The following is a 288358-nucleotide window of genomic DNA, read 5'->3' on the forward strand; positions in this document are numbered from 1 at the left end:
AGATAAGAATAAGAACAAGCAATAGAGTAAGAAGAGAGCTAATAAAGAAATAAAATGTAAATATGTGGATTTTAAATTCCAGAAAAAATTTAAAATGCTTTAATTTTTTTGGTTTTTGTATAAGTGCAATAATAAATTCAAATTATTGTTATTTTGATCATGTGCTTTGTCTATTTCTGTATAAGTACCGCGCGCTAACCGATTGCGCCACTGGAGCTCCTGCTTTGTCTATTTCTTAAGGAGTTTAAGCATTAGAGCATCAGGAGATTATAATATAGTAGATTTGTCTTAAATTGAATTTTGCAGTAATACAAGCAAATAAGTTTGTAGTCAATGTTCAAATATTTGGATAAATGTTGATTTATTAATTATGCAAATACAGTGTAGATATTTACAGGAATGATAATTTTTAATGCTTGAAAGACTATTACATGTTCAATGTTTTCATTAGACAAGTAAACTGGACATTAAGGATACTCTTATTGATACATTAAAGCTCCTTGGACATCCCTATGTTGTACAGGCTCAATCCACTTTTAAAATATATATTTTATTTATTTATTTGTTTGTTTACTTTTAAAGACAAAATCTTGCTATGTTGCCCAGGCTGGAGTTCAGTAGCTATTGACAGGCACAATCATAGTGTACTATAACCTTTAACTCCTGGGCTCAAATAATCCTTCAGCCTTAGCCTTCAGAGTAGCTGAGGCCACAGGTGAACGCCACTGTGCCCGACCAAACCCACTTTAAGCAACAAATACTTTCTTTTCTGTAGAGAAACTAGAAGTAGAAAAATGCTGAGAGTTGTGGGAAGTTGTGGGATAATTCATCTGGTGACAGATCCATAGCAACCACTGTCCAGTCTGCTGGGGGCTGATAGCTTGCTCTTTCCCCAGGCCTGAGTCTCATTCTACATGGAGAGTACTAACTAGTATGACATTCATGGCCTCTTCCCATGGTGACATTCATGATCCTCTTCCTTACTCTTCTGCTACAGAAGAAAGAGTGACTTATTTGAAAGCTAAATTTGGAAGGAGGAACTAGGAAAGTGTATTTTAGCCCTCTCATCTCTTATTTATTTTGTGATCTAGCTGCACATAGCAGTTTGGTGTTATGCCCAGACCGTTTATTCCCCGAAGAAGACCACCAGAGTCCAGAGTCAAAGCTAAGCAGCAAGGATCTTTATTACAGGTTCAAACCTGGAACTCTCTCGCTCGCGAAACGAGACGGGCAGGAGAGCTCCCCCACTGAGCTCCGAGCAGTGTTATATAGTCTAAGAAAAGTGGGCATAGAGTTATTATACAAATCAGATATATGATTGGCTAGTGTTTGAACAAGGCGATTTGGCTAACTATGATTGGTTCCCGCCATTTCTGATATTTCGGTTCAACCTTTGAGGCGGGAGAGCAGGTTTATGGCAGCAAGAGTTTAGCTTACTTAAAACACGTCTTGTGACCTTGTCTCAGAACTTACAAAATCTCTGGTACGTGCAGAAAAGCAGGTACTCACAGAACTTATGGAATCTCTGGTATGTGCAAAGATTAGAGAGCAGAACAAAGGGTTTGGTGGGGGGGGGGGTACACATCTATCTTTGTGTTCTTTCATTGGCTCCTTCTGGCATAAGTTTTACAGGGCAAACCTTCCATTTCGGGAGGCTTATGGTGGCCAGTTTTTTTCTGTGACTGAATGAGTAAATGTGAGAAAAGGCCTTGACCTGTGGGGCATTCAAAGCAATAAAGGGGATATTTAAATTTCTGTCTGCTTGATTCTTCTTAATTAGTCCAAAATGAGGCTATGAAAGAAGATGCTATTTGTTACTCCCATCCTAACATTGTTGTATGTTTAAACCATAAGAACATAGCTTAAAATTTACAAGGTTTTTCTGATTTGAATGCAGTTACTCACAAATGACGACTATTGTGATGTTATGTAAGTTCTTGTCATGAATGTAGTTCCTCTTCCACAGTTTCACATCTAGAGTTAGATTTGCATTTTTTTTTTCCACCACAACAAGCACATATTTTCACAATTTTGGCAGAACTGTGTTATACTTTTCATCATTCTATGATTTCAGCTCTTTACAATATCGTTCTTAATGGATGAATGCTGTTTTTCTTTTATTTGTTAATGGCGTTCATGATACCCATGGTTATCATTGCTAAATGTTATTATGATGACTTGTCATTTTTTTTTTTTTTTGAGACGGAGTCTCGCTCTGTCGCCCAGGCTGGAGTGCAGTGGCCGGATCTCAGCTCACTGCAAGCTCCGCCTCCCGGGTTTACGCCATTCTCCTGCCTCAGCCTCCCCAGTAGCTGGGACTACAGGCTCCCGCCACCTCGCCCGGCTAGTTTTTTGTATTTTTTAGTAGAGACGGGGTTTCACCGTGTTAGCCAGGATGATCTCGATCTCCTGACCTTGTGATCCGTGCGTCTCAGCCTCCCAAAGTGCTGGGATTACAGGCTTGAGCCACTGCGCCCGGCCGACTTGTCATTTTTTTTCAGATGGAAAAATATACCGTTGAATGAGAAGCGTGTTGTTAAATCTGATATACAGATACTGTATTAGTTTGAGTTTCCTTAAGAAGAGTCTGAGACATAACTTTGAATTATATCAGTTTATTTGGTAGCGGTGGGGGGGAATCATGGCTAAAAATGAGGAGAATGAGGCAAGAAATGATGGAAAGTTGATAAGTGGTGTATTATTGTGTTGGTACATATAGCTGGAGCTTGATCCTACTGGGAATCTTCTGAGGAGCCATGTAAAATGCACTCACAATTATCACTTCAAAGGACCAGGAGACTGTGAGGACGGGGGACAGGGTCCTTATTCTGTTGACTGTCCTCAAATGGTGGAGGGTTAACTTCCCCCAACTTCTGGGCTGCCTCCTGTGGCAGCACAATGAAGAAAGGTGGGTGGCAAGAGCAGAAGCTTGAGACAGGTAAAGATGCTTGCAGCTTGCACAGGATCTGTCTTTCCACCACAGCTGCAGCTGAAACCCACAGGTGAACTGACAGGATGTGGTACAAGGCTTACAAAGCATCTGCTCCAAGTATGATTCAGAAAATATTAAAAAGAAGAAAAACATTTGCCACGTTCATCCCATCAATATGTGGCTTAACTGTTGGCCTGGTATAACTAAACAATCATTTGCAATGCTTTCAAATTCCAGAACTGTCAGATATATCTGTACGTTTGTATTTTTATTTTAGTCTATATCTATTTTTACATATCTAATTTATTTTAATCTATTTATCTATGTATCTATATATGTATGCATGTGTCTATCTATGTATCTACCTCTCTACTGACCCAGTCAAAAACTTTCTTTATATTGCGCTGACTTTGAGGGCATTCCCCAGGGAGGAAACTGAATGTGAAAACTTAGGTTATTTAGGGGTGGATGCTAACAAGAACCCCTTTCTTGGAGGCCAGTCGGAATTTGGATGGGATGAGCAATTAAAGCTCTAGAGAAAAAAGTCATTATTTGTAGGCCAGATTCTCTAAGTCCAAGTTTTTCTGTGCATATTTTTCTTCTGTTATCCTCTGGCATTAAATAAAATCTTACTGAAATGTTCTAGTTTGTTCTCTATTGTGCTCATGGATATTGTAATAGAGTTGATGTTCACAATTGGTTCGTAATTTTAAGGGACCATAGCACTTACATGGTGTGTCCTAGCAGTAGTTTAAGAGTAAGGGAATCTGCAAGAGGAATCTCAGATTCACTACTGTGGAGATGGTCCCTTTTTTGTCTCTTGTTGAGAAAGGTAGCAGTTTTCTACAGGGTCTCACCATGAATAGTTAAAGGTCTTTAAATATTGTTTCACCTTCTACAAGAGTTGATTTAGTTCATCCATTTTCTAAATCACATTAATTCAAAACTGTGTTATACCCTGAAATAATACATGTAAGGTTTAATTCTTCCCCATAAATTGTTTTATTTTAGTGATCTATTTAATAATTTAGCATCAGGGATGGGTTCAGAAACTGGTCTTATTAACATCTTCATAAACTGTGGAAAAGTTTCAAATGTTCACATTGAAATTCCCAAGTTTGCCAGTGACCCTAAGCTCTTCTGGTTGATGAAAATGCCAAGCTGATGGAAATAAACTGCAGAAAGACTTCAAAAATTGATACATGAGCCACAGAAGGGACAAAGATAAAATAATGAGCCAATGCACTTAGAAAAAAAAAATCCAAACTATACTTGCAGAGTAATGGGCTTGGAGCTATCTATTACAATACGGGGATCACTGTGAACTCCTCTCTGAGGACAGGGAGGAGTCCATTAAAGGTTGATGGAATTCCGACGATCACAAGAAAGGGAAAGGAAACCAAATAGAACACAATGTCCTCTTACAGAAAATCAAGGTGCACATGTGTCTGTTTTTACAGTTCTGATCACTATATTCAAGAATATGATGAAAAGGAAAGCAATAGGGGTAAGACATCTGAAACAACCAGGAAGAATGGCCATGCTGCCACATTAAGTGTAGACTAAAAAGATTTAAGCTCCAAAATGGAATGGCGAAGTTTGAGAGAAAAATAAAGCCCAAATCTTCAAAATTGTTAAAGATTTTGTTTTGTATGTAAAAACCAGGTAATTATTGTAAAAGAGGCAAAAGAAAGAATAAATTGAAAGAATTTTTATTTGAAAGATTCAGCATAGAGTAGATGTATGAAACTCATTTCTTAGAGAGATAGTACCTGATAAAAGTAGAATTTCCAGAAAGAATTTAATAAACTCTTATAGTATGCAATTAAGTTGTTATTCAAGAAAAAATAATGTTTATTGGATTTATCCCTAGCTTTTTAAGCTGGATATTAATAAATTCTCATTTACTATCTTTTGGTGTTCACCAGAAACAGAGGTAAAAAGCATCTCCTCAGGGCCAATAGCTTCATGAATTGAGAAGTTAAAAATGGAGATGTGTAATTATTACACGAGTTTCTGAAACATCTGTCACATCATATTGTTTAGTTATTATTGAGACAAGGCAGTGAACATCCAACAGATTTAATCTCTGCAAAACACAGAAACATTTCTCAATATTTTTCTCTCTTAAACAAATCAGTTAATTCTCATCTCAGGGAGATTAGCTAATATCAGAAAAATCTCTGCTTAAAACCCCTTGGAAACTCAGGAATTTCTTTATGATTTGAGTTCATGTGTTTAAAGTAACTGGAATACTACTTAATTGTTTCAGTACTACCGATTTTCAATAACTTATTAATAGTACCCCAGGGTAGAATTAGTCAACTATAGTGTGATGGTACTTGATGTTATTCAAAAACAATCTTAAAATAGTTAATTTGGCAGCTATGTATAGACACAGTCCACTTCTAAGGAAATAATACTTTGCTGGTTACAATCTATTCTTACTCCTTTACTTGATTTTTATGAATGAACCATAGTAAAAATGTGTCTAATGTGGGGAGTCAGCAAATACTTTTGAAAAGGTCCGAACAATAAAAACTTTAGGCTTTTTGTACCATGTGGTCTCTGTTGTAACTCTTCAGTTATGCCATTATAATGTGGAAGCAGCCAGAGGCAATACATTAACAATTAGGTGTGGCTGTTTGTTCTAATAGAACTTTATTTACAAAAGCAGGCACAGGCCAACCAATAGTAAATACATTAAGTTAAAGCTTATATTTCACAGGAAGCACCTTCGGCTCAACCTGTGTATACAGTAGGCTTTTACGTTTAAGACTGATTCTCTGCTGAGGATTATGTGTTTAAAAGATAATAATATGTACAGTCAGAGGGCCTGTGTTCGTGACTGTTCTATTTGCTAACCCTATGACTTTGAGGAAAAGGCTTAACTTTTCTAAGTCTTGATTTTTTCATTCTAACATGATTAATCGTGAGAATTAAATAATATTATTGAGAAGGATTTTGTAGAAATATTCTACAAATACTAGTCACTGCTATCGGCTACTCTGGGTCATTGGTTAACACGTGCCATTTTCCCCTTTGTGAACAACCCTATTTGCTTATTAACTCCGTGTACTTCCCCTAAGTGAGAAGTCAGTCCAAGGAGGATCTGATATAATCCACTTTACTAAAAAAATTTAAATTATCTGATAATTTTAAGATTTTATGAAATGCATGTTTATATAGGAAAAAAATTCTAAAATACGTAAAAAGAGAAAATTGAAGTTGTAGTAGATGACATAAATGATAATAGGAATTTAAGAGGAAAAGGATGAGAAATTAGAGAAAATGAAAGAAGTGGAAGATGAAAGATAAGAGGCAAAACCAAAATAGAGCCAATAACAGGAGTATAGGAGAAAAATAATAAGGCAAAGTTAATGAAAGTAGGTCTAGTTGAAGGTAGGTATCAGAGCCTACAGGCAATGAACTGAATAGGAAGCTTGCAGGCCTGAATGTGTCTGTTCCCATTACCGGGGGGACGATCTTATCTCCTACATTTTGCTTTTGTTATTACACTTGAGACCTTCCCATTTGTCTGTGTATTTACTGACAGATATCCAAAGATAAGGTCCAGGAAAGCATTTCAGATAAGAGCCCTCGGGTCTATTGGCTCTGCATTTCTAATCAGAGAAAACTTCCTTGACAAAAATCATGCCCGTGTGCCCTGACTACAAAATGAGTGAAGATAAATGAAGATTAAATAACAGACTTGTTAATCAGGATTTGGGGTAGACTTAAATTTTCACAGTCCATTTTCTCACTCTCACTTTCTCGCTCTCTCAAGCCTGTATTCCTGCTTATACATTCTCACAACACACATCCACTCCCACGCACGCCTGTCAAACTTTCTCTACCCAGATGGATAAAACGGACTGAAGTTGGGTGCACCAATGTGTCTTTTATAATCAGTATTCAGTGCCTCAGAGTCAGGCAAATGAGGAGAAAATAAAAAGCATACTTTAAAAAATCATAGAAAAATAAACATTCCTATTTTTCTTCCTGTTGTGACTCATGCTATCCTTCCTAGGTACCACGCTCATGTTAAGTGGATATTCAGTTCCACCATCTGACAAACAGAAGGTTAAAAGTATGATTGCTTAAGCAGAAACAAACAAGAGGGTTTTATTTTCATCTCAAAAGGAGGTATTTAAAATATGTCTCCTTACCCCCAAACATGGTTATTTTCAGTCACTGAATTATATGTGGACTTGGCTATACCAGCAAAAATATAAAAACACACTTAAGAATTATATCTTTTGGCTGGGCGCGGTGGCTCACGCTTGTAATCCCAGCACTTTGGGAGGCCGAGGTGGGTGGATCACGAGGTCAGGAGATCGAGACCACGGTGAAACCCCGTCTCTATTAAAAATACAAAAAAATTAGCCGGGCATGGTGGCGGGCGCCTGTAGTCCCAGCTACTCAGGAGGCTGAGGCAGGAGAATGGCGTGAACTCGGGAGGCGGAGCTCGCAGTGAGCCGATACCGCGCCACTGCACTTCAGCCTGGGCGACAGAGCAAGACTCTGTCTCAAAAAAAAAAAAAAAAAAAAAAAAAAATTATATCTTTTGTTACTTTGCAATTTTAGTGAATATGGAAGTTTGGACTTAACTGAGAAAGGAAGGACAGTTAGATCTGGGGAAAAAGCAGATCAGGAGTGGTTTGACAAGAGAAAGGAATTGATCGCCCGGGAAAGAAACACTAAAAATTTTATGAAACACTTTCTATAGCATCCAAAGGGAGGACTTTTCAGAAAAAAATTAAAAGCAAAATATTAATACTTATATATATATTATTTTCTAAGTTTAAGAATGGAAAGTAATGTGTTTTGGATACTTCCTAAATATCTAGGGGAAAAATATACATTCTGGTGGTAGTACCACCTCTCTTTGCTTTATTTTCAGCAGTTCAGGTATTATTCTATAATGAAAAGTGGAATTTATTAGATACTGCTCCCAGGACCCAAATCTCCTATTTTAATGAGGTAAATTACTTTGTATTCTTCTTTTACAGAACTTCTATTTTTTGTTTCTGAATCGAAAACTCACTTAAGCACCTTCTGGTCAAAGAAAAAAAGATTCCTAGAACTATGCTTTGAGTAGGTACACTTCCAAAGGACTTAAATAGTCTATCTAATGTCCTCTATTTTTAACCCAATAGAAAGAAAAAGCAAGAAAGGAGAGAGACGTAAGTGTTACGGGTTTCCCCAGAACTCTCCTCACTCCAGGTCAGTTATGGTTGCTACCACCAAATAGAAGTAGATAGCACAGGTATACACCTTGACCTTTTTATTTTATGATTACAATAGGTTCTCATCTCTACTGCCCCACGTCACTCATAAGACAGCAGTTTCCAAACATACCAAGATCACTATTTTAACCTGAGACTAGAAGCATGGAATGACCTGAATTGGATTGAAATTGGTTTTCTCTAGATTGCTTTTTAGATAATTATAGATACCTGAATTAATCAAAAACATGCGCTTAAGCTTTGCAGAGCAGCTTGTCAAAGTCTGCTGCTTAAGAATACCCTGTTTTTGCTCTTTTTTAAAATTCACTACAGAAGAAACATTCTTCTATGGTAACATATGATGAAAGTGACACTGATTTGGAATGTAAATATATGCAGGGTGTTTTAAACCGACAGCATTTTGTATGAAAAAAATACTTTAAAACATGTATACTATCTTTGAAATGCAATTGACAGAATAAAACAATAACAGTAATTCTATTCTAATTTCTAAAGTGTATATTATAAGGGGATATTCACTCAAGGACATAATTTTTTTGCCTTGTAAGAAAAATGTCAATATTTTAGTTATGTTTTAGTATTTGACTAAGAAATGAAGCTAGTTGAAAAATTGATTTCTCTTTAAATCAAATAATACAAAATCATTGATATTTGATTTTTTAAATCACACAGAGGATAATTTCATGTAGTTCAATCTAAAACATGTCTTCTTCAAAGAGACATGTTCCCCCCCAGAAAGAATACTTTAAAAAAATCACAACTCTTGCCAGGTGCGGTGACTCACATCTGTAATCTCAGCATTTTGGGAGGCTGAGGTGGCCTGATGGCTTGAGGCCAGAAGTTCAAGACCAGCCTGGCCAACATGGTGAAACCTTGTCTCTACTGAAAATACAAAACTTAGTCAGGTATGGTGGCATGCGCCTGTAATCCCAGTTACTTGGTAGGCTGAAGCATGAGAATCACTTGAACCCCAGGAAGGTTCAAGTAGCCAGTGGAGGTTGAACCCCAGGAAGGTTCTCCATAACCAGTGGAGGTTATGGTGAGCAGTGATCATGCCACTGCACTGCAGCCTGGGTAACAGAACAAGATGCTGTCTCAAAAAAAAAAAAAAAAAAAAAAAAAGAGCAACTCTTTTATGCTTTACATATTTTGAATAGCATAAGGTTTTAAATTCTACTACTTGTAATTTATTAGATATGTATTTGTTCAGGCAATTTCCCAGGCTGCTTTGTGCAAATTAGAATGAAATATTTGGAATCCATATGGATTTAAGGCTCTAGTTTAAACTAACGTCCTCAACGTTTTTAAGGTCTTGAATACAGCCATTGGTTTGCCAGGACAATTTAATGAGTTTTATTACATTTACGCATCCATGTATCCACCATCACAATCAAAATGTAAAATGTTTTCTTCCCCCTACCTTCTGTTCCTTCGCAGCCAATGCCTCCATACCCAGAGGCAACCACTGATCTGATTTCTATCCCTATGGATTAATTTCACCTTGTCTAGAACATATAAAAGTGAGATGATATAGTATGTATGCTTTTGTTTCTGCTTTCAACCAGCAAAGTATTTTAGATTTACCCATGTTATTGTATCAGTAGTTCCTTTTTATTGCAATGCTGTAGCATTCCATTGAGTGAATGTATTGTTATTTGCTTATCCATTCACCTTCAGATGGACATATAGGTTCTTACCAGTATGGGGTTATTATGAATAAAGCTGCCATGAATAACTGTGTGTAAGACTTTGTGTCCATTTCTCTTGGGAATGTACTTAGAAGTGGAATTGCTTGGTCATAGAGTAAATGTATGTTTAACTTTATAATAAATTATCAAATTATTTTTCAAAGGAGTGATACCCTGATTTTTATTCCATAATCTCTGGATTCCTTTTCTTGTTGCCATTATAACAAATTATCATAAATTTAGTGCTTTTAAACAACCTGTATTAATTATCTTACAGTCCTGAAAGTCAGAAGTACAAAATTAATCTTAGGGCTTGTTCCTTATGGAGGCTCTGAGGATAGAATCCATTTTCTTGTCTTTTTTAGTTTCTAATGGCTACCTGCATGTCTTGGCTCACGATCACTACAGCATGTTGCTTCTGTTTTCGAATTTCCTGCTGTCTCTTTCATCTCTGAACTCCTTCTTTTGTGGAGGAATCTCTGTGATTACCTTAAGCCTGACAAGATAATCCAGGATATTCCCTTATCTCAAGATTCTTAACTTAATCACATCTACAAAGTCCTTTTTGGCATATAAGGTAATAGTCACAGGTTCTGCGGAATAGGATGTGGATGTATTAGTGGGCCATTTTTCAGCCTACCACAGGCTCTGACTTTCTAATTAAATAGTTTTAATCAGAATACCCATTTAGTCAAAACTCTGAGGTACATACAAAGTTTTTGGTATAACCTCCTCAGGCTTAATAGCTACTATTAATTGATGGTTACCACATGCCAAATGCTGTGCTGAGTACTTTGCACATAATCTTAATTCACACAACTATTCTCTCTTATGGTTTTAAATGTTCCCAGCTTAAGATGAAAATACTGTGCAGACTTTTGTACAAGGTCACAGCATAACAGAGCTAGGATTGAAACCGGTTACAGCTTTACATAAGGTCTACACTGTTAACTACTATGATTCATTCCATTTATCTCATTCTGTGTTTCTTACAATCTTTTTCCTTTACGACTTAGCTTCATCTCATAGGCATGTTTTTAAAAACTTGTATCAATAGCATTTATTTGTAACCCTCTTAGTATGAAGCATTACGGCAGATACTGTTAGTAAAGAAAAAGGAATTGATGTAAGCAAATTGGGAGAGTTAAGAAGTATAAAGTATAAAAATTATAATAATGCAATATTTAGTAAAAGTACACATAAGAGACAGAAACAGAGTTCTGAGACTTCAAAGTAGAGAAATCACATTTAGTTTTATATGGGGATGGTGGAGGAGGAGTATTGGGAATCTATGGGAAGGCAGAGGGTACTCATTAAGAAAAGCCTCACAGAGTATGTACAATTATGAGATAATTTTTTTAGATTCATTGAATCTGAATTTAGATAAATCTAGATACACTTGAAAAAGGTATAAACTGTTATCTTTTACTGGGTCCATTTTAGCCATCATAACAACTTGTTTGTGTTCAATACAGTCTAAGTGGTTGGTAGACAGTAGTTAGAAAGCTACTAGATTTAATTATTTATAGCAGAATGATATCTGTAAATATTTCCCTATTTAGGTTGTAGACAATTGCCATAAGATGAGAAACACAAGAGAACTCAGGAAGACCTAAGTCAAATTCTTGACTATTCAGCTCCAAAGTAATAATAATTTTGATAATTTTAATAGTAAAAAAACTGCTTACCATATGCCACATACAGTCCTAAACACTGTACTAAGTGCTTAGCTTATTTAATCACAACAATCCTTTGAGACAGGAACCTTTATTATGCTCATATTTCCAGATGAAAAAACTAGACAGGGGTTGATTTATGTAATGTCAGATAGCTAGTAAACATTTACACAGAGATTTGAACCTGGGCATTCTGGCCCTTGAAACCAAGTGCCTGATCATGGCATATTACTGACTCTAAGAGTAGACCAAATAGACTATTACTAGTCTACATCAGAAACTGTCAGCAATCCAAAAGCCAGTGCTTTTGATATACATAAGCCTTCTTGAGAGACAATATATTTTTCCTTAAAATTTCAAGAGGTAGGTTTTGAACATAAAGAGGATGCAGGATATGTAATTTATCCTGTACATTATAGAGTTGACAAAAACGCAGGATGATGTAGGATCAAGGTATTTTTGGGTCACTCAAAGGAAATGAAATTCTGATCAGCTGATGGGGAAAGAAAAATCTGAGAAGACCCTATTAGGGCTTTAATGGGTGCCAGAAAAGGTCCTGCTTACTTCCATTCTGTGTAGTCTAAACCTCATAGGGAGGGCAAAAGAGAGTCTGGCTAAGGGTATGGATCCATAGCAGATGGAGCTTCAGAAGGTGCAGTTCCCAAACCGCAAAGTAAAAGACGTCCCAAGTCCAATATCATGCCTGAGTGACAATTGACCATGACTGAAGGAGGTGTCTGATCATAGGTCCGAAGACAGCCTCTCAGAGCCCTGTGTGCCCTAGAAGCAAGGGCTAAATGTAGGCTGGTATATGACAGGATACACTGTCCAAGCCAGGACAAGCATCAAGGGACAAAATGGTACCCAAAGCCTGAATGAACAAAACACTCGGATGATGGCATACTTTATAGACATTCCAGTTCTGATCCTGGAGATAAAAAGTGAGTCTCCTAGAATTCAGGTTATCCTTAAGGGGAAGGGAAAGAGGAAAAACATGAAACAGTTTTAAACCGAAAGAGACTGAGATATATCTGAAAGCAACTGAGTCGCCTTGAATTAGCAAGGTTAATTTTTCAGTTAGAACAAACTTGAGAAATAAATAAATCATTTACAGAAAAAACAATAAAAAATGCATTTTAGAAAATCTTACTTTTGTTGCCTGAGAGCTTCACACTTCTTCCAGGGAGAGAAGGAAAAAAAAAAAAAAAACAAAAAAACTCAATTAAAAAAAGTAACGCAGTTACTAGGCTTGAAAAAGACTATTTTGCTATAAACATTCTTTCCTCAAGATTTTAGACTTTTTGTTCATAGGTCAGGAAATTTCGTCCGAGGATATTCCAAGAGATTAATCTTAGAGGTTAAGTCTTCTCAAGATCATTGAGAAGATTGTAAGAGGTTATATGTATGAAAAGTTGGTGGAAAGTACTACCTGTAAAACACCATTGTTTTCATTTTTTAATTGGCAAAGGCATGATTAGTGGCAAAAACTGGGTCTGTAAACTGTATTTCATTTCTTTTTCTATAATATCATAAACATTGTCTTCCATTTCCTCAAGACAAATTTTCCTTTTCTGCCCCAACTATTATAAAATGATAGTATCAGATAACAGTGAAAAGGAAAGAATTCAGGTTCATCAGTCTTTAAGTCACACAAAACAAGGCAGTATTAGGTGTCTGAGTAGTTGTTAAAAGCAGCTTGAATATGTGAGTGTCACTGGGCTGTGAATATTTTCTGAAGTTCATCATGTTGGCAGTTTAATGTGAGATATTTTATAGGGGAGGGGTGGGTAGGAGAATATGCAGAAGATCTAGCTTCTATTTCCTGTTGATTGTAATCACATTTGTCATTCACCTGCTTGAACTGCTAAAACTCTTCAGGAGCCTGATTGAAGAAGCCTCCTGTTAAGTGGAAAAAAGTCTCTCCTACTTCTTAGCAAATCACAGTAAACATGTCAACACATTATGGGATGCGGTAAACTTTTGAATATATGAACATCTGATGAAAAGATCTTTTTGATCAGAGCTTTTATGTTGGTTCAATAGGCAGAACTAGTTATCCGCTTTGTTTACTTTCAGGTATCTGAGGCAGTTATATACACATGCTGGGATTTGGGGTCAGCTCCCTGTGAAATGTATGGAAACACATTTAACACATAGGCTTTTGAGTCTTCCCTCCCTGCCGACCCTAGTATTTTAAAACGGGATGTCCTGGCTCTAGAAAAGTGCCTCGATATTCTAAAATAGATACATTAAATAGAGTACAAAAATACTGTTAAACTTTTCTTCTGGGTGTTTGTAGCACGTTTGTGCAAGTTGTAAAAAAAATTGTTTTGCTGAATTTTCTTTAGCACATTCTTAGTGAGAGAGTAATATTTAATATCACTGACAAATATATTGGGCATCTCTAGTAAGTTTTTCTAATTATTTGGATTTGTAGACATTCAGAAGTTGTCATAGCTATAGATACTGATAATTTAAAAAAGCAATCATTGCTCTGATGACCTTAGTTATAAGAATAAATATTCCTACTAATAATAACCACTGCTACATTTATTGAGCACTTATTATGTTCTAGGCATTGTTCACAACGCTTTCCATGTATTACCTCATTAATCACAACAACCTTAAGAGGTAGGCATTACTATTATTCCCATTTTAAAGATAAGAAAACTGAGGTACTGAAACGTTAACTATCTTGCTCTGGGTTACATGGCTAGTGAGTATTAAAGCTGTAATGTGAACAGTTACTCTGACTCTACAACCAGTACTCTTAATCACCAGGCTAATTATATTCTACTTTCTTCAGTTTTTATTTTTTATTTTCTGTTTTTTTCATTAGCCTCTCCAAATTCTCTTTCTTGCTTATCCTCTCTCTTTACCTATATTATCACCATCCCCATTCTTTTTAAGGGTATCCCTTGCTGTTCATCCTCCCCTTCTCATCCTCTCTTTCTTTCTCATCACACTACCTCTTCTGTCTAGAATTTCATCTTCCAAAATCTTCTTCATGTAAAAAATATTTCACTAAACAAATACAAGTGTTTGTACTTGAGGTTTTAAACGAAGGCTTTGAAGAAAAGAACAGGTTAGAATTGCGAGACCGTAGGTTCTAACATTAAGAGAAATGAGGGAGGAGACATTTTACCAACATTTGAGTTGAAGCTTCATCCAGAGGTATTTAAGGCATTGAGTTTCCATGGATATCCAATGTTGTGGCCGCTAATGTCTTTTCTCTTCCCTGTTTGATTTCTCCAGGAGAATTAGGTGGCTGGTGTGGGGTGGGGGTAGGGGCAGGTAAGGAGAAGCAAAAATAAATAAATAACAAGGCAGGATATAGAGGTGATTCACTAACTGTCAGGAAGTTTAAAGTGTGAACAAGACTGGCAGTAGGAAGTGACTCACTAACAGGCAACCCAGGGGAAACTTCCCAAGAGCGAAGAGAAAAGTTAGTTGAAAGAGAGTTGACTGTTGGGATAATTATCAAAGTAAGGTCTTCAGTAGACACAGTACCTTGGGTTTGATGTATAACAGGGAGAGGCTATCTGCCCCCTGATAGCTCCCTTGTTTATGCCAGAGGGGTTTTTTTTTTTTTTAGTATTTATTTATTTATTATTTTTAGTAATTCTTTTCTTTATTTTAAAATAAAAATAAGCTATAAGAAATAAAGTTAATATTTATCCAGAAGTCCTATGCACTAGGTACTTGATACAAATCATTTTATCTTAAAAATAACTCTGTGAAGCAGACACAAATATTATCTGTATTTTCCAGATAGAAAAACTGACAAGTTAAATTTCTTGGCCAAGAATACACAGCTAGGATGTGGCAGACGCAATATTAAACAAGACATCAGGCTCCAGAGTCTACCAGACCAACCACTTTGCAAGATTGCCTCCCGTTATTAATAAATGACTAATTTCTTAGTGAAGGCATGAGTAGATAAGACTCTTTTATCCCGTCATTTATAGAAAAGCTCAGAGAAAGAATGAGAGAGAACAACTAGAAAGGAGGAGGGAGGAAGGTAAGAGAGAGTGACAGTTGAACAAAAGAAAAGAGTGATGATACAGAAAATAACAACAATCAATAACATTTTAATGTGTTTCTTTTGTTTCTGTTCCAGAAACTTTGTTAGGCAACTGTATACATTACTTTATTAATCACTACAAACACTTTTATGTGGATGCTTTTATTTTACCTCCTTATATTTATGAAGATGTTGGCATGGAAAGTTAAGTAACTTGCCCAACATTATGCAGCTAATATATGACAGAGCTGGGCTTTGAACTCAGGCCCAGGGATCCTTTTCCTCAACCACATTACTGAGCAGATTGAAAATAAAATCCTAATGGTGACTGGGGTGAGGCTAGTCCTCTGTAAAGGCACCAAATTGATCACTGTTGGGGTCTCCAATTTTTTCTCCCCATTTCATAATTATAGTCTAGATGATCTGAACCCCTCCTCCCTAAACTGTCATTGAGAACCACATGGTCAAGCTTAGATTAGGAGACAGTATGGAGAGCAGCTGTTAAAATTTCAGCAGTGGGGTCTTCAATTTTGTAATATTTGATAGCCTTAATGGCTGTTCTCCCATTCCTTCTGCCCCATGAGTGGGTAGCAGAAATTCCTGAATGAGAACTGCAAGCTAAGAGTCAGGAGGACTGCTCAGTTGGAGAGTGGGCAATAAGACCCAGTGTAACACAGCACGAAAATAATTTTGGGGGAAAAGAGATGTTGGAAACATACAAGCTTCAAAGCTTAGAGAGAAGAAAATGTAGATTTTTTGGGGGGCAGGAAACAGTAGCTGATAGTAGATGTGGTTATGATGTCACCAGGACTTCACTCAAATTAACTCTTCATGACTTTACCTAGTGCCATAGATGAAAGGAAATTAGATTATCAAAGACTCAGGATTAGAAGCCAAAAGCACTATTTTATTCTAAGCTGGATATGGAAACAAGATAGATCAGACCACAAGGGTCTGAGACCAAACTTCACAGGCTAGACTAAGGCCTGTTAGTTGAAAAAGCAATACCCTCAGCAGGGAAAAGCAGAATTATCTGAATCTTGTAGAGGCTTGGGTCATGTGCAGTGGTTTGCATCTGATGACCACTGAGAATCCCAGTTACAAATACTTTCAAGGCAAATTATCCTCAGGTGTCAGGAACATTTATTAATTTTGTTCATCAAACATTCATGTTCTTGCAACATGCCAGCCATGGTGCTAGGTGCTGGGTATATAGTAGAAAATGAAACAAATGTAACCTCTGCTCTCATGAAGTTTGCCATCTGGTGGAGAAGCCAGCAATTGAACAGATAAATACACAAAAACAAGTTTCAAATTATAGAGAAATGAAGGAAAAGTAAAAAGTGCTTTGAGGAGAAGAAAGGCAGGGACATTGTACTGAACAGAGAGAAGATTCAGATCTTCCTTCAAGAAAAGACTCACTGAGAATTTTTGCATCTATGTTTATTAGTGATACTGGCCTGTAAGTTTCTTTTTCTGTTGAGTCATTGTCTGGTTTTGTTATCAGGGTAATGCTAGCTACATAGAATGAATTTATGAAATGATTCCCTCCTCTTTAATTTTTTCAAGAGTTTGATTAAGATTGATTATTCAAATGTTTGGTAGAATTCAGCAGTAAATCATCAGGTCCTCAGCTTTTCTTGGATGGGAGACTTATGGTTTTTATTATATTACTCATTGCTGGTTTATTGAGGTTTTCTGTTGCTTCATATTTCAATCTTGGTAGGTTTTATGTGTTTAGGAATTTATCCATTTCTTCTAGGTTTTCCAATTTGTTGGCATATAGTTAGTTGCTCACACTAGTCTTGAATTATTCTTTGTATGTCTGAGGTCTCAGTTGTTATCTCTCCTTTTTTGTTTTTGTTTTTATATATTTATTTGAATCTCTCTTTTTCTCAGTGTAACCAAAAATTTGTTGATTTTGTTAATCTTTACAAAAAAACATTTTGTTTTGTTGATATTCTATATTTTTTTGTGTCAATTTTATTTATATCTACTCTAACCCTCATTATCTCTTTCTTTCTACTAATTTTGGGTTTGGTTTGTTCTTGCTTTTTTCTAGTTCCTTGAGATGTGTTTTTAGGTTGTTTATTTCTCCTTTTATGATACAGGTGTTTATTGCTTTAAACTTCTCTCTTAGTACTGCTTTTGATGTACCCCACAGATTTTGGTATGTTGTATTTTCATTTTCATTTGTTTCATTCTTAATTTCTTCATTGATCCATTGATCATTGGGGAGCATGTTATTTAATTTGTACATGTTTGTGCATTTTCCGAGGTTTATCTTGTTATTAATTTCTAGTTTTATTCTATTGTGGTAGTAAAGATACTTGATACGATTTCTATTATTTTGAATTTGTTCAGACTTGTCTTGTGGTTTAAGATATAGTCTATTGTGAAGAATGTTCCAGGCACTAGTGAAAAGGATGTATTTTTTTTCAGCAGTTGAATAAAATGTTATGTAAATATCAGTTGGGTCTATTAGACCTATTGTGCAGTATAGCTCCACTGGTTCTTTGTTGATTTTCTGTCTGGATGATCTCCCCATTACTGAGAGTGTGGTGTAAAAGTCCCTTACTATTATTGTATTGAATTCTATCTTTCCCTTTAGATCTTTTAATGCTTGCTTTATATACCTGGGAGCTCTGGTGTTGGGTGAATATATACTTATAATTGTTATATTCCCTTGCTGAATTGACCCCTTTATCATTACATAGTGACCTTTCTTGTCTTTTTTTACATTCTTAGATTTGTAGTCTGTTTTATCTGATAGAAACATAGCTACTCTTGATCTTTTTTGGTTTTCAGTTGCATGGAATATATTTTCCTACTCCCTCACTTTCAAACTATGTGTGTTTTTGTAGGTAAAGTGGGTTTCTTGAAGGCAGCATATAGTTAGGTCTTAATTTTTTTATATTCAGTCAATCTATGCATTTTACATGGAGATTTCAGACCATTTACATTCTATGTTATTGTTGATGAGTAAGGACTTATTACAACTACTTTATTGCCTATTTTCTGGTTGTTTTCAGACTTTTTCTTTCTTACTATATTCCTTTGTGTTGAAGTAGCTTATCTGGTAAGATGTTTTAATTTGTTACTTTTTATTTTTAATGTATCTGTTACAGGTTTTTGCACTGTGGCTATCATGAGGCTTATGAAAAACATCTTAAAGATATAGCAAGTTATTTTAAAGAGATATTTGGATCACAAATAAAGTAATAGAAACAAACAAAAGCACACACACACACACACACAAATACTAGCAAACTGAATTCAACAATGTATTAAAGGCTGGGGGCAGTGACTCACGCCTGTAATCCCGGCCCTTTGAGAGGCTGAGGCAGGTGAATCATGAGGTCAGGAGATCGATACCATCCTAGCTAACATGGTGAAATCCTGTCTCTACTAAAAATACAAAAAATTAGCCAGGCCTGGTGGTGGGCGCCTGTAGTCCCAGCTACTCGCGAGGCTGAGGCAGGAGAAAGGTGTGAACCCAGGAGGAGGAGCTTGCAGTGAGTTGAGATCATGCCACTGCACTCCAGCCTGGGCGACAGAGTGAGACTCCATCTCAAAAAACCAAACAAAACAAAACATAACAAAACAAAACAGTGTATTAAAAAGGTTATTTGCCATGATCAAGTTGGATTCATTCCTGGGATGCAAAAATAGGTCAACATATGCAAATCAATAAACATGATATATCACATTAAGAGAATCAATGACAAAAACCATATGATTATTTCAATAAATGCCAAAAAAGCATTTGATAAAATTAAATGTATCTTCATGGCAAAAAACCTCATCAGAATGGGAATAAAAGGAACATACCTCAAAATAATACAGGCCATGTATGACAAACCCACAGCTAACATTGTACTAAGTGGAAAAGAGTTGAAGACGTTCTACTGAAATCTGGAACAAGCTAAGGATGCCTACTTATACCAGTTTTACTCAACACAGTACTGAAAGTTCCGGCAAGAGCAGTTAGGCAAAAGAAAGAAATAAAGGGCATCCAAATTGCAAAATAGTAAGTAAAATTAGCCTTGTTTCTTTAATATGATCTTATATCTGGAAAAAAACTGAAGACTTTATCAAAAAACTGTCATAACTTGTTAACAAATTCAGTAGTTTCTGGGTATAAAACCAGCATACAAAAATCAATAGCATTTATATACACCAACTAAGATACTTGATATAATTTATATTTCAAGTATCTATTTCTATTATTTCAAAACAATCTGAAAAATTAATCAAGGAAGCAATTCCACTTACAATAGCTACAAATAATGTAACATACTCAATCTAACTCAATCTAACCAAAGAATTAAAAAAGCTAAACAAGGAACACTATAAAACACTGATGAAAGACATTGAAGAAGACACACAAAAATGAAAAAATGTTCCATGTGCATGGGTTGGAAGAATTAATATTGTTAAGATGGCAAGACAACACAAAGCAATCCCTGTCAAAATACCAATGACATTCTTCACAGAAATAGAAAAAAATCCTATAATTTATTTATTGATTTATTTGATTTCCAACTTTTAAGTACAGGGGTACATGTGCTACATGTGCTGGTTTGTTACATAGGTAAACGTGCAACATGGTGGTTTGCTGCACAGATCATCCCATCTCCTAGGTATTAAGCCCAGCATCCATTAGCTATTCTTGATGTCCTCCTTCCTCCCACACACTACCCTCTGACAGGCCCCAGTGTGTGTTGTTCTTCTGCATGTGTCCATGTGTTCTTATCATTCAGCTCCCACTTATAAGTGATAACATGTGGTATTTGGTTTTCTGTTTCTGTGTTAGCTTGCTGAGGGTAATAGCTTACGGCTCCATGTCCTGCAAGTTCCTTTTAATGGCTGCATAGTATTCCATGGTATATATGTACCACATTTACTTTATCCAGTCTATCACTGATGGGCATTCAGGTTGATTCTACATCTTTGCTATTGCAGATAATGCTGCAAGGAACATACACGTGCATATATCTTTGTAACAGAATGATTTCTATTCCTTTAGGTATATACCCAGTAATGGGATTGCTGGGTCAAGTGGTTTTTCTGCCTCTAGGTCTTTGAGGAATCACCACACTGTCTTCCACAATGACTGAACTAATTTACACTCCCACCAACAGTGTAAAAGCATTCCTTTTTCTCCACAACCTCATCAGTATCTGTTGTTCTTGATTTTTCAGTAATAGCCATTCTGACTGCCATGAGATGGTATTTCATTGTGGTTTTGATTTGCATTTCTCTAATGATCAGTGATGTTGAGTTTTTAAAATATATCTTTTTGTTGTTGCTGTTGTTTGTTTTGTTTTGAGATGGCATCTCACTCTGTTGCCCAGGCTGGAGTGCAGTGGCATGATCTCCGCTCACTGAAACCTCCGTCTCCCAGGTTCAAGTGATTCTCCTGTCTCAGCCTCATGAGTAGCTGGGGTTACAGGTGCCTGCCACCATGGCTGGCTAATTTTGCATTTTTAGTAGAGATGGTGTTTCACCATATTTGCCAGGCTTGTCTTGAACTCCTGACTTCAAGTGATCCACTCACCTTTTTTTTTTTTTTTTTTTTAGACGGTATCTCGCTTTGTCGCCAGGTTGGAGTGCAGTGGCGTGATCTTCGCTCACTGCAACCTCTGCCTCCCAGGTTCAAGTGATTCTCCTGCCTCAGCCTCCTGAGTAGCAGCTGGGACTACAGGTGTGTGCCACTATGCCCAGCTAGTTTTTTTGTATTTTTCATACAGTTGGGATTTCACCATGTTGGCCAGGGTGGCCTCGATCTCTTGACTTTATGATCCACCCGCCCCTGCCTCCCAAAGTGCTGGGATTATAGGCAAGAGCCACCACACCCAGACTTTACCCACTTTTTAATGGGGTTGTTTGTTATTTTCTTGTAAATTTGCTCCTTGTAGACTCTGAATACAAGTTCCTTGTAGACTCTGAATATTAGTCCTTTGTCAAATGGATAAACTGCAAACATTTTCTCCCATTCTGTAGATTGTCTTTTCACTCTGATGATATTTTCTTTTGCTGTGTGGAAGCTCTTTAGTTTAATTAGATTCCATTTGTCAAGTTTTGCTTTTGTGGCAATTGCTTTTGGCATCTTTGTCATGAAATATTTACCCGTGCCTATGTCCTGAATGGTATTGTGTAGATATTTTTCAAGAGATTATATAGCTTTGGGTTTTACATTTAAGTCTTTAATCCATCTTGAGTTAATTTTTGTATATGGTGTAAGGAAGGGGTCAAGTTTCAATTTTCTGCACATGGCTAGCCAGTTCTCTCAGCACCATTTATTAAACAGGGAATAATTTCCCCATTGCTTGCTTTTGTCAGGTTTGTCAAAGATACGATGGTTGTAGATGTGTGATTTTATTTCTGAGTTGTCTATTCTATTTCATTGGTCTATGTGTCGGTTTTTATACCAGTACCATGCTGTTTTGGTTACTATAGCCTTATAGTGTGAAGTGAGGTACTGTGATGCCTCCAGCTTTGTTCCTGTGATGCCACCAGCTTTGTTCTTTTTACTTAGGATTATCCTGACTATATGAGTTCTTTTTTGGTTTCATATGTATTTTAAAAGTTTCTTCTAATTCTGTGAAAAATGTCAGTGATAGTTTAATGGGAATAGCATTGAATCTGTAAATTGCTTTGGGCAGTATGGTCATTTTTATGATATTGATTCTTCCTATCCATGAGAATGAAATGATTTCCCATTTACTTGTGTCCTCTCTGATTTCCTTGAGCAGTAGTTTGTAGTTCTTCTTGAAGAGGTCCTTCACCTCCCTTGTTAGCTGTATTCCTAGGTATTTTATTCTCTTTGTGGCAATTACGAGTGGGAGTTCATTCATGATTTGACTCTTGGCTTGCCTGGTGTTGTTATATAGGAATGTTAGCGATTTTTGCACATTGATTTTGTATCCTGAGACTTTGCTGAAGTTGCTTATCAGTTCAAGAAGCTTTTGGGCTGAGACAATGGGTTTTTTTTTTTTTTTGGATACAGGATCATGTCATCTGCAAACAAAAACGTTTTGCCTTCCTCTCTTCCTATTTGAATACTTTTATTTCTTTCTCTTGCCTAATAACCCTGGCCAGAACTTGCAATACTATGTTGAGTAAGAGTGGCTAGAGACGGCATCTTTGTCTTGTATCACTTTTCAAGGGGAATTCTTCCATCTTTTGCCATTCAGTATGATATTGGCTGTGGGTTTGTCATATATGGTTCTTATTATTTTGAGGTATGTTCCTTTAATACCTAATTGATTGAGAGTTTTTAACACAAAGGAATATTTACTTTTATCAAAGGTCTTTTCTGTATCTAATGAGATAATCATGTAGTTTTTGTCTTTGGCTCTGTTTATGTGATGAGTTACATTTATTGATTTGCATATGGTGAACGAACCTTGCATCCCAGGGATGAAACTGACTTCATCTTGACGCATCATGTTTTTGATGTGCTGCTTGATTTGACTTGCTAGTATTTTATTGAGGATTTTTGCATCAATGTTCATTGGGGATATTTACCTCAAGTTTTCTTTTTTTTGTTGTATCTCTGCCAGGTTTTGGTATCAGGATGATGCTGGCCACATAGAATGAGTTGGGGAGGAGTCCCTCCTTTTCAATGTTTTGAAATAGTTTTAGTAGAAATGGTACCAACTTTTCTTTTTTACTTCTGGTAGAATTCATCTGTGGATCTGTCTGGTCCTGGGCTTTTTTGTTTGGTAGGGTATTTATTACTGTCTCAATTTCAGAACTCATTATTGGTCTATTCAAGGAGCCAATTTCTTCCTGGTTCACTCTTGGGAGGGTGTGTGTGTCCAGGAATTTATCTATTTCTTCTAGATTTTCCACTTTATGTTCATAGAGTGTTTGTAATATTCTCTGATAATTGTTCGTATTCCTGTGAGATCAGTGGTGATATCCCCCTAATCATTTCTGATTGTGTTTATTTGAACATTCTCTACTTTCTTCTTTTTTAGTTTAGCTAGCGGTCTATTAATGTTTTTAAACAGCCAATTCCTGGATTTGTTGGTTTTTTGAAGGTTTTTTTCTGTCTCTGTTTCCCTCAGTTTAGCTCTGATCTTTGTTATTTCTTGTCTTCTGCTAGCTTTGGAGTTTGTTGCTCTTGTTTCCCTAGTTCTTTTACTTGTGATGTTGGGTTTTTAACTTGAGATCATTCTTGCCTTTGGATACAGGCATTTAGTACTATAAATTTCCCTCTTAACACTGCTTTAACTGCATCTCAGAGATTTTGGTATATTGTCTCTGTTCTCATTAGTTTCAAATAAATTATTGATTTCTGCCTTAATTTCATTATTTACTCAGGAGTTACTCAGGAGTAGATTGCTCAATTTCCATTTCATTGTGTAATTTTGAGTGAATTTCTTAATATTGAGTTCTAATTTAATTGTGTTGCGATCTGAGAGACTGTTTGTTATGATTTCAGTCCTTTTGCATTGCTGAGGGGTGTTTGACTTTCAACTATGTGATCAATTTTAGAGCAAGTGCTGTGTAGTGATAAGAAGAGTGTATATTCTGCTGTTTTTGGGTACAGAGTTCTGTAAATATCTGACAGGTCCACTTGATCCAAAGCTGAGTTCAGGTCCTGAATATCTTTGTTAATTTTCTCTCTTGATAATCTGTCTAATGCTGTCAGTAGGGTGTTAAAGTCTCACACTATTATTGTGTGGGAGTCTAAGTTTCTTTGAGGGTCTCTAAGGACTTGTGATGTGAATCTGGGTACTTCTGTATTGGGTGCATATATATTTAGGTTAGTTAGCTCTTCTTGTTGAATGGAACCCTTTACTATTATGTAATGCCTTTCTTTGAATTTTTTGATCTTTGTTGGTCTAAAATTTGTTTTTTCAGAAACTAGGATGACAGCCCTGCTTTTTTTCTGTTTTTCATTTGCCTGGCAAATTTTCCTCCATCTGTTTATTTTGACCCTATGTGTGTCTTTGCATGTGAGATGGTTCTCTTGAAGACATCATATCAATGGGTCTTGGCTCTTTATTCAACTTGCCATTCTATGTCTTTTAATTGGGTCATTTAACCCACTTATATTTAAGGTTAGTATTGTTATGTGTGAATTTGATTCTGTCATCATGAGACTAACTGGTTATTTTGCAGACTTCTTTATGTTGCTGCTTTATAGTGTCAATGGTCTGTGTATTTCGGCATGTTTTTGTAGTGGTTGTTAATGGTTTTTCCTTTCCATATTTAGCACTTCCTTTAGGACCTCTTGCAAGTCAGGTCTGGTGGTAACAAATTCCCACAGTATTTGCTTGTCTGAAAAGAATCTTATTTCTCCTTTGGTTGTGAAGTTTACTTTGGTTGGATATAAAATTTGGTTTTGAAAATTCTTTTCTTTAAGAATGTTGAATATTGGCCTCCAATCTCTTCTAGCTTGTAGGGTTTCCACTGTTAATCTGATGGACTTCCCTTTGTAGGTGACCTAGCCTTTCTCTCTGGCTGCTCTTAACATTGTTTCTTTCATTTTGACCTTGGAGAATCTGATGATTATGTGTCTTGGGGTTGATCTTCTCATGGATTATCTTACTGGGGTTCTCTGGATTTCCTGAATTTGAATGTTGGCTCTCTTGCGAGGTTGGAGAAGTTCTGCTGGATGATATCCTCAAGTATGTTTTCCAACTTGGTTCCATTCTCCCCATTTCTTTCAGGTACCCCAATCAGTCTTAGATTTTGTCTCTTTACATAATCCCATATTTTTCAGAAGTTTTCTTCATTCCTTTTTGTTCATTCCATTTTCATTCTCTTTTCTCTATTCTTGTCTGCCTGTCTTATTTCAGATAGCTAGTCTTCAAGACCTGAAATTCTTTCTTCTGCTTGTTTTCTTATGCTATTAATACCTGTGATTTTATTGTGAAGTTCTTGTAGTGTGTTTTTCAGCTCTAACGGGTTGGTTATATTCCTCTGTAAACTGACCATTTTGGCTGTCAGCTCCTGTATTGTTTTATCATGATTTTTAGCTTTCTTGCATTGGGTTATAACATGCTTCTTTAACTCAGTGAAGTTTGTTATTACCTGCCTTCTGAAGCCTACTTCTCTCAATTTGGTCACCTCAGCCTTACCCCAGTTCTGAGCACATGTTGGAGAGGTGTTGTGGTCATTTGGAGGAAAGGGGGCACTCTGGCTTTTTGTATTCCAGCACTTTTGCATTAATTCTCTGTCATCTTTGTGGGTTTATCTACCTTTGATCTTTGAAGTTGCTGACCTTTGGATGGGGTTTTTGTTGGGTTTTGTTGTTGTTGTTGTTTTCTGTTTGTTTGTTTTTCTTTTTATAGTCAGGCCACTCTCCCATAGGGCTGCTGTAGTTTGCTGGGAATCTGCTCTAGACCATAGCTGCCCCAGTTTTTCCTGTACCTGGAGGTATCACCAGTGAAGGCTGTGAAACAGCAAAGATGGCAGCCTGCTCCTTCTTATAAATGCTCTGTGCCAGGGGTTACTGAATTATTTCCTGCCTCAATGCTCCCATAGGAGGTGGCTGGAGACCTCAGTTGGGAGGTCTCATCCATTCAGGAAGAACGAGATCAGGGATTCGTTTAAAGAAGCAATCTGACTGCTTTTCGGTAAAGCAGCTGCGCTGTGTTGAGGATAACTTTCAGCCCTCAATTGGTTTGGGCTCTCCAGGGCCCACAGGCTGAATGGGCTGAGAAGCCTGAACAGCCAAGTTGGTGGCCTGCCTTGCTTCTCAGGTACTCTGTCCCAGGGAGAAATTAGAGCTTTTTTGGTCCCCTAGAACACAGGCGGTGGTGGCCAGAGGCCCTGGCTGGGAAGACCCAGCTGGGAGGACCTGCCACAAGGAGTAGCAGATTAGGGTCCTCCTTAAAGAAGCATTCTGACCACACCTTGACACAACAACTGTGTCATGCTGGAGATCCGCCTCTGCCTCTGTTGGCTTGGACTCTCCAAAGCCTGTAGGTTGGAATGGCTGAGTTGTAATCATACAACCAACCCAGGTAGTGGCCCTTCTCCCTCTCCTGGGCACTGCATCCCAGGGAGAGATCAGAGCTCTATCTGTAATATGTGTGGGTGGTGGTGGCTGGAGGGCCTGGCTGGGAGGCCCTGTCCAGTGAGGAAGAATGGATTGGGCCTGCTTAAAGACGCAGTCTGGCCAAAATCTGGCAAAGCTGCTGTGCTGCACTGCACTGCTAGGGGCACCCTTCCTCGTCTGGACTGTTTGGACTTTCCAAAGCCCACAGGCTGGAACAGCTGAGTTGACCAAACAGCAGAGATGGTGCCTGCCTCTCCCCACAGTGACTCTGTTAGGTCTCAGGCAGGCTCCACCCTATTGCTGGTGGCTGGTTGGAATTCCAAGCCAGTGTGTCTTATCTTTTGAAGTGCTGTGGAAGTGGGACCTGCAGAACAATGCTGCTTGGCTCCCTGGATTCTGCCCCCCTTCCAGAACGTATGTGCAGACCTTCTGCCTTGCCTAAGTTGTAGACACGTTTGTTGGAGATCTCATCTTGGCCCCTTAAAATCCTAAAATTTATATGGAACCACAAGACTGAATAGCCAAGGAAACCTTGCAGAAAGAGAATTGAGCTGGAAATATGAAAATATGACACTACCTGACATCCAAATTTACTTCAAATCTGTAGTAACCAAAATAGCATGGTAATATTATATAAACAGATACATAGACCAATAGAACATAATAGAGAAACCAGATATGAATTCATGCATCGCAGCCAACTCATTTGCAACAAAGGTGCCAAGAACATGCAATGGGTAAAGGAGAGTCATTTCAATAAAGGAAATTCAATAAACAGAATTTATAAGGAGTTCAAACAATTCAATAGCAAAAAACCAAATAATCCAGTTAAACAAATGGCAAAAGATCTGAATGGACATTTTTCAAAAGAACACATAAAATTGGCCAATAGATATATGAAAAATGCTCAACATCACTAATCATCAGAAAAGTGCAAATCAAAGTCACAATGATATCATCTCCTTAGAATTAAAATGGCTTGTATCACAGACAGGTGATAACAGATGCTGGAGAGGATGTAGAGAAAGTTGAACCCTCATATATACTGTTGGTGGGAATGTAAATTAGTACAACCACTATGGAGAACAGTGTGGTGGTTCCTCCAAAAAACTAAATATAGAGCTACCATATGATCCTGCAATTCTACCACTTGATATATATCCAAAGGAGAGGAAATCAATATATCGAAGAGATATCTGCACCTTTATGTATACTGCAACACTATTCACAGTAACCCAGATATGGAATCAACCTAAGTGCTCATTAGTGAATGAATGGATAAAGAAAATATGGTATATATACACAATGGAATATTATTTAGCCATAAAAAATAAAATTCTATCACTTGCAGCTACATAGATAGAACTGGATGTCATTTTGTTAAATGAAATAAGCCAGGTACAGAAAGACAAATATCACATGTTGTCACTTATATGTGGGAGCTTAAAAAGTGGATCTCTTTAAGATAGAAAGTAGACTTCTGGTTACCAGAACATGGGAAGGGTAGCAGGAAGGGGGATAAAGGGAAAAGGAAAGAATATAAATGTATTCTTACATTTAAAGACTGTTTTTAGAGCACCACTGAACTGTACACTTAAAAGTAGCAAACATGGTATATTTTATATGGATGCTTTACCTCAAAAAATTTTAAAATAAAGAAATAATTTGCTGGCCAGTTGTGGTGACTCACACCTGTAACCCCAACACTGTGGGATGCCGAGATGAGAGAATCACTTGAGATCGGGAGTTTAAGACCAGCCTGGCCAACGTAGCAAAAACCCATCTCTATTTTCTAAAAAATTATAAAATAAAAAAGAAATAACTTCCTGCCAAGACTCAAGGTGGTGGCTAGCTGGTAATCTTCAGCTTTTAGCTTCATAAGGATTAGCTTCTGCTTTGAAGAGGTGGCTCTAGTCAGTGGCTGAAAAAAGCAGTGATGTAAGGGATTAGCCATTGCTATCCAATGTGAGACCCTTGCAATGGACAATCTTTGCTCCAGGTGTGTTGGCCGGTTTGGCAGAGACTGTGTCTTCAGCATCATTGTCTGAAGCTATCTCTTGCTCAATCTTGCTTTCTTGGCTTTCCTATTCAGGCGTTGTCCTTCAAAAACCATTCACACTCCTAATTTCATCTCAGAATCTGGTTCCCAGAGAACCCAAACCAACAACAGACTTCACCTAGATTTGTGGGGAAAGAGGAAATGGAAGTCAACTCGAAGAATTTATGTTTAAGAATTAGCCAGGTTATGGGTGGGGGAAAGAACACTCCAGGAAGGGTTGGTAGCATGTTTAAAGACCTCAAGGAAGGAAAGAGTGGGAAGAACGCTGATATGCCTGGAGCATAAAACATGAGGGGAGAATAACCCAAGATGGCTGGGGATGTGGGCAGGGGCCATGATGCTAAGAATCTGGATTTCATCCTAAGTGCAGTAGGAAGCCACTGAAGCGCTTCCCTGTAGACAGGAAAGTATCATTATCAGGTTTGTGGTTTTATAATATCAATTTAGCTGCTATGTAAAATGTGCATTAAAGTCTGCCAAGAGTGGAAAAGGAGAAACCAGATAGAAAATAATTTAATTTTCCAAGGGAGAGATAATAGTGGCTTGGACCAGAATGGAGTGGCTGCGAGGATGGAGAAAAGTGAACCTATTCAATACGCACTTTGGAGATAGGCTTTTTTGAGTACTTCACCATCCTTGGACTTGTAACAGGTTATTTGTCTTTATTTTATCTAAGTCTAAAAGACTTGGGAAGAAATTTTCCCAAATGAAGTAATTCTAAAATACCTCATTTTATTTATAATTCATTAAAAATGTATTATGATTGTTGTAGAGTTTTAAACATTTTTTTGGATTCTTTTTTTCCAGAGAATCTAATACAGCTGGCTATACTTAGGTTTATTTATTTACTTTCATTTAAATTTTTTTTAGAGACAGAGCCTCTGTCTGTGGTCCAGGCTGGAGTGTGGTGGCCCAATCACGGCTCACAATAACTTTAAACTTCTGGGCTCAAGGGATCCTCCCACCTCAGCCTCCTGAGAGTAACTAGGACTACAGGTGTGCGACCATGCCTAATTTTTTTTTTTTTTTTTTTGGTAGAGATGAATTTTTATCATATTGCCCAGAGTGATCTCAAACTCCTGGCCTTAAGCAATATTCCAGCCTTCACCTTCCAAAATGCTGGGATTACAGGCATGTGAAGTTAGATGCAGTTTAAAATTTTACCTTTTTGTATTACATTAAATTTATTAATTAATTTAAAGACTTTTTTTAGAGCAGTTTTAGATTCATAGCAAAATTGAAAGGTACAGAGAGTTTTCATGTACACCCTGCCTCCATACCTCCATAGCCTTCCCCGCTATCAACATCCCCCACCAGAGTGGTATATGTGTTACATTTCATGAACCCACATTGGCACATCATTATTCCCTATAGTTTACATTTGGGTTCATACTTGTTGTAGTAAGTTGCATGGGTTTGGACAAATGTGTAATGACATGTATCTACCATTATGGTATCATGCAGAATATTCTCACAGCCTTACAGGTCCTCTGTGCTCTGCCTATTCATCCCTCCTAACCCCTGGAAACCACTGATCTTTTCACTGTCTTCACAGTTTTTCCTTTTCCAAAATGTCATATACTTGGAATCATACAGTGAGCAGCCTTTTTAAATTGGCTTCTTTCACTTAGTAATATGCATTTAAGTTTCCTCCATATCTTTTCATGGCTTGATAGTTCAATTCTTTTTGAGTGCTCAGTAGAATTCCATTTGCTTGCTGTACCACAATTTATTTGGCAGTTTTCCTACTGAAGGACATCTTGGTTGCTTCCAAGTTTTGACAATTATATATAAAGCTGCTGTAACCATCTCTTACAGGTTTCGGTGTTAGCATAAGTTTTCAACTGCTTTGAGAAAATACCAAGAAGTGTGATTGCTGGGTTGTATGGTAAGAGTATGGTAGTTTTCTAAAAAACTGCCTAACTGTCCTCCACAGTGGTGACAACATTTTGCATTCCCCCCAGCAATGAAGTAGAGTTCCTGTTTCTCCACATTCTTGCCAGCGTTTGGTAGTGTCAGTGTTCTGGATTTTGGTCATTCTAATAGATGTGTAATGGTATCTCACTGTTGTTTTTATTTGGATTTTTCTGATGACATGATGTGGAGTTGATGTTCCTTCATATGTTTATTTGCCATCTATATGTCTGGTTTGATGAGGTGTCTGTTAAAGCCTTTGGTTCATTTTGTAATTGAGTGATCTCTTATTGCTGAGTTTTAAGAGTTCTTTATATATTTTGGATAATGGTCTTTTATCAGATTTGCCTTCTGCAAATTCCAGTTTCTGGCTTTTCTTTTTATACTCTTGACAGTGTCTTTTACAGAGCAGAAATTATTTTATTCTAATGAAGTCCAGCTTTTCGATTCTTTCTTTTATGGATTATGCCTTTGGTGTTGAATCTAAAATGTCATCACCAAACCAAAGATCATCTAGATTTTCTCCTATGTTATCTTCAATAAATTTTATAGTTTTGTGTTTTACAGTTAGTTCTATAATCTATTTTGGGTGAATTTTTGTAAGGGGTATAACATCTGTGTCGAGATTCATTTTTTTTACATGTGAATATTCAGTTGTTCCAGCACTTTTTGTTGAAAATATTTTATATTTATTCTCACAATTCATCTTAACATCTTTTTTTTGAAACATTTAGGGAAGGATAGACAGATAACAGGTAGGAGATGGATGACTATTTTTATGTGTGTGTGTGTATACATATATTTTATATAGGTATACAGACACAAACACACATAAAGAAACATATATTCTAACAGATTGTTATGTACTTATGGGGTAATAGAAGAGACTAACTGAAACCAAGACTATTCCCCCCAAAACCAAGGTGCATAGGTCTTGCAGATACATGGTCTATTAATTAGTGTGGTTCTCATCATGGCATGCCTTCAAGCTAGACTTTAAGTAATTTGAGGGTAATTACCTGTGTGCCTGTGGAGTTATAGCTTCAGAACTTAGCAGGACAACCTGGTTGCTACTTTAAAGTTTATTTAAGTGCCTTGATCAGCAGTGGATGTTAGACATAAGATCACATAATGAAAGAAAGGGTTAAATTAATTTTAAAAAATGGTGCTGGCAGATGGATTATAATGTAATGGCCTCTAATTTAAAAACATCCTGCCTTCTGAAGCTTGCATGGTAGTAGTTAAAAAAAATTAGGCATTCTATGAGGGATCACATAGAGGATAGTGGTCTGTCTTTTGTAAGAAGGTTTTCAGTAGATGTGCATATTTTTTCAATTATTTGTGTTCACAATTATTAAAGTCCTAGAGATGGAGTTTTAAAATTTGAGGCTTCTTACAAATACTTGAGAAAGTCAAAGTTTAAATAATTATAAAATGGTAGGATACATGTTATGGTTGACGTGTGAACAAGGAGTATATGGGAACACAAAGCAAAGTGTATTTACTTAGGTGTAGGTGGGACATCAGGAAAGACCACAATGAGAATACTTAATATCTTCTTGAAGGGTAGCTACTAATACAAGTTGGTTAAATGGGAATATCATTTATTTCCCATTAATGTCACAAGAAATTGCAAGTAGAATTAAGCATGAATGTGTTTCAGAAACTACAAGTAGTTATTTCTGAGATATGAAGTGCAGGATAGAGGGTAGTGGAAAATGATACTGGATAGATAAGGACTACTATACCATTAAGGGCTTCATAAACCATGCTAAGGCAAAGTGCATCACTGAGGAATTTCAGATTATCCCACTGACAGTAATGAGATGAAGAGAGAGAGAGACTGGAGGAGCTTAGACCAGAAGCAAGAGTATCAGGTTTTAAGATTAAACATGTAATGATTAAAATCTTTATTTTGTCAGTTTTATAGGTCATTTAAAGATGAAACATTGATATCAATTTTTTCATTTTCCTGCTAGCCAAATCTGTGACTACTGTTATTTTTTTCCCTTTCCTCACATGCCCTTTCAATATGCTGTGCCTTGTTTTTAAAGAATCAACTTTTGGTTTGGCTGATCCTCATTATGGTGTGTTTGTTCGCTATTTCATCAATTTTATGCTTCATTTTCTTTGGGCTGATCTTTTTCTTCTCTTGAAATGAATGTGTACCTCATTGAATTTCAACTATGGTTTTAAAAAATATTTATTTAAGATCATAAACTTAGCTTTAGCTGTATCCCACAATTTTGACAAGCAGTACTTTCACTATTGTGCATTTAAAATATTTTCTAATTTCAAAATTTAATTTCTTCTTTAACCCTTTCACTATTTAGAAGTTTATTTATTAATTTTCAAACACATAAACATTTTTCCAGTAATCATTTTTAATTAATATTATAGGTTTTTAGTTTATTTTCATTGTGGCCTAAGAACATATTTTGTACACAATGTCAATTTATGTCCCAGCATATGGTCCTTTTTTGTCAGTGTTCTCTGGGTATCTGAAAAGAATATGTAGTTTGCTATTGCTGCATGCAGCATCTACTACATGACAAAATTAGATTATTTTGTCATTCATGTTGATAAGTCTTTCATATCTTTACTAATGTTCTATTTGCATATTCTATTACTTTTGGAGAGAAGTATGCTGTAATATTGCACTATGAGTGTAGATTTACTTCTTTTAATTCTCTCAATTTTTGCTTATCATGTTTAGAACTAGATCTTCTTAGTGAATTAAGCTTTTTCTATTATTATGTTTTCTTGAGTCCTAATATTGCTTTTTGCCCTAAAATCTACTTGGTTTGATATTAATATGGGGATATCAGCTTTCTTTTGATTAGTATTTGCAATATATACCTCATTTTACTTTATTCTTATACATTCAATTTTTTCTGTTTTAAAAATTTAATTTAATTTAATTTTAAGTTCCAAGACACATATGCAGGACATGCAGATTTGTTACATAGATAAACTTGTGCCGTGGTGGTTTGCTACACCCATCAACCCATCACGTAGGCCTTAAGCCCTGCATGCATTAGCTATTTATCCTGATGCTCTCCCTTCCCCCATTTTTATCTGTCCTTATATTTGCATTATCTATTGTAGTAGGTGGGTAGTTGAGTTTTGTTTTATAAATTCTATTCTAATAATCCTTATCTTTTAATTGGAACATTTAAGCTAGCCACATTTAATTCAATTTTGATATATTTTTGTTTACATCTACCATATTGTTGTGTGTTTTCTATTCATCCCAACTGGTCTAGTTTTCCTTTTTGTCTTTTTTTTTTTTCTTTTCTTCTTTGGATTCATTCAAGATTTTCCAATTTTTCTATTTTTCCCCCTGCCTTATCTTAAAAGTCATGCATTGTTTTATTATCTTTTGGTGATTATCCTAGAAATTAGTGTGCATCCTTAAATTATCAAATAAATATAAATTAGTACTTTCTTTTTCTCAATAATAGAAGGATCTTAGAACACTTTAATTCCATTTATCTCCCTCACAATTTTTATGCTATATTGCCATCTATTTACATTCTTGGTAAATTTTAAACTTCAGAAGACATTATTATTATTGTTGTTTGAACAGTTAATATTTATTTAGAGTTACTCATACATTTGCCAATTTGTGTTATTTTCATATTGCATTTTTGAATTTCTATCTGGGATGATATTTCCCCAGTGTAAAGAAAACTCCTTAGAATTTCCTAAAATTTGATATGGGTTTGAAATCAACACATCCTCTGTTTATATTTGTCTTAAAATAATTTTAATTCTCCTCAGTATCTGGAAGATATTTTTCCTTAGTGTCAAACTCTTTCAGTAGCTTGAAGTCATCTTATGTTCTTCTGGCTTCCAACATTTCTGTTCATCTTCCTGATTATCTCTCTCCTTTCCTTCTTGGTTCTCCAATTATACATATGTTAGATATTTATTTGTTACTCTTCTATGATTTTAATATGTTTTTCTTTCTCTTTTTTAAACACTTTTGTCTCTTTTTACTCTCTCTGAATCTCTTCTTCTGATCTACCTTCTAGCTCGTTAGTTTTCTCTTCAACTTATATAATCTGCTCTAAACTCTACATTGAGTTCTCAATTTTGTTTACTGCATTTTTTCTTTTTAAAATGTTACTTTGTTTAGAATAAATTCTAGTTCCCTGTCAAAATACTTTTATTCTCTTTAACTTATCAAACATAGTTTTTTAAAGCTTCTGTTGGCATCCCATAGCTCTCCTTTTATTTTTTTCATGTTTTTGTTTTGTCTTGTTTTGATTAGGTTGTAGCTTTTTTCTTATTAATTTAAATTGCATGTCTGTCATTGTATATGAAACGTTGTAGACATAATTTGAGGCCTGAGAAAGAGTATCTTTCTCCAGAGAGGATTTACATTTGTTTTTCAAATTAAAGACATTTTGCTATGCCTTTAATTCAGTTGGAGATTTTGGGATCATTTGAAGTTGGACTACAAAAGATCTTTTTCCTTTTAGCCATCACTGACATTGTTCCAACATTCTGAAAACAATATTTTTCCTCTCGCTCCACCACCCACCCCAAATCTTCAATGACTATTGTCCAGAGACTAAACTTTAAATTTCAGTGCTGGCATTCACAATTCTCTTAAATATGACTCCTATCTAGCTTTCCAATCTTATGTTCCCTTTTTCCTCAAAATATATTTTCATTTTGTGAGAAAAATTTATCTAATGCTCCAGGGATGCACTTCTACTCACTTATTTATTTTAAACTTTTATTTTATTTTTAAGATTTTTGTTCAACAGTAAGATTTAGGTTTCTCCTGCCTGAAAAGCTCTCCTCTGTCTTCCAAATCTTCATTCTTTTCATTCTTCTATACCTAGTCCAAATTTAATTTTGTTTATGAAGCTATGTTTTACAACCAAGTTCATAGCATTATCTGCTTCCTACGGATTATTCCCTCATCTTTTACTTAGCAAGTATAAAGCATTGACTGTACTACTAGTACAAAAGCAAGAGATTTATTTTCCAAACTAAGTGTAGGTTTCCTTATGTCAGATACTTTGACTTATTCACCTTATCATTTCTGCAGCATCCAGAAATTTTGCATGTAATGGTTTTGTATGTAATAGTTACCTGAACCATGTAAATCTACCCTAAGCCTTCATGGTCTTCTTAAAAGCTGGTAGGGAAATTGGTCCAGGGTACACATTACAGCCTAAGTTAACCTTTCTCAGATTTAAGTAATGTGGGGATTCCTTCTAAATGAAAAAGATTATTTTCCTTTTTTATATAATGTGCTCTCAAGTCCTACATTAAGTTCTTAATTTTATATGTTGTAGTTTTTCTTCTAAATGTACTATGTTTAAAATAAATTCTAGTTTAGTATCCAAATGTTACACACTCTCAATCCTTCATAAAATGCTATAGCTGATTGCATGCCCGAAAAGTACTATTTTAGATTTTGCATCTTATTTATTCCTAAATTTATGTTTCAGTCTTCAGGTGGAAGTTAATTTGACAATATACCCTGGATTTCTCTTTTCTGCTTGAACATATGGTTTAAGAATCCTGTTGGTAAGCTTGCAGCATTTCTCTAAGTTTGAACTGATTTTTTGGAGCCATTCAACTTTGGTGAATAGCTGAAAAGAGAAGTAACAATGCTTGAGATATTTGGTTAATTCAGTGATCAGAAGATAGTCTTCTTCGTGAATTCCAAGAATTCTGGAAATTTCTTCTAGTTTCAGTAACTAGAAGAATTATACCACTAATATCTTTTGATTTTCTTTTGTATTGGTGGAGCAGATGCCTTTGGTTCTTTGTGTCACATCCTCTCCACCAACCTTAAATTTTAGCTGCGGCTGCCACGTTTAGTTCCATGTAAGTTCAGACTCATTTCGTGTTAATAGTATCCACTATCCTGTCTTTCTACTTTCCTTGTCAGGGCCTTCTACAAAGCTTTGGGAACCTGCTTGTGCTATTGGAAGTGTAGGGATATTAACACTGTGATGGTGGCCCTCCATCATTGGAGCTCACAGATGAATCCTTCAACCTTTTGTTTGTCACTGGACAGTCTGGAATGTGTTCTGTACATTGTTAAGATATTTTGAGGGAGTCAAGGTCCTATCACCTGCAATGGCAATCTTGCTTATAAAACTCTACATTGGGTGTTTTTTTTGCTCCACACACTTCCTCATCCCTGCTTCTAGAGAATATTTTTCGTATAAACTACATCTATCTAGGCCCTTATCTCAGCCTCTTTTGGTTTTTTATATATTCTCAACTCCTACATTAAGTTCTTAATTTTGTATATTGCATTCTTTCTTCTAAATGTACTTTGTTTAAAAATAAAAATTAAGACAGGCAGGTAGCCAGCTTTGTGAGTTTAAGGATGGACTACAACTACATTTATTTAACAAAAATGTACTAAGCCTACAGTATCTCCAGGTCCACATTAGAGGTTCTGTTGGAAATGTAAGATAAAAGAAAAGGAAGAATTTTTCTTCATCAAGCTTACATTTGAGTGCAAATCACAATCAAGTTCTCTAAGTTTCTCCACAATGAAGAAATCTGGATTAGGCTTATGAATAGGAAAAGTAGATGGAATTTAGAGAAAACTGGACAGAAATATCTAAAGCATGGGTCACTCCCCGATTTAGAAGGGCCTAAGTTTCTTCCTCATACATGGAGCAGCAGGAAGGCACTAGAGCCCTGAGAGAGAGAGACATGCCATTTCAGTTCATTAAAAGTCTGAAATGGGAGGGTGCCAAACTTAAGCTTTGTCCCGTCACTAACTTTCATATAGATCAAGCCTAGTTAACAAATAGGTACTTAATAAATGATTGATGATCTACATACAGGTCAAAGCTTAAGTCCTTGTTCTACTGTTTACTTTGAACGTGTAATATAACCTCTTTGAAATCATTTCTACATCTATAAATAAAAATATCAACAGTATTGAATTTATAGGATTGTTGTACAGAGTAAAAAGGAATTATAAGTGAAAAGCACATTTTAAATTATAAAGCAAATATGAATATTTGCAAATATGAATATTGGGGGATCAGAGCTGCAAAATAATGTATCTGTTAAAGTCTTGGTTAGCAAATGTTCCTATAAGCATACACGGCTCTTATGGAAGGTTTTATGGCTCTATTAATTAATCACATTTTGCTTTTTACCCCTTCAGCTATCATACTATTAAGTTCTATGTACCTAAATGATCAAACTATTTGTTAATTTTGACATCTGATATGGTTCTTACCAGTTTTCTACAACTTACGGTTCATGCCTAATCAGAAACAATGCTGAGGTTTCCTTTTTCTTTTTCTTTTTTTTTTTAGACTGAGTTTCCCTCTTGTTGCCCAGGCTAGAGTGCAATGGTACAATCTCAGCCGACCGCAACCTCCACCTCCCGGGTTCAAGCAATTCTCCTGCCTCAGTCTCCCGAGTAGCTGGGATTACAGGCATGCACCATCACACCCAGCTAATTTTGTATTTTTAGTAGAGACAGGGTTTCTCCATGTTGAGGCTGGTCTCGAACTCCTGACCTCAGGTGATCCACCCTCCTCGGCCTCCCAAAGTGCTGGGATTACAGGCGTGAACCACTGCGCCTGGCCAATGCTGAGGTTTTCTTTTTGTTGTTGGTAGTGACATTGTAAATGTAAACAAGTGAAATGAGAAAACTGGCCTTTGAAGAACAACCATAAAACAGTATTCCCTTAATTTGTAGACAGTGGTGGGAAAGTCTGTGCCTCACTGATTTTAAACAGCATGGCTATATCACTATGCATATTTTCTTTCTTTTTTCCTCTGTGTGCTTGAGAGTACAAAAATTAACAGAAAGCATCCCTGTGAATTATTGTCTTCAGAACTATTAAGCAAACAAATGAGTATTTCATAGACTTAACGTGACAATGAATTACACATCCAAAACGGTTGTGTGTGTGGTTTAGCAAAACAAAATTAAGAGTCATTCTAGGGAAGGACATTGCCACAGCTTTGGCATAATTAGGAATCATCATAATCAAATACAGGAAATTGGCACATCTGCTTTTCAGGCTGTTGATCCAACTGTGAGGCTGCCTGTGCACACTGGCACGAGCAGTTCTAATGCAGCTCGATGTGTTCTGCAAAGCTGTCTTTGCATAAATATTTACATAATTTTCTCCAAACACCACTATAAGCAGTTGTTTTTTATCACTTTTTCTCCCTTGGGTTATTATTTCTTGCCATACCTACTCCTGGTGAAGGAGTGATCACTTCTTTTTTTAAGGATTCCTCTTTCTTCAACAGAAGTTTAGAGGAAAATCTTATAACCTGAAAATTTCATAAAACAGCAATGAGAAGGAAGCAGTGCTTTTCATTTGGTACATTTTTCTAAAAATGCAAAAACAACAACAAAAAATACGCCCAGCCCAGCTGTGGGGAAGACAGAGCAGAGAAGCAGAGACAGAGTTTGAGTAAGAATCCCCTCAAGGTTTGAGATTAATAAGCACAGAAAGTCAAATTAGGTGAAGTGGATAGCATGGCCTTAAAGAAGCGATAACCCGAACTTAGGCCATGCCATTTGCTTTAGTGATTAAAGTTAAAAAATCTTCTACATAGGCATTAATTGAGGAGTTCTTTCACTTTTAGTCACATAATCTGCTAGTTTTCTTTTTATAAAGTGATCTAAAGGATCTCTCAAGTTTTGATGGTTTATTTTACCTTGCTGAAACTGAAGCATATTTTAAAGTGATACATATTTTATACTTTAAAGAATACAATTTAAAGAATCTAGCATCTATAGCTGGGCATGGTGGCACATGCCTGTAATCTCAGCTACTCAGGAGGCTAAGCAGAGACGATTGCTTGAGGCCAGGACTTGGAAACCAGCTTGGACAATATAGCGAGGCTCTGCCTCTTAAAAAAAAATTAGTCTTTATTTTTCAAGCATTGTTTTGCATACAAATACACAGTTGTCCTATTTTTATTATTGTAAGTTGATTTATACCATCTAAATCAAAGCAGATACACTATTTCATAATATTCTAAATATTTATAAGAAATCTCCAGTGTGGAAGGCATATTTTTCTGTCTTAATATAAACCCTTTGCCTTTGATACACACACTTGGTTACATAGCCTAGTGACCTTGGCACTTGTGAATTTCAGGGTAGCATGGGATACATTTTTATAACCAAATTATTGGATTGTTTACACGGGGAGAGGTATGTTTGTTCTCCTTCCAAAAGCTTTTGAAAGAGACAACTTTTCAATGATTTGCAAATAAGAAGAAAGGAAGGATTCTAAAAAGAAATAGGAAAGAAGTTTCCCTTTATGACTAAGACCCCAAAGCAAACGCAACAAAAACAAAAATTAATATACTTTAATTACTATACAAATTACTAACATTGGTAATTACCAGTTAGATGTTGTTAGTTATAAGTATATATGAATGCTAGATTGTAAATGAACTATCTGTGTGAGGTGCTTATTTAAAACTTTTTAGTGAGATTTACATAGTTTGATTTTAGAATATAAATCACTTCTCTTCAATGAATTCTTCTGTTGTAGTAAACTATACTGAATCATAAGAACATTTTCAAGTGATAGTCAAAACCCTTTTTTCCTCTTTTACTCTGCCATCCTTAAAACATTGGCTTTTGTTCCCATAGCACTTTCTTATGGGCCCCAGGTGGCTGCTGTGGAATTGGGCTCTGTTTGAGGACCCATTTCTGCTTTCTTTTAGTCTTCTTTCTCTTGACATTAGGTTGGTGCAAAACAAATCCCGGGTTTTGCCATTACTTTTAAGGGCAAAAACCGTGATTACTTTTGCACCAACCTAATATCTATCTTATCTTCCTTATCCTCCACTCCAGGCTTCTTCTCCCTTCAGTTTTGGAGGTGGGCTGATGGCTCTATATCAGTAAATGGGCACTGGTTTCTTACGCTTTGCCTGTGGAGGACTCTGGGAACTTAAGTACTCAAAATGATTCAATGAGTCAGAGTCAGATTTAGGAATAAAATCATGTGTATAGTGTTTGAGTCACAGTAGACCTATATTGATGACTCATTTAATCTTTTATAACTTTATAGAGTTTATCTAGGCAGAATATTTTTGTATAATGCACATGTATACCTGTGAATATTTTTAAAAGAGTTGTATATGTGTGTATGTGTGGTGTGGTGTGTGTGTGTGTGTGTGTGTGCTTACAAATTATTGCTTTCCATCTATTAACTAGATGTTAAAAGTTTCCAACTTTCTCTTTCCTTCTAAGTCCAATAATTCTGAGTTTTTTCTCATCTTGTTGCCATGACCTGGAGGTAAACATCTATGTTATGTTAAGTGGTTATGGTTATGATCTAATTTAAAAGCTCAGTAATTGTCACCAACTTATTTGATTATATCTATATATCACAGCTAGCAATTCAGAAACTTTTCTGCTCGTATTTATTTAGAGCAAGATTTTTAAACTCCACATATATCTTATCATATTTGCATCTTATGATTATTATCATGCCTATTTCTACTTAAAGTTACTCTGAAAATATATAATATATACTTCAAAGTTTGAGAGGCAGTGGTGTGTGTTGGAAAGAGCTCTTTACTGGCATTTAGCATTCATGTCCAGGAGCCCCATTTTCTCATCTCTAAAATGAGGAAATTACACTACAGAAAATTTTAGTCAACATTTATTGAACAATTATGATGTGACAGGAACTGTTGTAAGTGTTGGTGAGAAAAACAGAAAGATTCTCAGATGGAGTTTATGATATTATTGGAAGAAGAGTCAATTCATATCACAATAAATCATTAAAAATCTGTATCAGGGAATGCACAGAGTACTAGGGCGCATAAGGGATACATTTATCTTTTTTCCAGAGGATGTCAGAGAAAATTTACTCCATTTACTTTTGGAGTAAATTATGTTCAATATGAGAACAAATAAGACAGTACTATAAAGGAGGTGGAGGGATATTTAAGATAAATGTCCCCTGATTACATAAAAATTCTATTATTGGGTCATTTCAACTGAATTTATAGGACATCAACAGTTGAGAGAGTAGAATTACTGATCTTTTAGAAATGTAGAACTTTGGGCTTAATCTCTAATGATATTCTTAATTATTTTTAATTTCCTGATATGTTTTTCTTCTTTAAGAACTCCCTCTGGGCCTGTTAGTTCAGAAAAGGGATGTTGGTAATTTGAGCCACATAATTGAAGTAATAGAATTTTCAAGCTTGAAGGAACTGGCAAACTTGTTCAGTCCAGCCCTCTGATTTTGCAGAATGTTTTTTTAGTTATGAGAGATTAAGCAATGTGTCTACTAAGTTTTCATAGTCAGTTAGTGGTTGAGTTTTCACTAAATGTAGTTTCTAATTCCTGGCTTAGTGGTGGTTCAACTACCTCAGGGTTTCTTTTCATAGCGTGGGGATAAAAAAAATGCACATTCCACAGTTATTTTATTATTTTTAAAATTTAACTGACGGTAAGAACATATCCATAGTATTTTTCCCTAAGTACCAAGAGGAGAAAATTATAAAAAGGAGTAAAGGTGGAAATATAATGAAATAGGTTTTTTGTTTATTTTGTTTTGTTTTTGGTTTTCCGGTTACTAGTTTCATCATTGTGACAGTTATAAATCTTTAGGATATGTTTCAGTGTTATTTATAAATCTATGCTGGTATTTTCATTGAGAAATAAATGTTTTTTTAAACTGGAGCAATTGATACAAATCTAATTTTCTCTTTTTCTTAGTACATTGATTTTGCTGATATCGTCTTTTAGGTTACAGATTATTTCACAAATTCTGTATCAATTTAGTTGGCCAATATGATGTGGTTAAGAGTTCAGGGTCTGTATATACACAATCAACTAAAGAGGGATTAAAGACTTAAATCTAAGACCTGAAACCATAAAAACTTTAGAAGAAAACCAAAGAAAACACTTTTGAACATTGGCCTAGTCAAAGAATTTATAACTAAGACCCCAAAGCAAATGCAACAAAAACAAAAATAAACAAATGAAATCTACTTAAACTAAAAAGCTTCTGCACAGTGAAAGAAATAATCATTAGAGTAAACAGATAACGTACAGAATGAGAGAAAACTTTGCAAACTATGCATACAAAAGAGGACTAATATCCAGAATCTATGAGGAACTCAAGCCAACCAGGAAAAAAAAAAACAAGTAATCCCCTCAAAAAGTGGACAAATTACATGAATAGACACTTCTCAAAAGAAGATATACAAATGGCCAACAAACATAAAAAAAAGTTCAACATCACTAATCATCAGGTAAATGCAAATTAAAACCACAATAAGATGCCACCTTACCCCAACTGCAATGGCCGTTTTTTTTTTTTTTTTTTTTTTTTGACAGGGTCCTGGTCCATCACCCAGGCTGGAGTGCAGTGGTGTGATCCTGACTCACTGCAACCTCCACCTCCCGAGCTCAAGAGGTCCTCCTGCATCAGCCCCCCGAGTAGCTGGAACCACAGTAGAGCTGGGTTTTCACCATGTTGTCCAGGCTGGTCTTGAACTCCTGGACTCAAGCAGTCCACCCACCTCGACCTCCCAAAGTGCTGGGATGATAGCATTGCTCCCGGTCCCTAATAGTCATTATTAAGAAGCTGAAAAAAAAAAAAAAAAAAAAGATTTTGGCACGAATGTAGTGAAAAGGAAATGCTTATACACTGCTGGTGGGAATATAAATTTGTATGACCTATGTGAAAAACAGTATGGAGAGTTCTCAAGAATTATAAATAGATCTCCCATTCCACCCAGCAATCCCACTACTGGATAGTTACCCAAAGGAAAAGAAGTCATTATATCAAAAAGACACCTGTACACCTGTACCTCATCTATATATGAGTTCAGGGTCTGGCATAATTCTGGGTTAATTCTCGACTCAATATTTGCAGGTCGTGTGACCTTAAGCAAGTAGCTAAACTATTCTGTATAATCCTTTCTCCTTCCTTCCTTCCTTCCTTCCTTCCTTCCTTCCTTCCTTCCTTCCTTCCTTCCTTCCTTCCTTCCTTCCTTCCTTCCTTCCTTTTTCTTCCCTCCCTCCCTCTCTCCCTCCTTCCTTCTTTCCTTCCTTTCTTCCTTCCTTTTTCCTTCCTCCCTCCCTCTCTCTCTCCTTCCTTCTTTCCTTCCTTTCTTCCTTCCTTCCTTCGAGATGGAGTTTTGCTCTTGTTGCCCAGGCTGGAGTGAAGTGTGTGATCTCCGTTCACTGCAACCTCTGCCTCCCTGGTTCAAGCGATTCTCCTGCCTCAGCCTCCCGAGTAGCTGGGATGACAGGCATGCGCCACCACACCCAGGTAATTTTGTATTTTTAGTAGAGATGATGTTTCTCCATGTTGGTCAGGCTGGTCTCGAACTCCCAACTTCAGGTGATCCACCCACCTCGGCCTCCCAAAGTGATGGGATTACAGGCATGAGCCACTGCGCCCATCCAAATCCTATTTCTTTATTGGTAAAATGGAGATGAGATTGTAATGAGAATTTAGAGAGAGAGGGTATGTAAAATATTTAGCCTAAGCCTAGAAAAGTGCTTACTGTATGTCAGTTGTTATTATTGTTATGATTCATAAGAAGTTCAATTCTCAGTAAAAATAATGGTTGGGGGTGGTTTCCAGAAACACTGCTTGCAGGAGTACTTGTCAAAGCCAAAAAAAGCAAATTTTTATATTTGTAGAATGCACCAAACCAGTTTTGATATTGATGTTACCACTGCTGTTGCTGGAAACCAGATTTAGTTTATGGGTCTTGGCTGCCAGATGAATGAACCGGAGAGCCAAATTTGTGTGAGTGGGCCCTGCATGATTCCTGGGAGTGTCCGGAATGTGAGGAAGGCGCAATGTGTGTTACTGTTGCAAATCTCTCTTCCTGCCAGGAATGACATTATCCGGATAGCTTGGCCCAGCCTGGTCATCCCACCCTATTGGCAGCAGGACAACTGTGAGACAGAAACAGACAGCCTGAGCTGGGCGAAATCAGCCCCTGGGGAAAATGGAAATGGGGTGCAGAGAGCTTGTGGAAAGACGAATAAGAACAAGGAAGAAGTTTGGGTAGAGATGTGATAAAATAAAAACTGGAATACGGCATTCTAATTAAAAAGAGTGAGATAATATTTCTGAGATATTAATCAAGTTTTTCTTTGTATTCTTTTTTCCTTCCCACCATCCTTTCTCCTAAATTAATCCTCCACTCCCTCCCTTCTTTCAGAATAATGCTGGTTGGCATGTGGCATATGAACAGATGACACTGAAGACCAGATTCTGCTTGTTCTCCCTCCACTGGTTCCAGATATACATATATATGCCTGGTCACTGAGGAAACCCCTATAATTGTAGATAAATATTAGAAAAGGGAATGGGGGAGTCACAGGATTAACTGAAATGGTTTTATCACTCCAGGGACTTTCTGCTGCAGTAGAAATTCACTAGTTAGAACAAAATAAATAATATGAAATTCTTGAATATCTGAGTTTGAGGATAAGGTTCAAATATGAAACACTTACACATTACATGTATTTTTCCTCTTGTCTTGAATTTCCAGATTCTGTCTCCTATAGACTGAATGTTGTGTCTACTTAAAATTCAGTGTGGAAATCCCAAGCCCCAAGGTGATGGCATTTGAAAGGTGGGGCTTTTGGCGGGGGGTGATTAGATTGGATTAGTACCATTACAAAAAAAACCCCAGAGAGCTCCCTCACTCCTCTTACTATATGAGGACACAGTGAGAGAGTAGCCATCTATGAACCTGGAAGTGAGCCCTTGCCAGACACTGAATCTGCTGGTGTCTTGATCTTGGCCTTCTCAGCCTTTATAATGATAAGAAACACATTTATGTTGTTTATAAGCTACTTAGTCTATAGTATTCTGTTATCACAGCCCAAATGGACTGAGACACCATCTAAAGTAAAAATCATGTAAAATATCTTAAGAAAGATTCATATTTTGTGATACTTGTAAACAAGGAAGTACAGGGAATTTTCTCATGAGGTTTTCATTCCTGTTCTCTATAATCGTACTGCTAATATCGATGCAGTGCAACAAAGCTCCGTTTGAAAACAACAATGACAATAACCCCCAGATCTTTCTTGCTAAACTGAACTAAACCTCTAACTGAGGGATAGGTCTTAGTACTCATTCATTTCACAAACATTTACTGAACACCAATTATAGGTCAGGCAGCATGCCAGGTACTGGGAATATGCTGACAAGAAGAATATGTGATTTAGGGAGAGGAATTGCTTGCAAGAAGACAAGCTAAGATTCTATGTGAAATAAGAATGACGGGAGCATAGTTCTTACAAATGATTTTTTGCATAAGGTTATTTAATTATAGACAAATGGAAATGGGATAATCTGTAATTTCCTCTCTCAACCAATGTTCTCATTCCCTAAATAGCTTTGGATGGGGCCAACACACCCAGAACACTGTGGGCAAGTGTGTTTTCATTGGTTGATCTGGCCTGCTAATTCAAAGTATATGACCTCACTTCTCAATTACTCACTTAACATTCCAGTACATTTTGGGAATAACTGATAATTTTGGAAGCTGCCAAGAAGATGGATGAATGGCAACTGACTTCACAGATCTAGGAAAGCTGAAACACAACCTACCGATAAGCTAATTAAAATTGCTGAGCTCTGGAAATGCTCGTGAATGGAAAGTACGAGGTGTTTCTGAAGGTGAGAAAGCAGGGTGTGGCTGAAAGCAGGAGGATAGGTGGATAGTGTTATAAGGAGGGGTTCCGATTTCAATAATACAAATGGGGAAAATATGACAGTTTACATTCTGAAGTATGAGACCCTCAGAACCCTTTGGTGTATTTAACGTCCACAGCACTTGGGGCAAATTTATATTCCTAAGGCAGGAGATTGTAGAATTGTTCTCTGGGCAAATAAAAGTCTATGAAAAAGACTTACAGCTATTGCTAGTAATAGAGATCTTCTGGGAAGATGGGGGAGGAAAAATGTTATTAATGAGTTAAATTTCCATCTTTCATAGCGTGTAGTCTTTAGTGAAAAATCAGGAAATGTCACAATAAACATGTTATTTGGCGTTACATATTATTTGAAATAAAGAGATGATATAAGATGCTCCTAAAATACTTGAAAATAGCTTTATCCATTTTCTTCCTCTTATCAAAGATTAGGGGTGGAGTAGAAAAATGATAAACATGTGTTACATTATAAAAATTTGACAATAAAAGAAATCAGGATAGTACCATCGAGTCAAACATATTTAGGTTCAATGTTCAGCTTCTTGACCTATGAATTTTGTAACTTTGGTCATGTTGCTTAAGTTTTCTCACCTTGGTAAATGGAAAAATAAGATCAAGCACACAAAAAGTACTAAAAAAAATGAGGCCTTTAGGGTTATATTAAGTGAAATAATGTATTTAAGTACATAGAGTACTAAAGTAAGTTTAATTAATACTATTATGAGAATGCTTTGTGAAAGATGAGAAGAAAAATTAACTCAGAGTAAGGGGAGGAATGAGTATTTGACTCTGAGTTCACACACACACATGCGTGCACATGCACACACACACACACTATATACACGGAAGGGGAGGGGTAAGAACAGTAAAGCTTCTAAGGGCAGTTACATTTGTCCTTTATATTCTCTATTTGTCTTAAACAAACTAAGAGAAGCAATGCCAATTCTAGCAAGAAAGAAGAGAGATACATTTGGGAAATAATCTTTTGTTGACTTGCCTTAACTCCTCTGTGGAACAAGGAGTCATATAAATAAATTCAAAGGATTAATTATCTACAATGTTCCTGATTAGGTGCTAGTTGTAATTGTAGAATTGTATGGCTATTACATTTTATACAAATATTCACTTATATTTTTTCATTTGATTTTCATAATTGCCCTGTAGAATAGGTCAGATAATTCTTTACAGTTGCCTTTGTTAGAAGGTAAGAAATGAGGAAGACTCAGTTTTACCCTGGACTAAGTAAAGGAGAAAAAATAGAAGAAAGAAATGGAGAGGAGTGGTAAAAAAGAAAGAAAACTATAGAAATTGCCTAAACATTAGCATAGCTAAGGAAGCAAGACAGAGACAATAATTTAGTTATGAGTAACTATTTTTATAACTCAGTGTGAGAAATTTTTATTAATTTTCAGTGAGAAGTGTAACTGCCAGATAAACTGCAATACTGATGTCACCTGGTTTTTACATTCTCTCCCTTGTTAAAAAAAGTTTCCAGGGAAATTAAAATTGGTTAGTAGAAATGCAATCAGAGCACAGTTATGGGATGACCTTAATGGCCATTGTCATTAAATTATGGTGCATGATGTCCCCGAGCAAGCTCTGAGGCTGTATTTGCCAACCAACCAGAATACCCATGTCAGCTGGTTAAGGCACCTTTATCCCTGTGTGGTGCTGAAACTGCACTGACAGAAGTGTGCCCTTTGACTTCATGCAGACCATCTGCTGACACTTATTCTCCAGCTATATTTCAACACAGTTGGTGAGGTTAAAGCCTTCTCTTATATCAAATCACATTCCAAGCATGCCTTCTTGATAAACATTACACATTTTAAATGAAATTCTGAAAACTCAATTTCTGCAAGGATTAAAAATGAGTAATGTGTCCATATGGTTTTCTAATATTTTCATAAGTACATTAAAAAACACCCAATAATTGACTAAAATGAACTTGACTTCATTTTGATAAGAATGAAGCTAAAGACGATTGATCTATTGGATTAAACAAATATGGCATCAGGAGCATAGGTGCTAGTGTCAGAATATAGAATACACAGTCTGTGACATTCTTTATGATATTGTGTATACATTTAAGATACTACTAAACTCTTTTAATCACTACCCTTATGGTAGAAGCTTTGTTTGTCTTAGCTAGTGAAATGTCACTTCAACAAAACCCAAAGAATTAAAAAAAATTACCCACATGCTTAGAAAGCAGAAAATAGCAAAATGTGGGAAAAAAGTCATCTTTGCAAGGAAAGGTCGGCAGAAACATATGGATCCCAAGTGAAATTAAAATAAGGTTTCTGTACAGACTAGATACTGTGGCAGATAACGGTGCCACAGGCCAGACAGAAGGTTCCCAAGGCCCCAGGCTGCTTTCTTACTTCTGCTCTGAAGACTTTATCCAACATTATTTTGGTGATAACACTTGTTATACATCCTCTGGATCCTCAGATGCTAAATCATCCTGTAATAGACTTCATCCAGGAAACCTAAAGGCCAACCATATTTCATCATTTCTTAAGTTTCAGTGATTATAAAACAGCCATCTGTACATGTCTGGAAGCATATTTTTATTTGGGTTATTATTTGATAATGTACAGACAATTCAGTCTTCAATCCTCCAATGTGCCTAGTAAAAAAAAGTCCACAGGAAATTTTTATGAGATTATAGTTTTAAGATTCTATTGATGTACATATGACATCATTTATATTACATAGGAAGATCATAATTACATAAAATGATAAATAATATGTTTATTGAAAAAATATTTGACTATATTATCTTACCGCATTTTTTAATTTAGTAAATTTCCCATGTGCTTAGATTTGGAGATCACATATAAAAATTCTACACAGAAAGTTCTGTCCTCCTGAAGCTTTCCATCCAAAACTTGCCCTTTTAATTCTTGTTTAATATTGACATATTACTTCTCAGTTTGTGTCTAGTAGAAGTTTTTATATCACCAACCAGACTCAAAGTAGGGAGAGACTGAGTTAGGTGCTATAAAAGTAGCTTTGAAATTCAGCCATAGCCAACAATCCCTCACCTTAACTACAGACCTTTGAACCTCCATGGCAAAAATATCTGACCCTAAGGCACCTGTAACAGGTGTCTGGTGTTCTGCCATTAGATATCATTTGTGATGACAGCATACATTCAGATACTGTTGGTCATTTTAGAGACGGCATAGAAGGAAAGATAATCCCTTAAATATTTACATCATGCATATATTAGTGTGAATGTATTTTTCATCAGATTGTTTTCTCTTTATGAGCAAGAAACAAAGGAATGGGTACTTTCGTGGAAGCAGGGGAGAGAGGAGGTGAGAAGGAGCGTGGTAGAAATGTGATGTAGGATTGGGAATTAGCAGAGTGTTGAATATTGTTGTTCAGGAATGGGCTATTCCAATCATGTTCCCAACAGGAAACAGTTGGAAAATATTTAAATTGGATAATTTAATGGAAAGGTGATTTAAAGAATTGGGTGGGAACAGGTCAGAAACGAGTAGATCGTAGAAGCAGAGAGCTGTGTAAAGAGGGCTTCCTGATAGAAGCTGTGCCTTTGACAGTGTGATGTGACAGCCCGCCTGGGAAGACCCTGTAAAGCAAGGGCCAAGGAAGACCTAAAAACAAACAAAACAAAAACAAACTACGTGCTGCATCCCATCAATAGATTTGCACTGAAATTCCTGCTTTGCAGTGTTCTTGCTAACTCTTGTACAAGTCATTTGATTCTCTGGGACTCAGTTCTCTCAGCCAGAAGATATTATACCTTTTTCAGGAAGTAATTTTGAGAATCAGATGACCTCATTTCTATAGAAGCTCCAAGCACAGAGCTTCAGGTTGAAGGATGTCTAAAGAAATGTTTAATCTGAAGAGGATGCAAAAAATTTTTTTTCTGAAGCCACATCCTATGGCTAATGCATGGGATGTGATTTTTGTTTTCTTCTTTCATATTTTATTTTAGGTTCAGTGGGTACGTGTGCAGGTTTGTTTCATGGGTAGATCGTGTGAGACTGGGATTTGGTGTACAAATGATTTGATCACCCAGGTAGGGAGCACAGTACCCAATAGGTAGTTTTTCAATCCCCACTCTCCCCATCAAGTAGACACCAGTGTCTATTGTTCCATGGAAGGTGATTAATCTGCATATATGTGATCACAGACAGATGTTTTAGAGATACATGTGTGTAAATCTGGTGTTAAGTCAGCAAAATTAGAAAGACAGGGTGACAGAAAGGGAGAGAAAAAATACCAAAAAATAGCTCCAAAGCTTTTGCCCAAATCATTAGGATCAAGAATATTAAATATTAAATATTAGACACAATTACAGGGTCCACCCTCCTCATAAACTGTAAATGGAATAGCTCCCAGCTTTTAGCAAGGGGGTGTTTGCAAATATTTTATTGTATTTCTTCAGAAATTTATTTTAGACACATAATTTTTTTGTCTACACTGTTGAATTTCTTACTAAGCCACAAGACTTAAAAACATTTTTTGCCTTGTTTCCCAATGGAACAAGTTTAAATCCCAGCATAAACTTATGTACAAAGAATGTCAATGTACTTTATCTCCTACAAGTTACTCATGTAAAAAAATTATCAGTTAAAAGGGACAATACATGTCTTAAGTCTGCATCAGGGAAAAGATAAATTATTTGTTTGATCTCGTGAGTTTGGTATTGTGTTATGATACCATCTAATATGAATGCAGTTTAAAATTCTATGTGAAGTCCTTCTGTTTTGACTGTCAATTCAGGGTGGAAAACCATTTTGATAGAAGTGTCATGGAAATGATGAATGGTGAAGATATCAAGTTGGTTAGCTAATTGTTTTGACTGCCACATGATTCTTCTTGTACTATATCATGCATGAGCAAAAAAGGCATTAATTCAAAGATCAGAAATTCAATGAGTTTTAAACTAATCACTTCAAGGTACATTGAATTTATCTGCAATAGACTCTACATATTGATGCTTGGATCTACTTGGCTCCTTGGGTTTATATTTAACATTTGTACCACAAATGAGACTTTAAAATGCAAATTTGTCAAGGTCAGAATTTCACAAACAGCAGCTGGTTGGTTGGACCATGCACTGCATTTTATTTCTCTTTATTATTTCATTAGATTATCAATCAAAAAGTTTACTATAATTTTAAAATAATTACAGTCATTTTCAGCCTTTTCTTAGTCTAATTGTGGTAAATGTGAGAGCAAAATCTTTTGGACAGAGAGGAGATGGGAATATTATCAGCATAAACAGTACAAATATTGTACTGTGGGGAACTGAGATGTCCCAAAAAACTAGCTTGTAAGTAGAATTTTTGGAAAGTAAATCTCGTTCTCCCAGTCATACTCTTCATAAACAAAGGGCCCCTCTTTTTGTGAAAGACACCTTTTGAGGAACTTTCCCAGCATATCATCTTTAGGAAATGTCCTCTCAGTGTCAGGTGTGGGGTCTTGCATTAGACTCCAGTCTCATCCACAAGTCCTTTATGACCCCTTCTGTGGCTTCCATGGGACCCTTTTAGCTTAGTAAGATGTTTCCTTTTGTATTTATATAGTTTACACTGGTATCTGTTATTTACACTGGTATCTGTTACTAAAATCAAATTTCTTTCTTTCTTGTGGGTAAAACGTATGAATTGAATTGAAAACTTTGGTTTAGAAGTGGCAGGCTCATTATTTACTGTCATGACCTTGTGGGACACTGCTCCAACAATGAGATTCCCCCAGTGCTCTTCTGTCTCAGCCTTCCCATCCACAGTCTCATGTACAACCACCGCCCAGTCTCTACTGCTTTTCCAGGCACAGCCGACCTTCAGACTACGCACACTCCTCTGAGGCATGGAAATCCCCTTGCCTTCCCACCCTCAGTGTCATTCTTCTGATTCTGCTTTTAAATGTACAATTTTGGATCCTTCTAGGTTTTCATATTTCACTGAGCACAAAATAAAAAGCAATACAATAATAGTAAATTTTACATGTTTAAAATATAATTTTCAGTGCTCTCAGCTCCTCCTTGTCTTTCGTCTTTAATTTGTCTTGCCACAGCAACCTGATGATTCTTCTTAAAGAACAGCTCTGCTCAAACCCCTCTACCACTTAAATTTATTATTCTATCTATTTTGTCTACACAAAAATGCTTGCACACGAAGAGGTTTTTAGCTAAGGTAGACTTTGGTAAACTTTTAAATTAAAGGCTACCTAGTAAATATTTCAGGCTTGTGGGCCACATGGTCTCTGCCTCAACTATCCAGCTCTGCTACTGTAGCACAAAAGTGGCCACAGACCATGTATGAACAAATGGGCACGGTTATGTCCAATAATAAATCTGTTTTTTTTTCTTTCAAAAACAGGTGGTAGGCAGGATTGACCTACAGGCTCCTACAGATTGGGCCTTATCCAGGTCTGTCAGTTTTATTTTCTATTTCATCCTTCACATACTCAGGGCTCCACTGAAATTCAGGTTCTGTTTGTGCTCATTAGGTACTCTGTACATTCACTGCTCTATGCTTCTGTTCCCTGGGATGGGGCTGGAGGAGGATGTAGGAAGACTGGTGTTTCTCGAAATATAGTTTACATAAGAGATGTCTTTAGGTTAACTTTAAGGTAATATGTTGTCATGCTGCTTGTTAAGTGTATGATGGCAATATACAGGAAAAAGCATGATAAAATACATGATTAAAGCAATAGTAAGACTATGAAACAGGTAATACTATTATTAACTGTAGAGAGGTGAGAAAGTAATCAAAGGGGTGCACCTTTTTAAAAAAATACTCGTGCTCTTTTACCTATCCCAAATAACGATGCCATCCTTTCAACTCCCATCCTCAGATGGAAGTTGTTATGCTTTTTCTTTGTAGGGTGTTTTCTTTCCTTCACCTGTGATAATCTTAAAACCATGACCCATCCTTCAAGATGCAGATTAAATTCCCTGTCCTCTATAAACCCTTATTTCTCCAACTATAAGTGATTTCTCCCTCTTGAGAATTCCTACTGCATTCCATCACATCATTTCAATCTTGGTATTATGGTTATTTTAAAATGTAGCTTAGCTCAATAACTAGAAGATCCAACTGTGATATCTCACTTGCTAGACTTCGTATATTCCCAAAAGCACAGATCAGTGCTTTGCAGAGAGCAGGCATTAAATGATTAATAAATTTTTAAAATTTGTAAAAAATGATTTTCTTCAAATTAAAGATACTTTTGTTTGATGAGGAAGTGTTAACTCTGTATAAAGATCAAGGTCAAAAGCAAACCCCTGATTAACTAATCTTTAAAAAATATCCTCAGGCACTTGTGGTCCAGTATTGTTGAACTTACGTTGGTATTTTTGCTAGCCAAATTTGCTACATATGAAACCCATTGGCCATTTGGGGATTGACAACTTTCCTACTGCTCCTTGCGAAGAACTTCCCAAGAAAACTGGGATAGATAATCTATGTGCCATATGTGCTGTTAAAATAAAGTTGGATATGCACTAATCAAGTGGTTTCCATGAGAAACACAAGGCCTCCAAAATATAAAAAATCTTTTTAATTGTAGTACTTATGGTAGTCACTCCAAAGAGCAAAATTACATTTCAAACTTTTTTATCTTAAAAAGGGAGTTAAATATCTAAAGCTTAAATATCTTGGAGCAGACAAACTGTGACTGTTAAAAATGTTATATAAACAAGTTAGAAATAAGCAAAAAAAAGTTTTATCTCTTTTATGCTGCCTACAAAGTCTTTAAATTAGTGCCTAGACTAAAGGAGATTTTTTTTTTTTTTTTCTTTTTGAAAGTGATGAAGACATAGTTACAGGGTTACAGGGTGTTGCTATGGTTTGGATGTGGATTGTTTTTCCTCACCGAATCTCATGTGGAAATTTGATTTCCAGTGGTGTTGGGAGGTGGGGCTTAGTGGAAGGTGTTTGGATCTTGGGGGTAGATTCCCTCATGAATGTGTTAGTGTTATAGGTACTGAGTTCTTACTCTTGCAAGACTGAATTGGTTCTCAAGGGAATAGATCTGTTTCTGCAAGAGTGGGTTTTTGCAAAGCCAGGACCGCCCCCTGGGTTTGGACACTCTTTGCCTGTGTTTATGTCTTCTTTGACCTTCTCTTCTTCTCTTCTGTGTTTTGACGCAGCACAAAAGCCCTCACCAGGAGCTAGGTAGATGCTGGTGCCATGTTTCTTGGGCAGCCTGCATACCCATGAACCAAATAAACCTATTTTCTTTATAAATTACCCAGCCTCAGGTATTCCTTTATAATAACTTCAAATAGACTAAGATAGCTGCCCTTCTCCCATGGTAGATTTCAGGCAAAGGAAAAAGGATAGCCAACCTTGAATTCCCTTACCTGAATGCATTGGCTAGGACCATCATCATTTAGGTACCATTCCCAGGATAACTCAGTCTTTTTATTTGTTTCTTTCTTTTGAGGAAGATGATGGATATGAGGAATTAGGATTGAAGACTGTTAATTTTTAAAATTGATATAAAATACTTGTATATATTTATGGGGTATGGGTAACATTTTGGTTCATGCATACACTATATAATCATCAAACCAAGGTAATTGAGCTATCCATCCCCTCAAAGATTTACCACTTCTTTTGAATACCATAAATTTTCAGTTCACTCAGCATCAAAATATAGCGAGTTATAAACCAAAAATGTGTTTATTAAAAAGACAATGTACATAGAAGCACCTTAAAAAAACTACAAATCATCATTTGAATTTCTTTCTAGTTTTATTTTCCAAGTTTTATATGATCACAACATATAAAATAAACATGTCTATTATAATTTAAATTCCTCTAATTTATTCTATATTGTAACCTATTAGAAGTAGATACAAATATTCAATTTATTTGTTTAATCTGGAGTGGGATACTGAAAGATTACTTATATCCTTTGCAATTTTAATCATTCTTAGCTGTAACTTGTTTTGTTTCCCTTCTGAATTGTCTCTTGCTATCTATAAACAATCTCATTCTTTGTTTTTTTTTTTTAATTTAAAATCCCTACGTCTGTGTTCTGTGTTTAGGTAGCTGAAAAGATTTTTTCTTGTCTTGCAAAATTCTCAAAGAATTTTATTGAATCTCTGCCTCCTCCTCCTCCTCCTTCTTTTTCCTTTTAAATCTAATTTTGCTTCCCTGCCTCCACCCCAGAGTATCCAAGTTTACAAAGGAGAGGAATAATATCAAGCGAATGCTATGGATAATTTAAAAATACAGTTACTTATCTCTTCCCTTCGATTTATAACTTTTTATTGTAATTATAACTGCTGGTAAAATGACTAATTTAAAGTTCCTAGAGATTATAGAACCTTAAGATGTGTCAATGTCTTTCAAAACAGAATCTCTTCTAGCTAACTTAAATGAAAGGAATGTATTAAGAAGGATAAATAACTCAGAGTCATTTGGATTGCTGAAGAAGAGTGAGGACTGAATTTCAGGAACAACTCCCCAAACCACACTCCAGCCCTTGGCAAAGGAGGTGCTCGCTCTGCCATGCACTGCCTCTGAAGCAGCAAAAAGACCCTCCATACCCTGCCTCTACCCTCATGTAATTGGGTTCTGATTCAAAATCTGGCATGAGTATATATGGGTGGATTCTAAACGATGATGAAATCTACCTCTAGGGCAGTCTAGGAAATGTCCATTTTAAAGCTTTCTCTGACATACAGAAAGTCATCCTAGAGGAGAGTTGTATCAGTATTAATGAATTCATCCACAGTGACCACCATTTAAGTCCAGTTCTTTTCTACTTTCTTTGTTACCTGCCCCACCCCCTGCTGGGATACTGATAGGCAGCAAAATGACTAGAATTTAAAAACTGGGTTATGAACCAAGTGGTGTCAAGATATCTCAAGGACCTATGAGAAGAATAGCTACAAGATACATTGAATATAAAGGAAAGACCAATGTGAGCTGAAACAATTAGGTAAGGTTTCATAAAGAATTTTCACCTTTCCAGAATCTTTAGACAGAATTTAAATACTCAAAAAAGTATTCCAGCCTTCTGCAATAACACAGCTCAGCAAATGTTTAGTAAAACCTCTATTATATGTTTCTAGTAAATCACAATTCTTCTCCTTAAGAAATTAGTAACAGATTGGTAATGACTATCTGAAAGTACTATAATGTAAATGAAACAAAAACTTTTATGGCTGAAATTGGGGGTATGGACTGGGGATAATACCAGCAGTAATGATGAATTGAAAAAGTTATATGGAAGAGAGGATATATGAAATAGGCCTAGAAGGTGAATAGTATTCTGGCTACATGAAATGGAACTTGAAGCCTGAAAAGCATTAAATTTTTTAAAATAAATGTTTAATTTAGGGATAATTTTAGATTTAAAGGGTTGTAAATATACTACAGAGTTCCTGCATGGGTTGTAAAAGGGTTGTAAATACACTAGAGAGTTCTTTTTGCCATTAACATCTGACATAACCATAGTACATTTGTTATAACTAAGAAATTAACGCTGGGCTTGGTGCGGTGGCTCACGCCTGTAATCCCAGCACTTTGGGAGGCCGAGGCAGGCGGATGACGAGGTCAGGAGATCGAGGCCATGGTCAAACCCCGTTTCTACTAAAAATACATAAAATCAGCCAGGAGCAGTGGAGGGCGCCTGTAGTCCCAGCTACTTGGGAGGCTGCGGCAGGAGAATGGCTTGAACCCCAGAGGCGGAACTTGCAGTGAGCCGAGATGTCGCCACTGCACTCCAGCCTGGGCAACAGAACGAGACTCTGTCCATCAGTAACAGACTGGATTAAGAAAATGTGGCACATATACACCATGGAACACTATGCAGCCATAAAAAATGATGAATTCGTGTCCTTTGTAGGGACACGGATGCAGCTGGAAACCATCATTCTCAGCAAACTATGCAAGAACAGAAAACCAAATACCACATGTTCTCACTCATAGGTGGGAATTGAAAAATGAGATCACCTGGACACGGGAAGGGAAACATCACACACCGGGGCCTATTGTGGGGAGGAGCTAGCGGGGAGGGATAGCATTAGGAGATATACCTAATGTAAATGATGAGTTAATGGGTGCAGCACACCAACATGGCACATGTATACATATGTAACAAACCTGCACGTTGTGCACATGTACCCTAGAACTTAAAGTATAATTAAAAAATAAAATAAAATAAAGTAAAATAAAATAATAAAATAAAATATAAAAAAATATAAAAAAAGAAATTAACACAGGTACAATGCTACTCTAATAGTATTGGCACTAGTTAATACTATTACCAAAATCACTTTATTATAATTTCGCCAAACTTCCCCTAAAATAGTTTCTGTTCCACAATCAAATTCAGGAAACCACACATTTTGTTGTCATGACTCCTTAGTCTCCTCTTCCTATATAAATTTTGAAACGATCCTAAATTTACAGAAAAATTGCAAGAACAAAGAAATGTGTTTCCTGAATCATTTTTGAGACTGAGTTGTTGACATAATGGCCCATCATGTCCAAGTACTTCAGTGTTATTTCATCAAAAAAGGAATTCTTTCATGTAACCACCATATTTTTCCAGTTGTCGCAATCAAGTCCTTTAGAGCAAAATTATCCAGTCCAAAATCACATATTACATGTAATTGCCATATTGCCTTGGTCTTCTTTAATATGAAACAGTTTTTCAGTTTTTCCTTGATACATTGAAGAAAACAGGTCAGTTATTTTGTAGAATGGCTTTCGGTTTGGGTATACATGATGCTTTTTCATCCAACTATAGCGGGAATATTACCAAAGTGATCATGTATTCTTCTCATTACAACCAATCAAACAGAACATAACTTAGTTTTGTACCAATATTGGTGATGTCAATTTTGATAACATGATTAAGATAATATCTGAGAGGCTTATCCTATGTGAAGTTACTTTTTTTCTCTTTGTCATGCAAAAGTATTTTGGGGAGATAAATTATGTAGTGTTCTGTTCTATATAAAACTTTGAATTTATTCATGTATTTATTTACATCAGTATGAAATCATGGTTTTCTATTTTACCCAATATATTATAATCTGTTTCTATTACCATTAATTTTTAAAAACTTTTAATTCAGAATTAATTAGAGATTCAAAGGCAATTACGAAAAAAAAAACCCACAGGAAGGCCCTGTGTATCCTTCATCCAGTTCCCCCCTGTGGTAGATCAAAACTGGGAAAGTGACATTAGTACAATTCACAAAACTTATTCAGATTTCACCAGTTTTACATGTGTGTATAGTTATCTGCAATGCTATTACTTGTGTAACTTCATATAACCATGAAAGCAATCAAGGCACAGAACTGTTCCATTAAACTGGGTTCCCTAGAATTACCCCTTTATAACCACCCCTACATCCTCTCCCCTGAAATCCAAAACCCCTGGCAACCATTAATCTAACTTCAATTTCTATAATGTTATTTCCAGAACACTATATGAATGGAATAATAATGTATATAACTTTGTGAGATTAGCTTTTTATGCAGCATACTTCCCTTGAGATGGATCCCAAGTTGTTGCATATCAATAATTTGTTCATTTTCATTGTTGAGGAATAGTTTATGGCATGGATGTAGCACACTTTAATCACTTACCCACTGCTAGGGTTTGAATGCACGTGTCTCTCCAAAATTCGTATGTTGCAAATTAAACTTTAAGGTGATGGTATTAAGCGGTAGGGCCTTTGGGAGGTGATTAGGTCATGAGGGCTCTTTCCTCAGGGAAGGGATCAGTTTCCTTATAATAAGGTTTGAGGGGGCAGGTTCAGGCCTTTTTGCCCTGCTTTCTGTCATGTGAGGATGCAGCAACAGGGGTTGTCTTTGAAGCAGAGAACCCTCGCCAGATGCCAAATCTGTTGGTACCTTGATCTTGGACTTCCCAGTCTTTGGAGCTGTGAGGAATATATATATTTAATCAATTATCCAGTCAGTATTTTGTATATATACAGATGTGTATATCCTCTTTGGTGAAATATATGTTTAAATATCTTGTTCATTTTCTAATTGAATTGTTTCATTTTGGTGCTCATATTATCCTAGATTTTTTGGATTGGAGCTTCTTCAACCTGACTTCTGCATCTTTTGGTCATGCCCCATCATTCTTTGAATACCTCTTACTTTCTGGGACAAGATATTCTAAGTTCATTGATTCCTGACTCACTTTGAATTTAAGCACGTCTTTAAGAATTCCTAGTTCACTTCAGTGGAGAGTGACATTTAAAACCAAGAAATAAGCATCAGGTATGCCCATTGCTGCTGTGGTTCTCAGGCTATTTAAGTAGACAGAGCTATATATTTGCATATACATGTACACACACACACACACACACACACACACATACTGTGTATACTGTTTTACATATATATACATAGCAGTAGCAGTCTCTTTGGTTTTGCTTTTTGAGGTTTCAGTTACCCACAGTCAACTTCAGACTGAAAATATTAAATAGAAAATTCCAGAAATAACAATTCATATGTTTTAAATTGCACACTGTTTTGAGTAACCTGATGAAGTTGCACACTGCCCTGCACTATCCCTCTCAGGAGGTGACTCATCCCTTTGTCTAGCATATCCACCCTGTATATACTACCCACCTGATGGTCACTCAGTAGCTGTCTCGATTACCAGATCAACTGTCCTGGTATAGGGATCACAGTGCTTGTGTTCAGGGAACCCTTGTTTTATTTTTATTACAGTAAATTGCTGTAATTATTCTATTTCATCATTAGCTGTTAATCTCTTACTATGCTTGATTTATGAATTAAACTTTATCATAGGTATGTATGTACAGGCAAAACAAGTATATACAGGGTTTGTTACTATCCATGGTTTCAGACAACCACTGGGGGACTTGAAACATATTTCCTGCAGATAAGGGGGAAGGACTACTGCACTTGCACATACACTCACATCTATATCTGTAATTATATATATGAATTCACACATATCTCCAATTGCAAGCTAGCATCACAGGATTTATTCTAGATTTTTCTATTTCATTATTTACAGCTTTCTTCTCTGATGGTAACTCCCATTATCTATACTATTTTGACTTAATCCCTTGCTATTGTCTGAAAGTTTACATCTCCCCCAAATTCACATGCTGAAACCTAATTTCCAATGTCATAGTATCTGGGCTGGAGCCTTTGGGAGGATATGCAGGTGAAGCCCTCATGAATGGGATTAGTGTCCTTTTAAAAGAGGTCCCAGAGAGTTACCTTGTCCTTTCTGCCATCTGAGGACAAGATGGCTGCCCATGAACCAGGAAGAAGATCCTCATCAGATGTCAAATCTGCTCGCATCTTGATCTTGGACTTCCCAGCTTCCAGAACTGTGATAAATAAATTTCTGTTGTTTGCGAGACATATAGTTTATGGTATTTTGTTAGAGCAGCCTGAATGGACGAAGGCACTTCCTGAGTGAACCAATTTCTCATCACCACAGTTGCCCTCTCCAACACAAATTCCCTCATTTTGTTTCAGTTCTGACATGAGCACCACCTTGCACTTTCACTCAGGCTCTGGCCCCAGTCATGAGCTGCCTCTTCCTACCCTGGGTGGACATTCTCCTCATCTTGCTTGAATCTCTACTTGTAGCTTCAGGTTTTACATACCTTTTCCCTCCATGTCGAAGCCTTTCCTCCTCTCTCGCAAGCTCTGACACGCTGCACTTGGTTGCCACCTAGGCAACCCACCTGTGCTATGACACACGACGCTGGGTGTCAGTCAGTCAGTCAGTCATTCCTTTGACAAGCTTCTCCCTGTTCTGAAGCTCTCCTTACCCTGCTTGTGTTTACATACTTCAGCTGGGCTCTCTCCCTGACCAGAATTCCTCTTCAAATGCTTTGGTTCTTATACCCTGTGCTTTGCTGCAACAGCCTTACTCACTCCTCTCATGCTCTGGCATCCTGAGACAGCTTCTGCCTTCCAGTGTTGACCCTCTCTCTCCCTGTTTATTCTCTGACACCCTGCGTGGGAATGACCGCCTGCATGGAGGTCCATGTTTGGGCTCCAAATACTCCACAGTGAACTTTCCCCCATGCAGAAGTCCTCCTAATTTTTTTTTTTTTTTTTTGAAGTATGGACTTTAATGTTTATTTACAGGACACTGCAAGATATGAAATTCCACATAGAAATAAGAAACCCATTCAGAGGACAAGCTTCATACAGTATGTACAGTTGGAACTGCTCAAATATAGTTTCAGTGTAAAAAGTGCTACAATAAGAAACCACATTTAAAAAGAGTTCTTAGCAGAGAGACAGTAAGACAAAATACCAAATATAGTGCACAACAGATACATACCTCAGCTACATGATCTAAAAGTTAAAGGTTACAGGAGTCCCACACTGAACTTGGAAGGTATAGCCTTCAGAGGTAGTCTCTGTCACAACATTTTGATCTTCCTCTTCCTTTACTGAGAAATTCTTCTCAATTAAGCTTAACAAAGCCTTATACACAGACTCATTTTCATGGTTTTGTAGAGCTTCAATGTGTCTAAGCCTCCACATTCTTCAATCATACTAAGTTTCTGTTTCACACAGTTTCTCAGCAGCCTGAAAGATGTTTGAAATGGCATTCAGGATAACCAGAATAATCTTGGTATCTTTGGAAGCTAAGAGGTTCATCAGTGGTGCTATTATGCCACAATGAATGAGGTATACAACCTGTCCAACTGTTCCACCACTGGTATAGCTGGTCACGGCACATACAGCTTCCTTCTGTGTCTTAAAATCTGCTCTGGAGAGAATGTTGTGAGGAATGGGACTAATCCATGATTCACAAATTGCTGTATCTGGTCCTGATGGACAGCTGTGATGTTTGACATTGTCCATGTAACTTCCTTCTGAATGTTAGTTTTGGGGTTGATGAGCAGGCTGGGGAAGACGGCAAGTGCTCCTGCATTGATCACAACCTGAGTCTCTTCATCTGTACCAGTGACAATATTCCTTGTGGGTCTTAGTACAGGAGTCACAGTTGGCAATTCAGAAGCTCCTAGAAGCTTCACAAGTTGGGGCACAACTCCTGTTTTCAAGAACATGTCAATTCGTTTATTTGGACCATCAGTAAGGTAGGAAGTAGTCCAACAGGTATCTGCTAATGCTTCTGGATCATCATGATGCAGGAGCCGAACTAAGGTAGGAAAAATTTGCTCAACAGCATCTAACAGGAACAGGTATCTGTTAATACTTCTGGATCATCATGATGCAGGAGCCGAACTAAGGTAGGAAAAATTTGATCAACAGCATCTAACAGGGGTGCAGGATTATTGTAGCAGCAGACGATTGAAAGTGTCCAGGTAAGATGACATAAGTAACCACACACTAAAGATGACATATCGGGAACTGCAAGAAGAACCAAGAGTGGGTCAACTGCACCATACTTAATAACCAAGTCTCGGAAAACTAAACCATCACCTGCAGTGTTTCCTAGAGTCCATACTGCTTGTTCACTGATGTGAGCCTGGGGAGATGCCAACAGAGAAATGAATGCTGGGATGGCACCTCCATCTACCACAGCCTTAGTTTATTCTGATGTCCCAGAAGCAATGTTTGTGAGTGCCCAAGCAGATTCAAACTGAATAGGACTACAATCAGTTCTGCCCAAGAAGGACACAAATTTTGGAATCAAACCAGCCCAGATTATGTTGCCTGTGGGGGACTGTTTTTCTCTAGAAAGCAGTTTCACGGCAGCTTGAGTAGCTTGGAGCTGACTTTCCACATTATTGCTATTTGTGCTGTTGACAATGTCATCAACAGACCAATTTATAGTGCCCTGGTTTTTGAGGTTTTCCTCCAGTAGAGAAGCAGCAGCATCAGGAAATGAGCTTGCATTTCTCCTCTTGAGCATTTGGTCATCCTTCTTAGCTTTCCTCAGCTTCACATTGACTTCTATTCTGTGACACCTCATTTCTGTGCTGTCTTTTCACTTGTTCTTGAATCTGTTAAGTCAGGCAGCTGGTATATTAGCATTCTCGTTGGTAGACATGGTTATGAGACAAAGGAAGGAAAGCTGCAAAGCCGGCTCAGGGTTCCACAGGAAACGATGCAGGGATCGGTGGCTGTGGGGCAGCTCCGCTCAAAGCGTCCACTTCGACTCAGCTCAAAGACAGTGTTGTTCTCCTGATCTTAATTATGGTCAGAAACCTCACCTCCTTCCCACCTCCAGGTAATCTGCTCGCTGGCTTATTTCTCTACTCCACAGGCTGGGCCACCTTCCCAGGTAGACACTTTCTTCACCTTTCTCAGCCTCCAATGCTTCACGCCAGGCTGTCCTTCCCTGCACCATGGGGACACTCTCCTTTCCCTGCTTGGCTTTGGGCACATTGCTTGGACTACTTTACTGTAGCTGTGCTCCACCCTAGCATCCAGTGCTTGGCCCACCTAATGGCTTTTGACCTGAATTGTTCAGTAAGAGAATGGAAGGCAAGAGAAAGAGATAGCATTTGATACCTAGAACACAGTATCAGGGAAATGGGAGTACAATACGAGGTAAATCCAAAAGGTATACTTGTGCATAGGAGGGGAACAGTGACTCTCATGGTTTCTCTGGAGCATCAAGTATATGAAGGGACTAGACTTGTTCAAGGTAAGGATACAAAGCTAAGTTGTAATGCTATCATGGAGGTCCTTCCATTGTTAGGAAACCATATTCCATTGCAGTAACTAGGTAGGTGATTAATACGATTGGTTTTATACTTCAGGTGATTAATTACATTGAAGTATGGAGAAGGTATAGGAAGAATAGAATACTATTAGAGTAATTCCTTTGAGAATTGAGAAATTGACCTGCACCAAGGCTAAGGTAGTGGGCATGAGAGAAGCGATGCAGTTACATGACTTTAGCATTCGAGGATGCCAATCCAAGCCTGAGCTGCGTTGTGAAGGTCTGACATTGCACATGAGATAGGACTTTCATCAAACTAGCTGCCAGGTGTCTTGGCTTTTTGTTTCTTTGGATATTCTGGATGCTGTAGTTGTAAGTGCTGTAGTTGCCTCACCTACATTCCTCCTTCAGGGCTGAAACACTAATTTCCCCATAGCCAGGATTTTTCTGTTGACTGCTCACAACTCTCCTCATAACTGCCCCAAGCTAAAAGAAGCTGCCATTGTTTAAGGTTATGCCTTCCCCTTGTGGAGGGGAAGCCCACATTTAGTGAGTGATCCATGAGGGGAAACAAAACCCTGGCTCGCTTGTCTCACTCAATTCAGGGCAACTATGAAAGGCTATCACAGCTCCAGAGTTACCTTTGGTGGTTGGCTGAAGCCTCCTTTGGAATTCCATCATGGTTCAAGTTTCCTTCTGACAATTCCTGCTTCCCTCATCCCTTCGTTGAGGCTTTGCTACATGCCTCAATATACCTCCTGCATGCAAATCTCCGAATCTCAAGTCTGTTTCTGAGAAACTCAGTTTGAGACACATTTGGTCCCAAATGCCGATATTAGTAATCATTCTCTAACATTAGTTAGCACCCCCTATTGTCATACATGCAGATATTAATTTAGACGCAATCGCACCTTCCAAAAGCATTTTATTCACTCTCAGGAGCTAGTTCAGACATTGAGGAAATCTAGTTCTTTAATGACTATACCTGATAAAAGTTGAAATAAGCTTTATCACTTACAGGTAGTGAAAATTTATTTTCTTCCTCTGAATCACTGTAGACATCATATAATGAATCACTTCCCATGTGACATGAATATGAATCATTTTCAGTGTGGTACTCAACTTCCAGGAGAGTCACGTCTACAGTCGTGCATGCCATAAAAGATGTCTACTTGTAAATAATATAGATTATATAATTTTTTACACATAAAGAATACTTTTATTGTTGTTGCTTATTTGCCTTTTTGTTTGTTTATTTGTTGGGGTATGGGGTGACAGAAATAAATTAGCGATAGGAGATTGAAAATACAAACTGCTTAAGAAACAGTTTGTGTTTAAAACATTACCAGATACACAGTAGGTATCAGTAAACATTCGTTAAATATAACAAAAGACCAGTAAATAAGTAATTAAATGTAATTTAACATGTAGTCCATCGGAGCTCTGCAGGTAGGGAAAAAAAGGACAATGATAGGGGGTCTAGTGAAGACTTTAAATCATCAGGTGTCAATCTCAAGCTATTCTAACTGCATTAAACTGTATTTAAAATGTTTTGAGGTTCATTAGCATTTTTATTAATAAGGTGATACATTCTAACACTGAGTTAGCAGTTTGATTTAATACAAATAATAATTTTCAAAGAGTGGGGGCATTCATGGATTGTAAAGCCAAATAATTCAGTGGACATACAAATAATTCGACAAAAGAGAAACATTTTAGATTTATTTACCTACATAATGCAATATAGAGTCTCTCTTTCTCTCTCTCTTAAAAAATTTGCATTATCCCTCCCATTCTTGACGTCAAAGCCGAGGCGGGCGGATCATGAGGTCAGGAGATGGAGACCATCCTGGCTAATCCGGTGAAACCCCGTCTCTACTAAAAATGCAAAAAATTAGCCGGGCGAGGCAGCGGGCGCCTGTAGTCCCAGCTACTCGGGAGGCTGAGGCAGGAGAATGGCGTGAACCCGGGAGGCGGAGCTTGCAGCTTGCAGTGAGCCGAGATTGTGCCACTGCACTCCAGCCTGGGCGACTAAGCGAGACTCTGTCTCAAAAAAAAAAAAAAAAAAAAAAAAAAAAAAAAAGAAAGTTAAACAGGGTCCCAGCATGCTGTCATGGTACAAAAGTCAGTTTGAAACCTTACCTGGCTATTCTCCAGCTGATACAATTCCTGGAGTACTCTCACTGATAGAGGAGAAGGGAAAGTACTGCTGTTGCTACCAATTCTTTTTCACGGCTTGGAGAGATTTTCATGTCTGCTTTTGCTTTCACCTTCCCTCATTATTGCTTAGGAAAAGAATGACCAACAGTTTTGCTTGCCAGGAACTATCCCAGGGACTGCCCTAGTTGTAGTGTGGAAAATCCCATGTCCATGGGATGGAAGACACCCCTCAGTCTGTGACAAATTAGGACAGTTGGTCGCCCCAGTAATTAATGATCTTCTGATTAATTTTTATTAAATGAAAGTGATTTGATTAGTTATTGGTCTGGGCCAGATGAGGCCATTTTTTTGCTTTGCTGTAGATCTTATGCGAGCAAGCCAGTGAGATGAAAAATGCTTCAGGACTGGGATGAATTCTTTACCCAAGCAAACAGATAAACAAAAGAGTGGTACTATTTTTTGGTATGTCAATAATCTCTGCTAGCCTTGTACTCAAGGAAGAAGAACTGAGTGGGGGTACTCTCAGAAGGCCTGAGAATCTTGAGGAAGAATGAGTTTTAAATTCGAGGTGTTTTGCTTTAGTTTGAGCCTAGGACAAGGTGGATTCTTAGAACAGCTTGGGAAGTCCCAGAAGGTGAGCAAGAAATTAGTCAAGAAGCTAGGGATAAAGGAAACCAACAAATATGAGTTTCAAAATACTTCCTCAGGAGGTTAGAGTAAATAGTTAGGATCATGTCTCATATTTCTTTGCCTTCTGTCTCCTTCTAACATGAAACTAATTGTCACTTTTTTTTAGCATACCTTTTTTTCCCCAGATTTTATTCAATAACATGCTGATGTGGCATATAATGTCTTTGATTCTATCTTAAGATTAAAGTTGAAAATGGAAACCAATTTCAACCAGCAGTGAGTAAAAATCTTTCAAACTTGAATAAGCTGTTGATAGAAATTTCCTGAAAATGTCAGCCTGTTTCAGTTCTGTTATGGGAGGTCAAGGAGATTTATGCATTCGGGTTGGACCCAAATGTGAAATGAGAGGTGGCAACACATACTTGGAGACTGGAGGGCTACAGAAGTAATCAGAATGTCAGAACCTCAACAAAAGATGAAACCAAGGAGGACAGAATTAAGGTGCTTTAAGGACTTTCTTAGGACTTTCTTAATTAGTCTTAGGACTAATTAAGGACTTTCTTCTAGGGCTTAATTGTTTGAAAATTATATTTCAAACATATGAACGGAAGTTTCCTTCTTACAAAAGTGAAAAGAAGGAACGTATGTTTCCTTCTTACAAAAGTGAAAGTTATCTTCCATCTAGTTAACCCCTTGCCCCTCAGTATCTTCCTCACTCCATCAGGTAAAAAGTGGCAGATTGATGCAGTTGATAGTGGTGGAATTTCCATCCCCAAGTGACTAGTCGGCAAAGAGTGAGAAGAGATGTTAGCCACCCTCCATTCAATCTTTGACATTTGTAGTGAGCATATTTTCAAAATGGAGGTCTGCCTGTATATATTGAAGTTTTCATCAATTCGTAACTCTCAGGTTAGCTGTTATAGTGATGATGGTCCAAGGTACCATTTCATTTTGCCTTTGTTAAAATAGAGATGATAAGGCTGACAGAATGTACTCTGTGTCCATAAGACATCAAATTATAAAGAAGACCTAAGACCATGCCAGGCAAACTACCACTACACTTAAAAAAATAAACTCTATTCTAACTGCCACAAGGGTTTTCTTTTTCTCTAGCATCTAAACAAACACTGGCCTCAAGATAACCAATATTGAAACAATTGCATCTTACTGGCTGCAAGACACTAATTAAATAATCCTCCACACCTACCCCTGTTCTATGAGCCATAATTACAGCTTTGACTGGACAAGAGACTGATTTTAATAACTTTCTCCTGGTAAGAGACCACTGACCACAGACTGGTTCTGGCCGGTTTACAGAGGCTGTGGCACTGAGCGCCTTCATGTCTTCTGTTTCACCTTTTGACATACAGGGCCTAAATATAATACATTTAATTGTTAAGTCTCCACCTCAAAGTGAACATGAGACATAGGCAACATGCATGTTTATATGTTTAAAAGCATGTTTGCTTACTAAACATGCATGTTGTATATGTCCCATGTTCACTTTGATGTGAAAACTTAACCCACCTGCTTCAGAAATATGCATAGCTCATGTACCCCTTGCTTCAGGAATATTCGTAGTTCCTCCTATAACCTGTTGAATATGTATATTTGGCCAACTCATTCAGCATAAATTCCTGTTCCACCCTTACCTCCCTCAGAGTGCCTGCTTTTTATCTCTGCCAGAGGCTACACTTCCCCGCCTGTCAAGAAGTCCAGCCTGCAGCTGTAACCCTTTATAAGAAATGAAGTTCTCCTTTCCAAATTTATGAACCTCAGGATTGTTTGTCTCCTGCCACACTCAATATAAAATATCTGAATTCCTTATCTCAGTAAACAAAGCATCACATAATCTGGCCCTTGCCTATTTCTCTTACATCATCTTACCTGTAAAGCTCCAGCCACACAGTTTTTTCTTTCTTTTTTGAATATGCTAAGCTAATGTCTATGGACCTTTGCAGTAACTTCAAGTGTTTCCTCTTAGAGCTCTTGGAATGACTGGGTCTTTTTTGTTAGTCACCGAGTCAGTCATTCTTTATCATCACAATATTTTAAGTTTCTGCAAGCCACCTTTCTAATATGGACATGTTTTCCTTGCTTATGTATTTATTTCTTATTGTCTGCTTTCACTCTTCAGCCAGACTGTCAGCTTCATGAAGGCAAGGGCTTGTTATCTTGTTCTGTGCACTAACCTCCATTTCTGGAATGGTGCCTAGCAAATAATAGGCACTCAGTGAATCTTTGTTAAAGTTATTGATTTTTATCTTCAAAGAGCTGACATATCTGGTTGTATATCAAATATAATAAATGAAAAGTTAAATACATACGGCAACAAACAGAAGAGATGTATATGTAAGTACTACATAAAGCATTGATTTTGTTACAAATGAAAAGGTAGTAGGTTCTAAAAGCCAGTTTTGACTAAGGGAGGGCGGAAGTCACGGAGGTGAGGGGAAGACAGAGGAGGGAGGGAGAGCAGAACTAGTAGACAGAGGATTTGTGCACCAACTTGAGTGCTTGCACAAGTTTTGCAAAAGAGACCTAGCTTGCCCAAAGCTGAAATTCTCCAAAACTGGAGCTTGCAGGGAATGATAGTGGGCTGAAATATTTTGAGGTACAACTTTCCACTCCCAAAGAGGCTTGCTATACCCTCCCACTCCCCACTCTGGCCTTTCCTTGGCTTGGCTTTTTTTTTAGAAAAAAAAAAAAAAAAAAAAACCAAAAACTAAGCAGGTTTCTTTAGAAAAAAAAAGAGGAAGTTCATAAAGAGTGTGGTAGTAGGGGGTGGGGTGGAGTGAGGAGTGAGGAGGCCGTCACCTCCCATGGAATCCTTAGTCTTGGATTTGTAAACCACGCAAAGGGGCTGTTTTAGCACAGCTGCTAAAATAGGCCAGGCCTGCAGGATATACGGGTATGTCTAGTTTCTACAGAACTTTTGTTTTTCTAAACTCTTTCTTCCTTTTCCCAAATCTGGCAAGCGTTAGTCATCTTCAACTCGGCAGAAACCCACAAGTGTGCGTGTGTAGCTCGGAGGCTTCAGCTGGGGCCCCGCCCTCGTCCCCGGGCGCACACTGACACACGCAGCCTAGACCTGGCCCGAGCGCGCTCTTGGCCTCGGCGTGGGTTCTCTCCAGCCGGGAGTCCCAGGGTCAGCTAGCGTCCTCCCCTAAAGGGGACGGCCCGTCAGCGCAGTGCCAGAGTCCAGCACCGGGAGGAAAGTTTCGGAGTGCGGAGGGAGTTGGGGTTGCCGGAGGAAGGGAGCGGGAGGAGAAGGATCTCCACTCCTAGTTTGTTCTGCCGTTGCCGCGTCCCAGGGACCCCTTGTCCCGAAGCGCACGCCAGCGGGGGGACTTCAGCCCTCCGGGCGGGGTGGGCTCCAGGTCCGGGTCCGAGGCGGGCGCTGGAGGCTCGGCCCGAGGCCGGAGAGGAACTCATCTCGCGAGCTGTCGCCGTGGGCCCGCATTGTCTGTAGGAACTCTCCGGAATCGGGAGGGGGAGGACTGGATTGCGCTTCCACTGGGATTCGTCAAGAGTTCCGGCGGCAGCTGCGGCGGTGGCGGAGACTGCCTTTGTCCTCTCAGGACCTCCCTCTCTCCCTCCGTCAGCTGGTGGGTCCCGTTGCCGCAGGCGCCGGCGCCTCAGCTGCTCGCCGCCCCCCACCCCAGAGTGCGTGCCGGGTGACTCCCGGCACCTTTGCGACCCTCCCGAGCTGTAGAGACTGCGAGCGGGAGGGATTCTCAGGCCCCCGGCCGCAGGATGGTGGCGGAGCGGTCCCGGGCCCGCAGCCTCGGGAGCTGGCTGTTCCCCGGGCTGTGGCTGTTGGCGCTCAGCGGTCCCGGGGGGCTGCTGCGCGCCCAGGAGCAGCCCTCCTGCAGAAGAGCCTTTGATCTCTACTTCGTCCTGGACAAGTGAGTGTGCGAGGGACGTCCAGGGTCTCCTGGTGACGGCTGCACTGGATCAGCTGGGGCTGAGGCTGAGATGCGTGTGCGCGCCCCGGGGAGTGGTGTTGGAAACCCGCGGAGGGGTGCCCTGTTGCTGTCTTCTTCCAAAGGGCAAGCGGTTCGGATCTGTGTAGGCGGAGATCAGCGGGGTGGGAGGTAGTGATTGGAGCGGTGGGCTACTTGGCTCTTTGGGGAGTTAGGGTATTCACTGTTTGCCAGTCTTTGGGCCTCTTGGGAAATGGGAATGTGGCCTGTTGCGGGCCAGCTCCATCGGCCACTTAGTCCTTACCCACCTCCTCGACCCCCGCTCGTATGCAGGCTAAAGTTTGCCTGGTTTTATCCTAATCATAGCGCTTTCATTGGAGCCAGGAAAAGCCTAGGGTTAACATGCCCAATGTGGTTTGCATTTCCTGCGAAGTAAGGTTTCTGTGTTTACTCTGAAGAGCTGGGTTCCACTATAAACAATTAGCAGGCAGGTATTGCCCCCAGAAAATGAGCGGACTACTACTTCTTCTTCTTCTTCTTCTTTTTTTTTTTTTTTTTTTTAGATGGAGTCTCGCTCTGGGGCTGACTTCTTTAACTCTGGGTAGCACCAAAGTTTCAGCTACAGATACCCTTACTTAGCTTGACAAAGAGGCCAGGTGCCCCCATGTTCGTGACATTGAAGAAGGAACCATTTCAACATGTTTACTTTTCAGTTCCGTGTTTTGTTTCTCTGATCAGTTCAATTTCATCTTTCAGGTCTGGGAGTGTGGCAAATAACTGGATTGAAATTTACAATTTCGTCCAGCAACTTGCGGAGAGATTTGTGAGGTATCTTTCTTATTTTACTTTTCTAGGCAGTGGAGAAGTAGAGCAAAGTGTAGAATTTCCCTTTTCTGAAACCTTTTATGGGAAAAACTTTTCCTGAAATGTTACTTTTAAGTGCCTCAAGGTCGTTATTGCACACATGGTGTCATTAGGACAGCCCTTCAATCCTTGAGGGATTATTTCATCTGGATCCCAGAAACTTGGCTCAGACTCCGAGGAAGCATCTTCAAATACTCTTCCAAATGTCTTTTTCTTTCCGAATTTTCATCTGTTTTGAATTTCAGTTATGCTTTCTCATAATTTATCACATTAAAAAATAAATTTTATGCGAATAGTATCCATAATATATTTTCCTTTCCACACATTTCTTAGCATTATAGAAGTCCTCATTAAAACAAACAAAAAGTGTTGGAAAACTTCAAATGAACATGTGTTAATAACCCACTACCAGAAAAGGCACTTGTGTGTGTGTTTAAAGCAACGACTTGTGTTTACACAATGTGTGGGTGTGTGGTTGGTTTAAAATTTAACTGTTCTATATATGCAATAAGCATCACCAGGAAAGACTGGTTTCCTCTCCTATAAAAAGCATTACTGGTATGAAATCCAGCTTACTCTCTTATTTAGAGGTAACTAGGAATTAGTGGCATCTCCGATTTAAAAATAACCTCAGGACACTAGGCTTTTGAGGCGTTGTTTTCCTTCTTTTTTTTTTTTTTTTTTAAAGAAAAAATGCAATGAGCAAACACAAGTTTATCAAGATAATGGAAAGGACATGAATAGGAACTGTATCATTAAATATTGCTTCTTTCAGTCTTGTTAGCCCAAATGTTTTCTGTAAAACAGGCTTGGATGATCAAAACATTTTGAAAGTCATGTTGCAAGTAACTTCAAACAATCTGTAGAGGCCTAGGCAATCCTTGCTTTCAGTTATTGGCAGCAGTAAAGTTATCCCTATAAAAATGTATGCCTGTCCATGTTCAATCATCAGTCCCTTGCTTAAGAAGCCAAGTTTAACACTCATTTCTGGACAGGGTCTGAGGTAAAACTGTCTAGGAAAGAAAAACAAACAAGATCCTATATCCTTAAATGTCAAAGGCAGAACAAACAGTTGTTTATAAATTTTCTAATTTAATCCTTCAATGTGCAAAGGGTGTCATGTAGATTCTGATCAAAAGCAATGAATCACATCACTACAACATTTTAAAGAAGCAAGCTCTTATCTTACTCATTGATCTGGTTTTTAAGTTGGAATTCTATAATACACAGTTGTCTGGCTCAAGCCTAGTTGCTCAGTTACTAACAATATATTGTAGGAAGTGAATAAGGGGTGACTAATGAAGAGACTGACTTTTGTAACATGTAGAAGCCTTTGAGAGCATTCTGGTTTTCAGTTTATAGATTCTAGTTTCATATCTTCAGTTTTGGACCTTAGTAATAGTTGCAGAGAGTGTCTGAGAAGCAAGAGCCATTCTGTGAGAGAAATGCCTAAAACTTGAAAGAAATAGCTGACTGGGGCACTTGTTGCCAATGGAAAATAGGATGCTTGAGACTTAGAAAATAAAAAATGCCTAAGCAGAAAGTGATTTATCAGTTTCTTTCACATTCTCCATGACTCTTTAAGTAGTCTTACTTCAGGATGACTTTTGTATAGACTCATGTCACAGTTATGGTCATTAAGTCAAACTGGGTACTCTCCAGCCCTAAGTATTGATAACCATAATCACTTTGAAGGGCCTGGCCTCCTTTAAAGGAAATGTTATAGAACACCAAGGGAAGAGGAATTTTCTATGAAAGAATTTTACATCAGCATAGAATTTATCTTTCCAGTTAGTCTCTTTCTAAATGCAAGTCCTTATGGGTCATGGAGGAGTATGTGAGTGCTGGGAAGCATTGACTAAATCCAACATGACTTATGCAACAATGTTGAGCAGAGTTCGTCTATTTACTTAGGAAATGCCATTTAAAAGAAGACTGGACCATTCAGGGAGACCAATTTTAAATGAAACTCCGTAACTATACATCTGTATTGTATCAGTATTTCTTTTTAAAAATGTTTTAACTGCCTCTTTTCTTATTTTGCAGCCCTGAAATGAGATTATCTTTCATTGTGTTTTCTTCTCAAGCAACTATTATTTTGCCATTAACTGGAGACAGGTTAGTGCATTATCGTTTCACTGCAGGCTTTTAGTAGAGATGAATTTTAAAGGCGTGATTGATATTTCCAAGTGGTGGTTCAGGCCTCTCAGTGGAATCGAGCAGATGCACAGACAATTCAGTTCTCTAATAGAAGGGAAAGGAGGTATGAGTACTATAAAAGAGCAGTTAATCTGAAAATCAATATCATTTATAGTGGCTGTGGAATGTGCAGTGAAATCTAGATCCCTGTCTTAGTTGTATATTCACTACTTCCTACCTTCCCCGGCCTCTCTGTTACTGTAAGTAGTTCTGCATTTTTCTTGTTTAGACATAATATATTAATCAACCAGGAATTTGAAGAACATTGAGGGGGAGAAAGATATGGATCCTTTTGGATAATTTCCTAGATTCAGCAGACATCCTGGATTTCTGGTCTTTTTCTGAGGTCCACTGATGCTGAATGTATTCACCTTTATAAAGGAACTTAGTATATATCAATATGTATATCAATATAACTCTATTATCTATCTATCTATCTGATCTTAGTGCTTTTTAAAAGGTGTCTTTTTCCAAACCAATGTCACAGTGTTTCATAAGACCATTTCTATGTCATTCAAACAGTGTCAATGACAAGTTAGAAATAGTCATTGACATATTTTATGTTCTTTTTATTGTTTGAGACAGAGTCTCATTCTGTTGCCCAGGCTGGAGTCCAGTGATGCTATCTTGGCTCACTGCAGCCCCCACCTCCCAGGTTCAAGCAATTCTCATCCTTCAGCCTCCCGAGTAGCCGGGATTATAGACACATGCCACCACACCTGGCCAATTTTTATATTTTTTTAGTTGAGATAGGGGTTTTGCCATATTGGCCAAGCTGATCTTGAACTCCCGACCTCAAGAGATCTGCCTGCCTTGATCTCCCAAAGTGCTGGGATTATAGGTGTGAGCCACCACACCCCACCTCACTGACATATTTTAAAGAATGGGATCCATAGTGGGAGGGAGCTTTCATTCTTCATTTTTATGTCTACTTTATTTAACACAGAGTATGTAAGCTAGCTTTTGGCCAATAAATTCTTGTTGAATGAATGAATGAGTGGTTTCCTGTTATTTTGAAATAAAATTTCTCCGAACTGTAGTTTTAGCAAGGGAAGCTGGTATACTTTGTTTTGCATGATATGTGAATTTCTGAAAAGTTAACTGTAAAAACAGTTTTTTTGTAAATTAAATTTTCCCTTGAAAAGGTCAAGAAAGATATTATGATATCTAAAGAAACTGGGGGAGAGAACTTGTTTATAATTCACTTAATTGATTTAGAAAATTATCCATATAAGATTTTAATCTTTGCGCTTTTAGTTTTCCTTTTCCTAGAGAGGAAATCTCTGTGCAGATGCTGAGTGCAGCCTAGGATCTTGTCTTCCCATTGATACTTCTCCTTTCTTTCTTTTTTTTTAAATTTAATTTTATTTTAATTTTAAGTTCTGGGAAAAATGTGCAGGGCATGCAGGTTTGTTACATAGGTAAATGTGTGCCATGCTGGTTTGCTGCATCTATCAACCCATCCCATGCATTAGCTATTTATCCTGATGCTCTTTCTCCCCTGCAGCCCCCACAGGCCCCAGTGTGCATTGCTCCCCTCCCTGTGTTCATGTGTTCTCATTGTTCAGCTCCCACTCACAAGAACATGCTGTGTTTGGTTTTCTGTTCATGTGTCGGTTTGCTGAGGATAATGGCCCTCCTTACTTTCTTGCGTGGATGTGAATCTCATCAGGAGCCTGAGCCATGGTAGTCCACAACCTATGTATGGCAGCTTTCTACACCCAGTGATTTAACAGTTCTTGCCTTTAGGAAAATAAATTTTCTCCATTGCCTAGCTTAATTTCCAAAGAAACAGCTTTGGATCCAGCCTATCCAAAGAAAAAAAAAAAAAAAAAGAACCATTTTAACATTTATGGCATTCCTATATATAGAAAAACACTTAGCACCATGCCAGACTTGTAGAAACTCTCAGTCATTGATAGCTGCAAACGTTGTGCCAGGTTCTTTGCTAGACACTTTGCATACAGTTCCTCAGCACTTTGAAAATGAAGTGTAGGTCACTGGGTGACCAGATTGGTGTTGCTTAGACATGCATGGAAGGGGTTTAAATCTTTAACCTGCGTTAGTGATTCTTCTTTCATCAATGGTTGAATCTAATAGGGGAGACACTGAAATAGGTTACAGAAGAGGCCTTTCTTTCAAGAGGCAGCATAATGTTGCAGCTAAGAGTCACTAGACCGAATCTACCTGCGTGTAAATCCTGGCTTTCCAATTTACTAGCCAAATGGTTAAGGACAAGTTGCTTAACCTCTGTATGCCTCTTGTTTTTCCATCTGTGTAATGATGGCAATGATGAAGATGATGCTAGTAATACCTACCCCATAAAATTGTTACATGTATGAAGGTTGATGAATGTGAAGTATTTAGAACAGAGTCTCGTATATAAGTTTTCAAGAGATAAGGGCTTTATCACTATTATTATCATCTGGAGCTAGGCAGTATACAGTATTTTAATGATCAGACAAGAATCATGCTTACATAAAGAAAATATTGCCCTGCTTAAAAGGATTTATAATATTCCAAGAGGAATTTTAATAACACTATTTGCAAGTTGTTTTATACATAGTTGGTTCCTCTGTCTCTTCCTAAATATAAAAACTTGAAGTTTTAATAAATTTCGCTATTTGTGGCATTTTTAATTAGTTTGGGGTGGCAGAAAATAACACTGAGAATGCCTAGGCTAGAGTTCCAGTTTGCCACTGACTGATTTGTAAACTTGGGGCAAATTGTATATCAGTGTATCAGTTTTTATGTCCATGAAGTGCAGGACATAAAATCTGCCATGTTTTCTTAGAGTTATTGTGAAGATCAAAATAAGATAATGCATATAAAGTTACTTTCTATAGCATAGAACAACCTCCAATAAAGGACATTATTTTCTTCTTCTATATTGCTGTTTTACTAATTTTATTTAATTAAATCAGTAACTTCTCAAGATTCTATGGTCCTCTATATTTGGATATAGGGTCACTTTTCTTCCATTACACACTTCTAAGTGTGAAGAAACAATTTGCATGTTATATGCAGATCAGTAAACAGATGTTTCCACAACTATTGTGAATCTTTGTTTCAAAGCCTAGAAATTGGAATTCTACATACAAACTATTAATATCTTGATGTCATGTGTTACCCTCACAAATAGATCAGAGTGTGTGAGGAAAGCAAAGGTTAAGCAAAGAAAACCAAAGGTTCAGCACTGCAGGTTTCACAATTTTGTTTCTAGCACTCATAATTCTTCACAATCTTGGTAAATAGGTAGCTCTTTCATGTTTCTCAGAGTGTTGCTAAAGATTCTCAGTAGAGATGAAGCAAGATTAGAAGGTAGTAAATACATACCACAGGGCTGTGTCTTCTGTTACGCTTTCAGCATGGTATCCGGTACTATGTAAATGTATGAATAAAGTAATAAACATGCCAAGAAATGATGTTATGCATTTTATATACTCATAACTTAAAAACCTTATTCTTTTCAATACTTTAATTTGAAACACTCCCTTCTTTTCTCTTGCTCTCATGATTTTTACCCTCCATATATCTGTTAGGCCATTCATCCACCTACCCACCCACCTACCTAAAGACTTGCTTATCTTATATTCAATGCATTGAGTACTGTGGAACCTGGGGTACCACAAAGATAAGTAATCTAGTGTGAGTGTGAGTAGAGGGATACACATACACATAAATAGCCCAGGGATGTATTATAGGGTTAGGTAAGAGAAAAATGCCAAGTGTTGATTCAGTATGAAAATACCCGGCCTTTCAATAGTAGAGAATTTGGAATCAAGACTAATAAAAAAGTATTTTTAGTTATTATTTTGCATAATTGGGGATAGTGAATTAAACTCAGTTCTATATCATGCTAATACTGTAACAGAGATTTAGTTGAAAACATTTATTGAACAATTATTATGCATCAGGCAGTGTGCTAAATACTTTCCATGCATTGCTTCACTTAATCCTTATATGAACTTCATGTAATAGATACTGTTATTACCTCAACTTCACAAATGAAGAAATCAAAACTGACAATGAAAAAGCTGCTTGTCCAAGCACACACAGTTAACAAGTTGCAAGCAGTATATTGGCTATAATAATCTTTTAAAGTTAAAGCAGATATTCCACTCTCATGCTTAAAACAATCTAATCACTTGGACTGGAAAGCTAGTGTTTCCCAAAGGCCTAAACGCCCCATCCTAGTGCCCCAGCCAGTCCTCTCCTGCAACATCGTGTGGCACAGTCTAGCTCAAGTGGTCTTCTTTCCATTCCCTTAACAGACCGAGCTTGTTTCCACATTAGGACCTTTCTCTGCTGTAGATCTGCCCCTAGCTGGCTCATTCTCGTCATTTAGGTTTCATCTCACATGTCACCTTTTCTGAGAAGCCTTGCCTGGCCACCAGGTCTAAAGGAACCCCACCTCTCCTCCCCAGTAATCTCTTACAATACTGTATTTGGTTATCACATTTTCAAGTTGTCCTGTTAGTTAATTTATTTTTATCTTAATGAGTCTAATGTAAACATAAAAGCAGGAGTCGTCATTTGTCTTGTTCCCTCATGTATTCCAATACCTAGAACAGAGCCTGATGCTCAGCAGATGCTCAATAAATATTTGTTGAATGAGTGATTGAGCTGATATGACTTCAGAACCTTAGTTATAGGCTGCCATCATAGATTGTCTTTTTTGTGAGTATACCACATAATAAATAATTTTATATTTGCTATTTTTCTTATTCCTACTCTTACAAATCAGTTATAAATATTTACAACTCCCTTCCATTACACTTGCCCCCAAATTGAAAATGTCCTGTACTTGTTTGACCTGAGCACAATAATGAATTACTGGGGGAAAAAAATGTTCCATAGGCAAACTTGTAGGAAATTATAGAAAAGTCACTTAATTAATTTTGAACAATATACACATTTCTATTATTTGAATTTTTTTTCTAATTTTCTCTAATTTCTTAATTAGAAATTTTTTTTTCTAATTTCTTAAAAGCTGAATTAAAATTTTACTTGTGGAAAAATTGTTCTTTATATATAGTAAGTAACTTATTAATTGCTACATTCTTTTTAGAGGAAACTTGGTAGTTTCTATAAGAGTCTAGAAGGTTCCTATCAGTAAGTCTACTTTTTGGGACTAGGTCCTACTGAAATACTAGCATTAGCATGGAAAGTAGGGCTATATACAAAATTGGATACTGCAGCATTGTACATAATAGTGAAAAACTGTATTCAATCTAAATGCTTATCAATTGATGATACTATAGTTAAATTAGAACATACACATAGGATGGAATACTATGCAGTTATTAAGAAATCAATACGTATTTTCAAGAAAATCTATAGGAGATATATTAAGTGTAAAAGCAAGTTGCAGATACTCTGTATGATTTTATTATTATAAAATAAAAAGAAAACAAAATCCTTAACTGTTCATATGTTGGGGGGGTGTATGTGATTGAAGATGCATGAAAAGAAGTCTAGAGAACATACAGCAAATTGTTAACAATGACACTGTCTTAGGCATGATATTGAAGGTGGGAAAATCCTTCACAATTTTAATTTATATATATATGTGGTTTGATTTTATTTCAACAAGAATGTATTATTTATAAAAAAAGAATGCTGAAATTAATGTTACTATCTTGGAATCAAAATGGAATTCACAGGTTGGAAACAAGAAGCATTCAGGAATAGAGCATATTCAACCATTACTATGGAGAGTCCTGAGGTTTTCTGTTAATGAAAAGACCGGGATTGGACCTTGGGCGGAACAGGCATAGGAGCTACATACTAGCTGTGTGACTTCTGACAAATTACTTAACCTCTTGCTGCCCAGTTCCTGGGCCAGTTAATAAGAGTGAATTATTCCTACCATACAGCAATCTTGAGATAAGGAAATGTGCATGAGAAGGACTAACTGTGGTTCTGACACGTAAGAAGAACACAATGGGTATTTATAACTTTATCAATTCACTTTTATTTCTTTGCTTCTATCACCTATCTGCAACTACCTTTTAATTTTTTCTCATTTATAGTTTTTCATTTTCCTTTTCTTCTTGTTGTTTTGATGATTGGATAGGAAGGAGGCCAAGGCTAACATGGGGTTTGGTAGTTATCAGTGGACACCATCCTTATTTTCATCATGATGTGCCAGGATTCGAACAGATGTTTAAAGAAATCAAAGGACTATGCTCAAAGTGACACTGCTAAGCAGCTAGAGCCGGGGTTCACACCCAGGCCTGTTCTGAGCATGAGCACTTCACCACCACACTGTACTCACACTCTCTAGGTTCCCCTTCTCCAGGTTTCACATTTGTCAGAATTTGTCACAACTCAAAAACATCGTCATTCCCTAAATTTATTCTATTCTTAAAAACTAGCGAGGGGGTGAAAAGATGAGACAATAGTTGGGTTAGCTTAAAAAAAAAAAAAATTCCATTAGGGAAGTATTTACTCCTGTTTTTAAAAGTCTGTTTTGGCCACTCCTTGTGCTAACCCTGACGGGTCCAGGCAGGGGAGCAACTCAGATTCCAGTGATGGACATGTTAGTGGTCACTTTCACTGAAGTCCCACATTGTTTTATGAGTATGTTCTAGAAAATTAAGTACACTGTTACTCATGCCTGGGAGACAGACCTGGTATATGGAAGTGGTAAAATGCAGGGGTCGATTTTTTCATGATTTAGTAAGGCAGTAAGTGGGAAAATGGAGTAAAAATATGCAAAATGCAGCAGGCCTGAACTTCAGGTGTGAACTGAGTACCACACTTTGGTAGGTGCAGGCCAAATTGGAGAACACTTCTGACAAAATTCGGATTCTACGGGGTATTTTGTGAGCAGATATTTCTGGATCTATGACTGCTACCTTGGATTCGCTGGTCTGGACTCTGGACCACAGAAACCTTGGCATATGTTGGCATTAGAATGACATGTTAAATAAACAAAAGCATATTTTTACATAAACTATGGTAAGATATGGCTAAAACCCATTATTTCCCAGGATTATAGAGTGTATTAGTAATGTGTATCTTTAGAAAAAATCTTTCACTCTTTGAAACCTTTAAACAATTTTTAAGTTGAGGAACTCGGTGAGAACAAATTACTTGTTAGAGGTTCATCCGTTAAGCAGTATGTAGTGCAGTAGTATATAGTAACACAGTTAAATAGAGCAGATATATGTGAATGAACATATTTCTCTTAATACAGTTTTTCTCTGTTTTTCTTGGGTTAATTTTGTGGTTTATTAATGGAAGGAGACAATAGAAGTATCAAAGTTTATTGAGCAGGTACTATATATTAGATATTTTACTAAATTCTTCATATGCAGTATCTCAGGTAAAGTACAATTGTAAGTGAATTCTAAGTGAATTATAAATGATTAGTAATTTTGTATAGTCATAAATAACATCTTGAGAACATTTTTGTTTCATATTCTACTCAATCTATTAAATTTTACCCTAAAAGAAACATTTCAATTGGATGCTATTAACTGACTAATTATCATAAAATCCTTATGTATTACTACATTTTGTTTTGGAATTACTGTTTATTTCAAGCACATTAAGTCTCTGGCTAATAATCTATTGAGAGTAATGAAAAGAATTTACTTAGGATATAAATACCTATAGCATTCCTGCAATTATATAAATTGGCATTTGACAACATGAGTGTGTGAGTCTTTTTGTTTTAGTGGTAGATTATGTCTTTGGTGGCTTCCAATAAAGCATAGAATACATACGCACGCGTGCGCGCACACACACTTTTTACTTTTTAAAATCTGGGGCTAGGCCTGTGATTTATTTACTTCAATCAGTAGAATGCAGCAGACATGAACATGAAACTGCCAGTTTCAGTTCCAGGCTTAAGATTTATTAAGGCATGGTGGTTTCCTCTATCGTTTTCTTGGAAACCATCTGCCATATGAAAACTTTGACTACTCTGAAACCACCATGCTAAGGAGAAGCCCAACCTAGCCATGTGGAGAAACCATGTGGAGGAGAATCAAGACTGGTCAACAGTCCTAGCTGAGCTCCTAGGCAATAGCCAGTATCAGCACTGGCACCAACTTGCTAACCATGCGAAGGCATTCTGCTTCTAGCCATTCCAGTGGCTCAACTGGTGGCATGTGAAGCCTGAGAACTGCTCATTCAATGCACAGTGCCATAAGAAACAACCAATTTTGCTGATACCACTAATTTTGGGGTACACTAGACTCCCCTTATCTGAAGGAGGTCTGTTCCAAGAACCCCAGTTGATGCCTGAAACAACAGGTAGTGCCAAACCCTATATATGTGGTGTATTTTTCTATACATACTTATGATAAAACTTAAGTTATAAATTAGGCACAGTAAGAGATTAACAACCATAACTAATAACCAAATAGGACATTTATAACAATATACTGTAATGAATCCTTACAGTGGCCCCATGGGGGAGAGATTTATATTCCTATTTTATAAATGAAGAAACAAGGTTGAGCTTGGAACTAATCTCTATTCTGTCTATAAGCTCATGTAAATCTTCATCCATACCATCCCAGAAACTATTCATGGTTTAAGAGATTATCCTATTTACCCAAAACTCTTACACAGAAGCAATGACTGGCAAAATAGGTAATGCAGAACGCATTCCCATAACACAAGAATGTTTTAAAATTAGGTTAGATCCGAGGTTCTTAATCCTGGCAGTACATTAGAATACTCTGGGGAGTTTTCAAAGGCCAGTGATAACCCTGACCCATCACAAACCAGTGAAGTAGAATCTCTTCAAATAGAGTCCAGAAGAGTTTTCGAAAATCCCCTCAAATGATTCCAGTGTACAGCCAGGGTGGAGAACCACAGTGCATCTATAGAGCTTTATGTGAGTGACTCCTGGACTGAGTGCGAGGAATTCTCACATCACTGTGTAGAATCACAGTGTTCACATATGACAGATGCTCAACAGATGAGTATAGACTCATTGACTGAAACCCTGAAAGAGCTTTGAAATCTGGAAAGTTAAGATGATGTGCATTGGAAAGTTCAAGTACTGTACAGACACATCATAGAAAGAAAAACTAGGAGATACTGAAAATAAAATTATGGCTTCATTGTTAGTTGGTCAATTCAGGATTCTCTGCAAACTATTTTATGACACCATGATTTCAGCCTATCTTTATTTTAGTTATAATGCCATGCATACCTTCCACATACAAAGTGTTTCAGAGAAAAGTCACTAATATAGTACAGTGCATGGCAGTTGTGGTGGCTATTTTCCCTTCCCTTCCTCACTCCTCTCCTCCCCTCTCCTTCCCTTCCCTGCTCTTCTCAGCAAAGAAATTAGGGAGATACAAACAGAGCTGAAAGTGAAAATTTCATACATTAAAAAATTAGCCAAGGCTGGACATCGCGGCTGAAGTGTGTAATTCCAGCACTTTGGAACGTCAAGATGAGAGGATTGCCTGAGACCAGGAGTTCGAGACCAGCCTGAGCAATATAGTGAGACCGCATCTCTACAGAAAATTTAAAAGTAGCCTGGTGTAATGGTATATGCCTGTAGTCTCCACTACTTGGGAGACTGAGGTGGGAGGGTTGCTTGAGTCCAGGGCTTTGAAGTTGCAGTGAGCTATGACTGTGTCAGTGCACTCCAGCCTGGGTGACAGAGTGAAACCCTGTCTCCAATATATATAAAGCCTCTAAATGAAAACAAGGAAAACACCATATATATATGGCGTTTGTGTGTCTCCTCTTTCTCTTCCTCTTTTCCCCTCCAGTTGATAATGGAATTTGGTGCCCCGATTCTCAATTAAAAAAAACCCAGGGCTTTAATATAACGTTTTGTTTGTTCAATTCCTGTCTCTTTCAAAAAAGTATTTGAGGCTGCATAGAAATTAATAGTGTTGCAGAAAATTAATAAAATGTAAAAAGAAGAGTGCTAAGATTTTGGAAAAGGGGGTGAAACACTATGATAACCACAGGAACTTAACAGAATTGTGTGAATGAGTAGGAAATTTACTGTGGGCTTCCCCAGTAGTCAGTGCAAGAAATAAGTTTGCATGGTTGTCAAGTGCTGAAAAGAGGAAGTACATAGCAACTACTTAGGGGTGACAAAGAAATTTCTGCTTTGAGACGTTATAGGGAATGATGCGTGTCATGACAGCAACATCCTTGACAACTGCTTCACAACAAATACAAAGTAGTTTCAATATTGCTTTTCCGTGTAGTTGAAGACGTAACTTTAAAGCCGAACTCAGTGAAGCTGATCTTCTAAGATGTTGAATTCCAGGAGTTGAACTTATCTTTATAACATAACCTTTCTTTCTTCTTCTTCTTAAAATTTTAGTCATTTTCTCCCTTGCTTTCATTTAGAGGCTTTTTTTTTTTTTTTTTTTTTTTTTGATGAATGATTTCTGTTTTTAACCTACCACATTATTTTGCTTTTTGCCCATTAACTGTTTACCAGTTGAAAAACTTAATATTTATTTTTAGTTGCTTGGGATTCTTTGAGGGTCTGAGATCTGTCTTCCCTGTCTTGTTTTGACCTTTGTTTCCCCTAAAGTGACACCTTGTTGATTGATAAGAGGCTGACAGACTTCAGGTAGTTAGCCTGAAGGGAGTACAAGGCCAGGACTCACATGTGTTTTTCTTGGCTATGGAAAAGGGGCACTTTCCTCTTAGGATCATGCAGCTGGCTGCAAAAGTAATGATGGGATTAAGTGGAGCTTGGAATCTTATGGTGCAGGTATAGGTATGGAGAGAAAAACCACAAAGTACTCTCTCCTCCAGTGTAATAAGCTAGCACATACCTGCCTGTACCACAAAAAACCTTGAATCCACGTTTGGCAAGTTCCTTTAGCTTAAAGTCTTGTGCTGGTGTTGTCTGGGCCTCAGCAGCAATTGTGAGCTGATTTGAACTGAATGGAGAAGTCTGTCTTATGCAAAATCTGTTTGTGTAAACTTGCATTTCACTTGTTGGCAGCAAACATTAATGCTTGAGGACACACTGCCACTCATTTCTGAGAAGCACCAAATATTTGACTTTTATCTGCATTCAGACAGAATCAATTTCAAGTTGTTTCTGTAGCTACCAAACATAAATATTTTAGATAAAACAAGCTTATGAATCACATAACTTATGCTATCATATTATAATTTTTTTATGGTATATTGAAAAATTTATTGAACACTTACTTTGCAAATGACATTAAAATAAGTACAGAGCAGGGGAATACATCATAAATAAAAGACACGGTAATAGCCTAAGGTAAACTTTCAGCATAGTTGAAAAGGGAATATTTAAATTAAATTAAATTAGTTAAATTATTAGAAAGTTGAATGTTTTTAGGAGAGAACTTTTTTATCGTGGTAAAATATGAATATGAGTATGGCTAGAAAGCTTGGGGTGACTCAGAAAAAACGAGTGTCATGAACCTAAAGAAAGGTTCAGAATAGGTGGACTTTAAACCGAGTATTTAAAAAGACAATTAACAAGAGTTAATAGAGATGAGTGAACCAGGAAAGAGAAGGATTAGGGTCATACCTTGAACATTGTCTTCTGTTTCCTGGAAACTTTATGATATGGAAAACTTGCCTGGTGATATTTTTTATTGCGATATAAAAATACAATCAAGAAGTTACTTTTAAAACATGTATAAGGCTCTGATAATGGATTATTTATTTCAATTATTTGAAACACAATATTGCCACATGACAAAATGTTTTGAAATTTTTTTTGACGTTTTATAACAGCATGTAATATAAATGTATACACACATATACCTATACATATAAAATGTTGTATATGGCCCTAGTAAGTTCCTTGATGTTAAGATGATACTTCTTATACTTAATCTCCTTCATCTGTCATCCTCAGTAAGAGTGAGTACTCTTCGTGTGTTATTTAAAATTTTATAATTCAGTTTATCATTTCAAGAATTTTAAAATGCACTTCTTATCACTTCTCAGCCTTTTGGCTAAGATCATGGGTAGTATCCATTCTCACCAGTTTAAAAAGGCATTTTTTTTTTGCTTATATTGAAAAAGTCTTAAAATAATATCTTAAGATCTTTTCTGATCTTTTAAATTTATTATAAAACAAGTTTTGAATTTAGTTTGGATAATTTTGCCACATTATTTTACTTATCTCTTAAGATAAGTGGTTTTATTTATTTTCGAGGAGGTTTCAAATCTGTATTTTAAAAACTCTAAAAATTGGGTCTTCCCTTAACTCATACACATAAAATAGCTCTTAATAATATTGTAGTCATACCCCATTTGGACAAACTCAGTTGGGATAGTGAATTAGTCATGATGAAAGAAATTATTCTATAGTTTTTTAGTTGTTTTCATTCATAGTGTCTATTCCAATAATTTCGTTCATGAAAGAAATTATTCTATAGTTTTGAATTTTTTTCATTCATAGTGTCTCTTCCAAGAATTCATTACCTTCTAATTCATCCATCTATCCATGCATTCATCCATCTATCTGTCCATCAACTTATTTTTTCATTCATTCATGAAATATGTATTAAGTACCTACTGTGTTCAAGGTAATGTGCAGGTGTCTGGATGGGTGAGAAGGTGTCACAAAAGCAGATAAATCATGAGACCTGTGACTCTGGGAGACAGTAAGAAAAAATGTTAATTTCTGTAAGTAACGGCTAAATAATGTGCTTTAGCAATTCGCAGATAACAAGGAAAATTTCCCACTTTTAGGGAGATGGAGTGAGTGTTTCAGAAATGCTTTGTCATTGAAGCTGAGCTACTCGATTCTTGTGTTTTTGTGGATGAGGGAAGGTATGTTTTACTCCTTTTAGGAAAACAAGAGTGATTGAAGATAGCTGATCTCAGCTCAGAAGGCCTAGAATGTGCTAAGCTTTTTCAAGACATTGTTAGCACATCAGTGCCTATTTTTGGTAGATAATATACAAAAGTTATTAAATACTTACTAACATGACAAAAAGTATAGAAAGTTATCTGCTTTCAAAGCCCATGTTCTTTCCTCTGCTTCCTACTGAAGAAAGCTTAGTTAACAATACTGCCATGTTTTCCAAGAAGTGTTTGTTGTTATCTTTGCTCTTTGCTCATTTTTTCTTGTGTTTAATATTACTTTCAGAGGCAAAATCAGTAAAGGCTTGGAGGATTTAAAACGTGTTAGTCCAGTAGGAGAGACGTATATCCATGAAGGACTAAAGCTAGTAAGTTCTTTTACATTTGTAAGTATGGGAGAGAATGCTTTCTGTGGTGAAATATAACCCTCTAGCAAAGCTCAATAACCTCATTACATATTTATCTTAAAGTTTTTTAAGTGCTTTTAGTTGTTCTAGAGATGAGACAAGTAGAAAAAATTATTTACTCTGGTGATGAGAAAAATTAAGATGGCATTTTGCCTTTTAAGGAAGTTTCCATTTCCCTTGGGCCCTTGTGGTTATATTAAGATTAAGCAGTCACAGTTAAAAATCTATATAATTTAAAACCAATAGTAACTACTCTGTAATGTGAATATATGCATATTTCAAATAAAATAGTTAACACAAATTACCCTGTTTTAAAAGCTAGCCAGTAATATTTTGATTTTGTCAGACTTACAAATTCAGCTTGATGGAACATGCTGGTTAAAAGTTAAAATTAAATTGTGAGTTGGATAATTATTCTTCATTTTCAGGCGAATGAACAAATTCAGAAAGCAGGAGGCTTGAAAACCTCCAGTATCATAATTGCTCTGACAGATGGCAAGTTGGACGGTCTGGTGCCATCATATGCAGAGAAAGAGGTGAGTATTGAACTGAGACTGTTCTCTACACCCCGCTGTACATTGCTGTGTGTCTCAGAATGTATAGCTTGATATTTGAATAATTCACTTTCTCCCTCTCCCCTCTCTCTCTTTTTTTCTCTCTCTTTCCTTCCTCGTTCTCCATAGGCAAAGATATCCAGGTCACTTGGGGCTAGTGTTTATTGTGTTGGTGTCCTTGATTTTGAACAAGCTCAGGTGAGTTACAAGAGATCTGCAAACTTTAATCTGAACCACATAATTGTCTTAAGGATAGTTTAACAAATTCTTTTCACTGATGACATTCTGACACTGGTCGATTGTTAAAGATTATTTTTAGAAGTGGCTGTAGGTTTTGAGTTCTACCTTAATAATGTAAGAATTTTAATAGGTTTTGTTACTGAAAATGAAACTTTAAATCTCTCAGTTGTTTGGTTTGGTAAACTAATATAAGATAAACATTTGGCTTGAAATGATACACATATTTCTTTTTAACTAAACTAATGAAATGTTATTATATATATAATATATAGTCATTCTAATGTTAGAATTTCTATTTTATTTAAAATTTGACTCTCAGGTATGCAGGAATTTCAGAAGTCCATCTAATGGAAGTCTGATCATTTTTCTTACAAAACCATTTTTTTCATGAGATTTGAGGGTTTATATATTTGAAAATATTTCACTCACGAAGTTATTTTACATTTAAATTTTTGCATGAGCATGGTTTAGACTCCTGAGTCTTATGCTGTTGACAGCTATTAGAGTTCTGCACTGTTGTGAAATTGCACTTGGGGTCAACGTAAAGGTACTCTGACTGATCTCAATTCATTTTGTGGTAGTACGTTTAGAGTAACACTAGTATCATCACCTTCAATTCCTGGCCTTGAACACAGATCACACTGGTAAATTAATCCTGTGGAGTAATTTTTCAGATGAACATAACTGAAATGTAATGAAGCTTATAAACTGTTGTATGTATCAGCCATTCCTTAATCAAGTCTTCCTCTTCTTTCTAAAGCTTGAGAGAATTGCTGATTCCAAGGAGCAAGTTTTCCCTGTCGAAGGTGGATTTCAGGCTCTTAAAGGAATAATTAATTCTGTGAGTATTTCTCTGGGAGCAGGAAGGGGTCAAAATTTTCTATATTTTTTTAAACTATAAGAAGTAATCTTAATATCCAGTGCAGGTGGTCATTATCTAGAGGAAAGAGGTTAGGAAAGAGATTTGTTTAGTATTGCAAACAGTGTAATTCTAAAGATCTGAATTTTGTTTGTAACTGACATTTGGTATTAATTCTTGCATGTTGGGCTCTGTGAGACTAGGTTTGTGGTTTCAAGTTTAAGATTTTAAGTTTCAGACACTTTCACACTTTGATTATGGAGTTAACTGCCTTAATATCCTGAAAGTTTTATAGGTTTTACAGGAGAAATTTAAAATAAAAATTTGGAATGAAATGTGTGATAACTCCCTTCTCCAAATATAGTATCTGCTAACTGTATCAGTCAGGCAACTTGAACTAGTGGCTATTTGACTGCATTTGTTGTTCTTTCCATTTAAATGATTAATAGTTTCACTAGAGCCCATAATATTTCTGTTTGGAATTCAGTTGTGCTGTCTCTGGTGATCATTAGAATCTGGGCTATCCTAAACAGGGTTTGGGGAAGGAGAGTGATGAAATGCAAAGCAAAACTCCTGGGCTTTCATAGCGGAGGTTTATGTTTCATTTTACTGCCTTTTGCTACAAGCACTAGGAACAGTTGCTATTAAGTATTTATGATATTTTGGTAAACACCATCCTAAAATGGAAGTGAATAATATATATTCTCCAAGCCAAAGCATTAAAAAAAAATCTTTAGGGGAAAAATATCAGTTTCTTCTAACGTTTGGTTCTGGGATTTTAAATTTCTCTTTAGAGATCATGTTTTTTAAAAACACAAAGTAAGATTTATTGAATTTGTTTTTAGTAGCATGTAGGCTTTTAAAAAAATTAATGGAGCTTTTCAGAGAAAACATAATTTGGTTCCATCACATATCCGTATGTCTAGTGGACAAACCAAATGTAAGTGCAGAATGGAACAGAGATTCAATTGTTTTTGTAGTTTACATATATTGTTGTGTTTAGGTTTTAGGGAAAAATTGCAGTGTAAAAAATAGTAAATAATTTTATAGCTGAATTCAGGATAAGTAAAACTGATACAACTGTGATTTAAGTTTTAAAATACAGGATACAGTACTGACAAAGTAAAAAGGAGAATAATTTGACCCTCTAAATAAACAAATCAGTGGATTGCATTTTAAATAGAATTTTATTTTGCTCTGGGATTTGTAATGATGTTTATAATTATACTGGGAAGGAGAAAGGACCTCTCTGGGCTATTCCTTTGGAATTTTTTTTTTATATATAAAAGGTTTAGCTCAGAATTACCCAAATGATGGATTAAGTTTCCAAAACTCTATCTTTATGGGTAATAGCTATAGATTTCCCCTTCAAGGAATTAGTAGCTGAGTTCCAGAAGACATCGTGTCATTGTTTTATTGTTTGTTTGATACACTTAATTCTTCTATATTTATTAGGGAACCTTTAGAATGTCATTTCTAAGTATGGCCATTTTGCCTAAAGTTCTTGATGGACTTTAGCTTCAGTTATATTGAAAGATTTTGCACGAAATTAGGAAAATTTGCATTATTTTAGCCACAATTTGCCAAGAAAATCTCTTGAGTGTTGTTTGGAGGGAAAACATGGGTATAGTTTTCATGTCGATACAGTTAAATTTCAGCTATGTGCTCACAGAGGGAAGAGTAAATTATTCTTAGAAAAGTCACCTTTTGGGGAAACCCTGTAGTATCTGGCAGAGTTGGCAGGTAGAAAGAAGAAGCCATTACAGACAAACCTGGTTTCGTTAATGGTTGAGATTTTTATCAATGTGATGATAGTTTGAGATTTTTGCCCACTCTGTAGAAATTAAAGGCAATGTAAGCTTTCATGTATCTTCAAGGGCAAAGATTGCTCCATCCCTCATAGTTTACAAAAACTATAATTTTGCCTTAAATTTGAATTGTACTTTATAATCGCACAGTACCATCTGATTTTTAAAATATACATATTTGATCTTTAAAACCAATATAGTGTTTCTATCACAGGATTAGGAGAGATAGAAGAGACTCTACTCTGTTCTGTATGATTTATCAAGCTAATGGGTGAAATTATACTGTGGAATGTATTTATGTAAAGCTAAATCAATAGAAGAAATACAAAATAATTTTTTTCCAGCTAGTTGTTTTTAAAATACATCCAGTCTCATTGTCAGTGCATTAATTTGTTTGAAGTTAATCCTTGAAAAAAATCTACAACATGGTTTTTATTGTTTTGTTTGTTCTCTCTCCCCTCTAAAATCCAATGACCAAGATGGTCTGGTCCCCTTAATATGTAAGATATCATATATTGTTAAGACATCATTTGTCTAGAATTAATTTCTTAATAGCAAAGATTAAGAAAGTTTTATTTTGGAGCCTTTCTTCATTGGGGTTAAAAATAAAGAAGAAACACTGTAGTAGTTCTGTCTTTTACAACTCAAAAATCAAGGGGCTGAAAAAGGCCTTTGTTATGAATATCCTGCATGTTAAAATTTTAATGCCTCCTCTAGCATGTATTTGATTCAGAAAATCATTTTAAACATTCTATTTTAATTTTGGGGAAAATGCATTGTTTTAGTATTGTTAGATTTCTATTCAGGCAAACATGGTATGTAATATTTTGGGGGAATATTGATATAATTTCCAATTTTAGCTAGTTGCATATGAAGGTTTATAATTCAATATCTCAAATATATGCTGGAAGAAAACATTTCTTCTTTTTCTCCTTTTTTTCTTCAATGAGCTCATTCTTTCATTAGTTTTTTTACTGAGCCCTTACTATTCTTAAGGCATTGTCTAAGGTTAGAAGAAGGGATGTAAACTTAAATAACACATATTCTCTCTAAAGGGGCTTGAAATTAATGATTATTTGAGGTTTGGAGTGTGGCAGTCCCCTGAAAGATTTATAAAGTGTTGTGGACATTTAGAGGAGGAAAATTTCAGAGAGTCACCCTAGGGGATAAAAAATAATCTTATAACGCAATTGGTGTTGAATGCCAATGTCACTGTAGTGTAAGGTGACATAAAGACAGGATAGGTTTAGTTATACGAAGTTATGGGAGGCCTTTGATTGTGAAATTTGAACTTGACTGTGACAATTGGGATAGACTTAATCAGAAACAAAGAGCACAGAACTTCAAGAACTATCTGGGCTGAGTAGCTGAGGTGTAGGCTGGAGTGTGGTTTGACTAGGATCATAGAGGGTATGGGGGACAAACATTGACAGGTCTCCTGGATCCAGATTATGGAGACTTTCACATACTTGTTTGGAGAATTGGCTCTTATTTCATAAATAAGTAGGAAATTATGGAAGATTAATTTGGAGCATGGGATTTATATAATGGCCATGCAGGTTTAGGAAGAGTACTCTTATAATAATGTACAAGATGATTTGGAAGATGATGATGTCTTATAAGTCTATTGCCGTTATCCTTGTGAGACACAGTGAAAGGAAGCCCAACATAGTGGAGACAAAATGAAGTTGGGAATAGGAAAACCTGGGTGTGAATTCCAACTCTGTCTCACCAAGTAATCTGGGGTATGTCCTGTAATGTAATTTCTCTGAGTTTTAAAACCCTCAGTCAAATGGGAATAGTGATTTCCATTTCATTGTTTTGTTTTTTAAATTAAATGAGGTAACAATTGAGAATGATCTAAGTCAGAAGGGCTTGGCATTAAAACATTTGGTAGGAAGCTAGGCATGGCAGGAAACTAACCCGGGGCTAGTGATGGGGCTCCTGATCCTTCTTTAGGGCAGTCCACTGAGACAGCTGACCCCCAGTCTACTTGAACAAAGTCTTAGGTACAAAAGGACATGGCACTGACATGTAAGAGGATCAAATTTAGCATGTGAGTCATGACAGCAAGGATTTTTAGATAGTGTAGCACACAAAGTCAAGCATGTGGATGTGCTCTGGTACTAAATCCTTAAGCCATAGGATCAGGACCTAGGCAACAACTTGGAAACAAAATTCAGTATTCCCACGACAAAAGCTATGTAGAATTTCTGGACCCCACATTCAGAGGAGAGACACAATTCCTGTGGTGGGACTTATAGTACTAATTAGAAATTCAGAGAAGAAACTCAGTTGTCTTGAAAGAAACAATGGATCATCATAGTTCCTTAGGGATTATTCTTGGCACTGGGATCCTGTCTTTCGCAACGAAACTAGGTCAAGGATCATGAGGGAAGCACCTAATAACCTCTTTATTCTGGCAAGAATCATGTCAGGAACAGGGTGGGGCTAAACCTCCAGGTATAAAATCTTTGACTGTTGTTGAGCTGGGCTCCGAGGGACATGTCAAATATTAGCTGTCAAATGTTAGTTGTTACTATTAGTATGGGCAGTGAAACTGGAAGTAAAACGTTAAATCTGGGAAGCATTAAAATATTAGTAGGACTTGAGAGCTCCCTTGCTATAGGGTTCGAGAGAGAGAGAGGAGTCAAAAGTAACTTGGGCATTCTGTCCCTGACTAAGATGAATGACTAAGAATAGTTAGAGGGAAAACTGTTTTTACAGAGGGGCAATCAGGATATTGTACAAAATGGAAGGCAGCATAGGGCAGAGGGAGAAGTTGATTTGAGCTTGAAAACAAAAGCCCAGTGGGGGATATCCTTTAGGGAGTTAGAGGCCAGGTGGAATAGAAAGGTTAGAAAACCTTAGGACTGAGTCATTTTGCTTCCTCTTTTTCCTTCTCCCCTCCCATTGTCCACAGACACAAGCACATGTATATTCTATTTTCCATTTTTCACTGCAGATTATCTTTAAAAACTTAGAATATTAAATTATTTTTGTGTTCTTGGAAAGGTGATTGTATGGCTTATATTTGAAAATGAAATTTTATTTGAGCTAGTAAAGGTCAGACTGAGACGTGAGTACCCTGTGGGTTCTAGTTCAATGTTTCATAATGCAGAATGTGGAAGAAAACATTAAAAGTAAAAGAAAACCACAGATTGGTGAATAATATGGAAAGAATAAAAATCAAAATTTTCTGTGCCTTTCCTCCCCTTTTGTAAAAACAGGACCGTGGGATGTTTGACTATTTGGAATTATTCCCACATTTTTTTTTTTTTTCTGTAAGAATACCTCAGAAAGTATTAAGCAGAAAGAGATAAACCAGTTGTGAAGCATGTTTTATAAATAACCCTGGTCCAGAAGAATTGAGAACACTACATCTTGGGTGATGGTAGTTAATGCCAGAGTTTCTAAGTTTTTAATGGGAAAGTATACAAGCATAAATAGGAAGGGAACGATCATCCACACATTTAGGACATTTAAATAAAACTCAATTAGATAGTTTCTAAAGGGAAAAGTGAAATTTCAAAAAGTAGCTTCATTCATAGTGCTGGAGATATAAGCTTCATTTCACTTTCAGAGTGAAATTTTTTTCTCAGTAATTTCTGTTGTTGTTTGTTCTTAGAAAAATATCTAAAAAGAAAAGTGTCTAACACTATATTTTAATGGAATGAGAAGACATTGCAAACACATTTTCTCTTAAGGCAAATCATTTTCATAGAAGAGAGTACCTAATAAACATGCTGATAATACCTTAGCTTAAGTGATTTTAGCACACCCTGCTATGAGTGTTGACCACTTAGTTGTGAAAACTTCTATTTGTAAAATCATGGTTTGATGAAAAACTCAAAGTCTGAGCAACTATAAAGATATATTCATAGGAAAAACAAAACTGGTAGGCCTTACTCAAAACTGGAAAACAATTTTCAGGACTCCTGTTGAAAAGGACTGGCTATAATGTAAGAATAACTGTATATCAGATTATTCTAGGCTTCTCCTTGTCTAAGGATCATTAGTGCTGAAGGTAGATGAGGTGTTTCATTATAATAACTTTCACATTAATTGTAGGAAGGTTGAAACTGTATTGCCTCAACTCCTGTTTTTTCTTTTTTTTGTTTTTTGTTTTTTTTCACCTAATGCTTAATATAGTATTGGGTAAGTAGTCATTGCTTAATTCATAGCTTAATTCATATTTCTGAATTATAAGTAAATACAATCTATGCAAGTTTTAAAAAATATTCTTATATTTTTATAATATAGTTATGGTATATTGGAGCATTAAAAATTAACCTCTGATTCCATATGCATTAGATAAGTAAATAAAATGAATGAATAAAAATCTATGCAAGTTCTTAAAAATGTTTTTATATTTTTCTAATATAGCTATGGTATATTTGAACATTAGATAACTAACCTCTGATTTCATATAAATTTGATTTCATCCTCATATTTGTGTTTCACTGTATTGAGACCCTTTTGATTTCCCATGACAAGAACTCAGTTAATACTAGTTTAAGGAAAAGAAAAAAAGAATGTTACTGGCCTTTAACTAGGTGGTCCAGAGAGGGAAATTACCTCAGGTACAGCTAGATCCAGGGAATCAATCATGTTGTTAGGGTCTTCTCTCTTAGTAAGTTTTGCCTGTGTTTCTGTTTGCCTCATTCCTTGTTTAGATGAATGGTGGTGAACTGTAATTGCAAAAGGAGGCTTACCTGGTCCTCAGCAAGTACATTGGAAAGTGAGGGGTGTTGTCTCTGCATCAGCATATAGGGTCCCAGATAAGAACTCTAATAGATTCAGTTGAGTCATGAGCTCATTCCTGTACCAGTTCTGTTGGAGGCAAGGGAGAGAGGAAGAAGAAGGTACTATGATTCACAGCCTCACTAGGACCACATGGAGTGGAAAACAGTTTCCCAAATAGAAAGGGGAACTATTCATAGAAGTGTAGGGGTGCAAAAGTGTCCAGGGTGGGAACAAAAAAATCAGTAGCGATGTCAGCTCACTATATTCAAATACATTTAAAATATTTTGACATGTATTCTAAGAAGACACCTCATTCCTTCTAAATCCCACTTGAAAATAAACATAGAAAGTTTCTTTTAAATTATTCATTTTATTAACTGATCTTATTTTGGCCTCTACTGTCCAAAGCTGTATTTGTATTTGCATGAAAATGTTCCCTAATCATATTATTCTTTCCTTTTTAAAAAAAATGTGGTTGGGATTGTAGTTTAAGAAAATCAAATCCACTTTGAATAAATAAGTACAGCTTTGTGATAGTTTGTGAGAAAACTAAACTAAACTGATGACATTTGGCTACACAGATAAAATTAAATTCCAAATGTTAATTTCTTAACATTAACCTGTTGGACTATAAAAGGAGATGTCCTATAGAGGCTTACCTGCTCTTAGAAGCAGATTCAGTTGAGTGGAAGGAAATTGAAAAAGTGGAGAAATGGTTAATATTTGTGACCAAATGTACCATTTGGTGTACATTATAATGAGGGAAAATGTATAATTTCTCAATTATACTTCATTTTCCCCAAATATAATAATTCTCAGTTTATTCAGAAGCGTTTGTTGGGTATTGGGCTGTGTTCAAGACACTTTTCTGTGTTTTGTGTTACCAAAATGGATATGGCCCCCAGACTCTTCAGAGCTTACAATTTTTAGGATGCGTGTTTGGAAAATTAATAGAAGAATTAATAAAACATTTTTTTTCTATTGTTGTTGCATAGGGGAACGTTTCATTTGCCATCCTGGATTTCTGAAAAATCAAATGGAATAAATATAGACTTAGACTGCTTGGCAGATATACTTCTTGTCTTAGTAAAACAAGAAAGTGGACAAATAGGGCTAATATAAAATAATGTTTGCATCAGAGTGAAAATTATGCCACGAACCAATTTCTTTAAATTCTGAAATACTCCATTTATTGTTATTTTATCTCATAAACTCAAGGCATTTTTTATAGGAAACTTATTTGTGTTCCTAAGCTATAGCATTAATGGATTATTTTGAGTTTGTGGTGACCAAAGACAACAGCAACAACAACAAAACCAAAAAGTAGAGGCAGATAAACTTGTTTCCAATCACAACCTATCCATTTTTGGCACTCTTTTCCATATTGTAATGAAAGAACAAGACTGCTAATATGAGTTATTTTAATATTAGAATTGTGAGATGTGGAAGAAAGTAAATTTTTAAAAAAGATTTATCATGTGGGAGTATGTTCATTGACAGTGTAATCAGAACTATCCATCTGTTTTGTTTGGAGCTCAGAAGAGTAAAAGACGATGGTTATGATTTACCTTCTTCCACAGATCTCTTAGGGTAAAAGTTTGCTTAGAAATTTGTCATGTGTGCTTTTATTACTTGCTTACTTGCAAGGCAGAAGAGAATCCATATTTAGAAACTGGTCAGTGTGGTGTGTGCTGTATTGAACAACTGATATTTTGAAGCTCTAAGCATTTTTAAGGAATGAACTCAACCAAAACATGTGATTATAAAATAGCAATTGTTCTTAGTTGAAGCATTACGTCTTAGAGAAAAATATATTTGCCTGGGATGTTTGAAAGCCATAGAAAAAAATAAAAATCACACATCTGAATATTAAAAGATAAAAAGGAAACAAGACAAAAGGATGAGAAACACCTTTCCAGTTGTTTTTGCTACTTATGTTATGCAGTTGGATGTCTAATAACAAAAGTTTCATTTTGTTGGTACTTTAAAACTAATACTTTTCATGTATTTTTCCCTGATTTAAACTTGAAATCTTTTTTTTTTTTTTTAAATCTTTTGTATTGGGGATGAATCCTGTAGTGTTTAAAGCTGCTCAATGAGTCAGAAAAATAAAATCTTGCTTTTTTAGACTTTATTACCCTTAGCAATATTTTCTGACATGCTGTGGGTCACGGAAATTGGCAGTTTCTATCTGTTAAGGCCACACCTAGAACACTTGTAAATTATCTGTGAAGATCGGTTGCCAATGATGTTACAGATCCAAAATCAGTGTCAAAAAAATCATTGCTGAGATGAATATTTAGAAGTTTTAATAGATTTGTAAAAATTTTGGAGAAGTTTAGGTAGCATATGTGAATGTATATATAAAGAAATAATCTATTTTGGGGAGGAAAAAGCCTTACTATTTAGAGTTGATCTTAAAAAAAGTTATTACAGAGGAAATTAGTTAATGGGATTTAATACCCTTTTTCTCATTTCATATATTCTACCTAAAATAAGACTTAAAAAAAAAGATAACACATATCTTAAGTTTTTTTCTTATCATGTTGTTTGTGTTTTCATTATTTTTGCATCTGGTCCGATATGCCTTATAGGTACTATTAATTGCCAAAATTTGAATTTATCCAAATAATATTTTTTCATTTTGCATAACTGAAAATGTGATTTGATTAATTCAAATAGCTTCTCAGTAAGCTCTGTATCTTTTTACATGCATAATTCTTAGTGTTATATGCTCTGTTTTTTATCTTATAGTATAATGGCCATGCTTCTTATTAAAAAGTTTTGCATTTACTTTTTAATTAAATAGAATAAACATTCATTGAGCAGCTGCTATTCATAAGATATTGTGCTATGTACTTTTTATATTAGATTGAATTTTCAATATGTAGTATTACTCATTTTAAAAGTTTTTATTTCATTCTTCTGGAATGGGCTGCATTCTATTTTCCAGATATAGGATCCTTCCTGTTGCCACTTAGGAATTAGAAAAAAACATATGGATTTTAAAATATGTCTAGGCTTATGTTAATTGTCGGAAGTGTTTTTGTTTTGGTCAAGCTGGACGGTTGATCTTCAAGTCCTAAGGTCTAGCTCCTAGATTTTTCTCTCAAATTCAACATAAACTTCAAAGACAACATAGGTCCTAAATAATATTTTGATTTTATCTCCCCATCTTAATTTATTGCATGATAAATTATTATCTTGGATCGACACCAATAACAACTCTCCACAAATCCCGTATTATTTTAAATACCAGAAGAAAAGGTCATAGCTATATCCATTGTATATGTTTTTCAGGCCATGGTATTGCTTTTATTATTTCTTATATGTCCTACGTTTGTTATTATAGCATGTGTCTATTATGTAAACATATTCAGGAACTTACAAGATCTCAATCAAAGTATGATTCCACATGAATCCTCTAAGAAAGAAGTAATTAAGTCAAGGTTCTCACAAAACTCATGCCTTCTGATGATTTCTGGTTAATTTTGCTATGGATGTTTCCTTGATAATACCAGCAGTTTGTCTTTACCATCAGTTATTATTCAGTAGTTATAAAAACTTGATGGTAACCATGTAGACAAGCAAGATAAGAAACTTCTTTGTAACCAGTTGGATTCTTGGCGTATTTGTCCCTCTGACTCAGCATTGGTTCTCATCCCCCAGCAAACCTTGCCAATTCTAATTCTAGAGTGAATTTCTGCTTCTTGTCACGTAGAAAGGAGATTTGGCCTACGGTGAAACCATGCAACCTGACCATATTACACTAGATATAGACTTGATGCAAATTAATTTGGGACATTCCTAGAGTGTCTAGGCTTAAACACTGTTCTGATGCTTCATTCAAGTTGCGCTTCAGAGAAGAGACAACAGTGGAATCTACTTTCATCTGCTGCCAAACATCTATAATCTCAAGGAGGCCAGCAGGCAGGGCAGTCATAGCTGACTCTTAAGGCTGGATCTGGACTTGCTGCTAACTGAAAACGAACCCAGAGGGATACATAAGCAACTTTATCTTATCCTACACTTCTCCCTTGGCAAATAGAAAAATGCCATGAAATTAGTTAGCAGTGTTCACTGAACTATTGAGAGTATTTTGCTTATCTGAATTGTAAAAATAATGCTTCAAAATTTTATATGATCAGTTTGAAGCAACAGAAAATGTCATTATAATTTATAAGGGGTTAATGTTATTCTTCCATCAGCAGTTTTATCCCAAAAACTCTGCAAAGGGAAAATACTTGGGTTTTGAGTTTCTCATGTTAATACATGACAGACTTTTTACCATACATTTTAAAGGAGGCATTCAAGACACATACATCTTAAATAGGAGAGAAGGTTTCAATGAGAAAGGATAGTGACTATTATTGCAGAGATCAAATATTTAAAACTATCTTTAGGCATTTAATTCATGGGCACAATAGGTTGGAATGCAGACTTTTTATACCAAATATCAGAATTTAGAACTCAATATGTTTTTTAAAATTTTGTATTTGTATAAATTTTTGGGGTACAAGTATAATTTTGTTACATGGATATTTTGCTTCAGGATGAAGTCAGAGCTTTTAGTATGGAATAAGATACATTGTACCCACTAAGTAATTTTTCACCCTTCACTCCCCTCTCTCCCCCATGCTTGTTAACTCTTTTCTATTGTATATTTTCAGCAGACTAAAAGCACAAGTCTTACAAATAGTATTGTGTATACCAATAGCTATTTTGCCTAGACAGATTCCTCCTGGAAGTTCATACCTTTATCTTCTGCCTAACCTGTGCCCTATGAGAACAACCATAGGTTAAAAAGGTTTCAGATACCCCCTGATTCACACATATGAGAGGGAAAGAAACTAAGAAAGGAACAACAGAGAAATTGGTCTTACAGGTAGACCTGTTTTTCCAATATTGGGATCCCGTTTTAGAAGATTTTCCCTCATGCTGCTCATATTTCTCACTTTAAAATTGTTAGACTGCCTGAATTTCCATGCACAGTTATTTTTCATAGCTTAACAAACATCATTTTGAGTTTACAATATTAATTCACATATTCACATTCAATATAAAGTATGAATGAGTTCATGAGATAAGAATAGGTACATTGAAATGGAGTATTTTGGGAGATAAAGCAAACCTATATAGAGAGCATATTTAGAAAAGAAGTTACTGTGTGTGTCTAACAACCTAGGTGAGATAGTGAGGGGGAAAGGACCAAAGGCTAACATTCCATATGAAAAATTTACCCAACATCTGCTCCATGTCCAGAAAAAGTATAGAGAAGGAAAGAAAAACACCCTCAAACTTCGGCCTCACATTTCTGAATGTCTTTTCTGTTCCCAATTCAGGTGAATTCTAAAATTTTAGAACTATAAAACCTAGATGTCATTCACATAGTTAGTGAAGAAAATGTGTTCTAATATCAAATAACAAATTTAATTTTTATAAGCAGAGTTTTGCAGTTTTCTAAGTGCTTGTTGCCTTCCCAAACCAGAGTTAGGGCTTGTGGTAGCTTGTTATTCTAGTATGACTTCTATTGTCTTTTAGGTTCTGAATGAAGCTAAGAAGTAAAAACTACGTGTTTTTATCTGTGCAAAACAAATTTGAGGTAGAAAGCATTAATAGAGGTAGAAAGCATTAATAGAGTAAGACAAGAAAGAAACATAATAATAAGAGAGAGAGCCTTAAGTATTTGGCTATCCTATAAGTTACAAATTCATAGAATGATTAAACATTTTAATTTATCCAAAGTCAATGGCATTAGGAATTTAAAAACAAACATACTTTCTATTACAAAGATACATGCATGCTTATGTTTATTGCGGCACTATTCACAATAGCAAAGACATGGAATCAACCCAATTGCCCATCAGTGATAGACTGGATTAACAGAATATGGTACATATATACTGTGGAATACGCTGCAGCCATAAAAAGGAAAGAGATCATGTCCTTTGCAAGGACATGGATGGAGCTGGAAGCCATTATCCTCAGCAAACTAATACAGGTACATAAAACCAAACACTGCACCTTCTCACTTATAAGTGGGAGCAGAACAATGAGAACACATAGACACAGGATGGGGAACAAGACACACTGGGGCCTGTTGGGAGTGGGGTGGGGAGAGGGAGAGTATTAGGAAAAGTAGCTAATGCATGCTGGGCTTAATACCTAGGTGACAGATTGATGGGTGCAGCAAACCACCATGGCACATGTTGACCTATGTAACGTGTTGACCTGCACATGTACCCCAGAACTTAAAAACAAATTTAAAAAAATTTGAGAAAAAAGGAAAAAAAATCCCAACAAATAAAAGTGAAAGCTTAGTGATATACTTTTGAGGATAAGGAATAAGCTAGATTTTAGATTATTTTTGGTAGCATTACAGGAGTCCAGACAAAACAGGCAGATACATTTCGCTAGTTTGTTAAGAGTTAGATTTTGTAATGGTTAGATTATCCATCACAAACCTGGAGGGTGGTGGAAAGCGCTGGCTAGAAGAATGGGGTTTGGACTCAATCAAACCTGGGGACAACATAGTTAAGAGCTAATTGTTCTAGGGCAGTTAAAAAAATCTTTCTAAGCCCTAGTTTCCTCATCTATAAAACATGGATAAAATATTTATTTATTAGACTTATGAGGATTAACTGAAAAAAATCATAAAAAGCACTTAGCATCGTTGCTGGAACATAAGTGTCCAACGAATGGTTACCTATTATCATGTTCAAAATTCTTTTGAATTTTAGACTACTGATATTTGTATTTAATTAAGAAAATTTGACTTTTTGTCATCTATGTTAGTGTTTGAGGACTTAAAACTAGGGATTAGGTAATAAGGTATTTTTTTTATTTGTAAATACTCCTTAATACTAATATTACTTTTTGGGTGAACAGATGCTTTGATAGTATACTTTTTCATGGTGATATCAAGTTCTTTGCCAATATGTGTGTGTATGTGTCTATGCATGGGCATATATCCCACAAAATATCAAATGATGAAATTTAGTGTTTAGTGTGTGCATGACATAAACTACCCTAGTTTTATTAAGCACTTGGTTTATCTTTAAATTTGATCTATTGGTCTATGGTGCTGTTAGCTCTCTCTAACGTCAACTAAGGCTATATTTAGTAGAAACTATTTTCTTTTACCATTGAAACATAATAAAGACAGATGACAGCATATATTAGAGGAAAAGTCCTTACAATTTTCTCTGTTTGTACAAGTGATGGAGTTGCAAATATTAAAGATAATTTGTCATTTATTGTGGATGGGACACCTGATCCAATGTTCAGTCAGTCAGTAATATTATTTAATTTGGCAAAAATTAACTAGAGTGTTTAGAACATTTCCCCTCTTTGTCAGTTGTATAGAGATGACAGTTTTAATATAATAGACTCATTTTTGTTTATGCTATTTTTTTTGTTTCCTTTTAATTTTTATTTTAGATTCAGGAGGTACATGTGCAGGTTGTGCAGGTTTGTTACCTAGGTGTATTGCATGATGCTGAGGTTTTGGGTACAGTTGATCCCATCACCCAGGTACTGAATATAGTACCCAATAGCTAGTTTTTCAACCCTCGTCTCCCTTCCTTCCTCCTCCATCTAGTTTTCCCCAATGTCTACTGTTCCCATCTTTATGTCCATGAGTACCCAATGTTTAGCTCCCACTTATAAGTGAGAACATGCAGTCTTTGGTTTTATTTTATTGCATTAATTCACTTAGGATAATGATCTCCAGCTGCGTTCATGTTGCCTCAAAGGACATAATTTCATCCTTTTTTATGGCTGTGTTTTATTCCATGGTATCTCTGTGCCACATTTTCTTCATCCAGTCCACTGTTGAAGGGCACCTAGGTTGATTCCATGGCTTTGGTACCGTGAACAGTGCTGTGATGAACATGCGAGTGCTTTTTGGTGGAAGAATTTCTTTTCTTTTGGATATGCATCCTGTAATGGGATTGCTGGGTCAAATGACAGTTCTAAGTTCTTTGAGAACTCTCCAAACTGCTTTCCACAGTGGCTAAACTAATATTACCACTAGCAGTGTGCAAACATTCCCTTTTTTCCACAACCTCACCAGCATTTGTTGTTTTTTTGACTTTTTAATAGTAGCCAGTCTGATTGGTGTGAGAGTGTGGTTTTAATTTGCACTTCTCTAATGATTAGCAACGTTGTGCATTTTTTTGTATGTTTGTTGGCCACTTGTATGTCTTCTTTTGAGAAGTGTCTGTTCACCCATTTTCGTATCTTGAACATTTCACCTTGTATAATTACTTGGTGAGAATAGACTATTAACTTTTGTTTTTGTAAAACTGTTCAAAAAATTCATGGTGTAAACTATTTGCATTCAGACATCAAATTATTTTGATTTCTAGTCATTGCTGTCTTAATATTGGAACATGGTAAACTCTAGATGGAAAAAGACAAATTTAGAACAAATTTTATTTTCTAAAAAGGCATAAATTCTCTTCTTACTCTTCTCCCTCCTCTCTATTTTTCATTTGGAAATGGTTTTGGTGAAGTTTGTTTCAAATTATAGATTTCTGGATTTCCAGCATTCATAATTTATGGAAGAACTGGATGCTTTATCACATAAATTAACTTTATCCTGGCTCGTCTGTGTCCTAATATGATTGTTGGTTTTTTAATAAGACATTTTTAATATCCTCATTAATTTTTGTGTTCAATTTGTTTATTCCGTAAGCACTTATTGGTTGTACTGAAGGCACAAAACATCGTGTAAGGCCCTGAATGTGCTGTATAGTGTAATGCAATCTCATTACTTTCCTCAAAAAGTTGGTTTTCTAGTAGAAGAGGTGAGTTATGCACTCAAATAATATAATTTAAGGTCCAAAGAGATTTTTAAAAAATAAAACAAACTTTAGAGAGGAGCACATACCATGGAAATTCAATTAGATAACATTACATTGTGACACCAATGTTATACTTGTGCTCTGACTACTTGCTTTTCAATGAATGTGTTACCTGGGTCACTTTTCCATTCAATTATATTATTTTTAGAAAAACTTATTTGATTAAAAGAATTGATTATGAATATTAAATTAATGTAAATGTATTGTTATTAACAAATATATGCTATACTGTTTACTGCAGGATATATCTAACATTAGCTATCCTTAATCACTGCTTAATTTAACTTGATTTCTTTAAACTCAGACTTTAATGGAACATAAATTGCTGAATCATCCTGAACCTCTTCTTTAAAATTAAAATACCTTATAGGGGATATACAGGGCCTAGCTCCAAAGATTCAGATCATCAGTAGTCCTTGAGGGTGTTTGTTCTTCAGTCTTAAGGAGATCTCCTTAGGAGAATTGCTCATTTGACCTTGCTTTTGGAACTCTCATTTATTTAGAAATGTTTTGATGGATTGGATCAAATTAAAAGACCAAGTCAACATATGCACAATTATCTTAAATATTGTGAAATCTGATTGACTTATGGTCAGTACTGGTAGAAGAGAGAAAACAAATATAATGTTACAAATTCACTGAAGTCATTCTGGATGCATATTTTTTGACATGATCTTTAGGAAATCCTTTTGTAATTTTTTGATTTACTTTATTCTAAGGAATTGTAGAAAAATGGTTTCTGTTGCCAATAGATGTAATCTTTAAATGTCTCATAATTTTCCTGGGTACTTGAAATATTTTTTCAGTAATGCTGATAAAGCTATGGCTAAATAACTAATAAAGAGATTATAAACTGAAAGATGCAATTAGTCTCCTTAATAGATCTGTTTTAAGACAAATTCCTTCAGGACTGATAACAGACAAAATAGATTTGGGGGTTTTGTGTTTTCCTTTGACCTTTCATTTTGATGGTTCACTGTTGTCACTGTTATTTCAGATGGGCCAAAGCTATAACGATAATGCCCGTTTTTGTTATTTGGAACATTTTCAGCTTCATATTCCTTTGCAGATCTTTTCTATTCTATTTCGTTCAGAGTCTTATTATCTGAATTATGTCCAAATTTTTAAAGATGTTAGTGATTTGAGATACTACCCTTCCAAGAGGGCACATTAACCTTTAACAAGGATTCTTAATTCTTGAATCCATAAAAGTGAATGTTGGTTATTGTAGATAAAGTAGCAGACCAAGAGGAGGTATTTGGGTGCAGAAAGGTCTTTGAGTGCCTATGGAATCTCTTTGGTCATTTCTGGATTTAAAATAGGCCTCATCTGCAGTGTCTCAGATATAAAATTTTACAAGGTTTATTTTCTAATCACAAAATCCTTAATCACTATGTGAAAAGTTGAGTTTATTGGAACGTCATCTTAAAAAGTACAAATGATTCCCTGTTTTCAGAGATGTATATTCAGCAACAATGTTCCATGATTTGACACAGTTGATTTTAGGGGCTGAGAACTTACAGTTTTGCTGTTATTAAAGAAAGCATGGAAAGCATGTCTATTTCCTGCTACAGTCCTTACTTCCTATTCTAGTTATGAACAGGAGATGCTAGAAACTGCTGTACATCATCTGTCTTCAACCTCTGCCAAGAAAGGAATGTCAAGAAAGGCATTCTGGAGATCATCTGGAATTTGTCTGACTGACAATATCGTGCAAAGCAGGTCTAAAAATAAAGACAGGATTGTTGTCCATGAGGAGCAGCTTATTTCATCATTGTTTTTCAGCTGTAGCCTTGTCCCTTGTGTGGTGGTTTCTGTTTCTCAGAACAAGCTAAGAAGAGCAGTTCTGTTCCTGTGTTCTGGGAGTGCTTGAGTACAGAGTCTGTGTTTTTGAAAAGAATATTGGCTCATACAAGGAGTCTATGCTCTGCAATTGTAATTTTTTATGCATGTAAGAGGGAATAGCACCCACAAGAATTAAGCCTGAGAAATGGAATAGAAATGCCACTGTCCAATGAAGAGAAGTGCTTTTTACATTTTATCTTTATTTTTATTTATTTATTTGTTTGTTTGAAACGGAGGCTTGCTCTGTTGCCCAGGCTGGAGTGAAGTGGCATGACCTTGGCTCACTGCAACCTCCGCTTCCTGTGTAAAAGCAATTCTCCTGCATCACCGCCCCCCGCCCCCCGCCGAACAGCTGGGATTATAGGCGTGAGACAACATGCCTGGCTCATTTTTTGTGTTTTTAGTAGAGACGGGTTTCACTATGTTGGCCAGGCTGGTCTCGAACCCCTGACCTCAAGTGATCCCTCTGCCTCGGCCTCGCAAAGGGCTGAGATTATAGGCATGAGCCACTGTGCCCAGTCAGAAGTGCTTTTTTATTGATATTATATTGAGCCACCACACCCAGTCAGCAGTGCTTTTTTATTGATACCGTATTGGTCTTCTTACCAGAAAACGTAACAGCATTACTAAACAGGGGGTCTGATTTGTTACCTTGTTTTTGCTTTATTGGGAAGGTCAACATAGATTTTGTGGCAGAGGAAATTTTAGTTATCTATTCATACTCAAAGGTCATCAGACTTTGAGACAATGCTTACTTTTCCTGTGCTTATCTGAATTTACTTTAATCAAATAAGGATCCTACAGTACATAATCTTAAGATATACCCTGAAATACACTGCAGAATTTTCCTAAGAACTTGGTAGCTATATACGCTATAGTTAATAGATTTTCTCTGCGATCTGTTGAAGTATGGAGAAGACCTCAAGGTTATTACTAATCTTATAATTTACTTAACATTGTAATTTAGATCTATAGCTTGGTAATCTTTTTTTTTTTTTTTCTTTTTTAGATACTAGCTCAGTCATGTACTGAAATCCTAGAATTGCAGCCCTCAAGTGTCTGTGTGGGGGGTAAGTGTTTAGAATTTAAAAATACCATGTAAGAAATTGTATTTTTTTTCCTAGCTAAAATATATGATATGAAACTCATGTTGGAAAAAGAATAGCAAAATTAACTTTTTTGGCATCTTTTTTGTGTAAGAATTTTTAAATAATTCCTTGAAATATTTCTATTTTAAATTCAAATTTTTAAGATTGGAATGTTATTTTAAATAATGAGCATATTGTGTGACAGGCTTTTAGAATCTTCTGTATATTTAGTTCACGTTTGAGACCTTTCTTATGGCAAATAAAATAAAATATGAAATCGTTTCTTTTGTCTGATTATACAAACAGTCAGATATATGTAGACTTTGAGCTCCATGCTTTGATGACCTGGCCAAAGTACAGAATCTGCCAGCTCAGGGCACATAAGGAAGTGACTTATGGACGGATGGCAGGAAGGAAGCAGGTGGCTTCATCAGCTGGTGCTAAGCACATACTCAGGTTTTCACACCTCCCAGCCATCCTTGCCCAGACAGAGTGTGATTCTTTCTGGCCTATTTTATTTCTTTTTCAAGCCTGACCTACAGTTCATTTTAACCTGACTTTACTTTAAAAAGGAAAAATATTGGGTCTGGTCGGGGAGAAAATATGTTGTGTAATTTACCACAGAGCCTCCCAGCCTGTTGTGCATGATCTCACACTGCATCTTCTAGATTCCCTAATGAATGAATATGGAGATGTTTAAGGGAAGTAGTGCATCTGAACATCCCAGGGAAGGATTATCTTTCCTAAAAGTGAAGGTTAATACATTTCTAGACATAACAAAGAAAAATAAATGGAAAAATAACATTAAAGTAGTAACTATTGTGTATTAAACTCCTGTTTTGTGCTGAGTGTATACTGGGTTGTTTGAATTTATAATTTTACCTAATCCTTATAACAACACCATTTGAAAGTTTTATACATCCCTGGTTTACAGATGGGGAAGCTGAGGCAGAGACAGGTTCAGTACTTGCTCCTGGTAATTACCCTGTTTGACCCTTGCCTGTCTGACTTTAATGGCCATACTCTTACCGAATCACATTTTAAGTTTTATCTGAACTTTATTTTAACTTGCAAGTAAAATTCCTTTCATAACACAGTAAATGAAAAGTGGGTTGGCAGTAGTTTCTTGCATAGTTAATGACTATATTATACTTGTATTATGTTAGATATGAGAAGTTTTAGAGGATTGGTAATGTTAAATTAAAATGGAGAACAGGCCTGAAGAAGCCCCAAGCTGGCAAAAACACTTAGGCCTCATAAGTAGCCTTAACCTTACTTGATTTGCAAATATAATTGGAACTTAATTTGAACTGTTTATTGCAAATGTCTATATTAAGAAAAATAGAATTTAAGTGCAACCAATCAAAAACAACTAACAAATTTATATAACTAGGGACTTTCCACTGGGATAGACCAAATAAGGCAACTGTGTAACTGTAACCCATCAAATATTTTCTTTGGTTTACTTCCACGCTGGTTTTATAAAAGCCTCCCCCTTGTATTCCCTTGGTAAAGCGGTCAAACCACTTCTGATTTGGATCTGTCTAATTCAAGAATTGTCTGCTCAAATAAACTATTTAAAATTTTATTTGTGCTTCAATTTACCTTCTAAACAAGTGTTAATTGCTATTAAAATAGTTGATATACTATCTTGCAGCTTAGCAGTGAGCATTCATTGTCAAGATATTTGATCAGTTGACTTTCATTCCAGCCTATTCTCTCACTCTCCACTCTCTAACATTTTTTGGTGCTTGCTTCTATTATAAATAATGGTACAGTAAGTTACATCAACTTTTGCGACTGGCCATTAATTATTAGCAATCCAAAATACATGATCTTTTGATTATTTATAAGTTTGAAGTAGAAAATGAATCAGGATTAGTAAGGTGAAGAAGTGGTTAAAGAAGAACTCTGTATGGAACAGGCATAGATTAAAGAAAGTACTACATATGACTTTTCTAAGAACAAAGAACATACATAATTAATTAGTTTTATTTACATTCCCAAATCTTAATACCTGAGAGTAGGGAAAAATAACGTTTTTTTTTTTTCCCCTGGTATTTTCCTAAGGATGGAAATTGAAGAGGTTTGTATAGTATCTGTCTGGGAATGACTGTTAATGCTTTCATTCACAGTCACTACTGGGAATCACTTTGTTTAGAAAATAAAATAATGCATCCCCATGTGGCAGTGAATGGTATCTTCACTACATTTACCTAGCGGGTCTAAGAAAGCCAGCATAGTTGGAAATATAGAACTATGTCTTCTTTGCTATTAACATTCATGAAAAAAATTATTCTATGCGCCTTAATGCTTTCATTTCAGCTTGTCTTTTTTTTTTTTTTTTTGGATAAAGCAGTGATTAAAATGTTTATTTTTCCTTTTACTTCTAGAGGAATTTCAGATTGTCTTAAGTGGAAGAGGATTCATGCTGGGCAGTCGGAATGGCAGTGTTCTCTGCACCTACACTGTAAATGAAACATATACAAAGAGTAGGTCCCCAGTAATCTCAGTGTTGTCTTAATCTCTGCAAAGCACATCAGCATCAAATGTTTTCTTTTTTTCTCCAACTAAAGCTGTGACATATTTTTTAATCAAAGGAGAAAGAAATGAAGTCTGAATGATAATACAGATAGTAGTGATAATTACTTAATAGTTATTTAATAATGGCAATGTTTGTTTATAACTTAATAAATGCTGGACCCTGTCCTAACTACCCTCATTGAAGAGATGATGGTTTGTGGCTAAAAGAATGAAATTGCTTGTATGTGGTGACACAGCTAATAATGGACAGAGCTGATATTTGAACTCACTTTTCCTGACTGTACTCTGTACCTACTGCGTCAACCACATGATTTAATTGCTTCTTTCCTCAGGCTTCTTTCTTGTCACACTTGCCTTAAAATCTAATTATCTTTGGCTTCTCTCCTACTTCTTCCTTTTTTTTCTTTTTTTTTTTTTTGGTCACTTGTATTCTTTATCTGATTTCCCAATAATTTGTTAGTTTATTGAAGATAGTCTTTTTTTGCCTTACAGATTTTTGCATCTCAGATTCTCACCCAGCATAGTGTTGGTTGATAATTTTCATATTTATTGAATTGAGTTTTAATTTTCCCTGTCCTTGACTTTTAAAAAAGCCAAGAGTAAGTTTTTATTTTCATTCTGAAAAAACCCTCCCTCTTAAATAGATCTTAGTTTTATGAGCATCTTGGGTATCTATGTAAACGTTTTTTCTTATTAATTATTATATTGTCCTTCAAAATTTATATTGTAAGGCAGACTTTATAACTCTGTAAATTCTGGTAGAGTTATTTTTTTACATTCATCTGCCATTTTGCTGTTTATCTGAGTGTAAACACTCCAATTAACACAGCTTTGGCCATACACACAGTACCTATTCAATATGTGTTTATTGAATTAAAATGGTGAGGATCTCAGCATAGTAAATATTATAATTAATTCCTTTCTTTTCTATTAAGATCACAATTTTAGTAAGGCAAAAATTTACAAACTCTCTTCATAGTAGGTTCCACAATTGAGTAGGACAAATAATTTTATTTTTATTCAGTTGTCATTTGTATCTAAGCATTAGCTTGGCCTAGCTCCTTTTGATTACAAATTTGAGATCATTATGAAATAAACGTATTTCATGTTTAGCTACATAAGATTAAGTTTGTTAAAGTAAATCCTCAAATAAATGAAATTGGTATTTTCCTCTTTTAGATTCTAGAAGGATCAATTTGACTAAGTAACTTTTCTTCATGTTTCTAGTCTAAATCATTTTTCTTGTATTTTATTAAAGTTACAAGGGCGATTTAAGTATACAACTTCATAAAATGCATTTATTTACTGTAGACACAAATGTTTTATTAAACTTGTGAAATAAGTTCATTTTCCTTTGGACATCTAACTTTCATCTTCCTTCATCTTTTCCAAAGTGTGCCTTTAAAATAATACAGAGCATTTATTTAAAAAAATCTGAGATATTTAAAAAATTTAAGATAAAATATATTTTATAGTATCTAGAACTTAGTCTAAGTCAAAATAATCCTAACTTATGATTTACCAGAACTATATGTCAACGGAGCATGTAATCTTTCTTTCCATTTTTCATTCCCTTTTACTTCTCTTTCTTTAGTTGTTTTATGTTAATATATCTAGTATTCCACATTTGAACTCTGATTGAAGCATGCTGTTCATATTATTAATGAAACTGTGTGAGATGCATAAAACCCTTTTTTAATTCAGTGGCATTTTATTTTCTAGGTGTAAAACCAGTAAGTGTACAGTTGAACTCTATGCTTTGTCCTGCACCTATCCTGAATAAAGCTGGAGAGTAAGTACTTAATTTTAAAACCATTTTATAACATTTTTAGTAAAAAATTATTTAGAAATGGTGACATATACACTGGTCACTTTATTCTATCTTTTTTTCGATATACAGAGCATTAAAAAGTAAGCCTTGGGCAAACCACTTAGTACTAGGCAAGCAAGTTAGCACTTCAGCTATACTCTTAGTAGGTTGAAAATGCTAAAATGTGTTTTATCTAGTTTCTTCAATACTGATTAAAAAGGCTCTATGAATATTTATCTGGATGGGTTTGAGAACTCTTACTAGAACCTATAAATAATCAGAGCCATAAACGTTATTTTAAACACACACACATACACACACACAGAGTTCAAAAGTGAGATTTTCAATAATTACTATAGTATTTAATAAATATTGCTATTAAAGAGCATCAAGAACATGGCTAAAAAAGGCACACCTTGCACTAGGAAATGCTTGTACATTTGTATTAACTTGTGCTTTGTGTTCCATTTCTGTTAAGGTCTATTTTCTCATCTTCTTTTGTGTGGCCAAAAAACCACGATATCTGCTAAAAAGAAAAATATATTTAGTTTGGATGAAGGAGTCTTATTTGAACTGTTTATACACAAATAATTCTACTGGTAATTTAGTGTCCCCATTTGTGATTTTTTTTCAGTTCTATGATGAAGCAAATGATTACAAATAGTTCAAATATTCTCTAGCCCAACAGTAGAGCATGTTTAAGATAGCTAATAGCATACAGTCTTCTACGATCTCTTTATATAGATCTGATACTGAAAGCAGGGAAAAATTACATATACAAGGCCACAATCCAAAATCTGGATTAGTATTTAGAGACTGAAGATTATATTTTCCTCTATGGAAACTAAGAAAATCATTCTAGCATTTTTAAGCTGACTTGAACATTTATCTTTTGTGGATGCTTAAGTATTCAAGATATCTATCGTACATCACTTTTGGTCATGCAAGTAAATTGGAACAGTATCAGCTTTCTATTTTAAATAGATTCAAAGAAGCTGCACAAGATAGCTTACAAAACTAAGACTATTATTCATTTTCTGTATCATGTAATAATTTAGCCATAGGTAAATTAAATTGACATTGGAATTTGAGGCAAGTCAGTTTCTTGTGGAGTCATCTTAACCCCAAGCACACCATAGGACTCGATGGCTTTCTGAGTAATCGTGTCTGTATTAGCCATGATGCATCTATTGACTTAAAGTTTAGTCTTGTTTTATTGAATCTGTAATTCCAGGTTGGTCCTCCTGATTACTCCCCCAATCTATCTCCCAAACTCTATTTTCCATTTTAGCCATTGGCAGCTTCATCATTTTTGTTGTTCAGGTAAAAATCTTTTGAGTCATTATTGATTTCTTTCTCTATCTTAGACCCAGTCTATCAACAAATCTTCTCAGCTCTAATTTCAAAATTTATCCAAAATCAATCTCTGCTTTCTACCTCTACTGCTACCATTCTAGATAAAGTAACTGTCATCTCTTGCTTAGATTATTAGTCTCTCAACTGGTCTTTCTGTTTCCGTCCTTCACAAGAGTGATCTTGTTAAAACAGATCAGTTTATGTCATCTCTTCACTTAAGATTCTTGGTGATGAGTTCTTTACCCCACTCGAAGTAAAAGTCTAATTAGTGTAATACTATACCAGGTTCTACAGGGTCTTGTCTCTCACTCCCTCTCAGACTTCATCTTCTATTTGCTGTTTCTACTCAGTTATGGTCACACTGGCCTCTTTGCTGTTCTTGACCACATCTGCGCACTCCTGCTCCTGCACTTTTGTGCTTCTTGTTGCCTCTGCTTGGATTGCTCTTTCCCTGATCTAGAACTGTATATGTGAACTTAGTCTAAGTAAAACAAAAAAATCCTAACTTATGATTTACCAACACTGTATGTCAATGGAGCACATAAACTCTTTCTTTAAGTCTAGTTTAAATGTCACCTTCTCAGTAAACCCTTTTCTGATCACTCTATTTAATCATGCAATCTTTCTCTTTTGAGTCTATAACCTGTATACCTTTTTCATGTTTTATTTTTTCTCCAAAGCCAGTTGTTTGTCTGTTACTATGTTTCTACTTCCTGCTAGAACATGTTTTATCTTGTTTCTTGTTGTATTACTAGCACTTAACACAATGTCTGATTCATAGTAGATTTACTAAATGTTTGGTGGATAAAAGGATGAATGAATTTTTCTCAAATATTCTTGTTTACCAGTTAACATAAAAATCTGAAAGAGGTAATTTGATTGCTGGGATCAGGTACCTGTACCAGGATGGAGGAAAATGGTCAGAATTTTATTTTGGGGGCCATACTATTTAAAGCAGCAAACAAACAAACAAACAAACAAAAAAACCAAAAAAACCCACTATTTTAAATAATAGTGACTAGTTAACGAAAGTAACTTACTTTCTTCTCTGAAGTAGTTATAAAATGCATTATGCCTTTTTTATCCCAGGCACTGATTTTGTTTTCTCTAGAATTTGCCTTTGGGCACAGTCTTCTTTTGAAGAGAACACCATCGAGGCTAGTGATATACTTTAATTATTTGTAGATAGGTTAAATACCCAGGAGATACATTTTAAAATCACACATAGCATAATAAATATCAGACATGAAAAATCATCATTCATTTAGATTTTGACATTAATATTTCACCTACAAGCAAACTGAGAATGTTCTGGGACAGAGATGTGTCTAAAAGAATTACTTTTGCCTTTCTTTCCTGGACCAGGTACATGATACTACTGAAGTAAAGCTTTAGATTTTATTTGTTAATGTACTGGGTATTTGGGGACATCATTATTTATTTTACTTAGTATGTTGCAAGTAATTTGGGCCTTTCCTATGCCTTGAATTTTCTTCAGACACTTTTGTAGGTGATGAACTCTCTTATGAGATTGGATCGAAATCAACGCAATTGAAACAGTTTAGCCTTGTAAGGTGACTGATGCTTAATATGTTTGCCTAATTAGCTTTTGGCTAAAGATTCAGACCCATTAAGTAGCTAGTTAGTCTATGTTTCAAATAAACACATCTGGCCCAACAATGAATGAAGGTTTTTCCTGTGTGAGGGTGACAGATGTGGTGATAGTTCCCCTCATTCTCTCACTTAAATAATTAACAACATGCTGGTGAAGTAACCCTAGACAGACAGCCTCAAAGCCAGATGCACAGTCTCAGAGCTGCATCCATGGGCATGTGCCTCATCTCATTAGCCTGCTCTATCTGTTCTTTTCTTATCTTTATGTTATTTCATGAATTGCACTTTGCTTGAGGATTATTCTTGTAAAAACTTAAGGCTTGTGGATTTTGGTTTAAAAGAGCGTGTGGGAGATCGAGGACTAAGACTGTAGCCGAGTAGCTAGGACACAGGTCGTCATTTGGAATTTAATGTTATGGAGTAAAGGAAAGTTAAAGTTATCTGAGCAAATCCTATCCAGGTATATCATTTTGAGCATTGTTCAGATGGATCTTTCAATAACTTTTTTTTGATAGACCTGTCTGATAAATACAGAGATCTGTATTTATTAAATTTCTTTATTTGATATAGATATTTAGGCTAAGATGAACAAACTCTTAGTATTTAAACAGAAAGAATAGTCATAGTAGTGAGGTTGTTGTTTTCTATTTCTTTTGTTGAACATAGTTTACTTTTAAAATGGTTTATGATTTTTTTTTTTTTTTTTTTGAGACTGAGTCTGGCTCTGTCGCCCAGGCTGGAGTGCGGTGGCCGGATCTCAGCTCACTGCAAGCTCCGCCTCCCGGGTTCACGCCATTCTCCTGCCTCAGCCTCCCGAGTAGCTGGGACCACAGGCGCCCGCCACTTCGCCCGGCTAGTTTTTTGTATTTTTTAGTAGAGACGGGGTTTCACCGTGTTAGCCAGGATGGTCTCGATCTCCCGACCTCGTGATCCGCCCGCCTCGGCCTCCCAAAGTGCTGGGATTACAGGCTTGAGCCACCGCGCCCGGCCTAAAATGGTTTATGATTAAACAAACTGTTTTACCAAGAAAAATCTGCAGATTATTTAGGAATTTATTTCTAAAAGTGGTTCCTTTGTGCCAAATTGTCTTCCTTAAATTTGAATAGGATGCATTCTCTGATATTCTTTGGATGTTCCCTAATCCAGGGCACTAGCCTCACAGTTTAATGTGCAAGTATTACAAGTATTTGCAACATGGGTTTATTCTCTGACCCTTGTTCTGTGAGACATCAACAATAGCACAGCTGTTCTGCAATACTTGAGATCTCAAACCTGTAATTTGGCAAGAAGAACAGAACAAATTGGGTAAATATACATAAACACATTGTGAAGAAAGAAAAACAGAACAGAATGAACCGGAGTCTTATCCTACAGTTTGTTTGATGGAGATGATTTAAGGAGGCATATGGTATAGTTAAATGTGCTTTCAAAAACATTGGCCAGAATCTTCTGGCAAATATGAAATAAATATCTAAATCAGATGAAACTGATAGTATTAGTTCTCTTAAAAGGCAGTGTGGGAAGACACTTGACAGAGTGTTTTGAGTAAGAAGTGGTGGGACATCACTGTATGTGGAAAATTTCAAGGAAAACTGAAGGATCATTGAGATGAACAGTGTAGCAGAGTTGAGGTTAGAGCCTGGCTTCGTAATAGAATCTTTTTATTTTCTTCAACTTTCTTTTTCTGTGTTAAGCCCAATCTATTTTTCCTGGAATAAAATTGATTAATTCTATTTCTCTTTCTTGGTTAGATAAATTCTGCCTTTACTGTAGTTTCTGTTCTTTCCAAAAGCATACTTACATCTGTAAGTGTGTGTGTGTCTATACAATCCCTAATTCTCTTATGTTAGTAGCAGGTGATACAACCACACATTATTCCTTTTGCTTCTTGTAAGGAATGAGATTTTATTTTTTTGAAAAATCATGGATAGTAAGACATTAGTTATGTCTTTATTTGAATATAAACACTAGAATCATGATGATATGGGTTAAAGCAAAAGGCTTTCTCTGTTTCTGTACCCCACACTTCCTTGGTGGAACATTTCTCTTTTCCTTCACATGGTGCAGTTTTCAGATTATATCTATCAATGTGATAAGTTCACCTAATCGCATTGCCTCTTCATCCTAAGTATTATATACAGTTCTGGAAATGTCTTTTAACACATGAACACATGGAGGGGTGGCTAATAAGATGTCACCACATATGGAAATGTTAAATGGATACAATTTAAAATATTGAAAAAAATACTATTCAGATGTGATGCATTAACTCTCAAGACATTGGAAGATCTGTCACATAACAGACAGATTTGACTTACTCTTTATCGGTACAGGAGGAAAAAGGGTGGGAGTTAAGGGGAAGCAAATTTCAGATCAAAATAAGGAAGAACTTTCTAAAATTTAGAATTATTTGGTAGATGTTTGGATCATGAAAAGTATTTAAAGATGGACACCTATATGAGGATGTAGAGGATATTCCTGAAATAGGTACTTAAATCTTCTTACATATCTGCTTCTAAATTTTATATTATCAAAGCTTTTCATTATTACTAAATGTATTAGTCAATTCTTACACTGCTATAAAGAACTGCTGAGACTCAGTAATGTATAAAGGAAAGAAGTTTAATTGACTCACAGTTTTACATGACTAGGGAAGCCTCAGGAAACTTAGTTATGGCAGAAGGCTAAGGGGAAGCAAGGACCTTTTTCAAATGGTGGCAGGAGAGAGAAGTGCAAGCACAGGAAGAACTGCCACTTTAAAACCATCAGATGTGGTGAGACTTGCTCACTATCATGAGAACAGGATAGGGAGAACCACCCCCATAACCCAGTCACCACCTATCAGGTTCCTCCACATGGGAATTACAATTCAAGAATGAGATTTGGGTCGGGACACACAGCCAAACCATATCACTAAGGCACTTGAAATTTTTGGATAAAATGCGCTAAATTTGATTGATTTAGGCACTAAATTGACTGGATGATTTTTTAAGTGTCTTTTAAGAATATTATTAAAAAAACACACAACAAATAGTAAGTGCTTATTTTTAGTGCAATACTCAGAACAATTATAATACAGCTTTCCTGTGATGTCCAGTAAATCTCTGAATATAGCTCTTTTTCCTTCTGAAATCTAGAAATCTTGCTAACTGCAATTTTTGTTTTACCTATATACACATATTGAGATATACTAAAATAAGTCATTTAATTCAAAAATCTTTTAGCCACTTTTAAAAAAGTATCCTTAGTCAAAACATTAATTTACATATAAACTCATTACTAGAAGGGGTGCCTTTAAACTATTGATGAATATGGAATCTTATCTTCCAACTTAAAATCTTTATCATACATAAAACTATCGTTTAAAAAGCACTGCAGAGCATTAAATAGTAGCACTTGATTTCAAAATATCTTAAGTCACCATAATTGTAATAACTTTTTGAGTAGTTGCCAGTTTAATTTTCAGTATGTGCAAATTGGAGGTAAATCATTTATTACTTCCAGCAAATGTCTTTCACAATTTTATTTAATTTTTTCATCCTTTTTAATGGATCATAAAATGACAATCTTTTATTGGATATGCATAAAGTCAGAAGCAAATGAATACTTTGCAAATAGGTTACTGTGAATTGAAATGTCAATCATAATTCATGGAGTATAACATTTCTCAGATCAGAGTAGCTTTGACATATGGCACTGAGCCATTCTCCTGTTTTGGAACAGTCATGCGTCTTTAGACATTAAATACAAGTATGTGACTATTAGGACTCAATGAGTTTTATTTACTTAATTATATATCATAGTACTGTTTAATAATTTCTCATGTGGAATGACTTTAGTACATTTGAATTTAATTTTATTACAATTAATTGTCAGTTGACATGAAAGTGTACTTCAGTCAATCTTTTTGTTACATTAAGTTGTTAAGCTTTCTTCTACCCTACTTTGAAAAAACATATTTTAATGATGGGGCAAAGCATGGATTAAGATATTTGTAAGAAATATTAAACAATGTAGAAACAATTTATAGAAAATTAAGTTGAAAGAGTTGCCATTTCCCAGCATTATCTTCCCTTACTTCCCTGTATTATCTGCACCAGGTACCACTCTTGTCTCAGAAGGTTTTCCCTTGTCTTTTGTGACTTCATATTCTCACCCTAGCTGTTTCTCCTCTTTCTCCTCAGATATCTCTTTAGACTACTTTTCTTTTTACAGTCTCTTAACTGTCAGTGTTTTTTTTTTTTTTTTGAGATGGAGTCTCACTGTCACCCAGGCTGGAGTGCAGTGGCATGACCTGACTCACTGCACTTTGGGCCTCCCTGGCTCAGGTGATCCTCCTACCTCAGCCTCCCGAGTAGCTGGGGCCACAGGCATGTACCACCGTGCCCTGCTAATTTTCTGTACTTTTTGTATAGACAGGGTTTCACCATGTTTCCCAGGCTGGTCTCAAACTCCTGGGCTCAAGCCAGCCACCCACCTTGGCCTCCCAAAGTGTTGGGATTACAGGTGTGAGTCACAGTGCCCAGTGTCCCCTCAGTTTTTATTGTGGTTGAGGATACTTGACTTATAAACTCACCCTTTCTATGTCTCCCTTTTTCTTCCTGATGAGCTCCAAATTTTCTGGCAAGATCTTTTTATTAGCTTTAAGTCTGCTGTCCAAATGTCTACTATCCAAATGTCTACAAAGCCACTGGGATATTCTGTAGGCACCTTAAACTTGGAGGTCCCAAATTAAACTCACATCCTTCTGTTCAAACTTGCTCCTTCTGTGTTCCCTATGCAAGACTGCCCACCTACTTGTGTAAGACAGAAACTTTGAGGTCATCCTTTTTTCTTCTTCCTCACCTCCTACATCCAATAAATGTCCATGTCCTTTTTATTCTGACTCCTAATATGTCTCAGTTTTTGTTTTCACACTAGCCTCATTGCCACTATTTTAGTTCAATTCTACTTTGGTACTTATTTCAAGTACACTGAGACTTTCTTAACTGGTCTTTCTACTTTTGAAATTTATTCTTCAGACACCTGCCTTACACTGTAACAAGAATGACATTTGTAAAACACAATTCTAACTATATTTCTACCAAACTTAAAACTCTTGAGACGAATTCCAGATGTCTAAAGATGGGATCCAGGGACTCAATGATCTTTCCTCTGCTCCCCTTTTCAACCTGGAGCTATTTCATTCTTACTCTCACCCTCTTTTGTTACTGGAGTACTGAATCACTTTTACTTCTTTGACTGTTCTATCCCTGTCCCTTTCTTGCCTTCCACCCTGTCGGAGTGCTCCATCTGCGTGGACTCCTTTCTAATCTCTTTTCCTAACTTCTGATCATTCTTTAAGCTTCATCCTGTCATTGACTTCCTGCAGGAAAACTTTGCTAATGCTCTCATGCCAAGGCCAAGTCTGTTGTATCTCCCACATGACCCTCTAGAACCCCTGTACTTAGACCTATTTTATTAATATCATATTCTTTTGTAATTGTTTATGGGGCTTCCTTTTATTTACGTTGTAATTTGTATTATTTGTTACAGCAGCCCTTTTACCAATACAGCCCAATTATCATTGCTACTACAATCAATTAATAAGTACTTGTTCAATTAGCTAGTAATAAAATAAGTGACTGATTGAGTGATTTTACTGGCAAATATTCCTAAACCAATTTGGAGTGTGATTTTAGGCCTGAGGTTTAAGCACAGAGCTCAACATAGCTATAATGTTGGATTTAATCAAGGTCATGTTTTACAACAGGAAGAATATAGCGTTGAAAAAAAATTTTACATGAAATTTCCCGACATTATATGGTAGACATTTTAAAAATAATTTAGCTTACAATATTTTTATATGGCAGTAAGCAGAATAGAAATTTATTAAATTAAACAAAAGGTATCACATAATGATTTTATTCCTTCTGTATACATTGCTTCTTAGCTCGAATCTAAAAGGTTTATTAAAAAGTACCTTGATATTCTAAATCATCCATTAGATAAATATCCAGGTGTTAACAGTAATTTATGGAGTGCTTGTTGTGTCCCAGGCGTTGTGTTGTATATTTTATGTATATTATTTTACCACGCTCTTTTCCTCAAAACAACTTTGAAATAGGTACAGTTCTCCCCATTTTACACATTGAGAAATGGAAGATTAAAAATGGAGTGATGAGGGTTCAAACTCAGGACTCCAGATTCGCCAAAATCCCTTTTTTCAATATTATTAGATCCTTGGGGCAAATAAAAATGAACTGCTCTCTTGCCTCCCATATATATTTGCAACTAAGTAAACACAATGTTGTTTTAATACTTGGCCCATAAGAAAGCCTCTGTAACTGACAGTATGGTTTCCACTGTCAGAAACATACTAACCAGAAGTAGAAGTTATGTAATAGTAGGAATAACAATCCATAGATGGTAACATAAATGACATAAAATATGACAGAAAACATTAAATATGTATCATTGAGTCTTGAGGCAAAGAAAGCTCACAGAATTTGGTTTGGATTACAGGGGGTGGTTTTCTCAACCTGTGCCAGAAAAGGAGTAGCATAGCTTTGGGCAAAGGCACTAGCTTAATGATGGTGCCAATACCATCCCAATAATTTCGAAAATGTTTTTCTAAAAGAAGCAGCAAAGTTTAAAAGCTGATGTAACTGTGTTTTTCATATTTGCAACGCTTCTGAAAAATTTTCACAGAAAACATACATATATCTATACACACATATTCATAAATATATATAGTCACAAATAAATATATTGCTTTAGCATATAGTAAATGCCATTCTAGTTAACCATGAGAAATATGTGAATGTAGTAAAAGGCTGGAAGATTCAACTGAAATTCATTTTAATGAGAGAAATGTAAATATAAGACCCTAAAATACATGTGGAGGATTAAAGTAGTATGTTGTAGAAGTGAAAGCATTTTGAGTACAGAGTCAGTGAAGTCCAATATTTGGGCAAGTTACCTTTTTAAGCTTGTTTCTTCATTTACAAAATGGAGATGATGCTAGTGCTGACCTCAGTAGGTTGCTGTGAGAATTAAATGAGAAGATGAATTAATGTGCCTGGTTCTTAGTAAGAAATCAACAATTGCCTGTAATTGTGAGTGGTGTTTATGGTTACATTTTGATCACGCTGCTACTACTACTCTCAAAAAGAGGAAGATATTCTTGTTTCAGTTCCATACATCATATATCATCAAGTGGATTTCTATATCTGTGGAGACTTAACTCAGTTTTTTTTTTTTTTTTTACACCAGCCACATTATACTAGACTGAGATTTTCAGAGAATGCAGTTATTGTGGTCGGTTACAAGATCATATCAGCATGCATTTCTACTATAGGAAAGAGTAAACTTTGTTTTAAAATTATATATTCTGTTCTCATTTCATTTTGTTAAGCATTAAAAGTTTGAATGTTTCCTTCATTAGAGGACTTGTTTGTTTCTGGTGAATTTTAACTGTCCAATTATAAACAACTTCAGTCAATGTCTACTGATCCCTTAAAGTTGAATCAGTAAGATTACCTGCAAGAATCACATATTATTATGAATCAAAATTATATTTCCAAAAAAATAAAATCATGCCAACATGTCAGATGATTCCGGCCACATGCTTTAAAGTAGAGGAATTAAAAACTAGGGAGGATAATATTTTATTGATTATGCTTAGTCATTAAAAAAACAAAACAAGGCAATCATTTCTTCAGAATGAGCAATTAGGTTTAAGTTTTCTTTCTTAATACGCCACTTGGTCTTCTGTGTTGGAATAGTTCAAAAGTACAGTTAATTAGATGTAAACATCCAGAATTCTCATTGTTTTCTGGATTTAGCTAAACCTTTTTTTTTTTTTTTTTTTTTTTTTTGAGACAGAGTCTCGCTCTGTCGCCCAGGCTGGAGTGCAGTGGCACGATTTCGGCTCACCGCAATCTCTGCCTCTCGGGTTCAAGTGATTCTCCTGCCTTAGCCCCCCGAGTAGCTGGGATTACAGGCACGTGCCACCACTCCTGGCTGATTTTTGTATTTTTAGTAGAGACGGGTTTTTACCGTGTTAGCCAGGATGGTCTCGATCTCCTGACCTCGTGATCCACCCACCTCGGCCTCTCAAAGTGCTGGGATTACAGACGTGAGCCATTGTGCCCAGCCTAGCTAAACCATGTTTTTAAACAATGTGTTTTGAAGTACATACTTTACAAAGAAATGTTTTAATAGAAGTATTTCTGTATTTTGATTGAATTTAGCTTTAACTTTGCCAGGAATATCCTTCCCAGTAGCTTTATTGTATGAATCCAAACCAAATAGCACATTGAGAAAAGAAACACATTAAGGACTTTGATTTCATCATTTAATCAAGCCTCTCTGGTATGATGGAAAGAGTTCAAAGTTAGAATCCTAGCTTTATTACTTTGGGTAAAGTTATTAACATTTCTGTGCCTCTTGCCCCATCTGTAAAACTGTGAAACTACTATTTACTTCAGGGGCTACTGTGAAGGGTTAAAATAGATAATGCCCATAAAATGCCTAGGATAGCATCTGGCATATGGTAAGAACTGAATAATATTTCTCATCTCCCCTTTCTGTCAACAGCTTGAGATTGTTTCTGGGAGTTTGTTTTTTGTTTTTGTTTTTGTTTTTGTTTTTTGACAGAGTCTCGCTGCATTGCTGATGCTGGAGTGCAGTGGCTCAATCAGAGATGACTGCAGCCTCAACCTCCCAGGCTCAAGCGATCCTCCTGCCACAGCCTCCTGAGTAGTTGGGTCTATAGGCACATGCCACCATGCCCGGCTAATTATTTTTATTTTTATTTTTTTGTAGAGATGGGCATCTCACTGTTGCCAAGTCTGGTCTCAAACTCCTGGGTTCATGCAATCCTCCCACCTCAGCCTTCCAAAGTGCTGGGACTATAGGCGTGAGCCACCATGCTTGGCCTATGGATTGATGGCTTTGATTTGTTTGCAAACCAATCATATGATAATATCCTTTGTAAACTGTTTTGGAAAAGAGCTCTTTCCGTACACACCCTCTTGTCATTTTTTTCTCCTTTGATATCTTGTTTTAGTTATTTTTTAAATAAAAAATTACTAACTCTAGGCTAACTAATCCCAAATAATCAATCTAAATTAATGAAATTTTAATGATTATTACTTGTTTTAGAATTTGAAATCATATTTTCAAAATAAGAACTATATTTTAACTATAATATTTATTAGCTAGGAACAAAAATTATTGTCTCTTCTTTGTACCTTCGTTGGAATAGTTTAATATCTTGGGACTATCTACAACAAATACCTGCAAATAAATCCTTCTCTCTTCTTTCTTTTCTTTGTCGCTGTCTTTCATATTCACTTTCTTTATATTTTATTTTTGACTGGTTTATTGCTTCCAGTTTTATATTCTTAGTAGTAATACCTAGAGACAGGAAAATAGGCTAAATGGGATCTAAAGCTTTTCTTTCTTTGTAGGTTTTTGTGAATCTGAAACAATCTCGGCATTTTTCTGGATTGAGAAATTTCTTAATGTCTGTATTTCTGTTACTACTTTGTAAAGAAACAATTAAACCACTTAATAAGTTGCCTTACTAATACATAAAGACTAGAACTAAGGAAGAAAAAAGCTGGCATAATTTACCAAAAGCTGTGACTCTTACTTTTTTTTTTTTTTTCTGGAAACCGAGTCTCACTGTTGTTGGCCCAGGCTGGAACGCAATGGCATGATCTCGGTTTACTGCAACCTCTGCCTCCCAAGTTCCAGCAATTCTTCTGCCTCAGGCTCCTGAGTAGCTGAGATTACAGGCGCCTGCCACCACACCCGGCTAATTTTTGTATTTTCACTAGAGACAGGGTTTCACCATGTTGGCCATGCCAGGCGTGGTGGCTCATGCCTGTAATCCCAGGACTTTGGAAGGACGAGGTGGGTGGATCACCTGAGGTCAGGAGTTCAAGACCCTTATTCTCTAAGTATGTTTTCTGGCTGGTTTTGAATTATGTAAGGAAATAAAAATCTCCTACTCCTCTGGTTTTAATTGTATATAAAATTATTGTTTCTTCATTTCTTTTTCAGAACTCTTGATGTTTCAGTGAGCTTTAATGGAGGAAAATCTGTCATCTCAGGCTCATTAATTGTCACAGCCACAGAATGTGTAAGTAAAAGTTTGCATAAAGATTATCTTTTAAAATTAATTCCATCCAGAAATAATCTATGGATCTTTGGTGCTGTTGCAGACTACAATAAAGGAGATGCAAACAATAACATTGGAGACCACTATAAGGAAAAATTTTGTATAGAATTTGTTTTGGGTGACATTGCTTTTTTTTATGTTCAGCTCCCTTTCATAGGAACTTTAAGGTAGTATGCATTTGATTTTGATATTTATAGAATTCAAAAGCCATATTTAAAATCAAGATAAGGTAAGAGAATAATTTGCGAATGAAGCACTTTTTTCTTAAAACATTAAATATAGAAATTATGTTTTCTATAGATTCCAGGTTAGATTCCAGTATCTAAGACATTTATCATGGTTTGAAATCAAATTATTGTATCTTAATATGTGACTTTATTATTTTGTTCATTTAAAATATTGGTGTTTTCTGAATAAGAAGGTTGATTTTGACAGCTTGGTACTATCTTACTTTGTAACCACATCAAATGTATATTTTGAGATTACCGATTTGCATTGCCTAAATGCAGTATTTTGAAATATAAACTCCATTCAGTACACATTTTCTTTCTTTTATTTAATTTTGTGGATTTATAGAAAGTTTCAATATTATATTATTGAATATAGAAACAGGAAACATTAAATAAGGCTAACCACGTGGTTATTATTTCTGAGTATATTTTGTAAAATATATATAAATCAAAGCAAAAAAAGAAAAATTCCTGTCCTCCAAAAGACCAAAATCCTAAACCTAAACATTTTCTCACATCTCACGGTTTCATGGTTTTGTATTTTGATCTACTGATTCAGGAGACACCCTTCCAACAGAAAACAAAACAAAACAAAACAAAATAACAATTCAATGTTATCTGTATAGAGGTAGTTGTATTTCTCATTGTAAGACAATGCTTCAGGTAAAAGGAATATCTTATGGACCCTTGAGTCACTTTTTAACTCCTTGGATAAGTCTTTGCCAACATCTACTTCTATTTTGAAAATAGCTAGGTTTTTTGTTTTTGTGTTTGTGCTTTTTGAGGAGGGTTTTTTTTTCCTCCCATTTCTAGTGCCTGTTGCATTTTGTAGGTTTTGGGGATGTTGCAGTTTGCTGGTTTTCTGGTCCCTCAGGATGTGGTTGAAATTACAAATATTTGTGGTTTGTAGTTTCTCAGTGTTTAGCTCACTGAAATGGCATTCCTTCCTCATCCGTCTTCCTATTCTACACCTCCAAACCGTCTTTTTCTTCCTTTCTTCCGTGCAAGCAGGAAAACAGGTCTTTGTTCCTACCCTATAACAATGCATGATTTTCACATGCAAGGATGCTGAAGCTAAATGAGTCGTCTGGGATGTATAGGTTGTGTGCTTTAAGGAACACTTTCTAGGTCTTGTTCCTGAGTGAGGGTAATATGTCTCAAATGGTTTAAGAGTGGGGAGATTCCAGAAAAAGGATCATTGGTGTGTCAGTGATGAAGTGAGGGGAAAGGAGCAAGCTGTAAAAGTCAAGAAGGGGTCAAGGTGATTCTCACTAAGAAGGAAGGCTTTGAGCAAAGACTTGAAGGTAAGGGAGTGAGCCCTGCAGACCATCTAAGGGAAGAGTGCTGCACACAGAGGGAGCAGCTAGAGCAAAGCCTGAGGTGACAAGTCTCTGGCAAGTTTCAAGAAGAGCAACCAGCCAGTGTGCTGGAGTGAAAGTAGTCAGGGAGAGTGGGAGCCTCCGGATAAGGAGGAGAGAGTGGCAGGAGCAGGGCAGATCTTGTAGGGTATATAGTCATTGTCAGGACCTGAGCTTTTCTTCTGAGTGAAACAGGAAGACCTTGGAAGGTGACATTATTTGATTCACTGTTTTGAAAGGATCACTCTGGCTGCTTTATGAAAACAGACTTTGCGAGTGGCAGCAAACGTGGAAACATCAAGCCCAATTCTGTGGCTATTTCAGCAATGCAAGAATCCTTCCCCACCCAGGGGAGGATGGCCCTACTGGGGTGATCAAAGTGGAGATGGTGAGAAAGGGTTGAATTAGAATATATTTTACAGGAGAAGTCCATGGGATCCCTAGACAGATTAGATGTAGGATGTGAGAGAAAGAAAGAAATTAAGAATAGTTCCAAGTGTTTTTGCCTGAGCAACTATTAGGTTTATGCAAAAGCAACTGTGGTTTTGCCAAACAGAAGGATGAATTGTCATCAGGCACAGCAGTTTCTGAACAACGAGGAGTTCAGTTGTGGTGGGGCTGAACGAGAGATGTCTATTGGACATCGCAGTGGAAATGTCAGGCCCCTGGATATGCAAGTCTGGAGTTCTGAGAGAGGTCTGGATTGTATGTACAAACTTTGGAGCTGTTAGTTGTTGATAAATGGATGGAATAAATTAGGCAACAAAATTCCACATAATATTTACTGGGAAATAATGGCTTCCAGGAGCTTAGAGCAAGAAGGGAAAGTGTACCAGAGAAAGGTTTTATGGTTGTGGGGGAACTAATTCAGACAGGGCCTTGAAGGGAGACTAGGATGTCAGCAAAGAAAGAGGACAGGGAGCATATTATAGAGAAAGAGCAAATGGGGTGGGAATGTGTTGATGAAATTGACAGGAGATGCATTTGACTGGAGTAGAAATAAGCGGAAGAAATGATTGGAAATAGAAAATTTAGACCAGATTATCAACAACCTAAAAAACTGAATTGAATTTAGAGTTTCATCTGACAGGCTGTGATTCCCAAATTCTACGGTGCTGAAACGAGAAAAGGAAAGAAAATGGATTATATTTTTCATATTATTAGATTTATTTAACTTGAAATAATTCTTTTATTTTGAAATTGTTCTTTGTCCCATTTTAATTTTAAAATATCCTTTGATTGAGGAAATATACTTAATTTGTCAGGACCGACCTCTCCCTCCTTTCCTTCCTTCCTTTATCCCCTCCTTCCTTCCCTCCCCCCATCCCTCCCTCCCTCCCTTCTTCCCTCCCTCCCTTCTTCCCTCCCTCCCTTCTTTCCTCCCTCATTCCATACTTCCTTCTTTCTTTTCTCCCACCTTCCTTCTCCCTATTCCTTCAGTCCTTTCTTCTTCCTTCCTCACATTCCTCTCCCTCCTCCTGCTTCTTCTCTTCTTTTCTCTTTTTCCTTGTATGCTGTTCTTTGGCAGAATTATTAGCTGGCAAGCCTATGTGAGAAGCTTTTTTTTCAGGTTTTATTGGCTTGAGAAATCACAAGGCCTGACTCCAATAAATAAGAATATGGTTTTAAAGGGCTTTGGACACACATGTGATGGTGAAACATACTATTTTAGGAAGATTAAATCAGTAGTGACATGTAAGAGAAAGGACAGGAAAAGAAAAACAAGGCACAGAAAAAGCTTTTAGGAAGCAAATGCTAGAATATAGGCATAAAACTTTAGTTTCTAAATTGACTGATGGTGGTAGAAATAGTCCTAGAAATAGCCATGTAAATTGTATTAATGAAGAAAGACATATTATAAAGTGACTTACTAGTGGTTATGGGGGAATGTTTGATTCCAAAATATTGAATCTCATGGGCTGGAAGAATGATGCTGCCATTGGAAACATCCAAAGCGAGAGGTGAATCTGGAGATGGGAAGAATTTTCACTGTAGACATGTTCTGTAAGTGAGGCTAGCAGTGTCAAGCGGGTACTTGTAGCTATAGTTTCACATCTCAGTGAGTGATCAGTGCTGGAAGTAAAAATTTAAGTTTTACTTTTGCTGAGGTTGTAGGAAGGGGAGGGAAAATGGGAGAATTTAGAGTTAATGTCATTTTGAAGTGGGGAGGCATACATAGAGTCAAAGAAAAAAAATGCACTGGACAAAATTAAACAGGCAAGGAAGACATTATTCAAGACTGTTGCAAGAGGGAAGAGTGATTGAATTTAACTGTGATCAAACAAAAATCTGGAGAATTTTCAAAGCTGGGATGGTGGGAATTATAGGCCACCAGTATCTGCTAATTGACATTACCTAAAGGAAAAGTAAACTTTCTCCTACCTTCCTAATAGGAGGTAGTGGCAAAACTTGGAGCAAGGTGCCACTGATATTACGTTTCTCCCCTTCTACAGAGACCGTGTGATAGGGGCACTATCTCCCTTGATGATCTCAAAGGAATGGCTCCCAGGGCCTTGAGAAAGATAGTCTTCCAGGGTCTGTAAAACTGCTCAGAGTTAAAGGAGATTTAAATACCTTTCACTTTGGGAGGCCGAGACGGGCGGATCACGAGGTCAGGAGATCGAGACCATCCTGGCTAATACGGTGAAACCCCGTCTGTACTAAAAAATACAAAAAACTAGCGGGCGAGGTGGCGGGCGCCTGTAGTCCCAGCTACTCGGGAGGCTGAGGCAGGAGAATGGCGTAAACTCGGGAGGTGGAGTTTGCAGCGAGCTGAGATCCGGCCACTGCACTCCAGCCTGGGCGACAGAGCGAGACTCCGTCTCAAAAAACAAAAATAAATAAATTTAAAAAATAAATAATAATAATAATAAATGCCTTTCAAAAGGTAGAGAAATATTTTGTGATTAGAAGTTTTTATTTATTTATTTATTTATTTATTTATTTATTTATTTATTTATCTATTTTGAGACTGAGTCTTGCTCTGTTGCTAGGCTGGAGTGCAGTGGCGCGAGCTCGGCTCACTGCAATCTCCACCTCCTGAGTTCAAGCAATTCTCCTGCCTCAGCCTCCCGAATAGCTGGAATTACAGGTGTGTGCCACCACGCCCAGTTAATTTTTGTATTTTTAGTAGAGACGGGGTTTAACCATGTTGGCCAGGATGGTCTCAGTCTCCTGACCTCGTGATTTGCCTGCCTTGGCCTCCCAAAGTGCTGGGATCACAGGCGTGAGCCACTGCACCCGGTCACAAATTTTTAAAAGTAGATTCTTAAAGAAAAGGGAGATCCGAGACCCACAGTCAGAAGAAATCTGATTTGATTGAAGTTTAAAGTTTAATCAAACTGAATAAATAGGTAAGGCTCTCTTGGTGAATAGAGTAAGTGAAGAAATAAGAGAAAGAACTGCTCAAGACTTGGGAAGACCAGACACCGAATGAAGAAGACAAAGGAAGTTAGAATTCCAAGGTGAAGAGAGGGCACCAGTAGGTGCTTGGGAGAGGCCAAGGTGAGCCAGGGCTGAGAAAAAGTCCGAGGGGTCACCGGTGATCTCCCTGTGTCCGCCAAAGCTGATGACTTGAAGCCTTCTCTTCTCTGTGACTTTTATTATTCCTCTAGTTATTACAGGATAATAAATACTGTAGTTCACTTTTTCATGTTGACAGTAATTATAGGATAATTATTTTTTCTCCTTAGATTTAACCATTGCTTTGTATTTAACCTCAAATACCTGTTGCCTTTGGGAGTAATATTACCATTTCATAGATATGAAAAATGAGACTTGCGCTGATGAGATGCACCTGCTGATTTGTGCATGGAATAGCTATTGAAAATAGAAGAGTATAGTGGGTAATATTATGATAAATACCTGGGCCTTGGATTTAAATGATATTTAGTCTTTCGGTTGTATTTGCATATCATGAACAGGTGAAATGCCGTTAGTGATATTGCTCATTGTGAGGATAATGCTTTTTACTTGCTCAGGCATTTGAAAGCCAAACAAAGTAAAACACTATTATTCTAGTCATTGATTAGTCCTTGTTAAAATCCCACAAATAAAGAAGCTCTTCTGTCTGCTTCAGGAACATCCAGGGCTCAGTCCTGTTAAGGCCCTTAGGAACTGAGCTATGAGTTCCTGTTTGCTTCTGGGCCTTTCTTACCAGCCTTGAGATGTTGATGGCAGGGCTTATGCTGTGCTCATTGCCCGTCTCCCACCACTGGTCCTTAGACAGAGCAAGTGCTCCAAAATTATTCTGTAAATGAATGATTGAAAGTAACCATATATGTAGTTTAAAATGGGGAAACTAAGTTTTAGATGTAAGAGATTTAAGATTAGAGTCTGAGGGGGGTTTGTATTTAGACAATCCTTTATCTTCATCTCTCCTCAAAAGATCTTTAAAATGGATCTGTGCTTTTTTTTTTTTTTTTTTTTTTTTTTTTTTTTTTTTTTTTTTTTTTTTGAGACGGAGTCTCGCTCTGTCGCCCAGGCTGGAGTGCAATGGCCGGATCTCAGCTCACTGCAAGCTCCGCCTCCGGGGTTCACGCCATTCTCCTGCCCCAGCCTCCCGAGTAGCTGGGATTACAGGCACCTGCCACCACGCCCAGCTAGTTTTTTGTATTCTGCTTTTAAAAACATAATGGAGGCCGAGCGCGGTGGCTCAAGCCTGTAATCCCAGCACTTTGGGAGGCCGAGACGGGAGGATCACGAGGTCAGGAGATCAAGACCGTCCTGGCTAATATGGTGAAACCCCGTCTCTACTAAAAAAAAAACCAAAAAAGAAAAAACTAGCCGGGTGAGGTGGCGGGCGCCTGTAGTCCCGGCTACTCCGGAAGCTGAGGCAGGAGAAAGGCGTGAACCTGGGAGGCGGAACTTGCAGTCAGCCTAGATCGCGCCACTGCACTCCAGCCTGGGCGACAGAGCGAGACTCCGTCTCAAAAAAAAAAAAAAAAAAAAAAGATGATAATAATAATGGAAAGATGTCCTTTTTTTTTTTCTCTTGAAATCACTGATCTTCTGACTCTTTTGCAATAACGATACCAAGAACCTGTTTGCTGAGCAGGTATTAAGTGCCAGACGCTGTGCTCAGCACTGCTGTATATGTGCTAAATCCTTTATGGCTTCATTTAACACTCACAATCCAAGAGGAGGCTGTTCAGATTTTGTTAATTTTACAGATGAGAAAACTGGGGAACAGGAAGATACCTCCAATATTCAGTGCACATTTATCCAAATACATTAGAAGGTACTTCTTCTTATGTGGACCCAACCCTCAAAGAGGTACATGGCTTGATGAGTGCAACATCAGGTGATTTCAGTCCTTACTGTCCTTGCAAAAGGGATACTTGAAGCCTGGAGGCTCTAAAGGTTGTTACTTGCCCAGTTTTGCAGTCTGATAAATGCTAGAATTGAGAATTGAACCCACATCTGTCTCCCCTACCCCCTGACGGAACACTTCCACAGTCTGCCATTTTAAACCAGATTCTACATTGATTTATATAGGACAAAGGTTGGCAAATTTTTCCTGTAGAAGGCCAGATAGTAAACACATACTTAAGGCTTTGGGGGCCATACGGTCTCTGTCACAACTACTTAACTCTACCATTGTAGTGCAAAAGCAGCTATAGACATTATGTAAACGGCTGTGTTCAATAAAACTATGTACACTGACATTGGAATTTCTTGTAACATATTCTTCTTTTGATTTTTTTCAGCTTTATGTAATATTGTAAAAAAAAAAAAAGTTATTAGCTTGCTGGGGTCTTACCAAATAGATTGGCTGGATTTGACCCTTGTGCCATAGTTTCCTAATTCCTGATACCAAATATTCCAAAAAGAATCCAGTAAATGAAGTAATCATCTGTTTCATGACTCTATTTTCTTTCCCTAACTCTAAATTCATGAAACAAAATTGTGAAGGCCCATTTTCCCTGTTCTGTGTCTGCTTCATTGTAATGTGGCTGCTGGGAATTCACTATTTTCTAGATAGATTGCAGCAATAACAACTAATGCTCTTTTGAAACTTTCCAGTGATTCCTCTTTCCCATAGTTATGTTGCAAGGGCAGGAGTCACCCTGATTTGTTTTTAATACCTCTATGATTCTCTTCACTAGAATTTTAGTTATATTTGGCAGAATAAAGTTTTTTATTCTATAACTGGCTTTTAGTGAAGAAAAGGAAATTAGATGCAGATGACACGGGCCCTGAATACACCCATCCCAGACATCAGCTCAGTTAACTGGGTACAAATTCCGGCTTTCCCATTGTGTTTGTTTTGATAGCCAGAGCCACTATCAGAGCAAGAAAGATGTTAGTCATGAAAGAAAAACAGTTTCATTTTGCACAAAACTTTATAAACATATTGGGGAACGGTGGAACACACAGAATTCAGTCTTGTAATCAGATACCGTGTTGCAAACTATGGACTTAAGAGTCAGATGAAGAAGAGTATGAAACTAGATTTGACTACACATAGATCTGTATCATGAGCGAACCTGGAAGCTTCTCAGTTTTATATAGGCATGCCTCTCTTTAGAACTCAAAAAGTTCTAATAAATATTTACTACTCAAATGTCACTTTTCTTGAACAAGGTAGAAATGTTCTTAGCTTGCTAGCTGGAACTACAGGCACCTACCAACATGCCTGGCTAATTTTTTGTATTTTTAGTAGATACGGGGTTTCATCGTGTTAGCCAGGATGGTCTCAATCTCCTGACCTTGTGATCCGCCCACCTTAGCCTTTCAAAGCCCTGGGATTACAGGAGTGAGCCACCGCACCCGGCCATTTTAAATTTTTTAAAGACAAATCTTTGGAATCAGTTGATATGATAATATTGTAATAATAAATGTATATTTGTATCTGGAGGTGCATAATATTTTGTCAATGCTACTAATGAAGGCATTTTTTTAAGGGAAAAATCAAAAATTTTAAGTATCTATCAGGGCTAGCCCATCTACTTTATGTTCTGTCAGTGCAATTTTCTGATTTTCCTGTTCTTGGCACATGCATAGAAGAAACAAACTAACCACTAAATTTTTAGCAGTTTCATGGCCTCTAGTTGCATGTCCTTATTTCTGAACACGGGTGTGAATTCTAAGAAAAGGGGAAACCAAATGTTCATAGAGCCCTTTTGAAAGTTGCATAGCACAGCCAAATGGTGTGCCATTTCTATGAGTGCTGTGACTGGATCCTCATGTGGGAAAGGCCTGGTGAGAAATGTATTCCTTCTGTACATGGACAGTCAAGTTAGAGGCTGTCTTACATAAGACCATATTTTTGAAGGTGAGATCAAGATTTATACATTTGACAATATTTCTCCCATAGGGTACCACAGTTTTCCATGCGTTTCTGTGACATCCTTTTTCCGTTATATTCTTGTTTGCCTAGATTTTAAAGCTTAATGTGTTTATGCCTGTGGATGGTAGCATGACTTATTCATGAATATTTAGAATTTTGTAAAGAAAGATGCACTTTGGAATGTTCTTTCTAAGAACAGGCTACTTAGGTATTTGCCTGAAAATTTCTATAAAGTATTAGTAGTAATCTTTCTCTTTTGCTCTTTTTCTTTTCTTCCCTGAATTTTTTCTCTTAAAACACACACACACACACACACACACACACACACAAAACAAAACATTATTACTGAGGATCCTAGAGATTAGGCATTTGGGAGATATCTCTTATTCCCTTGGAAACTATCTCTACAGTAAAAGTTCAGTAAACATTCTTCTTTGTATCCATGTCTTTTGCTGTCTTTTTTCTTTAGAGTTCATTCTCTCAGTGAGTAGTTTTCTTTTCTTTTCTTTTCTTTCTTTTACTCTGTCTCTCAGGCTGGAGTGCAGTGGTGCAGTCTCGGCTCACGGCAACCTCCACCTCTCAGGTTCAAGCGATTCTCCTGCCTCAGTCTCCTTAGTAGCTGGGATTACAGGTGCCCGCCATCATGCCCAGCTAATTTTTATATTTTTAGTAGAGATGGGGTTTCACCATGTTGGCCAGGCTGTTCTTGAAGTCCTGACCTCACGATCTGCCTTCCTTGGCCTCCCAAAGTGCTGGCATTACAGGCGTGAGCCATCCTGCCTGGCCTCAGTAAGTAGTTTTTAAATGCCAGACATGGAGTATACAGTGCTAAGTGGGCTAGATGTAGCCCCTGACTTCCTAGAGCTTACAATAAATCATGGTAGAAAATATAAATTAAACAAATAATCACAAAATTCATAATTAATTCATTGCATTGCACTGTAATAAGCACTAAAGATTAAAGTATAGAGAAATGTGAGTTGTTTATTCAAAGGGGCATTTATAGTCAAAGGGTCCAAGGAAGACTTCCATGAAGTGACTTAATATGAATCCTGTAAAATGAGTACGTTGGTTTTATATGAAAGGGTTTAAGAACAGATCCCAGAGTAGGTGCCTTAAGGCTGGAGGAGCTTAGTAGTTAGGAAGGGAAAGAACCACTGTGGTTTTTGTGTAGGTCATATTTCAGCTGCAGTGAGAGAACATCTGATATATGAATGCAGGAGATTACATTCTTGCATTGATGTATATATACCATTTCCTGACAAGAACCATTGTTGGTTTGTCATCTACTTGATAATTTTTTAAATATTCATCTTATTATTTAACTACACGCAATTGATTGTGTTTCACTATCAAAAAGTCTGGGTGATTCTGCCTATGGATAATTATGCTTTGAACCAAAATAATCCTTACATGAAAGATAGGGACCAGTCTAATCCTGATTAGTGATTTTTTCCTACGTTCCTTTCAGATATATTTGTAAAGAGTCTGCAGCATTTTGAGAAAGTTTATTATTGCCTGTCACAACAACATAACATAAAACATAATATATATTAAATAGAAGATAAATTTGTAGAATTTCAAGAAATTAAAATAACAGTTAAAATCTAGTTTGACATTATACTTTCTGCATTATTTTCTGGTGTTTCCTTAAAATATATATACATTTGGAATTTGACCATAAGCTGTGCTGACTGCTTTGTTTTTGCTCTTTGCCTACTTTAGTCTAATGGGATCGCAGCCATCATTGTTATTTTGGTGTTACTGCTACTCCTGGGGATCGGTTTGATGTGGTGGTTTTGGCCCCTTTGCTGCAAAGTGGTGAGTAAGAAGGATTTGCAACTCTACTTAAAAAAAATTAGAAAGATGTAAAGTAAGATCTGAAATGTGAATAAATGCCATGTTACTCAATAACAGCAAAGTTTCAGTTTGCAAAATGAATTTTGTCTTCACTACTATAATAAATTCTAGAAAACATGCAGGTCAGTAAATATTTATTTTAAAAAATTCATCTAAAAAGCACTTTAAAATCAGGTTTGTAGGAAGAGGGGAGAGAAAAATAAGGGAGGTAGTTGGGATAAAGGATATTTTCCTTCAAGTACAAGAGAAATTCAAGTAAATTGATGTTTTATTTTTGGTTCATTGAGAGGAGCTGATAATTTGTCAGTTTTTTTAAGTGCTCATTAAATTATTCATTTCCTCTTTGAATGATCTGCCATTTCAGGACCTTCTCTGTTTGCTATTGAAAAATACTTGTTCAGAAATTAGTCATGCACAATTGTCAGCTAAACTGCTACTTTTGGAGTAATGACGAGGAGTTTCAGTTTGTGTCATTTTTGTGTGTTTGTATAAAGCCTGTGAAAGAATATGGGTGTATATCAGTTATCTATTGCTGCTGTAACAAATTGCCACACGTGTGTTGATTAAAAGCAACACAAATTTATTATCTAACAGCTGTCTAATCACAGCTTTCACATGAGTCTCACTGGGTTTACCTGGACTAAAAGGTGTTGGCAGGGATGTGTTTCTTTCTGAATGCTCTAGGGAAGAAGCCATTCCTTTGCCTTTTCCAGCTTCTATAGGCTACTCACATTCTTTGCCTCATACCCCCCTTTCCCCATCTGCAAAGCCAGATGTGTTGCATCTTTTCGACCATTTTTCTGTGGTCACATCTCCCTGTAACTCTGAACCCAGCTGGGAAAGGTCCTCCAGTTTTAAGGAACCATGGGATTAGGTTGGACGCACCTAGATAATCCAGGATCATGTCTCGTCTCAAGATCCTGAACCTTAATCACTTCTGCAAAATCCCTTTTGCCATCAAGATAACATATTCACAGTACCAGGTAATTAAGTTATGGACATGTTGGTTGGGGGGCATCATTCTACACATTTCAAGCAAACCAATTTAGATTGTTCAGGTTTCATAGAAAAAAATTATCTTAAGGAAGCCCTCTTCCAAATCATGCCTACTACTTATTTTGAGAATATTCCTTTTATTATAAGCACATTATGTAGAACTTAATATTCTGTAGCTCATGGTAATGTTTCACATAATACTGCAAGACTGCCTTTTCCTCCCTGCTCTCGTGTTTACTGACTGATTTCATCATCCTTGCAATTTCAGATGGGCTTTGTTTTAGCCCTGCATTTATTATTAGTTGTACTTCAGTTTGCTTTCATGAGGCAACTTTACAATTCTTTATCTCAGAGCAGTTGGCCCATGGAGGAGGCATACAATTAACTCAGATAACAGTAGAGACAAGAAGCATCCTGTCTCTTTGCTGAACTAATCAGTTTCCTGCCATAGCAATTTATGCTCAGTTTCCTGTTGTGATCTTGATTATCTAGTTATGGCTATTTTAGGGTGACTAGCATTCTTGAGTATCACATTAAAAAGCAAAAAGATGCCCTAATGTAATTTGTCTTCCTTGGTTTTTTAATTTAAAGTTTGCAGTGGTGCATTCCCGCCCCCCCCTTTTTTTTTTTAATCACTTTGCAGTTTCATTTAGTATTGACCAGAGGGCTCAGAAGTGTCAAAGTGTATGATTATTTTTTAATTTTTAAATTTTTTTATTATACTTTATGTTCTAGGGTACATGTGCACAATGTGCAGGTTTGTTACATATGTATACATGTGCCATGTTGGTGTGCTGCACCTAGTAACTTGTCATTTACATTAGGTATAACTCCTAATGCTATCCTTCCCCCTCCTCCCTCCCCACAATAGGCCCCAGTGTGTGATGTTTCCCTTCCTGTATCCAAGTGATCTCATTTTTCAATTCCCAGCTATGAGTGAGAACATGCGGTATTTGGTTTTCAGTTCTTGCGATGGTTTGCTGAGAATGATGGTTACGAGCTGCATCCATGTCCCTACAAAGGACATGAACTCATCCATTTTTATGGCTGCATAGTATTTCATGGTGTATATGTGCCACATTTTCTTAATCCACTCTGTCATTGATAGACATTTGGGTTGATTCCAAGTCTTTGCTATTGTGAGTAGTGCTGCAATAAACATACGTGTGCATGTGTCTTTATAGCAGCATGATTTATAATCCTTTGGGTATATCCCCAGTAATGGGATGGCTGGGTCAAATGGTATTTCTAGTTCTAGATCCTTGAGGAATCGCCACCCTGTTTTCCACAATGGTTTAACTAGTTTACAGTCCCACCAACAGTGTAAAAGTGTTTCTATTTCTTCACATCCTCGCCAGCACCTGTTGTTTCCTGCCTTTTTAATGATTGCCATTCTAACGGGTATGAGATGGTATCTCATTGTGGTTTGAATTTGCATTCCTCTGATGGTGAGTGATGATGAGCATTTCTTCATGTGTCTGTTGGCTGCATAAATGTCTTCTTTTGAGAAGTGTCTGTTCATATCCTTTGCCCACTTTTTGATGGGGTTGTTTGTTTTTTTCTTGTAAATTTGTTTGAGTTCTTTGTAGGTTCTGGAAATTAGCCCTTTGTCAGATGAGTAGATTGCAAAAATTTTCTCCCATTCTGTAGGTTGCCTGTTCACTCTGATGGTAGTTTCTTTTCCTGTGCAGAAGCTCTTTAGTTTAATTAGATCCCATTTGTCAATTTTTAAAAAAAGACATATGCAAAATGAAATATGCTCAAATATGGGTTTTGACCATCATTTTGGATATTAAGGAGAGGAACCAATCATCAGGTGACTAGATCAGAGACTAGGCACATGGGACTCTAAAGCCTTGGACTCTGCAGGTCTCAAATCATGGAGTTACTTTCTACAAGGTATAAAGGGGGCCCTTTAATGGTGGAGTATCAGGATGTCAGAAAGGCTTCCTATCCTCAGAAACATCCTGGATGTTTATTAATTTCCTGACCTTATTTAATAGAAGAGACCACCTTTATTTTACCCTTAGAAATATAGATTAAAAAGCAATTAGCCCTTATAAGTTCATATAAGTATGAACTTATATTTATACCTAGGTATAAGTGAATGATAGCAAATGTTTCCTAAAGTAGATTTTAAAGCAGGAAGAAAGGAGAGGTGAACTTCTGAATTTAGCCCTTGGTTAATATTGATTATGTAGTAGATGTCAGTACTGTGCTAGGAACTGGGGATACAAAAATGCTTATACTATGATATGGAAATTCACATTTTAATATGGAAACATAAAAATGTATGCAAATAGGTGTAAATGGAAGGTAATTGAAGTCCCAATAACGATGTGTGTAAAGAACCGTAGAAACGTAAAGGAGGAAGGGTTTGCCAAGACTACAGGGAACATTTCAGAGAAACCTGGTTGACCTGATGACCCCCAATTCAGTTCTGAGTCATGAATAAGATGTTGGCAGTTCTTGAAGGACATTTCAGATGAAGTACATGTGGAATCATCAGTTATTCTGATTGCTTTTAGAAGTGCTAGGCTGAGACCTACTGTGCTAGGTGAATGATGGTTTGGGTTTTGGCATGAACCCATTGGGGAGGACCTACTATGTCTTGTAATAGAAAGTCTGATCTCTTCCCAGGGATGATGAGAAGCTACTGGAGAGATTCGACCAATCTAATTACCTGAAAGAAACTTTGCTGGCTTCAGAGTAGTGCTAAAGTCTAGTCCTGACAAAAATTATTTAAGACTGTATCCAACTGAGTTCCATTAACAATGGAAATGGAAAGGCAGTGACAGATATTGCACCTTAAATATGGCCGGAACAAAGGACTTCTAACAGAGTATAGATAGCTGGAATCTTAAGCTGAAATTAAGTGAACTAGAGAAAAATGAAGACGTGATGTAAAAAGGAGATAGTGTGATGATAACCTTGTGGAAAAGGATCTTGAGTTTTCAGAGGGTATTATAGTACAATTGCAGGGTGTTTATCTTATTTTGTTCCTTTTAGATTATATATTTGTGCAATGCTGAAATTAGGATGTGACCATTTAAGTAATTCTTAGTAGTGTTAAATTATTGGTGATCAATTTGACTTTGACTGTCATTCCTAGCAATGAACTTTTTAGTAGAAAATGAAATTCATCTTTTTCAACATGGTGTTGGGCAAATGTCTTTTTGCTTGAATGGGTTTTAAGAACTAGTGGCAAATATTTAAATCTAATCTTTCAACTGAAACATGACTAAAGAACTTAAAATGTCTCTTCTTAAGCACATTTATGGTGTGTCAGCTGTCCACCTCTGTGAGCGTCATATGCTCAGGAGCTCTTATCGATACAGAGAACATGGAAAGAAAACTCCCTGAACAGAAGTCTCAATATCTGTCACATATTCTTCATCCAGTCATTTCATATTTTATAAAATGCCAAAATGTGAAATACTAAGTCATATTTTATAACATGACTGAATCATTCATCATCCAGAGTTTAAAATCTCATAGACCTCTAATCAACGAGTCAGTGATGCCAATGTTACTTGTATTTTAGACAGTGATTCTCAGGTCTTTTTTTCTTTGTTTCTGCCTCAAATAACAGCAAGTCTTTCAGAACAGTGGCTGCCAGGTCTCCAATGGTGGCAATTCTCCCAGAGAGGAAGGGGGTTGGGTTAGACTGAGGCAACTCCAGAGGTCATGCAGTTGGGAAGAGCCTCCTTCAACAAAGTGGGTAAAGATCCCTAAAGACATTCAGATCTTAATCCCTGGAACCTTGTAATGTTACCTGATATAGCAAAAGGGACTTTGAAGATGGGATTAAATTAAAAATCTTGACATTATTCAGGGTGATCTAGATGGGTCATAAATGAAATCCAAGACTTATAAAAGGGAGACAGAGGGAGATTAGACTATTGATGGAAAGAAGGCAATGTAACCATAGAGGCAGAGATTGGAGCAATGCAGCCATGAGCCAAGGAATGCTGGCAGTCACTAGAAGCTGGAAGAGGCAAGAAACAAATCCATCCCTAGAGACTGCAGGAGGAATCAGCTTTGTCAACACCTGATTTTTAACCCTGTAAGACTCACTTCAGACTCCAGACTTCCAGAAGTATTAAAAAAAATGTTTCTGTGGTTTTAAGACACTAAGTGTATGATAATTTGTTATAGCAGCAAGAAGAAACCTATGTATCTCTTGAATGTTTCTGATATTCCCCAGAGTTGGGGAATTTTTGTTTTCAGACAAACTCATTACAAAAAAGAAAAGAAAACAAAAACCCTGAACTTTTTATAGGGTACAAGCAATTGCAAAACGAGAGGCAATGAAATATTCTTCAAAATATTTGCAATGGTACCAAGGCTATTAAAACCAATATGCATCCTTTAAAATTAGAATAACACCTCTGTTTTGTAACTTCGAAGATAGTATGCATAATGCTTCATATACTGAATAGAATTTACTTACTATCTTAGAGCAACAAGGGATTTTTGGAAGAGACAAGTTTACAATTTTCAGAAGTGTCTCACGCATATATGTTATTAGAATCATTTGACGACAGAGATCCATGGACAGCTTTCTCGGGGTGAAATGATTTGCTAGAGGAGCCAGTACAGTTTTATTCATATTCAGATATTGAACTATTGAACCCCTTAAAAGCTAGAAATTGACCTTCACTCTATGAAGGAAAGCAAAAAGTTTGAACATTTGACTAATTACTGTGTCTGTGAAACTATGATATATACCTGGTTAGCTGTACCAGTTTTATATCAGGAAAAAGAAACATATCAAAGTCAGAAACATCCCTTCTATGATGTTTTATATTAAATTTTTAGCCAAAATTTTTATAACATTACCCTGTCAATTGAGCAAATGTTACCTTTTTGGTGATATTTAAGTAAAATTATAATTAGATAATGATTTATGTATTATTTGTTTAAAATCTCTCTCCCCTTATAGACTAATAATTTCATGAAGGCAGGTACTGTGTGTATTCTACCTATCATTGTAAACCAGGCATGTTGCATGGTGAATACTTATTATTGAATGCATCTTCTTGACTTATCCCAATTCTTAAAATTGAGAAAATTGATATTGCTTTACTTGGAAATCAAATTCAAAATAGAGTACCTTTTTGCTGGTTATAGTAAACCTGTCGATTATGGAGAAGTATTGTGCTTGAGAAAATTTATGATACAATCACTCTCGATATAATTTTCATTGACTTCATTTAAACTTTGTTCTGTATAATATATGTACAATGGGAAATGTGGCCTTTGTAATCATTTTTAGTAGGAACTAAGATACAACTACATAAGAATTTCTTAATTGTAATGAAACTCTGAAGTAGAAGCGGTTTAACTTTTGTCTAGTTGCTGCTACATATACCCCACAGGGATGTCTCACCTGAGAATCGTGAACTTACATGGAAAAAAAATACATCTTTCTTTTTCCTTCTAACTGCAATTCATCATTTTTTTCATTGATTAATTTTTTACCCTGCCCACAAAAATATTAACAGTTATGAAAACTGTCACCAGCAGCAATCACATGTATCCCATATCACATTTATAGTTGCTCAGATTTTTTTTTAAGAGTCAGGTTCTCTGTCACTCAGGCTGGAGTGCAGTGGCATGATCATAGCTCACTGCAGCCTAGAAATCCTGGGCTTAAGAAATTCTCCTATCTCAGCCTCAGCCTCCCAAGTAGCAGGGAATATAGGCATGCACCATGACTTGTGGCTACTGTTCAGGTGTCTTTGAAATGTGTTTTACAGGCATTGCTACTTTAAAACTATGATAGTTTCTAGATCTATTACAAGAGCTTATTGTTTAATGAGTTAATAAAGAAACATACATATTTCCATATCTCATATTTTTAAAAATAAATTTGAAAATTACATTTCAATATGATTGGGGTCCTTTAACTTAGGACCCTTTTAAATTCTAAGTTAAAATGCCTTTTAACTTAGAATAATGATTATGGGAACTGGTCCATAGATTCACCAGACTGCTAAGGACGATGTAGTAGTCCATTTTTACACTCCTATAAAGAACTGCCTGAAACTGGGTAATTTATAAAGAAAGCTTTAATTGACTTACAGTTCTGCGTAGCTGGAGAGGCCTCAGGAAACCTACAATCATGGCAGAAGGTGAAGAGGAATCAAAGACCTTCTTCAGGAAGAAGGAAAGAGAGGCCTAGTAAGAGCAGGGAAAACTGCCTCATTAAACATTCAGATCTCGTGAGAGCTCGCTCACTATCATGAGAACAGCATGGGGGAAACCACCCCCATGATTCAATCAGCTCTCACCCTGGTCCCTCCCTCAACATGTGGGGATTATAGGGATTACACTTCGAGATGAGATGTGGGTGGGGACACAGAGCCAAACCTTATCAAGGGGCATATAATAAAAAAGATTAAGGAAAAACTCCTGCCATAGAAGATCTGTTCAGACAAGATGCTTTTAATATGAGAATATTTTTAAATTTTAAATCTTTCAGTTCATACTAAAGACTGTTTTCAAGAATGACAGAGATGTGTTGTAATTTAAATGTTGCAGATAGGGTCCTCTGTGTGTCTGGGCTTTCCATACAAAAGTATAAATCTAAACCAATGATATGTGGAGACCTTTATCTAGTAAGCCTTATAAAAAAGGAGCCTTATGTACATTTGAATATTTAGGCACTACCATTAATGAATGATAGATTGTGTTCAGTTTTCAAACTGTTCCATGAAGGGAAAAGTTCTCATTTTTTTAAAAATTATGTCTTAACATCTGTTTAAGAGTCTGTATCCTGTTCATTGAGTATCCTTCCTTATATCCATCCTCTATAACTGCCTTTCTTTAACAAAGCCGTCATCAGCATCCTGTCTTTTTCCCTAGGTTAAAAAGACAGGAGGCATTAAAACAAAACTTATCCTGTTTTGAATTGTTAGTTACATCAGAAATTATGGGTGTTTTCATCATTGTTTAGATTAGAGGATATTTTGAGGTAAGAGCAAATTTGTTTTACTAATCAGGATAGGAGAAATGACAGTCCTATAGTTGCATAGTTTGGGGTAACCAGACAGTTCAGATGAATTACAGATGAGGTGGCAAACAAAGGCTTTCTGGAGTGTTGTCAATTAGATTGTGTTATACAGCTGCAAATAAATACCTGAATATGCTGAAAGTGACAAATATTCACTTGCTTTAGTGTCGTTGGCCAATGTTCTGAGCCTCAAGGGAAAATTGCAAATTCATTTTTCTTTAGTGCATTTAAGACATTACATAAAGATCTCATAAATTTTAATTTAAAAGACCATTTACAAATGGTCTTTTTTATATTTTTAAAGCCCAATTTGCCTATAAGTAAGTTGATCTCACGCTATGAGGGTATGTCTAGCTGGAACTCTATAGAATCATTTTCTTAGCCAGCAACAGCTGTGCTGTTCTTTTCTAAATAGTAATAATGCTGTACATTGCACTTGTTTTTTATTGTTGAGGAGGGCTCCTGGTACCTTTATTGAGGTACTTTGAGAGCAGCCTGATTTCTTTTTTGGAATGCACAATAAAATAGAAGTAATTTAAATTTTAATGTGCCTTCCTTATACCATTAATTAAAATGATTTATGTTTGGTTGCCTTCTTGAAATAGAGTGTGATGTTAGGTCTTACTGCTTTCATGGTGATGTTTTCCAACAGAGCATCTTTTACGAAATAGTATCAAACTCATCCTGGTCTCAGTTTATTTGCTTTGACAGAAGCACCTTTACTTAACTCCTGGCAGAATACACACTGTTCTTCTCAGTCCTCATTTAGCATTCTAAATTACATTTATTGTCCAGATTTCAGGCTACTTATTTACTTGTTCAAAGTAGAACTATTTGATCATTGATGAGTTTGTCAAGGAGGAAGAAAAAGCAGAGGAAGAGATAACTTGAATCTTATTTTGGTCAGGATGTTGAAGGCTAGATGTTGAAGTTAGATACTTTGTGGGATTCAGAAAAGCAGGACCTCGCAAGCAATAACATAAGAACTACGTGTTTACGTGTGTCAAAAGAAAGGCATTTTACTTCCTCTCTGATCTTATCAAAAAAAAAAAGGGAGAATGAAAGGAAGACCCCCATATATTTTAAACAAATTCTTGTAAATACTAAGAATGTTTCTCTATTGTCTAGGTCCCTAGGCACCTAGATGACATTGCTGATAAATTGGGCATTTTTTTGTCACTGGCAAAAATCAGTTCCGAAATACTACTTGGTCTACAGTCATTGTACAATATCTTTTTTTTAATCCAAGGCAATTCAATGTTGACAGTTCTTTTCACTCTTTTCTGAATATTGGAACATATGATTGCATCAAGCTGGCTGCAGGCTCCAGTGCTGACATTTTTTAGCGCAAAGAATGCCCATATCACTCGAACATTTGAAAAGTGTTAATGAGCAGATCAAAAGGACTGTTGCCTGAAGCAGCTAACTTTTTTTTTTTTTTTTTTAAGAAATCGGCTCTCTTCCAAACTGAAATCTTCATTCTAGCAGCTAAGTAGATGAGATGTAATCCTCCCTGATGATGATAATAACAAATGAAAAAAAAATTGGAGAAGAATCAAACTCTGCATATGGTTCATAAAGTGGTGAAAGTGTTTTCCAGAATCTTCAATACAGAGCTGAAGGATGCTAAGTGGAAAAAATTCTGGCAACTAGGCAATATTATGCCTTTTAAAATCTGCAAATTCTCATAAAATATGGTGCATATGAATACATTCTTTTCTGAAATGAATGTGTATTCTTGCACTATTTGATATAAGAATGGGATTCTCATGACTCTAGTTTTTAATGTATTTTTACTAACAGTAAATCTTTCTTTTCTCCTGAACTAGTTTTACTGAAATGTAGGAATGTCAGTTGAACACAGATTTTTGCCATTTTTGGCTTGTGAGCCAAATGGCTTCAGATTATTTTCACCCTTCTTTGTTACTCATGAGGTTGTGTGGCAGAGTGGAGAGAGGGAGCATTTTGAAACATCACAAGAAAACCATTTTGTTTTTCATCCCCAAATTTTTATGTGGGTGACAGTGGGCATATTAGCTAAATGTTATATCTATATAAAATGGTGATAAACTCTATCTTACATAGTTATTAAAAGTTTTAAATGTAACTATCTGTGTAATTATCTATCGTCTGTCTATCCATTCATTCATCCATCCATCCACCCATCCATTCATCCATCTGTATATCCATCCATCCATCCACCCATCCATCCATGCAAGTAAGTAAGAACTACTCAACAGATCATAGGCTTTTTCTTCTGCACCCTTTCCCTTTGCAAACTAAACCTTATTTTAAAAAGATGTCATATGGCAGAAGTTGAATTCAGAGTTTGGAGATAGGTGGACTTGGTCCTCGGTTTGAATCCTATTTCTGTGTTTTCTCTTTGTATGTATTTGGGCGAGTTATTGAAGTTAGAGCTTTCCTCTCCTTATATTTAAAATGAGGATAAACATAGTGATTACACAGAGTTATTATGAAAATAAGAGAACTATAGAGACAGCGTATGTGGCATCTGGCAGCACCAATAAAGGGTGGTTCTTGTTAATAGTGTTAACAACACACAGATGAGCCTTAGCTCTGGTTCAGTTTCTGAAGGTGCTGTTATTTGTTGGGATGGTGGTTGTGTCTCTTAATTTACCAGATCAAAATTTGATTTAGGTAGAGCTTTGAGGGCTTTGTTTTCATTATTAACAATGTAGAAAATATACTTGTCAGGACTTTATTTCACTTTAAATTTATAATAAGTCATGAATTATTCACACAAAAGAATAATGGCATGCTACTGAAAAGAACTCTAATGTTCTTTTCTGGAGTAAGGTGAATACAATTGCATATAGACATATGGCCGTATTTAACCATGGAAAGGCATAGAGACAAAAACCTGGTGGAAACATTGTAATATGTATTTTTTATCATTTTATAAGATTGTCATTTTGACAAGGACTTACAATTAATCCAATTTATTTCCCAGATGAAGAAACTTAGTATATTTCTATCTCCCCTTCTACAGTTGAGTTATCTGACTTTATTGATTGAGGAAAAAATTTAGTGCTTCATTTTCTTAGGGACTAGTAATACTTCGTTTCATGTAAATCTATCTGTTTATTATTTTTGTATATATTTCCTCAATATTTTACTTACACATTTGGAAACCAGCTATAATTTTTTGTGAACATTCTCAGTTCCATCAATTTCATTTTCAGTATATTTTTAGTACCTTCAGTATCTGCTGTGTGCAGAGCACTTTATTAGGCATGATGGCATGTGTAAATGTGGAGAAATGATTATTGCCATTAAGAAATTTGTAATTTTCAGTGATAATTTAAAAATGGCAAAATCAACATATAAACCCAAATTAATGAGGCATAAATGGTTCAACTGTGCAGCAACATATACTTTAAAAAGTTTTATGTCTTCTAGATGCAACAACAGGAAGTTAGTGGGCTACTCTGTGAAGGCTGGTTGGGATGTAACAGGAAAATGATCATTGTATTTGGGGGAAGCACCAGGATCATCAGGCTGGCTAGAGAGGAGGTGCATGCAGGGGGATGTTTGTAGGTACATGTTAGGCCTTAACTGTGGAGGGACTGACCCCATGCTGAGGCATTTTAACAATGAGAACAGAAAAACTGGCTCATGTTTATGTGCTGCAAAAGGGGCTTTGATACGTTATCTTGCAGTTTGTATTAGATAAAGGATCTCCAGTGAAGAGAAGGAATGTAAAGATGTCTCCCATGATACTATGTGAGTTTGACAACAGTGGTCATATGGGGATTTTAAATTGAAATTCAGTTTTCCCATATCATTGTTAAACTGGATGCTGTACAGGATAATGAATATGACATTTTAAATAAGGAAGAGTTATGGAGAGGGATGTTGAGTAATTCTCAGGAGGATGTAATACAGAACAGGGTTGGGGATACTATTTATGTCCTCAGAAATTTATATAACAGTGCAAGATGTACATGTAATAAGAAGAGTAAATTTGAAGTCCTCACGATGAAATGAAAATGAGTTCAGATATATTATTCTCAGACTTAGTGGAATGGAAGGATGTACCTTGATCTTTTTCTAGTGAGAGAACTCCAGAGAGTAGTTTATGGAAATTCACAAAACTAAGAGTGGAAGCATTACTTGTAAGGCCTTTCCAAGAAAATTTAGTAATTTATTGATTCAAATTGTGAACACTGGGACTATTTATTCATTTTTTTTTTTTACCAGGAAATGGTGGATTAAGCTTCTGTTAGAAGAATATTGACCTGGCTACATAGGTTAAAATGGGGAATCAGTTGGAGATAGAGAAATAAGTTAGATGTCTAATTTAACTACAAGTAGAGCATTTAGTCATTGATGCAAAATGGCTATGGTAATTACAACCATCAATAAATTTTGTGAATATAATTAAAATTCTTAGAATGGGGTGGTGAGAAAAGATGGGGATGCATCTCCTTTGTCTGAGCACCATTCATTTATTTCTAATGGCTCAGCCATACTTAAAATGTTATCAGTTCTAGAAACCACACTTAGAAATATTGATCAAATCAATATGTGCTAAAAAAAATTAAAAAATAAAAAATAAATTAAAAAAAAAAAAACTGACCAAGATAACCAGATAACTCAGAACTATCTCATGAGAAATGTTTGATATATTTAGGTTCCAGATTGGTAGACTCAATAGATACATGGTAACTATCCCAGCATTCAAAAATAGGAACTGGTCTCCTCTGAAAGAAAGAGTGCGCGCGCGCGCGCGCGTGTGTGTGTGTGTGTGTGTGTGTGTGTATGTATGTGTGTGTGTGTGGTGTATTGCCAGACTCTAGGATCAAGATTAAAGACTGGAAACTACAGAGTGGGAAGTGCTTTGGCTTCATTTGGAGGAATAACTTTCAAATGATGTGGGTTTCTTGCCAATGGACTGAATTGCTTTGTAAGGTAGAGGATTTCTCTTTATTGCAGTAATTCAAACATAGTTAGACTACAACTTGGTGGAAGTTTTCAGAGTATTGAAGTTTTGATTGTGTATGCATTGGAGGAGTTGAAACAATGTTGTACTAGATACATTTAAGGTACAAAGAATCTTGAGAATATGCTTTTAGGAGTGACCAGGGAAGATGAAAAGAATCCCTTCTGCCGGGCGCGGTGGCTCAAGCCTGTAATCCCAGCACTTTGGGAGGCCGAGACGGGCCGATCACGAGGTCAGGAGATCGAGACCATCCTGGCTAACACGGTGAAACCCCGTCTCTACTAAAAAATACAAAAAACTAGCCGGGCGAGGTGGCGGGCACCTGTAGTCCCAGCTACTCGGGAGGCTGAGGCAGGAGAATGGTGCAAATCCGGGAGGCGGAGCTTGCAGTGAGCTGAGATCCGGCCACTGCGCTCCAGCCTGGGCGAGAGAGCGAGACTCGTCTCACAAAAAAAAAAAAAAAAAAAAAAAGAATCCCTTCTTCCTTTGTCCTTCCCTCTGCAGTCCATCTCTTCCTTCCCTTTCTTCTTTTTCACTCTCTCAATTTGTTTCTTCCTCTCTTCTCTCCCTTTCTTCCTGCCCTTTTCCCTCTCTTCCTAATTTCCCTTTCTTCATTCTTCCCTCTCTTTCTTTGTCCCTTCCTCCCTCCTCTTCTCTCCCCTTCTCACTTCTTTCCTTTTCCTCTCTTCTTAACTTTCCTTACTTCCTTGAAGGTCTAATTTGTGCTAGACATTCTATTAAATACTAGAAAGGTAGTGAGGAGCAAAGCAGATGTAACACCTGTTCCCGTGCAACTGACTATTTCTTTGTAGATAAAATTAATAAACTTACCCCTTTTTTGGTAGATAAAATAATAAACTTGGATAAATTCTAGGAGAGAACAATGCATCTGTGCATATCAAGAGAATCATATATGCTTTGGGAAAATAGGGAGAATTCATCAGGGAGAAAGGAAGGTGGGGGATATTTCAAAGAATGTATTGGGCATGGAAATGGTTTGGTAAAGTCATTAGAAGGGAGAAAAGAGATTATGGATTATGCCAACTTTTTGAAGCTGCAACTGAAAAAAGTTACTCACTTGAACGGAACAGGGAAGATTGGAAGGAGTGTTAGCTTTTAAATGAAGATGGTTAGGGTAGCTTTGATTTTGTTATAAAATGCTAGCAGATTTGGTTTTCATTAATTGTTTTGGACATGCAAGTTCATAGTCATATGACATGCTTTCTTTTTTTATAGAATAAATATATCTGCAGTTGGATGAACTTATTTTGTTTTATTATTGTATTATTTTAAATCTTAATTCTCTACTGGCATTTATTTCTGGGCTAATTATAAAAAGTCATAAAGTTTTATCTTTCACGATTACCAAAATCTACTGGAATTTTGTGATTATTGAAAAAATAAAATTGAATTAAATACAAGAATTAAATAGAAATAATGGCTTTTTTGTAACGTTCAAAGGGAGATTCAGTCAAATTTAATTACTATCTAGTTGTATCTGTATTTTCGTCATTATTGTCTGTGTATTTTTTCCCTGAGGTTTGAATCTAAACTAAAATTTAGATGAGGAGAATATTATACACACAGAAAATTATGGGTCAGTTCTCTAAACATTATCAATAACATCAGTAAAACCCTTTCACTATGGAAAATATCAAATATTTATGAAGACGGAGACTAATATACATACCCACAAAAATTAAAAATTAAACAAAATTTAAAAAACTAAGATAATGAACTTCCCACTGAGTCCTCATCACTCAGCTTCAATGATTCTCAACTTATTGTCAGTTTTTGTTTCAATTTTTATTTTAGATTCAAGGGTACATGTACAGGTTTGTTACAGGGGTGAATTATGTGTTGCTGGTGTTTTGTGTACAAATGATTTCATCACCCTGGTAGTGAGCATAGTACCTGATGGGTAGTTTTTCGACCCTCACCTTTTTACTAAGTCTTCACTTCAAGTAGGCCATGATGTCTATTGCTCCCATCTTTCTGTCAATTTGTACTCAGTGTGCAGCTTCCACTTGTAAGAAATACATGTGGTATTTGGTTTTCTGTTTCTGTGCTAATTCTCTGAGGATAATGGCCTCCAGCTGCATCCATGTTGCTGCCAATGATATGATTTCATTTTTTTAAAAAATAGCTGTTTAGTATTCACTGGTGTATCTGTATCACTTTTTTTTTTTTTTTTTAAGCCAGTCTATCGTTGATGGGCATCTAGGTTGATTCCATGTCTTTGCTATTGTGAATAGTGTTGTGATGAACATACAAGTGCCTGTGTCTTTGGTAGAATGATTTATATTCCTTTGGGAATATACCCAATAATGGGATTGCTGGATTAAATGTAGTTCTGCTTTAAGTTCTCTGAGAAATCTTCAAACTGCTTTCCACAATGGCTGAACTAATTTATATTCTCACTAGCAGTGTATAAACATTCCCCATTCTCTACAGCCTTGCTAACTCCTGTTTTTTTGTTTTTTTGTTTTTTTTCCTTTTTAGTAACAGCTATTCTGACTGGTGTGAAGTGGTATCTTGTTGTGGTTTTGATTTGCATTTCTCTAATGATTAGCAATATTAAGCATTTTTTAAATAAGCTTGTTGGCCATGTATATGTCTTCTTTTCAGAAGTGCCTGTTCGTGTCCCTTGCCCATTTTTTTAAATGAGGTTGTTTGTTTTTTGCTTTTTGATTTAACTTCCTTACAGATTCTGGATATTAGACCTTTATTGGATGCATAGTTTCAAATATTTTCTCTCATTCGGTAGATTATCTGTTTACTCTGTTGACACTTTCTTTTGCCCTACAGAAGCTTTTCAGTTTAATTAGGCCCTACTTGTTTATTTTTGCTTTTGCTGCCATTGCTTTTGGAAACTTCATCATGAAATCTTTGCCAAAGCCTATGTCCAGAATGGTATTTCCTAGGTTTTCTTTTAGAGTTTTAGGTTTTATATTTAAGTCTTTAATTCATTTTGAGCTGGTTTTTATGTATAGTGAAAAGAAGGGGTTTAGTTTCGATCTTCCACATATAGCTAGCCAGTTATGCCAGAATCAGTTACTGAAGAGGGAGTTCTTTCCCCATTCCTTGTTATTGTCAACTTTGTTGAAGATCAGATGGTTGTAGGTGTGTGGTTTTATTTCTGGGTTATCTAACCTTTTCTATTGGTCTACAGGTCTGTTTTTGTACCTGTACCATGCTGCTTTGGTGTACTCTAGCCTTGTAGCATAGTTTGAAGACAGGTAGTGTGATGCCTCCTGCTTTTTTCTTTTTGCTTAGAATAGCTTTGGCTATTCAGGTTCTTTTCTGGTTCCATATGAATTTTATAATAGTTTTCTCTAATTCTCTGAAAAATGATGTTGATATTTTGATAGAAATAGCATTGAATCTGTAAATTGCTTTGGGCAATATGGCTATTTTAACAATATTTATTCTTCCTATTCATGAGCATAGAATGCTTTTTCATTTGTTTTTGTTGTCTCTGATTACTTTCAGCAGAGTTTTGTAATTCTCATTGATAGATCTTTTGCCTCCCTGGTTAGCTGTATTCCAAGGTTTTTTTAAATTTCTTTTTCTTTTTTTGACTGTTGTAATTGAATTCTTGATTTGGCTCTCAGCATGGACATTATTGATGTACAGCTATACTACTGATTTTTGGACACTTGATTTGTATTCTGAAAGGTTAGTGAAGTTGTTTATCAGGTTCAGGAACTTTTTGAAATAATATTTAGGTTTTTCTAAATATTGAATCATATTATCAGTGAAGAGGGATAATTTTGACTTCTTATTTTCCTATTTGGATGCCTGTTATTTCTTTCTGTTACCTGATTTCTCTGGCTAGGACTTCCAGGACTACACTGAATAGAAGTGGTGAGAGTGGGCATCCTTGTCTTATTCTATTTCTTAAGAGAAATGCTTCCATCTTTTGTCTGTTTAATAATAATGTTGACTTTGGGTTTATCATAGATGGTTCTTACTATTTTGAGGTATGTTATTTGATGCCTAGTTTGTTGAGAATTTTAACATGAAGGGATGTGGAATTTTATTGAAAGTCTTTTCTGAGTCTATTGAGATGATCACGTGGCTTTTGTTTTTAGTTCTGTTCGTGTGATGAATCATATTTATTGATTTACATGTGTTGAGCCAACTTTGCATGCCAGGGATAAAGCCTGTTGGATCATGGTGGATTAACTTTTTGATACACTGCTGGATTTGGTTTGCTAGTATTTTGTTGAGGACTTTTGTGTCTATGTTCATCAGGCATATAGGTCTGAAGTTTTCTTTTTTCATTATCTCTCTGACAGTTTTTGGTATCAGAATGTTGTTAGCCTTATGGAGTGAGTTATGGAGGTGTCCCTTCTCCTCAATTTTTTGGAATAGTTTTGGTAGGATTGGTACCAGGCCTTCTCTATGTGTCTGGTAGAATTCAGCCACGAATCTGTCCTGTTAGGGCATTTTCTGGATTTTTTTAAATTACTGATCAAGTTTCAGAACTTGTAATTGGTCTGTTCAGGATAAATATTTCTTTGTTATTCAATAATCAGAAGTGTATGGTTTTAGGAATTTACCCATTTTTTTCTAGATTTTTTAGTTTGTGTGCATAAAGGTATTCATAATAGTGTTTGAGAGTTCTTGTATTTCTGTGGGATCTGTAATGTCCCCTTTGTCATTTCTGATTATGCTTATTTGGATCTTCTCTTTTTTCTTTATTGATATAGTTAGTGGTTTATCAATCTTATTTTTTGAAAGAATCAAATTTTGATTTTGCTGATCTTTTTTACAGATTTCATATCTCAGTTTCCTTCAGTTCAGCTCTGATTTTGGTTTTCTTTTCTTCTGCTAGCTTTGGGGTTGGTTTACTCATGGTTTCCTAGTTGCTCTAGGTGTGATGTTAGCTTGTTAATTTGAGATCTTTCTAACTTCCTCATGTAGGCATTTAACACCATAAACTTTTCTCTGAAAACTGCTTTAGCTGTGTCCCAGAGATTCTGGGATGTTGAATCTTTGTTTTTATTGATTTCAAAGAATTTTAAAATTTCTCCCTTAATTCCACTCTTTGCCTGAAAGTCATTTAGGAGCAAGTTTGTTTAATTTCCCTGTAATTGCATGGTTTTGAGAACTCTTCTTGGTATTGATTTCTATTTCTATTGTACTGTGTTCTGAGAGTGTGATTGGTATGACTTTGTTGTTTTTAAGTTTGTTGAGAATTGCTTCACAGCCAAGCATGTGGTCGATCTTAGAATAGGTGCCATACGCAGATGAGAAGAATGTATATTTTGTTGTTGGGTATTCTGTTGATGTCTGTTAAGTCCATTTGGTTAAATGTTGAGGTTATAGGTCTCGAATATCTTTGTTAGTTTTCTGCTTCAGTGATCTGTCCAATACTGTCAGTGGAGCGTTGAAGTCTCCCATTATTATTGTGTGGTTATCTAAGCTTCTTCATAGGTCTCTAAGAACTTGTTTTATGAATCTGGGATCTCCAATTTGGGAGTGTATGTTAGGAGAGTTAAGTCTTCTTGTTGACTGGAAACTTTTATCATTAAACAATGCCGTTCTTTGTCCTTTTTGATCATTGCTGATTTAAAGTCTGTATTGTCTGAAATACGAATTGCAACCCCTCTTAGTTTTTTGTTGTTGTTGTTTTCTGTTTGCTTGAAAGATCCTTCTCTATTCCTTTCCTTTCAGCATATATATATGTAATTTATGTGAGATGAGTTTCTTGAATATAGCATATAGTTGGGTTTTGCTTCTTTATCCAACTTGCCACTCTGTACCTTTTACGTTGGACACTTAACCTATTTATCTTCAAGGTCAATATTGATATGTGAGGATTTGATCTTGTCATGTTGTTAGCTAGTTTTTGTATAGACTTGATTATATAATTGTTTATAGTGCCAATGTGATATGTACTTAAGTGTGTTTTGGTGGTGGCAGGTCTTACATTTCCATGTTTAGTGTTCCCTTTAAGACCTCTTATAAACATATTTGATAGTAATGGATTCCCTTAGAATTTTCTTGTTTGAAAAGGATTTTATTTCCCCTTCACTTAGGAAGCTTAGTTTGGTTGGATTTGAAATTCTCGTTTTTTTCCCCCAAATTTCTTTTCTTTCAAGTTGCTGAATATAGGCCCCCAATCTCTTTTGATTTGTAAACTTTCTGCTGAGAGGTTCACTGTTGGCCTGATGGGATTCCCTTTGTACTTAACCTGGCCCTTCTCTGTAACTGCCTTTAACATTTCTTTCCTTTGTGTTGAACTTGGAGAATTTGATTACTAGATATCTTATCTTTCCCAGTATATTTTAAAGAGTCTCTGAAATTCCTGAATATGCATGCCTACCTGTGTAGTGAGGTTGGGGAAATTCGTGTGGACAATACCTCAAATATATTTTCCAAGTTGCTTGTTCTCTATCTCTTTCAGAAATGCCAGTGAGTCATAGGTTTGATCTCATCACATAATCCCATATTTCCTGGAGGTTTGTTTTTTCATTTTAAAAAATTCTTAATTTTTTTTCTGGCTGCATTGATTCAAAGGAGCAGTCTTTGAGTTTTCAGATTCTTTCCCAGCTTGGTCTATTTTGTTATTAATGCTTCCAATTGCGTTATAAAAGTCTTATAGCAAATTTTTAATTTTCAGAAGTTCAATTTTTTTTTATTTTTTCATAAAATGACTATGTCATTTTCCAGCTCTTGGATCATTTTATTAGTTTCCTTGGATTGGGTTTCAGTCTTCTTCTGTATCTCACTGGGCTTCCTTGCCATCCAGATTCTGATTCTGTATCTGTCATTTCAGACATTTCAATCTGGTTAAGAACCATTTCTGGGAAGTTATTGAGGTAGTATGTGGAGGTAAGAAGACACTCTGGCTTTTAAAGTTGCCAGAATTCTTGTGCTGGTTCTTTCTCATCTGTGTTCGCTGATTTTGCTTTACTTTTTGAAATTGCTGTCCTTTGGATGAAGCTATTTGCTTTTATATTCTTTGATGTTTTGAGGGTTTGAAGGCAGTATAAGTTGTATTTAGTTGATTGACTTCATTTCTGGATGCTTTCAGGAGGCCAAGGCTCAGCTTAGCACTCCTGAGCTTCATGCCAATGCCTGGGGGACTGGGACTGGGCATGTGGCTTTGTTCTTTGACCTCTCGAGGTCAAGCATTTTCTGCACTGGAAGGGCTGAGATGTTCCCAGACTGCTGGCAAAACACTCTGATGGGGGCTGTTGGCAAAAGTGCTCCAGTGGTGGGGGCAGGGTACCACAGGAGAATGCCTTGAAGGAGGAGGTCACCAGAGAGTGCACACTAGTGGGGTGATGGTGTGAGATGCACACAAGTGAGAACCAACAGGACAGTGGGGAACCACTGGTGTGTGTGCAGCGGTGGAACATTATTGTCAATCTTACTTCATCTGTATCTGTATCCAATTCCCAACGCCCAAATTATTTTGATGAAAATATCAAAATCATATCATTTCACCTGGAAATATTTGTGCATACCTTTAAAAGACAAGCAGTCTTTAAATATATATCCATGATCATAGTAACATACTACACATTAAAAATAATTCTTTGATGAGGAAAAAATGGAACCACATTTTCAAAGTTACTATTGTTTTAAACCTTTGAAAATTTAACAGCATAGTTGAAACATTTGACATCAGATGACATCAAGCTGGAACATTTTCAGTTTTGCCTCTTAATATAGAGAGTTTGATGTGTACCTGAAGTGGCTGAAGCCATTGACACTTGGTCAAAGATTTTTCCATCATGATGGTGTGAATATCCAGATAGCCCAATACCGGTAAAGGTCATTTCAACTTAAGCCTTAGGCTCCATTCTATTCACGAGAAGAATTAACTGTATTGGGGCAGGTGGATCACCTGAGGTCAGGAATTCGAGACCAGCCTGGCCAACATGGTGAAACCCCGTCTTTACCAAAAATACAAAAAAAATTAGCCAGACTTGATGGTGGGTGCCTGTAATCCCAGCTACTCCAGATGCTGAGACAGGAGAATGGCTTGAACCCGGGAGGTGGAGGTTGCAGTAAGGTGAGGTCACACCATTGCACTCCAGCCTGGGCAACAAGAGTGAAACTCCGTCTCAAAAAAAAAAAAAAAAGAATTAACTGTAAAAGATTTCATGAGTAACGCATCACAGGAAAGGAATCTTGGCTAAGAAGCTGATTTGTTATAAGTAGCTTCAAGCAACAGTTTGTATCCTTACAGGCTGTTAGGAGACTCTCAGTTGGCGTCTCATTGTGGTCAGGTGCCAGTTTGGCTGGAGTCATCTGGAAGCTCGGTGTGCCTGGATGTCCAAGATGGACTTTTCTCTTATATGTCCCATATCTCCTCTCGAATGGCTGAAATAGCTGGGGATCAGCTGGTGTCTCCCTGTCACCACCCAGCCTAGATTGGTTTGGGTTTTCTCACAGCTTGATGGTCTTGGGGTAGATTTCTGACCTGACAGCAGTGTTCCTCAACAGTGAGTGTTCCATGGATGTCAGGGAACTTAAGTTGTTTTGACCTGGCCTCAGAAGTCACATAATACTTTTTCTACCTTTTTCTGTTGGCCGAAAGCTAGTTATAGGCAATCCAAGATTCAAAGAGAGGGGCATAAATATTGGGTGGCAAGGTTCATTGGGGGACTTCTTTGCACCTACCACAGTATTTTATGAATCTGATTATTTTACACATCCTTACTATTTCCCCCCATGCCATAGAAATTTTTGTATTTGATATTTTTTGACAGGTTATCAAGGATCCTCCACCACCACCGCCCCCTGCACCAAAAGAGGTGAGTGCCTAAAAAAACTGATATGGCTGTTTTTTTTTTTCCCATATGCAGATACCTTATCCAAATTCGATTAATTTTGTCTGTTAGATAACTGTGATACCTATGTACTGACTTTTTAAGTTATAAAAATCAGTGGTTATTTTTCATCCTCTTATGATTTATTTCATATGCTAGAGGAATGGGACCTTCATACATTGCTAGATATAAACTGACCATTGGAATCAATAGTATATAAAGATTTAATATACTTTTTATACTGCTATATCAATAATTCTGATGTCACTTAGGTTATTTACAAAAAAGATCCAAGCTGACAGTTGAAAGATCCTATTACTTTCTTCAAAATTCTTGGTGCTTTTATATAATTCTGTTAGCCAGAATCATGTTAGGAACATGAAATAAGGAATGTGCAGGTATTGAATATTTTCAAAGCTTCTCAACTGCCTATCTTTTCAGTTCAAATTTCATAGAGTCCAAATCTACACATACATTGATGCTTTAATGACTGTTAAAATGCTGTCCTAATTTTAATATTTTATCTTTCTAAATATGAAGTGATGAAAGATTTGAAATACCAAATGACTCCCATAGTTAAAGAGCAACTTCTAGTTACCTAGGGATGATGTAAGAGAGATTCCTAACATTTGAGGAGGGAAAGGAGTTCTCATATCCTGTGGAACTCCACTCGAAATTTATGCATGTAAGTGTAAATACATCCACATGTTCTATATATAGTTTTTTTCACATAGTAATGGAGCAATTCAGAAAAATATTTAAATATGAGCCAGTTCTGACTAAACAGTATTTTAAGAAATTAATTAAAAATATTTATAAAACATATTTCCACAGGAGGAAGAAGAACCTTTGCCTACTAAGAAGTGGCCAACTGTGGATGCCTCCTATTATGGTGGTCGAGGGGTTGGAGGAATTAAAAGAATGGAGGTTGGTATCTTAAAAAAAATAGAAGCTGCTAATCTGGAGTATGTATTCCTAGGACTATTAAGCCATGGTAACTCTCCTTTTTCACAATTCAATATTATAATATCATCCGTGTGTGCTTAACACTGGGTCTTTTCTGGATACATTTTTTTTCTATGGAATCATCCTAGCCACTGCAAAGCTGGCCTAGAAGAACTGGTTTCCTTAGTCAAAGGATTGCATTGATAAGACCTCTGAATTCTAAGGGACAAAACAAAACTAGGGTTTTTCTTATTTTGGAAAAAATTACCGCATAGAATGTCAACTTTGAAGAAGCCAGCCACTTCAAGTTGCAACAATGTTCTTCTTTGTAAAGATCCGATAGTAATCTACTATTTGAGAAGAAAATGTTAAAATATTCAATAGCATGGATCTGACCTTATCACAGATATAGAGAAAGCACATTTAATACTTTGTTAGTTGCCACTTATGAACTATTGTAATTGATATTATATATCATTTATAGAATGCATTGAACTTTCGGACTAGCCCAAAGTGTTGATTAACATTGAACTTTAATATTATATCTTAAAAATCAAATAAGATTTTCTTATCACCATGAACTATTTTTTCAAAGTGATATATTATTTAGTAATAAGCAATTATTACCAGCACTGAGCTCTTAACAACAGTGTAAACAGGCCTACATCCCATCCCAAGGAGCAATTCAGGAATTTTTTTCATGAACACATTGACTTTATTATTAAATCCTGGCATTCCTTCCTTATTAGTTATAATTTTCCTTTCCAATTAGAATGTGTTTTATGCATTTTACCATTGTTGCACATGTTTCCTATTGTCATATCTGCTTTGTGCCAGCAAAAATTGATAACCTAATGAACAACCCCACAATTATTGCAGTTTTCTTCTTTTATACGTTAAAATAAAATTCAGATTCCCGAGGAGAGTTTCCCTTTTCAGAATAAATTTTGCTCTTCTTCAGAAAAAAGCCCAGACATACTGAACATGGTTGTCATTCCCAAAGTGTTTATATAGGTCATGTGACAGTGATTCTTACTTTTCTGGACCACATTAGATCTTGAAACAATGGACATTTTCCCTGAGAGCTTGCCCTTTATTGTTGAAATATCCTCTGAGACGGATACCTCATTGCCAATTATCCGTGGTTAAAGGCAATTGCTAGATGCAGTTAAGTTGGTCTTTGGAGAAGTTATTGCATGTGTTTTTGTGTGCTAGAAACTGAGAATCGCAAACAATATAAGAGAACATGGCTAGGCAAGTTCTTGTTGCTTGACACGGAAGGTTATTTTCCTTTCTTACCTTTGTTGTGTCATTCTAGACATGGAAGGGTGGGAAGAAAGTATATAGGATGTTCCCATATGTATAAAACATACACTTTTAAATAAAGCTGTTACAATCAAATATCCAAATATGATCTGTAACAACTTATTTTTAGTTGATTTCACCTCATTCCAAAATGTGTGTGTAAAAAGATCTGTATAACAGGGGAAAAAAAGACTTGATAGGATATTCCAAAAATGTGAGTAGGTTTCTCTGGATGGAAAATTTTCAATCTATGCTATATATTTACTTATTTTTTTAAATGTATTTGAGCATGTAGTAGTTCATATTCAGAATAATAAGCTTAATACCATTTTGAAATTCACTCATGTAAAATACTGCATGATAATAAAGTAAGGATATTAGTATGTGAGCCGTAATTGAATAAATAATATTCTTGCTTAAAAAAACTAGGAATATGTCAAATTTTTGTTAGTTCAATATTCCAGTGTTCCAAAGATTGAGGTCTCTTTCTAAAGGAAAGGAAATGTGTGAGTGAGATCCTGAATGGGTCCTGAGTTAAAAGGAACATTATTGGTTTATATTTATGAGAGCCAAGAGCACACACACATCCCTAACTAAGCGATAGTTCAAGTTTCAAGAGTTATTAACTCTTAATATGTGAAATTATGTTGCCCACCCATCCTTTTCAGTTGAACAAAATTTGAGACCAAAAACCTCAGCCTACTTGTAATAAATCTGGGTCCATTTTAGTTTCGGATAATTTTGACTACCTTGCATGAAGTATTCCATCAATAAGATGGAAATAAGAATGAGAATGAAGAAAAAAAATGGAAAAGCAAGTGTGGATGTTACAAAGGGGAAACACAATACAGGTTGAGTATCCCTTACCTGAAATGATTGGAGCTAAAAGTGTTTTAGATTTTGGATTTTTTTCAGAGTTCAGGATATTTGCACATACTTAATGTGATATTTTGGGGAGGGGGCCCAAGTGTAAAAATGCAAGTTATTTTTGTTTGATATATACCTTATACACATAAGAGGAATATGTTTGACATACTCCTTATATACACATAAGAAGAATATGTGTATAAGGTGTATGTCAAACATAAATGAATTTAAAATATGCAATAAATACACAAACATAATGCACAAGCATAAATGCATGTTATGCTTATATATTTTGTAAACAAAATATAGAAACATAAATGAATTTTAAAATAGAACAATGTTTTAAAACAATTTTGTGCATGAAACAAAGGTTGACTGTGCCCCAACAGATGAGGTCAGGTGTGGAGTTTTCCTCTTATGCTGCTAAGTGGCACTCTGAGGGTTTCAGGTTTTAGAGCATTTTGAATTTTAGATTTTTGAACTATATGCAACCTGTATATAAAAATACACAATAACAATTGAACTGAGAATTAAGCATCATCAAACATTTTCAAACATGAATTTATTTAAATGTGGAGAGGGAAAATAGAAAATCACAATGTTTCATTTATCTGCTTATTTGTTAAGAAATCTGGAGTGGATGATGGGGAGTTCGCATTATGTTGCCCTGGCTGGTCTTGAACCCCTGAGCTCAAGCGATTCTCTCGATTCTCTCATGTAGCTGGGGCTACAGGCAGGTGCCGCCATGCAAACAAAATTTGTTTTAAAAGCATGGTTATTCAAACCTGGAAGGTATTTCTCTCTTTTTTTTTTTTTTTAAAAAAAAAAGCTCTTAAACTAGGAAAAGTAAAGGAATTATAGAAATTATGAGCACATGTGAATTACAGAACACATTTTTATAGCTAAGGTTATTTTAAGCTAGTATAGGGATTTTTACCTAGAATATTTTTTCTTCCTTCTTCTTTAAATTAAATATTTAAACACTATGGTAATGGGAATTTTAGAAAGCTGCAACTGAGATGATGTTAATAACAGCTGTTAGCACAACTGATCCACAATACCTAATGACTTCAAATGTGTGTTTCTGCCAATTCAGTATGAAACTGTTTTTGTTTCTTTTCTCGATTCTGAAATTGCTCCTCAATGATATAACCTCCTAGTCATCCAAATATGCTCTGGAAATTATGGAATTTTATTGCTTATAATGAAAGCCAAGTGGAGTTGGAAGAATTTAGCTATCAAGCTTACACTTATTTTTTTTTTCCATAATAAAGCCCGATATGTTAATTCTGCCAAGGCTTCCTTTAGCAGTCTATTCTTGTTATTCTTTTGTCCTTTTTCACTGTCTCAATGTGGTCAAACTAAAATATTAAAATGTATGCATACATACACATACACATATATATGTTTAATTGCTTTTAAGAGTTTGAAAACTCAAATAATTTCTAGTTTCAGACTTCGAGTAAGTGAGAGTTGTTTGTGGTGGTGTTTGTGGTGGTGATGATGTTAATGATGATTAAATAGCTCCCTCATGAACTAAAACTAATGAATTTATTTAATGAATCTTCTTTAGACCTCAGCAACTACATTTCTCAAGTACAGTCATTTGATAGTCTAGTACCTAGAAATGCCACGTTGGGTCAGAACTCTAGTTTAACTAGCTTCATTTTTTTTTTTTTTAATCTGAGAATAGTGCTAGTGAAACTTGAAAGAAGAATATGATTATCATGACCTTTGCAATATCAACTGTGAAACATAGGCGAGGGAGCTGTCTATGGTAAAGCCTATCATTTCTGAATGGATCTAAATTGTATCTACTTCTTTTTCTACCCTGAATGACTTCTCTAAGTTAGGACATTTGTGTCTTTATTTAATTGTGTATCTTTTTTTTCCTTAAAATGGAGCCTGTACAACTACAAGGGTATGTGTCCTGATTTTAGAGTTTTTAGTACAATTTAGCTGTATCTGAATATTTTATAAGTGTTAGTTTATCTAGGTGATGACACTGTGATTGGAAAGAGAAGGTCATTTCTCTGGAAAGAAAGCCAACTATCTAGCTCTAAAGGTTTAATGGTGTTTAAAACAATTTTAACAACCTCATAAAAAACATTCTAGTATCATTGATCACACTGAAAGATATAGATACATTTTAATGACTCAACAGGGCCCACTTGAAATTGAAAGCCCATTCTAAAATTGTAGTAAAAAAAGGTAAAAACACCTAAGTAAGCCTTATCAAAAAGACTGAATAGTTCTTTCCATGGATAGTAATCTTCTCTATCCCTACCCACTAATTCAGATCATTAAAATGCTTTAGGAAGTCTTAGGATTTTTTTTTCTTTTTAGAAATCACTTAACTCTGGTGTGTCATAGTGTGCCCTGGGTACGTCTTAGTATAGGTTTTTAGAGCTTCACTTCTCTGACCTTGCCCATCTTTGGTGATGTCCTTGGTTTTTGTAGGACTTTCCACTACTCCTGGTTGGACAAGCTCTTCTCCAGGGGCTGCATCCTATTTACATGCCCCGTTTGATTCAAATTTAGCTCTTAATATCTGCCTATTGAAAAATAAAGCAATCATTTGATCGTATGGTTTTTCAATGTCAAGATTTTTCAGAGGAGGAAATTTGCTGTAATTTGTGGAATTCTCTACTGATCCTGAACTTTTCGTTTCAAAGCAGTCTTTTCAGATTTGTCCTCCTCAATGAAAAAATCATATGCCACACAAGCATACTCGGATGAACTTGGGAACTAAAGGCTGAACACTACATTACAAAGCAGAACTAAAAAGTAAAGAAAACTCATATATAATTATTTTACTTTCAAAAACTAAATGTTCAGATCATACTTTTTGCCTTAAACAAATGTGATGAAAAGTTTGGCAGAAGCAACTCTTTTGTATAAAATACATTGGTAAAATTCAAACCCATTTGAAACTTATTAACCCATTTCTATCCATGTTCAGATCCATGCCCCGTCACTTACTAGCTGTTTGGCTCTGGGCACATCACTTAACCTCCTTGTGCCTCATCTGGAAAGAATAAAATGTAGTCTCTATCTCACTGCATTTTTGTATGGATTAAATGCAGACTGACACATAGTAATCACTCAGTAAATGCTAACTATCATCATTTTCATATATTTCTTCCAGTGTCATCACTACATATGGGTATGTGTTTAGCTAGCAGGGGAGCAAACCAAATTAGAGAACAGGATTACACACTGTCATGCATTTCATATGTAAACCACAAATGGACTCTTTATTTAAAACTATGGAAAAATGGTTGCTTCAAATTTAGTTGGCTTCAGATTTTTGCAAAGGGCCTTTTTGTTTTTTTGGATCTTAGTATTAAATACAGTAAGGAGTGGTGAGAAACCTATTCAGCCTCAGAAGAGGAGAAATTAGGAATTAGGATACCTGCTCATCTTCTTTTTTTACTCTGAGATGTGAACTAAAGGACCATAGACTCAATAAGAACCTGTTCCTCTAGGACACTTTATGTCTTATAACAGTACTCTCTCTTTGTTTTACAGGTTCGTTGGGGTGATAAAGGATCTACTGAGGAAGGTGCAAGGCTAGAGAAAGCCAAAAATGCTGTGGTGAAGATTCCTGAAGAAACAGAGGAACCCATCAGGCCTAGACCACCACGACCCAAACCCACACACCAGCCTCCACAGACAAAATGGTACACGCCAATTAAGGTACGTGTCCAAATTTTGTGTAATTTAACTCAGAACTTCTGGAGACATTGTAACATTTTTAGTACCACGTCTTGCCAACTACTTTAAAGAGGGTAGATCAAATTGCAGACGTTCATTGTACACTCTTAGCAGCTGAATACTTTCTTGGCAATAAGAACCTCCAGGTTTTTATTACTTACTAGTTTACCTTATGAAAGAAATGAAGGTAAAGATGATTTTATTTTCTTCGTTTTACGTCTTCATTTATTCAGTACATAGAGATTGAGTACATTCTCTGGGAATTCACAAGTCTCATTTTCCCTTAGGGTCGTCTTGATGCTCTCTGGGCTTTGTTGAGGCGGCAGTATGACCGGGTTTCTTTGATGCGACCTCAGGAAGGAGATGAGGTTTGTATATGGGAATGTATTGAGAAAGAGCTAACTGCTTGGGTCAGTATAATGAAGGCAGGGAAATAGTAATAAAAAATGATTTTAAAGCCCTATTGAACTTGAGGAAGGAAATACTGTCAAGTGTAGATTTCTATTACATAGAGTTTTCTATAAAGTACCTGTTATTAGAATGCATCTTCAAACTACATTTTTACACCATTCCTTTTTCAAGTAATTCTTTACAATTCTGGTCATTTGTACACATACTTTAATAAGCACAATCATTGCATCAGCCCTTGACTTTGAAGACACAATGTTCCAACAGACTGGAATTTAGTAGCTGAAGTCCTTCTCTAGCATTTAGTAGCATTTAGGAGCAATAAGGCCTAGGGCAAAGGCCTCAGAATCTGTTTTATAGGTATAAGTATGTTCCCTGCCTTCAACAGTTGATGTTATCGAATTTCTTGACTATTATGTAAAAGTGTCTTTAAAGTTATAAAGCATTATAAAAATCTGTGATGGTGATAAACATACACACACACACACAATATGTATATGTATATATTTTTCCCCATCAGGGAAGTCTGTCTGAAGCTATATTTTTGTTTGGAAATGTGGCTACAATTCCTCTAGTTCTGTAATTTCTGTAATATACTAGTACTATTTTCCACTGTATTGATGTAAGAAAAATTGATTAAAACCTTTTCGTATGTAACAATGGTTAGATTTGGTTCAGAGACAGTACAGTTCATAACAGTAGTGATGCAGGGCAGGGGAGCCCCAAAATTGAAGCTCAGCCTGGGAGAGTTCTTAACTTCACCTAAGAAGGAATCTGATGCAGGGCAGGAGGGTTCCCAAATTGGAGCTTAGCCCCGGAAGTTTCCTGGCTTCATCTAGAAAAGAATTCAAGGGTGAGCCAGAGGTGTTAGCAACTTTTATGGAAGCGACAGTGCATAGCAGCAGCGGAGGTACTACTCCTTGCGGAGCAGGGCTACCCTATAGGCAGTGTGCCCAGAGGAGCAGCTCAGAAGCAGTTCTGTAGTCACATTGATATCCACTTTTAATTATATGATAATTAAGGGGTGGATCATGCAGACATTTCTAGAAAAGGTGTGACAACTTCTGGGTCGTTGGGTCGTTGTCATGGAAAGTGGTGGTAACTTCTGGGTGTTGCCATGGCAATGGCAAACTGACATGGCACCCTCGTCAGTGTGTCGTATGGGAAAGTGTTTTTGCCCCGTCCCTGTTTTAGTTAATCAGCAATTAGGTCTGGTGTCAAGCCTCACCTCCAGAATCCAGTACTGCCTCCTACCTCAGCAGAATTGGTTCATTGTGTGTCAACATGAACATTGCTCTGTTTTAACAAGGGAATAAGCTTCATGAACTTCAGCTTCAGGGGATTTTTTAAAAATCCAATTTGAGAAAATTTATTCCTGGAATTTTCCCAATGGATCATCATTTACTGTTTGCTAAGACCATAAGTAGAGAGAACTAGTTGGTTTATAAAGCAGCCTCTTTCATTATCCAATCACTGTGGTTCTTCATAAAAAGTTTTCACATAATGACATTTGTATCTTTTAAAATTCATCTGTGATCCGGAGTTCTGTACTGGAACAACATGTACTAACTCTTCTTCCTCTTCTACATGCTACATGTTAACTTCACGTGTTTTAAAATTGTTTTCATGCATCATCTTAGTTTTTATTCCCCAGGTTAGACACTAGTTTATTTGTTCAATAATTTTCACTTTATTAAGTGCTGGGCATTGAGCTAACATTGAATATATACTAGCCAACAAAAACAGACAGTGGTCTCAGCTCTCTTGCTAATACTTTATATTTTCTTTTAACTGTCATGATTGCAATTTAGTTTATAGTCTTTCATTATTCCTATTAATTTTGATTCAATTCAATAATTTTTGGATTATAAATATGTACAAGCAATGGCATCAGGTGATATCGAAGGGTAGAAACAAACAGCAGCCTCTGCCCTTAAGAAACCTAAACTTTGTTTGGGAAACAAGACATGTGCAAAAATAAGATTTATTCTGGAATGTGTTCTGGGTACTCTTGAGTGAATAGAAAAATAAAAACTAGCTCTCCCTAAGGAGAGATTAGGGAAAGCTTCTTCAAAAATATAGGTGCTCTGCCTTTGAATATAGGTAGGAAATAGCTAGAATGAGCATTTCCATAGATGTGGCATCATGAGCAAAGTCACTGAGGCAGTAATTCATGGTTTGCTAGATAATCTGGGATTCGGAAGTGAAAACCAGAAAGATTCACTGGGAATAGAAAAGAAGAAATGTGAGTTTCGATAAATTGGTATGTTTAGTTTTTAAAATGATGCATTATAGTCATTCATTCAACAAATATTTACGTAGTGCCTAACATATATCAGGTACTCTGTTAGATACCAAATGGATTTAACATTCTTCTTAAATTATAATGCTGTAATATTTCAAATGTTGCCCCAGCAGGTGAAATTATTTATTTTTTCATGTTTGAAGAATAATACTTCCCTTTCCATTATTTTGACCAAGATTTTCTTCCTTTTTCTTTTCTTTTCTTTTTTTAATCGATATGGTCACACTTTTGTCTAAGATAAGTCCAAAGCCTTTTTTGTAACTCTTGAGGTCATATTATTTCAAAATTCAGGATTTTTCTGATTTTAGGAATATGATATAGTCTATGTATCAAATATTATGTAAAGCATCATTTCCTAACCATATTATTCAGACATTTTTCTATTATATTTTAATATATATGAATTATAAAATTCATTGCTTCCAAATGAATTTTGGTGACAAATGTGGGATAAAACTTTCAGCTTTGAAAGATTCTGAACCTCAGAGGTATCAGTAAAATATAGTTGACGTTTATTATGTGAGGTTAATTAAAACCCCACTTTTTCTACTCTACATCTATGCTATTTATGCCTTTTGAAAAATTTGTTTTTACTTAAGTACAGGACTTCAGGCTTAGTAAACATCAGTTGTTGATTCAATTAATTGATTTGTTTTTTTATCAGATACATATTATGATTCTATGTGTGCCTGATGCAGTCTGAGTTAATCTTTTATCGTCATACCTATTCATTTTAGCTTTAGTGCTTCTGATGTTTTCTTACCTGCAAATTTTTATTTCAAGCCAATGTTGAAACCTCAGTGTGGCATCCCATGAGAGCCCTTCCTCACAGATGGATGCTGCACAGTTAAGTGACATTACTATGTTAAAGCTAGGAACCTACCCAACAGTACAAATTCAGTTTACTACATGATTTACAAGGATATTTAATAAATTTTGTTAAATTCCTTGCTGAATTTAAGGTATAAGTGTATCTATCTATTCACCCATCCAACCAAACCCAACCACACATTCTTCACTCAAGAAAATCAGGTAAGCTTGGCATGATTTGCTGTTTTGCCTTTATGTTTCTTGCTAGTTTTTCTTTATAATATTTATTATTTTGTTTTAGACTGAGGTTTTATGTCAAGTCTGTAGTTATCAGCATATGACCTTTACCTTTTAGACAACTTGAGAAATCTTTGCCCCCACCCCCACAACATTTTTATTCCCCAGCTTTCCATTTTCAACGTTTCACAAAAAATTATTAAGAATATCCACATGTGTCCAGGTGTGGTGGCTCACACCTGTAATCCCGGTACTTTGGGAGGCCAAGGCAGGTGGATCACTTGAGGCCAGGAGTTGGAGACTAGCCTGGCCAACATGGTGAAACCCTGTCTCTACCAAAAAATATAAAAATTAGCCAGGCGTGGTGGGGCACACCTGTAGTCCCAGCTACTCAGGAGGCTGAGGTAGAAGAATCCCTTGAACCCAGGAGGTGAAGGTTGCAGTAGTGAGCTGAGATTGCACCACTGCGCTCCAGCCTGGGCAACAGAGGGACACCCTGTCTCAAAAAAAAAAAAAAAAAAATCTAATTTTATGTCAACTCTACATCATCAACCAGGTCTTCTTTATTTCATAAAATTAACTCCCATTTAAATTCCCTATCCCACACACATATAAACCTTAACCTACATCTTTCCAGAGATTAGATCATAAAAATACACAGCAAGAATTATTCCACTACTTTAGTGAAATAGCTTTCTGTACATTATTAGGATAATTGAAGGGCCCAACATTTTTTAAGTTTACAGGATGTATTAAGAAATCGTACTGTTTTGATTTCACTGTCTCTAAAATGCTATCATACCTCCCTTCCTTCCCACCTCCCTTTTTCCCTCCCTCCTTTTTTTCCTTCCTTCCTTCCTTCTTTTTTCTCTGTTTCTTCTTAAATACATTTATTTCCACTACGCTTTCACTTTGTTTTGACAGTTTCTTATACTAGTTTATACATTTTTATGTTAATTTTCAGCTGGCTTCTTGTGAACAAATGAAGCCTTTAGTTGTCCTATTCTTATAGTCACCAGCACAGTAAATATCTTTATTGACAAAGGCAACTGTTTGACTCTGTGATACTTATGCCAAAAAGAATCTGCAGCAATCATAGGGCACTTAATCATGATAAATATTTCAGTGAATTTTAAGTCTCTAAAATAATGCAAACATAAAAATATTATCCAAAAGGTAATATTTAATTATTTGTTTAAGTAAAATTATTTTTGCATGGGGCAGTGATGTAATCTGTATTGAGACTCTAATATCCTACAAATTTTATTTCTATTTTGTAGAAAGAGCACATAATATTTCTTAAATTTCAGTTCTTTTTTGCTTTAGAGTTATCTTTCATTTGGGAACTTACAGTAATTTACCTATTCAGAAAATAATGACCCAGAGGCAGGAAGAGTATCAGGAATTCAGAGTATATTTGGCACAGCTAATTTTGATGCATGATATTAAAATAGGATGATCTGCTTTGGTAATGCTTTATGCATAAGAAGACATCCATAGCTCACCATTACCTTCTACTTACTGTGGTTAGTTGGTAAAAAATTAAAGTTACTAAACCTTATGGTTTTTACCAATTTAGTTTATATAGATGTGGTTTATCTCATGGAATTACATGAACTAAAGAAAATTAAAATTTAGGGAACTACAATGCCCAAGTGGTGGTATCCTCTACTTCTCTAGCTGTTCTTTGAATAACTGCCTATCCATCTACATTTATATTTGCTTGAAGAAAGGAGAAAATGAATTGACCTCAGAGTAGTGTATGTGTGTGTGTGTGTGTGTGTGTCTGTCTGTCTGTCTAAGTCCTAGTATAGTCATTCATTGAATGAGAAAAATTAGTCCTAGAGTTCTTTTGTTAGCTTTAAATAATCACACACACCTACGATTGGGCTCTAAACAAGGGTGAAATCCTACTATTTGCAAACTTACATCCCTAATGTCAGTCACAATCTGATTAAATGAAAAACATTGAGCTTAGACCAATTCATGAAAGATTTTATATTTTTAAGAAATGTCCATTGCCCTTTGAAAGTGTGTATCACTTTTATATCAACAAATCTATCTTCTCAACAAATTATCTGATATTGGGAATATTAGGAAATTTGTAAATAACATTGTATCCGCTTAGATTAGATACACTGATTCCCTCTAAAAGAATTGTCTCTGCATTTGCAAAAAGTTCACTGGAACAAATGTTATTGTCTGTTAAAGTCAATTCTTTTAAAAATAAACTTTCTTATCAACATATAAATTGGTGAATATATTTTGCAAATAATTTTATCTTCCTGTGTTCTCTGTGCTCATAATGGTTTGTGTGTGTATAAATGCATAATATTTACTTTTGATTATGCTTCTTATGAAGTATTTGTACAGGTATACAAGTTCCATGTATGTGATTATAAAGGAATTTGTACACTTTAGAAATCAGGAAGACTACACAATTTTTTAAGATAGAAATGGATGTAGCTTGATGTGTATTGTCAAGAAGTAAATGAGAATCCTTTCTCATATCTGATTTTTAAAGGAAGGGATAGTGACTAAAAAAAGGCAAAACAAACTTCATGCCACTTGAGAGGCAATAAAACAGTTGTTTTCAGGTTGTGGCTAATGGTTCTAAATAACACTACCTCTGCCTAGTCAACAGCATGTTTTCTACCTAGGAAAACAATCATGTCATTTATTTATAATTGTTTACTGCAGATTCTGCCTCTGGAGACTCAGGTTTAGTTGTATAAACAAATCAGCGTTCCTAGAATTCAACCCAGAATCACGCACATTTACTATGTAAGTCCCGTCACGGTGAATTTCTAGCCAAATGCGCCCCTTTTATGGCTCGGAGGTCGCACCGAGCTCGTTTGCGGAAGAATTCACTGCTGAATTGAAGTCCTTGATCAAGTAATTGAAGTTCAGGCATAAAGTATCAAAGCAGGCGAGCAGTCTCCCGCTCGGGCCCTCTCTCGCGCTCTCTTCCGCGCGCCAGCTCCCGCTGAGGTGGCGGGGTCCGTGGGCCGCACGCCGGGCCCGGGCTTTGATTGCGGCGGGAAGTCCTCCGAGTCATGAATGTTTCAGCGCGGCGCGCGAGGTGAGGGCCGCGCGTCCAGGTGTAAGCTAGCAGGTTGTCGCTGACATCTGTTTGCAGCGGCGGCAGCGGCCTCCCCAGCCCGCAGCGAGCGGCCGGATTGTCAGCGGAGGTAGTTGAGAGCGGCAGAACCGTTTTGGTCTCACTCTCGCTGCCTGGAGGCCTGAAACACCAAAGGTAGGAGTGGGGGTGGACACAGCTGCGCTCCCAAACTTGCCTTAGGCACAAATAAGAGATCTAATGTAGTTTGACTCCGTTGCGGTGGGGAGACGAGGACAGAAAACCACTTCAGAGACAACTTAACGCTGCAACATCTGCCGCCAAGTTTCCAGGGAGTGACAGGGGACAGCAGGTACAGATCGAAGTCTCCACATAAACAACCTCCATTAAGCCGTGGACTCTTTTGAAGGGCCTCCATCAAACATGCCGGAGTCCGCAGCAGGAGTTTGTTTGGTTTTCAAAGCAGTGTTTTGTTTTTCGCAGTAACAAGGTAATTTATAAATGATGCATTACCATGCGTTCTCCTTTTTGATTTGAAAAGAGAGAGTTAGAGAAGCAGAAAGGCAAAGAAAGAAGAAAGCGCAGCACTAGTTTTGGAGTAGTTCCACAAACCAATTAAATCTCCAAGGAGCTTCTTGGCTGTAATTGAGGTTATGTTAACCTTCAGAAGGCAGTCCCTCCTTCACCAGCAAGCAGACATAAAAGTGTGTATACAGCAGTTGAAGAATCCTAGTAACACTCGTCAAGTACATCCACCATTTGTTTTTAAACTTATAAGGTTTCTTATTACACGGAGATGAAATTGAGTTAGATTTTTTTGCAGATGGATGTAATTTTTTAGTAAAACAAAATTTACAAAATTATATTGACTTTAATTGATTCCTATTCATAAAGACTTCATTCCTATAGTTGCATATAAAAAAATAAAATGTTAAGTCAGAAGTAAGCAAACATTTTCTTTTTGGGCGATTCTCCTCCTCTACTACCTACATTCAGCCAGATACAAAATATTCAAGAATTTGTTGACTTTTCAATGGAAATACTACAAAAACTCCTTAATTTTGCACACGTAAATATGGCATAATAGAATTAGTTAAAATATTAGCCTGATACGAAAGAGATACTGGGAATGGTAAGACAATAAAGATTCTATAGTAACGTAAGCTATTATCATTTGTATAATTCAGGCTCCCTTTCTTGAGAAAAAGGATTGCTGCTGACTCAAAAGTATCCTTTGGAGTGGGAAGTAGCCAGGGAGCAATGGCCTAAGGGCAAATGGTAGTATGTGGCAAAGTTTTTATGTCTTGTTGAAATAAGCAACATAAATATTTTTCAGTATATTGAGAGGACTTTTGTCAGTTATGCAGATAATTTCATTTTTTTGAAATGATTGATGGCGGTTGCTTTCTCAAGAATATTCAGTCTGACAGAACACTGTCTCAATCCTCCAATTTTTTAAGTGTACAGCAAAACCCACAAAAATATCAGAGAAGGTAGGTTGCACAGGTCACTTAAAAGGAACCAGAGAAGCCTGATAACCTCAAAGGCAAAGGCTTTGGGTTCTACCTCTTGTTTACATCTCTAGTTAGACTTATGTTCGTGCCTTTCAGTCCTGCATCTGAATTTTCAGGCTCACACTGGCCTTGCCCTTTTTAATGGTAGCTTCTTAAGTGATTCCAGCCTTCTCAAGGATGGCTCTGTACTCCATTATGTTTACAAATCACCCAGTGCTTAGCACTCTTAAACCACGTCATCTTCAAGTAGAATAAACATCTGGATAGTAGGGGTTCTGCATCATACTGCCATTATGTTCCCAACACAGTTGCGAAGTGTAACCACTAGTGGGTCTTTCAGAGCAGATTGAAACCTTCACTCAATTGATTTGATGCTTCAAATGTCTTCAGTGCCTAGAATTATGCTGCTAATAACTGCATTCTTTAAAAAAATCATTAAAATATATTTACATTGATAGCCTGGGCTGGTCAATATTATTACCCCATAAATCATTGTTTTTAAAAAAGACTACGTTCTTAGATTTAGTTTTTAGTTTCCATCCAAATATTTTGTGCCATATAGCTGAACTTTGTAACAGATTTTAGGGGCTTTAGAAAAAAAAAAACCCTTTATTGTAGCCTAATTGAGTCAGTCCTATCATACATAAAATGCCCATGTATTTTTATTCATTTCCTTCTACATGTTAAAGTGAGAGTAGAAAACGTAAAATGTTTAAAAAACTCTAAACCTTTTATTTATGTAAGATCTGAAATTTGTTATAGTTTTTTTTAGGGCAATTCTGATGCAACAAAGCTGGAAAATAATACCACTAGACTTTTCCGTTCTTTATATTATCTTTAATTATTATTATCTTTGGCCTTTACCTTTCGGGACATCTTTAAAATACCATCATATTACGTTTAAATTAATGGAAGTAATTAACTTAAGTTTTTGCATATTTGAAAGATAAATTTTTACAAGAAAAATCCATCTCATGAACATGCCATTATTACTGCTGTCCCACTGACTGTTTTAGGAGTGTGTGCATATAGCATGTTTATAACTATGTCTATATTCTTATAGAACATATTTGCTCACTGTGTATATCATCAACTGTATCAGTGGAAAATAAATTCATGAAATAGAATGCTTTTTGATAACATTTCTTAGTTTCAATAAAATAATCTCTTAATTAGGCATATAAGTTGGCAAAGGTGTTGACTCAGTCTGGTTTCCTGAACTGAAATGCAGAATATGCAAAATTTAATCATTTAAATTACCAAAAAATTTATTTTTTTTCAAAGAACCTATAAACAGAACTTGGGTACTTGGTTGTCTTCCCTCCCCATATAGGCATTATTAGCTATTTAGTGGAATCATATACATTTTATGTATTAATTTCCAAGTTTAGATAAATATTTATCTTGATTAAAAATCAGCAAATTTTTGATAAACAAGAAACAAAAAATGATTAGTGTAAATACCGCTTCTCAATGCACTGATTTTAGAAATGTAACTTCTTTCCATCATCATCAGTGAGCTTTGGCACTCTGAAGGAATGCTGTTCGCTGCGTGTGGGGCTTACACCTGCAATCCCAACACTTTGGGAGGCAGAGATGAGAGAATCCCTTGAGTCCAGGAGTTTGAGACCAGCCTGGGCAACATAGGGAGACCAAAAATTACAAACAAAAATTACAAAATATTAGCCTGACAGAGTGGAACATGCCTATAGTACCAGCTACTTGGGAAGCTGAGGTGGGAGGATTGCTTGAGCCAGAGATGTCAAGGCTACAGTAAGCCATGATCACACTATTGCACTCCAGCCTGGGTGACAAAGCAAGATCCTATCTGGAAAAAAAAAAAAAAATACTTTTGAAATGTCTTGGTGGTCCAGGACTAAACACATTATTTTCTGAGGCTCAACATATGCCTGTGATGTAGAATACCTTGAAGACATGAATTAAATCATCCAACGGGGAGCAGAAATGTCAACACATACAATTTTAACCTTTTTTTCCCCTGTTTTTTGGTTACTTTGTGTATAGTTTTTATATACTTTTTATTACAAAGGCTTAAATATGTATTTAAATAAATTACTATAATTTCTAATAATTTACAAAAATCTACATGATTCTACATGCGTTAAATACTCATTTTTAAATTTAGAGCTCAGAAGACCCAGTCCGAGGGGGAATAAAGTGCATTTTTTTGTAGACAGTTTGTTGCATTATGATGGTGCCTTTATGTCTACCAGAACCTCATTTATAAGTTTAGTTTAAGGAAAGCTTTATAACTCAGTTAAGGAAATTGGCTTGAGTAGGAAGCTTTTATTGTCCCTTTATTCCTAAAAATGTACTTATAAATGCCTTTTTAACTTTGCTAAGTATCTTTCATTTTTATTTATAAATAAAACACTAGGATTTGTATAACATAGAAACTAATATATAGTAGTATTCAATAGTAATAATTATATTCTCTAAGTAATTTCTTGACAAATTTTTCCATATCATTTTTATTTATATTTTCCACTAATTGTACTCTGAATCAAATTCCAACCTCACACATTTAAGAATTTTGAAACTGATATAATTTTGAGGTATAAAATAAATAATTTATTTTTCAAACTTTGCAAATAACAAAAAAAAGAGAAGGAAACAGAAAATAAGGAGAAATGAAAGAATACCTGTGGACATTTGTTTACCATTTTATTTTTTCTGACTTTGAGTTAACACTTTCTTAATTTCAAATAATTACAAGATTTTTTTTCTCCTTATGCTTTTAAAAAACTTATAAAGTTGGGATAGTTTCTACAAACTGATTGCCATTTCACAATAATTTCATTCTCTAATATACATCATCTCTTTCTCCTTGAAGAGCTCTTTTTACTTGGAAAATGTGGCAGAAAGATACTTTAGGTTCCCATAATGCTTCTTAGCAAGCAGGTTAGTATACTGAAAATAATACACAATATATATTAAATTTCATAATCATATCCAGTACTAATCATACTTTTGTTTTGAATCATATTAGAGTTTTGTAATTTTTTTTTAAATCAAGCACTTTTGTTTCCTAGAGCCATTTCCTGACATGAATGATTTCTTAATAGTTAATTATGAATTCACTGTATTTTATTTAAATAGCTTTAAGGCCGAACCTAGTGCAGATTGGTGAGACACACACACACAGATACACGCACATATGACCATCTCAAATATTAGTTGCCTGAAAGAGTTAGTAAGTCTGTAAAACATTTCAATAAAACATTCAAATAGCATGTTTACATACATAGCATACAGATAAATTTCTAGAGTAGAGGAATTACTCTCCCATTATCATTCTCTAATTCTTTCATTTCTCTCCCTTGTCTGACTTCCTAACGTTGATTGAGACTTCCACTGCTTTGTCCTCATCATTAGAGACATCGTTAGACATCATTCTTAGACAATGCGACCTTCCCTCCTGAATTCCACTTGCGTGTCTCTGAGAGCTTATATGAATTTTCCGCTTCGACGCCCTGTTGTCACTACATTGTCTGTGTTTAACGGGACTTAGCCATTTTCCTCATGTATGTTTTTCAGATTGTAGTTATATAACTTTTCTCTCAATCATTTGCTCTATCCTTCACCAGATGTATCTAAACTGAGGCCCACGAGACTTAAGCACACCACTGTGGTTCCCACAGCTCCGTGAGCAGGGTCAAGATTTTAACTTTCTAATTCTGGTTACAGTGTCCTATGCCATCAGATAACATAATTACCCTGTAATATGCATGAGATATTGATTCGAGGAACAGAATTTTGTATATTAGAGTTCCTCTTAGTTTTATTATAATTAAGAGTATAAATTATACATTAATGAATATGTGCATTAGATCCCAGTGATTCATAAGAGGGATATCATTTGAATTTGTAGAATTTAAACATTTCTGTTATCTATACTTATTATTTTACTACTTATAAAATTAAGCTACTGAGAAAATTAAGACAGAACAATTCTGAAATTTAACAAGTTTGAATTATTTACAAAAATATGGCTGAGAATGCTGATACATAAAAATGTTATTTATATGGGGCTAAAGTTAGTCATTTTGGATGATTAATTTTTAAATTAAAATTAAATCTATTGAACATTTTCTGAATTATAAAAACACAACAAAACTATTTTCCTTTAGGCTAAATTTTGAACAAATGAAGGCATTTGATTTTTATGTCTTTTTCAGAATTTTTTTTTTGCTTGCGGTTGCGTTTTTTTCACTTTTTTAAAACAGATTTGATCTTTATTTCATATTCTATTTAAGAAAAATTTTCAGTGATCGGAATTCTTGTGAGATCTGTATTTGTCCTAGCCAAATCATATATTTTAATCTTAATTAATCTTTTGCATAATCATTTATGGTGCTGGCCTATATATGGCTTATGTTAACTCTGAGTGCCTCATTAGTCCAGTTTACAGAAATGCTGGCTCTTCTCAACAAACAGTGAGAAGAGAATTTAATTCAGTTACTACTCTCCAGAAGAGGTGGGATGGTTTTAACTGTCCTCTGAATCCAGATTTATGAACTAGTCTTATGCTCTTAACTAGATTAGTTCCTTTTCCATTAACTGCTTAAAGTAGGACAGCTGTCTGAACTGTTCGTTGTAAATTTGCCGATGTCTACTTCCTTAATCTCAGATACAAAAAGCAGCAGATAACAGGATCAAAGTTTCAGGACCTTTGATTTTCACAGCCTGAAATGAGCATGGAGGGGCTCATGAACGGGAGATTGGAAAAATGTGAGGAAGTGTTACACTGGAGAAAAGGGGATGACTGTTGTGATTAATCTTAATTAATTGCTAAGAGTTTTAAATCTGAGTTATTAATACTGATGTTAAGCTCTTAATACACTTTTCATGCTCTGGCATCAGATGCTCTTTTATGAGATAAGAAGTTTAGGTAGGAGAGAAGTGTGTGTGTGTGTGAGATAAAATATTTTCATTTACATATTTCAAATATTTCCTTGGGTTAATATTCAGAACTTCACCTTTTGACAGTTACTGTAGGGTAGTTAGGAATGACAGACAAGTATCAATAAATTCAAATAAAATCCCTAGGTACAGCACCAGCAGTAAATCTGAATAATATTACTTTCATGTTTACCAGCATACAAAATACTTCACTGAAGAGGAAACATCAGATTATGAGTTGATATAGAAGGAGAGAGAATCAAGTGCTAGAAAAGGAGAAAGAAAAGAAAAAGAAAAAAAGATGAAGAATAGGGAAGAGATATTATTTTAATTAATAATTTGCAGGCAGTAGGAAAATGAAGTGTTATTTAAATAATAAACTATAAACTATGTTTTTAAGGTTGTATATTTCACTATTGCTGCCCTGAGCACTTGGAAGTAAACAGATTGAAACTTGAAATGACTAAACAGTCTTTTCTTAAAATTTTGTTTTCCTTCCCTTCCTCTCCCTGTTGCTGTTCCACTAATGTTTGTCTAGTTAATACTTTTTTATCATTAAGTCTATATTATTACTCTATGATATTTTTCAATGTAAAATTGCAACTAACCATATTGTTTATGAAAATTTTGACTACAGAAAAGTGTCTTGTAACCCCTCAAGGGGAAATCTTTAAAAAACAGGTAAGGCTCAAAACTTCAAAAATATGATTTCCAGATTATATCTCATATTCTCCATTTATTTGAACAAAATAAAAAGAAAAGCTCTGTAATGAAAATACAGAGCACACTGAATTATTTTAGTTTTCACACATATATCTTACCTCTAATGACAGTGAAGTAAATTTCAGTAGTAAAATGTAAGCAGTAGCTTAGATATTCTAAAGTTTCTACAAATTTAAAATCACAAATTTGGCTTTGAGATATATTATACTTTTTGCAGCAGTGTTTTCTTCCTTTAAGGATTATCTTTAAATGTAAGTAGGAAAACATACAAATGAAATAGTGTTCATTTGTTTCATTTATCAACCAATTTATTTTGTACCTATTAATTAATTATCAAAGATGCAAAAATCTGCAGATGTTAAGGATTTAGATTTTAATTTGTAGTCTGTGAATAATAACAGCTTTGAATTGGATAATAATGTGATGCAAAAGAAGTTAGAATTAGACTCTTGGAGAGTTCTCAAATTTGTAAAAGGAATGGAAATAATATGTGTTTTCCTGAGTAACTTAGCCCTATGTCAATGTTTCTGCCTGTGTAGATAGCCTTTCATTGTGGGTCCAAAAGGAATCACATAAAAATTAGGATATAGCAGGTCATATTATATGTGATATAACAGGTCAGATTGGTGGATTTGGTGGATTGTCAAGTGATCAAGTGGATTCTTAGGTGAAAGAACACTTTTTTCCTAATATAAATCCACTCTGTTTTTTAGAACACAAATTTAGGTTCATTAACTGAAAAACAGGGATTATTGGCTTCAGCTGTTTTTCTTGATTTGCAGGGGTCTCCTTCCTTGCTTCTCGGGAATAGAAGCTTGGGTTTCCAGTACTTCCAGTATTTCTATGAGTGTGTGTGTGTGCACGCACGCGCGCGTGCACATACATATACTTGTGTGCGTGGTGATGTTTATGTGTCTAATGGGAGGTGGTAAGGTATTGTAGTCGTTGAGGAACTCATAATTTCAGGAGAGAGGAGTACACTTTATTTTTATAGGGAAGGTTCAGAACTCCAAGTCAGCTAACACTGAGCACCTACTATGTCTTATGTATGTTTAATTATGTTATCACATTTTTGTCCTATGTGTGCTGAGTTCGGTGTCATATTGTCCTCATTTAACAGATGAAGAGTTTGAGATCTAGAGATGTTTGGTGAATTTCCCAAGGGTACATTGCCAAACGTAACAGAATCTAGATTGAGAGTCAGGTTTTAAAATCCAGTGAGTGCTCGTTATTCCATGCTGTCATTTTACAGTGCAGCACTTGATTCCTCTGCCTATTCAGGCAATAACTGAATGACTTAGGGCAATTATACATGTAGGAGGCACTTTTGAAATGTCAGTTTTGAACCCGATGCTTCTGGTGCCTAAGTTATCAACTTTGTATCTATGTTTTTACTGATAAGTTACTTTGGCGTATATTCAGAATGCATGCATATTACTCTACAATACACATATATAATATACATTTAATTATATAGCATCTATAAATAATATTTAATATTTAGAAGTGGCAATAAATTCTACAGCAAGTTTATACAGAATAAGGAATTTTTACATCACAAGGAAGCTTAGAAGTTGTGTAATTCAACGCCTTCGTATACTGCAACTGGCATCCCCACTTCAATTCTCTCCAAGAGGGACAAGTGTGTTCAAAAGCACAAGGGGGATGAACTAGCTTATATATTCCAGGAATTGCACATTGCTTTTCAAACTGTAGCAGGAGACTGGGAGCTGAGAAAGTGTGTTATGCAAGAGATTAGGAGCTGGGAAAGTGAGTTATATGAAGGAGGAAAAATTAGAGCCATTCCTATAGCCCTTGGTGGCATATTGGAAAGAACACTGCATTGGGGGTCAGGGACCTTGGGATCTCAATACTGTTACTTATCAGCTTCAGTCTGGCACAAATTTTCTAATCCTTCTGGTCCTCTGTTTTCTCATTTGTGTATAGAAAAATAAATGATCAAAAAGATCCCTTTGAATTCTAGCAGTCTTGTTTTTTAATTTCAACCAACCCACCTCTATGAAAATGAGATTCTTCCTATGCTCAAAAGGGTATCCCCAAAACCCTGTACATTGCCCTCAGAGAGTAGGCTTTAACAATATTTGAACAGAATAATTCATGCAGGTGGAAATTCTAGCTTATTGTTTAGGATATGTTTAAATTAATTCACACTTTTTAAAGTAAATAGACATTTCATGAGCCCAGCAATAATGAATAAATATATAAACATTTTACAAGTTACTTTAAGACTAAAAAATGACATATATTCTGCATAGTATTTGAAGACATATTCAAGTGACTATAAACACATTATGATTCTAGATCCATAATGGATATCTTGCTACTTGTTACACTTTAAAATAATTTGAAAATAACTGCATATGAAAGAGAGTAAGGGAAATACAGATTTTAAGAGATCTGTATATGTATTTAAATTTTATGTCAGTTTCCTGTCTTTATAAAATTTGCCTATTTCTCACTGATTTTCTTCTTTCAAAATAAGAAGAGATCAATGTGTGATATTAGATTATCTCCATTGTCATTTTGATATGCTGTATTTTACTGCCTTGTGTCACAACTGTAAAATAATTTAAACACAAGCTATCATTTTATTTAATACTGTTATAAGCAAATGAGTACTAATGTGTTCTTGTCATTAAATATATATGGATACATGGAGCTGTTCTCCCATTGGGTCACATTGAAATTGATTTTCCAACTTGACCTAACAATAATGGACAAATGTTAAATGAAAATCGATTACTTTTACTTAAATGAGCTAAAAACACTCATTTTATTAAGTGGTCTTTTTACCTACAGCTAACTAGATGACAAATAACACTTGTCTAGCCTCTGACCTCCAGCCTTTGACCTCCGGTCTGGCTTCTGAATGCATTTAAAAAACCTCTCAGTACAGATCTTGATTTTTTTCTTATATGACGTATTCTTTATTAATTAGATGAAAGTATATTTCAGATATTTTTTATAAATAGAGCAAAATCCTGAATTAATATTATTTCAATCACAAATTCATTCTTTTTTAAATCTGGGGTCTTGCTCTCATCCAGGCTAGAGTCCAGTGGCACAATCTTGGCTCATTGCAGCCTTGAACTCCTGGGCTCAAGTGATCCTCCTACCTTAGCCTCCTGAGTAGCTGAAACTACAGATGCCTGTCACTGGGCCCAGTTTTTAATGACAAACTTTTAGGCGCTTAATATTTCAAATATTTCAAATACGTATCATGTTACGCTAATTCTCAAAACAGCTCACAGTAAAATATTTATATTGCCATTTTAAAGATAAGGAAACTGAGACTTTAAAATGTCAAGTAAGTCCAGACATGGTGGCTCATACCTGTAATCTCAGCACTTTAGGAGGCCAAGGTGGGAGGACTACTTGAGCCCATGAGATTGAGGCTGCAGTGACCCTGCACTTCAGCCTGGGCAATGGATCAATACCTTGTTTCAAAAACAAACAACAACAACTATATAGAGATCTCAAGGTGCCAGATTCATTCAGGTCGGTAGGTAATAAGTGGTATTAACTCTAAAGTTAAATATGTTAATGAAAACTTTAGTTCATGTAGATTTTGCTTTATGTTTCAAAGTTTATTGGTCAGTTTTACAGAAAATGCACAGCAGTTTAGAGTTTAGTGTTTTAGTTATGTTAATAAGTTACAAGCCCCAGGTGTTGAACTGAGAAAAATTTAACAATAAAATTAAATTGAAAAGGCCAACATATAAATGGGAAGTACTAGTGAAGTATTTTCATAACACAGGAATCACTAGTGAATATTTAAATATAATATATACAATACATAAATATTAAGTATCTTAGTCATATTATTGTAAATTTGGGACCAGAAAATTATTTGTGGATTTTTAAGCACCTACAGATATTGTCCAGAGGCCAATACTTAAGAATAATTGTAAAGTAGTATACTTTACTTACAAAAATGAAATATAATTAGTGGTAGAAAGTAAATCAACATGTTAGTCTTAATATTAAAATATTAAAATTGATTGTCATTTCTAACCTGTAAAATCAAAGCAAAAGGAGTTCTATCTGGAGGCTAAGATTATGACATAATCTCAAATTATATATTTCAAATATCAAAGCTCTCAGATTTACTATGGAAAAGGCATCACTTTTAGTTTAGGATACTGTTGGCACAGTCATAATTTATTATTTATAATTCCCTCTTAAAATCTAGTTTTCAGAATCTTTCATCATTTTAGACTTCCATTAAATTTACTTTGAATTTACTGTTTATTTCCCAGATCATTCTGAGAGCTTGAGCTCTTATTTTGATCTATGGGACAACTGATTTCACTTATCAAATTTATTCTTTGATCTGTCTGAAAATAGTGTGCCCAAAATCATCTTACAAAAATTCAACCCTGAAATGGTTTTTAAAGTATTAATATCTTTTCAGGTACGTTAGTGAAAACTGAGGCAAATGGGCTGCCAGCCATTTTTTTAATGAGAAATCCTTAGTATGTGAGTACTGGGAACTGAGGGTTGAGCATCAGAAGGTCGGCCTCCTCTTCAGTGTGCCTGCCTTCAACACTAGGTCCTGTGGTAGACACCTCAGTCCTTTCGTTCCTTATTTCACATAGAGGGGCCAGGGGTTCCCCATGATACAGCTGTCATAGAACTTGTTATTTTGATGAGTCATCTTGAAAGACTTTCATGTTGTGGCATGCTAATATTATATAATATATTGCTGAGAAAAAAATGTTTTATCAGATTATAAGAAATAGTAGGTCTTCTTTATTCCCAGGGCATCATTCTTTGTATTCCCTGTTGTATAAAATAATAATATTACTGTTATTAATAGTAATGACAAGACGGTTTTTATAACTGAAGGCATAAGAAAAATATCCATATAAACTACATTTTAAGACTTTTTATACTCTTTATAGCAAACAGTTTTTCTAATCATTTATAAACATTTACTGCTTTGTTTCTGAAATCTTAGAAATAATAAACAAGTGAAATTTTGGATTAATTAATAGTGTTAATGAAAATACAATATATTCTCTATAAGATTACAGATGAATATTAAAACTGAAATTATAAGTGCTATAATTTTTGTTTTTGGCACGTTGGAACATTTAACATATGAGCATTTAAACATTTGTGACTTTTCTAAATTTTTGGTGAAAATATTTTCTAGTAGGATTAGACAAAGGAAAATAAGCTACAAGTTATCAACAGGTTCTCAGGAGAAAAAATTTTTTTCTTTAAAAAATCTAGCGAGTACTAGATAATCCTTACCTGCTAGGAATTTGTCATGGTCTAGATGGAGTGGGGGATAAAGTAGAACCTCAAAAATTATAACCCAAAGCAGAGCAAGCAAAATGCAATTAACAAATAAAAGCAGAAGATAAAGCCAGTTGTATAGTCGAGATGGATTCTAATTTCTAAATAGAATCTAATTAGAATCTAATCTAATTAGAATTATATATTATATATAATATATGATATAAAATATTTTATATCATATATAAAATGTTTTATATATTATATATAAAATATATTATATATTATATATTATATATTATATATATTATATATAAAATATATATCATATATAAAATATGATATATGTTATATATAAATATATAAAATATATATTTACATATAAACAGCAAATAGTTTATATATACCTATTATATATATATTTGAAAACGCCACAATTATAATTCCACATCAAATAATTTTGCTGGTTTGAAAAAATTTGCTAGAATTCGACGTGATAGGCATAAAATAAAATAAAATTAGCCATTTTTTCTTGAGTACTCACTATTTTCAGGCAGTCTTTGAAACCCCAAAATATTTAATACATAGTTATCCACAAGTTTGTAATTACTCAAAAGGGCAAGAATCCACATATACAATGTAAAATAATGAAATATTTAAACATCAATTCAAGGCAGTAACAGAAGAGATTACACAAAAGTGATGCCTAATTAATTTCTAAATGAATTGTCTAGACGTTAATTGCTATTTGAGTTATTAAGGAAGAATACTTCAGACCAAGAGGTAAGGTGAGGTTTTATAGAAGAGAGAGTTGAGTTAATCTTGAAGAATTTGTAGAGGTAGATAAAGTAGGAACATTTACATTTGTTTTGGGACAGTGATTCAATTGTTTTCTTCAGCAACTTCAGAGCTATAGGTGGGGAAATAATAGAAAATAAATCTAAGTCCCGTTTAGTTTTTTAAAAATTTGTTTGTTTTTTAGATAGTCTCTCTCTGTCCCCCAGGCTGGAATGCAGTGGCGGTATCTTGGCTTACTGCAACCTCCGTCTCCCAGGTCCAAACAATTCTCCTGCCTCAGCCTCCTGAGTAGCTGGTATTACAGCTGCCACCATGCCTGGCTAATTTTTGTATTTTTAGTAGAGACAGGGTTTCACCATGTTGGCCAGGCTGGTCTCAAACTCCTGACCATGAGTAATCCCCTTCCCTCAGCCTCCCAAACTGCTGGGATTATAGGCATGAGCCAGCCACCACACCCAGCAGAGTCCTGTTCAGTTCTGGAGAATCTAGTACATTAGACTAGCACTTAGCTATGAATGTCCAACAAATATTTATTGCTGTTTCTCAACTTTAAAATTTTAAATAAATCTGTGTCCCATCAGACCAAAATATTTTATTGAATTTTGTTTTCTTATTTTGTACTAAGACTTCATGAAAACAAGCTGGGTTTTTTGTTTGTTTTGTTTTGTTTTCCTATAAGTATTATCTTGGTGACAGACAGTATACTCTTGGAAGGACTGAAGGTAAGAGCAGAAGGCAACTGGGCTAATGCAGGAACCACCCTGTTAGGGCCCCCATGAGACAGTAGCACTCCATCAGAAAGGGACAATCTGAGTTGAAAGGGGGCTGCTAACAGGACTTGATTACTATGTGGTGCTAGGTGTGTAGCAGAGAAGAGAGGGAGAGGATAGAGAACCTGAGGCTGGTGCCACAGAGTTGAGCTTGAAAGAAAATATTGGAAATGCTCAGTAGAAAGTTAGGAATACTGGATTTGGCAGGAACGTCAGGCTTGGACATGCAAACTGAAGAGGCTCTTTTGATCATTGAAACTTAGAGTGTTTAAGGAACTGAGGATCAGTCTGGTCTACTTTAATAGTGGATATTTTCTCTCTCATGGGTCAAAAGTGGCATCTGTTTTGTTTGTTTGTTTGTTTTAAGTTTGAAATAGCATCTTGACCTCTTCTTGGCATAATGTTATTTTCCAATTTTTTGCCATTTTTGATAACATGGGATGTACAAAAACTGAAGTATCAGAATAATCCACAATGGGAGTGGAGAGGGGAGAGAATAAATAGTAGCTTTGGTTTGGAATGTTTTGAAGCTATTAACTTGCAGCAGCTATTTTCATAGCTTCTTTCTTTCAAGAGATATACTTTTGTAGCCACTGGAGATGTGGCCTTTTTTCTTCCAAAAATGGTGGAGGGTTTTGTAAATCGACAAGGGTAATAACTAAGAGATGAGGGTCTACAGGGTCTTATGGGCCATGGTATCTGAAAAATGGGTGTTAAATAAAATAATGACATTTGTGAGGAATAGCACAAATAGTAACTATTAAATTCTTAAGTAGACGGCAGAAAGAATATGAATAGAGATGATAAAGTACTTTTGGGCTGTATTTCTTCAACTTTTTAGGATTGATGATTCAGTGGTTTTAAGATGACTAGTTTAAAAGAAGTGAACAGATGTTGAACAAAATAATAAATATCGAGTCAGAAATTTTTAGAAATGGAAGTTTTCTAATAGTTTTATAGATTTTATTATTCAAAGACAATAACACTAATATGATAGCAGTTCTTGTCCCTTAATCATAAAATTTCAAATATAATAATCAGTTATATACTTTATTTTTAAAATATTGGATGATAATATAGTATTTGTAAACTGATGTATTTGCAGCAAACGTTTGCAAGAATGAAATTTATTTGCTAACAGAAAGTAATTTCAGGCAAGATTTGATCAACTTGTTCAGGGTAGAACTTGGCTTAGGAGAAAACTAAAATTTATCCATACCTTCTATATGCCACCTATTTTACATTCCTTTTCTTATTTAATCCTCATATGAAGTAGGCTTTCCACTATGTACATTGGAGGTTAAAAAAGGTTAAACAGCTGGTAAGTTGTGACATTTAAACTCAGAGCTTCCTGACATCAAAGCTTCACTTACATTGGAATTAGAAACTTAAAAAGATAATCTACCAAGAAATAAATTCCTGGGGCATTGAAGACACTGAGATTTTGTGAATACATTTCTGTAAGCAATACTTATCATTTACACTTTTTTAACCTGCCATATTGATGTGTATTTTTCCAGGAAGACCTCCATAGCGATAAGGATTATGACAGTATGGTCACCCACCTGGGACAGTGACAGCTGCTGCAGCTGAATCCCGTCCTTGTTATCATTAATGACCTGCATTTGACACTTTATCCTAGCCATCCTAGGATGCTTAGTGTACAGTGTCTTGCATTGGAATAATTACTACCCGTCACCCTCTATTTAACAGATAACTCTTAGTCATCCCAGACATGTAAGCGTCATGTCATAATGTGCCAAACCCGTTATCTGTCTGTTCTCATCCTGTTTGTGGGTACTTGTGTCCTCTGTCTTTCCTTTTTTATAGTGTTCAAATACATTTTATACCTAAATTGATGAATTTTCATTCTGCCACTCACATTAAAAGGATTTTTCTTCTTAGTTTTGTAATAATAGCCAGACATTTATTAAGAGGTAATATTTTCTGAACATAAAGTATGGCCACTGGATTTAGAGTCTCTTTATCCCATTAAAAATATTGGAGAACTGAAGGAGAAATCAGAGAAAGGAGTAATAGTGCTGACTCAAAGAAATGATGATGATGAAATTCAAAGTGTATAAATCATGTGCAGAGTGTATTATAATGCCTACATTAAAAACTTTGCTTTAATTCAAAGATCTAGGTTACTTACAGAGACTTTTCTCTGTTTCTCTGTTTCTGTTTCTCCTCCTCCTTTCCCTCCTTCTCCCCTTCCTTCTCCTTCTTTGCATTTAGTTTGAAAGAGAGACAGGAGAGACAGGCAGGGAATTCACTAAGTTACTAAAGTGGAAATGGAAGAAACCTCCATCATGGTTTGAATCACGAATTTAAGTCATCATAGTGGTGTATATTTATTGAATGGGTTTAGAAATTCTTTGTCTCAGAGATTGAAGGTTGAAACTTATTTTTAGATTTGTATAATCTTTGTTTTCCTTAAAACCCTATTCATAGGCATCTGTTATGGTTTATTTTACTTAGAAGAGTTAATCTAAAATGTGCTTCTGAATTTCTGTGTATCTTAATTTGACACTTTAAGAAAACAAAATAAGTCATGCCTGAAATTTGGAGTAACACATGTGTTGTATTTATTATGCGACTTCAGCTTTATTTTCAAAAGTTCACATTCAAATGTCAGCTTTTTAATTTACCTGCTTGTTGGTTTTGATTGAGTTCTATAACCTGAGTCACTTTTTAACAGCATTTTTCAACCAAGTCCTCTTTTCTGAACCACAGAACAGAAAAGGTAATTTGAGGGGTATTTTCCCAATTCTCCAAAGGGTGCCACATAACTAGCATGAGGCTTTGATGAGAAGTTAGTTTTTAATATATAACAGACGGCTTTGAGCTCTCAGTCCTAATGTACTCATGGAATCCTGGTTAAGAAAGGCTAATAGTTTAAAAAATAATTCCATCTTACATATTTTTTTTTGCCACTGTTTCTATCATTAATTGAGAAAAAGTTTTGGTTTTGCAAGCTAGAAGTGAGTACAGTCAACTAGCAATTTATTGTATTACTCGAAAAGGAGATTTCTATGAAGTTAAAATTAATTTCTCAAATGCATACCTTCTGGATAAAGTATAATTTTATAATAGTAATGAAAAGGTAGGGTCAAAATCTGTTTTTACATGGGCTTATTCAAATCTGTATTTGTGAAATTAAGTTTATGAATACATTATGTTTGGGAAGAAGTCTTTTCCAGAGTTTTATAATATTTACTGACAAAGTACTTACAAGTGAATACTAATTATTGTGCATGTCTATACATTTTTGCAATAAGTTGTGCTGTCACTCAAAAGTGACCTTGCTGGGTGAGGGGGAAGGCAAGAGAGACGTATAGTGCCTCTTGAGAGCAAGTGGAGTGATGCGTATCAGGAGAAGACACTAAAGATTTATTGTCTGTGGCAAAGGAAACACAGGTCTCTGCTTATGCAGTAAGTGTTTTTGACATCACCCACAGTAAAGGGTGATTGGAAGCTATAGGTCAGAAAATGTTCTGCTGGGACAAAATAAAAAACTTTTTTTTTTTAACATTATGAGTTTGTCTTGCTGTTTCATCTTTGTGGCACTTAAAATGTGAATGATGGTCATGCCAAACCAATCCTTGTTGTGAATAGGACCTTGCTACCCAAGTAATCAGATTTATTTCACTGAACTAACATGCAAGAACAGATTCAATTATAAGAGGAGGTAGCAATACAAAGCAGGATAATTACTTTTTTCTTTCAATTTCATATTTTGCTTATGAAAACTTTCTTTCCTGTTGACATGAGCTAGCTTAAAAACTGATAAATGGTTCATTTAGCCTGAAATTCGAAGGACAAACTATTTTAATGGGAAGAACTGAAGAACTGGGAGTAGCTTCTCTTAATGCTCTTAAAACAGCATCATCTGACTGAGAAGTGAGGCCTTTGATTCATTTAATACAGCTGAGTTCCTGTTTGCTTCTGGCCAAAAGAAGCAGGTAGCTTAAACACAGAAGAGATTAAGAGCAATTTGTATTATTACCTACATGGGCATTTAAATCTTTAGTAAGAAAAGCTAAAGCATGGTTTCCCTTTTGTTTTGTATGGTATCTAGAGCCTAAGGTTTTAGGATTAGTACCCTTAACTTATAGGATATAAACTATATGGTATATATTTTTCTCTAACTTTAGGCAACAGCAACCATTCTAAACAAATAAATATCTCCAATTAAAAACAAAAACAGGGAGAATTTGTTGATTCATCACCTATTCGTTTTTTTCTTATAAATGTATTTTATTGAAAGTGTTTCGATTTTCTCGATTTGATGCAATATAACTGTAGTGGGTACTATGATGTGCTACCAGATAACCCTGCAGGATGGAGACACTCATTCCCTCAGCCGCCGGAAGGGTTGGCTACTGACAATTTGCAGTTAAGCTCCTCTTCAGGAAATTCCCCTGCACCCAAGATTACAGCCCCTGCCTGGGGCTGCCCATATTCAATGATTGATTGGTGTGAGATTGCAATGGTTGGCCTCCTGCCCTAGTTAGCATGAAAGGCCATTCCAGCTTCAGAGCTTACCTGGGATTGACTGAGACCTCTGTTACAAATGTGACACCATACAAATTCTCCTTTTGCCCAATCCTGCTGCATTTCACAGAAACAGGGGTTGTTCTGAAAACTTACCCCATGAAACCTGTCACACACAAATCTTCCTCTTAGAGTTTGTTTGCAGAGGTCCACGACATAACTTAGTAACCCATATTACTATCTTGCCGTATCTAGATTCCAATTCCTGATTGTAATTTTTACTAACCTTGTGCCTTGAAGCAAATTTTCAGTCTTTCTAAACTTCCTTTTCTTCTTTTAAATATTTTAAATGGGGATTGTTATATATAACAACACTTACCTCACATGGTTGTTTGAAGATTAAACGAGATAATAAAGCATAAAGTTTAGTGACTAAAACTTGGAAGGTTTTTAATAAATATTTGTTATTATTAGTTTTACCATGCTTACAGTTATAATTCCAAAATTTGTATCTCTATTTCTCACTTTTACCTTCATCTTGCATTTTGCCATTTTACATCTTCTACTTTGAAAAAAACTTTCTCTGCTTTCAACTTTAAAAAAAAAAATTAGGATCATTATGCAGTGAGCATATCTAGGGCATATATTTATTTGTAGGAACAAATATATTAAAGTAGGACCTATTGTAATGGCTAAAATACATTTGATTCAGATTCTAGTTGGTTTAATTTAGACTTTTCTGACTCTATGGGACTCCTTTATCCATTCTCATCATATCAGAGGTGGGATGACTAAATCTTCTAGAGAAAGATGTCAAATGAATACTATAAAAGAATTCTGAATGGCTGTGATACCAAGGTATCTAACAAAAACTACGTATTTTGGTTTCAACTTGTATTGGAGCTCTCAAGTCAGAAAATACAAAATTTCTTTCTCAGCTTTATTTTATGTTGTATAAACTCCCTGCTTTATTTTTTGTGAAGTTTAGATATGTTAATACCTGTGAAACACTTAAAAGATTGCCTGGCATAGAGTAAATGTATAAGAATTATTTTAGCCATTAATAACAATACATAAACAGTCAGTGAATTTCTTCTAATAAAATGATGTAAGATGAATGATGGTTGAAATGAAAATCTGAAAGCTGAAATTGGAATGGGAATTTTAAAGGATAAGATTATTCCAGGGTTAGGTTAACTATTGTTAAATATCAAATTTTGGGGCATGTTCCTAAAAAAGTGATTTCCATACTAGACTTTTGTACATATTGCTTAACCTACTTAGTGTTCTTCTATTGGGCAATAAATTGCTGCATATTTGCTTTCTCACCGTTGCCTTTGGTGAACAATTTTTTATATAAGAAATGTGGCAGAAAGGAAAAGGCACATCATACTCATTAGTTAAATAACTCTGGTATAGAAGAATCTGTCTCCAATAAAGCTGTTTGAAATCAACCCCAGATCTTGAGTTAAATAATTTGGGTAGTATTTTTAAAAACATAAATTTTTCTGTTTCAAATGCATTTATGCTTGATTTTAGAAAACTTAGAGTAGAAAATTGTGGTGTCATCAAGCAATTACAAAACAACTCTGTAATTTTAATTAAATTTCTTTATCTTCCTGTTTGCAGGAGTCACTTTGTATGCTGAAAGCTCAAACTCTAGGGAGAAAACATTGGGCTAGAAAGGAGATTCAGAAGGGCAGAAGAGTCTGCCAGCAGTGGTGGACATGCTTAATGTATTTAAAAGATTAATGGGCTATTGAAATTAAAATTGCCAACACAAAGCATGTTGTACCAAACTCAGAAATGTATGTGCACCAACCATATGGGTTACAGCTTAGGCCCATGGCTTACTTTTATATTGTGACAGGCATAGTGTATGCAATTTTTTTTAATTGTGAAGGCTGAAAAAAATACCGTTTATTTGTCACACAAATTAGAAATATACACTTACGTATAACAACTCATGTTCACATTTTTCCCCCAAGCAGTGCAGTACATCATGTTTTTGGTGTGGTGCCAGAATATGAGACTGTAAAAATCTGAACATTTTTCTCCTACTACAGCAGTTTAAAATGGTCTCATGATTTAATGATTTTTAATGAGTATAACAGTAGTAATTATTCCTATATATAATACAATATATTAGTCACAATGGATAACAAAGTAGCAATACTTAAGGTAATGTGTTACTTTTTCAGCATTATTTAAATTTTTCTGTAGGGGCTGAATTAGTTATAGAGAGCTTGGCATGAAAATGCAGAAGCATTTAGAGTACATTTAATGGGCTTGAATTCTAGAACTCTCTCCTCTTTGCCTTTCTGTCACTGTTCTGTGCTTCACAAAGATACCCTCTAGAGGAAAATATTTCGTAATTTGTATGAGCAGCACTACCAATGGCATTAGGCTTTGCAAAGCCTTTGGCAGGTTTTAATTAGCTTGATTCAAACTCAGAAATGAATGACACTCTGCCTTCAGACTTAGCAAGAGAACTTGCCATTTTGTTCAGTGTCCTCCTTACCTTTTGACCACCTTCATCTAAATGGTCAATAATTATGTTTATAATCAAACTCATGATAACTTTTGCAAAGTTGAAATATCCAATTCCTAGAAATGAGGATTGGATAGGGCAGTCATTTATAATTAAAAACTAGATAAAGCAGTAACCAGACATCAAATATCATTTCTTGTTTTTGCTTAAAAGCAATCAATTATTTAGTATTCTTAGGGGGTTTTAAAAACACTAGCACAGTGCTGGGTACATAACTGATGCTCAATATATAGTTAAACTTTCAAGTTGTTACCTTGTTAGTGACACATAACATCTTATGATTTATTTATTTCTAGTTTAGATAATGGAACACATCTGTTTGAGTATGGCACTATACCCTGATAGGCAGTACCTCTCTCAGGGTAGATATAAGTTGCAAATTAGAGTTGGGAAAAAGTGGCCCAAGCAAGTGGCACAAAAAGTCACTTGCAGATAAAAAGTTTTCTGTGAGTATGTTACAGTGAAACTTTCAGTGAAGATAATGTCCAAATGCAGTTAATCAGAAATCAGCCAAACTAGCCTAAACATTTATGGATATTGCAAAGATTCTTCCAAAAATTTTTTTCTTCTGCCCAATTTTGTGCTGTTTTAGATGACTATATGTAATTAAGTTTCAAGGAACTTAGTTGAGCCAAATGTGAATCTTTTGAGGTTATCCTATTACTAGCAATTGCTTCATTAAGAATATGAAATAGCCACCTGGTTTTTTTTAATGCTACTGTTGAGAATACAGTGATTGATTCCTATTTATAACTGAATTAAAAGCTTAATTAAGTTTGTGAGTGTTTTAAAACTGTATAAAGTTAAAGCTAATGTATTTATTAAAAGTAAAAAATTATCAATACATTTTTTCTTCTTTGCAACAAAGATTAAAATGAAAAAATGCTTTAAAATGATTGAATTAATACATAATTATCGATTGCTTGCTGACTTTCTGCCTAGCATTATGCAAGTGATAGAAAATATAAGTGTAGTTTTTACCATTGTATAGTACATTGGTAAAGTGTAGTACCTTTAGTATGGTACTACAAGTGTGGTACCATTGTACTAGGTGGGAATGATTATAAGTACAAAAAGGTGATTATAACCCATAGTGCAATGAATAATCAGAACTCAAAGTGAATTAGTTTAAATATTGTGCAATAATTTTTAAATTAATTGCTTTCTAATTATTTCATGTGTTAGTCTTTCCTTCTTCCCTTTTAGGTTTAATAAAGGATTTTTATTCCTTTTGCATTAGTTCCCAGTCCCTGAGACCAACTCGAATACTGTCGAAATATTTCACTAATTTCTCCCATCAGCAGTTATACCTAAGCTTTTATGAGAACGTAAATTATTTTAAAAGAAAAGGAAACTTTTGTAGAATTAGAAAAACGTGAGAATAATTTGATTGTTCATTTAGGTTTCAGTTGTGAGATGAAGGAGAAAACTTGTGTAGGAAGTATCTAAGCAAAGTTCTAAAGCAGTGCAACCAGTTTTAGTGCTAGGTTGTGAAGGAGAATAGTAATGGTTTTGAAAGAGAGTAGCTAAGCTCTGATGACAGGTCTGAAAATAAGACAGTTAAATAGCATTATGTCATGTAAAACTTTATCTGAAGAGAGATTGATTAAATATTCTGCAAATAAGAATGCCCCTATAACTAATTATATCATTTGTAGTACTTGTGTAATAGTGATGATTAAAACATCTGAACATTTTTAAAAAGTGGTATTGTAGTGATAGTAAAAATAATGTGTAGTTACTCTCTGCATTGAGAACTACGAATAATATCTCGAGATTAGAGTATATGACCCCTGGCTAGAGGTTGTACACTTGCTAAATCCTAATTAATTCCATGTCCTTACAACTTTGGAATGGAATCATAGTTTAAGGTGCTCTTTTTTTTTTTGGAACAGGCATTTATTGTTTCAGAAGAGAGATTCCACTGGGAGCAGAGTCATCTCCTGAGAGTACATCAGCCCAAGTGTCACTCTTTAATATAGTTATGCAACAGCTGGACCACAATAGAAATGTACTATATTTTACTGCAATGAATGTGAAATATCAATGTTCCTTCCAAACACAAGTAGCCAGTGTACACACAAATGGGCACAGCTAACTGTTGCTAATTCATCTTAGATTTCCAAGTCCTTTGATTTAAGTATAGAAGTGTTTTAAAATTTCTTCACATTATAATATCTGTATCCAAAATAGATAAGACTTTCTTCTCACTATCCCACATGCCTTAGCCATGCAATTATATCGATAAATGTCAGTGTACTATCTTGCACTTTGCTTCCTCTTATTAATGTTTTGACTCAGGCTTCACCCTGCTCCTTCTGACATTTTCTCCAGTTTTATGGCCCCTTTTTTTTCCCGTTCAGCTGGACTTTGAGCTCCTCTTTTGATTTTCAGTATTTTTCTCTAGACAATCTGGCCCCAAGTCTTTTGTCACTAATTTATTTTCATATTTGTGATCCATGATGTAACCCACAAGCTTTATATAATTTCAAGAATGCTGTTTATAGTTGAGCAAATTATGACCTGCATAAAGATGGAAACTGAGGGAGTAATGGAGAGGGTGGGGGTGGGGGGACTGCTGAAATCCAGCCTGGAGGAAAAGGTGCTTTTTCTAATTGGCCAATGGTAGTGCCTTAAAAAAAAAAAATGGGAGGGCAGTGACGTAATTTTTAAACTCTCCACCTTTGTAGAGGGCATGTACTTTAATTTTAAGGGCATGTTACAAACCTATCTAAAATTTCTTAGCTAAGGCCAGCACTGTTCAGTTATTTTCTTAACAGAAGGCCCAAAGTCAGTTCCTGAAAGCAGACAAGATCTCTTTCCAGTGACTGGTGTGTATCCTTCATGAAAGAACTGCTGAGTAGACAGATTTTTTTTTTTGAAACTTGACTACTTGGAAGAGTTTTTTGTCCCAACATATATTTTAAAGTTTTATTTAAAACAAGTCTATGTATTAAACTATTTTCCAGTTCAGATCTCTTAGAAATAGTAGCAATGCATGGCATTTCTTTAATGTTTATCACGTATCAGGCATTAAGCTTCATGCATATTCTCATAATTCTCCTAGCAACCCTCTGGTAAACTGCTATTACTTTCCACATTTTATAAATGAGGAAAATAAGGCAAAAACATCAAGAGAGTCTTAAATGATAGGTTTTATTTTGTTTTGTTTTGTTTTTTCGACAGCATCTTGCTCAGTCACCTAGGCTGGAGTACAGTGGCATGATCTTGGCTCATAGCAACCTCTGCCTCCCAGGTTCAATGATTCCCATGCCTCAGCCTCCCAAGTAGCCTCTCAAGTAGCAGGGATTACAGGCATATGCCACCATGGCAGGCGTGTATTTTAGTATGCGGGGTTTCGCCATATTGGCCAGGCTGGTCTTGAATTCCTGGCCTCAAGTGATTTGCCTGCATTGCCCCCACAAAGTGCTGGGATTATAGTCATAAGCCACCGCACAGGGCCAGATTTGGTTTTAAAAGAAAACCTGCATTCTTGACAATTCCTGTCATCCTATTCAAAAGCACTGATGGTCATTTACTGATACTCTTGTCACAGAAACTATTTTATTGCATTTTACATACACAGTTTTATATGCTACAGCTTATATCTCAGAAGAAAACTCAGAATTATGAATGGCTATTCATAGTTTCTAACAATAGAAACAATTGGCTGGGCGCGGTGGCTCATGCCTGGAATCCCAGCACTTTGGGAGGCCAAGGCGGACGGATCATGAGATCAGGAGATCAAGACCATCCTGGCTAACACGGTGAAACACCGTCTCTACTAAAAACGCAAAAGCAAAATTACCTGGGCATAGTTTCGGGCGCCTGTAGTCCCAGCTATTCGGGAGGCTGAGGCGGAAGAATGGTGTGAACCCGGGAGGCAGAGCTTGCAGTGAGCCGAGATCACCCCCTGAACTACAGCCTGGGTGACAGAGTGAGACTCCCTCTCAAAAGAAAAACAAAACAAAACAAAACAAAAACCAAACCAATATCTTTCTTCCAACAGTATGATTCAGTGGTGAGATTACAATGGATAAAAGGTAACTTCAGATTTTTTTCTGTGGAATGAGATGGGGTAAAACATACAGATAACTAAGGTGGTATATTTTCCTTTTTAAAATGCAAAACAAATACTATATAAAAGACAAATTGCAAAAGTTTCTGAAGGACAGAGGAGAAATAATTGGCACCTGATCTTTCCTGTGAATCTGTTTTTTGAACAGAATCTGTTTTTTAAAACATAGTTGAACCCATACAATGTAAATACTGATTTCTGTCCTACTTTTAAATTATTTCATTATTGGTTTTTATATTATGTGGTTTTCATGATAGCAGTCACCTAACATCTTACCAGATTTACTATAGTCCACTTAGCAGTCCTCTGTGTTCGGATGTTTAATAGTTTTTCACGGTAGGAGGGCACCATTATAACGAATGCAGCAATGATTACTTTTATTTTAAGTGAGGGTATTGTTAAGGAGAAAATAAAAAGGTTTGTGATGGAAAATTTGGAAGGAATATCTTTTTCCAAGAAAAATGTATCACTCCTTTTTATGCCACTAAGGAGTGATGAGCCACTTAAATAATTATGCAAGGGAATCCTTTCTGCAGTGTGGTTGCTACCCTCCTGCAATGCCTCCTTCGCTAATCTTCTAGTTCTCTGTAGATTGAATCACATGCTTTTTTTTTTTTTCTTTTCTTTCTTTCTTTTTTTTTTGAGACGGAGTTTGGCTCTTGTTGCCCAGGCTGGAGTGCAATGGCATGATCTCGGCTCACTGCAACCTCTGCTTCCCAGGTTCAAGCGACTCTCCTGCCTCAGCCTCCCAAGTAGCTGGGATTACAGGCGCCCGCCACCATTTCCAGCTAATTTTTGTATTTTTAGTAGAGATGGAGTTTCACCATGTTGACTAGGCTGGTCTGGAACTCCTGACCTCTGGCGATCCACCAGCCTCGGCCTCCCAAAGTGCTGGGATTATAGGCGTGAGCCACTGCTCCCGGGCACCACATTCTAAATTTTTAACTCTTTTCTCTTCTTGCTGCCACTCTTCAAGAAACAAACTTTACCATGGGATAGATACAGGCAAGATTATGAACCAGAATTAATGTTATTAATATTTTGCTTGTATTTAAAATTTAACAAAACATGCATGTTTAAGGCCTTGGTTTGTGGTGGGCATTTCAGTTAGAGTATGGTGATATGACTTGGTCAAAAAAAAGAAAGAGAAAATATTATCCTCAGGATAACATATCAACAGTATACAATAAATTCAAATGTATATTAGTGTTATTTAACATGTAAGCATATATTATTTATGAGTGCCTTTATTCATCCCTTTATTTTCTTTAATATTCATTTAATTGACAATTTATTACCAGGCACTGTGAGAGATTAGTGAACAAGATACATCAAGTCTCTCTTTTTGTCGGGTTTACCTCTAGCTCAAGAGGCAGATAAAAAAATTCAGAATACCCATGGAATTTGAAGTAATTTGAAGAATGATATGAGTGAGAGTATCTGTAGGAGGCGTATTTTGGTACATTAATGAGCAAATAATGATATCAGGTAGCAAGTACTATAGAGAAAAAAATAAGGAAATAAAGAATGGTTGGGCAGAGTCAGTAGCTATTCAGATATACATGAATACTTGAGTGTGTTCTGACAGTTGCACAAATCAAATTATCCATATTTGTAAGGATATATCATTTATCTGAATACCATCTAAATTTATGCATTTGTGGCAAATAAATTAAATATGCTCATTTGCTTGAGAATTTCTATTGTTGATCTGGGAACAGACAGTGAGCTCTCACAGTTGCAGCTTTAACCTTGCCAATCACAGACTTCCTGTAAGTGCACTGCGTTATTTGGAATCTTTTCGGGGTTGGCGTTGGCATTCTTTTACTAGATTACATTTATGCATTAGTGCCATCTGTGCCTGCTGCACCTTCTGTGAGTTAGCCCTGGCCAAATGACTGGCATTTATCTGGAAGTTGGAGTGGGGGGGTGGTGGTTGGGGAGAAAGAGAGAGAGAGATAGAGAAGAAGAAGCGAGGAAATCCTAGAACATTTTACTCACTGTTGGCACAAGTGGAATTTAGGAAAGAAGACACATTGGTAAGCAAAAAATATTTGCAGCTGGTGTCCCTGACTTAAACCCTTATAAAGCTAACTCTATTCATTTGCTCTTTCTTAAAAAATAAAATACAATACCTATTTATTTTTAGGCAGTGATATGCAAAAGAAGCTAAAACCAAACATTTAAATAAGGAAGTACAACAAAGCACATTTGCAAGATTTTCAAGTTGAGCAAAATTATGTACACAATTTGAATATGTGTGCATTTATATGACAAATATACTTAATGTGAGGTTTGGTTTAGGTGATTAGATTTGGTAGACCACTTGAATTGAACTTTGATAAATGTGCTGAAATGTAGACTTAATAATATTACAATTCTATTTAGGAAAATTATGGCTATATTCAACATATAATCAGGATACTGAATTATTCTGTAGAATCTTTCTGGGATTATATTATTTTAAATTGTATTGTAAAATAGATCAACAACTCTCATATCTATAATACACTCTAGAGCTGTAAGTGGAAATACATAGATAAATAATCCTCCGATCAGTAAAAATAGATGTTGAAAAGTTTCAGCTCGTTTACACTATATCTATTTTTATCTTATACCTACTTTTAGTATGCTTGATTATCTGGTTTCCATACTGCTTCCAAATTAGAGGCAGGGAAATAGAATTGGGGCAGAGGGGCTGCTAAAGATGGGTACTACACGTTAGTGGGATGTAATAGTTGCAAGGAAAAGAAGGAGAGAATGAGAGGACAGACACGCGACTCAGACAAGCACTGCAATATGGGGTCATTTAGTGCAAGAAGAGACAGCTTCTTATTCCCCAGTATGCCCTGACGGCTCTGATGGACCACATCCTGATAATCAATGTTCATAATTATAAAACTTTATCTTCAGTATGAAAGCATGTGCAGACAACACATTTTAGGAAGATGGAAATGTGAGTATGTTCTTGAAAAGAATTCCATCCAAAATGAAAAATATATACTTTTAGAGCTTAATGTAGCTAATCCGCAGCTTTCCTTGTGTACTAGCTTGTGTTGTACTATAGGTTTTAGGGATCAGAGTTCACTTTCTATGGTCTAAAATAGGTAAGGTCTCTCTTATATAAGTTTTCCTAATATATCTCATATTCATCTTCATAATACATTTCAGATTTAAATTATAATGTATTTAATTTCTGTATTCCCCCTGGATGTATGTTTAATAAAGGTAGGCTTTTCTTCCTGTTTTCATTTGATAATATTTTATTATCTCTAATGTAGTTTTAAAAGATCTATACAAATATCCAAGACAGAATTTCATTAGTGCTGTGGTGATTATGATTATGGGTGTTGGAGTTGATTCTTCTGTATGCAAATCCTGGACCTGCCATTTTTGCTAGGAAGATTTGAGTAAATGACTTGCCCACTCTAAGCATCAGTTTCCTCATCTATAAATTCAGTATAATAGTACTTGTCACAGGACCGTTGTAATGATTAAATGGTTCCAGAGCTTATAAAGCATTTAGAGAAGCACTTGGGGTATAAAAAGGACTACATTGTGTGATGGTTAGTCATTAGTATTATTGCTGTTGTTGTCAGAAAACTATTATATACCTGTGGAACTTAGAAGATTATAGTTCAAATTATACTTTCAAAGATGTTTGTAACTGGTTTCCCTGCTTGACTTTTTTTTTTTTTTTTTTTTTTGTATATTTACATATATATCAGTTTGGAAAGGTCTTCAGAATCACAACGGTATTTGTTCTGTTAGCTGTAGGGGGAAAGATGCCATAATGTAAAATGCCTAGGGGCCTGTCTCATCTGAGAATCTTGTCCTTAGCAGCAACATTAAGAACAGCTAGCCACAACTTTATTCTTTCTCTTCTTTTGCTGACAACACTCAGAATCTTTCCTTCTTTTTCTTTAGACTGAATCTTGTTCTGTTGCCCAGGCTGGAGTGCAGTGGCACAATTTCAGCTCACTGAAACCTCCGCCTCCTGGGTTCAAGCAATTCTCTGCCTCAGCTTCCAGAGTAGCTGGGATTACAGGTATCCACCACCACGCCTGGCTAATTTTTGTATTTTTAGTAGCGATGGGGTTTTGCCATCTTGGCCAGGCTGGTCTTGAACTCCTGACCTAGTGATTCACCTGCCTTGTCCTCCCAAAGTGCTGGAATTACAGGGGTGAGCCACTGTGCCCCCCCCTCGCCCGCCTCCCCCACCTGCCCTGCGCCTTTTTTTTTTTGATGGTCAAGTCTGTGAGCCCAGTAGTGGTTATCTATTTCCACCAGAAATTGTAGGCAATAGACAGGGAGACTTGTATTAGAGCCAACTTAAAGGACTGAGAGGAGGGCCAGTGAGAAAACAGCAATTCTTTTGTCCCGCACTCTAAATTATTAGGATAATCATACCCTGAATTACTTCTTCTCTAATTATTACATAAAGCTAAGATTTTGTTGGACTCTGTTAAGCATTCTCTTGGGATTAGGATAATAATGTTTCTAAAATATAATTTTGAGTTACACTTGAGTTTCGAAATGTCAGGTATTTTCTTGGCTTTATGCCTTGCAAATACATACATACAAAGCACTAATTTCTTTGTACATGCCCTAACTAGTTTTGTTACATTAAAATGAATTGACTGCATGATAAATAACTATAATAACTATATTTGTAGATAACCATGCTTTAGTAATTTATGAAAAAAGATGAACATAACTTTTAAAAGAATTTAGTAAATGTTTTTTTCTTTAAACACAAATCTTTCATACTATTCTTAACTTATTACTGCCATATAGATTTTTTTAAATTTGTATATATCTGGAATGTACCATATTACTCCATTTTATGAATTATGATAATTTTTCAGTTGATTTTAAAATACTATAAATAATGACAATATTTTTACTGTGGTAAAATATGTATAACGTAAGATTTACCATTTGAATAATTTTTAAATATATGATTCAGTAGCATTAAGTACATTCACATTGTTGTGCATCTGTCACCACTATCCATCTCTCTTTTTCATTATCCCAGACTGAAACTCCCTACCAATTAAACAATAATTCCCAATTCTTTTCTTCCCCTAATTCTTAGTAAACACTATTTTATTCTGTCTCTATGAATTTGAATGTTTTAGACAACACATATGAGTGGGATCATACAATATTTATCCTTTTGTGTCTGGCTTATTTCACCTGCCATAGTGCCTTATGGTTCATTCATGTTGTAATATGTATCTAAATTTCATTCCTTTTTCAGACTGAATAATACTTCATTGTATGTATATGACACATCTTATCTATTAGTCCATGGAGAGACACTTGAATTATTTCTACTTTTCGGCAGTTATGAGTAATGCTTCTATGAATATGGGTGTACAAATGTCTGTTTGAGTCCCTGCTTTCAGCTCTTTTAGGTGTATACCCAGAAGTGGGATTACTGGATCATGTAGTAATTCTATGTTTAATTTTTTGAGGAACTACCATTCTGTTTTCCACAATGGCTACACCATTTTACATTTCCACCAGCAATGCATGAGGATTTCAATCTTTCCACATTCCTGCCAACAGTTGTTATTTTCTTTTTTTTCTTGTTCTTTTGAATAGCAACCATCCTAACAGGTGCGAAGTATGATAATGGCAGTTCTTTTCAGCTTCTACTTTTTTCTATCTGTAAACAGGTAACATGCATTTTTAAAATTGTATTTTATTGCATATATTTAAGGTATACAACGTAATGTTTTAATATACACATACAGACAGTCTTTCTTATCTGTGGGTTCCACATTCTCAGATTCAGTCAACCATGGATTGAAAATATTTGGGAAAACTAAATAATACTATAATAATAAAAATAATACAATTTTCTAAAATATAGTATAAAGTATTTGCATAGCATTTACATTGTATTAGACACTATAAGTGATCTAGAGATTAACGTGTACAGGAGTACATAAGTAGGTTATATGCAAATACTATGCGATTTTTATATGAGGGACTTGAGCATCTGCGGATTTTGATATCTGCCATGTGGGTCTTGGAACCAATCCCTTGTGGATACTGAGAAACAACTGTATATAATGAAATGATTAATAACAGCAAAACACATCAACATATCCATCACCTTCCATAGTTACTGTGCACACGTGAGTGCATGTGTGTGTGTGGTAGGAGCTCCTAAAATCTACTCTCTTTGCTAATTTCCAGTATATAATACAGTATTTTAACTCTTTTTTGTTGTTTAGATATGTGAAATAAATAGTGCAGTATTTTTTTCTATATCTATTTTTGTTCGCTTACCACAGTATCCTTCAGATTCATCTGTTGTCGTAAATGGCAGTACCTCCTTTTTTTTTAAGGCTGAATAATATATATATACACACACACACATAGGAATAATAATATATAGAAATATATATTCCTATATATTTATATGCCACAATTTCTTTATCCATTTATCTGCTGATGGATACTTATGTTTTTTCCATATGTTGGCTACTGTGAATAAGACTGTAATCAACATCAGAATGCTGATACCTGTACAGTTACTGTGCATACCCAGCTCAGGCATTTTTGCTTGGCATAGGAATACAAAGATAAAAGACTTAGATAATAAGTTATAGTAACTTCACAGCAGATTTCCTACATAAGAAATGTAGTTGGACTTCTTATTGTATTTAAAAATACCTACAGATGTGATATGTTCAACTGTTTCCACATTTGATGAAATAGTTTTTTTAAAATAATAGTTACTTTAATATGCAAGTCTTTACAAATCTTTATAAATTTTCATTTTTCTTTCTAAGCTTAAAATCAGATTTCTTTACTTGCTTTGATATGGCAATCATCTTCTTCCTCATTCCACCCATGTAAGCTAACACAACCTGCTAGATGGAAACTTTGACCTGTGGTTTGGGAAATGGTAGGATTAGAGCTAGAGCCTTCTGACATCAACTTAGGCACATTCTTGTCTCATTGATAGCATGGTATAACAAACTTTTTTGTAGAAATGGTTGGGATTGCTACGTTTTGGTAAATTGAATATCATGGTTAACTAAATTCCTTCAAAAACATACACAAGAACATATCAACCAAAATAGGGTTTTAATTCTTAAAGATATTGGATACATATTCTTATTTAAAAGTATTTATGATTTATTGAACATAAACTAATCACTTAATTAATTCAGCAGGAATTTAATAATCTAGAAAGTTTGCCATAGCCATTATTTTGAATATCAATTTTGATGTACAATTATCCCAAGGTTAAGAGCATAGGACATTGAAGTCATTGTTTAAGGGTACTCTGATTGATGGTAGATATTTTCTCAGTCCACTTTCTTAGATATAGTTTGTCTTTTTCTCATAAATGTGAAAAGCAACCAAAGAAAAATGCGTTACAAATTCTTCATGTCTGAAGAACAGCTGAATGACATTAAAATTTTATTTGTCAGACTTCAGTTGCTTAAAACTTACCTTGTTCATAGACACCACCTCTGTGGTAATGCAATTAAGTAGATAGATGAACGTTGTTACACTGATAGTACTCAGTGGTTACTGCTAATTAATTTATTCACTGACTGATTTGTAAAGGTGTTATTTTTAATGTCACTCAATAAGATGTGACCCCAGTCATACAAAGAGAATGACTCTCTTGATATAACCTTTTAAAAACTGGAAATAAATTTTGTAGAACCTGAACAATGACAAACCAACTGTGGAAAATGTAGGTCCTGAAAATTAGTATTATTACAGCAAAGAGATTGTTTTTGTTAATTTTGAGTCTCAATAACCTGCCCGATTGAAGGTTACTATAAAGTAATACATTTACATGGTATTAGCATTTGAACCAGGGTTTGTGCCTGGAATTCAAATTTGCTTTTTCTTATTTCCATATGCTCTGTTTTAAACATATGTTAAATTGTATATTTAAAAATAGAAGTACCCAAGAAACCCACATAAATTTTTTTTATTATTAAAGGCTTTAATGCCATCATCATTCCAAAAAAAAAAAAAAAAAAACGAAAGAGTAACTCTAATTTAAGTCTGTAAAACAGACTTCTAATAGCACCAAATAGAATGAACAGCTGGCTTGCTTTTTGCAAGGTGCATTGATGTTGTCAGAAGAAACTAAATAAAAATGCTGATACAGTTGTCCAGGTTTGGGGTTTGCCAGCACAAGAATATTTTATTCATTCAGCCTTCTCTAAGTTCAAAAGATTGGTGTTGACTTTGATGAAAAAATGCAATGATATGTATTTAGAATGACCGATCTTTCACGTTTACATCTAAAAAATGTGCTGCTGTGGTTGGATTTTTCTCAGGGATGCCATTCAAACAAAATGTTACATTGTCATCTCATATAGCTTTTCTATCTGTAATGATAGGATGTTAGGTGAGAGTATGACAGTTCAGCACAATTTTTATCATGGTATTGTACTGATACATGAATACTAGGAGCTTTTTTGTTTGTTTCAGTCACCAAAGATGTATTTTCAAGTGAAAAGATTTTGAAATAGAATTTTAGTTGTTTCACTTAAAAACTATAGCAGAGGCTAAATTTAAAGGAAGTAAGCTTTGTGAACACTAGATTTTTTGTAATTGCAGTTTTCTACACTTCCATGTTCCTAATGCTAAAGAATCTCTGTGTTCTAGTCCTGTCATGGAGTTAATAATTTTTCTAATAATCTCTTGCCAAAAGAAGAACAACTCTGATAATGCATTAGAGATTAAGAACTTTTTCATGAACTTTAAAAGTGCTATAGTAATTGAAATTGATTTATCAAGTTATGTTTCATTTCTATTTATTTATTTATTTATTTTAGACACAGGGTTTTGCTCTATCACCCAGGCTGTAGTACAGTGGTGTGATCATAGCTCACTGCAGCCTCAGACTTCTGGTTTCAAGCAGTCCTCCTGCCTAGGCCTCCCAAAATTCTGGAATTACAGGCTTGAGTCACTTTGCACCTGGCCTTTTTCATTATTTTAAAGAATGTTCTTAACCCTTTAAAAATTCCAAATCTTTACTTGTTGATGAAGTACCCAGTACTTACACTTTTACACTCGTCAGCAAATGCTATCAATTTTGAGAGCATTTAAAAAATATGTATTTGGGCATGGACATAGAAATGGAAGTAACAGACACTGAGGACTCCAAAAGAAGAGAGGGAGAGAGGAGGGAAAAGGTTGGAAAACTACCTGTTGAGTACTATGTTCACTATTTTGGTGATGGGTTCACTAGAAGCCCAAACACCAGCATTATGCAAAACACCCATATAACAAACCTGCACGTGTACTCCCCAAATCTACAATTGAAACAATATATGCGTGTGTTTTTGGAAATCTTCATGAATTGTGTTTTCTTTTCCAAATTTAATAATGTTAATAATCCATAAATTCAGGAGGATTCCTCCCTGATGCATGACTTGGTGTCTGGAGTTGTATCAACACAGATAGAGACAGCACATGTGCTCTGCCACTTGTATGAAGAAAAACCATGCTTTTTCTTCAAATATTTATTTATTTGACAGGGAATAACAGAGGCATAAAGGAAAATAAATACCTATGAAATCAGTTGACTGTGCACTGATTTAAAGACTTTCACTACTTCATGATACGTGTACATGTGGTAATGACCACTTTTGCTTGTCAAAGTGTGTGTTGTATTTCGATCTAAGACTCACAATGGCCTTAGAATATATATTTCATCCCCATCTTTTCTGTCTCTTGGTAGCTTCAGCATGAAACAGACCCCACTTCCTACCATCTGCTTTCTCCTTGGAACTGATGCCAAGGTCAGCCCCTCTCTGATGCCTACTTGTTTCCTGGTTTAGAACACTTGCATCCTGCAGTTCAGCCACTTCCCTATTAATTACTGGGCCACACATACAGGAAGCAGGACATCTAGGCCTACTTGAATGCTCACGTGACTACATAAGCCGGGAAGACTTTTGCCTGTGGAATGTTTACCACTATCGTTTTGTTACATGTCAGTTAGCAAAAACTGAAATATCATTTTATAGTTTCATGTTTGTATTTCTAGACAAGTCGACCATTGTATTTTGTTTTATGGCTTGCTAGTCATTGTATTATTGCACTGAAACTTTCAATATTCATACAGATGCAATATCAATTATATGCTTTAGATAGCTATTGACTACCTACATTAAATTTAATATTTCAAGCCCAGTAGTGATCATTCAGCTAATATTTTTAAGCACTCATCCTATAGGATGAGCACTGTTTTAAGCACTTGTGAAATGATAGTGAAAAAGAAACAGGGAGCTTACAATCTGGGAAAAGAAGATGGATGTTAAACAAATTAGATTTGTTTGTTAAAAAAAATGAGAAGTGTTATTAATACTGAATCAACTTTGCTGTTATCCAAAGTCTAATTATATTATTTGATTTATCTAAGATGATAGGTTAATTATATTCTTTTTGTTTTAGAAAGCCATTTTGGCTTATAATATAATTTTTGCAGCTAACCTTATATTTGTATCTCTCTCTCTATATGTCTGTGTTATCTATGTATCTGCACAAGCTCTAGACCCAATATTTGACTTGTAGGTAGACCTAAATTTCAGTTTCATGTTCTTGGATTTATGTTGAGTTATTACCTGCATATGTCTTCAGCATTCTTTAGTTCACTGGATCAAGAAGCAAACTGTTCTTTGCACATAAAGGTAACTTAATACATACTAGTTTTTAGTCAATTAGTATTTTGAAACACTATCATAATTATGTCTCTACTTATTTGAATGTATCTGTATGCTTGTATGTGCTAAATGTTTAAACTTTGGAAGCTTACATTTTTCATTTCAATGGGATTAAGTATATCTCTAGAGATGGTTTAATATTTCCATAATTATTTTAAGACTTACTCATGTTAGTTGATATAAGTTGTTTAGACTAGGAATGCCTGTATTCATTAAGAACAAAATTGATGTGTGTTTAGTTTCTTTACAAACTGTGAGCAAGGAATCACCATTAAATGCCATTGTATATTCATTGATCAGTGAAATGACATCTGGGTCACAGTGGCATCTATGTTTACAATATAAATCCCTATGGATATGAATGAAAGGCTTGTTTAGACTTGCATCTGCACATAAAAGCAGGGATTTCATTCTGTTATCAGCCTAATTATAGTGTATACAATTTCACGTTTCCTAGAAGTTTTGCTCTGCATGGTGTAAGTTTAGCAAGAAATGTCATTTGTCTGCTGCTCTAGCAGTTTAGAATGTGGAAGTATAGTGTGCAGAGTTTTAATCCATATTACTTTTATGTTATTAAAACATATACATCATTTTATGTCATACATCTGTAATAAATTACATCTTATTATTAGATGTAATAAATGACCTAGGTGGTTGTTTAAAATTGTTTTTCTGAAATATAATAAAAATACCTAAGGCATAAATCAATTGTCCAAAAATTGAATATATATACGCACCTCTTCAGTTAGAAATAAATATGTGGAATGTGTTCACTAAACACTTGCTGTGGTGAAAAAAAAAAACAACAAAACACAGCATCACAGTAAATAGGTTTTCAGTTAAAGATTTAGGCAGATTTTTAATAAAAATTTTTATTTGTAAGCTTTCAGAAAGTAATCCATAATTGCCCTTCAAAATAAAGCTTTAAAAACTATACATTTCTACAAAGTCTTTTCCATAAAGTATCAGTTCAGAAACTTAAAGTGAAGTTTTTAAATATTTGTGCTAAATCAGTTAGTCTCAAATTGTATAGGAATTTAGCTGTTTGGCAAAATGACCCAAAGAGCTATGGACATTTTTAAGTAGAGACAGCTAATGAAAATCTATACGAATCCAGTAGAGGCTTTTAGTTATCAAAATTTTTACTAGGACAATATACATTGTTTTAGAGCCCTAGAAGTGAGGATTTAATTCTTAGAAACCTAAGTAAGGTAGGAATAAATCATTGCATCACTAGAGCCATATACATTAGGAAAATCTCAATAAATGTTTTTCAGTGTTGATATATAAACATTCAGAATTTCTCTTTAAATGTGCCAAGAGCAACTTGGTAATGCAAGTAGATTATCTTAATGCCTAATTTTCTAAGAAGAAATACATGAGTTGCACGTAAACTTTTTGCTGTGTGGTATTAACAAGTGAGGTTTAAAATTTTGAGTCTAGAAATACTCTAGCAAAAAATTACTATTTTCATACTAACATTCTTCCACTCTAAGCAAACTAATTTATTCTATTTCCGACCTGATAGTGATGTAATATGCCTTTCATTTGGATTTTTTTCTAAATGCGTGATTCAAATACAGATTTTGTTTGCAATTAGCCATTATTTGACATAAAGATTGTAGTTTGGATTCTTTAGTCTGATATTGTCTGATGGGTGTTTTTTGCTTGTTTTGTGCTTTGTACATGTGAATCTTAAGAATTTGAAACATAAGTCACTTATCTTACCTCCATCTGCAGTAAAAGAGATGAGAATGGATCTAGATGTTAATTTTGTATAATTAGTAATGTGCTTTAGATAAAGAAGATTTATAAGTGACTGCTACCTGACTTTGTATAGTAAGATTTCTGCCTTCTGTTTGACCTCATCTTCTACTTTCTCCATTGCTCTCTGTGTTCCTGCCACGTTATCTGTTTGCCTTTTCCACAGATATGACAAAGACATTTTTCCCCACAGCCTTTGCACTTGATGGTTTCTCTACCACCTATATACTTTTTATAAAATTGCAACTTCTCCAGCACTCATCCCCAACACATGTATACACTGATATTCTGTACCCTTTGATTCAGATTTGCCTTTTAATTTTGGCATAGATTATTCATAGGTGGTGCTATGTACTTTATATTGCATCACATAAGATGTTACATGTTTAATGATACCAAGATTGATCAGAGGAGGCAGGTAGTAAAAGCCTGATTCATCATATTGATTGCTATATATTTTTGACATGAAGCCATTAGTCTTTGATTAATTTCTTTCATTTTGGCATAATATGTCCCAGACGCATCTTTTACATTTTCTCTTCCAAAACTGGAATCAATGATTCAACTCCAAGGAGTCCTAGATTTGTTTTTAGTAGATAATGGTGTTTAGAGAAAACATTTTGAGTACTAGGGGTGCTCATTTTTACTGTCATTGCTTTTAGGCCTTTTCAGCAGGCAGAACTAGGAAATACAGTGGTTTTGGAAAAAAAAAAAATGGTGAGTTAATAGTGTATTTACAATTGCAGCTTAGCATTAAAGGATTTTACTGAATGTTTTTGAATTTATACTTTCATCTGTTTTCTCCAACGTGAAAAATCTTAGTCTTAACAATATTAATGTAATTACTTATCTGCCCTATCATTTATATATATTATATGTATTAGGATTCTCTAGAGGGACAGAACTAATAGGATAGATGTATATATAAAAGGGAGTTTATTAAGGAGTATTGACTCACATGAGCACAAGGTAAGGTTCCACAGTAGGCCATCTGCAAACTGAGGAGCAAAGAAGCCAGCCCAAGTCCCAAAACCTCAAAAGTGGAGAAGCTGACAGTGCAGCCTTTAGTTTGTGGTCAAAGGTTCAAGAGTCCAAAAGCTGAAGAACTTGGAGTCTGATGTTCAAGGGCAGGAAGCATCCAGCATGGGAGAAAGATGTAGGCCAGAAGACTAAGCCAGTCTAGTCTTTCCATGTCCTTCTGCCTGCTTTTACTCTGACCATGCTGGCAGCTGATTAGATGGTGCCAACCCAGATTGAGGGTAGGTCTGCCTTTCCAAGTCCACTGACTCAAATGTTAATCTCCTTTGGCAACACCTTTGAAGACACACCCAGGAACAATACTTTGCATCCTTCAATCCAATTAAGTTGACACTCAATATTAACCATCACACCATATAACTATGAATTCATAATAAATATCAGTAAAATTGAGACTGGTGAATTAAGTGAAACATTTATTTGCTTCCCTATTTATCCTTAGTTCATATTCTAATGTTGCTATACAGGTAAAATACTGCCTTAAGTCACTTGAAATATTTATTTTCTGTATGTGGTCTTGTGTCCAGTTTATTTGTTCCAGTTCTTAAGTTTATTGTATTTGATTTCTATTTGCCATATCCATTCTTTTTTCTTCTGTTCCTCCTTTTCATCTTTTAGATTAACATTAATTGTTTTTCTTCTATGTTCTATCTCCTGTTATCTTTATAGCCATTTCTCTGTCTTGTTTTTCATTGATTGCTCTGGAAATAACAATATGCTTTAATTTTCAGTATAACATCAAATAATATTAAAGTAGTTAAAGAACAATATGCAAACATTGCAGTGGTATAATTTCCATTTTTTTCTTTCTGTTCCTTATGCTCTTGTCATGTATTCTATTGATACATATGTTATGAATTCATTATGTTATTATTTCTTCCTTTAAGTAATAGTGTCATAAAAATTTATTTTCTTTATTTATGTTACTTGTGTATTTAGTCACATATTTACTGTCCTGTTTCTCTATTTCTTCCTGCAAACCTGAGCTTCCATCCCCATAATGTCTTTTTTCTTCAGTCTCAAGAACTTTTTGCACTTGTTAAAAGCTATTGTGGATAAATGGTCTCAGATTTTGTTTGTCTGAGAATGTCTTTATTTTGCCCACATTTTTAAAGGGTATTATCTCTGAATGTAGACATCTTAATTGACATTTTTCCCCATTTACTATTTTAGAGAGTTCCATAGCCTCTTGCCCTCCATTGTTTCTAATAAAAAGTCAAATGTCATGCTTATCACCATTCTCTATATCTTATTGTGGGGAAGGGGAAGGGGAAAAAGTTATGCTTTCATGATATTCTTGGTTTTCAGAAGTTTAACTCTATATTCCCTGCGTTTCTATGTGTTTATCCTTCTCAGGGTTAACTGAGTTTCTTTGATCTGTAAGTTTGTCTTCCATCAATTCTAGGAAGTTCTGAGCATTTATTTTTTAAGTTGATTTTTAGCCCCATTTTTTGTCCTCTCCTTATGGGACACATTACTTATATGACAAACCACTGGATATTGTCCCATAGGGCTCAGATTCTCCTTAGTTATTTTTTTCTTTGTTTTTAAATTTGAACATTATCTATTCTCCTACCTTCAAATTCAGTGAGTGTTTCTTCTGCTGTGTCCATTCTACTTTAACACCAAATACATTCTGTATTTCTGATATAGTGTATTTTCTCTTTAGTTTTGGTATCCTATTATTACAGTTTCTTATTTATAGTTTCCATTTCTTCTGATGTTCCCAATATCTTTATGCATGTTATCTACCTTTTTTGTCAGATGTTTTAATATTTTTATCATAGCTATTTCAAGTCCATGTCTATTAACTGCAACATCTAAACCATCTGTAGATTTGCCTATATTATCTGTGTTTTCATTGATTATGGGTCATACTTTTATGCTTCTTTGTGTGTCCTGCAATTTGTAATTTTATGCTAGATATTGGGAATTAAAAAAGAGACCCATCTAGGTAACATTTACCCTTAGAAAAGTACATACCACCTCCTTTGTCATGTTGCTAATCTGTAGTTAAGTTTTACTCTTACTTATTTTTAGTTCACTAGTAGCTTTCATTAATTTGAGGATAGGATTAAGGATTTCCCTTCAGTAGAGAGTGATCTCATTCTCTCTCTCTCTCTCTCTCTCTCTCTCTCTCTCTCTTTCCATTATAGTTCATCTACAAGCTTCTAAAGTTGCAGCAGAGGTCTCTTTTCTCTCTAACTGCCACAATTCCCTTACCTGGCCAAACTTTCTGTAGCTTGGAAGACCCATTTTCAAACTGATTTTTCTGCCTGCAGACTTGGACTGGCCAGCGACTTGCAATCTGAGAGGGCCCCATCAGTTTCAGTGGGATATTTCTCAGTTTTGCTTCCAGGTTTCAGCAGGCTGCTACCTTGTGGTTGGGGAAGACTCTGGGTCCCTCGGGGCTATATATTTTTTCTTTCCTCTTGCCATGTTCCAAACCTTCAGTGGGCTGCTTCTATTTCCTTGGGGAAGGCTCCATGTGCCTTTGGAGAAGGAAATATTTCTCTACCTTCTTGTCTTTCTCCCAGCCTTCAGTTGACTACTTTTTTGCTCTCAAGGAAAGTCTCAGATACTGTGATAGGACCTCTCCACACCAGCTTTCCTGCCATATTCTGTGCTTTTGGCAGGCCTCTGCCTTGCACTTAGTGAAGGTTATTTTAATTTGTTGGAATTTCTTTTTATTGTTTAACTGTTTTTCAAAAGTCAAACATTTACATGTTTGTATTTAATAGCATATAACAAGATATATTGAAATTTATCTCATTTACATTCTTATTCAGTCTACTCTGTACCTCCCACCTGTTGCTAACCAATTTTATTTTCAAATGAATTATTTTTCTTTCTCTTTAAAAATTAAGCATATATTAATGCCAGTGTATTTTTCTTTTTTGTCATATAAAAGATGCTATAGTGCGTATACTATATGCTCCTTCATTTTAACCCGCTTCAGAAATCCTGTCCATCACTCCATGATGGTATATAGAAATTTTCCTCATTCTTTCTAACAGATATATATTATTTATAGCATTCCATTTTCTATCTATATCTTAGTTTATTCAACTTGTCTCTTACTGATGGACATTTGGATCATTTTCAATCTTTTGTTAACACCAGCAATGCTACAATATGCATATATTGCTTTCTGTTTTTTATTGCTTTAAGATTATATTATGAATAATTTTTTTACTATTGATTTAAGATCTATGAAATGATCTGTATTCTAATTGAGATTAGAAAGCAGAAAATAATTTCTGCATGATCTATTATGTGCCTCACAAAATAAATGTTAAGCAACTAAAAAGGTATAGAGAATTCTGTCCTGATTATGTCTATATCTCTTTATTAATACTTTTGGGGCATCTACCTCCCATTTTGACTTATTAGGAAGCACAAAAGAAGGTATTTCTGGCCGGGCGTGGTGGCTCACATCTGTAATCCCAGCACTTTGGGAGGCCAAGGCGGGTGGATCACAAGGTCAGGAGATCGAGACAATGGTGAAACCCTGTCTCTACTAAAAATACAAAAAATTAGCCGGGCGTGGTGGCGGGCGCCTGTAGTCCCAGCTACTGGGCAGGCTGAGGCAAAAGAATGGCGTGAACCCTGGAGGGAGAGCTTGCAGTGAGCTGAGATCGCTCCACTGCACTCCAGCCTGGGCGACAGAGGAGACTCCATCACAAAAAAAAAAAAAAAAAAAAAGAAAAGAATGTATTTCCAACAAAGATTTTTATAGATATCTATATCTACATCTAGATATGTATCTTACTTGCAATTAATAATTTGGAAGCATCTATTTCATCTTATGAGGTGTGGTTTAGGTGTATCATTAACTGCCAACTGTATGCCTGAATTTCAACAAATATTTAAAAACATAGATATTTGCAAAATAAATATTGACCATATGTATAGAGTCACTAAAATTTTGCAGGTGCCATGACAGATTAAAGAGACTGAACAAAAAACATTTAAAGGTAAATTTTTCAGCCAAACTCAGAACTTCTCTTCATGACATCTACTGAATATCCATATGGTGCGTGGTCTTTACTGTAAAATTGGACATTTATAGGTTGAGCTTCCATTAGAAAAGAGTATGTGGAATTTATATTTCAGCTCAAAATTTTGCAGTTTTATTTAGAGCAAAGGATAGCACAGATTCTTTATATATATATATATAGAGAGAGAGAGAGAGACAGAGACAGAGACAGAGAGAAAGATGTGATACTATATGCCTTTTCTTCAGTCCTGTATCTCCATTTGCTACAGAAAATCTCTGCTTAAAATGCCTATTGTGTTCTCAAGTCTCTCCTTATATCAGCGATTTCCTGGACCTCTTGATTTGTCTCTGTGTCTATGTGTATGGGTGCTTTGTATACAATTTTAAATTTGAAACACTCTTTACTGTCGTACGGAACATGAAGGTTTAGTAAGCTTTTTTTAGAAGTGATGTATAAATAAATCAACTATCTGTGTTTGAAAAGTCTAAACTAAAGTGCAGTTGTTTGCTTCAGCTTGTCAATGGATATTTATGAGGTGAGCATAATACTATAACAGTTATAGCAGTGAAATACATCCTGTGCAGATAGCTAGTAAAGGAGCTCACAAGCGTTAATGCCAGTGGAATTTTAATGCTCAAGAGATGGGAGACATGGCACTTGCTCTGGTTAATGCTGCTATTACCAGCTATGGTGAAAATGAGACAGTGAAGTCAGTTTTAAATATTGCGGTGGAGTTGGGGTCTCTATACCTAGGCAACAGCAAATATGTCAGTTCCTACTTTTGTCATATTTTCACCTCTTGGTTTATTTAACTGCAGAGTAGTAATGCAATATCAGACATTTTTCTTCAGGGCATCTCCTTTCCTTTCTTTCTTACTATGAGGCTCATGAGAAGGTTTTGCCAGCAATGATTTCTGGGAAAATGTCAATAAGCTTCTCACTCTAAGATATACTAATCATTGCCTGAAAATTATTTGAGTGAAGTTAAAGGTTCTGATTGTGAGTTTAGCCTTTATTATGATCAGACTTTTGTTTGTGTCATATCCTTGGTATATTCTGTTTCTTCTTATACAGAAGAAAAATTTGTAATAGAATAAAGCTTCCACACAGAACTGTAGTCTTTGTGATGAATTGAAACTGTTAATACATTCCAATTTGTAAAGAATTATATTGTGCTTACTTTGGCCTAGCAGGCAAAGAAAATGAAGTTTTCAGTCTTCAGACAGATGTATTATCATAGAAGAACCTTGGGATTATGTGAAGAATAGTACGGTTTCACCATGCTTGCTTGTATAAACTTCAAGTTCATATTAATTTTTCAACTTAGTTCAGGTTAAGTTCAAATTAGTGATAATTTGGCATCATCTATCCACAGAGTACCTCATTAAACCCTAAGAGAATCAGAAAAAGCAACATAGAAAGCGTATGGTCTTTTTGCATAAGGTACAGGTTTAGGCAGTTCTTTATTGGAGGATTGTAGAGGTTAAGAGGGGTTCAGATATTCTCCAGGACTGAGAAGGTTAAGAATCAAGAAAGAAACCTTTATTAGTTGGCATTTGCTTGTACCTAGTCTACTTCTAAAGAAGTATTGAGAAAAAAAATACAGTCAAACCTCAGAAGAATAAAAATAGGGAAATAATAATAAGCCAAAGTCAAGATATAGTTATAACCGAAAATGTACACTAAGGCTAGCAATTGCTTTTAGGACATCTTATAAATCTGAGCTTCCTAAAAGCCAAGACATAAAGAGAAAGAGGTTAAGTTGTATAGTTGCCATTATATATTAAAAGGGAAACGTATGAGCTTACCAGAATTGACAAACTTCTTCCTGGCTCTAAACACCAAGGAGAATTATTCCCTTAATATCAGTATCCTTAATAGCAATTTTCCAAAATAATAATTCTCTTCATATGACCAGAATTCATAGGGCTCTTCATATAACCAAAGAGAGAGAATGCTGTATTGTTTATGTAGATCTATGAGAAGATCTAAAGAAAAGAAATCAAGTCTATATATACAGATAGTTTACTAGTGATCTGACTTGACACAGGTGTGAAAATATCTGGACTATTAGTTATCAAACTACATTTTTAGCACAGACAAAATCTTATACTGAATTGCAATTTTAAAAGATAGATGAGAGTGGAGCATTAGATTTGAGAGGCTTGCAATTGTGCCTGCTTGTTCCCTTCTCATGCACTGCCCCAGCCACAGTGACCTCTGAGGCACCTTGCAGAAAAGCCACAGGACTTCATGGATTACACAATGAAAAAACTATTGACCTAGAGAAATAAATGGCTAGCATTCCACTTAGAGTCAACTGAGAGTAGTTTTGCCAACTGATAGGGAGAGAAAGGATTCTAACATTATTACAGATAAATACCTGAGGTATAAATATTCTATAATATTAATTGCATAGAGAAATTATATGCCCTAGATATTGGGTATGTGGTTAAAAGTTTGATGTGGTGTGAAAATTAAAGAGCCTCTCTTATATTTATTTCAATGTAATGAACTCCAGCATGCACAGGGCATAAGGTAGGTTGTACCTGTGTGCTGACATGCACTTATACACATATACACAAAAACATTTTTAACAATTAGATAGCCAGTTGTGACCTTGCCAAATGCTTTAACAGGCATTTTATTGAAACTCTTATAATTTTGTATAAGAAGAAAATGCTGACGGTAGATTATAAGATTTATTAATAAATCTTCTACCATATAAATGTGCTCTGAAGTCGAACTGCATTACAGTGGGTACACCAGGATAGTAATTGTAAAATACAACTCAAAGATGAGTAAAAGAATTAACTTATGGGCACATACAGTGCTGAAAAGCTTTGGCATAGCTGGAAGTTGGTGGTGATTCCAAAGAGTGAGTAGTTAGTAAATTCTTGGGCTGACTTTTAAAGACATAAATATAGATGTTGAAAAATGATTGCATGTTTGCTGAATGAATTCACTCTTTGAAAACTAATGTTACGTTTTAAGTTAGCAAATATTTGAATATGCAGAAAAGATAAAACATAGAATGCAAGAAGCCATATGCTGTCCCATTACCTGTAGCATGCTGGTGTATTGTCTATTAAAGTCTCTGCATAATTACAATCATATCATATTTTTAGTTACCATTTTTTTCATCTTTAGAAAGTTTCCTTATTTTAATGGCTACATAATAGAGTAAAATAGATGAATCTGAATTCATTCAACTAGTCCCTGATTGTTGGGCAGAAATAAATACAAATTGAGTATATTTTTGACTATATAAAAATCCTATAGTAAATATTTGAAATCTCAGTCTACCTATTTTATTAGGTTAGATTCCTAAAGTGAAATTACTGAGTCAAAGAATGTAAGTTTTTAAAGACCATTTTTTCTATACTATGCTTATCATATAGTTTTTGACAATTTTAATTTCCACTAGCAATGCACAAGAGTTCTTTTCTCGCCACAGTAACTCACTAATTATGTAATGTTTTCAATATAAGTTTGCATAAAACAGTATTCTTTAGAAGGGAGGCAGTTTTGTTTCTTTAAAGTCATAATTTATATTAGGCAAATAAAATGTTGCCATAAAAAGATCATAATTTAATGATTCAATTATTAATATATAAATGCACTTCTTATAGGCTATACAAATTTTAAGTTGGTAAACATACCCAGAGTAATCTTATTTAGATTAATTTGCCTAATTCTGTAATATATAAAGGTCAACTACAACATATCTGAATAACTATGATTCCTAAATTAATGTATTTTAAATGTATTTCACTATAGCATAAAGTCAGTGATAAAATTATCTTTATTCTGCCGAACCTTAATTTTTATAAATATTTAATAAGTTCTACTTCTAAATTTTTATGTCATGCAAAATTAATAAATTTAACAATGATTTTATTGAATCCAGAGTATTAAAATCCCAAACCAAAATAAGGTAATATATTTATAGTTCATTTTAAACTAATGCAAATACTAATTTAATTCAATTTTATTTTGACTAAATGTTGTTATTGTTAAAGTTTATGATTCAGTGATTTATAAGGCATGATATCAAATTCAAGTTGGTTGTATTGATTCCCTAATTGAGTAAGTAGTGTGGGTGCTACCTAAAGCATTACAATAATAGTATATTTAGATTTTACTCATGATTTACATGCATGATTAGGGCATGATTTTAAATCAAGAAAATTGTTTAGAAAGAATATTTAATTAAATCTTCAGAAAATAGAGAAAATTAATATTTTCTTCATAATAATAACATATATTGCATGTTATATTATTCTCTAAACACTTATGCCACCTGAGTTCCAGTTTATCGAATTACTTTGTGAAATACAGGCATAGGCGGGGCGCGTGGCTCAAGCCTGTAATCCCAGCACTTTAGGAGGCCGAGACGGGCGGATCACGAGGTCAGGAGATCGAGACCATCTTGGCTAACACGGTGAAACCCCGTCTCTACTAAAAAATACAAAAAACTAGCCGGGCGAGGTGGCGGGCGCCTGTAGTCCCAGCTACTCGGGAGGCTGAGGCAGGAGAATGGCTAAACCCGGGGGGCGGAGCTTGCAGTGAGCTGAGATCCGGCCACTGCACTCCAGCCTGGGCGACAGAGCGAGACTCCGTCTCAAAAAAATAAAAAAAGAAATACAGGCATAATATTATACATTCATTCACTTTAACTCTTGCTCATGGAAATCTTATGTTCCTCTATTTTGGCATATTAAAACGTTAGGATGGTTTATTTTAGAGGGTATGTAATCCTGTCACCTGATACTAGTATTAGCCTCTATATAGAGAATAAAGTATTAAAATAATAATAAATATAGGTCTATATGTATTCTTCTATATATTTAGCTTAAATTTAATAGTTTCTTATTACACCATTTAGTTAACTTGTTATTTTTAGCACTTGTATTAGTTGTTATAAAAGTGAAATAGTCTCAGAAAAAAGAAACATTAGGGACTTTCCATTCTGTACGGTTCTTTGATGAGTTGCATGTTCAAGCTATTTTATATGGCTTTGTTTGCTACCTTGATAACATACCTTTATTGTGTAGACATTATAAGCATGAGGATATGACAGACTTGTAAGCCTTGTCATATTCCATTTCCTGCAAATAAAAATTGCTCTGCAGTGTTCTGGCATTGACTTCTTGCTGTAATATAAATGGCAGCCCAACATCCATGACCTTAAACATAATTAGCGTTATCACTAATGTGTGCTTTGTAAGCTAGTATTGGGGATAGTTGAAGGACAATGCTATCTAATCATGGTCACTTACAACTGGGATGCGTTGCCTTGTTTTTAGAATTTTCCAGTAAGCAGATGGCAGCAGCCAATATGAAATAATTGCCTGGAAGTAAGATTCCTGATGGAATAATGAATAAAATATTTCCCTCTAGCCAAAAGTTTCCATTTTTCTTGATTCTTCTTTCTTACCTTTTCCTCTTTTGTGCTACTCTCATGTATTTTCTCCATATTTTCTTCTCTCCTTTTCCACTATTTTTCTCCTTGGTAATCCTCTTTCTCTCCCTCAGATTCATACTTACTCTATCTTCTCATTTTTGAGATCTGGCTCCACCACCAGTGGAGGTCTATGTGATCGTGAACTCATTCATTCTTCATCCATCCATTCACTTGTTTCTAAGTACGAAATTATTGAGTCTGCTCTATATTAGACCTATGCAATGACATCATAGAGGGAATATGGATAATAACAATATGTTTTTTGTTTGTTTTTCTTTTTTTCTTTTTTTCTTTTTTCTTTTTTTTTTTTTTTTTGAGACAGAGTCTCACTCCATCACTAGGCTGGAGTGCAGTGGTGCGATCTCGGTTCACTGCAACCTCCGCCTCCCGAGTTCAAGCGATTCTCCTGCCTCAGCCTCTGGAGTAGCTGGGACTACAGGCGGGCACTACCACACCCAGCTAATTTTTGTTTTTTAGTAGAGATGGGGTTTCACCATGTTGGCCAGGATGGTCTCGATCTCTTGACCTTGTGATCCGCCCACCTTGGCCTCCCAAAGTGTTGGGATTACAGGCGTGAGCCACCACACCCAGCTGACAATGTGGATTTTTACTGAGAGTTTGCTGTATGTCAGGCACTATTTTCAGTGCTTCATACAGCTTAACAAATTTAGTCTTTACAACAGCCTTAAGAATAGGCCCATTTTTAAATCTTCATTTTACTGATGAAGGAACTGAGGTACACAGTAGTTAAATAAGTCACCCATGGTCACACAGTTAAGAAGTGGCAGAGGCTGGAAGATATACTCCATCTTTAGATTGCTGAGATTTAACCACTGTTATCTTTCCTTTTAGATATTTGAGCACACTATTATGGCATGATGTAGTACAGCTACAGTGGAGATGCAGTGGGATCTTTGGGATAAGGAGCCCCATAACTGGGAAAACTGGGAAATGCTTAACAGTGACTCTTGAACAGATTTCCCGAAGTCATCTCCTTTTAAATTTTTGAAAAATAAAATCACACCCAGACATTATCAACTGTTGATAAAAGTAAAAAGCACTGAGTCCATGATCAGAAGGGGGGAAGAGCATTTGTTTGTTTTTGTTAACGGGTGTGTGTTAAAACATATAGGTGTATATTGAATTTAATAGGTTTTTCTTTATGTTTTTGGTGCTTAAATCTAGAGACATTTGGCAGCTGATAATTGATACTTAATACCAAGCTTTGGAAGAGTTGTAATAAGGACCTCAGAGTCAAAATCAACAGAGTTTTCTTCCTTCAAGTTTCCATATCTTTAATTAAACCACATCAAATGAAATAAATAATTTAGTTCTGGAACAATTTAGGTATTAAAGTGAATTTGAGAATTTGAGTAGATTGTGAATCTCACTTGTTAAACTATCCAATTGCTTCAAGTAAATTAATAATCTACTAACCATTACTAGTCATTACACACTAAAGTTAATATGGCATATAGAAAAGAAGTGGTCACAGAAGAATCCTTGTATCTATATCAATTTAATAAGTGATAAAACACAAGTGAAAATAGAGATTGATAATCAATTATTTTCAAAATTGTACAGAAGAGAGAAAACTATTACTTTTTGATCTACAAATACACAAGACAAATATGTCATTAATTTTTATCTTTGCTGTCATAATATCATTCCTCATATATTTGTTCAATTCTGGAAAATTGCCAGAAGATAATATTTTAAATGTTCATCACTGTTGAATTGCATAGTTCAAATCTATTTCTCATTGAATATATATACTACCGTGTTTTAGAAGCACTGCTTTTTTTTTTTTTTTTTTTGGCTCAATTATTTGTGTATGATGTCATTTTCCTACCTGTTCCTCTTGAAAAAGTATTTCTAACCATGAAACCTGATGTGTGTGAAAATAACACTTTTATTGTTTTATTGTGTTTTGGCAACATACATAGCTCCCTTAGCTAATCTAGAGAACAGCACCTCTTCACTTAATATGCACTCTAAAAATCTTGTTTGAAAGTTCTAGGTAACACAAAAATACAGTCTGAGTACATGACCTATGACCTGTATCAGTAAGGAATTTTTACCTCATTTTAATCTGATCCTCTATCTGCTTTTTTCCTACTTCCTTTTGCACTGATGTGATTTGTAGACATTAACGCAGAGTAAGTAATAAAAATTGGCAATTGTAGTAATAATGTTGCCTCCAAAAGTATTTAAAAGACAGATAATGTGATGAATGTTTGTCTTTTAGAAAAAAACGAATGGAAATTCCTAGTTCTGTTTTGTTTTTGTGCTTTTCTGTTTCTTCATTAATTTCTGAAATTTTCAAATTTATTAAGCAGTCATTTTTGAGAGTAAAATGGACAAAAATTCTGCTTTTACATTCCAACCATTCTTTTTCAACAATGTTTTGTTGCTTTTGAATTTTAGCATGTTTTGGATATTAAAAACAAACTTACATTTAGAGGGAAATAAAGAGACAGTCTAAAATCTAAAACGCTTTGAGAGCAGCTATTGTAAGAAATACAGAAATCTCAATAGGGTGATAATCCTGACCCTAATGTAGAAAGCACTATGCTAGCTTTTGGCTGGTTGAGGAATCTGGGAATGATTTAGTTGGTACAGTGGATCAGTAGTATCATACCAAAGAGATAAAAGGAAAGTATCTTTTATCACTCATTGGGAACTTTGTTTTCAAATATTTCCTGGATTATTTGCAATACACATGGAACAGTGTGTCCACACAACTTTCATAGAAGTGTTAAGAAATTAGAATGGCAAATCCTCTTTGGAAATGTGTAAGTGCAAATAGTCACCATTTGAAATGAACACATGATGGTGGTGTGCAGTGGTGCGAAATGGTCCGTAACAATAGACATGATTTTGCAAAAACCCTTCATGAAATGGAATTACAAAGAGATGACAATCCCTTTTTTGGGATTCCTCATCCTCAGTCTCTTACTGCTTACTAAATGTGATCTTCATATAGCATTTTAGGAGCACCAGCTTGCATAAGAGAATATTTTCATTTTAATTCATTACATAAAGAAGTATATCGGGTTGTGTCTTTGATATTTTTATGGCCTTGATAGTAATGCTGTATTTTAGATAATAGTAACAAAATCGTATTTCCATAATTGTTTTTCCATATTAATTATACCATACCATCTCATAGGTGAACTTACTGTGGAAAAGATCTGAATGAACCATCATGCTTTAAACCAAGAAAAAAAAAATTATGACTTCATGTCTCATGTTAACATTACTTTCCTTGGGTAATCGTTTATTATATCATGGTAGGAAAACTAGATGTTCTCATGCTTTTTTAATAATGGCTTCAATATTTCAATATGGACTTATTTCTTTCCTCAGGGCCGGTGCATAAACTTCTCCCGAGTTCCATCTCAGTAAAACGGAAGCAGGAAGACCAAGACGGTACGAAGATGGCACATTTTCACATAGCTGATTTTCAACCAAATGGAAAAAATCAAGTGCATTTCAGAAGCTTTTGGAAGAGCAGCTTAATTCCTCTCAGTCAGGAAATGTTTTCTCTGCCTTCTGCTTTGCTTGCACCAAACATTTCCAAACATTTGTTCTGCCATCTACATGGGAGGTGATGAAACTCAGTGGTAACTCATGATTTATGACATTGAAAATAAAGAGGAACACTGACCTGCAGACTATGGTTTGTACAAGAGAGTTTGTTTGAATGTGTAGAAGAGGAAAAAGCAACAACAGCAACAACATGAAGATGATACCAAAACAACTGGCCATGATGGAAGATAGGAGTTTTTTTACATGGAAACATGGCACTTGTGTTTTTATGTGGCAAGATCTTTATCCATAGGCAGAGTATACAATTTCCCACCAGGCTAAGTAAATAAAGAAGTCCATTGCCTTATAGCTATGTCAGATCACAGAATCCTTCCAAGTCCCCTATCACAGTGTGCCTTACGGGAAGTTTCTGACTGGAAAATCTTGTCATTCTAACACTGAAAAGTGCACACGCATGACAAAATGTAGACAAGATGCCTCAAGGTATTGGTAGCAAGCAAGATTTTGCCCTTTAGTTTTCGAAGACACCTTTCTTTCATTATGCACTCGGGACAAGAAAATTAATAGAGCGTTATTCCACAGAAAGACAGCCTCTAGCCAGAGATCTTGAGTGGAGTGCAAGGGCCTTGTGCTTTGCAAACTTGTCCCTATAACTGGTAGATTCCTCTTTTTCCTATGTTTAGGATTTAGTAGTGCATAAAGCATGAATAGCTATAAACATACCTAGAAGTTCTTTTGCTTTTAATTTAAAGGAAGCAGTCACCACAAAGCTTCCGCTCAGGGTTTTTTCTTTCGTCAAGTCTCCAAGGGCTCTTCAGCGTCACAAGCCAGCAACTCTCTTTGCATGAAAATTTCAAAGTTTAATTAATATAATTAAAAGCAACAGCAAGCAGCAGCCTGTGAAGATTTTGCTCATCTTTTTTATGCCTTTTGACATTGAATGACCTATTACTGTATGCGCATTACTTGGATTTTGAGGGGCACTCTACCTTGGTTATGATTCAGTAGAGGAAAAAGACCTCCTTTCTTCAATTTACAAATTAAATCTTCAGGAGGATTGCCATCACAAAACATTGACGATGTATGTATTATAATTTTTTAGAGAAACCACCATTGTGTCACGTCGACGATGCCAAATTATGTTAGCGTGGGCAGAAACACTGTGGGGGAGGAAAGCAGCAGCTGAAGAAAAAAGCTCAAATGATCTAGTCACTTTCGATACTGTACTTCAGATGCGAAATGGATATTCGACTGGAAACCTGACAAAGTGCGCCTGCTTTGATGTGAACTGGTATAGACAATGACCAGTGGCTGGGTCAGTGGGATGTCTCTCTGCGAGCACAAAGGCTTATCAAATGACACTAAAAATAAGTTCAACAACCATCACATTGGAAGGGAGAAGGCGAACATTTCATGTTTGGCGGGCATGCGAGTGCACAAGATGGAAAGAGCGATTGGAGCATCCTGGTATAATTACCCCCATTGTGCTCTTAATGGAAATTTCAAAGGATTGGAGTATTCTGTTGGTTGGTGTCCAGGTTTGTGGCACTGTTCCAAGAGGCCTTACACACACACACAAATATATAATTTTCTATACATATATATCCTCTAGCTTGAAACTTTTGCTCAAGTTTATTTATGTCACTGGCTGGCTGGATCCAAAGTCATGTGTTCACACATTCATAAATAAAAATTTTACCTATGCCTGTGCTACCATTTCTTTAAGCCTACATAAAGCTAATGCCTTCTTGGGTTGAATATGCAGTTGTTCTGCTTAGTTTCAGGGTTGGAATTCTATTCAGTTCCAAAATGTCCCTCATGTTCACAGATGATACTATTGGCAGTAGCTGCATATGCAAGTATAACTTGGAAGCCTGATATAGTACACCCAACCCTTTCTGCAATGAGTTATTATATCCCTTTGTTCTGCATTTGCATCTGGAACAAGACTTAATGCAGCTTCCTTAAATGGGCACTTCATTTCTGATGAGTGCTCACCAATTGCTATTTTAATATCATTGAGAATACTACAGAAGCTAAAGCTATCTTTCTTTGGTAACTACTTTAAATTTCTCTAGAATTATGTAGCATACTTACATGGTGCTGCATGAACAATGTAAATTAACCTCTGCCTTTAAATGGAAAAGTAACTTTCTGTAGATTATTATACAGCTACTATCAAGAGCTCTTAATGAAGAGGAAGTGGCAATGGTCTATATGTAGACTGAAAAAATACCATTAATAAAGTTCAAAGACTGATGGAATTTCATTGCCCTTAAAGATATGAACCAGATCTATTTTATACTTTTCTCCAATTATACTAACTAGCAATTGAAAACAATTTGTTTTAAAGAGTGTTATTTTCTTACCAAAAGACCAGATCAAAAATCCCTATACTTTTCAACCGAAAAAGATTAAAATAAAGCCGTTTCTATAAATTTAATGACATTTTATATTTTATATAGAGAAATAGCTTCTGTTTGATTTTCTGGACATCATGTCAGTCAAGATCTACTTTCTGTGTAAAAATGAGTAAGTCTTGCACATAAACCATTCGTGTTGCATAAGGTTGCAAAAACAATTAAGTGGGAAATGACTCCTAACTTATGTGTCTACTCTGCCTAGAAAGAAAGTTTTGAAGGCATCTATATATATTTCATAACAATGTCTGTTCTTTATGGATTTGATCCATAAATATTTATCTATCTGAAAACTTTGATACTTGGAATGTTTTCCTTAGAGCATTTGGTGCTCCAAGAAAAAACATTTGGTGCTAAGAGTTGCAGCACTGATGCCTTTCCCCAAGTTAATTCTATTTTAAAAATTTATATTTCCTTCCCAATGAGATGCAGAGTAAAATTTGAGACCTTCCATTGACTAGGGAGCAGCATCTGTCATCTATGGTTAATTACTATTTTGACAAAAATATAGAAGGTTTAAACCCCCATGTATTTCAAATTGTTAGAGAAAGAAGAAGGTTGCTTATATTTCCCTTGAACTTTATTCTAACCATTTAAATAATAAATTATTCAATATTTGTTATAATAAATCCTTACTAGATATAAGATTTGGGTGTTTCTGTGAACTTAACTGTATTATCTAAGTATCACTAACCATTGTTTACTGCTTAGAGGCAGATACATTTATTTATTTTTAAATTGAAACAAATTCTATATTGTGGATAATTAGGTGTTTAAAACATTTTGATAGACCAGCTTATGTATGTTATTTTTGAAATTTAAGAAGGCAGAATGTAATCAGGTCACATTTACAAGTATAAGGAATTATAACTTCCTAGTCCATGCATATATTGTATGTTGGTTAGCTTTTACTAGCATTTTCTATAGCATCACATTACTTTAGAAAGTTTTTGAGAGTTTCATTATTACTAGAAAAGTTTGGTGGGTATATGTACACAGGAAAGAAATATATGCATCATTTCAATATGAAAGGAAATACATAATCTAGAAACAGAATAACTCTTGATACATCTGTTACATAGTTAAGGAAAGAAACAGGCAGGTGAGGCTGGAGAACCGTTGTCTATTTGTAGGAAATAAAGTCAGTGCAGGCACACATTCTAGTTTCAGAGTTAAATTAATATTGTGCTTAGTGAATTTCTATGACATATTTATGAGAACACTTTAGTGTATTTCCACTCCTACTAGAATCTAATTCAGTTGATTGGATAAAAGAAAGACTTATTTTATTTTTTTGAAAATCCATAATGTAGGAGGTCCTGTGCTGGTTTTTTAGTGTATTTTATTTTTGTGCTCTCCTGCCAAAAGAAAAGGCTGATAAGTAAGTACACAGTACAACATGTAAATTTATATAAAAATATGCTTGTTTAGATTGCTCTACAATAACTATATTAAGGTAAATTTGTGTGTGTGTGTGTGTGTGTGTGTGAGACACAGAGAGAGAAAGATAAACAGAAGGAGAGTTGAAACTCAATGTGTTTTCAAAAAGAGCCTTAGCTTAGGGATCAGGTGACAGAGAGGTCCTAGACCATAGACCCAGCCATCAACTAGCTTGCTGATGTCGAACAGATCAACTCTCAACCATAGACTGAAGATGGAATGAAGATATCAAAAGTTCCTTTCAGCACTGACTAGATTTTTTATTTTATTTTATTTTATTTTATTTTATTTTATTTTATTTTATTTTATTTTATTTTATTTTATTTTATTTCGAAACAGTCTCACTCTGTCGCCCAGGCAGGCTGGAGTTCAGTGGTGTGGTCTGAGCTGACTGTAACCTCCTCTTCCTGGGTTCAAGTGATTCTCATCCCTCAGCCTCCTGAGTAGCTGGAATTATAGGCACACAACACCACACCCAGCTAACTTTGCATTTTTAGTAGAAATGCGGTTTCACTATGTTGCTCAGGCTAGTCTCAAACCCCTGGCTTCAAGTGGTCCTCCTGCCTCAGCCTCCCAAGTGCTGTGATTACAGGCATGAGCTACTGCACCAGGGCTCTGACTACATTTCTATTAATAAGGTTAGGTTGGAGGTTGTAGTATTTATGTATCTCATATTTATATCAATATGACTGACTTCTTTATACATAGTGTGTGGTAATATTAGCTCTGTAAACTGTCAGTTGGAAAAAAAAAAACCTTGAACTATAGTGTATGTTGATAATTAGTCATAATAATGTCTTAGTTAATTTCTTACAACTAAAATTTGTCAAAGAAGCAACTTAAAGCTTATATCTGATGAAATCTTTAAAAAGATGGGTAAAACATTGGGAAATGTATCCATGTACTTCACTCTGGTTTCATAAGTTTAGCAAGAGAAGCACAGAAATTGTTATGAGATATTTATGCTACCAGTTTTAATAATTGGGTTACTTTCTATACTGCAGAAAGAAAAATTACTAAACTCCTCTCTTTTTAGTCAAAATTGGAAAAAAAAAAAAAGTCTTAATTGACAGTTACTATGCCTGTGCTGCCCATAGCAAGTATTCAGTGGAAAATACTGAGTAATTTGAACACAGCTTAGAATCCATAGTATGTTACAATTGCTCGCCTTTCACAAAGTTTGCGTTGTCTTAATGTAGAAAGATACTGTGATCTAAGAATTCAAAAATTTAAAGAGTGGACCCTAAATAGGGTTTCCTAACTGCCATGAAGTTATTTGTATCTTAGATGAATTATATTTACAACATTGTAAATGTCAGTGGGTGGTCCAAAATAAATTGTTAAAGTTACTAAAATGTACATTTAAGTAAGTTTCAGTTTGACTAGAAATAATTGGCAAGAAGGCAAGAACTAATCTTCTAGAGCAGTGGTTCCATCCCCCAGGTCATGGACTGGTACTGGTCCATGGCCTGTTAGGAACCAGGCCACACAGCAGGAGATAAGTGGGAAGCAAGTGAAACTTCATGTGTATTTACAGCCACTCCCCATGGCTCACATTACCACCTGAACTGTGTTCCCTGTGAGATGAGCAGCAACATTAGATTCTCAAGGAGCGCAAACCCTATTGGAACTGTGTGTGTGAGGGATCTAGGTTGCCCATTTCTTATGAGAATCTAATGCCTGATGATCTGTTGTTGTCTCCCACCACCCCCAGATGGGACCATCTAGTTGGAGGAAAACAAGCTCAGGCTCCCACTGATTCTACATTATAGTGAGTTGTATAATTATTTCATTATCTATTACGATGTAATAATAATAGAAATAAAGTGCACAATAAATATAATCCACTTGAATTATCCTGAAACCATACCCACCCCCCACCCCTGTCCATGAAAAAATTATCTTCCATGAAACTGGCCTCTGGTACCAAAAATATTGGGTACGGTTGTTCTAGGGTGTAGACTATGAAAAAGATATGCATTGTCTCCATGAACTAAAAGACAAGGTGATTTTAAACAATTTAGATGCCAAACAAAGAAACTGAAAGCTTCCAAAGTCATAAATGATAGAGAAAGGAAATTGTTACATCATGTGCCAAATTAGAAGCAAATCTAAACTTCTTAGCATGCTTATGTACTCCACCATCTGATTTGTATAAGTAATTGGGGAAAGAAAAACTCACAATATAAAACAAGATTGACTAGTTCTAGCAGATGACACCTGTAAATAGAATTTTTACTAGTTGAAATTCTGATGTGAAATGAAGCCATTATTATTATCACAATAAAGTGTTCTTTTTAGTTCTTTTTTTAATATCCTCTAGTTCTGAAAGTCTCCCTTAATTAAACAGCAATGACAGACCTGCAGCTTCTGTAAATACTTTGTTTGTGTGAGGCTGTCACATGGAAAGAAAGATTATATTTTAAACAATATGTTCAAGTGTAAAAATTCTTCAACAAATTCTTAATGTTTTAAAAAATGGGGAAAAATTGTAGTAGTTTTAACATCTTGGAATTCTTCATAATAAGCTAGGTAGCTCAGAAAGTTTGAAAGGATTTTAAATAATTGTTTCAAAGAATATCAAAGACTAAATTATGACCTGGAATATTCAGTGTACTTTTTGTCATTTTGAGAGGTAGTGACATGATTACAATAACACAATACTAAATAAAAAAGAAAATTACAATGACATTATTGGTTGCTCAGCATCTCTGTATTACTGTCAACATTGAAAAAGCTCTGAGGTGGTGAATTTATAGGTAAATCAATGATTTTTTTAAATTCTAATTCAAAACGATAGAGAAAAGTCAATCTACAATTTATTTAAAAACTATAACATTTATTGAGCTGGCAGAGTAAAAATAGCATACTCCTCAAATTATTCCTTTAAAATCGTAAATAAAACAGAAGGTAACACTTTGCCTTAAAATATTTTCCTTAACTTCAAAAATCAGTCTGATAAATCTCAACCCAGGGTCATTACTGCATATGTTTATCATTTCTAACTTTTCAAGAACACTTTGAACATCAATTAAATTGAGATGAGAGGGCTTGTATTAGTTTCCTCTTGCTGCTGTAACAAATTACCACAAACAGTTGCTTAACACAACACAAATGTATTCTCTTACAGTTCTGGAGATCAGAAGTCCAAAATCTGTTTCAATTAGGTAAAGTTAAGGTTTCAGGAGGACTAGCTCTTTCTAGAGGTTTACAGAGAAGAACTTGTTTCTTTGCCTGAAGTAGCTTCTAGCGGCTGCCAGTATTCCTTAGCCTGTGGCCCCTTCCTTCATCCTCGAAGCCTAGCACTCCAAGCTCTGCTTCAGACATTACATCCCCTGTTGTGGCTGCTCTTCTGCCTTCTTCTTATAAGGACTACTGTGACCACATTAGACCAAATTGGATTATCCTAGATAATCTTTCTGTGTCAAAACCTGTAACATAATCATGCCTGCAGAGTCCTTTTTGCTGTAGAAGGTAACAGTCAACAGCTTCTGGGGATTAGGATGTGGACATCTTGAGGGTCCATTGTTCAGCCCACAACAAAGCTTATAATCATTTTCATTTTATTGAATGTTTCCTTCTATCTGATACCATAAGAAGATATACAAGATGAATTCAGCTTTCTACTTTAGAACCTTACCTATCCAAATTTCTTGTTACACTGATTTTTTTTTTTTTTAAGTAACTCCATTTGTCTCCTTTCTACTGCTTTATATTTTACTTATGATTTTTCTCAGAAAAGGAAAAATGCCAGGGAATAAATACTTGGAAAATTTTTGCCAGATGAAAAACTTCGTCCAAAACTGAGAAACACATGTCGGGTTATTGTTGCCTCTGGAGCATTTACTTGGCCTATCTGCACATGCCCAGAAGTTAACCTAGAGTCAGTCCCTGTAGGATTTTCTTCTGTCATACTGAAAATCTACTTAGAAGGTATTGAAACACCACCAGCGACAAAGAACAAAAATAAGTTGATATTCTAATGTTAACATCAGTAAGAGACATATGAGTCTTAAAAAGCTTTCCCCACCTGCTAATGGTTTTTTCCAGAATTAAAAAAAAAAAAAAAAGTGAAAGAAAGGAGAATGATTTTAAAGTCAATAAAACTAGGCCGAGTGTGGTGCCTCATGCCTGTAATCCCAGCCCTTTGGGATGCTAAAGCTGGTGGATTGCCTGAGGTCAGGAGTTCGAAACCAGCCTGCCCAACATGGCGAAACCCCATCTCTACTAAAAATACAAAAATTACCCAGGCGTGGTGGTGGACATCTCTTATCCCAGCTACCTGGGAGATGGAGGCAGGAGAATCGCTTGAACCCGGGAGGGGGAGGCTGCAGTGAGATGAGATACGCCACTGCATTCCAGCCTGGGCGACAAGAGTGAGACTCTGTCTCATAAAACAAATACAATAAAAAATAAATAAATTCAATAAAACTAGCACCCATTTTAAATATTTTTCAAGTAGTAATCTCAAAGAAGACATCAATAAAATTGAGAAACTCTAAAATGAAAGAAGTAAAAGGGATCAGATTCTCCTGGTAGATTTTCCCTAAAACATAACATTATGTGCCATTCACCTTGAGTTCTTAGAAAGAAATTATTGTATACAGGCAATAGGAATAGTTTCCACATCTCTCATATTTTGGTACATTACATAGCTACACACGCACACACAGACACTCCTTTCTAAGTACAATTACCTTTGAAAATGCTATGAATGACCCATAATATGAACTTTCATGCACTTTGTGATCCTAAGGCTATTCCTGATTATTCATGTGAAGAAATTTGACACCTGTAAATAATGAGTTCCTAACATGTTTAGAGAAAACCAGGCAAATCGCTTGATAACATTAATAACATATTATTTTATAATTTTCCAAAGTGTTTTTACATATTTTTTGTTGTTTTTATTTAACAAATATATACCAGATGCACATGATGTATACAGTGCTAATTTGGCCAAACTCTAGGCAAATTTTGTGATAAATTGCACTATAAGGGCATGGGTGGGGGGGTGAAAGGACCTTCTCTTGATACTCAGTAAAAAAGTCTTGTAGCATGAATCCTGAGTTGCCCATTTAAAAACAAACCCTGATCACATAAAATGAGATTTAATGCTAAATGAGGCCTGTTTTACACAGGCGCCCCTACATAAACTCTGTGCGGCTGAGAGTTTCTCATTTTGCTGCCACACAATTTTCAGTGTACATTAACAGCCTTCCCGTGAAATCAAAGTGCTTTTAAATCATTCTATTTGTTGCAAAACATTACTTTGGTCTATGTACAGATAAGTTAAGCCACATAAAAATTTAATATCCCCTAAGGGTAAACAAAACAAAACAAAATACCATAAAAATGATGAGGTTAAGAAGGTTTACATGATTCCTAGCCAAAAGGGGGAGTTCCCAGGAAATTATTTTCAGGGCTAGCTGAAGGAACTTTTGATAGAGATCATTGCTTTATCACAACTGTAGAAGCAGTTAACATTGGACAAGAAAGGGAAGAAAACCCGAGACAGTGAAAGGATAATTAAGAGTCTTAGTTTTAATTTCCAAGGATTATATGGTGAAGTGATTATTTCACAATGGAAAATTGAACAGATAGATTTATATTTTGCTGTTTTACCTTGTGATAATCAACTGTCCCAGGTATTTATTCCATTTTAACATCAGCATGTGCTCCTCATTTTACCAATTGATCCACACAAAGCAGGTAAAGAAAAATGTTGCTTTGGATGATACCAGGCACTTCAAATTTACAGCCCTCCACAGCTCTCTAATTTTCTGATAGCCCCTGAGCAATAGCATGAATGATGTGTCTGGGGTGGAGTCCTGGAAGTTAGCTGTGCTTAATAACCAGAAGTGAAAAACCCTTCCAAATAAGCAAAAGATGATAGGTCAGGGAGTCTGGTTTTATTGCTGATAGAAAGGAGCCAAAACCTGACCAAGAAGGTCAGCAGTCATGCAGCAATTATACCAGGGATAAAGACCAACAGTAAGAACAAAGCAGAGAGAAAGAAAACTGCCTTGAATTTGAGAATTTATCAGCTTAATTAATGAATATTGGCAGATGCCTATCTTGTGCCAGTCTCTGCAGTAGACAATGGGAAACTAAGATAACTATTCTCAACAATCTTGTCTGCAAGTGAAGACAGACACTGATAAGATGCAAGTGTCCTTAGTTCTGTAAAGTGGAAATTTAGAAGTGTGATGAGAACATGTAATAGAAAGGGGCTAGCCTGGCTAGAGTCTTTAGAGAAGGCAATGAAATGTTTGCTGAAAGTTTTCAGCAAAAGGGAAAATGAGTACATGTTTTCTTTCCTTCCTTCCTTCCTTCCTTCCTTTTCCTTCCTTCCTTTTCCTTCCTTCTTTCCTTCCTTCCTTTTCCTTCCTTCCTTTTCCTTCCTCCCTCCCTTCCTCCCTTCCTTCCCTCCTTCCTTCCTTCCTTCCTTCCTTCCTTCCTTCCTTCCTTCCTTCCTTCTTTCCTTCCTTTTCCTTCCTTTCCTACTTACTTAGCAACACACCTGGCAGAATGCCTGGCATACAATAGGCTCTTAATAAATATATTGATGAGCTGGAAAATTATTTTTCAGACTTACGGTTTCTGCAAGAGAAAGTAGTCCCATTCTTACTAGGTCCTCCCTCTTAACAATGATAAAACGTTGTTGTTGGACATAACCCAACAACAACAACAAAAGAAGCCTCTGAAATGTGTCAAGACTGCTTAAGGTCCTCAGACATGAGGAACAATATGAAGGTGAATCCTGAGTTTCTTTATTGTTCCACATATTTCAGACAGGGTACTCCAGAGACCTCCAACAGGGAATGTCAACAGGCACAGACACTAGCATTTCCCTCGAGACAGAACCTATCTTGATGGGTACAAAGCTTAAGTAGGTGTATCTTGTCACCTGCTGTCCACCTTGAAACATGAATTAAACAACAGAGTTTGGCAGAGTGGATTAAAAAAAGATTCCCTAACAATATGCTATCCACAAGAAACTCACTACAAATAGAATAACATAGATTTCAAATAAAAGATGAAAAAAGATATACTATGCAAATATAAATTTTTAAAAAACCAAAAGTGATGATACTAATAATCAGATAAAATCATCTTCAGGACAAAGAATATTACTAGACATAAAAAGAGATATTATATAATGATAAAACAGTCAATCTTCCAAAAAGACATAACATCCTAAACATACACATGCCAAAAAAAAAAAAAAAAAGTAGAGCCTCAAAATACATGAAGCAAAAATTGACAGAGCTGGATAGAAGAGAAATAAATAAATCCACAATTACAGCTCAACACTCAAATATACAAATTCCACCAATTGATAGAACTGCTAGATAGAAAAATCATAAGAGTATAAAATTGAACAACACAACCAACAGTATTTAATTGACATATATATAGCATTAACTACCAAATAGCAACAGAATATACATTTTTTCACATGTCCATAGAACATTCATTGAAGCAGATCATTTCCTAAGAGGCTGCATTATCCCACATAGTTTGATATGCAGGGAGGGAAATATGTAGCACTAAATTCTTACATTAGATAAAAGGAATAGTCTCAAATCAATAAATTCCTACCTCTGGAAACTAGGACAAAAAGAGTAAAATAAACTAAAAACAAGTAGAAGAGAGAAAGTGGTAAAAATAATAACAGAAAGCAATGGAATTGAAAACAGAAAAACAATAGAGAAAAATAAATGAAGCAAACAGCTGACTCTTCAAAAGAATCAACAAAATTGATAAACCTCTTGCAAGACTGACAAAGATTTTTTAAAAAGACAACAATCATCAATGTTGGAAACAAGATAGATGATGTCACTGGAGATTCTTCAGCCATTGAAAGGATAATCAGAGAACATAATGAACTGCTTTACTTGTAAATTTCTTAATGACAAGCAATGGACCAATTCTTCAAAAACCAGAAACTACCAAAACTCAACTAAGATGAAACAGAGAATCTGAATAATCAATAACCATTAAATAAATTGAATTTTAATTACACCAACCCCCAAAATCCAGTTCTACACCCTTTCACTGGTGAATACTATCAAATATTTAATAAGGAATTGACACCAATTTTCACAATCTGTTCCATTAGAAAAGAAAGGAAGTACTTTCCAACTCATTTTATGAGGCTACAGAACCAGACCAAAAATGTACTTAAAAAAGACACACAAAAAGTAAACTATGCCATTATCGCTCATAAACTTAGGTAATAAATTGTCAACAAAATAATACATGTTGGACCCATCTATGTATAAAAAAACTATATTCCATACAAAGTAGTAGTTGTTTCAGATGTGCAAGGGCCTATCAACATTAAAAAATTAATGTAATCCACCATATCAACGGGCAAAAGAAGAAAAACTATATGCTCATGTCAATTGATGCAAATAAAGCATTTAGCCAAATCCAATATTTATTACTGATGAAAACTCTCAGCAAATTAGGATCAAAGGGTAACTTTCTGAACTTCACAAAAGAGAATCACAAAAAAAAACTATAGCTAATATCATACTTAATGGTGAAAGACTGAATGTCTACTTAAAATCAGAGACAAGATAAGAATGTCTACTGTCAGACATTCTTCTTATTCAGCATAGTCTCAGCAAGAAAAATAAACAAAAGACATACACATTGGGAAGGCAGAAATAAAACTGTCCATACTTAAGAAGACACAATTGTCAATGTAGAAAATCTTAAAGATTCTATAAAAATACTCCTAAAGCTGATGAGTAAATTCACAGAATAAGTAGCTTCACAGCATACAAGATGATTATACAAAAATCAATTGTATTTGTATATATTAACAATAAAAATACGGAAACAGGAATTTGAAACACTATGTGATTTACAATTACTTCAATAAAATGATATACTTAGGTATAAAATTAACAAAATATGCACAGGCTTCGTGTATTAAAATTTACATAATACTAATGAAAGAAATTAAAGTCCTAAAGAATGGAAAGACATGTTATTGAATTGGAAGACCCAATATAGTAAAGATGTCACTCAATATAGTAAAGATGTCAATTGTCCCCACACTAATCTATGGGCTTAATACTATTCCTATCAAAATTCTAGAAAGGCTTTTTTGTGTGCATACAAAACCTTACCTAAAATTATATGCAAAAACACAGGCCCTAGAATAACTAAAACAATTCTGAAAAAGAAGGATAAAGCGAGAGGAGTTATTCTATCCAATATTAAGCCCTATTAGCTTCAGTAATCAAGATAATGTGGTATTGGAAGAAAGATAGATAACAAATGAATGAAACAGAATACAGAACTCAGAAATAGGCCTACAAGTATGCCTGGCTCATTTTTGACAAAGGTACAAAAGCAATGAAATACAGGAAGGAGATTATTTTCAATAAGTGGTAATAGAACAACTGACCTTTTTGCTTTGTGAAAGACCCTTTTAAGAAGATGAAAAAACAAGCTACACACTGGCAGAAAATATTTACAAAATTCACATCTGACAAAGAACTATTATCTAGAATATATAAGTAACTCTTAAAAGTTACCAGTAAAACAACAACAAAATCCCCACAACAAAGAAACTATCCAACTATAAAATGGACAAAAAACATAGACATTTTGGTCAAGAGGATACAGAGAGGGCAAATAAGCATGTGAAAAGACATTCAACCTCATTATTCATTATGGAAATGCAAATTAGAACTACAATGAGATGTTATTACACACCTATCAGAATGGTTAAATTAAAAAGCAGTAATAACATCAAATGCTGATGAGGATGTAGAAAAACTAGATTACTCATACATTGTGTGGTTTAATGTAAAATGGTAAGGCTCCTCTGGGAAACATTTTGGCAGTATTATAAAACAAAGCAGGTAATTACTATAAGGCCTGAAAATTGCACAATTGAGCATTTATCCCAGATAAATCAAAATAAATGTTCATAGCAGCTTGACTTGTAGTTGCCAAAATCTGAAAACAACTTAGATATCCTTCAGCTGGTGAATTTTTAAACAATCTGTAGTATAGTCATTTGGAATACATCTCAATAACAATAAAGGAATGAACTATTGGTACACACAGTAACTTGGATGAATCTCCAGTGAATTATATTGAGTGAAAAATGTCAATCCCAAAATGTTACGTACTGCACAACAAAATGATAGAAATGAAAAAGTTGTTGCCAAGGTTAAGGGACCAAGTAAAGAGAGGAAGACAGGTGAGGCTATAAAATGTCAAAAGGAGAGATCCTTGAAACAATAATATTTTCTCTCTATTGTGACTGTCCTAGTGCTGACATCCTAGTTGTAATATTGTACTATTCAAAAACTATGGCTTTAGAAGATGTTACCATTAGATGCCTGATATAGGATATACAGACTCCCTCTATTATTTATGTATGAATATATAATTATCTCAAAATGAAAAGGTAAAAGAAACTCAAAAAATGATATTTCTAATGTTAAATAAACATTCTACTAATAAGTTTTAATGATATATTGCGTAGAAGACTAAATTTCATAGAATTATTTTTATTTTCAATTTTATACTATTTTTCACTGTAAAATATTGTTTTAAAATGTATTATAGAGTAATTTTGACATTTTTGGTGAGCATGTATGTGTGAAGTTCTATGAATCATAATATATTTATAGATTTGTATAAACACTACTACAGTCAGAATACTGAATAGTACCACCCCCACAAAAGACCCCTTTTAGTCACAAACCCCTTTCCAAACCTGACAGGCTCTCCATTATTATAGCTTTGCCATTGTGAGAATGAAAAATAAATGGAATTATGTATTAATAGTATGGAAACTTTTGAGACTGATTTCTTTCACTCATCCAAGTTGCAGCATATATAAATAGTCGATGTTATTTATTACTGAATAGTATTCCACTGTAGGGATATGCCACAATTTATCTATTCACCTGTTAATGTACATATGTGTTGTTTACAGTTTTTAGCAGTTATGAATAGAGCTGCTATGAACATTTGTATACAAGCCTTTGTATGTTTAAGTTGTGTGAACATATGCATCTTGCTTGAGTAAATAGGAATGGGACAATGATAGATGCATTTTAATTTTTTAACAACTGCCACACTGTCCCCCAAAGGGATTGTAGCATTTTATATTTCAAACATTTTTGTTTGTTTCTGACTTGTAGCCCTTCAGTGACTCCAGTTTGTCCATAGGTTAAGAAATTCAAAGACTTTACGGTGACAGGTGTGTCAGTCAAGTTCTTTGTGGCATTCGATACAAATGAATTATATAAATAGCCCACAAGCCACCACTTCCTGAGCCTGCTTTTTTGACCTGGGTGACTGAGCCTAGCACAATCATATGAAAGGACATGATAGGCACAGATACAGAGGAAAGATCAGAGGGTGGGGAATAAAATACCAGGTTGAGGAAGCAAACATATGTAGGAAATATTTGAAGTCAGATCTCTAACCAAAAAATTTTTAAGTAGACCAGTCTGTTACAGACACTGCTGTTGCCACAAGCAAACACATAGGCTGTGACTTCCACCTAGATGTATAAGGAGATGCAATTCCTGAATTATATGATTGGAACGCAAATGTTATACAACCAAAACTGTGATGAAATATTTGCCGGAACATATAATGTTTTTTGTAGTCTAGAGTCTAGCTCTCTGTCAACCTTGTCACTTATGATCTACATCTAAATCACACAATTAAGTATGTTTGAAATTGCTGCAACATTCAAGTGGCTTGATTACTTTTATTATTTTCACAACTTGACTGATGTCGCTGTTTCTCTTTTTTTCCATGAATTATAGCACAAGGGGTTAAGCTTTCCTTTGCAAAAGAGTTAATTAACACCTGTGTGTGTGCGCATGTGTGAGTGTGAGTATGTGTATGTGTGAACATTATTTTGAACTACCTGAACTTGTTAGTTTGATTCAACATTAAAAGGCCTCAAGGCCACACAGCTATAATGAGATTCACATTTTGGAGTTTACATTGGTATAGTAATACATTTCATGCCGTTGTTCTGTAATTTGCCTAATCAAATAAAATGAGATCAAGCATTACACTGGAATGGTCCAACCTCCCCATTCATACAAAGTTACATTTAGCTAATCACATAAGAAATTACTCCTTTCCCAGGGATTTGTTTGCGTTTGTAAGCTAGTTAGAAGGCTGAATTTAATCAGTGTATTCTATTCCTCTATTAATATCTACTGAGCCCTTGAGATATAGCCAGAGGGGCTGATAAACTAAATTTTCAATTTTATTTAATTTTAATTAATTTTAATTTAAATAGCCATATCCTGTGACTAGTGTCTACTGTATTGGACAGCACAGGTATAAAGGTCCATAAAGTCACTTCATTCATACATACGCTTAGTCACTAAAACTATAATTTGTATTTGTGACAAACCCATAGCCAATATCATACTGAATGGGCAAAATTTGGAAACATTCCCTTTGAAAACTGGCACAAGACAAGGATGCCCTCTCTCACCACTCCTATTCAACATTTTATTGGAAGTTCTGGCCAGGGCAATCAGGCAAGAGAAAGAAATAAAGGGTATTCAGTTAGGAAAAGAGGAAGTCAAATTGTCTCTGTTTGCAGATGATATGATTGGATATTTAGAAAACCTCATCATCTCAGCCCAAAATCTCCTTAAGCTGATAAGCAACTTCAGCAAAGTCTCAGCGTGCAAAATCAATGTGCAAAGATCACAAGCATTCCTATACGCCAGTAACAGAGAGCCAAATCATGAGTGAACTCCCATTCACAATTGCTTCAAAGAGAATAAAATACCTAGGAATACAACTCACAAGGGATGTGAAGGACCTCTTCAAGGAGAACTACAAACCACCACTCAAGGAAATAAGAGAGGACACAAACAAATGGAAAAACATTCCATGCTCATGGATAGGAAGAATCAATATTGTGAAAATGGCCATAGTGCCCAAGGTAATTTATAGATTCAATGCTATCCCCATCAAGCTACCATTGACTTTCTTCAAAGAATTGGAAAAAAAACTACTTTAAATTTCATATGGAACCAAAAAAGAGCCCACATAGCCAAAACAATCCTAAGTAAAAAGAACAAAACTGGAGGCATCACACTATCTGATTTCAAACCACACTACAAGGCTACAGTAACCAAAACAACATGGTATTCATACCAAAACACATATATAGACCAATGGAACAGAGGCCTCAGAAATAACACCACATATCTACAACCATCTGATCTTTGAAAAGCCTGATAAAAACAAGAAATGGGGAAAGGATTCCCTATTTAATAAATGGTGTTGGAAAAACTGGCTAGTCATATGTAGGAAGCTGAAACTGGATCCCTTCCATACACCTTATACAAAAATTAACTGAAGATGGATTAAAGACTTAAGTGTAATACCTGAAACCATAAAAACCCTCGATGAAAACGTAGGAAATACCATTCAGGACATAGACATGGGCAAAGATTTCATGACTAAAACACCAAAAGCAATGGCAACAAAAGTCAAAATTGACAAATGAGATCTAATTAAACTAAAGAGCTTCTGCACAGCAAAAGGAACTATCATCAGAGTGAACAGGCAACCTACAGAATGGGAGAAAATTTTTGCAATCTATCCATCTGACCAAGGGCTAATATCCAGAATCTACAAAGAACTTAAACAAATTTACAAGAAAAAACAAACAAACAACCCCGTCAAAAAGTGAGCGAAGGACATGAACAGACACTTCTCAAAAGAGGACATTTATACAGTCAACAAACATAGCAAAAAAAAAACCTCAACATCATTGGTCATTAGAGAAATGCAAATCAAAACCACAATGAGATACCATCTCACACCAGTTAGAATGGTGATCATTAAAAAGTCAGGAAGCAACAGATGTGGAGAGGATGTGGAGAAATAGGAACGCTTTTACTTTGTTGGTAGGAGTGTAAGTTAGTTCAACCATTATGGAAGACAGTTTGGCAATTCCTCAAGGATCTAGAATTAGAAATACCATTTGACCCAGCAATCCCATTACTGGGTATATACCCAAAGGATTATAAATCATTCTGCTATAAAGACACATGCACATGTATGTTTATTGCAGCACTGTTCGTAATAGCAAAGACTTGAAACCCACCCAAATGTCCATCAGTGGCAGACTGGATTAAGAAAATGTGGCACATATACACCGTGGAATACTATGCAGCCATGAAAAAGGCTGAGTTCATGTCCTTTGCAGGGACATGGATGAAGCTGGAAACCATCATTCTCAGCAAACTATCACAAGAACAGAAAACCAAGCACCACATGTTCTCACTCATAAGTGGGAGTTGAACAATGAGAACACATGGACACAGGGAAGGGAACATCACACACCAGGGCCTGTTGAGGGATTGAGGGCTAGGGGAGAGATAGCATTAGGAGAAATACCTAATGTAGATAACGGGCTGATGGGTGCAGCAAACCACCATGGCACATGTATATCCATGTGACAAACCTGCACGTTCTGCACATGTACCCCAGAACTTAAAGTATAATAAAAATAAACTCTAACTTAGGGGAAACCTGTAGTGTTCCCAGGCATAGATTCTGGAGATTCAAACTTCCAAAGAGTCTGATGGTAAAGAAAAGAAAGTGAGAGGTGTGCACAGGATGTTACAGGAGAATGAACAAATACCAAGTAGGTGCTGAGAAAAGACTTCTTGAGAAAGATAGTACTTGAAATGAGGCTTCATGAGTAAAGAATAAAGAAAGAAAAGAGTAGATGAAGAGGCGTATGTAAGGTTAATGAGGCAAAAGAGAGCGTTGTTCATTTAGGAGGAAATCATGGAGGTACAGAGTAGCTGAAATCTTATACAAAAATTAACTGAAATTTGAAGTAAGGAAAATGTCATGAGATGAGCTTAGAAAGTCAGTCAAAGATCTTAATGTCATGGTTAACATTTCCCCCCCAATCTAAGGTATACAGAACATATTTATTAGATCATTGGCTAATAAGATTTTATTGTTTTGTATTTGTTTATTTTTTACGTGAAAGTGATATAACTGGATATTAAGGTAAGAAAGATTATAACATGCAGTGTGGAGAATACGTTGAAGGGTGCAAAATTTGTAGGAAAGTCAATTATTGCAATCATCTTATCCTAAAATGGCAGCAGAGATCGAAAGTAAAATGGATTGTAAAAATGTATATTGTAAAGTTAGAATCAACAATATATGGTGATGGATTACCTGTATAAGATGAAGAGAGTCAGAAAATCAAGACATTTCATAGATTTCTGACTTTGGCAAATTTAGCTTGCAAAAGACTGGGAATGCCATTCATTAATGTGGAAAATGAAAGTATGTCTGAGAAAACTAACTTCTAGAAAATTCATGTTCCCACTTCCATAGTATGAAGTTGTGGGTAGGAAACAGAAAGTGTTACACTTCAACTTCTATTGTGTTAAGTGACTAAAAATTGCAGGCTTATCTATTAGAGCAGCTAATTTTGTTCTAACTTACTTGTTAATGTTCTATTTTTATAGTAACAATTACCCCATATAATACCAAATTACCTGAAAAGTTATTGGCTTAATACAATAAACACTTATTATCTCATAGCATCTATGGAGTCAGACATTTGGAAGTGGCTTGGCTTGGTGGTACTGGCTTAGGATATCTCATAAGGTTGCCGTCATGTGAAGACTTTACGGGGGCTATGAAATCACTTTTGAGATGATTCGCTCACATGGCTATTGGCAGAAGGCCTCAGTTTCTTGACATGTGAATCTTTTGATAGAGTTCTCTTAGTGTCTTCATGACATAAGAGGTTTCTTTCCCCAAAGCAAGTGAGAGAGAGAGAGAGAGAGAGAGAGAGAGAAAGGAGAGAGAACACTTTTTATAACCTTCAGCTTGGAAGTTATGCGTCATCACTTTCACCACACCATATTTGTTAGAGGGGAGTCACTAACTCTAGCTTACACTCAAGGAGACGGAATTAGCCTCCACCTTTTGAAGGAGAGTGTGTCAAAGAATTTGTGGACATATTTTGGAACTACTACCTTAATATAGGAGAAATGTGAGCCTGTCTACTACAGCAGTAAACTTTGCTCTAACACAGAAAAAAAAAAAAATGTGCTTAGTTCTGGTCCCACTAGTTTGCCTGTGAAATATGTAAGTGGCAATTTTCAGTAGGCTGTTATAGGCATAGTTTTATACCTCAGGAGAGATGTTGCTTGAAGCCATAAGAATGAATGAAATCACTCAAAGAAAATTTGGAGGGTGGACAAAGAGCACCAAGAACAGAACCTGGAGAGCTATCTATGTTAACAGGATATTAGCGAAATATTTTAAAAATTATATGTCAAAAATGTGTGAGGAGAACCAAGAGAGAATGATGCACATAAGCCAAAGGATCAGAATATTTTGAAAAAGGCATCAGTAATATTGATGTCAGGTTATAAGCTACTTCTAGAGAGGAAAATAATGGGGAAATAATGGGGATTTTTTAAGGTATTTCTTATTTTTTTAAAATAAGCTAAAGTTCAAGCAAACATAGCAAAATGTCAATATTTGTTTTACCTGAATAGTAGGTAAAGAGTGTCTTTTAAAGCACTTGTATATTTGTATTTATTTGAAATATTTATTAATACAATTCAGAGGAACTTACCAACTTTGCGAAATCCTGCAGAAGGTCAAGTAGGGTAAATGCTGAAAAATGTCCATGTGATTTAGTAATAAAGTGGTCTCTAGGGACCTAACAGAAATAGTTTCAGTGAACTGAAGCTAGATTGATAGAAGCTGGATTGCAGTAGGCTAAGAAGTTAAATGGAAGGCTGGCTAAAAAGGTCAGCAATGGAACTTTGTTGGATGAAAAGAACTTATTATGCTTTTGTTATTACTTCCTTTCAAAACATGGTGACTTAAATTATTAATATTTATAGATGCAGGGGGAGAAAAGCTAGTAGAGAGGGAAGGCATGCAGTGCTAGAATAAGACCCCCAGAGGGGCAGGACATGATGCAGAGAGCAGATAGATGTCCTGATGCCCTGCCATGGGGCATGGACCTTTCGATTTCTTTTTGTATGGTGGGGGAAAATGAGGCCTGATACATGGCTTTAATTTCAGCTTTCTAAGACCAAATCCTATGAATTGACAACCAAGTGAAATAGTCAAGTAAGTCACATATTATTTGGCTGACCACACGCACACACGTATGCACACACAAAAGCATCCTCTCTGTGTAACATAAACACCAATAACCACCTTTAAAGGCTAAGGCTGAGTGCATCTGTCTTTTCTCTTTATCTGGTGAATTCTTCAAGGGCGAGGACAGTGTCCCTTTATGCTCTGCCAGCCGTCCCTGGCACATTGTGAGCACTCAATAAATAATAATTAATCCAGTCCCTTAATAAATAGTCATCCATTTACTCAATGAATAATAATCAATGATAATAAAATTTCTGAAAAAGTGGCAAAACTTGAAAAAAGTTACAAATGTGATATATCTGTTTGTACCTAATTAAATGCAATTTTGTGGAAGATATACTTAGAACTTGAGCTCTATGAACTTGATATGGTATTTAATGCCTTACATTTTAGGACACTTATTCTTTTAGCTCATATTTTCACCAGTGTCTCAGTCATATTCACATCTATTTATATAAAATTTCATTACACACATATGGGTACATACATGTATATATAGCTATATACTTGTATATGGATGTATATATGTGTGTATATATGTATATATATGTGTGTATACATATATGTCTATATATACACATATTTGTATATGCATAAACATATTTTTCCATCCACCTCTATATATCACTGACCCTAGGCAAGTCAGTGAGACACTATGTTTACTATTCACGTTTGTGTGTGTGGCAAGGGAGGAATCCCCTCTACTTTGTACCACCATCCACACTGTGGTGCTTTATTTGTGCCATAGTGATTAAGACACAGACTCTGGATTTATGTTCCCTGGATTTAAATCCCAGTTCTACTATTTCCTAATTGTACCGCTTTGGACAAATTGTTTAATACTATCTTTCAGTTTCCTCATCTGTAAACTGGGGATAATAATAATGATTACCCTCTGGGTGTCTACCTCAGAGGTATATTGGGAAGATCATTTAAATTTACATACATACAGCTCTTAGGCACATGACTGACATAAAGTATATACTCTATGTGTTAGCTAATATCATTACTATCAGATTACTATTTAGCTAATCTCATATGCTGATTTGTAATGAGATGTTAATAGCTCAATGAATTACTTTCTTACTTTAATCAGGATCTTTGATACTTTCTCCGAAAACGTTCTTCACAGTTTGAAATACCTGTGTTGGAAATACAGTTAAACAGAGATCCTTTTGGTGCTACTCAAATGATAATATATTTACATACTCTTGCTACTCATTTCAGATGGCAAGTGAAAAATAAATTCATCCAGTCATTTGTTTCCAAATATCTAGCTTTTTCCTTTAATGGATAAGACAACGCATATATTTATTTTGCACTGTTTACTTTTAGGTTGTACAAACACAGTTATTAGAAAATTAAACCAACTTTCAGGCTGGGCGTGGTGGCTCATGCCTGTAATCCCAGCACTTTGGGAGGCCCAGGTGGGTGGATCACTTGAGGTCAGGAGTTCTAGACTAGCCTGGCCAACATGGTGAAATCCTGTATCTACTAAAAATACAAAAATTAGCCAGGTGTGGTGGCAGGCACCCATAATCACAGCTACTCAGGAGGCTGTGGCAGGAGAATGGCTTAAACCTGGGAGGTGGGTTATAGTGAGCCAACATTGTGCCACTGCACTCCAGCCTGGACAACAGAGAAAGATTCTGTCTCAAAAAACAAATGAAAAACCCAACACCAAACAAACAAAAACGAAAGAAAATTAAACTAACTTTCAGAAGTTAATATGGTAAACAGAGGACATTAAAAATCACATGAAATGTTGTAAATCAATCCAAGTTGATATGACCACAGTGATCTGCTAAATTTCCAGTTTGTTTTTCATTTGAAAGTCTTATCTGAGACTCTGAACTGACTTCTTCTTTCTCCTCCATACTTGCAGCTGAAACTAAATATTATTTATTTTATTCAGGATTTAGTATGTGCCTCTCAAAACACCTACTGAATGCCTGAAATTCTGGAGTTGATTTCATAGAGCAACTGAAAAGAGTGAACACCACATTAAAAGAACATCCATGTAATTCAGACAATGCTTTTATTGATGAGAACAATTTTGCTAAAGCATAAAAGCTTTTTAAAAATAGGATAATGTAAGAAATAGATGTAATAAAAGGAATGAGCCCTTTAGATGACAACGGGGTGATAATAAGCACTTGATGCCATGCTTATGAGTTATTTTGTTATTTTAGCCTAATGGCCTGGAAGGTCCTTTAAATCACCTGGGTGGATATAAATTATATGAGAATAATAGAGTAGATGGTTGTTTCCATTTGACTTTAAAATAAACTTCAAAGTCAAAGAACTTTTTCTATTATGTTGAATTGTTGAATTATGTACTTTTGAAAGACATTGTTTTCATATGCACAATGTTTTTCTAACATGTTACAAATTTTTCTTACTCAAAATGTAAAAACATGAAAATAAATACCTTAACTCATCCAGGAGAACTGGCTGAGGAGTCCTCTTAGGGAATAACTAGTCAACTCTGCCCCTGTAAAACTCACCTTTGTTTCCAATGCCTGAGCCATCACTGAAGATTGAAGACAGCATTCAAGGAGGGCTATTTCTCATACTTTACCTGCTCATTAAATGCCAAGATAGTTTTTTACTCAATTATACATCTGCCAATGAAAATAGTGAGCAAAGACAACATCAAGGCCATGTTTTCATTTCGATCATTGTTCTCTAGTGAATTACAAGGTTGTGAGTCTCCTACAACAATTTATATTGACCTAGGCTTCATAAATCTGGTACAGTAGACTGAGTTGCTGAGCTGTATGTTGTGATGATGTCTTTCTACTAACAACATTAATCACTTGCTCAAGAGGAAGTAGCAATTCAAGAGTGTTCTATCTCATGCTCCTGTCAGAAAGGACATCTTAAATGGAGTGCTTAAGTGTTTCCCTTTTCCATTAGAGGTTTCTATACTGAGCCTTCTCAATAGGTTTTCAAACTCTAAACTATCGTTTACACCTTATTAGACAATGTTAAAATGAATAATGAAAATGCAAATAATTGGATGTTTCATGAGAAATATACTGTATAAGCCACAAGTTCTAAAGATGGAGATAAAATTAAAAGGACATTAGATGCATTTGCACATGAAAAATTTATTTTTCCATATATAGATTCACTTAAAGTTACAGATGTGATTGAGATAAAATGACTTTTTTTGTTTTTTCATTGTGATAGACTATTTATAACTCATTTTTAAATGAATAATTTTCTCCATAAGGAAGTACTAAAGTTAAATGGAAACCAGCCAACACATCTGTCTCTGAAGTGTTCCAAGGCAAAGATATTAATGAGTTGGGTAGGTTATGCATCTGACCACCAACATTTGATGTAGAAAACTGGAGGACTATGACTAATGCAGGAAATAATGCAGGAAATTATGTTATTTAACACTATATTACATTATAGATTAAAACAAAACAAAAAATTAGGCTAGTAAGAATGAAATGAAATAAATGAGATTGTTTTAGGTATCACATACTACAGTTATACCATTTCTTCCCACGGTTTTGAAGGATAAACAGAAGCATAAATAATTTTTACTAAAAAATTACTTAAATGATTTTATGCCCTTTTCAAATCTGATTTTTCATTTGCCCTCCTATAACAGTTACTAGGTAACTCTTAGGGGATGTTTAATTTGGTTTATGTACAAAAAAATTTATAAACAAGTTCTTGACTATTTTAAAAAATAAGATAGATTTTGTTGATCACTGTTCTCTCAAACACTGTTGGCTAGCCCACAGAACATTTCTTTCTATTCTTTCGATCATTTTCTTAAACTGCCATGAAGTACAAAGTAGGGGCTCCGAGATTGCTCGGATTACATTTGTGAGCTACCATGCCCAGCCAGTTTTAATTCTTCATTAAGGGCAAACATGATGGCATTTGATTGGGAAGGAACAAAGAGAAGAGTTCTCAGAATTTATATTTAGTCTTACCAGTGAAGAGCATGTCTTACACTTTCAGTAAATGTTCCCATCCTTTTTTCTATCATTTTTCATAATTTTAGAAAATCATTTAAACAAGAGTTTAATTGTATACAATTTATCAGACTGATTTCTTTCATATAGCTGGCAGTTTTGATTATTGTTGATAATATTGACTTGCCAGCTATACTGAGTCTGAAAATAGGATGGTCAATTAAATTGACTTATTAAAATATATTAAATGATTTTCCAGCCCTTTGTACAAAGGACTAAAGCTTTAGTCTTATTTCTGCCACTAACTGGAAGCTTGTAAAGCCATGAATTCTCTTAGCTTTATCTGTATGATAAAGGCCATTTTTAATGCTACAGTTTCATGATGGATATAGAACCAGATTGCTGAAAGATTTGTTCACTGCTTATTAAGTCATCTTTAAAGCATCTGTACCTGAACTACATTTTGCTTACAATAAAATTAAAATGAATTATTGAGTAATAAAGACATTTAAAGAAATGTTGGATAATACAATTCAAAGCACTAAAAACAATACCAGTGCTAATATTATTTTGTGCAAATGTAATGCAATATGATAGTAAAACCACTGTATCAATAATATGTCTTTATTTATATTATAAAAGAATACTCACAAGTCATAAAAGTACAGAAAATGTGAAGAAGAAAAAAGTCCCTCATAATCTTAAAGACCTTACTTAATGTTATTATTTTGGAATACTTACTCCCATCTTTTCTTGTTCAGACACTACTTTGTAATGAATGTAAGTTTTCAACATGGCTGTTTGTGGAATCCTAATCTATGTTGAAGCATTATGAACTAACTCCTCTTGCACACATAAAAATAATTTAAATCATGCAAAATATTTGAGAAAGTTATTTCAGAGAGCAGGTCTTTGACATTTTTTCTCCTCCTCGATTGTAAGCCTGGTTATTTCACAAGGCTAAGATCAAGGTCCTTCAATATGGAAATATCAGCTGGTCTCTGGAACATTCAGAGAGAAATTAAACAGTTAAGTGGAAGGATTGAAGTTGCAATAGGCATTTTGAAATTTTCATGCAGAAGATTTTAGACTCTTTTCTATAGGTGGAACTTGGAAAACAAAAAATTAAAGCAACTACCTCAAGTAATGGCATGGCAATTACCATAATATCAAACACTTGAGTTAATCCATCTTCAAAAAGGTAATCCAATTAGAAAGTAAAGAAAAAGTTTATTTAAGTACTTGAGCCACACTCTTCCTGAATCTTCTTACAATATCACCCAGGTGCTAAAGAGTTTTAAATCTTTACCTCCAGTGTGGTCTCTCTTCTCACTCCAGGATAGTGCATCCATTTGCCCCTGAACCAATCATTTGGGTGGCTCACAGTTACCCTCTGTTCAGCATATCCAAAACTGAACCTAGAAAACTTTGCTCAAGCCAGAAAACAAGGGAAATTTCTCTTCAAACTCTAAATTCAATCAATAACTAAATTGTGTCACTGTACTATTTAAACATCTCTTCACTGATTTTGCTTCTCTCATTTCCATAGTGCCTCCCTGCTTTCAAACCACTGTCATCTCTCACCCAAATATGCTATAGTAGTCTCCTGGCTGACCCCCTGGTTTTCTTCTTCCTCTCCAATCCACTTTGCAGTAAGGCAGAGGCAGGGAGTGAAACTAAATGAAACGGATTTAGACTCATCCTTGATAAACATCTTTAAGCATTTTCTGAGTCTAAATAACTGAAAGTGGATTGCAGTCGCTCTCATGAACTAGTTCCTGCTTTCCTCCTCAGCACCATCTCTCAAAACTTTTAGCCTTAAACTGAAAGCCCCAAACTAACTGCAATACTATGCTTCAATGCAACACACTTCTCTCTTTTTTCATCTCTGCACATGTTTTTGCCCTTGCTTGAATATTATGTTCCACTTTTTGCCTGGCTAATTTCTACTCATCTTTTAATATCATCCCTCAAATTTCCTCCTGAATATAGCCTTCAGTGGACCCCAAGTCTTGACCAGATACTCCTTTCTATGTGCTTCCAAAACAACTGCTTCATCAGAGAACTTGCATTGGGATTTCTGGCTGCTTGTTTGGCGTAAGGGTCAGAATTGTGTCTTTCTAGCCACTGTGCCTTACACCTATATTTTCCAGATTTCTCCCAGTTCTACCATCTATGCACTTTGTCTCCATCCAGCTGGACTGTCCACGGTTTCATGAAACTTGCCCTACTGTCTTTCCTCTCTCTATTACTTTCCCTTGAAATCACTCACATTTACCTAAATCTTACTTGCTCTTCAAAGTCCAGTTCATTTGTCCCGCATTCATGAACACTTCCCTGGTTTCAAAGTGCAGAGCTCCTCAGAGCCTCTGTTACAATTGTGTGGCACACACTGGCCTTGTATGTTAAATGCCTTTTTTGCCTGTCTGCTTCTCTTCCTTATGGTACACAGATAGAAACCATATAGTATATTTCTGTTACCTTACATTCCACTAGTTAGCACCAGTACCTGAAAATAAGTATCCATTAGTCTCCAGACTTAGAAATTCACATGCCAGATGTACTAACCCTTGCCTTGGTATCTCTCTTCCTAACATAAGTCTTCTCTCTCTTTGCTCTGAAATCCATCTATTGTTTTCCAGATTTTCCTCCTGAAAGAGACAGTTCAAACCTCAAATCTTCCAGGGAGTCTTCTTAAACTCATCTGTCAGATTCTGATTCTTCTCCCTTCCTCCTTTTCCTGTATGTTTCCTTAGTATTTTATTTTATTTCTTTTTGATATTACTTTGTGATTGACAGTGTGTAATTTTGATTGTTTTTGGGTAATTTCAAGGAGATTTACTTCATCTCTTAAAGTGTCTCGTAAACTCTAGAGTTGCTGTTTAATAGAACTCTGGGCTACGATAGAAATAATCTATATCTGTGCTATCCAGCAGAATACTGACTAGACACATGTAGTTATTGAGCACTGGAAAAGTGGCTAGCGGAACTGAGAAATAAAAAACGCAATTTTAAGAATTTGTATCAAATTAAATATAAATAGCTACATGTGGCCAGTCATTACTGTATTGAACAATGCATTTCTCAATCCTGGAGACAGCATGTTTTAAATTACTTCTCTTCCTTTATGTGTCCAGTACCTAACAGAAAACAATGCCTTATAATCATAAGGTATTTTATAAGTAATATATGAAATATTATTGAATACACAGCCCCACTCAAGTTTTGAAATCGCTTTGATATAGGCTGGGCAAATCTTTTTATACCTATTTTTGAAATGGTAATCAGAATGGTAGTAACTTATTTAAGATCATATGGAAACCACTGGCAGATTTTTATCTGCCCCTCTTTCCATCTTCTGTTATCCTAATTCTTACATTATTATCCTTTCCTTTTTAATGTCATTTTGACACTCAATACAGTCTATCAATAAACTGAATTCTTAAAGTAAGAAACTTATTTATATCACATAATTTTCATTCATTAATCATTTATTTATTTACTCAGCAAATAGTTATTGAGCCCTAATAATGAGCCAAGCATGCTAGATGCTAGCAATAAAATGGTAAATGTATGAATCTCTGATCTGAAGGGGCTAATTATGTGAATGTGATTGGGGGGTGGTAACAAATGTTAAATAAATAAATACTCATTGCATTAGTCCATTCTCACACTGCTATGAAGAAATACCTGAGACTGAGTAACTTATAGAGAAAAGAGGTTTAATTGACTCACAGTTCCCCATGGTTGGGGAGGCCTCAGGAAACTTATAATCATGGCAGAAGGCTCCTTTTCACAAGGCAGCAGGAGAGAGAATGAGTCAGCACAGGAAAAACTACCATTTATAAAACCATTAGATCGTATGAGAATTCACTCACTATCACGAGAACAGCATGGGGGAACACACCCCGATAATCTAATCGCTTCCCACCAGTTCTCTCCCTAAATTGTAATCTCCCTGGGGATTACAATTTAACATGAGATTTGGATAGGGACACTAAGCCTAACCATATCACACATATAGAAAAGTAAATGGTTACAAATGTGGAAAAATGGTGTGAAGATAATAAACTGGGGGTAAGGTAGAGAGTAACTGGGAAGACTCTTTGAGATAGGTTTTCAGAGGACAGTTCTCAGAGAAGGTCACATGTGAATTTAGATCTAAAGGACAAGACTTACAGGATGGAAAGACCTGGAAGAGAATTCTGGACAGAGAGAATAGCAAGTTCTAAGGCTAGGAGGGATTTGATGAACTTAAGGAACAAAAGGGAGGCTCATGTGGCTGCAGCACGGTGAATAGGATAGGGAGCTGTATTAGCTTGGGCTGCCATAATGAAATACCATAGACCAGGTTGCTTAGAAATAAGAATTGTATTTTTTCACTCTTCTGGAGGCTGGGTGTCTGAGATCAGGGTACCAGCATGGTTAGGTTCTGTTGAGGTCTCTCTTCTGGGTTGTAGACTTCCGGCTTCTCACTGTGTCCTCACGTGGCCTTTTGTTGGTATGTGTCTGTGGAGAGAGAAAAGGAGAGATCTCCTTCTCTTCTGCTTTATATAAAGCCACCAATTTTATGGGATTAGGGTCCCACCCTTATGAACCTCATTTAGCCTTAATTACCTCCTAAAAGCCCTCTCTCCAAATATAGCCACCTCGAGGATGAAGATTTCAATATATGAATTTATAGCAGAGGTATATGAAAAGATAAGGTTAGAAAAAAGAGTGGGCTGTATCATGCAGCACCTGGTAAGGAATTTGGATTTTATTTAGAGAGAAAAGAAAAAAAACATACAAAAATAGGAAAATCTCAAGTGTTAACCTAGCTTTCTTTCAGCTCGTAGAAAATGTATTCATTCAGGGTCCATTTATGAAGCTCCCATGTAAGACAGACACTATGCTCTACTCTAAGATTATAAGGATAAATCAATCATAGATTTTACCATAGAGGAGCTCACAACTGAGGAAGCATGGAATTGAAAAATAAACTCACGAGGGAAGACAATGTTTTTGATGGAGGGTGTTGAAGCAACTTTGACTCCTGCCTCACAGCATATACAAAAAGTGAATCAGAGATAATCATAGACCTAACTATAAAATCTAAAACTACAAAGCTTATAGAAGTAACCACAGGGGAATATCATCATCGCCTGGGGGTGGGTACAGAGTTTTTAGACAGGACAAACATGTATAATATAATGTATTACTTGTTATTTAAATATACAATACAATTCAATACATTAGATTAGTACAAAATTAATTGTGGGTTTTGCCATTGAAAGTAATGACAAAAACAGCAATTAATTTTGCATCGACCTAATACAATATAGTACAATGTGCATTACAATTATGATACAAAACAATACAATATGGTCCACAAAAGCAAGTAAATGAATTCTTCACAAAAAAGATATATGAATGGTCAATAAGCATATGAGAAGATGCTCAACATCATTAGTCATCAGGGAAATATGATTTAAAACCAGAAAGAGGTACCACCATATACCCACTAGAACTGTTAAAATAAAAATGACTGGCCTATATGAGGTATCTAAAATAGCTTTGAAAAGCATTTTAGTAGATCCTAATAAAGTTAAACATATACTTATTCTATAGTCCATCAATTTCACTCCTAGGTATTTACCCAACATTGAAAACAAGAGTCCACTAAAAATTTGTGCACACATTCCCACAGTAGCTTTTTTCACAATGGCCAATAATGGGAAGCAATCAAATGTCCATCAACAGAAGCATAGACACCAAGTTGTATTATATTCACTTGATGGAAAAATACTCAGTAATAAAACTCCTGATATATTCAACATCATAGATGAATAACAAAAATATGCTGAACCGATGAAAATAGGCATAAAAGTACAGATGGTATCATTGTATTTATAAGACATTCAAGTATAATAAAAACTAATCTATAGGGATAAAAACTTAAAAAAAAGTTTTAGGGAGTGATAAGGGTTAGGAAGTATTGATTGGAAAAAGATCTTTCAACTGGTAAAGAAAATCTCTATCTTGATTTAGTGTTGGTTACACAGATGTTCTATTGTTAGAATTCTTACAACTCTTATATGTAAGCTCTGTACATTTTACTATTCATAAGATATATAAATAAAAAATATATTTACTAGTAAAATGTGATGAGGAGCATAAAGGGGGAAATGCAAAAATAAGGAGTAATTATGCCTTATAGTCTGACTGAAATGTTAAAGGGATCAGAATTGAAGTCTGTAATTTAATCTGACTCACTTGGGAGCCCATGTTGGGCCCAGACACAGAGGACTGGACTCGAATGACAACAGTATTTCACTCTACCAAGAGCATGGACCTAGCTCAATGACTGGATACTTCTTACTTTTTCAGTCCAAAAAATTGCCCAATAACTGTCAGAAAATTCTGACCTTAAGACTGAAATCTGTGATGAGGCATGATTCCCCCCATTGGTAGAACACATTGCCTTCATTAGGCCTAAAGTTTGAAATCTGCTAGAAGGGTGGGGAATCTTCAGTTCTGGAGCTCATTTCTGTTGTTTTTCTGTTGCAGCCTGGGAATGCTAAACTTTAGGCCACAGGGCAAGCCTCATCTGTTTAGCCTCATTATTAAGGGAAGGGCGGTTCGGCTTTATAGTCTCTCTGGGAAGGGTGGAGATGCAATTCTTTTATGCTTTACTTGTTGATTGTAAATACAGGCCAGTGGTTCAATACTAGTTATAAATTCAAAATCAAATGTAACAAATTACAATGAATAAGTCCAAGACAACAGATTGAGTAGTTTATAGTTTTTTGAGAGAGGTGCAGGAAAATAAAGAAAGATGAGGCCTACACAGACCTGGATAAATATTAGAATAAGCACTATCTTCTTGATATACATTTACATTTCCTTTTAAGGCCGCTTTATATCTCCCTGTGCTTTGGGCATGCTTCCTCTTTGTCTCCTGAAATATTCATACCTGCTGCATTTCTGCTGTTAAGAGCTCAATTTACTGAGCCCAAATATTAGCACATTACCGCTATAATATTACTGAACTTATATAATAAGTTACGGTATATGTACCATTATTATTTCTCATTTACAGATGAAGAAGCAAAGGCACAGAGAAGGTAGGTTGCTTGTTCAAAATTACACAACAGACAAGACTTGAATTTGATAATCTAATCATGGGAGGCTTAACCATCAAGCTAAGCTAATTGTCATCTCCCCACTCATGCCCCTTTCTTTTCCTTAAGCACCAACTTTGTAACCCTTTGCATATGGTGTCTAGTGTAAGCCTTGCAATGACTTTGAGAGGTAGGACTTCAAATCTCTATTTTATGGATTTAGAAACTTCCAAAGCACTAAGGTTGAAAGTGTTCGTTAACTTGCCCTAGATTTTGCAGCTAGAAAGTGGTAATGGCGCCTACATTAGAACCCTTATCTACCACCATGGCTGTGAGTCTTTCAACCTAAAAGACAATCAGCATAGAATGTATTCCAGGGCTATTTGTGTTGAAATAAAATTTCAGGCATCTGAGGAAATTATTTGGGAAGATGGTTTAGGCTGAAGACCCCTCAGGTGACACTACAAAGTGGCCACTATTCCTCTTCTTGTGAGGCTGCTGCTGTGCACACGGAGTCTATGCAATGAAGAATTGAACCTACCACTCCTTCTACTTTCTCCTATGCACATTGCCCGGTAATCACTGTCTGCTTGACATATGGTGATGGTTATCTAAACTTAGCATTTTACATCTGATTGCCTGGCTAATTTATAACATCACATCACCACTAAATTCATTTGGAGATCCTCTAAATGTGGTTCTTCTTTAATCTGACCTAGACAGTTCAAACAAGGTGGCTCATTGACTACAGTACTATCAGTCTTCAGAAACTGCTGTATGAAAGGAGTTTTTAAATGTATCTTTGGAATCCATTCTGGTATATGATTTACCTAATTTGGTTTTACTGAAGCTAATTTTAAAATAGTTTGCATTTTTTGAGAAAATAAATGTACATGAGGAGAACCCAGAAGTGAGTTGCAAGTCAAGAAAGAGCCAGGTAGTGCAGATATCATTGAAATAGTGTGGAATTAACACATACTGTGTATATGTTTTTCAAAATCTTGAGATTTCATTACTCCTTTTCTAGTCAATATAACATTTTAACTTTCTGGAGGCCTCATTTTTCTTATTTTTAAAAATCAAGACAATGAGCCAGTTGATGTCTTAGTTCTTTTCCTGCAAAACATTTTATCCTTTCTATACTATAATATACTGTGCCTACATATTTTGAGGTTTTGAAATATATAGAACTGTGGTTTCATCATTTCATTCATTCATCTGATATTCATTTCACAAATCTTTATTGAGAACCTACTAAATGACAGGCACTGTGCTGGTTTGGGGAATGAAGAGGACAAAGTCCCTGCCCTCAGAGAGATCTATATATAGAATTGAATAACACTGTAAAGATGGCTAATAAAAATCTCACAGGTGACAAACTTCCTGGAGATGACAGATCACAATTGCTCTTGCTTTTATTACAAAATATACAAAAGGTCTCTTTATTTCGCAAGCCAACAAACACAAGTCTCCTCTAGCAGTGCTCTTACCTTTTGTGTGACTCCCTTGGAACTGGGAAGGTTTTTGTTTTTCTTTTTTTCTTCTTCTGCCTTTTTTTTCTTTTCTTTTTTCTTTTTTTTTTTTTTTGGTACATAAAAGAATAATATAGAAGACAACCCATAGCCAGTTTGTATTCCCTGCTGTCCTTCCAAAGCTTCATAGCCCAAAATAAAGGTGCTGCGGAGGTGGAGAACCCAATTTCCATTCTAAGTTTCACACAGTGGGTTTCAGTCAATTAAAATTTCTGTTCCTAAGATACAGTTGCTTATGGAGGCAAGTTGCACCCACATTTTTTGGAAGCAATGATCTTGGTCTAGAGGAACCTTTCTGTCCTTAATACCTGTTGAGACCTCAGAGATTCTGTTCCGTTGCTGAGGGAATGTCATAAAGCCAGTTTTATCTCCTTTCCCAGGCATCAGCTTCCCCTATTACCTGGATTTTGACTGTAAGCAACACAACAAACATCTTGGGTGGGGTGGGGGCAGGGGGGTAGACGACATGTTTCTTGTTCTCTTTATCCTTACTAATACATTGGAACTAAGCCATCTGGCTGCCTTTTGGGTAAATCCATTTTATAACAAGATTCTTTTTTTTGGCGATTCAGTAATTAAACCCCTTTGGATAGAGTTCAAGATGGACCTGCCTTATGCTGAATTTCGCTTTGGAGCAAATTGTTAGTCATAGGTGCCAGTGAATGTATAAAGGAGAATGAGGAATCTCTAACTAGTTTTTGAAAACTGGTCATCTCTCAGAGTTTTCTTTGACCTTGGGTACACTTTTCAGAGGTGAATAAGGTGAAAATGTGCTCAGAATTGCCCTCTGGTTTAGCATTGTTAAGATTGTTTTCTGCTATCTTTACCTAAAATCCAACCTCCTGAGGTTGAAATGTTAACAGTAAGAGTCCTAACGTTGTTACTCATGACTAAAGTATAGGCAAACACCTCCATAGATTTATTCATTCATTCATTCATTCAGTAAACATGTGCTACATGCTAAGTTAAGGGTTTAGAAATCACCAGAGAAGCTTGTGAGCTCAGCATCATCGTAAGAGACTTAATATTCATTCTAATGAATCTTAAGATTCATTAGAGACTTAATATTTCTTATTGTCATTGTTCTGTTGCGGCTTCAAACATTAAATGTGGATTGTTTTATTATTATCTTTGGGATATTTTTCTAAGAATAATTCACTTATTTTGAGCAACTTACCTTTCTATCTCTTTACTCAAAAAAGTATAAATCAATACAAAAATGTGATTAAAAATCAAGTAATCAGTCATGTTTTTCTTGCAATGTTATGGGAAAAATTTTAGCTTCCAACCTAGTGGTGCTTCCAATTTATTTTGCCATGAATCATGGAAAGTTAATAGTCAGTTTGGGAATTTTCGTCTGGTCACGAATTCATATGAAAATCTCTCTTTACAAACATCATCGATTTGGACTCTCACTCTTAGAAAATATTTTTAAAAGAATTTATATTTTTAGAGCATTTTAAGTTCACAGCAAAATGAAGAGGAAAGTACAAAGATTTCTCATATATTCCCTGTCCCAGTGCAAGCATGGCCTTCCCCTTTGTCAACAACCCCACTAAAGTCGTACGTATGTTACAACTGATGAACCTACATTAACACATCATTGCCACACAAGGTCTATAAATTACACTAGGGTTCACTTTTGTTGTTGTACATTCTGTGGGTTTTGACAAATGTATTATGATAAGTATCCATCATTATAGTATCATGGAGTTTTTTGACCTGCTCTGAAAATCTGCTATGCTCTGCCTATTTACTCCCACAACACCCTGGTAACAACTGATATTGCTAGTGTTTCCACAGTTTTGCCGTTTTCAGAATGTCATATAGTTGGAATTATAGAATATGTAGCCTTCAGATTGACTTTTTTTCATTAGTAATATGCATTTAAGTTTTCTTCATGGCTTTTCATGACTTGATAACTCATTTTATCTTATCACTCAACAATATTCTATTGTCTGAATATACCGAAGTTTATTTTCCATTCACCTTCTGAAGGGTATCTTGGTTGCTTCTAAGTTTTGGCCATTATGAATAAAGCTGGTGTAGACATTCTTCTGCAGGTTTCTGTGTGGACATAAGTTTTCAACTTTCTGGGGGTAAATACAAAGGAGCACAGTAGCTGGATTATTTGGTGAGAATATGTTTAGTTTCGTAAGAAACAGGTAAACTATGTTCCAAAGTGGCTGAACTATTTTGCATTCCCACCAACAATGAATGAGAGTTCTTGTTGCTCCACATCCTCACCAGCATTTGGTGTTGTCATTCTGGATTTTGTCCATTCTGATAGGTATGTAGTGCTATCTCATTGTTAAGATTGCTATCTGCTATTTTTACCTAAAATCCATCCTCCTACAGATGAAATGTTGACAGTTCTCTTTTGCATTTCTCTGGTAACATATAATGTGGATCATCTTTACATATGGTCATTTGTCATCTTCTTTGATGAGGTGTCTGTTAAGATCTTAGGCCCATTTTGAATCAATTTGTCTTATTATTGTTGAGTTTTAAAAGTTCTTTGTATATTTTGGACAACAGTTTTTTGTTAGATATGTCTTTTACAAATATGTTCTTCCAGTCTGTGGCTTATATTCTCATTCTTTTACATTGTCTTTTACAAAGTAGTTTTTTAAAAAAGATTTTTAAGGAAGTTCAACTTATCAATTATTTCTTTCATAGGTCTTGCCATGGTGTGTTATCTAAAAAGTCATTGTCATGCTCAAGGTGATCTGGATTTTCTCCTATGTTGTCTTCTAGGAGTTTCATAATTTTGCATTTTACATTTAGGTCTATGTCCATTTTGAGTTAATTTTTGTGAAGGATACAAGGTCTGTGTTTATATTCACTTTTTGTGGATGTCCAGTTGTTCCAGCACCATTTGTTAAAAACACTATCTTTGCTTTATTATATTAACTTTGTTCCTTTGTCAAAGATCAGTTAATTGTATTTATGTAAGTCTATTTCTAGACTCTGTGTTCCATTTCTTTGATCTATTTGTCTATTTTTTCACCAATATCACACTATTACAGTAATTCTTAAAGTCTGATAGTGTCAGTCCTCCAACTTTGTTTTTCTCCTTCAATGTTGCATTAGCTATTCTGAATCTTTTGCCTCTCCATATAAAATTTGGAATCAATTTGTTGATATCCATAAAAACTTGCTAGAATTTTGATTGGGATTGCATTGAAGCTATAGATCAAGTTGGGAGATTTTCTAGTTATTTTCCTGTCTTCATCCTTTCTCCCTTGTAACCACTTTTTAATTGGTCAGACGAACAATCTCTCAACATGCCTAAGTGTTTTCTTAGCCATGATCTAGTTACAATGTCATTTATATCAGCAGCGCTGAGGGCTTGTTTGACAAGGAAAGCAACCCCCTGTGTCAGTTAATTGGGTAATAATTCACTTTTATATCAAGTTAAATTGTTTGAATCTTTTAAATTGATAATGAGCTTGGAACTTCTCCTTAGGCACAAGAATAGCTTGCTTTGGGAGGAGTAGGCTATTTGCATTCTGGCGTTGTCCTTGCTTAGGCATAGATATGCTTTCTTTTTTGAGCTTGTATGAATGGTTACTGCAGGCTAGCCTCTTTTAGTGGAGACAAAATGCTCTCAAATTCCTGGGAATTCACCAGATGGTACCAGACGTCAGAATATAAGTGGTGACTTTCACCTCTTAAGTGGATCCTGTGTTGACTGACATAAACCACATCTCCATGATGAAATAGCTGATGTTTGTAATTAGAGAGGAAAATGCTGTATGGCTTATGTGCTGTATGGCTAAGATATTGACTCTGCAAAGACTAATGGGATAACTTAATGGATTTGGGGCATAAGACTCATTGTTTGAGTTACATTTGGGGTCACACTTGGGAAGATGTTTTTTCCTGTTCTCAATGAGATTTTTAAAAGCTGCTCATATGATTATAATTTATTTAAAAATTTTCTTTAAGCAATCTTTGTTGTGAGATTTTTAAGGCATCTTTGGATATACCTTTAAAATATTTTATCTCATTTCACACTGTCTTAAATTTGACTTTATAGTATATAAGGTTTTCTCCCAAATTATACCATTATGTAAGGCTTTGAGGTATGGATTATCAGCAGAATTCTTGGTGAATACAGTTTTGGAGATTCTTAGTCTCTTGGCAGCAAGAAAAAGCTTTCTGCAATTTATTAACAGAAACTGAGTAAAAAGATAAATAATTCTTTCATTTTCCTCCCATCCTAAACTTTTCATAGGGGTAAATTGAGTTAGTTTTGTATAAATGTATTAGTCAGCTTCTGTTGGCATAACAAAATATTCTAGACTTGGTGGCTTAAACAACAAAAATTTATTTCTCATAGTTTGAGGCTGGACATCTGAGATTAGGTGACTTGCATGCTTGGGTTCTGGTGAGACCTCTCTTCCTGGCTTTTAGATGGCCACCTTCTTGTTGCATCCTCACATGGTGAGAGAGAGAGAGCTCTGGTCTAGCTTTGTCTTCTTATAAGGACACTAATTCCATCATGAGTCCCTACCCTTATGGCCTCATCTAAATCTAATTACCTCCCAAAGGGTCCCCCTCCAAATACTGTCACATTTGGGTTTAGGACTTTGACACATGAATTTTAGGGGACATATATGTTCAGTCCATAATAATAAATGAGAGTTTCTCTCATTTTAAATATGAATGTGTCGTATTTCAGTGTTTTTTCTCGTTATTGGAAGAGAATAATCACGAGACATACATTTGTTCAATGTTATATCAGATCTTCTCTTTGATGCTTATTTAGACTTTTTCTTAGCAACAGGCCATTTTATCCTTTCCAATCGGGATGACATGGCTAAAGCAGGAAGCTTTTATTTTCTTCGCCTCAATCATAGATCCCTATCGAATTTCTTTTTTACTGTTTTTCTTTTAAACAAAACTTAAAATACTGTATTTTACAAATGGACTAAGAAAGAGAGAAACTATTGCCTATCCTTTCAGTATGAAAGAACGGAAATAACATAATACCGAGAGTCTGCATAATAGTATCTAGTTTTAAAGTATTTCAGAAACACGAAAGTTAGGAGAGAAAAAAGGTCCCAATAAGCAGGCAGGTGGCTGTACAAGAAAAGAAGCTTTCTAATGGCTTTTCTGAACACTTGAATTACTGCATAAACACACCCTTAATATGGCCGTAACAAACAGCAGGGAATGACTTAATGATCAAATATTAAATAACAAAGAAAAAAATGAAGCTACAGGTGTTACATGGTGAAGCCCTGAACCGTGGAGCAGAGTTCAGCCAAGTAATTTTAGCAGTTCTGCAGGATTTTTAAATCTCTCAGTTGAATTCAAATCTTTCTATGAAAAAGAAATGTTATTTTTAAAAACTGCATTATTCAGATGTATTTTACCTGTAATATTAGAAATTATTTCTAGTTGGCTGATAATCATCCATTAAATTATTATTTATTTATTTATTTATTGAGATGGAGTCTTGCTGTCTCCCAGGCTGGAGTGCAGTGGCACGATTTCTGTTCACTGCAAGCTCCGCCTCCCAGGTTCACGCCATTCTCCTGCCTCAGCCTCCCAAGTAGCTGGGAATACAGGCGCCCGCCACCGTACTGGACTAATTTTTTGTATTTTTAGTAGAGACGGGGTTTCACCGTGTTAGCCAGGAAGGTCTCGATCTCCTGAGCTCGTGATCCGCCCACCTCGGCCTCCCAAAGTGCTGGGATTACAGGCGTGAGCCCCCGCACCTGGCCCATTAAATTATTTTTAACAAACCTTCACCGAGTGCCTACTCTGTGTAAAGCCCCATGCTAGGCACCATGTATGCAAAGATGTCTCACAGTTCATAGTCTAGTAGTAGAGATGGACGGTAACTTTGCAATTACAGTACAGGATGAGAAGCTCTGTGTTGGCAGGAAGAAGAGATGCTTTGTAAGAAGGGCCACCTAAACCCACCTGGAAGACTTTCAGAGGGAGCTAATATTGAGGCCACATGAGACTAATTTGGAAAATGGAGTGGGTAGAAGAGTCCTTCTAGGGAAAGGAAGAAGCACATGCAAAAGTGCTTGGCTCAACCAGTACTTTTTAGTTGAGTATAACTGGTACATAGCAAGTGCAAGAATTAGGCAGATAGATAATATTATGGGCCGGGCATGGTGGCTCACACCTGTAATCCTAGCACTTTGGGAGGCCAAGGTGGGTGGATCACGAGGTCAGGAGATCGAGACCATCCTGTCTCACACGGTGAACCCCGTCTCTACTGAAAAAAATACAAAAAAAATTAGCCACGCATGATGGCGGGCACCTGTAGTTCCAGCTACTTGGGAGGCTGAGGCAGGAGAATGGTGTGAACCTGGGAGGTGGAGCTTGCAGTGAGCCGAGATCGTGCCACTGCACTCCAGTCTGGGTGACAGAGAGAGACTCCGTCTCAAAAAAAAAAAAAAAAAAAAAAAAAAAAGATAATTATTATGGAGAGCCTTACCTGAAGTCACTGTGAGTGAAGCCATTGTAGGGTTTAGAAAATCAAAGTGGTAGCAGTGTGGCAGGTAGGTTAAAGGTGATTACAAGTACATATAGGAAGACCAGTTAAAAGGTTTTTATAGTAAACAAAGTAAGAACTAGTAAGTTTCCAAAGGTAGTCAGAGTTGACATAGATAAGTGTCACAAATGGGAGAAACATTTTAGCAATAGAATTAATTGAGATTGATGACAAATTTGATAAGAGATGAGAGAGTAAAGGAAGGTGAGACGTCAAAGATGACATTTAGGTCTATGTTTTCAATGATGCCTATGGGTGCTGCCATTCACCTAAATAGAGTAGTCTGGGAAGAGACAAAGATTGGTAGGAAAACTGATGGGTTCAGTTTGAGTTGCATTCCATTTACAGTGTCTTTTTAGGCATTCAAGTGGAAATTCTCACAGGTAGTTTTATATAAAGGTAGTTATGTATAAAACTCTAGAGATGGGGAGGGAGACCTTGGCAACATATGTATATTTGGGAATTATTGCATACTTGGTAGTAATTGACACCATTAGCATGAATAGATTATCCAGAAGGATTGGCCAAAGGATAAACTTGTAGCACGATTATCTCTCAAGAAGCAGGTAGAAAAAGAGTGGATAATAAATGACACTGTGAAGAAATAGCTGGTGAAGTGTGGGTCTGGTTTCCTGAAGTCAAGGGAATTTAAAGAAAGAACCTAAGGTATAGAGGCAATCGCTACAGTACAGCAAAGCAAGTTAAACGTTGGAAAGTGGAAAGGGTGATAATATAAATTATCATTTAAAATAGAAAAGATTTGAGAATGCAAATGATTGTTATTAATAATTGTGATAGGACAACAAGTATAAACGACGAGTCCTCCAGGCAAACCAGAATAGATGGTCATTCTATATTTAGAAGAATTATTTCAGTGAAGCGGTAGAGGCAGTGGCTGTAGATAGCAATAGTTAAGGAGGAAAGTCAATGATAAGAAATTAAAGTCCTTGGGTATAGACAATTTTTTGAATTAGGTAATTTTTGAAGGGAAGAGACTGAGTGGTAGTTAAAGATGGATAGAGGGGAGAGGGTTAAGAGCGAATGTTTTTCCTGACAGAGACTTGAACAATCTTGTAGGTGAGAGATGTCAATGGAGAGGGCGAAGACCAGAAATTTACAATAAGAAAGAATAAACGAACAACTTCTGGATGGGAGGGTGAGGGGATAGCAGGACTAGTTCCAGAAAGGGGAATAAAATCAATTTTTTTAAAGAGACAGGAGAAAAAATAAGCAGAAAGCAAATATAGCAAATATGTGGGTGGGTGGGTGTGAAATTGGGCAAGTTTTCAACTTATTGTCTCTGTTTTCTCTGTAAAATATGAGAGTAAAACTTTTGCTGAGAGTACAGAATGAGATTAATGGATAGGAAATTTGAGAAAAGTGGGTAAAATAGGAATGGTTAGTCTGGATAGTAAGAGACAAGCTGAGTAGGAACACACAACAAGATTTTTTAGCTGATATTAAGGGTTAGTTTGACATCATTAACTTGCAGTGACACAGATCTGCTCAGCTTTACATTTTATTCCCACCTCTGTCATTTTAGATGGTAGTAATTGTAGTATTGGCCAGATTGAGGTTATGGTAGGCAGATGCAGCAGGAGGAGACAAAAGAATTGAAGACTAGTCAAAGGGGCGATTCAATGCTGGGTTATTGTCCACATGAGAAATGGGAACAAGAGGAAACTGATGAATGGATAAGAATAGAAAGGTGAGTAAATTCTAAGTCTCACTGAAGTTAGGAAAGAAGGATGTTAACAGTAGAAATGAGGCCGCGCGCGGTGGCTCAAGCCTGTAATCCCAGCACTTTGGGAGGCCGAGACGGGTGGATCACGAGGTCAGGAGATCGAGACCATCCTGGCTAACACGGTGAAACCCCGTCTCTACTAAAAAATCCAAAAATCTAGCCGGGCGAGGTGGCGGGCGCCTGTAGTCCCAGCTACTCGGGAGGCTGAGGCAGGAGAATGGCGTGAACCTGGGAGGCGGAGCTTGCAGTGAGCTGAGATCTGGCCACTGTACTCCAGCCTGGGCAACAGAGCGAGACTCTGTCTCAAAAAAATATAATAATAAATAAATAAATAAATAAATAAATAAATAAACAAACAAACAAACAAACAGTAGAAATGAGATAGCTAGAAGTACAGGAATCTGTATTCAAAACAGTGGATAAGACTTTAAGATTTCAGAACTTTGATAGCTCTGGGTGTGATCTCTATCAGCAAACTCATTTATCTTACCTCCATCTGATATTTTATTCCTTCCATGGGCTTGCTGCAGGACCCTGTGTCTTATTGTCCTCTTGGCTTTCTTGACTTTATGGTTTGACTCTAATTCTTTCTCTATTAGCCCTGGAAACATCTTTGTTGGAGACAAGTAGCTCACTTCTCCAAGACTTGCTCTAATACCTTTAGAATGTGCATGACTCATGGGGAAGCTAGGAAAATCACTTCCAAACCTTTTACCACTAATTCTGGCCCGGCCTGCAATTTCCTCCTGCTGTGATCTTTTTGCTTTCTCACTTTAAAAATCCAGACCACAAACCGTTCTTGCTCACCTAAATAACTTTCCATGCAAGTCATTAAAATTCACTTTCATTTTGCCAAATGGAGGAAGAAACTTGGATCCTTTCACTGTGGGAAACTGCCTTGATGCCACCAGTTCTCTCATTTCCCTCCCATCCATCAGTGAACTTTTTAGCCTTCTCAAAGCTTTGCTCCAATGCATAGGATTTATGATTGTGGGGATTTCCAAATAATACAAATATTCAACATGAGTATTTTAAATTAAGGCATGAGACATTTTCCCTAACTGAGCATAGCCATGAACCTCTCATGTCTGTTCCTCTGTGCCACTTTGTAGCACTGAATACAGTAGCCCTCCTAAAAGTCCAGGCGGTGCACAGGTCTTGATATGATGAGGTGACAATGTTGCTATGGTGAATTTGCAGCTGGCCAAATAGTCACTGGTTGATTTTACCCAGTAGGAGTTTTTGCAAAAATTTCTTTGGTGAGAGTGAAATCAAACTCCTATTTTTTTCCTCCTCTGAAAGCTGTAATTTAGATGGATTAATAAGTACTTTTAGATTAATTAACTCCGAAGAGAGAATGGGAGAAAAGTGAGGAAGGTTGTTGGCAGAAGTCATTGCTGGAATCCTTCTGAAGGGAGTACTCACATCACTTGCAAAGACGAAAGACTAGAAGACAACGAAGTTAAACTTGGCCTGTCTCTCATATGATAGATGCTGAGAGTACCGGCTCAGGGAAATTTAATTCTGTTATATGCATATTGAATTATGTGGTCATGGCTTTGTTTGGTACTAACCAGCTTTAATCAAATAAGAAAGTGCTTGATAGAGTAAGACTATAATGCCCTGAAAACTTGAAAAATTGTTGGTGCTATGTTGTTGTTCTAATGACCACTGTGATATTAAGCAAAATGAGAGGTAAAATTTTACCTATTTTCTTTCTGCCACTTGAATTGTTTATTCAGGGTCCTCATAGTTATAAATATTAAATAATCTGTGAAAAAATCAGAATCCATGCCAGGCCTGTGTGATCATACCTGTTACTGCTCTACTTACTTAGGCATAAATGCAGTCTAGCATTAAAGATCCTTTAAAAAAATGTTTCCCAATGGTTAAAAGATAAGCTCAAATAAATGAACACTCATACATATGCCAAAATTGATGAGTAGATACATATTTCAGTAGGTAGTTACTAGCTTTCTGTGTATGAGTAAACATATGGGAGAAATTTAAAACACTAAAGTAGTCTCAGTGAAAGCATGGTATCCTATATATTAGCTTTTCAAAAATGTCTAATGAAGGAATGTCCAAGATATTAAGTCCAAGATGAATGAATGTCCTTATTCCTCTTAGAGTGCTGGGACATGGTTTTGCCTGAGAACCTCCTGTGAATTTTATATTTTACTACACATTACATCCATCTTAGACTTATACGTATAAGACATAAGGCATATCTTATGTCTTACATGTATAATAATCTAAGTGGTACAAAAAATAACGAAATATTTTCTTCCCCAAATTTTTGAGACAGATGGATTTTCCAGAAAGATGTGTTTAGTTTTTATCCTGTGGTTTTGTGTACCACCTGGCACACTAGAGTGTTGCTCTAATTCAGTGAGTTGTAACTCTGGGTGAACAGTGGAAATACTAGGGTACCTTTTAAAAATGCTAATGCCCAGGCCTCACTGAAGACAAATTAATCTGAATCTCTGTGGGTGGCATTGATACTTTTTATAATCTTCCCAGATGATTCTAGTGTGCATCCGGGAATGAAAACCATTGCTGTAGCTGCATACTTACTTTAGTTTGAGAAACATAGATGAGATTATATTAGGCATCAGCTATTATTGTACTTGTCTTCACATCTTATCTCTTTTTGAATGTCCAAATTATTTCACTGGGACCGTAGAATAGTTGTTGGTACAATGATAATCTGACTGCAGAGAAATGTAAACTTGGTCCACCCTGAAACACAAGCATGGTATGTAGCTACATCAGATCCTGAATCAGCAGCATACCAGCTATTGATTCTAAAGTTGAGAAACAGAACTCGTATTTCTTAATATCTTGGATATTATTTTTCCCCATGGTAACTTCTTACAAATAAAGAAAGTTTTAATTTGACAAAATCCAAATTGTTGATTTGGGGAAGTATTTAATAATTACAATTTTATCAGTTTAAATTTAAAAACCCTACCAAATTCTTCCACAATATTTTCAGGATTTGCTGAAAGATGACATCCCCCTTGCCTTAATCATGTGCCAGATTACTCGTAAACCTGGACCATATGCCACTGCAATTTGCTGATGGGCCCAAGCTGTTTTGGTAGATAAAAAATCCAAAGGGATTAGAATGGCTCAGTCCTCACTGTGAACAGAGCAACGGTACAGGACAGCTGTATGCTCTCTTCTCTCTCCTTTGTCCACACAGCCCCTCTATTTTCTCAATTTAGGTCATTGATAACCCAGACCTGAAGTTCATATCAAAGCCCACAAAAATGTATTTTGCTCTAAATAAGGCCTTTCTTTAGACACTTAGACAGAAACCAAATGTCAGAGCCACACACGTCATGCAAGGGATGGAATATATATTCTTGTTTGTAAAAGTAGTAAATGTTTCCCCAGTTTTGGCTTCAGGATGGTCCTGGGGTGAAAAACACTTTTAAATTGATGAGTGACATAAAGAATCTTTTTCCCTTACTTGACTCCTGTTTTCTGCTCAGCACAGTTAGTGGTGTTATTCTCTGTCACCAGTGTTTACATGACTACAAAGTTTTTTTTTTGTTTATAATAAAATGAACCTCTGTGACACTTGACTTGAAATCAGAATCAGATAGTTGATTAAATTATTAAAATTTAAAATAACCCTTGGAAAAATGTAATTTTCTGGAAGACATTTTCCCATACTCCTACTTTTCCTTTCTAGTACAAGGAGACTTTCCACAAATAAGGAAGTCATTGTGATTTATTTCTTGTGTCTCAAGATCCATTTTCCTGATAGCAGCTATTCATTTTAAATGTCTGATATGGTTTCTTTAAATATAAAGCAATAAAACATATTGCACTGAAGTATTCTAGTTATTCGTACTGCTAAGATTGCTTTATACAAATATCAGTAGGAAAATGCTAATTATTCAGAATTCTATGTTACTATTGAATAATTTGCACATTGCACAGTTATGTGCAGGTCTTGGAGGCTAGAATAATTGAAGTTTATAGTTGGAACCATTTTAGAAGTTCATCAAACCACATTTGAATTATCTCTGTGTTATCCTCCTGCTCAATTCAAGAATACTCTCTAAATTTTCCTAAAAATCTTATTGGAAACTTCTAGTGATGAGGAATGCAAGAGAAGCATTCTTATTGTTGAGTTTGAGCCTTCCTTCCTATAACTTTCATTCAATAGTTCTGCCTTTGAGAGCTCAGCAGAATAATTTTAATTTTGTTTTTATTCATAATAACACCTCAAATACTTGTTTGAGAGGCACACCTCTAGACTCACAAATTTAACAGCCATGATGGCCAATTTTATAAATGAACTTGCCACTCACTCTATACAGGGAACAATTTGTCACTTAGAGGCCTAACCACATTATCACAAACGGGCCAATGTCCATATATGTGTCCCAAATTGTTGTTCAGTCATTAATGACTAAAAGTATCTTCCCAGCAGTTAAAAAGGGATTGTGTTCTCCTGTGAATCCTGCTTACTCTCTTTTTATTGAACATACAGTATGGCTTTCTTAAAAGACATGGTATTGCATCGTAAAAAGGGACTCATATATATACCTTTCACATTCCCCATGGTGGAGAGTTCTTTCTTAATCATACATTAAATGCTTATATTGTCTCTTAGTCAAGTTTCTTTTGGTTGAAGTTGACATAAACATAAGAAATAAAGGGATTATTACTATTATTTTGTATTAACAGGACTCCAGTACAAGACTGACAGGATTCAAGCAGTGTAACCAAGATTTCTCTGGGTCTCTTATCTCTGTTGGTCTCATTTACTTTCACTCCAGATAAGCTTTCTTCATGTTGCAAATGATATGGTCATAAGCAGCCTCCTTGAGTTCATGTCATCCCATTTCAGTGACCTTATGGGAATGGAAGAGTTCCTGTAAGCCCTTGCATAAAAAATTACACATATATATATACTATGGCCATAGGATGTGATGCCATGATTGATGAAGTCAGAATCACACGCCCAGATTGCACCCAGTCCCAGTAACTGGCTTCTTCTCTGGTCTCTGCATCCCTTTTGTCCTCTTCTGCCCCCATCTAAATGCCATAAATGCTGCCTTGGCTTCCTGCTCATTTCAGCAGTTTACTTTTCTGTATCTTTTTTCTTGTAGTACGATTCTTACCAAAATGAGTAATTGTGTCTTAACTTTTCTGAAACTTAGTTCAACAACTATAAAGTGAGATAACAATACCTGTAAGTACTGTTTCATAGTAAATTGTTGAACGAATGTAAGTTCTCACTTTTCCTTATATTAGGAAAAAGTTTTAAGGAAGGTAAATATATTGACATGGAAAGTGAAATTGTATGATTAAATGTGCACATAATTAATGTGAATGCTGTGAGCTTAAAATTTGAACTTTCCCAGTGATTTTTGGAATTTTTAAGTTGGAAAAATATATTTTTGAACTTATGATGCTTCTACTTTTGATTTCTGTCCCTAAAATGACCTAAAAGTTGAATATATTTATGAATACATATATATTTAAATTCAGAGATCAATTATGTCATTACACCCACAAAAATATTTTGTTATATGGAAAGATTCATGGCAGACTCATTCATGATGATTAGAAAAGAAAACACAGAATTTATGACGCATGATCTGAGTTACACAAAATTTTTTCAGCTACAAATTTAAAAGATTCCAAAGGATCTTTTTGTTAGATAAGCTTAGCATTGCCAAGCTGTACAGAAATATCTATTTAGTTTTGATAGTTAAATAAAGTACCATTATTATTTTTTAAATGTTAAAACATCTTAAGCAATTCTTATAAACGATGTGGGAAGTGTGAAATCACAAATGTTTTTACTCATTAGAGATGACCTTTTATAGTTCCATTACTTATGAGTTATCAGGCAGCTGCAACTTGTAAAAATGATTTTCATATCATATTCCTAAATATTATGTATTTTCTCTTTATTTTTGAAAACATGTAAATATACAATGCACATATTGAGACAGATTTTTTAAAATATTTAGTTGGTTACACCAAATTGTTAAAATAGAGTTTTAACATTCATTTGTTATGACATCCCAACCACGGCATAACTGAACATGCTACCAAAATTATTTATGTTCTTGTTTCTTCACAAGAAGGGTCACCTTTGCAGAGGCATAACAAACTGGCAGGTTGGGGTATAGAGAAACATCAGTAATGTCAAATACTTTTTTCACTTGTATACTGAAAGTATAGCAAATTGAACTTATATATATATTTTTTAACCAATGGGCTAGGTCAAAGGGAAATCTGTTTCAAAACTGTTTCCACACAATCACTTTAAGAAGTGCATAGAGGTAGTGTTTTCAATAGTTTCTAAGACCTAGGCTGGCTTTTGGTATGAAAAATTCTGTTGTGTCCATTGTAATCTGTTCTAGGGTGTGGCCTACCTCACATATTCTTAAGTCACATTTTTACTCCAGTCATGGTGGCAGGAACCAGTGGTGTGCAGTTGTAACCTGATAGGACTACACAGTAATATCTGTGCCTGCACGGAGTAGGGTGAGACAGAAAAGTTAGCTAATGCCAAGTGCTATGGAGGAAAGTAAGACAAGGAAGAGGAAGAAGAGCACTAGTGTGGAGAGGGGGTGGGTGCAATTTTCAAAAATGTGATTAGTAAAGACCTAATTGGGAATGTAATATTGCAACAAAGACCTGAAGGGAGACAGAGAGTAAGCCTCTCTGAGGGAAAGAGCCTTCTAGGCATGGAAACAGTACAAAAGCTCTGATGCAGAAGTATGTCTGGGATGTTCATGAAACCAAAGGAAGCCAGTGCTCCTTCTGTAAGAGAGTTAGCCAGAGAGACAGAAGAGTGGGAAATGAGGTGAGAGAGAAAATGGTGCCAGGATATAGAAAGTCTTGTAGGCCTTTCTAAGGATGATGGCTTAGACTCTGATGAGACAGGAAGTCAATGGAAAATTTTGCAAGAAGGACTGACATGATCTGGTTGATGTGTTGGGACTAGACTGGAAGGTATGTGGACTTGTGAAAGTACAGACAAAAGTATAGACAAAGTTCTTCCTAATTATTCTTGCAATAATTCAGTCAAGAGATAATAGTGGCTTTGTAAAGGGTGGAAGCAATAGATGGAAGAAGATGGGGTGAGAATCTAGATATATTTAGCAGGTAGAACCAATAGGATTTGCTAGCAGGCAAGATGTGAGGCAACTGACAGAGAGAGGAGTGAAGGATAACTTCAAAGTTTTAATTGAGGATTGAGAAGGAACAAGTTGCTATTAACTGAGACTGAGAAGGCTTTGACAATTGGTAGGTTTGGGGATAAAATAAGTTTGAGATACCTGTTAGACATCAAAATGAAAATATAAATTAGGCAATAGTCTAAGTATATGTGTCTGGAGTTCAGAAGAGTTCCTGGAATGAATTGTAAGCTTGGGGAATCATCATCATGGAGATGGTACTTAAAGTTAAAAAACTGGATGAATCCTAGAGGTAGTATGTGTATGGAGAAGACCTCTGTCTGAGGACTGAGCTTTGGGTCACTTCATTGTGTAAAGGTTGAGGAGGTAAGGAGAAACTTGCAAAGGAGCCAAAGGAGAAGTGGACATTGAGGTGGAGAATAACTGAGAGAATGTGAAATCTTGGAAGGCAGATGAAAAGAGTTTGAACAGTGTCAAACACTGAAGAGGGGGATGTGAGATGAATGTTGAAAATTAACCATTGAAGTTAGCAATGTGGAGGCCATTGGTGACCCTGAAGACCAATCTCAGTAGAATGGTATGGGAAAATGTCAGAAGGAGTTCAAGAGTTAGGGAAAAGAAAATTAAAAACTGTGATTTCCAGCTTCATCCATGTCTCTACAAAGGACATGAATTCATCTGTTTTTATGGCTGCATAGTATTTCATGGTGTATATGTGCCAAATTTTCTTAATCCAGTCTATAATTGATGGACATTTGGGTTGGTTCCAAGTGTTTGCTATTGTGAATAGTGCCACAATAAATATATGTGTGCATCTGTCTTTATAGCAGCATTATTTATAATCCTTTGGGTATATACCCAGGAATGGGAAGGCTGGGTTAAATGGTATTTCTAGTTCTAGATCCTTGAGGAATCGCCACATTGTCTTCCACCATGGTTGAACTAGTTTACAGTCCCACCAACAGTGTAAAAGTGTTCCTATTTCTCTACGTCCTCTCCAGCACCTGTTGTTTCCTGACTTTTTAATGATCGACATTCTAACTCGTGTAATCCTTTCCCCATTTCTTGTGAGATTGTGGTTTTGATTTGCATTTCTCTGAGAGCCAGTGATGATGAGCATTTTTTCATGTGTCTGTTGGCTGCATGAATGTCTTATTTTGAGCAGTGTCTGTTCATATCCTTCACCCACATTTTGATGTGGTTGTTTTCTTTTTTCTTGTAAATTTGTTTGAGTTCTTTGTAGATTCTGGATATTAGCCCTTTGTCAGATGAGTAAATTGCAAAAAATTTCTCCCATTTTGTAGGATGCCTGTTCACTCTGATGGTAGTTTCTTTTGCTGTGCAGAAGCTCTTTAGTTTAATTAGATCCCATTTGTCAGTTTTGGCTTTTGTTGCTGTTGCTTTTGGTGTTTTAGACATGAAGTCCTTGCCCATGCCTATGTCCTGAATGGTATTGCCTAGGTTTTCTTCTAGGGTTTTTATGGTTTTAGGTCTAACATTTAAGTCTTTAATCCATCTTGAATTAATTTTTGTATAAAGTGTAAGGAAGGGATCCAGTTTCAGCTTTCTACACATGGCTAGTCAGTTTTCCCAGCACCATTTATTAAATAGGGAATCCTTTCCCCATTTCTTGTTTTTGTCAGGTTTGTCAAAGATCAGATGGTTGTAGATATGTGGCATTATTTCTGAGGGCTCTGTTCTGTTCCATTGGTTTATATATCTGTTTTGGTATGAATACCATGCTGTTTTGGTTACTGTAGCCTTGTAGTACAGTTTGAAGTCAGATAATGTGATGCCTGCAACTTTGTTCTTTTTGCTTAGGATTGTCTTGGCAATGCGGGCTCTTTTTTGGTTCCATATGAACTTTAAAGTAGTTTTCTCCAATTCTGTGAAGAAAGTCATTGGTAGCTTGATGGCGATGGCATTGAATCTATAAATTGCCTTGGGCAGTATGGCCATCTTCAAGATATTGATTCTTCCTATCCATGAGCATGGAATGTTCTTCCATTTGTTTGTGTCCTCTTTTATTTCGTTGAGCAGTGGTTTATACTTCTCCTTGAAGAGGTCCTTCACATCCCTTGTAAGTTGGATTCCTAGGTATTTTATTCTCTTTGAAGCAATTGTGAATGGGAGTTCACTCATGATTTGGTTCTCTGTTTGTCTGTTACTGGTGTATAAGAATGCTTGTGATTTTTGCACATTGATTTTGTATCCTGAGACTTTGCTGAAGTTGCTTATCAGCTTAAGGAGATTTTGGGCTGAGGCGATGGAGTTTTCTAAATATACAATCATGTCATCTGCAAACAGGGACAATTTGACTTCCTTTTTTCCTAATCTAATACCCTTTATTTCTTTCTCCTGCCTGATTGCCCTGGCCAGAACTTCCAACAGTATATTGAATAGGAGTAGTGAGAGAGGTCATCCCTGCCTTGTGCCAGTTTTCAAAGGGAATGCTCCCAGTTTCTGCCCATCCAGTATGGTATTGGCTGTAGGTTTGTCATAAATAGCTCTTATTATTTTGAGATACGTTCCATCAATATCTAGTTTATTGAGCGTTTTTAGCATGAAGTGCTGTTGAATTTTGTCAAAGGCCTTTTCTGCATCTATTGAGATAATCATGTTGTTTTTGTCTTTGGTTCTGTTTATATGCTGGATCACGTTTATTGATTTGCATATGTTGAACCAGCCTTGCATCCCAGGGATGAAGCCCACTTGATCATGGTGGATAAGCTTGTTGATGTGCTGCTGGATTCGGTTTGCCAGTATATTATTGAGGATTTTTGCATCAATGTTCATCAGGGATATTGGTCTAAAATTATCTTAATTCTGAGTAAACTATCACAAGGACAGAAAACCAAACATTGCATGTTCTCACTCGTAGGTGGGAATGGAACAGTGAGGACACTTGGACACAGGATGGGGAATATCACACACCAGGACCTGTCGTGGGGTGGGGGGAGGGATAGCATTAGGAGATATGCCTAATGTAAATGGCGAGTTAATGTGTGCAGCACACCAACATGGCACATGTATACATATGTAACAAACTTGCACGTTGTGTACATGTATCCTAGAACTTAAAGTATAACAATGATAATAATAAAAGGTTGAATATCTCCACACACACAAAAAGAAAATTAAAAACTGTGAACACAAACAACTTGTAAAGAAAAGACCAGAGTGGAGAAGCAGCTGTAAGGGGGCTCAGGAGGTCAAGAGAATTCTTCTGCTAATATTGGAGAGATAAAAATATGCATGTACACTGTTAGAAACTATTTAGCACAGAGGGAAAACTGTGATGCAGAAGAAGAGAAAGAATTGATGGAGCTATGTACTTGAGTAGGCAAGAGGTCATACAATCCAGGGTACAAGGGACCTTTGATAGGAGCAATTTGTACAAAATTTCAGGATGACAGGAATCTGGGAGGAATGTATGGGCATGGAGGCAGAGAGGTGGTTAGATGTGGTCATGCAAGCTTGTGGGAGCTATCTCTTCATTGTTTTTATGTCCCTTGTGAAATAAGAAGCAAGATTAACAGCCAAAGTAAACATGGGAGAGGTGATGCTGATATGCGAGGATGCAGAAGGAAGTTAGAAACGGTCCTCTAGAAATGTGGGAGAGTGAATAGACTCAGGAAATGTATGTGGTTTCTGAGCAACACTAGGGGCCCATTTGACAGTGGGGCATATACATTTAAGTTGGGTACTTTTTTCCAGCCATGTTCAGCTGAGTGTAGGTGCAGAGTAATCAGAGTGGAACGTAATCCAGCTGAGGTTTTTGCAGCCTAAAATGATAAAATGAGAGAGGTGCAAGAGAACTGAGTCGTGCACAAAAGAGTGATTTTCATAATAGTGGTTTTATATTAGATAGATACATGTTTTTGTTCAAATGAATTCTCTCATCTGATGTTAGGCTTTCTATTGGAGATATCACATCTTATTCGTCTAACTATGAAATCCCAGAATCCTTTTTGTATATTTGCCCCCTTGTTATCCAAATACACTGAATCACCAAGCAGCAGCTGCCTTATCATGCCTATATTCATCAGTTTCACTGCCACAGAAGGTAAATATAGGACCTGACAATGCATGGTGGGAACAGTGTAGGGAAAGGTGAGAAAAGCAGTCTAGGATCACAATACAAGGGTTCTGGAATTCTGGGTTAAAGAATAGCATTTTTAATTAAATGGGGGAGCCCAGGGACTTCTTACATGGTGACAGTCTTCCCAAAGTGAGCAATCCTAGAGAACCAGAAGAAGGGGCATAGTCTTTTATGATCTAACAAAGAAATCTGGGTTAAAGAGTAATATTCTTAATTACACAAGACAGCATTGATTCTTTTTGATATGATTAGGCTATGTCTCCACCCAAATCTTACCTTGAATTGTAATCATCCTCATATGTCAAGGGTGGGGCCAGGTGGAGATAATTGAATTATGGGGGCAGTTTCCTCCTTACTCTTCTTGTGATAGTGAATAAGTCTCATAAGATCTGATGGTTTTATAAACGGGAATTCCCCTGCACAAGCTCTCTTGCCTGCCACCATGTAAGACGCACCTTTGCTTCTCCTTTGCCTTCCACCATGATTGTGAGGTCTCCCCAGTCATGTGGAACTCTGAGCCCATTAAATCTCTCTCCTTTATAAATTACCCAGTCTTGTGTATGTCTTTATTAGCAGCATGAAAATAGACTAATAATACTCTTTCAATAAAGTGAATCTTAGTAACACACATACTTTAGAAAAATTAATTTTCAAATTAAATGATATTGGGGAGAGATCAGAGGTATGGATACAAACAGAAGGTATGGATAAAAACAGAATTTGTTCAAGATAGGAGATAATACTAGCTAGAAATAGAGTAGTAGCATGAAAATGGAGAGAGGGTGACTGATGAAAAGATATTGAAGAGAAATAAGAGTCTTGACAGCTAGCTGAAGGTGAGTATCAGGGAGAGGAAGGAAGTTAAAACTGTCTCTCTGCATGATTGCCATACTTTGCTCATACTTTGGTCAGGAATTTTTGGAAGGGCTTAGCTAGATAGTTGCTTTGAGTCTCTCATCCGGGGGCAGTCAGATGAGGACTGGGGCTGCAGTTACCTGAAGACAAAGTTGGGATAGACATCAAAGATAGCTCAACTACATGCTGGCTGCTGGCTGCTGGCTGCTGCTGGGAACTCAATTAGGATGGTTGCCTTTACAGACTATGTACAGTGTTTCTTGCATTGTTGGACTTCTTCCATGGCAGCAGGCTTCCTCAGAGTGATCGCCCATGAGAACCAGAAGGAGGCTTCAAAGCCTTTTCTTACCTAGCCTCAGAAGTGACACAGCTTCATTTCCATAATACTCCATTGGTCAGACCAGTTGTAAGCCCTCCTAGATTCAATGGGAGGAGATTATAGACCACCAAATTCTTGGGAGAAGTATCAAAGAACTATCAGTCATTTAGAAAGAAATGTCCCTCCTGCAGTAAAATGGGAATAGCTTATTACACTTGTCCATTTTGCTCTTTCCCCCAAGTGAATATTAACTAATTAATTATACCTAATTAATACTTTCATCCTGAAAACCTTAAATCTTGACTCTGCAACTTACTAGCTGTGTGAACTTGGAAAAATTATACAATATATCTATACCTCAGTTTTCTTCTCTGGAAAATGGGAATACAGTAGTGCCTACCTCATAATATTGTTGTGAGGATTAAATGAGATAGTCTTTATAAAGTCCTTAATTCATCTTATGGTAAGCACTCAGTACATATGAGCTGTTAGTTTTTGATGAGCATGGTCAAGCAGATTCAAATAGAGAGATTCTAATGGAATGTTTTCACCATTATTTATTAAGCACTAAGTATGAGTAAGGATTCCATGAATGCTAAAACATATTCCCCAATCTTCCAGTAATCCTTCAGGGTTGTGTTTTTATTGCTGATTTACAAATGAGAAAACTGGGTCTCAAAAACATTACACAGCTCCCTTTATATTACACAACCAGTAAACCTACACAGTGGAAACTTGAAATTATCAAGGAAAGCATTAATGGTTTTGCAAAAAGCTTTACTCTAAAGAGGGATCAGCAAACTCCAGCCTACTGCCTGTTTTTGTAAATAAATTGTATCAGCACACAGCCACGCCCATTTGTTTACATATTTTTATGGCTGCTTTTACACTTCAACAGCAGTGTTGAATAATTGCAACCGGAACTTTATGGCCTACAAAGCCTAAAATGTTTGCTATCTGGACTTTTACGGGAAAAAGTTTGCTAACTTCTGCTTTAAAACATGAAAGAAAGTGTTCTAAGTGGAAGTTTTTGAACTGATTGTGGCCTTTGCTGAGTAAACTGAACCACATAACATGTAATGGAAATCTATAATATTTACAGAGTGATATGAATAAAAAGGCCAAATTTCTCAGTGAAATCAGAGAGCAAATCTTACCCTTCATTCCCTACCTCCAGAGATGTTCCCTAAGACAAGACAAAAATACATGAACTGCACCCAGATTTAAACATTAATTTTGGGATGTTTGCCAGACCAGATGGTTAGAAAAGCTAAGTACCATTGATTTATTTCTTACCCTTTAGAAAGCAACGTTAGAGACAACGGACCTTATCAGAACAAATGAGAATAAACAACAGAATGCAGATCAGAGGAGAATTAAGAACAAATGCTATTGGATTTTATTATGCTATAATTAATTTTGTATGTAGAAAAAGCACTAATTATTAGCAAATTGTAAACTGCATCAACCAAGCTTTAATGTTGCATGTTACATTGTGACTATAATTTGCAGTACCCTGAGAATGTTCTCTTCTTGCAAATGCAATTAATCATCTATCAAATATATTTTTAGTATTTAGTAAATGTTAGAAGCTTGGAAAACAGAGATTAATAACACTTGATCTCTGCAAACATTATTGCTATACAGTAATGATTTCCATTGTAAAGGTGTGAGAGTGGCTTTTACATTCTCTTGGATCAGAGACCCTACTGAGAATACGATCAAAGCTGAAAATCCTATTTCCAGGAAAAAAAAAGTGTGCACTGGTACTTACCAAGAAAATATTACGTACAATTTCAAGAGGGTTTAGATTTCCTGCAGGTCATTCATGGAATTCATACAGGCTTAACCACATTTTTAGAATCTTTGTGGTATAGCATGGGCACAAATGAAACAGTGAGGCAGTGTATATGTATTTAGAGTGTGTGTGTGTGTGAGAGAGAGAGAGAGAGTTGGGAAGGAAGACAAAGCTTCAGAAAGAAGTTGTGTCTTAGCTTCTTCTGCAGGAGATGAAGATGGAAAAATATTTTCTAGGTAGAAGGACTGGCTTATGGAAAAGTAATGAGATGTGATTTGGCAGGGGAATTCAGCAAATCAAAGCAGTTTAGTGTGAATGACACAACTTTAGAGTGAAAAAATAAAGCTTTGGAAGAAGAGGCTGGAAAGAGGCTAGAGATTGGATCACAGAAGTTTCTGAATATTACATCAGAATCATAGTCTTTTATTCTTGATAGATCACACAACCCTAAAGGGGATGCACACTGTAAGACATGCCATTCACCAGAGAAGATTTAAGGCCATATATTTGTTTCAGCCTGGTTGTTTATTATTTATTTTTTCTTTTCTGTGTTTCTTTTTTTAAAATTAAGTATGTGCTAATAAACAAAGATCCTTATGTGTAACATATGATAGAATTTGATTTAATTTTGTAGCAATCCTGATGAGTAGATTTGATTTTACCTGCTTTACCAGCAGGAAAACTGAGACCTATAGAGGTATCTAACAGGATCAAGCCCACATAGCTAAAAGTGGCAGAACTGAGACTTAAATGTCTTTTTTTTTTTCTGACTCTAGGTTCTATACCTTTTCCCCTGGGCTAAGATACTGAGCCTAATTTTTTTTTTCCATAAAAATTACTGATGATCTCTGGCTAACGTGGAACACTACCTTAGAGCCAGTCAGATTATTAATTAAAATCATACTTTAAAAAAATCCAATAATTTTGAAGGGAATAGGATTTGTTTCTCTTTTCAGTGATCCCTTTACCCTTACCAGCCCTTATTTAGTTTTTTATTGTGGTAAAGAAAAAGTTGGAGGTAGGCTTATAGCTAGGGTTTAACTGAGCAAACTGGACACCTAGATTACAAGGTGCTAGGAATTTTTTTCCATCACAAATTCTAAGCAACTGACAAAATTGCAGTGCAATAGAGGGACAATAACTTAAGAATTTTTAAAAGTGTTTTAAGGCTTCTCCTACAGGAGTGAAAATATGTAATTACATAACCACAATGTGAAGAAGGCATTGATGGCCAAGGAATAGCAAAATTTGAAATAGTTGCAAATACAGTCTTCTCCAGTATCAAGTATGGCTTGGAAGTCTCTCTCTTAGCTTTGCTTTTTGGCATAATCGATTATTTTTAGATGGCCTTCCCAACATTTGAACCTAGTTTGTTCATCAGTTCTTATTGAAACTACATGTCAATTAAATACCACAGATTTTGTGATGATAGTACAAGGAGGAAGCGGCAACGCACAAGTAAATTTCGGTTGGGATAAGATTTAGAACACTGTCATGAGGAACATCAGGCTGAGGCATGGCACAAGGCATGACACTTTAACATTAGATGAGTGCCACTTAATAGAAAAGGAAAAGATGATGATTGAAAGCATCAAAAGGGAAGAGCCTTCAGTGGATGAATCTGGCTTGGTCTGTAATTGTGTTCAGGGCCTGCTCTGATTATAATACAATAAGACTCATCACTTGGTAAAATAATTTATAATGAAGCTCATGGAATCATACTGACAAGAAAGGAGGGAAACATCAAAGACACCTCCTCATGTGCCATAAATGACAGGAAGAACATCTGGAACAGAACATGCTGGGCGCTGTTTATCTGTGTGCCCTCTTCTGTGGAGGAGAACCTCTTATCCTGTTAACTTAGAGCCAGGCAAACCAGAGCTCTGTTTACATGGAAGCTGCTGTGACCTTCCCGGCATGCTTTCCTGTCAGCTGGATCCCAAGCATAGCCCCCTTTCACAGCCTTGCATCATCTTCTCGGAACACAGCCATGTGGAGAGGGAACAGCTGGGAAGGGATGGCTGAAAAAATCCCCAAGGATTCTACAGAGGGTCTGGTAATCCTCTTTTTACCAAGTAAACTTAAGGATCCTGAGATTACTTTTATCAAATACAATGGCAATGTGAGGAGAAAGAAAAAAACAACAACAAAATGCAAATTTGAGTGGTATGACCACATTGCAGGGCAAAACACTTTTGTAAACAAGGCTTAAAGTTTTGTATATTTTTTAACATTTGGTTATGTGATGATACACATGTTTACCAAAGCCTAAGAACAGATGCTCTTGATACAACAATAGGGCATAAAGTCCTGCAGAAAATACATACATTCTCATTGTGTTTTCATCATTGAAATCCATATTTTAAGGGTTCTTTCAATGGTTCAGTGTCATTCTTCACATTGCAACTCATTTTTTAAAAATCTCAGTTTTTAAAAAAATGACCCTTTAGAACTATTGATGTGTACATAATACAAAATGAAAGTATGTTTCAGTTGTTATTTAATTTTATCTTATTCCTCTTTATTGAAATAACCAATTACTAATGCATATCTCAGAAATACATGAGACAATTTTTTCCCCTCTACTTTGACTCTTTAAATGAATTTCATTGCTGCTTTATAATTGACAAGCTGGGTGTTATTGTGAAAATTTTTAATCTCTCTGTGCCTGAGTCATTGCACCTACAAAATGGAGATGATATCAGAGTCTACTTCATACAGTTGTTTGATAATTAAATAGAATAATATACGTAAAATACTTAGCAAAGTGCTTGTGACGTAGAAAGTCCTCAGTAAGTGCTACCTATAATAATCTTTATCATCATCATAATTCATTCAGATGAATATCATTTAAATCATGATAGCCTCTCTTCTAGTGGGTCAAGAATACCCTAATTTTAAAATAAGTTTTATGTTTATGATAGCATTTAACTTCTGTTATTAATTTCACAGTTGTCACTACTATCTAGTTTGAGAACACAAAAAATGTCAGCACCCTCCAAATTTAGTTAGTAAGGGAGTTATAGATGATGAGGAGTTTTTGGAAAACTTATTTCAAACTCTAAAAATGTTCAGTTTTAACTTTCAGGCATGATAATATTTGAATTGTGACAAATCTGAAAATCTCAATAACTAAAGTTTGTTGATAATCATATTTGCAATCATATACTTCATCTAACCATTAAAACTAATATGTCAACACAGAATTTTGAGGTTTAAAAAATTTGTTTATTCAAAGAAAACCTGGAAGCATGTATGCCATTGTGAAATGCTCAAAAAAATGTGCCAAGCAGAGGAAGTTGAAAACAATGTTTGTGAACTCCAAATTCATCTTCTTTGCTGTTTTAGGGGACCAGATTCTCAACCGTTTTGAGAAATGCTCAGAGATGAGTGGAAAGTGTTTTGAAATCAGAAATGACATGTGTCAGTGTCTATCTGCCATAGCAGGGAGACTTCCCTTTGTGTAAAGGGCAGCCAAGCATTGTCTTTGGCTCTTCATGCACGCATCCCAATGACATAAATGGGAGGGTCAAGTTGAAATCTTTCCAGACTTGGATACATCATGTGTTGAATTCTTTAGATCTAGATATTATGATAATTTCCAGGCTTAGAGTTAGATGTGATGAGAATTAAATGGCCTCAGTTACTTTTCTAAAAGTTTCAAACATAACTTAATTGGGCCAACTCGTGATGTAATAAACAAGGAAAGTTTCCTACACCCCTGTGTAGAAGTATACTGCATCAACATGATTAATATTTTCATGTTCCAGAAATTCTTTTATTTTGGCTTACCATGACCTTAGATTCCCTAATAGTCACTTGTTTACTTATTTACATATTTTTTCTATTTTAAATTATTTTATTCCATTTTTGTGTGTACATAGTAGGTGTATATATTTATGGAGTACATGGATGTTTTGATACAGGCATGCAATGTAAAACAGACACATCATGAAGAATGGGGCATTCATCTCCTCAAGTATTTACCCTTTGTTTTATATCCAGTGAAATAATCCAGTCATAACATTCATTTGTTTTAGACATCCTCTGAAAGCAGTTTCTAAGACAAAGCTTCTGTAGAGGCAGTTTATTTATGAAGCAATTTTGAAAAGCAAGAAGTGGTGAAAGATTGAATAGGAAAGAGGAAAAGCAAATGCAATAATGCATTACTGAGTCCGCCACACCAGCAGTGCCCAGTTCTGTGGGTCACTGTGAAGCACTTTATGGTATACGCTTTAGAATTGGTCCAAAAGGAGTAGAGAAGATATCCATCCTTTAGCTTCTGTGTCCCATTGGTCAAGGAACACCTCACTGATATTTACTCCCTTGCACTTCTGAATGATGCATAAGTTCTTGCAGAATTGCCATGCAAGCACATCAAAACCAAGCATAACCACCAAACAAACAAATCCCAGCTGGAATTGAGAGATATTTAGCCGAGGCCTGAGTCAAGTACTGTCAGGTTGCACTTTTGGGAGACTAATTGAAACCTTCAAAGAACTGATCAACACCGCAGTCTTGGAGTAGGCTATAAAGAAGATTCTAGGTAGAGCCCAAGAGGTATCATTTCTTTTACCTACAGTTCATCTTTTTCACCTCTCAGTGATTCTTATTCCCTCCAGTCCTTCACAGAATCTTTTTCAAGATAGTGGCCAAACTTGCAAGGATTTAATAACAGAGTTGAACTAATAGTAGAGTTGAATGAACTACAGTCCTCACTAATCATAGCTAGTCCTAAAGCCATGATCAATATTTTCTCTCTTTCACCATCCATTTTGAATTTTCCTTATATTTGTCCAGTGGCTGGTCTAATTGTATGCCTCATGGAGAGATCCCAGAACTAAGAGTTTGAAGCCCTAGTTTCCTTGCCCTTGCTGGACTATGGTCGCCGAAGTTGCTGATTCTGTTATCACTGAGTGTAGAAGCTCCAAAAGACAACCCAGTGAATCTCTTCCTTTCCAGATATATTCTTGCATGATCTCAATGTATAACAGCAATTCTAATTCCTCATGGAAATCAAGGTCAATTATTACCCCCGGCATAGTTAACTCTTTGTCTGCTGATCCTCCAGCATCATGAGCTCAACATGACCAGTGATAGTCATAGCTTCAAGCATAGTAGAACTCTTAAAGTGATACACTGATGGAAGCATTCCATCATAGGAAATAGGACTTCTAATACAACCTAAAATGGCAGTGACCGGAAGCATACATTCTGAAATGAGTCACTGAGAGTTGTGGTGAAAATCACCAATCCCGCTTCTACCTTTGGTTTCCAAACCTGTGTACATTTTCTACTGGGGATACAGGACTTGCAATGGGCTATTGATTCAGAGTACAAGCCACATTCTAGGGGACTGCATCCCAATCTCACAAGATGTTATCCCTGAGCTGTTGTCTTTGCAAAGCCTCTTAACAGGATATCCTATTGTTTCATCAGACTAACTGCTTCTGGGTGATGAGGTGTCTAATAGGTCCAATGGATTCTGTGGATATTTACACATTCTTACATCTCCTTTGCTGTTAGTGTCTACTAGTGTGAGGCAATGTTGTATGTAATACCATATTAATGGTTCAGGTAAATAATAGTAGTATTGGAAAAATTTTCTGTAGGTATGAAATGAAAACCCACATTCCCATTGAAATTACACAGTTGGATGGTCTCCTCAGGGATGGTGTCACCTTGCTGCTAGTGTCAAGGCATTCTATAGTGGCAGCAACTAGATCATTTATGGTAAGCAAAAGCCCATGTTATTTAGTCCTCTATCCCCATTTAGTCCTGTATCTCATTATGTCGGGGTTATCCTGTATCCTTGAGTCAATAGCCATTTCATTCATGACTCATTGTGTCAGCACAACTGTGGCTGAGTAAATAAGAAGGTTGACACCCAAGGGAGGGGTCGTCTTGTCCAGTTGGTTGTTGGTTTCCTATTCTGTCGTGAATATTCTCCAGTGGGCATTAGTGCAAGACATGATATTTGCATATTTGTATACTTTGTGCCCACTTCCATTATTTTATCCATTTTCTTCTTTTGCAGACTTCTCTTCCTCTGATCTTTGATTATTGTTCCTTCAGGTGCAGGAGTCAATGCCTGAATTAGGACAAGAGGCCCAGACTTTTATACCTCTTCAAATGCTAGCTTTTAAGTGAGCCATCTTTGACACCAAGTCCAGTTTGGCTTTCAGATGATTGCAGTCCCAGCTGACATCTGAGTACAACCATTTCAGAGCCCCATAGAGTAAATGGTCTAGCCAAGTCCTCGCCTAACAAATGAGGAACAAAGTAAAGTGTTTGCTTCCATAGGTTGGGGGTAATTTGTTAGGCATCAATAAAAACTAGAATTAGTTACCATGTGCCAAGTACTCTGCTCCACCTCCATGCATTATCTCAGTCAACTTCCTTACTCCTGACAACATTGAAAAGTGTTATTTTCATGTTAGAGATGAGGAAAGTGAGCTTTGAAGAGGTTAACATTCTTGCAATTCCATGCAGCTAAGAAGAGAAAGAGTTGAAATTCAAATCTAGTCTAACCATTACCTGAGAAATAAGATTAAAAGAAAGAAATTTATAGAGTAATACACTGTCTTTAAGCAGGAAAAAAATTGGCAACATACATGATATTAATTGATTTAGAAATACCCATATTCAATAAAATAATTACAACATTTTCTAGAGATCAGCATGTGCAAGCTGGAAATGAAAAATTTGGCTGAGAGGGCCCTAGTGAAAAACAAATTTAATTATTACCATATGAATGTTGTTGCCTGAATAGTGTTGATGCCAAATTGCTGAGCAAAAGGTATTGGAAATAATCTGTAACAATTTTTGTAAAGATGTTTTGGCATGAAAATGAGGAGCCATTTTATTTTGAAATACTGAAAAGCACGAGTGAAAACATAATTAGTATCTATAAAATGTGAATAAGTATAGTGCTTTGCTTTAAGTGACCTTTGATGAATTCTAGTTCTTTCGTTCTTTATATATTTTTTTCTTTTTGAAACAGTGTCACTCTGTTGCCCAGGCTGGAGTACAGTGGCACATGATCTTAGCTCACTTCAACCTCTGCCTCCTGAGTTCAAGCGATTCTCCTGCCTCAGCTCCCAAGTAGCTGGGATTAAAGGCACGTGCCACCACACGTGGATAATTTTTGTATTTTTAGTAGAGAAGGGGTTTCACCATATTGGCCAAGCTGGTCTTGAACTCCTGACCTCAAGTGATCTACCTGCCTCAGCCTCCCAAAACGCTGGAATTACAGACATGATTCACCGCGCCTGGCCAAATTCTAGTTCTTTAATATGCCATTACCTATTTAACCTAACCCCCAAAAAGGAGGAATCAGTTTCTTTGCTTATCATAGTTTATAGATCTACTTTATTATGCTTTATAGGTCTATTGTCAAAACAGAAATATCAAATTTCTTCAATGGTTCTTTCCTATGTCCTTCTATATAATATTTGGTACTTAGGGAATAGGTTGGATGTTTAGGGTAAATTTATTAGGATTTGATTTGTTTGACCCATGGTTGTCAAATATGAGAGTGCATAGAGTCATCTCGGGATGCATAATAAAAACTATAAATTCCTGAACCACATTGCCAGAGATTCTGATGGAAAGGCTGCAGGTTGATGCCCAGAGGTCTACTTGTAAGGAAGACTCTTAGAATTTCTTTTGCATATGGCCTGAGTATCACATTTGGACAAACATTGTCCTAGATATTATGCTAGTAATTTCATTAACTGCCATCAGATTATAGGATGCCATTCACCATAAACTGCCAAATGTGTAGAGGTCATACATTTAAAAGTATATGCTTTCTTAAAAAAACCAGAAAAACAAAAACAAAAAGTTACTCTACCTTAAAAAATATTCAAAATAAATTAAATCCCTAAAGTATATATAAAATGATTATTATAACTATATGGAATATTGCTTAAAGTACAGTTATATTAAGAGTTAAAGTTGTGCAACAACCTTAGCACAAAATGTTTTCTTTATCATATGGATTATATTTAGGTATGATTACATATTAATATGTAGTATATTACCTATGTCATAATTATATAGAAAATATAGCAGCTATATTACTACATATTAAGTAAAATAATTATTATTTAGTTTAACTTTGCTATCACCTTAAAATTGCATGAAAACTTGCAAATATAGGTAATAAAAATTAGTCAAGGTTTAAGCCATTATCTAGTACTCGCAGGCTGGCTATTTATTTATGTGTTCTCAATTGCCTAGAAGTATCAAAAGTCAATATAAAGTCTATGGATGTTTTTATTGCCTTAATAGCTCTTGGACTTGATTTATCTTTACCTATGTATCCTTGTCTTTCAGGCTTTCCCTCATGTAATTCTACATAGAATTTCCCTTTATCATCTGTGAAAGAGTTATGCCTTATCTCAAAATGATCACCACCTGAAATGAAAACTAGAAAGGACGGAGTCTTAAATTTTTCCCTCAAGAATTCAATTTTGTATTAATTCAACAATGAATCTATTAAGTAACCTTTATTACTAGACAGTCCCTCAATACTAAGAATATAAAACAAAACAAAACATCTGCTCTCTAGAATACCTGTTAAAATAGTCCTCTGCACCTCAAAATCTTGAGTAAATTATCACAATGTTTTTTTGAAGTAATCAGTTTCCTCTTGTATCTTCTTTTGCTATTAAATGAACTAGTATAATACAATAACAGAAGGGGCTTTGAAGTCTGCATTTTTAAGAACTCTATTCAAATCTTCTCCCAGCAATGACTTGTACTATAGAATAAAAACAACTTTCCCATCTATAAACAATTTTCTCATCTATACAATAAAAAAATAATGTTTCATTCCCAAAGATTTTTTTGTCAACGTAATTCAAAGACTAATATATATCTGTATCTATCTATCTATCTATCTATCTATCTATCTATCTATCTATCTATTTTTTTGAGAGTCCCACTCTTTTGCCCAGGCTGGAGTGCAGTGGTGCTACCTCAGCTCACTGCAACCTACGCCTCCTGGGCTCAATGAAAAATATACAGAAAGTAAAGAAATATTAATTTTAAAAATCTTCTAAATCTTGGCAAAAGCAGTAAGAGCTTGTGGTATTTGAACCAAGACGCACTCCCCACTTTGCCCTCCCATGTCAGCAAGATGCAAACTCCACTCCAGATTTGTACAGCTAATAACACAGGGTTGCCTCTAATCCTTGCTCCAAGTCAGAGTGCTATTCTCCTAGGAAGAGCAGGACATTAGCATTTCTTATCCTGCTTATAGCTACTTGTTCTGAGGTTAAATTCTGTGTAAGTATAATTGAGTGATGAGAGCTCCTTCCTTCCCACCTCCACAACCTCAAACCCCCCATGCGTGGAACAGAGACTCTTTAACTCCTTGGGCACAACTCCACTAGAATATTGGAGCCTGTCTTTCCCTTGGCTTGTAAGCTAGAGATTCCAGGCTAAGAGAGGCAAGCTACTGCCTGTGCCCTTCTATTTAGTATTCAGCTTCCAAAACAGTGGAACTGCTACTCAGCGAGAGAAATGCACATTATCTCTATGCCAGGTCCAGAACCATGGCTCACAGATTTTGCCCAGGGTGGGAGAATCAGGCTATAAAAACAATCAGAATCTCTTCAGAAGAAAACTGACCTCATTTGCAACACAGTGTGGAAAAATTTAAGCCTAAGTGTGATCTCAAAATAGTGAAGATTGTAGTGACAGGCAACTGGGAGAAAAGCGGTAGATTCTTTGGGGATATAAGATAAAATGTTGACTGCCTAGTTTGTCAGACAGAGCCACAGAAAGAGACAGCATGGAGGAACACTTCGTAGGCCAGACCAAATTTCAAACACTACCTCTGAAGCTATTCCTTCAAAGAAGTTTGCATCTGACTGGATCAGTCTGCTGAGAAATTCATACTCCAGCACATTGCTGAAAACAATAGAACAATAATCTGGCAATTATTGGGCTTAACAGCTGGGTGTGGTCAGGAAAAGAGTCAAAGAGATATCTGTCAAAAC

At 35.8% G+C, this 288358-nt stretch overlaps 1 protein-coding gene and 2 pseudogenes across 4 annotated transcripts; 2 read left to right on the top strand and 1 right to left on the bottom strand.

The window, feature by feature from the left end:
• Window positions 1–61581: 61581 nt before the first annotated feature.
• On the bottom strand, window positions 61582–63250 carry LOC112624540 (annotated as a pseudogene).
• A 6241-nt stretch (window positions 63251–69491) lies between these two features.
• Window positions 69492–225265, top strand: ANTXR2 (ANTXR cell adhesion molecule 2). Of its 4 annotated transcripts, none has more exons than XM_025385226.1 (17): window positions 69492–69569; window positions 71341–71412; window positions 73495–73566; window positions 86738–86819; window positions 87287–87394; window positions 87542–87610; window positions 88413–88493; window positions 106787–106847; window positions 109259–109357; window positions 111132–111201; window positions 124243–124321; window positions 134965–135060; window positions 156809–156853; window positions 157703–157795; window positions 163517–163684; window positions 163990–164070; window positions 222021–225265. In XM_025385226.1, exons 3-17 carry the CDS (start codon window positions 73502–73504, stop codon window positions 222057–222059), a joined length of 1236 nt encoding a protein of 411 aa, XP_025241011.1. In that variant the 5' UTR covers window positions 69492–69569; window positions 71341–71412; window positions 73495–73501; the 3' UTR covers window positions 222060–225265. The 4 variants fall into 4 exon arrangements, with proteins under 4 accessions (XP_025241011.1, XP_025241009.1, XP_025241010.1 ...); XM_025385225.1 differs by lacking the exon at window positions 69492–69569 and adding an exon at window positions 69647–70566; XM_025385224.1 differs by lacking the exons at window positions 69492–69569; window positions 222021–225265 and adding an exon at window positions 69641–70566 and having other exon boundaries at window positions 163990–164184.
• LOC112625661 lies at window positions 85576–85692 on the top strand (annotated as a pseudogene).
• Window positions 225266–288358: the final 63093 nt, after the last annotated feature.

The sequence above is a fragment of the Theropithecus gelada genome, chromosome 5 (assembly GCF_003255815.1).
Source record: "Theropithecus gelada isolate Dixy chromosome 5, Tgel_1.0, whole genome shotgun sequence".
Taxonomy (NCBI): Eukaryota; Metazoa; Chordata; class Mammalia; order Primates; family Cercopithecidae; genus Theropithecus; species Theropithecus gelada.

Excerpts from the sequence above, each read along its gene's own strand:
- ANTXR2 (XM_025385224.1), top strand. The coding sequence starts at position 70,415 with ATGGTGGCGGAGCGGTCCCGGGCCCGCAGCCTCGGGAGCTGGCTGTTC. Across the intron at positions 86,820-87,286 it reads TCCATGAAGGACTAAAGCTA|GCGAATGAACAAATTCAGAA; the intron begins GTAAGTTCTTTT and ends CTTCATTTTCAG. Across the intron at positions 87,611-88,412 it reads TTGATTTTGAACAAGCTCAG|CTTGAGAGAATTGCTGATTC; the intron begins GTGAGTTACAAG and ends TTCTTTCTAAAG.